At 47.0% G+C, this 288358-nt stretch overlaps 4 protein-coding genes and 1 long non-coding RNA gene across 5 annotated transcripts; 2 read left to right on the top strand and 3 right to left on the bottom strand.

Annotated features, from left to right (window-relative positions):
- The first annotated feature begins 22317 nt into the window (after positions 1-22317).
- LOC131480157 (phospholipase A and acyltransferase 2-like) lies at positions 22318-27632 on the top strand. The gene is made up of 3 exons (XM_058662889.1): positions 22318-22571; positions 24218-24396; positions 27289-27632. Exons 1-3 carry the CDS (start codon positions 22502-22504, stop codon positions 27409-27411), a joined length of 372 nt encoding a protein of 123 aa, XP_058518872.1. The 5' UTR covers positions 22318-22501; the 3' UTR covers positions 27412-27632.
- Positions 27633-102671: 75039 nt separating this feature from the next.
- On the bottom strand, positions 102672-108067 carry LOC131480037 (uncharacterized). Its single transcript, XR_009245223.1, has 3 exons — positions 107992-108067; positions 105769-105911; positions 102672-103124 (listed from the first exon to the last, which is right to left on the bottom strand). It is a non-coding gene; the product is annotated as an uncharacterized LOC131480037 (long non-coding RNA).
- A 17595-nt stretch (positions 108068-125662) lies between these two features.
- Positions 125663-176775, top strand: LOC131479964 (uncharacterized). Its single transcript, XM_058662234.1, has 14 exons — positions 125663-125701; positions 131266-131377; positions 132550-132818; positions 139730-139838; positions 141398-141666; positions 143372-143483; positions 144775-145043; positions 148139-148247; positions 165181-165464; positions 167147-167258; positions 168415-168683; positions 172037-172145; positions 175251-175501; positions 176344-176775. Exons 1-14 carry the CDS (start codon positions 125693-125695, stop codon positions 176419-176421), a joined length of 2361 nt encoding a protein of 786 aa, XP_058518217.1. The 5' UTR covers positions 125663-125692; the 3' UTR covers positions 176422-176775.
- A 13888-nt stretch (positions 176776-190663) lies between these two features.
- LOC131479963 (uncharacterized) lies at positions 190664-234990 on the bottom strand. The gene is made up of 10 exons (XM_058662232.1): positions 234982-234990; positions 229083-229196; positions 223963-224074; positions 222240-222505; positions 219309-219417; positions 215467-215735; positions 213706-213817; positions 211780-212048; positions 198755-198863; positions 190664-191064 (listed from the first exon to the last, which is right to left on the bottom strand). Exons 1-10 carry the CDS (start codon positions 234988-234990, stop codon positions 190697-190699), a joined length of 1737 nt encoding a protein of 578 aa, XP_058518215.1. The 3' UTR covers positions 190664-190696.
- A 12246-nt stretch (positions 234991-247236) lies between these two features.
- LOC131479962 (phospholipase A and acyltransferase 1-like) lies at positions 247237-256896 on the bottom strand. Its single transcript, XM_058662231.1, has 5 exons — positions 256697-256896; positions 252179-252302; positions 250971-251233; positions 248729-248837; positions 247237-247574 (listed from the first exon to the last, which is right to left on the bottom strand). Exons 1-5 carry the CDS (start codon positions 256703-256705, stop codon positions 247237-247239), a joined length of 843 nt encoding a protein of 280 aa, XP_058518214.1. The 5' UTR covers positions 256706-256896.
- Positions 256897-288358: the final 31462 nt, after the last annotated feature.

The raw sequence follows: 288358 nt of genomic DNA, 5'->3' as shown, positions 1-288358 counted from the left end.
GAACAGAGGGCACATGCCTTCCTGCCTCTCCCCTCCCCCCACACCCCTGCTCAGGGACAGGACGGCCTCTGCACTGCAAGGCTGACGGTGCAAAAGGCAGGACCTCTGTAGCCTGGGCCTGTAGGAACCGGGCGCCTTGTAATGAGGGGACTCCAGTGACTATGCAATTGGCTGAGAAATTGATAAGGATGTGGGGCGGGGCTGGGTCTTTAGGCAATTGCTGAAGCCAACTCCAGAAATTCAGAATTTCCTGAGAGCTGGAAACAGACATCATGTAGGGCTCCAGGCTCACACTATGCAGTGCATAGCATCTTCATGTAGTTCATGCACCTGAGTGCGTGGAGGACCCAGGCACAGAGAGATGAAGAGGTCCTGACCATGCCAGCCTGGGCCACCTTCGTCCTCTGCTATTGACTACACCAGAAAGCTCCCAGGCACAATTTGGGTGTTCCCCTCAACTTTCACTTCATTTTTCAAGGGATAACATTCAAATAGCCAACACACCGATGGAAAAAAAAAATGCTCAAGATCACCAGCCGTCAGAGAAATGCAAAGGAAACCACAGTGAGATTTCACCTCATCCCATTGCAATGGCTATCATCCAAACATTAAAAAAAACAGTGCTGTCAAGGATATGAGAGAAAAGTTATCTAATATGCTGCTGGTGCGAATGTAAACTAGTGCCACCATTATGGAAGACAATACGGAGATAACTCAGAAACTTGAAAGTAAAATCCATCTTATCCAGCCATTTCACTCCTGGAAATCCATTTAAATGAAACCAGCACTGGAAAGATTTTTTTTGGTACCTTCCTGTTGATTGCAGCTCAATTCACAATAGCTAACATTTGCCCAGATGCCCATCAACAGAGAATAGATAAAGACATGGTACATATACTTAATGAAACACTGTTCTGCCATGACAAAAATTAAATCCTATCAGGGAACCACTGGTCCAACTAATGAAAATGTAGGAGAAAATATTCAAATGAATAGAAGCAGAAGTGGAAAAGATATCCTATAACCAATGGCACAAAGACATGAAGAATTACCAGGAATTACTAGAAATCATTATATGCCAACACCTTGCAAACTTAGTAGAAATTGATAGATTTCTGCACACATAATTTACCAAGATTGAGGCATGAAGAGAGAAAACTTGAACAGACCAGTAACCAAGGACAGCACAATCTCTTCGACAAATGGCATTCAGAAATTGCGTTTGTTCAGGTAGAAGTGTAAAACAAGACGACCCAGCGTGCACAGCCATCGAGAGGTCTGCCTAAGACCTGAAACCATCCAACCACTAGGTGACAACCATCCAACCAGGTGACAACCATCCAAACACTAGGTGACAACCATCCAACCACTAGGTGACAACAATGGGAAAGCACCAGAAGACACTGGCCTAGACAAAGACATGTGGATAACATCTTAGAAGCACAGGCAATGAAAGAAATGGACAAATGGGGTTCTAGTAGCTCAGAAGCTTCTGCCCAGCAAAGGAAATGATTGATTCCCCTTGGTATCTTTGCTATAACTTGAATGTGAACCGTAAAATCCTCAGTGTGAACCATCACCCTTCATTCTCCATCCAAAATTTCTCACTTGTTCTTGGCCCTTTTTTATTCCACAAAAATTGTGTTGTATTTTTCAGTCTCAATGAATATATCATTCAATATCAATATATCATTTAGGACTTCCATTTTTAGGACTTAATGTATAGATTTTTAGGAGGGAAGGAAATTTCCATATCTATCGCATCTTCTAAATCATAACCAATAGTATGTCTTTTCATTTATTTAATCATCCTTTAGGTTCTTCAATAGATGTCATTTAACTTTATTTCTTAGGGAATTGCCCTGTGTTGGGCAACGTTTTGTCATTGTAAAGTACTTGAGAAAGGTAACTTCCAAAGGAGAAGGTTTCCTCTCATCACAGTCGTAGAGGTGCACAGCCCAAGATCGGCAACCACATGGATCGGATCTGGCATCTGATCAGGGAAGTAGATGGCAGAACATTGCAAGTCAGAGGAGAGAGAGAAGAGAGAGAGAGAGAAGGAGAAAGAGAACACGTGTTTCAGCCTTGTATTTTAATATTTTTGAAATATATTCATCAATTAAGTTGGCTTATAGTTATACTTCTTCATCTCCAAGTCTAATTATATTAGCCTAACATTCTGGATTGTCTCTCTCTACTCAAGGTCATCAATTATTGTATATGCCCTTAGACAATTGATTTATCTACAGTTCCATTCTTTCTCTCTTTTGAATGTTTTTTCTTATTTTGAATTTTATGGTCCAATTCCATAGGGTCTGGGATTTCCTCACACCCTCCCCAAATTTCCACATCCAGACTGATTTTTCCCATGTTATTACAATAGTATAGGCCTTCATAAACAGTCGTAAGTCCATCAGTCTATTATTTAAATTTGTCCTGACATTGCTGGTACAGACAATGCCAGACAGTCCAGCCTCCTTGTCAAGACATATCCAACAGTTTCACTGGGAGTCCATCTTTGATTTGGAAGCAGAGATGTGTACTGCTTTTATCTTCACATCTGGATATAATGGTCTCTATCATGCCATCACTATACATTCCCTTAAATGAGAAATCATGAAATAAAGTCAGCAACAGGAATGAAATTAAAACAAAAAATTTACAGCACCTGTTGGGAGCACTGTACGAGTGCCCTGCCCTAAGATGGCGCGGAGACCGTTGCTCCTCTCGGAGCTTGGCGGTAAACAGGTTTCAGGAAGTTGCAGAGGATTGGTTCAAGGCCACATGAAGATCAGAGTTGTGATTGGTGTGCTTACTGCGTGCCTTGGTAACCTTTAAGTGGATTGGCTGGAAAAGGGTATATTCTGTGAGGATTTGGGGGAGGGTGGTTGCTTTCTGCCTTTGGCTTTTGCTTTGCTTAGCCTTGCTTTGCTGCTCAAGGACAATGTGCTGTGGCTACTCCCTTTTTGCTTTGCGCTTGGATTTTTTGTTCTTTTACTTTATCTATGCTGCTTAATTAATAAAGCTTTGTGAAGAGATCACGTCATATCGGGGTCTTGCTCGCGGGACGAGGGACCCCGATAGCACCATAATGCATCAATGAAGAAATGAAAAAGAAAATACAAAAGCTTCTTGGGTAAAATGATGTTACTTTGTGATCTATGACACACTGAAGTATTTGGTAAGAGAAAAGAAACCATTTGGAGGAATTGAAAATAAAAAACAAAAATAACAAAACCCATGGGTTTCAGGGAAACAGAATGGAAAGGGTTATTGATCTTACAGTTTGCACAAAGAGAGAAGATATGGTATTTGTTCTTTTGGGATTGACTTATTTCACTGAGCATAATGGTTTCCATCTGGGACCATATAGTTGCAAATGGCATAATTTCATTCTTTTTAATGGTTAAGTAGTATTCCATGGAGAAGATATACTACAATTTCTTTAACCACCCCTATCTGGACAGGCATCTGGATTGTTTCCATGTCTTTGCTATTATAGATTGTGTGCTATAAATATAGGATTACAGATCCCCTTCTCATATGCAATTTACATTTCCTTTGGATACACTCTTAAAAGTAGTATAGCTGGTGGGGCTGCAGGCTGGTACAGCCTCTATGGAAATCAGTATGGAGAACATTCAAACAACTCAAATTCAACATACCGTATGATCCAGCAATAGCACTCCTAGGAATATATCCAGAACACTTGTTTTATGAGAAACCAACATGCACTCCTATGCTCATAGCAGCACAATCAGTAATTGCAAAAACATGGAAGCAACCAAAATGCCCATCAGCAGAGGATTGGACAAGAAAGCTATGGTTCATCTACTCCATGGAATACTACTCAGCTATTAAAAAAAACAAAATGCAGTTCTTTGTGGCCAAATGAGCCAAACTGGAAACCATAATGCTAAGGGAAATGAGCCAATCCCAAAAGGTTAAATACCACATGTTTGCCTTAATTTAAGATGATATGATGTTATGTATAACATGTTATGTTATGAATGTTATATGTTGTGTATAAACTAAAATTGAAGTGTAGGTGAGGTGGTCACAGAAGGTGGCTGGGAACTCGCATTTACTTTTACCGTATTGGTTACTCATTACTATGTCAATTAATTCCATAATGATGTATATTTTTGCTGATGGTATGTTGGAGCTTTCAATTGACTGGGATGATACTCTGCTGGCTCTGTCTTCAGACCAGAGAGGGTAAACCTAAGAAGCCGCTGAACTTGACTGGACAATAAGATGCTGGACTCTATGTTTGGTATACGCTTGCAATGGGGGAATCTCAACTGAACTTGAGCTGTGGTTATGCAACAAGGTGGAGGAATCCACCATGGTGGGAGGGTTTGGGGAGGGGTGGGGAGAACCCAAGTACCTATGTAACTGTGTCACATAATACAATGTAATTAATGAATTAAAAATAATAAATAATTTAAAAAAGTAGTATAGCTGGATCATATGGCAGACTTCCTTGCAGTTCTCTAAGCACTCTCCATTCTGATTTCCATAGGGATTGTACTAACCTACACTCCCACCAGAAATGAAGGAGGGTACCTTTCTCCCCACATCCATGTGAACAGATGCTGTTAGTAGAGTTCTGAATGTAAGCCAACTTCAGTAGAATTCTATATCCCCCATTTTCTTGATGTCTTCTTTAGTTAACTCTGAGGTTGGCAAAGGCTTTTGCTCCTTTTCCAGGGGTTCTTCAGTATTATTCATTGTGCCTCTGTCTCTTCTTTTATTCTTGGTCATTGCAATTCTGGTTAGCATATGCTTCTCCTTGGAGCAGTTTTCTAGGGTGCATTACCCACAGATTTACAAGTCTATTTTACTGATTGAGTTTGGTATCCTGTTCTTTGTTTATAGTCATTTGTGCCACTCCCTCTGTCTAGTTTCCGGTCCAGTCTCTTGTGCTAGGCTTCTACCATAGACTCCTTCTGCAACCCCAGTCACTGGCTCATCAATATACACCTCCTGTAATCCCGTGCTGTGGCCGCAGTGATGTCTATGCAGCCTTTCTCCCCTCTGCAGTTCAAGCAATTCGCAGTATTAGGAAGACACCAGCTATCCTTAATAACTGGGTTGTCAGTAATGCTGATCTTGCTGCCACCTGCTGGCCGTTAAGTCTGAGGGCCACCTAGAGCTACTTTGAATGGAACCTGTAGAATGCCTCGTCAAAACTGTTTCCTCTGGGGGGCCAGTACAATGCACTAAGTTGGAAGTGATTTTGCTCCCAGTTTAGTGCTTGGGCAGCTCACTGTTGTCCCTCCAGTCCCACAGTGTCTGGTCCCATGAAAATGGCACCTGATCACTCTTGTAGCACATGCATAGTTTACTGTTGCTCCTCCCATCCCCCATCCCTTGCTCCCCTGTGCAAAGTGGCGCCTGACAGGGCACTGATGAAGATCCAGAGCAGCGGGATATCACATCCGGGGACCACACAGACCACTGTATATGGAACCTGCAGGATGCGAAGTTGGAGTTTCTTTCCCTATGGGATCAGTGCAGTGTGCTGAGCTAGAAATTAGCACGCTCTGGGCCATTTCAAATCCACACTCTCTGCCCACCTACGCAAGATGGCATCTGATCTGGCACTAGTGAGAATTCATGCTATGAGATCCATCCTGTTTTTGCACTGCCCCTTGGAGTCCGCCACTCCTTCCCCTACTTACTGTTGGGTCAAACAAATCAGCAGAAAGGACAGTTCTTTGCCTATATTCACCACCCGAGTTTCTGGTAAACTCCCATTCCCACCTGGCTGCCTCAGGTGATCTGGTTGTCTCAGAATCTCTGGATGCTGCTGGAGCTCAAATCACTGGAGTTTGGTTTACTCTTTGCTGGCTGCTGCTGGGTTATCTGGTCACTGCCACACCGCCCCACCACCATCACTGCTTCCTTGTGTCCAGGCATCTCTAGGTATGCCCCTGCTGACTGCCAGACCTCTGTCTTTTCCTGAAATCTGCACTTTGTGCTTTACCCTGACTAATGACTCTCTGTCATCCCAAACCTTTCTGAACCCTGAATCACGATCTTGCCACTGTCTTTTTCTCTCTTTTATCCTTGTAATTTACTTGTTGAGTTCATTGGGAGGTTGGGGGAGGGTTTGAGTCTCTTTTTGAATCTTTTTCTTCATATAGCTTCCAAGAGTCTGTGGATCTAATTGACTAATTTCAGTGCACTGTCTCACATATTCCTGGATCCTGAATTTCCGTAAATCAATAAATTTGGTCATATTCACTTCAATTTTATAGCAAAAAAATGCCAATCTGAAATTTAGTTTCTTATGGACTCCTACATTATTTCATCAGTACATTTTATTTTTTTAAATGACACTTTGAGTTTCCTCTTCACATGGTCCCTTTGTTTTGATGAAGTTCATTTTCCAGTTACCTTTTTCTCTGTCTATATTCAAATTGCAGAGTTTCCTCAACTTTCCAGCAATTCCTGGTTCGTTTCTACTTAAGGGTAAGGCACTATTATGCTGGTTGAAAGTTTCTGTGTGTAGGTTGGCTTGCTGACTTGTGTGCTTCATCATTTGGTGATTCAACAAAGAAATAGATTTTTGATCAGTGTCTTCACTAACACACTTGGGAAGCATAATGGAGTTCCAGGTTTCAATCTCCAGCTTTTTCCAGCCCCGGTCATTGCAGCCATTTGGCAAAGGAATCACCAACTTGAAGATCTCCCCCAATATTATCTCTCAACCTGATGTCACATATACAAATTACTGTTTGAAAAAGTCAAGAAAGTTGTCACCTCTCCACCCAAAAGAAAAAAAAAATTCTGTTGTGCCCATAGTCCTTCCACAGATCTGCCTTCCACTAATAGTTCAAGCAAATATTGAGACTTTTTTTCTCCAAGTTTGCACGGCAATTCCTAGCCATTCCTGTCATCCTGAAACAGGTCCCGGTTTAGTCAGGAAGTTAGCGGGGGGGAAAGACCTTGAAAATTTTCCACACTTTCTGTTCACAATGATGTACTTGGATTTCAGTCCTTTACATGCCAATCCAGTACACCTGTTTTCCCCTGATGTACCTGCATATCATCCTTACAAAACAGTAGTTCCAACAAAACTCAAAGGTCACATCTTCGAGCCGGGAATTCAAAGACAGTAATACGCCTTGGTCAAAGCACTGCTGAAATGGGGAATAGATAACAATTACTTCCTGCATTTGGTTAACTGGATAGATGGAGCACAGATGTTCACCTTTTATCAAGGAAAGCATGAAAACACCTCCAAGGATGCACTGGGAGCAGCATGTATGCTTGCAAGGGACCCTTCACCTCCTCTTCATAGAGCCTTTCTTTCTCAACAGGTTCCCAACCTTGCATCTGTCACCCCAGCGTATCTTGTTGGGTACGTTCTGACAATAGGGCACAGGAAGCAAAGTGCTGGGCCTGGAGCGTGCCAGCATGAGGCCAACCCCAGAAAGCAGTGATTCCCAAGAGCTCCGCACAGATCTCTCAGACAGGAGGTCTTGAAGGCTCAGGGCAGCTTGTGCTTGAGGGGTGTGTCCACTACCAGTTTCTTAGGGTGTCTGTTTCCTGCTTTTAAAAGTTTATGTAGGCACCAGGGGAAGGCACTGCCCTGCTGCCATAATCCCACACCACTAGCGTGTGCCAGGGGAAGGTGATGAAGGACCTAAAGTTGCAGACTTGGGTGGGGGAAGGCTAGGGGAATAATACCAGTGGGCATTTGCGGACCTGGGAGCTCACCTTTGGGCAGTGGAGTGAATCTGGGGATTTCCTTATGTGCTTGGTCCTAGGAAAAGTGAGGAAGGTAGAAGGAAGAGCCCCAGATCAGCATACTGCTCTGGTGTGTTGGTGGACCAGGCCTGGAGACTTCAATGGGCCTGGATCATGGATGTGTAGAGGGGTATGACACCATGCCAGCAAATGTGCCAGGAGCTTGAGACCCTGGTGGGTGGCAGAGCACTAGACCAGCACATCACTCACTGGGTTTCTGAAGGCTGGGGTGGGTACCAGGATTGTGGGTTGATTAGGGAAGTTCACTGTACCTGTAGGTAAGTAAGGGGACTGAGAACTGATGTTTTGGAGGAGAGAGACTGGAAGACCTTTCTGGGTCAGACTGATGCCCAGCACACATGGGAGACCTGAGATGGACTTGTTAGCATGGAACATGGCTGAGCACTACACGCTAACCCACACAAAAGCTATGGCTGGGAGTTTGTCTGGCAAGGCTAGATCCCAGTACCTGATATGAGTGTCGGATCAAGGGATGGGTCATATTAGGCTGGGCCATGACACCAACCAGCATGCAACATGCCTAGGTCTGGGGGTGGATTCTGTGGGAGATATATGGACCCAATCCTATGGAATTACAAGTTCTGCTGGTTAGCTTAAGATTTGGAATGGTGATGGGCTGACCTAGGCATGACCATGAACTCATTGACACTCACCAGTACTGAGGCTGGGAATAAGTGGGGCAGGTCCATGCTGCAGCACCAGCATGTGCATTCTAACACAGGGTGTAGGGTGGGCTGGGTCACAACAGCCACCAGCTCATACAAAGGCTGGGAGGATGGGGGCAGGCCATGCTGGGAAAGGACCTAGCACCTGCTGGCATGCATGAAATCTGGGACTGGGAGTGGACCATGCGGGAGAACTTGGGAAACTCCCTTAGTGAGTCATAGCTCCTAGTGGTGAGCATGTGGTCCAGGCCTGGGTGTTGTGCAGGCTGGGAAGATAGCTCTGCAAATTGGTTTCACAAGGGGGCAGACCAGGCAGGGCCAAGCAAACCATAGCCCACCGGCAAGTGCAGAAACCAGGCTGGAGTGAAGGTCATGCTAAGCTGTCACACCTACCATTTTGCATGAGCCAAGGATGGTAGCCAACTGAGTAGGTCCGGTTTGAAACACCTGCCAGCTAGAGTTGAAACTGGGGGTAGGCCAGGTCAGATCAGGATACACCATCTGAAGGCAAACACCAAGACAGATGAGGGATTATGCATAGGATCTGTGGCTGGGAACAGGCCTGGGATTGGATGCAAACCAGGACGGGCAGGACGCCAATACCTGTTGCTTGTATGTAAGCTGGATTAGGAGAAAGCCAGGCTGGGTGGACTGTACCTACTGGTACATGCATAAGCCAGAGTGGGTGTGGGTTGGTTGGGCTTTGCCACAGCATCAGCTAGAAGATGCTGCCACAGGTAGCAAACTCTATCAAGCTAAGCTGCAGTACCACCTAGAGAGTGCAATATCTGGATTTGGCAGTGGGCCCTTTAGAGAAATAATGGGCACCTCTATGCGGGCTGAAACTCCCACTAGCGGGTGTGGAAACCAGGACTAGGGGCAGGCACAGCTAAACAGACAGTGGCACTCGCCAGCACCAGTGTGGTCTGGATAACGAGGCTGGTTGAGTTGAACTAGGCTTCAATACCCATTACCATGTATGCGAGTGGAATGAGATGTTGGACAAACTAGGCCAGTCTGTTGTTCATGCTGGCATGCACAGAAACCAGAGTAGGGGCAGGCCTGGTGGGGGTTATTCCCACAGGGTTAGGTGAGGGCCAAGTGTGTGGTAAGCAGGATTAAGACTGCAACACTCATTAGTTTGCATAGAAGACAGGGCTGGAGACAGAACTGACCCAGCAATTACAACTAATTCTTTGCATGTTGATCTTTTACACTAAAAGTGATGTGTTCTCATGGCATGCCATGCAATGCTCTGATACATGTGAGTTTGGATCATGTGCCAACCAGAAGATGCCTATGTCTCCTCCAAACTTTGTCATTTCTTTGTGATGAAATACAAGGCACGCAGCTGTCATCTGTAGTCATGCTGCCAGGCAATGGCATGCCAGAACTTACTTCTCCCATCTAGCTGGGACTTCATACTTGCTGGCCAACTTCTCCACGGTTTCCTGGCCCTGGTCTGCCCAGCCTCTGGCAGCTGCTGTTCCACCCTCAGCTTCTACAGACGACACAGACATGTGACGTCATGCACTTCGGATTTCCCAAGCCTGGCTTCTTTCACTGAGCACAATGACCTGCTGTTCTATCTCATCACAATGGCAAAACTTGTGCTTTCTGATGACTGACTAGTATTCCAGTGTGTTCAGGGAATGATGGAATGAGGATTCAGGGGAGTCTGGTGACAGGATGTCAAGGTGGGTATTAGAGATCCACCCATCCCACACTGGTGCTGGCTCAGTTACAACAACACCAACATCTGGGTGCCAGGATTAAGTCAGCACATTCTGTGCACTGCACTGACTCACTTCCCCAGATGGCCGTGCTTGTCATGGCCAGGCCAGACTGAAGCTAGGAGCCAGGGACTTCTTCTGGGTCTTCCACATGGGTGACGGGGCCCAAGGACTTGGGCCATCCTCAGCTGCTTTTCCAGATCACAAACAGGGAGCTGGAAGGAATGCAGGGCCTCTGGGACATGAACCAGCACCCAAAAGGGAACCTGGCGCATGAAAGGCAAGAACTTTAGCCACTAGGCTGCCATGCCAGGCCCTGTTTTTTCAGTTTTTAAAAGATGTATTTACTTGCTAAAAAGACAGAGAGAGAGCGAAAGAGAGAGAGAGAGAAAGATTTTTTTTCCATCAACTACTTCACTTTCCAAATGGCTGCAACAACAGTGGATGAGCCAGGTGGAAGCCAGGATCCAGGAACGTCCTCTGGTGTCCCACATGCTTCAGGAGCCTGAGCACCCAGGGATCATCTTACACCGCTTTCCAAGGCCTGCAGCAGGGAGCTGGATTGGAGGTGGACCAGCCAGGACTTGAACCAGAGCTTGAATAGGATGCTAGGGTCACAAGTGGCAGTCTACCCCATTGTGCCACAGTGCTAGCCTCCAAACACAAGCTTTCTAAATGCCAACAAAATGAGCTAATTAAAAGGATGCTGGGGAGAATCAAGATGGCGGAATAGGGTAAGGACACGTTTAAGCGGATGGAGAAACATTTAATCAGGATGAAGCAGAGAGGACACATTCCAGGAAATAGGAGAGGACAGAACAACAGCAGAGGAGTACCTGGAAACTGACAGACACAGGAAAGCAGTGGACACAATGGTGTGGTGTTGTAGTGACTGATGCTAGAGCAGCATTCAACTAACAGGCGATCTGAACTCCACCAGCAGCCGGAACTCCACCAGCAACCAGGTGGGAATGGACTTTCACTGGGAGCTTGGGAGGTGAGCCCAGACAAAGAACTGTCTGTCCCGCTGGTCCGTTTGATTTGACCAGGAGCAGAGACAGAGCAGCAGATCTCAGACAGGCAGTGCGAGAACAAGGTGGATTTCACAGCCCAGTCAGCCCCCTAGAGCTGAGTTGGGCACCATTTGCGTAAACAGGCTAAGGCAAGGGAAAGGACTGAGCATACGCTGAGCTGGGAAGGAACTCACTTCTGACTCAGTGAACTGCAGCAACGTGGCATTCTACAGGTTCCACCCAAGACAGGTCTGGGCATCCCTCAGATCTGACGGCCAGCAGATCAAGAACTCTAGTAGTGATACATCAGGCACCATTTTGTATACTGTGGCAATAGCTTTAGGACTGCAGGGACAACAGTGAACTGCGCATGTGCTGAACACGCGAGAACTCACTGAGTTCTGTGGATTGCACTGGTCCCACAGGAAAATAATACCAACTGTGACATCGTACCAGTCAAAATAGGTCCATGTGGCACCCAGACCTAACGTCCAGCAGGTTCCGACAAGATCAGCGCCACCAACAACCTAACTATATAGACACCTGGTGTTTCTCTAATCCTGGGACCTGCTCCAACTGGAAGAGGGAGAATGGTTGCAGAGCCAATGGTGCAGCCTCAGCACGGTATCACAGGAGGTGGAGAGTGGTGAGCCAGGAGCTGGGGCTGTGGAGACCATGTTGGGAATCTAACATTAAGAACCCAGACCTAAAAAAAAAAAGAACCCAGACCTGGAACTTGCTGGAGGTTGTGGCACAAGTGGCCGCAAGCAAAAAGTTGTGTACCAACGCCAATAAGTAAAATCGAACTATAGACATGTGGGTGACACAGCTTAGAAACCTGCCCCAAGGAGAAGACTCTGCTAACCAGAAGTACAATGACCAAGACCAAAAGAAGAGACAAAGGCACAATGAATATTATTAAAACTCCCCTGCAAAGGAGCAAAACCCTATGCTAATCTCAGAGTTAACTGAGGGAGACATAAAAAAATTATGGAACACAGAATTCATAAAACTCATTATAAAGATTCTGATCAACAATGAGAAGCACATACAAGAGTTCAAAGAATTTAAGGAAGCAATAAAGCAAATCAAGGTTGATATATCAGAAATTAAGAACACAGTAGAGCAAATTAAAAGCACAATGGGGAGTCTCCAAAATAGAATGAAGCAAGCAGAAGACAGAATCTCAGAATTGGAAGGTATTTCCTGTCACCAGGGGGAAGCAAACAAAAAGCTGGAAGCAGAGCTGGATCAGGCCATAAAAAGTATTCAAGAATTGAAAGACACTATTAAGAGGCCAAATATAAGAGTTATGGGAGTCCCAGGAGGTGCAAAAAGAGAAGCTGAGTTCACAAATACATTTAATGAAATAATAAAGGAAAATTTCCCTAATCTAGAGAAAGAATTGGGAAACAAGATCCAGGAGGGGCACAGAACTCCCAACAGGCTTGATCAAAAGCGATCTTCACCACGACATATGATAATCAAGCTCTCTTCAATCGAACATAAGGAAAAGGTCCTGAAATGTGCACGTGAAAAAAATCAATTGACATATAAAGGAATGCCAATTAAACTCACAGGAGATCTCTCACAGGAAACTCTACAGGCAAGAAGAAAATGGAGTGACATAATCCAGACTCTAAAAGAACAAAAATGTCAGCCTAGGATAACATATCCAGCAGTTTTCTTTTGTCTTTGATAATGAAATAAAAATTTTATACAGTCAAGAAAAGTTAAAAGAATTTGCCTCTTCCAAACCTGCCCTACAAATGATACTTCAAGATGTACTCTTGACAGAGAAGAGGAATAGCACCCAACAAAACCAAAGTCAAATGGGAAGAACATCCAAGTAAAATGACAACAGAAGACTAAGCCAATGACTCCCTGATGTTGATTTTGTTTTGTGGCTTTTCATTTAAGGGGATGTACAGTAGCTGTGTAGTGGAGACTGCCATGTCTAGTAACATGTCATTTAACTTCATGGCATTGTAAATTTCTATTTTTCTTTCTATTGTTGATTTTGTATTATGACTTTTCATTTAAGGGGATGTACAGTAGCTGTGAAATGGAGACTAGCATCCAGATCTGAGGATACAATGTAGTATGCATTTCTACTTCCAGACAAAGCTGGACTTACAATGAAACTGTTGACTATATCTTGACAATAGGATGCTGGACTCTCTGCCATTGTCCATGCCCGCAATGATGGACATATGGTTGTGTATGAACAACTATATTTTAGTAATGATATAGAGGAACGGTGGGGGGAGGGAATTTGGAAGGGGATAAGGGAAATGCCAGGAGTGTATGGAACTGTATCATAAAAATAATAATAATAAAATGTAAAAAAAAAAAAAGAATCCTGAGAAATGTTAGATTTTAGTACCAGATGATGAGACTGTGGAGGGAGGTAATCAGGCTTTCTTTTTAATATGTCAAAGTCATGTTCATGTAGAACGCTGCAGACAGTCACCAGGTAAGCCATACCCAGGAGGACGCAGTGCTCAGCACCTCTGTACCTCATGGTCTGTGATCCCCGAGGGGCTGTTCTGGCTTCTCCACTTCCCTTCCAGCTCCCTGCTAATAGCCTCAGAATGCAGCAGAGGACGGCCCATGCCTTGGGCCTCTGCATCCCCATGGGAGACCCAGAGAAGCTCCTGGCTCCTACATTGATTTGACACAGCCCTGACTGTTGCAGCCATCTCGGGAATGACCCAGCAGATGGATGATCTCTCTCTAACTCTTTCAAATCAAAATAAATAAATAAATAAATAATAAGAGTAGCATGTGTTTTAGATTAACAAACTTGTAAGACTCTGATGGGCAACGGTTAGATGCTACACTCACGTTTTCTTTAGAAACTCAGCGTTTCTGTAGCCGTGGGCCCTGTGTGCCCTCACGTTGGTTTTCTGGGGAACTTCTGAGAACTTTCCTGGCTTTGGCTCCACTCGACCATCCCTGTGACCCACAGGACCTCCCTCTGGAGCTGTTTTCAAGGTGGATCTCAAGAACACAGATTCTGAGAGGGTCAGAAATGGCCAAGCCTTCACGAGGCCTAGGCCCAGGGATCACTGCCGACTTGGCTGCAGACGTGGGTGGATTCTGGGACTCTGGCCACCTACAGAGACTTGCTGTGGTCTCTTCCAGAACACTACCCCCCATTTGCATGAGCACTAGATTCTACTTTCCTGGCTAGATTGTGATGAAGAACCGTCTCCAGTCTCTTCACAGGTTTATAATGACCCTATTTGTGGTGGATGTGTATGTTGGCTTAACAAAAGCTAATTATCTACACACTCACACAAACACATCACTGTCATTTACCTGGGAGGCCGAGGGGGTAGTGGGGGGGGTCCATACACAGCAGGGGTCCTTCCCGTGAACCAATGTGATGCCGTGTATGTGGCTCTACCCTCTTGGGGTTGCTCCTTCCCCTTTGCTATGTTTGGTTTAGGTCAGAGATGTTACTGGTTCTGGCAAATGAAGGATGTGAACAAGTCATCCTGAAGATTGTGGGAAAGATGTTACTCCCCATTGATGGGGAGGCCCTGATGCACCTCTTTTGTCCTTTGGCAGGTGAGATGAGTCACTTGTAGTCCCTGTGGCCACAGTGGAAGACTGCAGACTGCTGTATTCATGGGAACCACGTGATGGGAAGAAGTGTAACTGGTGGCCTCGGCGAGCTGTTGAATCCAGTCTGAGTCTTCCTGCTCAGGAAACAATGAATGTCTGGGTTGTGGACACTTTTCTTGGTGGCTGGATGGGCAGTAAGGATGACCTCAGGCATCCAATTGAACAATCAGTGATGAGTGCTGGGTTGGCAGGTGCCATGCAGCGATGGCAGGACCCCAGAAACGGGTAGCAGAGATAAGGGCACAAAAAGCGGACTCCACTGCCTGGGAACTGACTGTAGTCTACAAAGTGGCAGCCCCCAGTCCCAGGAAAGGGAGACTGAATGTGGAAGGAAGCAGTGACTGTTGTGGAACTAGTGTGTGAAGTGGGCACAGAACTGTATTATTATGGCTGAGGGATGAGCAGTAAGTCTTCTAAATGGCCAACATTGGTGAATGGGAAACCCAGTCTCCCATGCAAGACTGATGCATTATTACACTCAGTGAAGTGAGTCCTCCCGTGCTGCCAGCTACTACCTCCCTTGTAGGTTTACCAAATCCCTGGCATTGGTCCCATTGCCCTCGGTGCAACCTTGAGAAGTCTTCTGCTTCTGTTTGCAATGAACAAGTGTGCAGAGCTTGGGGAGGGACGATGAAGCAGAAGCTCTCCGTGAGCAGCTTGTCATAGACTACCCAGGAAGAGCAGACAATGTGACAGGGTCTGAGAGGACAAATAAGAGCAAGAGAAAATTTCAATGCAAAGGATCCTTTGCATTGAAGATGCTCCATGGCTGGTCATATGAAGAAGTATTAGGGTTGTGCAGAAGGCATAGGGACCTATTGGGGTGCCTTGGGAAGGGGTCTTCATTGACCCTGTTCAGGGAGTAATGCATAGAGCAGGGCAAGCATGTGTGGCATTGACCTACTTAGGTAATGTCCATAGGTTCTAGGCCACACAGGACCTGTCCCTGGTTGTCTGGTTCCCGACTCTGGAGTGGCCAGGGAGATACTTGGCTTGGAATGAATGACACTGGGAAACAGTGAAGTATTGCCTGTGAATTGTTTCCTTTGCACCAGAGAACTGTGCTTATGGGTGAGGGGTTTTTCTCCTCCGGGAGCCTGATAGCCATGGAAAGAGTAGTGTGTCCAGGGCCAAAGTGTGGGCACAAAGCAATCACAATGCACAGCCATAGGGCAGGGCTGACACCCAGGCTAAAGAGGGGGCTCAGGAGCCAGTGTTAAAATGCTGCCAAGGCTGGGCCTGCTTCTGCAACATGGAGGATATTCCTTGTGTAGTGGGTTGGTGATGGTGCCTGCAGGGCCACATTGCCTTGTATATGTGTGTACAGGTACAATCACATGCACACACCCCCAGATGTGTACACACAGAGGTCATGAAACCAAAGCACACCAAGGGCTACTCTGGTGAGACCACCAGTCAAGGAGTCTCCCCTCCCTGGATTCTTCCTGGACACTGCAGGGCACTGGTGGCAGGCATTCAGCTGAGCTGAGCTGCAGCTGCCCACAGCTGGTATTGTCTGGCATTTGACAGAAGCCCAGCTTGACACTAGTTCTTGAATTGTAGTCAAACCAAGGCCCACAAGCTGGAGACATGATTGAGATTTCCTGCCACCCCCGCCAGCACTGGGTCGTGTATGTAGGAGATGGTTTTGGTGCAATGGACATATGTTACAAATATTCTTCTATAGGAGAGTGAATACAACTCACTAAAAAGGACGTGAGGGTACAATAAAAAGTTCTTGGAAAACATAATTAAAAGATATCGGACCTTTCCCCTGAATACTCTGAAGATGCCTTACCTGTAGTGTGAATTGTCCTGAGGGATGAAAAGGAACTGACCACATTGCTTTAGGAAGGAACTGGATGCTTGGGGCTGAAGGAGGGGAGCATGAAGGCCCTTCTTGCTTCTGTAGCCTTCTCTTTAATGAAAGAAACAAGTACTTGACCAAAAATATACGTGTTCTAGGCTGTGGTCCTAGGGTTCGCCTGGAGCCTGGGTGTGTGGCTGCACTGCCGCCTTCTCTGCCCAGGCAGGGATGCAATGATTGCCACCTGCCCTGGGTCTCTCCTTTCGCATGGCTCCCAGGGCCTCAGTTCCTGCCATCTGTCCACCCCAGGGTGGGGAGCGAGCTACGACCCCAGCGCCAGGACATGGTGCTTCTTCCCACTTCTGCTCTGCACAGTCTAGTCACTGGGCCAGCCCCGCCTGACACTGCCGCAGGTGAGAGCAATCAGCCGAGTCCTCCTGCTCAGGGCAACGGGGCAGTGATGCCACTGTGAGGTCGCCTGACCACCAAGGAGCAGCAAGTGGCTGTGGCCATTGGGGGCAGAGGGAAGTGGCTGTGCCAACCCCACTCCCTCCCTCCAGCCAGAAGGGGAGGACTGTCCTTCTGTGACCCCGAGGAGGAGGGGATGGCCAGCACAGAGGAGGAGCTGGCCTGAGCAAGTGCAAGAACCTGGTCGTTTCAGTTTCACTTGTGGCCTCAGCCTCTCACACAGAAGCTCCTGTTTTGCTAAGAGCCTGCAGAAGGTAGGTTGTGAGTTCTGGTTTGCCCATCCATACGCCCTCCACTTGTGGACACAGGGCCTCTCTGAGTCCTACCCACCCTTTCCTGTTCACCGGGCCTGAGGGTGTTGGCTGGGATTGGCTATCAGGAGAGGAGAACCTATTTGGGGTTTGGGTGGGGGTGCTGCGATTCCGTGCCTTTCAAAAAGCAGCTTCCCACAGCCACCTGTCCTAGATTTTGACTCTGATTGGCACCTGGGAATGGGAGGTAGGAGAATGGTTCCTGCCTATCTTCAGGCCAGGCTCACTTGCTTTGCAGCTGCCTGGGTGGGGAAGGGCCAGGGCGGGGGCCACACCTGTGTTCTGGTGTCTTCTCTCATGCCATCAGCTTTGCAGTGCATGGCAGTGAGGTGGGAGACAGCTAAGGGAATCCGGGCAAAGCCTGCGGTCTCTGTGTTTCTATGATTCCCTCCCCTGCTCTGCCTCCCTTATCCTGGGCTTGAGGCAGGAGACAGAGAAGGGCTGCTACAGCTGGGAAAATTTCAGAAACCGTTCAGTGAGAAGCTGTGTCTACACAGCAGAAGGTCCCTCTTCCAAGACCCCCGTTGTCTCCGGGCCTGGAAGCTCAGCCTGGCTGTGTGATTGTTGGCCCCCGCCCTTAAGAAGCACACGATCTTTCCCGTAATCACCTTGGGCTGCTCTGCTTGTTGTTTGGGCCTTGTCCAAGTCATGGCCCCAGGTTCCAAACACCCTCGTCCCTGCCTTCCTGTGCTGCATGCCCACGGCAGAGGTGCTGGCCTCTGGCTGACTCTGCAGTGGACACTCCCTTGGGAAACTCTCCCTGTGGGCTCCAGGCTCTCCCCCTTGCCCATCCTCTGATCTTGTTCTCTCCCCTTCTCTCCTCCTTTCTTACTACTTGGTCACTTAAAGAATTTTAAAAATGTATTTGAAAGGTAGAGTTAGAGAGAGAGAGAGAAGGAAACCTTGCAGTGGCTGGTTCACTCCCCAAATGACTGCAGCAGGATTAGGTCGGGATGAAGCCAGGAGCCTAGAACTCCAGCCTGTCTCCCACACGGGTGCAGGGACACAAGCTTTGGGTAATTTCTGCTGCCCTTTCAGACACTTAGCAGGGAGCTTTACCGGAAGTGGGGTACCTGTGACCCAAATCAGTGCCCTGGTCTGGGATGCTGGCATTGTCAACCTTGGCTTAACCCACTCCTGACCACACCTGAGCCCTTCCTTGGAGTCTCCCTCTTGAACTCTGGTTTCCTCTCTCCTTCAGTTTCCATACCTGTGCCCTGCCCTTGTTTAATGATTAAATGACTTGCATCAGAACCTCGTTCTTTTATGTGACATATTTCCTTGTTAGGCAGGTGGAGAAGGGAAAAAGAAACTTCGTTATCAATAAAAGGCTGGCCTGCAGGCGGCTGCACACAGACCATCTGCTGAACACAAGATGGCTTTGGTGAGTCCCCAGACACAGCAGTAGTGGGGAAGGGTTCTATTGTGTGGGTGCCGGTCTGCTGCCAGCTCTGATGCTTAAGCCTATGGCCTGGCTCCCTCAGGGCACAGAACCCTGGCCCTAGGTCATGAGCCCAGAAAGCATCTTGGCTTCAGCTGCTGTGGGGTTGGGATCCACAGAGGCTGGGGAGGTGGCGGTGGCACCCGCAATGTCCGGAGCTAAGCCGATCTGAAGCCTGGAGCCGTGAGATTCTTCCAGGTCTCCCACACAGGTGCATGGGCCCAAGGCTTTGGACCATCTTTCACTGTTTTCCCACACCACAAGCAGGGAGCCAGATGAGAAGTGGAGAGGCCAGGACACGAACTGGCATCCCAATGGGATCTTGTGAGAAAATCAACTGCTGAGCCAGTGCTCCGCACATTGTTGCAGTTTTTAATCAGGTTTCTTGACTATAGTTGATCTAGAATGTGCTTGATTCTTGTCCTTTATTTACCAGCTTTGTGGAATAGCATAGTGATTCCTTTGCATCATTCAATGATGCCTCATGGGTTTTAGAAATATTGGTATGCACATATGGGTTTCAATGTATTTTGTAAGATCCAGCCCGTATGTGATAACTGAAATCTGTCCTAACTTTGATCTAGCTGATTTTTGGGTTAAAAAAGAATTCTTTTTATTTTGACTTGAAAGGGATAGGGGGAGAGGAGAAAGCAAAAGTGAGAGAGAGAGAGAGTTCCCGTCTGCTGATTCACTACTCCAAATGCCTGCTATAGCCTGGTTGAAGTGAGGAGCCCAGAGCCCCATCCAACTCTAGCATCCCATGACACAGATCAGAGTACTTGAACCATGGCCTTCTGGTTCCCAGAGCTAGAACGGAGAGCAGAGCTGAGACCCAAGTCCAGACTCCCCAAAATGGGATGCCAGTGTCCTGGAACGGAGAGCAGAGCTGAGACCCAAGTCCAGACACCCCAAGATGGGAAGCCAGTGTCCTGGATGTCTCTTGTCTCCTGTGCCCAAATGCCCACTCCTCCAGGTGGCCCTTGATCTGGCCATCAATGTCTTGCCAGCTGTATCCGACCCCAGCCTCCCAGCCAGCAGTCTTTGCACCACCCAGCCGTGGCTTAGCTTCCTGATCAGGGTAGACCTGACCCTTGTGGCCTGGCTCAGCCTAGTCAGAGGGTGGAGTGGCAATTGCTGACCTCAGAGTGGTCCAGAAATAGAACGCTTGCAGCAAGGGCAGCATTCCTTCTGCTTGAGCTGAAGCGCACTGCCCATTAGGAACTGCAGGCACACCTGCCATCTGTCACCCTGCTTCTGGCCTGAGCCCAGACATCAGCCATCTCAGGCTTCCTGACATGGTCTGGATTGCTAAGGGCACAAATATATATATTTGTGTGAGAGAGAGAGAGAGAGAGAGAGAGAGAGAGTCAGAGGAGAGAGAGAAGCTGAGAGAGTGAGTGAGAGGAGAGAGCGAGAGATCACTGGTTCACTTTCTAGATGCCCACAACAGCCATGGCTGGGTCAGGAAGTCTGACCCAAGAGTCAGGAAGTCTGGCCAGGCCTCCCACACGGGAGGTGGGAACCCAGGCACTTGGGCCATCACCTACTGCCGCCCAGGGTGCACATTAGCAAGAGGCTGAGTAGCAAGCAGAGATCTGGGACTTGAACCAAACCATCTGATACAGCAGGTGGGCATCCTAAGGGGTGGGTTGCACCACTGCGCCACAATGCTTACTTCCATCAAAAGTCATTTAGACTTAAGTGTCTGCTCCTCTCAAGATGGAGCAATGCTCTTCTCCCCCAAAGATGCGATGGGAGACATGAGTTGAGTGTTCCACACTGGGTTTGGTGTCGTGGACTTTGCACATTGGAGCCCTGTGACTCACAAGAATGACCCAGGCTAACGTGTGTGACAGGTGGTCATCACTGAGACATTTCAGGTGTCACCTGTTCACACACATGGTACATCAATTCCCAGCTCATATGCACCTTTTCTCACACTCCTGATCCCTACTGACCATCATCCTCTTCATCGCCACCAGGTTCCCAGTTTAACACCTTCATGGCCCAGCAGCCTTAGCAAATGGTGAGGATTCTTCCCAGTCTAAGCAGTGCTCCCTTGTCCCTGCAGCAATGAGCAGAGTGAGGCTGCAATCAGAGTCGGGAGTCCTTGCAGGTCAGGTTCTAGAATGTTTTTTTCAAAGCTTCACTCCTACCTCTCTCTGGCTTCTCTATTGTAGGCTTCACAGGCACCAAAAGTTGGAGATCTGTCTAAGATTTTTGACATTGGCTTTTTACAAGGCCTGAGGTACCGGCCCCTCCGCCAAGTGGAGGCTCCGCTAGACCAGGTTGCTAAGCTAGTCCAGGAGGAGTTGGCAGACCTGCACGATCTCCTGTCAGAACACCTGCTGCTCCTGCCCTGCCAGAAAGCACTTCCTTCAGCACTGGATCATCGACATGGGACATTTGGCTCGAATAAGTTAGTAAGGGTTCTCCTTCTAAGTACACTAACTGAGAACAGGAGGGTAAACAGAGTCATGGGAACATGTTTGTTGTTTCTTGCCCGGTGGAGTTGGCACTCATGAAGTTCAGTTGAATGAATCGCCCCTTTCTCTGCTGGGTGTATCAGAGGCTGCCTGTTCTTATTAGTCAGTTGGTGGAAAGATGGTTCTGGACCCTTGTTCCCTTTTATGGGGGTGAGTGATTTAGCCCTAGCCAAACCATTCTCTATCTGCTCAGCATCCCACCATGCGTCCCATAGCCTACATGTTGGTTGTTCTGGAGGTGTAAGCCACAGCCAACAGCAGTCATTTCCTTCTAACAGTCCACCCTGGCTGGCTGGCTGTGTGATGGAAGCAGAACACTAGGGAATCCTGACTGCTCTGCTCACTGACTGACTTGGAGCACGTGGCTGCACTCTCTGTGGAGCCAGGATAAACTTCCCTTCCTTCCTCCCAGGAGCAGGTGCAGGGATGCAAAAGGGTGGACCCTGGAAGCCATTCACCTGCTGAACGGCAGGGACCTAGATGAAATAGATCACCCCTGTATGTCCTGGGCTGCTACACGGCAGGTATGTGTACATATGTGTATGTATCTTTGAGAGGCTTATTGCACACTGAAAAGAAGAATTCAGGGATGAGGGAGGGGACTTCAAGCTGAAAATGGCAAGAAGCTTGGCTTGGAGCAGGCATAGCATGAAAGAAGTATAAGGGATCTTTGAAAGACCCAGGGAATCCTAGGATAAAAGGAATAAAATCCATGCATAGTTTGTTCATGGTTTGTGTTTCCCATGAACTTTTTGAAGACTCTACACACATTGTTGCCTGATTTGTTTGGGAACCCACATTCCGCTAAGGTGGGGAGTACAGGCCGAGCATCTTTGTAGCTGACTGGCTACAGGTTGTGGAAGATCCTGTTCATGTGAAAGTAGCTTTGCTTTGTTTATGGACAGAGCCAGCATTTTTGGTAGAAATCTGGATTACGTTATGTGATTTTGGGGTTTTGGTTTAAGACTATATTCAAACTTTGCCTTCCATTTTAGTTAATTTTCAGAAATACATATTCAAATGTATTTTTATTCCTTTTTTTCAAATTATTTATTTATTTTTGGAAAGCCAGATTTCCAGAGAGCAAGACAGACAGATCTTCCATCTGCTGGTTCATTCCCCAAATGTCTTCAATGATTGGTGTCTCCCCTGGGTCTCCCACATGGGTGTAGAGTCCCAAGGCTTTGGATCATTCTCCACTGCTTTCTCACGTCATCACCAGGAAGCAGGATGTAAGTAGAGCAACTGGAACATGAACTGATGACCAATTGGGATGTTGATGTTTGGGGTCAGAGGATGAGCCATCATGCCAGCCCTGAGGCTAATGAATTTAAAGCAGTCATTAGAGAAACTTACATATGGAGGCTGGAGTATCAGCTACGTCTGTAGCAAGGAGGATGGCTCACAAAATCAACATAAATTATTCATTTATTTTATAGCACACACACATACACATACATGATCAAGAACAAAAATATCCTCATCTACTGGTTTATGTAACACAGGCCTGCCAGGAAAGGGCAGATGGACCCTAGCACCCAGGGAGGACCCAGCTCTCAGCAGGACTGCTCAGTCTGTGACCCATGGTCCCTCTGCTTCCCACTGGTAGCTTCAGGCTCAGTCGCTAGCCATTGTCTCACTTTAGCTTCTCAGCAGCCTGGGTGAAACTGAGGAGGCAGAGTCCTCCCAGGAAAGATGAATCAGAAAACTGAAGGCTTAGAGGTCACAGCCCTCAGCTGCCTTGGTTCCTTCCATTTGGAAGTCATAGAACAGGGCCCTGGGGCAGGTTTGGGGGACAAATGGGACAGGGCTGGCTAAGTTAATGGTGAGTGAGCCAGGATTCTGAGGATGGGCCTTGGTCATGCTCAGGGGTCCTTTTTACACTATGGCAAATGTCACTTGCAGGTACCCTCACGGTGCTAGTCCTGGTCAGGGAGTCCACTGACTTTTTCTAGGCTGGTGATGGGGACCTGGCTGTTTACCAGCTCAAGCTCTGTTTCTTCCAGGCATATGTGGACTGACCTGATCCTTGAAAATCTTTATTTGAGACAGGGAGAAACCAGAGACATGGGATCCCTGGTGATTTCCCAAAAAGTCATCCAGGCCTGAGTTTGACCTGTTTTTTAATTTCAGCCTGTGCAAGATGGACAGGTCCTTGGGGATGGGGCCAAGAGCAGTGAGGCTGCTCTCAGCATGCCTGCTCGGTCTGTGGCCCATGGTCCATCTGCTCCCCACTGACTTAGTCTCAGTCACTAACCATTGTTTCAGCTCAGCTTCCAGTAGCCTGGGAAACGGAGGAGGTGGGGACCTCCCAGAAAAGATGAATCAGAAAACTGGAGGCTTGGAGGTCACAGCCCTCAGCTGCCTTGGTCCCTTCCATTTATAAGTCATAGAACAGGGCCCTGGGGCAGGGTTGGGGGGCGAGTGGGACAGGGCTGGCTAAGGTTGATGGGGAGTGATTATTCTGAGGGTGGGCCTTGGTCATGCTCAGGGATCCTCTTACACACTATTGCAAATGTCCCCTCACTTGCAGGTGTTCCCATGGTGCTAGTCCTGGTCGGGGAGCCCAGTGACTTTTTCTAGGCTGGTGATGGGGACCAGACTGTCTGCTAGCTCAAGCCCTGATTCTTTCAGGGACATGTGAACCCACCTGGTGCTTGAAAACCTTTTTTTAAGACAGGAAGAAACCAGAGACCTGGGATCCCTGGTGACTTCCCGAAAAGCCATCCAGGCTTCAGTTTGACCTGTTCTTGAATTTCAGCCTATGCAAGATGGACAGGTCCTTGGAGATGGGGCCAAGGGCATTGAGGCTGCCTCAGCTGGAACCTGCTCTCAGCCCTGGTGACCCTGCGCCAGGCTGACGTAATGGTTTTCACAGGTGAATTTGCAGGAGCTGGGGCATCGGGTGTCATGTCTGCCTTGGCTAACAAAACTATAGTGAAGAAGGAACTGCTGTCCAAGGTGGCTGGGAAGGACGAGTACCGGGTCAATAACAAGCATGACGACAGGTACTCACCACTGCATCCCATCAAGATTGTCCAGCTGGCCATGGAGAAGGTGGGTAAGGAGGTGCCCTACTCCCTGACCCAAGACAAGTGTGAGCATTTTGAGATCTCCTGCAGCAACCAGATGTGTGCTCATCCAGGGTCTCCCTGAATAGGAGCCAGACCATGTCCTCAGAACAGGCTCTGGTCATGTGCCGTGATTAGGCCAGGGGTGCAACAGGGTCATGCACAAGACAGCAGAGAAGGACTTCTCACCCTTGGAGCTGTCACCTTCTGGTGGGGACAGTGATATGACAGTGGATGACCTAAATCAAAGCAGATGCAGGTGATGGCCAAGGAAGGGAGTGGTAGGTGTGGCAAGGCCATGTTCCCGGGGCAAGCCATGTCTCTGCATTTATTTCAGAGATGGGCACTACATGCTGGAACCTCTCCCAGGGTGTAGCTTACCAACTCCTGCTCGAAAGTCTTCTTCACATTCTGGGGTTGCACATTCAGCTCACGCTGCCAGTGAGAAACCTCTCTGTGCAGTTTACACAGAATTCTCCTGCTTACTGGGCAGCTTGCAATGGAAGGGAGAATGCCAGAGTAAGAGGTGCCATGCCGCTCTGCTGTTCTGGCCACCGAAGTGAAAACTCACTATGGTGCCCAATGGTAGTAGTGCTAACTAGGACTCCCCTCCTTGGGGCTGAGCATTAAAGGCACTTCCAGAGATGGTTGTTAGGTTCGAGTTCAGGTCCAGAACCAGGCAACCACACAGAATAAAGTTCAGCGCAAAGGAAACTACTGGGGTGCTTTCAGGTGCGGTTCATTGGTTCAGCACAGGCAAGGTACCAGGGAATTTATGACTGAAGGTTATGGGGAGACAGCAGAGAGACAGACAGTGGGGAGAGAGAGAGAGAGAGAAAAAGAGTCTAACATACTGCTCCCTGGTGGGAGACAGCCCCTACCACTTCCACATGGCAGGGTGACCCTGTGAAGGAAATGGCCACCCAGGGTTTACAGCACTGGGCTTTTGCACATTTTAGGTGTGGGGGATGGGGGCGTTTGCAGCTCCTAGTTTGTGCATGCTTGTGATGTGTTGTGATGGGGTATTGATCTTATGCACAGACTCAGCATCTGAAACATTTCTGGATGGGAATATCTGCTTGACCTTGGCAATGAGGTCTTTTTTGTCTTTTCTGTTGTTTGTGGCCAGAGGGAGGCAGGAAGGAGAGATAGCAGTGGAACCTGGCCTGCTGCTTGGTGTTACCAGGTGTTCCTGGCTTGTGATAAGTTTCCCTACTGTACTTCAGCAGTTCCTCTGTTCAGCCTTTCAGTCCAGTCTTTTTGTATTACGGTGCCGGTGGAAGAGCGGCTGCTGACAGGGTTAGACTAGAACGTGAGTGAGTGGAGGCCTATATTGGCCTAGGAAGAGTTGGTTAAAAGATTGTCTAGTGAGACCTTGAGAAACAGGCAAGATATAAAGAAGAAACAATGTAGCATGCTTGGTTGTGGCAAAGATAAATGCTTTTGATCAAATAGTGTGTACATTCTAGCACAGAGCTCTGGTCTGAGATAGTCCAGCCTGCTTCTAGTCCTGTGCACCCTCATTCCCTCCCTCTGCTTGTGGCAAAGGAGGCACCTGCTATAAATCCAGCTTTCCAGCAGAAGGAGGCCATGAGAGCCACAGTGCCAGCTAGCACTCTCACTGCCTAACTCTCAACTAACTCTCGACAAACTCCGGGTATAACTTCCCTGGCCCCTTGCCTGTGCTGGATCAGTGAACCTTACCTGGGAGTGCTCCCAGTAAAGTGTACTTTGAGCTGAACTTTTATTCTGTGTGGCTGCCTAGTTCTGTTCCCAAACTCTAACCTAACAGTGTCCTTCCCAAGCACTGGCCTGGGAGCCGAACCTTCTCTGTCCTTCCAAGGGTTACAGCTCAAGTGGGCAATATGCCATTAGGAGGCACCTCTCTTCTACTTCATTCTTATCTTGCCATGGCACCTCTGTCCACTCAGTCTCATCTTTGCAATTTCCTGTGTTTCTGACTTTGCTGAGCCCAGGCTGGTCCCCTGCCCTGCCCTGCCCTGCCCTGCCCTCTGCCCAGGGGTCTCTTCCCCGCTCCCCTGTCACTGGTGACTCAGGTGTCTTTACAGGTTCCATGAAATAATGTCTGGCCACATTCACGCAGGTCACTTGGAGGTGGTTCTGCATGTCCTTGAACAAAATGGGCTGTCTGTGCCTGATTCCTTGCCCCCGGCCATGCATGCATTCAAATTTGTTGACACCTGCTGTCCGTGGGATTTTGTTCTTGACAGGGTTCATCCTCAGGCTTCACCTTGGAAGGTGGCACAAAAATGCTTGCCACCCAGGGTAATCGGGCACAGGAAGCAAAGTCCAGGCCTGGGGCATGCCTGGCACTAGGCCGAAACCAGAGAGCAGTGATTCTCAAAGGCTCCCCACAGATCTCTCAAACACTGGGTCTCGAAGGCTCAGGGAAGCTGTGCTGAGGGGAGGGGCAGTCCATCTTCCCGTTTCTGTGGTTTCTCAGGGTGTCTGTTTCCTGCTTTAAAATGTTTATGTATTTGGAAGACATGTGGCGGGAGGGAAGGGAGGTGAACAGGGCAGGGAAGAAGAGAAGGGCTAGAGAGAGAAGGAGGGGCAGGGAGTGAAGTGAGGGGAGGGGAAGGGGGAGAAGAGGCAAAGGAGAAGGAGGAGCTAAGAAGGAAGGAAAAGAGAAGGGAAAGGGGAATAGGGGAGGGGGAGAAACAGGAAGAGAAAGGGGAGGAAAGAGGAAAGAGGAGGGAAAGGAGAGGAGAGAGGGAAGGAGGGAGGAAGGCGTGCCCTGCTTCCTGTGTCCTCTGTGAGAGGGCACAGAGGACAGGAACTGGCCGTGGGACAAGTCATAGGAATGTTTCCAACCAGACCCTGCCACTGAACCATGGTCATCTCTCTTCCACTGCAGGTCCTGGAAGTGGTCCAAAATGTGGTCATGGCAGTACTCTTGGGTATTCTGGGCGTGGGAATGAGAATGAGAGTGAATCATAACAATGACAAACTGTATCTATTCCATTTAAAAACTATGTGAATATCACGGTAGACATAGGCAAATGTGTCCATAATACACATTTAAAATCTTATCTCCAAAATGATAAATATATTATGCTAAAAAATGCATCAAAAGCAAAAAAAAACTGAAAAAACAAAAACAAAAAACCTGACTTTGCCTGCGCTGTGCAGTGGCTCCCGGAGTGTAGCAGGAGCTGCTGTTGCCAAGCTTGGCCAATAAAGACTCCTCCTAACATCCTACCCTGTGTCTTGTGTGATCACTCTCCCTCTCTGTAACAGTGAGCTTCTGATAAGCTGGGCCCAGAGCCTTGGTCCCTGTCCCTCCATGGCGCACTGTCACCATGGTCTCTTCTGTGTGTCCTTGGGCTCCAGGGCCAGGGCCCCTGCAGGAAGAGCCGGGCCCAGTGGATGCCTGCTTTAGATCTCCAGCAGCTCAGATGACCCTGAAGAATGGAACTTTGGTTTGTAATGATCTTAAACCAAAGGCTTCTGGGAACTTCCCTCTGCTCAGAGACTGGCTCCAGGGGAAATCCCATCAACCTGTGTGGCTTCCCCAGAGAGCTCATCCACCAGGGAGGGTTGACTCCAATGACTGGCAAGAGACTGAAGCTCCATAGTTCGTCCTGCAAGAGTGGGGCATTGCCCAGCACCTGTTCCTGTGAGCGCTGCTACCCAGTTGCCCTATCTGTGTGTTCACTTCTTCAGTCACCACCTCTTCCAACCCTTAAAATCCCACACACCTAATTCTTTGCATGTTGATCTTTTAAATTCACACTAAAAATAATGTGTTCTCATGGCATGCCATGCAATGCTCTGATACATGTAGGTTTGGGTCATGTGCCAACCAGAAGATGCCTATGTCTCCTCCAACCTTTGTCATTTCTTTGTGATGAAATACAAGGCCCACAGCTGTCATCTGTAGTCATGCTGCCAGGCAATGGCATGCCAGAACTTACTTCTCCCATCTAGCTGGGACTTCATAAATGCTGGCCAACTTCTCCAAGGTCTCCTGCCCCTGGTCTGCCCAGCCTCTGGCAGCTGCTGTTCCACCCTCAGCTTTTACAGACGACACAGACACGTGACATCATGCATTTTGGACTTCCCAAGCCTGGCTTCTTTCACTGAGCACAATGGCCTGCTCTACTATTTCATCACAATGGCAAAATTTGTGCTTTCTGATGGCTGACTAGTATTCCAGTGTGTTCAGGGAATGATGGAATGAGGATTCAGGGGAGTCTGGTGACAGGATGTCGAGGTGGGTATTAGAGATCCACCAATCCCACACTGGTGCTGGCTCAGTTACAACAACACCAACATCTGGGTGCCAGGATTGAGTCAGCACATTCTCTGCACTACACTGATTCAGTTCCCCAGATGGCCGTGCTTGTCAAGGCCAGGCCAAACTGAAGCTAGGAGCCAAGGACTTCTTCTGGGTCTTCCACATGGATGAAGGGGCCCAAGGATTTTGTTCATCCTCTGCTGCTTTTCCCAAGCTATTAACAAGGAGTTGGATCAGAAGCGAAGCAGCTGGGACACCAACTGGCGTCTACAGCAGAGGTTGGCATTTGCAGGCTTCAGACTTTGGCTGCTATGCCATGATGCTGAATTCCATGTCCCAACGGAACCATCTCTGTGAGCTGGGTGGGCAGAGGCACATCAGTAAAATTACCACACAGATCAGTGTTCAATGACAATAGTGAGGATACCCTGAAGGATGGGTATGTGGACACCTTAGACTCTTAATGAATACCTAGCCTGGTCAGGGGCCCAGTGCTCCTGAAGAGGACTATGCTTGCCCAGTGTCTCTTGTAACAGAAAAAGTTATCCTGGACCAGGAATGAGGTTGGAGGCGTCAAGCCTCAGATTACAAGGAGTGGGGAAAACTCTGCTTCTTGCTGGGTCTTCAGGACTTCAAGGCTGACCTCTGGGTGTAGCAGCTGGGCCCTCCCATCCAGGGGTAGCCTCTGGGGCAGGGCAGGCAAGGGTTGCTTCTGCAAGCCATTCCTTTCCCTGCAAAGTCCAAATATCTCCTAGTGCTTTTCTCTTGCTATGTGGCAAAGTCCTCCTTTCTGTAGGCTACACATTAGCCTCCATGTTCTTTAACCTCCTCTTATCCCTGGGGATCTTAGGGAATCTGTTCATCACTTCTGTCTCTATTGTGCTGGGAGAAGGAGCAGCCAGCCAAGTTCTCTCTCTTAGGACACAACAGGTGAGTGTGTGTTGTAAGCCCCAGTCCTGAAGTGCCAGTGTTGGTGGCAAGGGTGACCACCATGGGGATGGCCACATGGAGTGGCCATTCGGTCAGGTCACAGTGGCTGAAACTGGGGTGAGAAATTGCAGAGACATGGCCCTAGGCTCTTCAGAGAGTACAGTCAGGGGACCTTGGGAAGTACTGGAGGTACATTCTATGGTGACCAATCTGTAGCGGGAAGCAGCTTTGAGCCATGGCAACATAGGTGTGGAAAGCTAACATAATATACAGTATACTAGTATGTCATATAATGATATATAATAATAAAATATTATAATATTTCATCCGGCAGTCACAGGTATGATTAGATCTGAGTTTAAAAGTTTTTTTGCTTTCATTTTTCAAAACATGTATTTATTCATTTCAAAGAGTTAGGAAGAATGAGATGAGCCAGGTAGAAGTCGGATCCAAGAGCTTTTTCTGGTGTCCCACATGCTGCAGGGGCCCGAACCCCCAGAATGGGCAGAGCCAGGGCGGTAGCAGGGCGCTAGATTGGAGGTGGAGCAGCCAGGACCAAACCCAGTGCACAAATAGGCTGCTAGTGTCGCAGGTGGCAGCCTAACCCACTGTGCACAGTGCTAGACCCCAAACATAAGCTTTCTTTCTTTTTTTAAATATTTTTATTGCATTTTTTGAATTAATTTATACATTAATTACATTGTATTACGTGACAGTTTCATAGGTACTGGGATTTTCCCCACCCCTCCCCAAACCCTCCCTCCATGGTGGATTCCTCCACCCCGTTGCATAACCACAGCTCAAGTTCATTTGGGATTCCCTCATTGCCAGCATATAACAAACATATAGTCCAGCGTCCCATTGTCCAGTCAAGTTCAACACCTTCTCAGGGAGACCCCCTTTGGTCTGAAGGCAGAGCCAGCAAAGTAGCATCCCGCTCCATCAAAAGCTCCAACATACCATCAGCAGCAATCCAGGTACAATGAGGCAGGTGCAGAGTCCACTGATTGACATAGTTCATCAACATAAGCTTTCTAAATGCCAGCATGAGGAGATAATTAAAAGGATCTTGGGAAAGTCTTAATTTTAGGACAAGATGATGAGACTGTGAAGAGAAGTGATCAGACTATTTTTCATCCTGAGAATAGTATCAGTGATGATTAATAGTGAAAGTCATGTTCATGTAGAATGCTGCAGAACAGTCACCAGGTAAGCCATACCCAGAAGGACCTAGTGCTGGGCACCTCGGTGCCTCATGCTCTGTGATCCCCAAGGGGCTGTCCTGGCTTCTTCATTTCCCATTCAGCTCCCTGCTAATAGCCTGGGAATGCAGCAGAGGACGGCCCAAGTGCTTGGGCCCCTGCCACCCACATGGGAGACCCAGAGAAGCTCCTGGCTCTGGTACTGGCTTGATTCAACCCTTGTTTTGGGCTAAGGAGTTGAATAGTGCTCATTAGCCTGGGCAGAAATAGGAACTGGGCTTGTAGCTAAAAACACCTAGACTAATTGGACTCATCTGTATCCAATATCCTGCTAAATGAGGGTGTGGGGGGAAGACTATATAAGGAGAAGTGAAGGAGCAATAAAGCGAGACTTCGCAGAGACTTCTACCATCACTGGGTATCCTGTCAGTGCTTCATCCCCAGACCCTCTCCCTGTCCACGTTACTGGCTCTGCTGGCCAGAGCAAATGGCGCCCAACGTGGGGCACAGCATGAGGGACAATCTGAGGGACCCCTGGACCTATGAAGGTAAGTTTAGAATTTAAAAAATTTGCAGGGGCATAAGAGATTTTACCCCCAGACCCTCTCCCAGTCCTAGGGCACGAGGGCAATCTGAGGGACTCCTGGAACTCTGGAGGGGCATTAATGATTTCATCCCCAGACCTTCTCCCCATCCTGGGGCATGAGGGACAATCTGAGGGACCCCGGAAATCCAGAAGCAAGTTTAAAAATTTTGCAGGGGCATAAGTAAAATTTATCATGGGGCAAGAACTCGGTAAAGTGCAGATGATTAAAGGAATCAGAGATCTGCTCCAGCCACAAGGCACCGACATTAAGCTTAAGGTCTCGCAGAAGTTCACTCAAACTGTCTGCGATGTACTCCCATGGTTTGCTCTCTTTGTAGCCACCTTTTTCCTCTGGCACTTGGTAAAAAATACTTTGTTATCCCCTCAAGCGGAGGTGCAACCCTTCCTTGGAAAATTATCCGTAACAAGGGGAAGGGAACTGCAAACCAGGGAAAGAAAGAAGGAACACCAAATCAGGGTAAGAAAGAAAGAACTCCAAACCAGAGTAAGAAGACAAAGGGGACCCCAAACCAGGGTAAAAAAGGAAAAGGAACCCCAGAGCAGACAGTCTGGAGAAACTGTGTGAAGAAGATTTGCGGTACTCTTCTGAGGAGGAGGAAGGGGAAGAGGATGAAAGTGAGTCTTCCAAGGAACCTCCACCCTTAGAGTATGTGCCCATACAGTGTGTGCCAAGCAAAAATCTCTTTTGGCCAGGCATAGAGCCCTATGCACTGCCTATGCCATTGACGCCATTAAATCTGGGCATAGCTGCGAAAGATTTATAGGAGCAACTTCAGCGTCTCTCTCTTCAGCTGAGGCAAGATTAGCTATAGCCCCAGACAAAATGCAACTTATTTCTCCTTTTAATTATTTGAAATTTCAACTTTTTCAGAATTGTATTAAACCCCCCAAAATTTCCATACCCCAGATGTTTTTAGCCATCTTTAAAAAGGCATCCAACAATTCAAAAGTTTCAAATTCTAGGGCTTCCCTTGGTATTTCTTTGAGGCCTCAAGAATGCCAACGAATTAATCTTCTGTTTTGTGGACACAGTTAATTAGGTTGATTGAATTATATTAAGATTATTGCCAAATGGATGTGACACATATCCCAGAGTTTGGGACAAAAACGTTTGTGCATGTTACTGTTGATACTTGCTCTGGATTTATTTTAGAATCTTCAGTCAGACAGGGGAACAAGTTAGGCATGCTCTGGCCCATTGCAATGCCTGTTTTTCCATATTGGGAACTCCCAAAGTTATTAAAACTGATAATGGTCCTTGCTATATCAGCAGTAAGTTTTGTGATTTTGCTGCCTCCCACCATATACAATTAATTACAGGCATTCCTTATACTCCTCAAGGACAAGGTATTGTGGAACTCGCCAACCATGCTATTAAGAATTAAAAAGGGGGAGTATAGCACTCCCCGAGATCATTTGAAACTTGTATTATTTATCTGAATTTTCTAACGTTGGATGCTGAAGGATGATCTGCTGCAGATCATCGTTGGAATCCATCTCAGAAGCAGAAGGGTTACGTGATGTGGAAGGATCCCTTGACTGGTCAGTGGCTAGGCCCAGATCCCGTCCTCATATGGGGGTGAAGATCAGTTTGTATTTTCACAGAAAATGAAAATTGTCCACGGTGGATTCCTGAGAGGCTTGTCCGGCAAGCTCCTGCTGCTGAGTCTGGTGAAAGCTCGGGTACTGGCCAGGGTGATGGCATTTGAGTCAGAAGATCAATGGGACAAAAAGCGTCTCTGAAGTGAATTGCACCAAGGTCAACTGCACCCTAACAGCATGTTGGGATGGCAATGGTGATACTGCTGTTGCCATGCAGCTGTCCAGAATCCTGCCTGTGCCTGTTGGGACTAACAGAGAGGCCTCTGTTGGCCTGATAAGGTGTAAAATAGACTTAGGTAATCAACCATCGTAGCCAGGGTTGCCCTGACGTCAGCAGCCACCACCACAGCAGCAGTGACCCTAGGACACCCTATAGTGACCACTGAGACCATGAGTAAGCTTGCAGAACTGACTGCCTGAGCTATGGAACAGCAGAACTTTATTGATAAACATATGCAGGTGGGCATGCTTGCATTGTAACAGCAGGTTGATTTGTTGGCATAGGAGCAACAGATGCTGTGAGATATGATCTAGGCCTCTTGTTCCCCATCATATGCCTTTTTGTGTGTAATACCTATGCAAGTGCAAAATGTCTCCCAAGCCCAGGAACTGCTGTCTGCTTATTGCTACTGAGCTAAAGATACTCCTAGCCATGGAACAGGGTTACCAGCCTCCCCAAGTATGGTTTGTGCATCTGTAGCAGGCAATGCGTTCAATGGTAGCCAGTGATGGGTAAGATGGACCAGGAACTGACCAACCTAAGACAGGGGCTCCATCATGCCACAGAGATTTCTGATGACAGTTAGACTGATAACCTGAGAGTCCACAACCTAAGACAGGCACATTCAAGTCTGCTTTAAAACAAAAAAGGGGGCCTGTTGTGGGCTAAGGAGTTGAATAGTGCTCATTAGCTTGGGTGGGAACAGGAATGGGTTTGTGGCTAAAAACACCTAGACTAATTAGACTCATCTGTATCCAATATCCTGCTAAATGAGAGTGTGGGGGGAAGAGTATATAAGGAGAAGTGAAGGAGCAATAAAGCGAGGCTTCGCAGAGACTTCTGCCATCACTGGGTATCCTGTCGGTGCTTCATCCCCAGACCCTCTCCCTGTCCACGTTACCGGCTCTGCTGGCCAGAGCAAGCCCTGACTTTTGCAGCCATGGGGAATGACTCAGCAGATGGATGACCTCTGTGTAACTCTTTCAAATCAAAATAAATAAACAAATAAAAAAAGTAGCATGTGTTTTGCATTAACAAACTTGTAAGACTCTGATGGGCAATGGTTGGATATGCACTCACATTTTCTTTAGAAATTCAGCAGTTCTGTAGCATGGGCCTTGGGTGACTTCGTGTTGGTTTTCTGGGGGCTTCTGAGAACTTTTCTAGTCTTGGCTCCACTCCCAGACCATCCCTGTGACCCACAGGACCTCCCTCTGGAGCTGTTTTCAAGGTGGATCTCAGGGTTGCAGAGTATGAGAGGGTCAGAAATGGCCAAACCTTCACAAGCCCTAGGCCCCGGGATTACTGCCGACTTGGCTGCAGATGTGGTGGCTTTGAATTGTCCAAGCAAGGGGGGTTGGGAATGCGTGGGTGGGGAGGCTGCTAAAGAAACACATTAGAGATGAGGAACAACTTCTGGTGGACTTTCACGGACCGGGCTACTACAGCAGCAGCTCAATGATGGGGCTAAGACTAGCTGGTTTGGAGTTGGGGAAGAAGAAGGATATGTCAGGGTCAGATCAGAACACCTGCCCATGTGAGAGACCTGGGCAAGGCTAACTGAGCTCGATTGCAGCCAACTGCCACACACAAATGTTAGGGCTGCCTAACCTTTCTGGGAGAACTAGCACACAGTACTCGCCAGTGAGTGTAAGAATGCAGTGAGGGGAATGGGCCATGTTAGGCTGGACCATGACACTAACTGGCATGCACGAGAACTAAGACTTGGACAGACTCTGAGGGAATTTGTGGGCTCATCCCTCTCATCCCTTTGGGACTGCAATACCCACTGGTTTGTGGAAGAGCTGGAGGTGGTGACAAATAAGTTAGACAAGACCATGAAACTCATCACTGCTCCTGGGAATTGGGGTTCATAGTAGGCCAGGTTGGCCCAAGCTGCAGCATCTACAGGTACAACCAAGGATTGGGTTGGGGACAGGCCAGAATGCAGTATCGACCACCTCTTACAGAGGCTGAGACTTGGCAGGGCCCTAGAACCTGTTGATGTTCATGAGATCCAAGTCTGGGAAAAAGCCTGGTTGGAGAGATTGGAGAATTGCCCTACTAGGCTGTAGCTCCCACTGGTGAGCATGAGTTGGGGCTGGTGTGAGCCAGATCAGGTAGGGTTGCTCCACTTGTCAGCAGGTGTGTGTAATAACTATTGGGAGAGACCAGGCAAGTCCAGCTCAAACTGTACCACACTGGCATGCATGGCAGCTAGGATATGGTATGGGCCATGCTAGGCTGGGCTTCTGCCCCTGCATGTTGGCACGAGAGCCAGGAATGGGGGCAGAATGGTCAAAGCTACATTACAGCACCCAGCCAGAGTTGAGGCATGGAGCTGACCAGGCCAAGCCAGGCTTCAGCATTCAAATCAAAAGGCCAAGCTAGGGGATGAGCCATGCCTGGGCTGGCTCAAGCAGTCACTAACGTGCACAAGATCTAGGACTGGGAGAAAGCCTGATCAGAGAATTAAAGGGATGTCTCTGCTGGGCTGTAATTCCCACAGATGAGTGCAAGAGCAGGAATGGGGGTGAGCTGTGCTGGACATGGCTGCAGCATCTCTGAGTGTATGTGTGTGGACTAGTTGTGGGGTATGTCAGACTGGATCCAGTTACAGTACACACTGCCGATACTCAGACTCAGAACGAGTGTAGGATGGGCTAGACTAGGTCTTGGAGCCTGCTGAATCATATGAGAGCTGGGTCTGGAAATGGGCTAGGCAGGGCTGCACTGGTAGTATCCTTTGTGAGAGCCAGAATGGGTGTGGGCCAGTCTGGCAAGGCTTTAGTATCCACAGTGAAGGTCAGGACTGGAGGTGAGTCATGTCAGGCTCAGCCCCACACCCACCTATGTGTGAGAGATTTGCAACTGGGAGCTGGTCTGATAAAGGAGCTTGGGGAACCCCTGTTAAAATGCAGCCACAGGGGCCCGGCAGTGTGGCCTAGCGGCTAAAGTCCTCGCCTTGAAAGCCCCGGGATCCCATATGGGCGCCGGTTCTAATCCCGGCAGCTCCACTTCCCATCCAGCTCCCTGCTTGTGGCCTGGGAAAGCAGTCGAGGACGGCCCAATGCATTGGGACACTGCACCAACCTGGGAGACCCGGAAGAGGTTCCAGGTTCCCGGCTTTGGATCTGCACGCACCGGACGGTTGTGGCTCACTTGGGGAGTGAATCATCGGATGGAAGATCTTCCTCTCTATCTCTCCTCCTCTCTGTATATCTGTCTGTAATAAAATGAATAAATCTTTTTAAAAAAAATGCAGCCGCAGATGGTAAGTGTGAGATCCAAGGCTTGGGGCAGTCCAGGCCAGGCCGGGAACAGTATCCATCATCATCCATATAGGTCAGGTCTGGGGGTAGGCAGCTGGAGCAGTCTGCAACACTCTCTGGTAGGTGTGAGAGTCAGGATGAGCTGCAGACTGGGTTGTATAGAGCCACAACACCAGCCAGTTCACATTAAGGGCAGAAGCGGGGAAGCACTGGGAGAAGGCTGGGCAGAGACAGGATGCCTTTTGCATTCAGGCTTCTCTGCTTCCAATCCAGCTCCCTGTTTATGGCCTGGAAAAGCTGTGGAGGACAGCCTAGGTTCTTGGGCAACTGTATCCACATGGGACATGCAGAAATGGCTCCTGGCTCCTGGTTTCAGATGGGCTAAGTTCTAGCCATTGCAGCAATTTGGGAAGTGAATCAGTGGATAGGAAATCTCTCTCTGATTCTCATCTCTGTAATTCTGCATTTAAAAAAATATATTTCCTAAAAAAGCTAAATCAAAAGACACATGCCTGAAGACAAGAGAAACTCAGTTCTCTGCATGTCCATTGGCTAATGCCAGTTTTGCCTGTGCATGCAAATGGTGCATTCGAGGAAAACTGGTTAACCAGATAACACCTGATTTCCTTTCAGTCAGAGATGATGGTTTGGGATGAAGCTATTTATGCCATCTATATAAATTAGGCATACATTTAGAAGTTTGGAAACAAATTTCAAATGAAGCCTATGAAGAATAGATACGCTTGGAGGCCAGCATGGTTGTGCCTCTGCAGTGGTGCTGGATTTTCTTGGCCAGCACAACAGAACCTGCCAGCCTGTACTTCTTCCTACACCGAGCCTGACAACTGTCACAGAAGAATGCAGTGGCTCAGAGGAAAAGGAGTTGAGGGAACAGAAAGTGTATTTGTGCTGCTAGTAACAGGGAGAGTGGCATTCCTGACATCCAACCTCGCTGATCAAGAGAAGGAGACTAAAACATTTGCAGGGATATGTAGGTGTGGTCACTTGACCACACGCATGTAAAGGGTGTGCACGGGAGTGGGGAGAAGGGGGAAAAGGAGAGGGCTCGGCTGCTTGTTGGCCTCTGGCCAGTTCGGTGAGAATGTGGCAGGTGTCAGAGCGGTTACTTTCATCATGCTGATGGGGTGGACTGGATTCATTTGCAACTTCAGTCAGCTTTCTCAAGGCCAGATTCTGGAATTCACAAGGAAATATCCTTTCACTGTGGCACTGGACAGACACGCTAATTAGTTACAAGCTAAGTGGTACAGTTCCATACCCATTACTTACTTTCAAAGCTGCTTCTCCTTTTATTTGTTACGATACACTCCTCCTCCCCAAATTACCTTCGCTATACTAATCTGACCTAGCACACTTGGGCAGTCATGCCTAAACACCCTAGACTGGATGCTTCATAAATGGCAGACAGGGAGTATTCACAACTGTGGGAGCTGAGTCCAAATTGCAGGTGTCAGGAACTTCCTTGTCTGATGACAACTTGCTCTCAAATGAATGGGGTCCTGGGGCCTCTTTGTAGAGACCTAATCACCCCATAGACGTTGTCTCTCCACACCGTTGCATGGGGGACCCATCTGCAACATGCAACTTCTGGGACCAGGCAAACATTCCGTGCATAGCTTGCTCTGACCTGACACTGAGCAAGTTTCTATTATCTTTGAGCCTACTATATTTGGCTTTTATGCAAGAAGAATCAAGTGGGATTTCCTACTTGAAAACAGGAGCCCCAAACAGATGCAACCTAGCCAGCCTGTTTCTCCCATAAGATGCACAAGGCAAGTCCAACGGGAACATCCCCAGAATCACTGTGTGTACTGAGATTGGTGATTCAGAGATCCTAAATCTGGAAGCAGAATGAGTTAGGACTATTAACATGTGAATGAAATGACATTAGCATTCATGTGGGACAGTGTTTCAGAGTTACTGTACCAAAAGATCCTTTGCTGAGGAGGACAGGAGGAGGTTTGTATCCCAATCCTAGAGACTCCCGGATTCTCACCTAGGACTATCATTTCGGGCACCAAGGGCTTTATCCCAACTGCCAAGGAGACCACTTGGAATTAATGCCCTCATAGGCCAAGAACTCTGAGGTCATCCACTCCATTTCGGATCTCCCACATGGGATGGAAAATGCCCGGATCCTTCCTCACAGGATCTAATGTCATCTGAACCACTGCCGGTAGCCCTAAGCAGTCCTCAGGAACAGATCAGCAAACCTCCTTCGGGACTCGGGAGGGGAGCTTTCTCTGGTCCTTACTTAGTTTCAACCTTGGATCCCCACCCTCTCTTGCAATGACCAACAGGGTCGCTCTGGTGCCCCCCCCCAAAATTAAAATTAGATTAGATAGACAGAGATCAATAAGGAAAGCTTAGAACTAAACAGGAAATGGACAGCTTGTTCTCACATATACCTTACTAGGTAGGACACAAAAGTTAGTTACTCCTCACTAAGATACAGAAGATTTCTCTACACACCCCTCCTAAAACTGTTTTGCGTCTCACTTGTTAACATATGCCTAGTTAGAGTGATAAGCCAGATTGGACTATCCTAAAATTCACCAAATTCAGTAAAACTTATGCTTCAATACCATAAACAGCTAAATATAAGAATGAAAACAGACATGAGATAGCTGAATAGTACCTACCCTATAACCATTGTAAGGCATATAGCAGCCGGTTGTGTATAAAATTGAAATGTCAATGACGTAGTTACAGGATATGGTTACGAACTCACATTTTCTAACATATTGGTCACTCAATACCATGTCAATCAACTCCATAAGGTTGTAAATTGTTGTTGATGTTATGTTATGACTTTTCGTTGGACGGAAGGATAGTCTGCCAGTTCTACTTTCAGACCAGGGATGGTCTCCCAAGGAAACTGTTGAATTTGTTTGGACAATAGCATGCTGGACTCTACATGGTACAAGCATGCGATGAAAGAACCATAACTGGATTTGAACTGTACTACTGCAACAATGGGGAGGAATCCACCATGGGGAGAGGGCATGGGGAGGAGATGGGGGAATCCCAGAGCCTATGAAACTGTGTCATAAAACGAAATAAAAAAAATGGAGGAAAAAAAAGATCCTTTGCTGGAAATACCCATGAGAAGTCTGTGAAATCCTTGTTCTCAGGCACTCAGTGTGTGTCCTGGAAACCTGAGAAACAACAAAATTGGCTCCAGCACAAGGCAGTGGAGCTTTCTAGACCACACTTCAAGGAAGGAGCGGTTGACATTTCTCTGCCTCTGAAAATCTCATCTTCTTTGGACAGAAGTGATGGTGTGGGGTTCTTATTAGAAGAGACTTCTGATTTTTCTTTGAAAAGATGTTATTAATTTGAACGTCCTGGTAACATAGGGTGGGCTGCCATCAAAGGCCCAGGGGCAGGCACGCCTTCTGATCCTATGTGGGTGGCACCGGCACAAATGTTTTGGACACATTCTGCTGCTTTCCCAAGTGCATTAGCAAGGAGCTGGATCAGAAGCAGAACAGCTGGCTTGGAAACTGGTGCTGCAATGTAGGATGCCAGCAATTTAAATGTCACGGTAGCTCCCTGCAACAGCTCTGACAGGATATTTATTTGAAATACAAATTTACACATACACACACGCACACACACACACACACAGAGGGAGAGAGATACCATATTTTTAAGATTTATTTTATTTTTACTGGAAAGTCAGATATGCAGAGAGAAGGAGAGACAGAGAGGAACATCTTCCCTCTGATGATTCACTCCCCAAGCGGCCAGAATGGCCAGAACTGTGTCCCTGCAAAGCCATGAGCCAGGAGCTTCTTCCAGGTCTCCCACATGGGTGCATGGTGCCAAGATTTTGGGCTATCCTCATCTGCTTTCCCGGACCACAGGCAGGAAGCTGGATGGGAAGCAGGGCTGCTGGGATTAGAACCGGCATCCATATGGGATCCTGGAGCATGCAAGGTGAGGACTTTAGCTGCTAGGCTGCCGTACGGGGCCTGAGAGATCTTCCATCTGTTGATTCATTCCACAAATGGCTACAACATATGGGCTGGGGTGGGCTGAGGCCAGGAGACATGAGATCATCCGAGTCTCTCCCATTCAGTGTTCTGGCAATGCAGACAGTGGCTCAATCCACTATGGCACAGCACCAATCCCAATGTTCTTGATATTTTTGTTTGGTAAAGATTTACCTATTTTCATTGGAAAGGCATATTTACAAAACAGGAAGAGACAGAGAGAAAGATCTGTCTGCAGAGCATGTGGTTAATATGCTGCTAAGAATTCAGTTCCTAACTGTGCCTGTGTGTGAAGTGATTGTGCCTGTATTAAATTGAACATGTAAAAGAGTTGGAGAGAAGAGTAGGGAGGACAAAACAAATTCAGAGGTCAAAAGCAGAGCCATCGTGTTCTTCCGTTCCTACTTCCCAACACACTGATCCCTGAACATGTGTCTGTCTGTGACCCCAGATCTGTGATTACACTCTGGCAGCAGCAGCAATAATTCAGTTAGAGACACCAATGGCATAGAGAAGTGCGAGCTCTTGGAGGATGTGGTCAAGAGAGACAAGCACTCGGTCAACAACTACTTGGACGACAAGTGCCACCCAAGGCCCATCCAAGAGATTGTCTTGCAGAGGACAAAGTGGGAGAAACTCACTACCACTTCTTGTTGTCAAACTGCGATCACTTTGCCACTGAGTTAGATATGACAAGTGGTACAGACATCAGGTCAGACCTAGTGGTGCGGGGTTGGGGAGGTCTCTGGGTTTTGTGTTCACGGAGGGGCATGGAAGCAGTGTGCCTAGTTGAGATGGTGGATGACTTCAGCTGCTCTGTGGCTTGCCTGCTGGAACACAAAGCTCTAGTTAGCTTCAGAGTGTGAACACAACCACTTTAGTACCACAGTCAGTGCTGTGTGTCTATTGGATAGCAATAGTAATCTACTCTTGGGAAAAAACCCCATCTTTTAAAAAAGATTTATCTATTTGAAAGACAGAGAGAGAGATCCATCTTCCACCCTTTGGTCTTTTCCCAGATGGCCATAGTATCCAGGTATGACCAACCCTGAAACATGGAGCCAGAAGCTTCTTCCAGGTCTCCACAGGAGAAAAGAACCCACATACTTGGGCCATCTTCTCCTGCCTTCCCAGGTACATTAACAGGAAGCTGGAGCAGAAGTAGGAAGTATTTTCATACAGGATGCTGGCATTCCAGGTGGCAGCTTAACTCGTTACTCAACATTAAAGAGCATTTTCCAATGGGAAAATCCATGCCAGGTTCCTCAGGATGGTGAGGGCTGGACTTCCTTGTCTGACCCCCAGGAATAGCTGACTCAGATTGTGGTATCAACACGTGGTGGAAGAGCTACCAGACCATCTCACTGATGTAAAATGCTTTTGTCATCCAAAAAGTAGAGTGCTTGCCTGTGTATCATCCCCTTGGTGGTTTGCAGTGGGGTTAAGTGGGTGAGAAAGAGTTGAAAAAGTGGGAGGTGGTGGGCCTGGCACCGTGGCCTAGCAGCTAAAGTCTTCGCCTTGAATGTGCCAGGATCCCATATGCACACCGGTTCTAATCCCAGCAGCCCTGCTTCCCATCCAGCTCCCTGCTTGTGGCCTGGGAAAGTAGTCGGGGATAGCCCAAAATCTTGGCACCCTGCACCCATGTGGGAGTCCTGGAAGAAGTTCCTGGCTCCTGGCTTTGCAGGGGCACAGCACCAGCTGTTGCGATCACTTGGGGAGTGAATCATCGGAGGGAAGATGTTCCTCTCTGTTGCGCCTCCTCTCTGTTTATCTGAATTTGCAATAAAAATAAATAAATCTTTTTAAAAAAAACAAAAGTGGGAGGTGGTGCTAGAGTCAGGGCCACTCTGTCTGACTAATGCTCCTCCCCTCACCCTCAGAGGGGCACATGTCTCTTATTCCATTTTTGGGGAGGAGAAGCTGAGGCTACCAAGGGCTTAGAACATAAATCCCATTACTCTGAGGTGGGCATGTTCCATACGCTGCCCATGATGTTCGTGCACACACAGTCAGCGGCCCCTCCTCATTCAGCAGGTGTTGCTCTCAGCTGTCTGACTCATTCCCAGGTACTGAACTGCCTATACATGAGAAGACCTGAGTTTGAAAGCCCAATCAGTCTGTGATCACAGAGTGTTGGGTTGCTTGCACCACTGCTCTCAGCCTCTCTCAACTTGGTGCAGGTGGAGGGGTTCCACGGAGCACCCAGAGGGCCTTGCTGCCTCTGATAAGAGTGTGCCCTCCTTGCTTCTGGGATCTGCTATGAGCACAGCTCCTGCTAAGCCCTGGTGATTGTCTGGGAGAGTCTGGCTGGTGTTAGGATCCTTTCTCCCTGGGGAATTTCCCAGGTGTCTGTGGAGGGGTGACTTCCAGGAGAACAGTTTATTACTGGTGGAAGGGCAACTGGGTGTTGGGAGAGGGAGAATACAAGTGTTGTGTGTGCTGTGTGAAGTTCACTGTTCTACTTTACAGAGTGAGGATACAATAGCTTTACCAATTTCTTTATGAAACTCCTTTTACTTGTTTACTCCAACATTTCAACTTCCTGAAGAAACCGTTAGAAATCCTCAACTCAAAGAACAGTGCTTTCTCTTGGCACCTGCTTTGCTCTTGCTCACTGTTGATGGTAAGGTCTGTTGGAGCTTCTTGAACAATCAGATGTCTGAATCCAGTGACCCTGCATGGAATATTCTTGCTGTTTCATTCTAGGCTTATGAGTTTTGGGGAAAGGACAACTGCAATGAATCAAGTCCTCCCTGAAGTCTTCCAATAACACAAACCTGGGAAGGTTCCTGACGTGCTGGTGTCATAATCTTTCCTTTCACTATGGGAGTAATAGCAGTGTCCTTACAATGTACTGCTAAAGTTAAGTAAGATGGTGTGTGTAAAATGCTCCGGCACAACCCCTGACCTGCTGTCGATGCTCAGTAAACTTGTTTGCTGCATGTCACTGCTTCCTTGCTGAGTTTTACTCTTGGGATGGGTAAGGGAGCACAGTTCCTGACTGAGTCCCATATCTCCTGCAGGAGTTGCATGTCCAGGTCAGGACATCAGCCATCTTCCCTCTAGTGCCCCCTATTGGTCGGGTCTGTTTGGGGGTAACAAAGTGACAGAGTTTGGGTTTAGGCACCTGCAAATAGTTGGTGAAGTCACAGTAACTGTGTGTGCTCCAATTCCAGGGAATTCAGGTGCGTGAGTTATCTGCCTCTCACATGTCTCCTGTCCTCCAGCAAGGGTCAGGTGTGGTCTTGGAGAAGCCAGGGCCCCCAGAACCTTCCATGTTAGTTCTCTTTTCCTTTAATCTGCCGTGCTGCCACTTCTGCCCTCAGCAATTCCTGCTCTATATGTCAATTGTTTTCATGTGCATATTTAACAATCTTCTCCTTATGTTTGACTGAAGAGAGCTTGCTCATCATATGTTGTATGTTGAAGATTGCTTTTGGGCAATCCTGTTGGGAGTTCTGTGCCCCTCCTGTGTTCTCTTTCCCAAGTCTTCCTCAAAATTAGGGTATTTTTCTTTATTATTTCATTAAAAGCAGTTTAAAATGCAGTGTCTATTTCTGTGCCTTCTGGAACTCCTATTACGCGTATATTCATCCTTTTAATATTGTTGCTTAATTCTTGAATATTTCTCTTAGCTTGACTCAGTGCCTCTTCCAGTTTTTTGACTGTTTCATCATTATGAAAAGAAGTATCTTCCAATTCTGAGAATCTTTCTTCTGCCTCATTCATTCTACTATGGGGACTTTCCATTGAATTTTTAAATCGCTCCATTGTGTCCTTCATTTCTAATAGTTCTGCTTGGTTTTGTTTCCGTGTTGGCATTTCCTGTGTGACATATTCCTTAAAATTCTGCATGTGTTTCTTGTTGTTAAGAAAGTTTATAACAAGTAGTTCTTTACCCTGAATTTCCTCAATGTATTTCTCAGTGTACTCTGAGGTTGGCAAGGACTTATGTTCTGCCAGAGTCCAGCTCCGGCCGAGGTTCTGAACTCGTGAAGGGTGCGTGGCGTCGACGCAAAGAGAGAATAAAGAAAGAGACGGACCACCAGAATTCCTTGATGATAGTGGACCATGCAATAAAGCCGTCTGCTTTATTTATACAGAATCAGTTAAACTTTGGCTCAGACTTTTTACGTCATGATCAAATGGGTGTTCATAAAGATAATTCTGCCATTTGTATCACCTAAGGCAAGATCAATCAGTAACACATTCCTCTTGGATCAGCTAAGGGAGGAATGTGTCCGGAGGCAGGACCCAAAGATCAAAGAAAGAGGGAAAGAATGGATTTCCTCTACACCTCGAGGGTTAGCACCCTTGATTAGCATAAGATCAATAGGAGAAGAGGATTCTAAGCAAAGGTAACTGCTATGCCTCTGATTAGCATAGGATCAAAAGGGGGAGTTAACACCCCTGATCAGTATATTGCCAATGAAGGCAGCTATTACAGCAATTGGTAAAAACCTTTTTGCTAAAAGCGAATATCAGCAACATCAACATTCAAGCTCGCATAGATACTAAACGTTAACCCTGCAGGGGCAGACAATGCCTAGATAGGTTACAGGAAACTCAGTGGGAAAGTCCAGTGTCCAGCAATGGGAAGCGGGCTGCATTCAGGTGGTCAAAGCAACATCCCGCCCGAGCCCTGCCGCAGCGGGGGTTCCTTGCGGCCCTGCCTGCAATGGAACAATACCCTTCATACCTTCCTGTCTTCCACACCCACTGCACGGACCCCAACAATGTTCCTTTGCAAGGGAGTCTTCAGTAATATTCATTGTGCCTCTGTCTCCTCTTTTGCTCTTGATCATTGTACTTATGGTTATCCGATTCTTCTCCCTATGGCAGGTTTCTAAGCATGTCACTCACAGGTCTACAGATCAGTTTTACTGATTGCTTTTGGTACTCGGTTTTTTGTTTCCAGTCACTTGTGCCACTCTCTCCAGTAAGTTTCAGGTTTGGATTCTTGTGTTGGGCTTCCACCACCAATCTTCACCTCCTCTGGTTCTGTGCAGTGGCAGCACCATTGTCTGTGCAACCTTTCTGCCACTTCCAATTTGAGCAGTTCTCAGAATTAGGGAGACACCAGGCGTCCTAAATAACTAGGTCATTGGTGGTGCTGATCTTGCCAGAACCTGCTGGCTGTTAGGCCTCAAGGCCACCTGGACATATTTTGAACCACAGGATTCAAAAGTTGGTATTATTTTTCCTGTGGGACTAATGCAATGCACTGACCTGGAAGTGAGTTTGCTCCTAGGTCACCACATGACCCGCTCACTGTTATCCCTCCAGTCTCACAGCCTTTGACACTGTACAAAATGGTGCCCATTGTGCCACTGGTGAAGTTCTGGATCTGCTGGCTGTTAGGTCTGGGGCTTACCCAGACCTATTTTGGGAGGAACCTGTAGGATACCAAGTTGGTGCAATGCACTGAAACAGAAATGAGTTTGCTCCCAGCTTGGTGCATGCACAGTCCCAGCCCACAGCCTTTGCTTTCCTATACAAAATGGTGCCCAATACGACTCTGGTGGGGGTCTGGGCTGTGAAAACCACCATGTTCTCACACTGCCTGTTTGGGATCTGCTGCTCTGTCTCTGCTCCTGGTCAAGTCAAACAAAGCAGCACGACAGGCAGTTCTTTGCTTGGGTTCACCTTCTGAGCCACGGGTGAAATTTGCTTCCCACCTGGCTGCTGGTGGATCTTGGCCTGCCAGTAAAACACAGTTAGCCACTCGCTGACTGCCGCTGTGGTATCTGGTCATGGCAACACCATGCCATTGTCTCCACCGTTTCCATTAGAATGCAGGTTCCCCTCTGCTGTCTGCCTGTCCTCTCCTATTTCCTGGAATCTGCCCTCTCTGCTTCACCTTGGCTAATGATTCTCGGTCTGTGAAGACATGTCCATACCCTACTCACCATCTTGATTTTCCCTTCTCCTTTGTTTCTAAAGGATAGTTTTGATGGATAGAATAGGTTTGAAGCAGTTTTAAAAACTATATTGATTGACTGATTGATTGATTGATTGATTGATCTTAAATACAGAACTTCCTTCTGCTAGTTCACTTCTCAAATGGCCACAATGATCAAAGGCTGGGCAAGACCAAAGCTTAGACCAAGCCAGGAGCTTCTTTTGAGTCTCCTTTCTGGGTACAGGGACCCAAGGACCTGAACCACCCTCCACTGCTTTCCCACACCACAGGCAGGGAGCTGGATTGGAAGTGGAGAGGCCAGGATTTGAACCAGCACCCGGATAATTGGAGGAGTAACCTGATACACCATGCGGCCAGCCCTAGCCATGCTTGAAATGTGAGGGTGTTTCAAAAAATTCATAAATGGTGGTGGGCCCCAGGAAGGGGTGTCCTGCTCGGATCCCGACTCCAGCCACCATGTGCACGTGGTGAGCTGTCCCCGGACCTGCCTGGAATCAGGGGCTGCTTCCTTTTGGGGTGAGTACACGGGGAGTGGGGAAGTCTCCAGGACTGGGTAAGTCTGGGGCCCACCCACCACCCTTAGTGGGTGGTGAATGGGATTGGGGAGGGGCGCGACCTTGGCCCTGGGGATTTAAACTTCCAGCAGTCGGGAGGCTGTTGGTGGGCCCCAGGAAGGGGTGTCCTGCTCGGATCCCAACTCCAGCCACCATGTGCACGTGGTGAGCTGTCCCCGGACCTGCCTGGAATCAGGGGCTACTTCCATTCAGGGTGAGTACACGGGGAGGGGAAGTCTCTGTGACTGGGTAGGTGTGAGGCCCCACACCACCCTTATTGGGCGGTGAATGGGATTGGGGAGGGGCACGACCTTGGCCCTGGGGATTTAAACTTCCAGCAGCCGGGAGGCTGTTGGTGGGCCCCAGGAAGGGGTGTCCTGCTCGGATCCTGACTCCAGCCACCATGTGCACGTGGTGAGCTGTCCCTGGACCTGCCTGGAATCAGGGGCTGCTTCCTTTTGGGGTGAGTACACCGGGGGAGGGAAGTCTCTGTGACTGGGTAGGTCTGGGGCCCACCCACCGCCCTCATTGGGTGGTGAATGGGATTGGGGAGGGGCACGACATTAGCCCTGGGGATTTAAACTTCCAGCAGCCCGAGGGCTGTTGGTGGGCTCCAGGATGGGGCATCCTGCTCGGATCCCAACTCCAGCCACCATGTGCACATGGTGAGCTGTCCCCAGGCCAGTGCGCCATTTGGCGCCAGACTCTGCCTGCTGGCAGCCCGGCCAGGGAGCTCTGGGGTATTGGTTGTCTGAATCGCTGCTTAGGTAGCTCCAGGTTGATCCCACTGTGCTTCTGGGATCTTAGTCAATCCTAAACATTCCCAATGGTGGTAACTCTTCCTTTGAAGAAATTGATAATGGAATGGAATGTACTGGGCAGGACTGAGCAAACCTTAGCCTACAAGCAAAACTAGAAACCAGCATGGAGCACAGGTCATGCTGAGCCATGTTTTTGCACCTACTGGTCTACTTGAGTCAAGGACACTAAGCCACACTGTCTAAGGCAGAGGCCAGGACAAGTGAGGGACTGAGACAAGCTGAGTCAGAGCAACCACTGGCAGGCGCATGATCTATGGCTAGGAACAGGCCCAGTTGCGGAGGTAAGGGGACACCTTAACTGGGTTGAGGTTCCCACCAAGGGGCGTGTGTACTGGACAGGGGGCTGCGTTCTATCTAGGAAACAGTTGCAATCTCCCGAGGCACTAGTGTGGGCTGGGATTGGACACACCAGGCCAGGCCAGACCCCAACATCATCTGGTGTCCTGGAGAAGCAGGGTGGATGTGGGACTGACTAGGCTGGGTCTCACTCCCCTACTGAGCCATGTGAGAGCTGTACATGGGTATGGACGAGCCATGACTGGGCTGAAACATCCAACAACAAGAACCAGAATGGGGTGAAAGCCAGCCAGAAAAAGCCACAGTTCCTGCTAAGACAGGAGGTGAACTGAATAGGGCTGGCTCATGGACCCCCTGGTATGTGCAAAATCTGGCATTGGGAGAGGTTCTGATGGAGGAGCCTGGGCAACTCCTCTGGCAGGACATAGTCCCTGCAGGTAAGTGCAAGAAGCATGATAGGAAACAGCCCAGAATAGGCCATGGAAAGTTTCCCACTGGCATACATTTGGCATGGGTTGGGGGCAGACCAGGCTGAATCAGGTCATGTCATACACTGGCAAATCCGATCACCAGAACAGAGTGTGGGTCAAGCCGGGTTTGGTCGCGACAAAACCAGTGCACACTATGGAATGCTGGGGTGAGGTTGCCTGTACTGGATTTGACTGCAGCACCCAACCAGCAAGCATGAAATCCAGGAAGGGAGGGGCAGAGCCTGCGGGGGGGATTAAGGGGCTGGTTCCCTTGCCAGACAGCTACTCCCACTGGAGAGCTTGGGCTGGAATGGGGACAGACCAGACTAAGCAAGGCTACAACACCGGTGCGCTGCACATAAAGTAGATCAGGGAAAAGCCAGGCTAGGGGGATTATTCCTGCTGGAGCAAGCATAAATTAGAGTGAGTGAGGGATGTTTGGGCTTAGCCACAGCATCAGATGGCAGAAGCTGGCACTGGGGGCTAATTCTGTCAAGTCAAACCACAGAACCACCCGAAGAGTGCATAAACCGGGTGGGACTGAGAGAGACCTGGGAGGGAAATAGAGTGTTCCTCCCTCTTGGGTCACTAGGAAAACTAGGATGGGGGCTGGGGTGGCTAGACAGAGAGGCACTCAACAACATCCGTGACGGCTGGATAGTTGAGTTGGTTAGATGGAACTAAGCTTTAATATCCAGACAAGTAAAGAGCCAGATAGGATATGGGACAGACTGGACTAGTCTGCTATACACACTGGCAAACCAGGGTAGGGGGCGGGCGTGGTGGGGGTTATTGTGGGTCGCCCCGACTAGGCTGCAGCTCTCACTGGTTGATGCAAGGGCCGAGTATGTGCTGGGCAGAACCAGGCTGGACTGCAACACCCATTGGTTCCAGTGCAAGTCAGGACTGAAAACAGAACCAATCCAGCAATTGAAACCACCAGCTGATCGTGGTGATGGACTGTGCCGGGCCCTGTGCTTGCTAGAAATACAAGAATCTGGTCTGGGAATACCTCAAAGTTTCTTTGGGGATCTCCCCAATCAAACTGCTGGACTCAGAACCCTAGCCAAGAAAAGACAGAGGACAGAGCCAGTCAATCAACCACCTCAGCTATATGTTGGCAGCAAAATACTGGGCAAATGAAGACCCTATGATGGACTGTGTCAATCAGTGGACGACCTCATCGAGCGAAACTGGCAGCAATTCATAACTGGAGAACTATTAAAACCATTTGAGCAAGTATCTTGGAGCATGCCCCACATCCGGGACTTGGGGTGGGTGGGAACCTGGGTGGGGCTTTTCCCTCAATATCCCCATTTACCTCAGATACATGACGGAAACAATATGGACATAACACTATTACCCACTTCCCTATACCCCCAAACCTTTTTTTTTTACCATAATTAACTATGTAAAGATTTTCAGCAAAATTACAATAAAAAAATTCATAAATGTTGGATTAAAAAGTTAAGTTTATTTTAGTACAAAAATGAAACCCATGCATTAAATTTATGAAAATGCATATTAAACCATGAATGAGTGTAAAAAAAAAACTGTGCCAAAATCAATTTACCTTTTAGTGCCATTTTGCTAGGATCCTTTGGAAGTACTCAGTCCTAATAAGCAGGCATAAGTATTTGAAGAACATCAGTAATACCCTTGGTTCTTTTGGTGGAGACTGAACAGTCGTTCATCACTCCAAATATTCTCCTGTGACTCCACATTCCAGGTTTTCTTTCCTTTTACAACAAAAGCCACTCAAAGTAGACTAAACAAGTTTCCATTGCATTACATGGTGTCTCTTGAAAAGCCAACGCTGAGTGCACAATGAAGGGGTTAGCAACAGAGGGCCACAGAGGAACTATTTTGGATAGTAATTGTATATTATAGAATCAGTCAAACTGGAAATCTAAGGCAAATTGTACTATATATCAATTGTACTTAACATTATCCTCCAACAAAAGACCACTCTGTGTTTTGCACTAGTTGCAACAAGAGAGAACATACTCCCAGGTGTTGACTATGGGAAACCTGGAGATGTCTCAGTAAGCAAAAGTGAGAAACAAGCTATTGCAGGATTTGAGTCTAGGTTGGGTAATGTAGGGTGGAAGCGGGATGTGCTATTGGTTGGATAGGTCAGAAAAATTTCCAGTTGATCTTCTCAACAAATTGCTTGTGTCATAGGGGCAGACCATGAGCATGAATGTCAACTGCAATTAGAAAGCAAAAGGATATCATTTTTCTTAGCCGGGAGAGCCACATTTGGTGTGTGGGGGTTAACCCAGTGATCTTGCTTTGATCTGTGCTTTGAATAAATTCATAGGTGCCCTACTTGCTGTCACTGCGTCAGTCCTGAAACAACCTTGACTGTGATACTCTGGGAAGTAAGAGAACAGCATGGCCTTCTTGTGAGTAAAAGGGCCTGCTTTTATTTGTTTCTTTTTCTTGCTCATGCCCTAGCTTTTGGGAGAAAAAAAAAATAAAAACAAAATCATCAGTGCAACAGTACAAAAAACTCACGCTCTCCCTTCAGCAGAGAGCTCACAGCTGAGAGATCTGGGGCCCAGAGCAAAACTGCAGCCAGAATCATGCAGAGGGGTTCAGTAGCGACAGACACAGCAGCTGTGTCATCATTTGCGGAAATGCCATGCCATCCCTGCTCAGCCAGAGGAGAAACAGCTTCCAGTTCACTTCATCCTCACCAAGTCCTAGGAAATAGATCATGTTAGCCTGTGCCTATCACTGGTGATCACAACAATCAGAGCTGGGGTGGGCCAGGCTGGACAAAGCAGAGGTATCTGTCAACATATGTGAAGGCCAGGTTGGGGGGAGGGCAGACTGAGCTAAGCTGTAGCTCACTGATATGCATGAGAACCAGAGGAAATGTGAGCTTGGCTGAGCTAGGGTGCAACAGGGACTAGCATGTGCAAAAACCGGGATGGAGGCAGGCTGGTGGGGCTTATTGAGGATCTCCCTAGTGAGGTCTTAGTACTCACTGATATGTATGAGGACAAGGTCTATGGTGGACTGGCTGGGCTAGGCAGCTGCATCCAAGTTGATGTGAACTGGCTGGTGTAGGTGGTCAACCATATCTAATCCTCACTGGTTGGTGCCATAAGAGTTAAGACAAAGATTACCCTCAGGCAAGGTTTCCTGGGAGACTCCCTGACTGGACTGCTAGACTCAGACCTTGGCCACAGGGAAAATCACAGGATGTGTTGTCCGACCTTGGGGTACACGTGTGAAGTCTGGAACTCCTCAGGTGCTGATGCCTGTGCAGTGGACAACATGCCCAGATGTAAATGGGACATATGACAACCAGCTCATCTAGGCCAGCAGGGGCATTAACTGCCTCGTGAGAGGCTAAAAAGCAGAACAGATTGGTCCAGTCACCTGGCCAAGCTTTACAGCATTTCCTGGATCCGTGTGTGCACTAAGGTGGATTTGCCAACCAGTGGCCCTTGGAAAGATTTTCTCAATCCTGCAGCAATGAAATCAACAACTTCTCTGAACTATCGAACCTGCTCAAGTACCACCCTCAGAGCATGCTTCTCTACACTGGGGTCTCTAAGGCTTTATCAAAGGACCATCCCCATCCCCAAGTGCTGATGTATTTTGATAGCTCCCTCTCCTCCGTTTCAGACACGGAAAGAAAAATAAAGGGCTGAAGCATTTGATCCATGTCACTCTCTCAAAACCCAGAGGCTGGGCAAAAGGGAGAGTTTCTAGAACAATGTAAATGTGCACTAACCTCCTTCCCTATGTAGACAATTGTATGAGTATAAGCCATCTTGGTACATATATAGACAGAACATAACTTGAACACTTATTCCTGGAACAAATACCATGCACCAATTAACAAGTGAGATCAACTGAGCTTCAGGCAGTTACAAGCTGAAAAACAGGCTGGAAACAGATAGTTACAGGCCAAATAAAAGGGCAAATCCCAAACTGAGACATATCAGACTACTCTATACATCTTCCAGTTGTAACTATTCCCTGCTCCTTGAGAGCAGTGGGACTCTGATCTGCCTTCGATCCTGAGTACAATTAAATTCGTGAGCTGGTTTTTCTGCTCAACTAGATTCTCAACTTTAGTGTGGGTAGATTTTCTTTCAAAAACTAAAGCCGTACATCTCCATCTACTTTAGCTTCAACATAGGCCATACTGAACCAAAGGCCAGGATGTGTGGTTTTCTCTGATGACATCATTTTCCCATACCAAGCAGATCTCCAGTTCTTCAACACCAACAGATGAGAGCGTCAACTCTGGATATTGGTGTCAGAATACACAGGTTATGAGTTCAGTCCCATGGGACAGTCCCACTTCAGGTGCCAAAGGAAAGAATTCCAAAAGTTGTGCCTGTCAACTGTAAATTTGAACTACCCACAGAGTTCCTGTCCCCTTAGACTGCTAATGCACTAAAATGACACATGGCACATAAGCAGTTTGTTCTTGTGATGATCAGGAGTAGCCAAATGGAATCATGAATAAGACAAGGTGTTGGGGGCCGTGGGATTATGGTGGGCAGAGAAATTGCATTTGCCCAAATATAAAAGAAGAAAATATACTTAGTTGTTACTACTAATAAAAAAGGACAAATATTCATTTAGCTCCAGAAACAGACTTCTTTCATTTGTTGAAAGACAGACAGATGAACAGCCAGCTCTTCACAGCCAAGGTTGAGCCAGGTCAAAGCCAGGAGTGAGCACCTCCACCCATGTCATCCATGTGGATGGCAGGACACTAGTACCTGAGCCATCACTTGTTTCCTTCAGGCATGCACCTCAGCAGGAACCTGGGTTAGAAAGAGAGCAGTGAGTACCTGAACCAGGCACTCTGACATGGGAGGTGAGCCTCAATCAATGTGCCAAACACCCACCCCTCCATGATGCTTGTTTAAGCATGGTAAGGAGATTGGGGCTAGGGAGAGGAGACACCGCCATGGTATTTTTCATTGGGAAGGAAAAGATTTGGCTCAGCTCCAAGCTCAAAGTGGGCAAGAGGGAATCTGTAGCCAAGGAGGAGAGTGATGGCCAATGGACGGACAACAGCCAAGAGAAAACATCAGTGAGCAAGGGGCATTCTGGTTAAATGGACAAATCAGTATTCTGCTGAAGGGGAGTTGTAGAGTGCTAACCAACTCCTTAGCCCACAACAACAGACAACAACAGATGGCAAGCCTGACTCAGCCTTACCCTTCTCTCAGTCCTTTCCAAGAAGTCAGTTGGATTATTGAACTGATCTGTGTCCAGAAACAGACTAATTATACCTCTTGCTGAATACAGGAGCAAAGAAAGAGGAATGAGTTGTGCTAACCCTATCTGAACCATTCAGAGATTTGGAATTTCATCCCAACTCTGTTCCTGAACCAAATCTATTTTTCTAAGTGAGTTATATAAAGATATATAAGATATATAAAGATATTGCTTCTGTGCCTTTCCCATGCAACTCTCCCAGATGGACTGTAAAAGAACTGGAAAGTGTCAATTATTGATTATGAAATCAGAAAGACTGAATTTGTAGGGGTGCTGGGTTGTGGAAGCCCTGCCACTAAGCAGTGAGCAGAACACTCACCAGCTTTGTTTTCCAGAACTGTTGCTGCTTCAGCAATGGAGGCTCCCCACGCTGCATTCACTTTGGGTTCTAGGTCAGTGCTGAGCCTGACAGCTACCATTATATCCATGGAGAACACCCACAGGCTCTGTTCTGATTGGTGGGATAGACAACTGTTGATGGAGCTGAGGGGCTGCGTGCACTCCAGACCCAGCACTTCGTCCAGGATTCAGCCAGGAGCAGGTGATCACAGGGGCTAGTTAAGTCACCAGCCTGGAGGGACTCCAGGTGGCCAATGACACAACAGATATTTCTTACCTAATTAGGGCATAGGCAGTCCCTTAGCCAGGCCCTGTGTCCAGAGGGGTAGAAAACTCCCCAATATGTATCCCAGCCACCCTTTTCGCTTCCTCCTTCTTTCCCCCACTTAAGCAAAGGGTGCCCAGGAGTGTATTTTCCAATAAAGCTTCCATTAGATTTTTGGACAACTTGCTGATAGTATTCCACCAGCGGGCAGTCAGTGGTCGTCATCTAAGAGTTTGTGCCAAAACCAGGGAAGAGGTGTGAGGGCTCCTTGAACTGGTTGAGCCCCCTCTCTTCTTCCCACCTCTGTGCCACGAGCCCTAAGGCCTTTGCTGGGTACTAAATGACAGTCGTGAGGTAAGCCCCTCTGCCTTCCTCCTACTTTCTGAAAAAGTTCCCCCTAACCTCCTACACAGCTTCCAAACCACGTACTCGTTGTCTGCCTATCCTGAGCCCTTAGCGAGATGGGGGATGTTCTGGTCATTGATCAACTCCTACCAATCTAGGGCCCTCAGTTGAACGTGAGACATCCCCCCACTGACCAGCCCTCTTTCATGGGGAACTAAGTTCCCCACTAGTCTGAATCTTAAAGCAGGGACACTTTCTTTGTGTTTAGATTAGGAGCAAGATACTTTATCAGAACAGAATGGGTAAGAAAATTTCTCGAGCCCATCACTCCCAAACCCCTTTAGGGTGTTTATTTGCCAATATTAAAACTCTGGTTCTGGTCCAGGACTGACGCTCGAAATGCCTTGTCCATTTTTCAATCATGCCCTGGCCGCAATAAGTGTTGGACAATGGCTCCAAATGGCCAGGGGAAGGCACGTTTGACTTTCAGATCCTCCCCAAATTGGGTAATTTCTGTTGTCGTGAGGGTAAATGGTCTGGAAATCCATATGTAGAAGGTTTTTGGAATCTCCTTTCCTTCCCTTCCCTTGCTGCTCCTGTTTCACGACACAGGCTCTCCTGGCCTAGGCTAAGCCCTCCTCATCTCCCAAGGATCTCTAGGACTTTCACCTAACCATACCTTTTCTGAGGCACTGCAACTTTTAGGACTCACCCCAAATCCCTCTTCTCCTCCCCATTCTCCTTCTCTGCCCTCTGCCAGCTTCGCTACCCACACTTCCATCTTTCTCTGAGCCTTTGGCCCATCTGACTGCATACAGTACGCCTCCAGTCCCTCCGCCATGTTCCGAGGTCATCTCCTATTCAGTCACCACTTCGCTGCTCCTGGCCCTTCCCCCATGTTCCCAGACTCCTTCTTCACATCCTAAGTCACCACTGGATTTCAATGTCACCTTCACTTCAACTTCTGTTTCTCTGCCATGTTCCCAGACTCCCTCTCCACTTTCTGCTCAGACACCATGTTTGCCAGTGACTTCTACCTCACTTCCTGAGTGGCTGCCATGTTGCACTGTCACTTTCTCTTCACTTCCTGTTCCTCTGCCATGTTCCCAGATTCCCTCTTCTTCTCTTCCTGCCCAGACTTCACCTTTCCAGATAACCTCTGCTTCTCCCCACCCGAGTCAAGTTCATGCTTACAGGTTACTTCGGCCTCACCTCCCGTACCGATGCCAGGTTTCCCAAATCCCTTTCCTTTTCCCTTGCCTCCTGCACTGCCTCCTACATTATAGGAACTCTCCCTTCCTCCATCTGTGAGATCTCTCCAGGTCCCTGGTCCCTGCCTCCCACACAAGCATCCATCCCTCAGGCCTCCAGTGCTCCATTCTCCACTTGTCTCCTTCACCAGTCAGCTCCTGTACCCATTCTCATGCCCTTACTGCCTAAGTAACACCCGCAGGTCCCCGAGGCAAAATTGTGATCGCTATTTCCCTCCCGACTCTGCCATTCCCTTTGCCTCAGCAGGACGTGTGTGCCCTCTGTAGGAGGTGGCTGGAGCAGAGGGAAGAGTCTGCGTACAGGTCCGATTCTCCATCCAAGACCTTTCTCAGATTGAGAAGCATCTGGGTTCCTATTCTGCTAACTCGGACATCTTTATCAAAGAGTTTAGACATCTTTCCCAAGCTTATGATTTAACTTGGCAGGATATACACACCATCCTCATGTCCTCGTTAACCTCGGAGGGGTGACTTTGCATGTGGCAGGCAGCCCAGGATCATGTGGGCTGGCAACGCCTTGCAGACCTGCCACTCCTGCTGGGGAAAGATGCAGTTCCTGATGCGTCTCCCAGCCGGGGATATCAGGATGGTCAGCGGGGCTGCAGCCATGTGGCCTGCATGATCTGACAGCTCCTGGCTGGGATATAGGCAGTCTCTAACAAAGTGGTTAACTATGATAAGTTACGGAATGTTATACAGGGCCCCGATGAGAATCCAGCAAAGTTCCTGAAACGGCTGACGGAGACCCTCATGAGATATACCAAGATGGACCCAGAGTCTCCCCTGAGAGCCGTGATACTGGCAAACTTTTACCACCCAATCTGTTCTGGACATCCAGAAAAAGCTCAGGAGGGTGGAGGCGGGTCCCCAGACCCCTATCTGAGACCTGGTGAAAATTGCATTTAAGGTGTTCAACACCCGTGAGGATGCTAAGCTACAGAAGAAGCTAACCCTCCAGTCCCAAACCCTGGTAGCTGCCCTGAGGCTGGTGAGTCAGCAGGGAACTCAGAGGTCCACTCCACCTGGTGCCTGCTTCAAATGCAGTAAGGAGGGTCACTGGTCTACCTACTGCCAAAACCCTCATCCACCTAAAGGGCAATGTCCAGCCTGTAAACAATGAGAACATTGGAAGAGTGACTGCCCAGTGGTTGGCTCAGTTCTGGCACCACCATGCAGGGGCCCAGACAGCAAGGCGGCCCCGTCTTTTGAACATTTAGGACTGGCCAAGGACAGCTAGGTATGCCTGGACTCAAGGAACCCCATCACCCTCACCGAGCATAGGGTAATGCTCCAGGTAGCACATGAGGTGTAAGAAATCAACGTAGGCCTGCTAGCACAACCTCTGGACCCAAGTCACCAGCTGGTGGCCTATTTATCTAAATAACTGGATCTTGCACCCAAGGGCTGCCCACATGCTGTGGACTCTAGCAGCAGCAGCTCTACTAATGAGAGAAGCCTTCAAACTTGCCCTCCAATCACTCACTACTGTGTTCTCCTATCACCACCTCAAGGATCTTCTAGGAATGAAGACTCTCCCACTACCTAGCCCCTCCCATATTCAGGAGCTACACCTACTGTTTATTGAAAACCCAGACATTGTTCTCTCTCGGTCTCACTCAATCCTCATGTGTGTGTGTGCACAACAGTGCAACTGTGACCAGATACACACTGCAGTCAGAATCCCAGGGCTCCCATCCTGGCGCCATCATTTGTTGGGTGATCCTAGAAGAGCATGTAGCCCTTCAGGGCCTCAACATGCTGTTTTCTAAACTGTCCATGGCAGCTATTTGTATCAGAGCCTGGCCAAGCTCCACAAGCCACTAGCTCATAGGAACAAAATAGTGACTGGACACAAGGCTATACTACCAGTCTGTCTTGCTAGCCTCCCTTGCAGATGGTGTGATTATGTGCAGGTATGATGCTGATCCTGGGCCAGGGCATGTTGGAAAGCATTTTGGAAAGCAGGTGGCTTTGTCCATATTCCCTAGCTGCCTCTGCAGTGGTTGAAACCCAGATGGGGTTGACAACCAGCTTTATACGCATGCAGATAGTGGCTGTGACCTTTGGAGATGGGACATGGCATCTAGACAAGCCCTAAATGGTCCTGGACACAGGGATTATTGCACAGATGAGAAATGTATCTATTTCTTAGGACTTGGTGAGGATTAAATGAGCCAGAAGATGTTTCTCCTCTGTGCTGACCTTGTTGACTGGTGTTTCTGTGAACAGTGACACAACTGTTGTAACTGACCCCGACTGAGGCTTTGGCCTGATTCAGATTGCAGCTTTGATCTTGTCCACAGATCGCTCAGCTCTGAGTCCGCAGGGGAAAGGAAGGAGTTGAGAGGTTTTATTGCTGGAGGTGTCAGTGGGCATCTAGTTTGGAAACCATGAGTCACTTTGTGACTCATGACTGAAAATGAGACCAAAACTTCACTTGAGGCATTTCTGGTAAATGCTTTGGCTACAGGAAAACAAAACTAAAACTCAGCCAATCACAGCAATGAATTTTATCATAATAATGTGTTAGGGACTTTGATACATTGAGAGCCCCAAACTAGTCATGTGACGGGTTGGCTTTGCTGTAGCACCTGCCTTAAAAATACTTGGTCCTCCTGCACCCGCGTGGGAGACCTGGAAGAGATTCCTGGTTCCCGGCTTCTGATCGGCGCAGCACCGGCCCGTTGCGGCTCACTTGGGGAGTGAATCATCGGATGGAAGATCTTCCTCTCTGTCTCTCCTCCTCTCTGTATATCCGGCTTTCCAATAATAATAAAATCTATATAAAAAAAAATACTTGGTCCTGGTTATGTTTTCTTTCCATCAGTGCAGGTGCCTGACGGCACTCATCTTGGTTCCATGATGGTAAGTGCCTCTTGATTGACACAGCAAATCTGTGAGGGGTGACTGCTGGTTAGAAGGACCAAGCTGGTGTTGGGGAGAGTGAGAACCAGCCCTTGTTTGGAAAGCTTGCACACAAATTCTCTTACTAATTAAAAGTCTGTTTTCCACAGGAGACCACTCGTTCTTTGCTGGTGGGCAGCACTTTTTGTGTCATGGGATTTGACTGCGGTTCTGAGGTGTTGGGAAGGAGGAGGGTGTGTAGAGGGAGCTGGGGCCTTGGTCTTGAAGCTGTCTACCTGCAGACTACCTGAGTGCCCTGGAAATGCAACCTCTCCATCTTCACAACTGAGTCATCCTCTTCCACCTGCTCAAGCTCTCCTTCCCACCACCACAGACCCATCTGTTTCCTTCTTTACAGTTCTACACACTCCTCTACTCTCACCTCTTTGTTTTCTTTGCCTTGTACTGACTTGTCCGTGGGCCCATGCATTCTCGTTTCTTCAGTTTCTTCTGGGATATCATCTTTTCTTCTGTGCCACTTCTTCTTTAGGCGTAGGAGCAAACTGATCCTGTTCAGAGAAGATCAGGTCAGTGAGGCACCGGAAGTTCACGTCTCGCTTAATCCAACCGTGAGCTCTGTAGGAACAACAGCCTGCCATGGGTGTTTGGCTTGCCCTGATATGTTCAATGACTAGAAAATCTGTCTCCAAGCCCATCAGTTCAGCATCACTTTATGCATTTTGAAGCACTCTTTTGGAGCTACCATGGGTGTGTCCAGGCCACGGCTTGGTCTGGGAAAGCAAACGTCCCCCACCACTATAAGAAGTACCCATTGCTTCTTCAATGTGATGTCTTTCAGGTGCTTGATGACTTCTCAGATACATATACCCTGGGAGGCCTGGGAAGTTTCTGGGTATTTTTGATGCCAATATGCAGCTCTGAATTTCTCTCTCTCTCTCTCTCCCTCTGTGTGTGTGTGTGTGTGTCTCTCTCTTTTAGGTCCTCTTTATATATGTATTTGAAAAAGCAGAGTTAAACAGAGAAAGTGTGTGCACATGCTTGCATCCAAGGTTCACTTGCCAAATGGCCACACGGGCCTGGGGCTGGGCTAGGCTGTACCCAAGAGCCCATAACTCCCTCCAGTTCTCCCTCAATGGTGCAGGACTTGGCTCACCATCTATTGCTTTCCCAAGCCACAGTGGCATGGAACTAGCCTAGAAGCAGGACAAAAGGGATTGGAACCTGCATTCTGCTATGGGATGTCAGCGTTGCAGGATGTGGCTGCATGATGCCACAAGGGCCACCCAATCCCCACTTTAAAAATTCACTCATTTATCTTGAAGGCAGAGTTACAGAGAGTGAGGGCAGTCAGAGAGAGAAAGAGAGAGACATGAACTTTGGGATCTGTGTCGTTTGGAGGGGTTTTCTGGATCAAGTGAATAGGGAGTCATTTTTACAGATCACCTAAGCCTGCTGACAGGAGAGCCTTACCTCTTTCAACCCAACAATCACTTCCTCCCCCACCTGCTGGAGTCTTTCCTTAGCGGAGAAACATGCCTCCAGGAGATGGTGTGACAAATAGTTAAGCTGCTGCTTGAACTCCACCATCTCTGCTTCCAACCCAGCCTCCTACTAATGCCCCTGGGAAGGCAGTAGAGGGCGCCCAAAGTATTACATGGGGGAAACCCGGATGGAGTTCCCAGCTCCCAAGTCTGGCCTGATGCACTTGTGGCTATCTCAGCCATTTTGTGAGGGAAAAGCTAGTTGGTGGGGCAAGGGCACAGGTTGTCAGAGATTGCATGAGAACTAGGGAATTGGCAAAGATTGGCTTTATTCATTTTCCATGTGAGAAAAAGGATCACACCCATACAATATGTAGTGTTGGTCCCAGATTATGATGGGGCAGGGCTTACAAGGGGCCAGAATGACCTGAACCTTTACTTTGGGAAGTTTGGGGGTTATTTTGTCTTGCTTTGTTGTACCAGAGTGAAACTGAATGTCTGTCTTCAGGAATTAAAGGTTACCTCCCACGTGGGTGAACCAAGCAAGATGTAAATTCGGGGTTAGCCAGGCGTTGGGCTATTCTCAGGCAGTTCCAGGTTATCCTGGCAAGGGACTGTGAGCATTTCACTTGGGAAGGATCACAGCAGCTGATTTTATACTTTCAGAAGCAAAATGGAGTCCTTAGGAAGTGGAGCTGTTTGAGCTTACAATTACAAGTGGATGGAAGCAACCTCTCTCTCTCTTTATCTCTGCCTCTTTTTCAGTTAATCTGCCTCATAACTGAATGAATACATTTTTAAAAGGAAAGAGATAAGGTTTTTTTTTCCTGAACAGCAAGTCTCCTTATTTCTATTTCTCCCTCCAGTTGATGACCCAACTAACAGGAATAAAGGCTTGCCTAAGCCCCCTGCCTCCTACTCTCTCTTCTCTCTTGAGCCCATGTCAATCAAAATTTTACCTTCTCCTCTCCACAAACCTGCTATTCTCTCAAACCCAGATCATTCCTCAACCAGTGGACTGCACTTGCTTCTGGTCCCCACAGCGAGTCTTTGTCTCCCTTGCTGATTCTTCTTTTCCAAATATGCCTGTCTCAGTTCTCCAGCCTCTTGCTTGTTTTCTCTCTCTACTCACTGCCTTTTCTATTTCATCTGGTCAAGTGGCTCCAACATCTTCCGTAAAACAGCCACTCCCAAAGTCATAGTTCCAGCCATGTCTCTCCCTCGCTGAAATCTAGCACAAGCCACTTATCCAATCTGGACTCCACATCTCCCTTCGCAACCCAACCCTTTACTACTAACTACAGGGGGCAGTAACAGAACATTGCGGGGAGAACCTGCATGCCATGGCAAACTTCAGGCACATTCGAGAGGACTGAGGCAAGGGGATGTTTGAAAGGCAAAAATGACAAAGACTACATCAGCTTCACGGAAACCGTGATTTGGCCACAGCGATTTATAACCAGGCTGATGCCAGCCTGAAGTTGAGCAGGCAGCTCCTGAGCAGCTGTCCTCATTGATGTGCCCTTCATATAAGTTTCTGGTGGCCTTAGCATAGTAGGAAGTTGTAGCCAAGTCTTTGTGACTACTATCAGGCAAACAGGTGTAACCTCCTGGCTTCACTGACGGACTCTGTCAGGATCCACTCCATTTTGCTTATGACAACCTTTCCGATCCCTCCCATGGCTGTGCCTCATTCCAACTGACAGCAGCTCCTTGCTTTCCCTTGTGGTAATCACAGGCACTCTTCCCCCGACACCCCACAGCCAACCTGTCAGACAATCCTTCTGGTTTTGCTTCCAAACCCATCTAGAACCTGACCATCTTCCCCCAGAGTCTCCAAGTACACAGGTCCAAGCCTCCACATCTCTCGTACTTCCCCACAACATGCTCTAACTGCTCCATTCCAAGCACCTAACAAGCCCTTGCTAATGCAGCAGCCAGAGCAACCCCGAGAAGAAGACGGTGACGTCACTTCTCTGCCCCAAACCCACTCTTCCAGAAAACGCCCCGGGATTAGCCCTCCAAGGCATTTCCCTAAACAGTGATTGTCTTTCTCTTGGTGACACACTTTGAACTCTGTGAGTTCAAGAAACACATCTTTTCTCATAGTTTTAGATAGCTTTTTTTTTTCTTCTAGTCCACCTCAAATACTTTGTATTTACTTTTTTTCCTATTCATTTATTCATTAATTACATTGTATTACATGACACAATTTCATAGGTACTGGGATTCTCCCCTCTTCACCCCAAACCCCTCCCCCATGGTGAGTTCCTTCACCTTGATGCATAACCACAGCTCAAGTTCCGTTGAGATTCCCTAATTAAAAGCTCACACCATACAGAGTCCAGCATCCCACTTGTCCAGTCAAGTTCAAAAGCCTCTTAGGGAGGCCCTCTCAGGTTTGAGGGCAGAGCCAGCAGAGCTTCACCTCAATCAATTAGAAGCTCAAACATATCATCAGGAAAAGTACAGGTACGATGAGGCTGGTGCAGAGTCCACTGATTGACATAGTCCATCTTAGAGTCTTCCTTGTACAGTTTTTCGCTGCAAACATATAGCTGAGGTGGTTGATTGATCTACTCCATCGTCCATCTTTTCTTGCTAATGTTTTGATTCCAGATTCAATGTGATTTGTAGATACAATTCTAAGAACATCAGGCTATTTTGCTCCAACACGTCACCTCACAATCCAAGTGAGATGTGTTCCCCCATGCAGCTGGGAGTGGACAGGGGACTTCCATGGAGCCAGTGAGCTGACTCATGACAGAGCCAGTCCAGTGCTCATGACCTCTCAATGTGCTCTAGTTGCAGGTAGCTCCTGTGGTTATTTTTGTTGCTGCTTGTGCAGCAGCTGCCACTGCTGTAGGAGGTATACGATGGTTGTTTGGAAAGTCTAACAATAAAGGTGAGTCCTAATGTTCTTCCATGAGTGGAAAGATGCTCTAAAGAGGGAGGAGATGGGGTGTCTCTTGGGAAAAGAGGAGAAGCTTCCTCTTTCTGCCTGTGAACGAAGCAAATCCTATTGGGCTTCTAGTGGCCAGGACATGTGCCCTCCTTCTTTCGCTCATATTAGTGCGTCTCTGTCTGTATCTTCTTACAGAAGAACATGACCAACCCGAAAATTCCGGCAAACAACGAAAGACCAAAAAATGCCGGACTCTTATGTCACGAAGATAAAATTGAGTGAATTTTCAGAATTTAAGAGAGAATTTTAGAATTGAATGACACTAAGAATGCTGGAATTAAAAAGTCCTTCTGGAAAACCAAAGAAAAGAAAACAAAAAGGAAGAAAAGAAAAAAAACAAATGAAAAGAAACGGAAAAAAGGGAAAAAAGGAAAGAGATGAGAAGAGAAGAAAAGGAAAAGAAAGAGAAGAAAAGAATCCTCCTCTTTCCAAGCTTTCATACCCCAGGCTGTTTCCTTCCTGTGTAATCGTGGAAAATGTCTCTCCAAGTACTTACAATTGGGACTTCACATTGGGAACTCTCACTATTCCTCCGCAGAAAAGAAGACACGATTTAAAATGGATGTTAGCAACAAGCTCCCTCCTAGATTGATATGTGATACACATGTAGCATGCACTTCTGGGCAGTTGTGTGAACACCTCTGAGTGTTTCCCAGCTTGCTTGCCGGAGTGCGTGTCTCCACCTGCTCACCTAATAAACGTGTGCTGAGCATTTATCGTGTTTCAGTGTCTATCCATGGCAGGAAGGGGTGAACATTAGTGAACATGACATCATCTTTGACTCAAGGAATCTCTGGCCACATGCCATGGGAAAGTGAACACTTTTCTCTAACTCAGGGCAGCCCCAGGGAAGTTGGGAAAAAGAATACAGGGATGGGCATGGTGTAGTCTGTAGCATTTAGGAGCAGGCCAGAGGGAAATAGAAAACAATGATGACTAAGGAAGCATCACTTCTGTGGGGCATGTGGGCACAGAGAGTGTTCTTTCCTCTTGGGAGACCCTGGGAGAGAATGAGTCACCCACTGACACGACCAGTCCCCATACAAGCTACTCCTACCAAAGCTACAGAACTTGTGAATGGATGATGGCTTCAGATTAGAAATCTCTGAGAGCCAGAGGGTTAGTGCCTGGCTATTCATAAGAGGAGGACACAGTCCAAAGAGAATCTGCTGTGTCCATGGTTGTCACACTTCCCTTTGACCCTGAAGCGCTGCGTGGTGTCTACAAGTTTTGTTTGTTGCCTTGTTTCTGTTCATCAAACACAGAATGTGACTTTACTCTGGCAATACTCCCAGTCTCTGATTTGTCTAAGAAGTTGTGTCCTTGGTTCCTTACCCTTCTGCACCTGCATCCTGTCAACTGGAACCAAGCTGAAACCCCATCCGTTCTTTGGGAACATGCAAGGTTACGAGACCTCAGGTGGGTTTTATTTGCTAGAACTGTGCAGGTCTTAGGAATAAAGGTGATGAAAATGGGTATTTCTAAGGTAAATATAGGATGTGGACTATTTTGGTTCTAGGCCAGCCCTTCACACACCTGTTGTGTAAGCCAAAGTGCTGCTCCAGCAAGCTCTCTGATAGGGCTATCATGTGCACCGTCTCTGAGCAGAGGAGGGTAGAGTCAGTCTGCCCTTCTCCGTACCTCTTGCATGACAGCTGCGTCGCAGCCACTGTGCCAACTCCACAGGTTCTATTTCAGTCAGACTCTGATCCTCCACCACACCCGATACGCTGTGCCCAGAGCACCGTTCCTGACCACTGCAAGCTAGGGATAACTCTGACACCAGAGAAACACTGTGGGCCATCTAAGTAAAGGCACTTAATGGCCCAGCATGTTAGCCTAGCGGCTGGGGTCCTCACCTTGCAAATGCATGAACCCATATGACCACGGGCTTAAACCCTGGTGACCCAGCTTCCCATCCAGCTCCCTGCTTGTGGCCTGGGAAGGCAGTCGAGGATGGCCCAAAGCTTTGGGACCGTATACCCACATGGGAGACCCGGAAGAGGCTCCTGGCTCCTTGTCTAGGATCAGCTCAGCTCCAGCCGTTTTGGCCACTTATGCAGGGAATCAGCAGATGAAGATCTTCCTCTCTGCTTCTCCTCCTCTGTGTATATCTGGCTTTCCTTAATAAATAAGATGTTTTTAAAAATAAAATAAAATAAATAACAGTAACAGATACTAAAAATTTATGCTTTTCTAAAGGCAGATTCACAGAGAGAAAAAGATACAGGGGGAAATATCTTCCATCATTCTCCAAGAGGCTGCAATGGCTGGAGCTGAGCCAATCTAAAGCCTGGTGCCACGGGCTTCTGCAGGTCTCCCATGTTGGTGCAGGGTCCCAAAGCTTTAGGCCATCCTCCACTGTTCTTCCAGGCCACAAACAGAGCTGGATGGGAAGTAGAGCAGCTAGGGCAAGAACTAGTGCCCTTATGAGATCCCAATTCCTACAAGGCAAGGATTTTGCACTAGGATATTGTGCCTGGCCCAGAAAAGCCACTTTCTAACACAACTGCTTCTGCTCCAGGTGTAGAACAGCTGAGAATGTCCTGAGAATGACACGTGCCCTGTGAAATTACTACTCTGCTTGTAGTGTCATAGTTCCCCCCCCCAGCCTACAACCCAAGTTATGAGTCTTCATATTGCAGGCCCTCATCCAGGCAAACCTACGCACAACACCAGCCTTCGGTCACGGTTCACTGTCTCCTTGGGCTATGAACTTTTGTGCTTTGTCTGCATCATCTCATAAGCCACCCATCTTCAAAACTCCACCTACTCCACAGCACCTCTCCAGAACAACTGAGCAAAAGAATAAAGAGGTCTTGGAGATCTGTGCCCCAGTCAACCATTGCAGAGATGAAAACACAGAGGTAGAGTAGGCAGATACATACCCAAGGAATTTACCAGTTTGTGAGCTCAGCCAAGTCTGGAACCAGAAACATGGGCATATGGTGAAAAGAACCAGTGTTTGTGGTTGTAAAACTCTGTCTCTGCTTCCTTCCTTTATAACACTGCTGCTTGGCTCTGTGAGCAGTCCCTATCCACTGAAGAGTTTGCCAATTAAAGGGTTCTATTTCCATCCTGATGTGACTTGCCCTCTGCAATGTTTAACCCAACAACTGCTCTCTCCTTAAAACATTGTCTGCTGTTTCTGCTCCAGCTTCTCCAATGCTCCCTCGTTCTCCTGGGCATGCAACTCATTTTCTTGTTCCTCCAATGTGGCACTGCCCTTCACCTGCTGTTCAACTATTGGTGTGCTTAAACTGGACTCATAGAGTGGTTGTGAGATTTCAGTTACTCATCAGTGCCACCAAGAGCTGCACAACGATTAGTCCAAGTGTCCCTGGGTCACTGCTTTTATATGGAAAATGGGAAGACTTTCTTTCTACTATCTGGCAGGAAACAAAAGAAAAGGAGGAAATCTAGATTTCATTAGGTAATTATGTACAAGGGTTCCTCAAAAATTAGACAAAGATAGGCCAGATGACGGATGCTTTTATAGAATTTTGAGCTACAAAAGAGAAAAAGGCTCAGCTTCGCCAGATGGTGGGACACAAGTTAAGGAGGATGAGGGGAGGAAATACATGGTGAGGAATAATGGTCTTGATACAAATCAAGAGCATGTGAGGTAGTAAAATCATCAATGCGCGGCCTCAGAGGAGCAGGTGTTGCTGTGGTGCATTCCTCTCTTGGGGCGTGTGGAGACTGTGTCTGTAGTTGGAGAAGAGGGCTGCAAGGCAACCCACACCCTGCTTTGCTTCCCCTCAGGGTCCTCAGGTGGACATCATCACTGGACCTAAATGACACTTTTTGGGTGATGTTTCTTCCACTCCTTCACCTCCCAGTCCTCACATTTGTCATCCCTGTGCAAGAGGTAAAGAATCTGGATGGTTATTCACCTGCCACCTATACACTCAAGTTCCACTTCCACAAGGGGACCATGGGAGGATCTGTATGAGGTAGGAAGAAAACAGTTTTTCCAATGCCTGTATTTAATACAGTATGAAGGGACTGACCAAATCTCAACTGACTGTCCTGTGATTCAATTCAGTTCTGACACTGTCTGCCGGGAGCTACTATCTAATCCCACAGATTCAAGGTTCAGTCGTGCAAGACGTTTCCCACTGCAGGTGTCAACTAAAAGTTCAAGCCTCCTGAACTATGGGGCTGAAGGGAGCTATCAATGGCAAGTTACCAAGATCTCATCTTGGGACCACAGAACTCAAGAAAGCACAGATTTTCCATGCACTAAACAGGCAAGCCACCTTTCAGATGCTCAGCATCCTAGAATCCACCCCCCACAAAGTCCATAGCTCAGTGACTTGTATAAGCGCTTCATTATGCGGACAAGCCCCAGCCCCTCTCCAACCCCTGCTGACTGGAAATGAGTGCAAGTTCCAAATCACAGCCTGGTCTTTCTGGAGACCAGCTCTTCATCAAGTAGCCAACCAAGAGTCACCTCATTTAAAGGAAGGAGGTATCAGCATTAGGAACAGTTACCAAAGACCATGTACTTCAAGAGCCCTGCCTAGTACGCTGATTGCTAATGAAATGGCGTGATAAATTCTGTGTCAGGAACGTGGGGAGGAAATCAACCCTACATATTTTATTTGGCTTCCTATGGGAAGAATCATCCAGGAAGAAGCAGAGCTGCGATGGTTCACAGTGTGACGCGGTTGAGACAAAAGAGAGAGATGAACAATGCAACGTAGCAGTGACAATACTAAGAGTCAAAATTCAAGGCTTGTATTCATGTTGACTTTAAAAGCTATGATCTTAGTATTGTGACTTAAAAAAAAAGACTTTGGTTTCACAGGAGTTAGTTTACACTCTAGGATTTACAGCTCCTCACAAATTCCCTAAGAGCTTTGGATCTAGGTTTGAGAAACTCTACTCCCTCCTTGCAAGACTGCATTATGAGTCAGAGGTTATGTCATGTCAAGGATAGACACTAGGGCCTCGCACCTATCCCAGTTGCCACACTGTGACCCGCACTATCCTGACCTTTCCTGCCCAGACCGCTTGCACTGGAGCTGATGTGGGCAAGTCTGATCTTCCTGGGTGCATACACAATTGTCTCATCAGGTACTAGACGCCCTGCATTATGACCTGACACATAGTGCCCTCACATTGAATATTTTCTACAATGACAACTACCTTGTTCCTCCCACTGGTGACACAATCCTAAACATCATGAACATCAAGGCTGAAAGTATAAAAGAAAAAAAAATTACCAAAAATCACTAGATTAGGAATTCTGCTCTTGTTTTTTAACATTTATTTGAAAGTCAGATGTGGATATGCGAAAGACAGAAGTATTTTCTAACAGCTGATTTTCTCCTATGTTCTTTATTTCATTTTATTTTTAAAAACATCTTATTTATTAAGGAAAGCCAGATATACACAGAGGAGGAGAAGCAGAGAGGAAGATCTTCATCTGCTGATTCCCTGCATAAGTGGCCAAAACGGCTGGAGCTGAGCTGATCCTAGACAAGGAGCCAGGAGCCTCTTCCGGGTCTCCCATGTGGGTATACGGTCCCAAAGCTTTGGGCCATCCTCGACTGCCTTCCCAGGCCACAAGCAGGGAGCTGGATGGGAAGCTGGGTCACCAGGGTTTAAGCCCGTGGTCATATGGGTTCATGCATTTGCAAGGTGAGGACCCCAGCCGCTAGGCTAACATGCTGGGCCATTAAGTGCCTTTACTTAGATGGCCCACAGTGTTTCTCTGGTGTCAGAGTTATCCCTAGCTTGCAGTGGTCAGGAACGGTGCTCTGGGCACAGCGTATCGGGTGTGGTGGAGGATCAGAGTCTGACTGAAATAGAACCTGTGGAGTTGGCACAGTGGCTGCGACGCAGCTGTCATGCAAGAGGTACGGAGAAGGGCAGACTGACTCTACCCTCCTCTGCTCAGAGACGGTGCACATGATAGCCCTATCAGAGAGCTTGCTGGAGCAGCACTTTGGCTTACACAACAGGTGTGTGAAGGGCTGGCCTAGAACCAAAATAGTCCACATCCTATATTTACCTTAGAAATACCCATTTTCATCACCTTTATTCCTAAGACCTGCACAGTTCTAGCAAATAAAACCCACCTGAGGTCTCGTAACCTTGCATGTTCCCAAAGAACGGATGGGGTTTCAGCTTGGTTCCAGTTGACAGGATGCAGGTGCAGAAGGGTAAGGAACCAAGGACACAACTTCTTAGACAAATCAGAGACTGGGAGTATTGCCAGAGTAAAGTCACATTCTGTGTTTGATGAACAGAAACAAGGCAACAAACAAAACTTGTAGACACCACGCAGCGCTTCAGGGTCAAAGGGAAGTGTGACAACCATGGACACAGCAGATTCTCTTTGGACTGTGTCCTCCTCTTATGAATAGCCAGGCACTAACCCTCTGGCTCTCAGAGATTTCTAATCTGAAGCCATCATCCATTCACAAGTTCTGTAGCTTTGGTAGGAGTAGCTTGTATGGGGACTGGTCGTGTCAGTGGGTGACTCATTCTCTCCCAGGGTCTCCCAAGAGGAAAGAACACTCTCTGTGCCCACATGCCCCACAGAAGTGATGCTTCCTTAGTCATCATTGTTTTCTATTTCCCTCTGGCCTGCTCCTAAATGCTACAGACTACACCATGCCCATCCCTGTATTCTTTTTCCCAACTTCCCTGGGGCTGCCCTGAGTTAGAGAAAAGTGTTCACTTTCCCATGGCATGTGGCCAGAGATTCCTTGAGTCAAAGATGATGTCATGTTCACTAATGTTCACCCCTTCCTGCCATGGATAGACACTGAAACACGATAAATGCTCAGCACACGTTTATTAGGTGAGCAGGTGGAGACACGCACTCCGGCAAGCAAGCTGGGAAACACTCAGAGGTGTTCACACAACTGCCCAGAAGTGCATGCTACATGTGTATCACATATCAATCTAGGAGGGAGCTTGTTGCTAACATCCATTTTAAATCGTGTCTTCTTTTCTGCGGAGGAATAGTGAGAGTTCCCAATGTGAAGTCCCAATTGTAAGTACTTGGAGAGACATTTTCCACGATTACACAGGAAGGAAACAGCCTGGGGTATGAAAGCTTGGAAAGAGGAGGATTCTTTTCTTCTCTTTCTTTTCCTTTTCTTCTCTTCTCATCTCTTTCCTTTTTTCCCTTTTTTCCGTTTCTTTTCATTTGTTTTTTTTCTTTTCTTCCTTTTTGTTTTCTTTTCTTTGGTTTTCCAGAGGGACTTTTTAATTCCAGCATTCTTAGTGTCTTTCAATTCTAAAATTCTCTCTTAAATTCTGAAAATTCACTCAATTTTATCTTTTGTAGGATAAGAGCCCAGCATTTATTTGGTCTTTCGTTGTTTGCCGGAACTTTCGGGTTGGTCATGTTCTTCTGTAAGAAGATACAGACAGAGACGCACTAATATGAGCGAAAGAAGGAGGGCACATGTCCTGGCCACTAGAAGCCCAATAGGATTTGCTTCGTTCACAGGCAGAAAGAGGAAGCTTCTCCTCTTTTCCCAAGAGACACCCCATCTCCTCCCTCTTTAGAGCATCTTTCCACTCATGGAAGAACATTAGGACTCACCTTTATTGTTAAACTTTCCAAGCAACCATCGTATACCTCCTACAACAGTGGCACCTGCTGCACAACCAGCAACAAAAATAACCACAGGAGCTACCTGCAACTAGAGCACATTGAGAGGTCATGAGCACTGGACTGGCTCTGTCATGAGTCAGCTCGCTGGCTCCATGGAAGTCCCCTGTCCACTCCCAGCTGCATGGGGGAACACATCTCACTTGGATTGTGAGGTGACGTGTTGGAGCAAAATAGCCTGATGTTCTTAGAATTGTATCTACAAATCACATTGAATCTGTTAAAAGATAACTAAAACTATGAGAAAAGATGTGTTTCTTGAACTCACAGAGTTCAAAGTGTGTCACCAAGAGAAAGACAATCACTGTTTAGGGGCATTTTCTGGAAGAGTGGGTTTGGGGCAGAGAAGTGACGTCACCGTCCTCTTCTCGGGGTTGCTCTGGCTGCTGCATTAGCAAGGGCTTGTTAGGTGCTTGGAATGGAGCAGTTAGAGCATGTTGTGGGGAAGTACGAGAGATGTGGAGGCTTGGACCTGTGTACTTGGAGACTCTGGGGGAAGATGGTCAGGTTCTAGATGGGTTTGGAAGCAAAACCAGAAGGATTGTCTGACAGGTTGGCTGTGGGGTATCGGGGGAAGAGTGCCTGTGATTACTACAAGGGAAAGCAAGGAGCTGCTGTCAGTTGGAATGAGGCACAGCCATGGGAGGGATCGGAAAGGTTGTCATAAGCAAAATGGAGTGGATCCTGACAGAATCCGTCAGTGAAGCCAGGAGGTTACACCTGTTTGCCTGATAGTAGTCACAAAGACTTGGCTACAACTTCCTACTTCTGGTGGCTAAGGCCACCAGAAACTTATATGAAGGGCACATCAATGAGGACAGCTGCTCAGGAGCTGCCTGCTCAACTTCAGGCTGGCATCACCTTGGTTATAAATCGCTGTGGCCAAATCACGGTTTCCGTGAAGCTGATGTAGTCTTTGTCATTTTTGCCTTTCAAACATCCCCTTGCCTCAGTCCTCTCGAATGTGCCTGAAGTTTGCCATGGCATGCAGGTTCTCCCCGCAATGTTCTGTTACTGCCCCCTGTAGTTAGTAGTAAAGGGTTGGGTTGGGAAGGGAGATGTGGAGTCCAGATTGGATAAGTGGCTTGTGCTAGATTTCAGCGAGGGAGAGACATGGCTGGAACTGTGACTTTGGGAGTGGCTGTTTTACGGAAGATGTTTGAAGCCACTTGACCAGCGATGGAAAAGGCAGAGAGACCTTTTCCAGTGATGGAAAAGGCAGTGAGTAGAGAGAGAAAACAAGCAAGAGGATGGAGGACTGAGCCAGGCATATTTGGAAAAGAACAATCAGCAACGAAGACAAAGAATGTTTCTGGAGAGGAGAAGGTAAAATTTTCTTTTATTATTATTATTATTATTATTATTATTATTATTTTAAAGATTTATTTTTATTGGAAAGGTAGATATAGAGAGAGGAGGAGAGACAGAGAGGAAGATCTTCCGTCCGATGATTCACTCCCCAAGTGAGCTGCAACGGCCCGATGCGCGCTGATCCGAAGCCGGGAACCTGGAACCTCTTCCAGGTCTCCCATGCGGGTGCAGTGTTCCAATGCATTGGGCCGTCCTCAACTGCTTTCCCAGGCCACAGGCAGGGAGCTGGATGGGAAGTGGAGCTGCCGGGATTGGAACCGGAGCCCATATGGGATCCCGGGGCTTTCAAGGTGAGGACTTTAGCCGCTAGGCCATGTCGCCGGGCCGGGGAAGGTAAAATTTTGATTGACATGGGCTCAAGAGAGAAGAGAGAGTAGGAGGCAGGGGGCTTAGGCAAGCCTTTATTCCTGTAAGTTGGGTCATCAACTGGAGGGAGAAATAGAAATAAGGAGACTTGCTGTTCAGGAATAAAAAACCTTATCTCTTTCCTTTTAAAAATGTATTCATTCAGTTATGAGGCAGATTAACTGAAAAAGAGGCAGAGATAAAGAGAGAGAGAGGTTGCTTCCATCCACTTGTAATTGTAAGCTCAAACAGCTCCACTTCCTAAGGACTCCATTTTGCTTCTGAAAGTATAAAATCATTTGCTGTGATCCTTCCCAAGTGAAATGCTCACAGTCCCTTGCCAGGATAACCTGGAACTGCCTGAGAATAGCCCAACGCCTGGCTAACCCCGAATTTACATCTTGCTTGGTTCACCCACGTGGGAGGTAACCTTTAATTCCTGAAGACAGACATTCAGTTTCACTCTGGTACAACAAAGCAAGACAAAATAACCCCCAAACATCCCAAAGTAAAGGTTCAGGTCATTCTGGCCCCTTGTAAGCCCTGCCCCATCATAATCTGGGACCAACACTACATATTGTATGGGTGTGATCCTTTTTCTCACATGGAAAATGAATAAAGCCAATCTTTGCCAATTCCCTAGTTCTCATGCAATCTCTGACAACCTGTGCCCTTGCCCCACCAACTAGCTTTTCCCTCACAAAATGGCTGAGATAGCCACAAGTGCATCAGGCCAGACTTGGGAGCTGGGAACTCCATCCGGGTTTCCCCCATGTAATACTTGGGCCGCCCTCTACTGCCTTCCCAGGGGCATTAGTAGGAGGCTGGGTTGGAAGCAGAGATGGTGGAGTTCAAGCAGCAGCTTAACTATTTGTCACACCATCTCCTGGAGGCATGTTTCTCCGCTAAGGAAAGACTCCAGCAGGTGGGGGAGGAAGTGATTGTTGGGTTGAAAGAGGTAAGGCTCTCCTGTCAGCAGGCTTAGGTGATCTGTAAAAATGACTCCCTATTCACTTGATCCAGAAAGCCCCTCCAAACGACACAGATCCCAAAGTTCATGTCTCTCTCTCTCTCTCTGACTGCCCTCACTCTCTGTAACTCTGCCTTCAAGATAAATGAGTGAATTTTTAAAGTGGGGATTGGGTGGCCCTTGTGGCATCATGCAGCCACATCCTGCAACGCTGACATCCCATAGCAGAATGCAGGTTCCAATCCCTTTTGTCCTGCTTCTAGGCTAGTTCCATGCCACTGTGGCTTGGGAAAGCAATAGATGGTGAGCCAAGTCCTGCACCATTGAGGGAGAACTGGAGGGAGTTATGGGCTCTTGGGTACAGCCTAGCCCAGCCCCAGGCCCGTGTGGCCATTTGGCGAGTGAACCTTGGATGCAAGCATGTGCACACACTTTCTCTGTTTAACTCTGCTTTTTCAAATACATATATAAAGAAGACCTAAAAGAGAGAGAGAGAGAGAGAGAGAGAGAGAAATTCAGAGCTGCATATTGGCATCAAAAATACCCAGAAACTTCCCAGGCCTCCCAGGGTATATGTATCTGAGAAGTCATCAAGCACCTGAAAGACATCACATTGAAAAAGCAATGGGTACTTCTTATAGTGGTGGGGGACGTTTGCTTTCCCAGACCAAGCCGTGGCCTGGACACACCCATGGTAGCTCCAAAAGAGTGCTTCAAAATGCATAAAGTGATGCTGAACTGATGGGCTTAGAGGCAGATTTTCTAGTCATTGAACATATCAGGGCAAGCCAAACACCCATGGCAGGCTGTTGTTCCTACAGAGCTCACGGTTGGATTAAGCGAGACGTGAACTTCCGGTGCCTCACTGACCTGATCTTCTCTTAACAGGATCTGCTTCCTCCTACACCTAAAGAAAAAGTGGCACAGAAGAAAAGATATCCCAGAAGAAGCTGAAGAAACAAGAATGCATGGGCCCACGGACAAGTCAGTACAAGGCAAAGAAAACAAAGAGGTGAGAGTAGAGGAGTGTGTAGAACTGTAAAGAAGGAAACAGATGGGTCTGTGGCGGTGGGAAGGAGAGCTTGAGCAGGTGGAAGAGGATGACTCAGTTGTGAAGATGGAGAGGTTGCATTTCCAGGGCACTCAGGTAGCCTGCAGGTAGACAGCTTCAAGACCAAGGCCCCAGCTCCCTCTACACACCCTCCTCCTTCCCAACACCTCAGAACCGCAGTCAAATCCCATGACACAAAAAGTGCTGCCCACCAGCAAAGAACGAGTGGTCTCCTGTGGAAAACAGACTTTTAATTAGTAAGAGAATTTGTGTGCAAGCTTTCCAAACAAGGGCTGGTTCTCACTCTCCCCAACACCAGCTTGGTCCTTCTAACCAGCAGTCACCCCTCACAGATATGCTTTGTCAATCAAGAGGCACTTACCATCACGGAACCAAGATGAGTGCTGGCAGGTGCCTGGGCTGATGGAAAACATAACCAGGACCAAGTATTTATAAGGCAGGTGCTACAGCAAAGCCAACCCGTCACATGACTGGTTTTTGGGCTGTCATGTATCAAAGTTCCTAATACATTATTATGATAAAATTCATTGCTGTGATTGGCTGAGTTTTAGTTTTGTTTTCCTGTAGCCAAAGCATTTACCAGAAATGCCTCAGGTGAAGTTTTGGTCTCATTTTCAGTTGTGTGCAAGGTTAAGGGTATTTTAGGGAATGCTTGTTTTTCATTAATCAGGACATTTTGTGGTATGGTTTGCATGGTAACTTTACAACCACTCAGAATTTCACTGTCATTCTGCCCTGCTCAGAGTCCTTCAGTCCCTAATCAAGTGGTGAATGGAAGTTCCAAACGTGAGAACCGATGGCAAAGTGGTGCCTGCTGGTCCACAACACCAGCACCAGGAAGAGAGGTGGTGTCCCTTGCAGTCAGAGCACCTCCCAAGGAGCCCTCCCTGGCGTGGTGAGGGTGTGCGCTGCAGTCAATACAGCTTGCCTCATTTTTGCCCCTCATTCTAGACCCAGTTTTTCTGTTGCAACACCATGAGTGTGAGTATGAAAGTGCAATAAGGAAGGAAAAGGCCATCATTTACCTTAGCTGGGAGAGCCAAGTTCAGGCTTGGGCAGTTAACCCAGTGTTCTTGGTTTAACGTGTGCTTAGAATAAACTCATAGGTGCCCTGTTTGGCCTCACTGTCTCAGGGTTCTAGAACAGCCTTGACATTGATACTCTGTACAACAGCACAACAGCATGGCCATGTGTGAATACAAGGGGCTGCTTTGATTAATTTTTTCCCTGCCCATACCTCAGTTTTTGTTTAAAAAATAAAAAGCAAACAAATAAGCAAGCAAGCAGTGCAACAGTACAAAGTGACTCATGGTTTCCAAACTAGATGCCCACTGACACCTCCAGCGTGAAGCCTCTCAACTCCTTCCTTTCCTCTGCAGACTCAGAGATGAGAGACTGTAGACAAGATCAAAGATGCAATCTGAATCAGGCCAAAGCCTCAGTCGGGGTCAGTTACAACAGTTGTGTCACCGTTCACAGAAACACCAGTCAACAAGGTCAGCACAGAGGAGAAACATCTTCTGGCTCATTTAATCCTCACCAAGTCCTAGGAAATAGATACATTTCTCATCTGTGCAATAATCCCTGTGTCCAGGACCATTTAGGGCTTGTCTAGATGCCATGTCCCATCTCCAAAGGTCACAGCCACTATCTGCATGCGTATAAAGCTGGTTGTCAACCCCATCTGGGTTTCAGCCACTGCAGAGGCAGCTAGGGAATGTGGACAAAGCCACCTGCTTTCCAAAATGCTTTCCAACATGCCCTGGCCCAGGATCAGCATCATACCTGCACAAAATCACACCATCTGCAAGGGAGGCTAGCAAGACAGACTGGTAGTATAGCATTGTGTCCAGTCACTATTTTGTTCCTATGAGCTAGTGGCTTGTGGAGCATGGCCAGGCTCTGATACAAACAGCTGCCATGGACAGTTTAGAAAACAGCATGTTGAGGCCCTGAAGGGCTACATGCTCTTCCAGGATCACCCATAAATGATGGCGCCAGGATGGGAGCCCTGGGATTCTGACTGCAGTGTGTATCCGGTCACAATTGCACTGCTGTGCACACACACACTCATGAGGATTGAGTGAGACTGAGAGAGAACAATGTCTAGGTTTTCAATAAACAGTAGGTGTAGCTCCTGAATATGGGAGGGGCTAGGTAGTGGGAGAGTCTTCATTCCTAGAAGATCCTTGAGGTGGTGATAGGAGAACACAGTAGCGAGAGATTGGAGGGCAAGTTTTAAGGCTTCTCTCGTTAGGAGAGCTGCTGCTGCTAGAGTCCACAAGCATGCTGGCCAGTTCTTGGTTGCAAGATCCAGTTATTTAGATAAATAGGCCACCAGCTGGTGACTGGGTCCAGAGGTTGTGCTAGCAGGCCTACATCGATTTCTTATACCTCATCTGCTACCTGGAGCATTACCCTGGACTCGGTGAGGGTGATGGGGTTCCTTGAATCCAGGCGTAACTAGCTGTCCTTGGCCAGTCCTAAATGTTCAAAAGACGGGGCCGCCTTGCTGGCTGGGCCCCTGCATGGTGGTGCCAGAAGTGACCAGCCACTGGGCAGTCACTCTTCCAATGTTCTTATTGTTTGCAGGCTGGACATTGCCCTTTAGGTGGATGAGGGTTTTGGCAGTAGGTAGACCAGTGATGCTCCTTACTGCATTTGAAGCAGGCACCAGGTGGAGTGGACCTCTGAGTTCCCTGCTGACTCACCAGCCTCAGGGCAGCTACCAGGGTTTGGGACTGGAGGGTTAGCTTCTTCTGTAGCTTAGTATCCTCACGGGTGTTGTACACCTTCAATGCAATTTTCACCAGGTCTCAGATAGAGGTCTGGGGACCCGCCTCCACCCTCCTGAGCTTTTTCTGGATGTCCAGAACAGTGGGTGGTAAAAGTTTGCCAGTATCATGGCTCCCAGGGGAGACTCCGGGTCTATCTTGGTATATCTCATGAGGGTCTCCGTCAACCATTTCAGGAACTTTGCTGGATTCTCATCGGGGCCCTGTATAACATTCCGTAACTTATCATAGTTAACCACTTTGTTAGAGACTGCCTATATCCCAGCCAGGAGCTGTCAGATCATGCAGGCCACATGGCTGCAGCCCCGCTGACCATCCTGATATCCCCGGCTGGGAGACGCATCAGGAACTGCATCTTTCCCCAGCAGGAGTGGCAGGTCTGCAAGGCGTTGCCAGTCCACATGATCCTGGGCTGCCTGCCACATGCAAAGTCACCCCTCCGAGGTTAACGAGGACATGAGGATGATGTGTATATCCTGCCAAGTTAAATCATAAGCTTGGGAAAGATGTCTAAACTCTTTGATAAAGATGTCCGAATTAGCAGAATAGGAACCCAGATGCTTCTCAATCTGAGAAAGTTCTTGGATGGAGAGTCGGACCTGTACGCAGACTCTTCCCTCTGCTCCAGCCACCTTCTACAGAGGGCACACACGTCCTGCTGAGGCAAAGGGAATGGCAGAGTCGAGAGGGGAATAGCAATCACAATTTTGCCTCGGGGACCTGCGGGTGTTACTTAGGCAGTAAGGGCATGAGAATGGGTACAGGAGCTGACTGGTGAAGGAGACAAGTGGAGAATGGTATTGGAGGTCTGAGAAATGGATGCTTGTGTGGGAGGCAGAGACTAGAGACCTGGAGAGATCTCACAGATGGAGGAAGGGAGAGTTCCTGTAATGTAGGAGGCAGTGCAGGAGGCAAGGGAAAGGGATTTGGGAAATGTGGCATTGGCACAGGAGGTGAGGCGGAAGTAACCTGCAAGCATGAACTTGACTCGGGGGGAGAAGCAGAGGTTATCTGGAAAGGTGGAGTCTGGGCAGGAAGAGAAGAGGGAATCTGGGAACATGGCAGAGGAACAGGAAGTGAAGAGAAAGTGACAGTGCAACATGGGAGCCTCTCAGGAAGTGAGGTAGAAGTTACTGGCAAACATGGTGTCTGAGCAGAAAGTGGAGAGGGAGTCTGGGAACATGGCAGAGAAACAGAAGTTGAAGTGAAGGTGACATTGAAATCCAGCGGTGACTCAGGATGTGAAGAAGGAGTCTGGGAACATGGGGGAAGGGCCAGGAGCAGCGAAGTGGTGACTGAATAGGAGATGACCTCGGAACATGGCGGAGGGACTGGAGGCGTACTGTATGCAGTCAGATGGGCCAAAGGCTCAGAGAAAGATGGAAGTGTGGGTAGTGAAGCTGGCAGAGGGCAGAGAAGGAGAATGGGGAGGAGAAGTGGGATTTGGGGTGAGTCCTAAAAGTTGCAGTGGCTCAGAAAAGGTATGGTTAGGTGAAAGTCCTAGAGATCCTTGGGAGATGAGGAGGGCTTAGCCTAGGCCAGGAGAGCCTGTGTCGTGAAACAGGAGCAGCAAGGGAAGGGAAGGAGAGGAGATTCCAAAAACCTTCTACATATGGATTTTCAGACCATTTACCCTCACGACAACAGAAATTACCCAATTTGGGGAGGATCTGAAAGTCAAACGTGCCTTCCCCTGCCCATTTGGAGCCATTGTCCAACACTTATTGCGGCCAGGGCATGATTGAAAAATGGACAAGGCATTTCAGCTTCAGTCCTGGACCAGAACCAGAGTTTTAATATTGGCAAATAAACACCCTAAAGGGGTTTGGGAGTGATGGGCTCGAGAAATTTTCTTACCCATTCTGTTCTGATAAAGTATCTTGCTCCTAATCTAAACACAAAGAAAGTATCCCTGCTTTAAGATTCAGACTAGTGGGGAACTTAGTTCCCCATGAAAGAGGGCTGGTCAGTGGGGGGAAGTCTCACGTTCAACTGAGGGCCCTAGATTGGTAGGAGTTGATCAATGACCAGAACATCCCCCATCTCGCTAAGGGCTCAGGATAGGCAGACAACGAGTACGTGGTTTGGAAGCTGTGTAGGAGGTTAGGGGGAACTTTTTCAGAAAGTAGGAGGAAGGCAGAGGGGCTTACCTCACGACTGTCATTTAGTACCCAGCAAAGGCCTTAGGGCTCGTGGCACAGAGGTGGGAAGAAGAGAGGGGGCTCAACCAGTTCAAGGAGCCCTCACACCTCTTCCCTGGTTTTGGCACAAACTCTTAGATGACGACCACTGACTGCCCGCTGGTGGAATACTATCAGCAAGTTGTCCAAAAATCTAATGGAAGCTTTATTGGAAAATACACTCCTGGGCACCCTTTGCTCAAGTGGGGGAAAGAAGGAGGAAGCGAAAAGGCTGGCTGGGATACATACTGGGGAGTTTTCTACCCCTCTGGACACAGGGCCTGGCTAAGGGACTGCCTATGCCCTAATTAGGTAAGAAATATCTGTTGTGTCATTGGCCACCTGGAGTCCCTCCAGGCTGGTGACTTAACTAGCCCCTGTGATCACCTGCTCCTGGCTGAATCCTGGACGAAGTGCTGGGTCTGGAGTGCACGCAGCCCCTCGGCTCCATCAACAGTTCTCCATCCCACCAATCAGAACAGAGCCTGTGGGTGTTCTCCATGGATATAATGGTAGCTGTCAGGCTCAGCACTGACCTAGAACCCAAAGTGAAGGCAGCGTGGGGAGCCTCCATTGCTGAAGCAGCAACAGTTCTGGAAAACAAAGCTGGTGAGTGTTCTCACTGCTTAGTGGCAGGGCTTCCACAACCCAGCACCCCTACAAATTCAGTCTTTCTGATTTCATAATCAATAATCGACACTTTCCAGTTCTTTTATAGTCCATCTGGGAGAGTTGCATGAGAGCATATGTTTTCATCCACTGCCCAGAATTAAAGCTTGTGAACAGTGTATTTCTGGAATTTTCCATTTACAGGTTTTAGGACTTCATTGATTGCAAGGAGCCAAAGCTGCTGTTGACAGTGGAGAACTGTGCTCTAGACAGCCAAATGCTACCACGCAAGAGCAGTCAGATATCTCTGAGAGCTGGTCAAGATGGATAGGGCAGTGGTGTCGGCTTTCCCTATGGTATCTGTTCCCCAGTTTTGGGCAGGGAATCCAGGCTGGGAGTGTTACTGGTCACAGGGTCAGTGTCAGAATGTGGAACCATCAGAGAATGAGTCCTTCATGTGTACGTCTGCAGGTGGCCAGCAGTCACAACCTTAACACAATTGACAGTCCCATAAGGGGGTGACTCAGACCTGTAGGAGCCCCAGAGTCTAGGCCTTGCTCACTGAGCTCATGGTGTCAGCACAAAGAAAAAAAATGAATGTTTGGGCATTGCGTGGAGGTCTCGGCCCAGTGTCCTGAGTGGCAGGGGCTGTCTCCTGCTATTCACAGCTTGACTTTATGCTAATCTTGAGGGCAGTCTTGGTTGAGGTGAAGGCTTCAGGCAAGGGTTGCTGACTACCCTTTGATCCAGAAAGCCTACACTGTGACATTTCCACAAACTCTCCCCACTTGGGGTGCTTAGGCGAGAGATCCAGTTCATGAACATATCGATGAGAGGATGGTGGCCTGGATGGATAGGGTGTGGTGGCAAAAGTTCCCTACTTGGCAAAACACTAGTCAGGTTGCAGAACCTACATCTAGGCCCATCTATATACTACTTCCTTTTACAACTCAGTTTCTGCAAAGAATCCTGCTCAGCCATTTTAAAGAGTTCCCCATCCTCACTCTCACAGGGTTGCTCACCCTCTACAACTCCCCTTCAGCAGAATACTGATTTGTCCATTTAACCAGAATGCCCCTTGCTCACTGATGTTTTCTCTTGGCTGTTGTCCGTCCATTGGCCATCACTCTGCTCCTTGGCTAAAGATTCCCTCTTGCCCATTTTGAGCTTGGAGCTGAGCCAAATCTTTTCCTTCCCAATGAAAAATGCCATGGAGGTGTCTCCTCTTCCTAGCCCCAATCTCCTTACCATGCTTAAACAAGCGCCATGGAGGGGTGGGTGTTTGGCACACTGATTGAGGCTCACCTCCCATGTCAGAGTGCCTGGGTCCAGGCCTCACTGCTCTCTTTCTAACCCAGGTTCCTGCTGAGGTGCATGCCTGAAGGAAACAAGTGATGGCTCAGGTACTAGTGTCCTGCCATCCACATGGATGACATGGGTGGAGGTGCTCACTCCTGGCTTTGACCTGGCTCAACCTTGGCTGTGGAGAGTACACCAAGAAATGGAAGAGCTGGTTGTTCATCTGTCTGTCTTTCAACAGATGAAAGAAGTCTGTTTCTGGAGCTAAATGAATATTTGTCCTTTTTTATTAGTAGTAACAACTAAGTATATTTTCTTCTTTTATATTTGGGCAAATGCAATTTCTCTGCCCACCATAATCCCACGGCCCCCAACACCTTGTCTTATTCATGATTCCATTTGGCTACTCCTGATCATCACAAGAACAAACTGCTTATGTGCCATGTGTCATTTTAGTGCATTAGCAGTCTAAGGGGACAGGAACTCTGTGGGTAGTTCAAATTTACAGTTGATAGGCACAACTTTTGGAATTCTTTCCTTTGGCACCTGAAGTGGGACTGTCCCATGGGACTGAACTCATAACCTGTGTATTCTGACACCAATATCCAGAGTTGACGCTCTCATCTGTTGGTGTTGAAGAACTGGAGATCTGCTTGGTATGGGAAAATGATGTCATCAGAGAAAACCACACATCCTGGCCTCTGGTTCAGTATGGCCTGTGTTGAAGCTAAAGTAGATGGAGATGCACGGCTTTAGTTTTTGAAAGAAAATCTACCCACACTAAAGTTGAGAATCTAGTTGAGCAGAAAAACCAGCTCACGAATTTAATTGTACTCAGGATTGAAGGCAGATCAGAGTCCCACTGCTCTCAAGGAGCAGGGAATAGTTACAAATCGAAAGATGTATAGAGTAGTCTGGTATGTCTCAGTTTGGGATTTGCCCTTTTATTTTGCCCTGTAACTATCTGTTTCCAGCCTGTTTTTCAGCTTGAAACTGCCTGAAGCTCAGTTGATCTCACTTGTTAATTGGTGCATGGTATTTGTTCCAGGAATAAGTGTTCAAGTTATGTTCTGTCTATATATGTACCAAGATGGCTTATATTCATACAATTGTCTACATAGGGAAGGAGGTTAGTGCACATTTACATTGTTCTAGAAACTCTCCCTTTTGCCCAGCCTCTGGGTTTTGAGAGATTGACTAAAACCTTGAGCGTTGACATCACTTTCTGTCACCTTCCCAATGGACTTGTTTGGTCTCAGTATGGAATTCATAGTGTACAAAGTCAAATTAGCTGGGTGAGTCTGCTTTCTTCACTCTAATGAGACCAGTTGATGTATAAGGCTAGGGGGGCACTGCATAGGAGAGTATGTGACTCTTGAGAAGGTGCAGGGAGTTATCAGGGAGAGCACTCCAGCAAGGTAGGGTGGAAAGGTTGGACACCAGTGGTCACCATTATAAGGGTCATGACCTACACTATTACTGTCAAAGACAGGTTAGGACATTTAATCAAACTTTCCTGTGATGTGGAGATTTCAGAAAAGGCAATCCCTGAAGACTCAAGGAAAACCAATTTTGTGCTTAGCTTCAAGAAGGAGGGGCAGCCAGGCAGAAATGTGCTGGGACGAAAAGGGTCTGACTTGCTAATAACTAGTCACGAGGGAGACCCAGAAAAACTTGCCTCTCAGATTGTTCTTACTCCATGGGTGTCACATTGCTTCCTCAGCAGCATGGAGCATGGTCCTCTGGGGTGAGTGATTTCAAGCATAAGGGAGGAGAGAAAGACCTTTCTAGGTGTCATGACTTGTTTGTGGACAGAGGGGGTTCTAGTCTCTATGACGTCCTTGAGGAGCCTGTCTCTGATGACTTGCTTCAGTAGACCGCAAGGAGTGAGGCACAGGAGGGCAGGGCAAAGTCTGGGAGACTCTTGTACTGGGGTTTCCCAACATCCTTTTGTTCTGAGGACTCAGCATGCCTGAGTGCCATGCTTTGAGGGACAATATTCTGAGCACTCACGTGGCTAGCAGGAGGATGACAGCCAGAAACCAAGCTGTCCCAAGACTATTTCCCAAAAGTCTTCACAATCTGAATTACATCAAATAATTCAAAGTACAGGCAATACAGATGTTCTGTGATATTCTTATCCAGTGAGTCAAGGTCTTTAAATTTTGTGTACAATGCCTTGTAGTTGGACTGGTACCACAGGCTGTATCATCTGGAGACGATGCAATGAGACATGGAGATAAGAAAACCCTGGAACAGAAGAGTTTGTCATCCACCTTCCAGGACACCCTCAGGAGTTGCTCTCAGAATCATAGTGTGTGTTCCTTTTTCCTGAGAAATGTCCTTGATGCATTAGTTGGCAGTGTCTGAAGAAACACCTATTCAGAGGGATCACATCAAATTTTCACCACCTGCACTCAGGAGCTCACATCTCACCACTCGGAGGGACCTCTTTGGATGCCTGGAACTGCCTACCTCTTGTTGAATCTCGGGTATTGCCTGCCAGGAAGTTCTCTCCTAGAAGCAGACAGCATCCCTCCCATGGCCAATTCTCCTAACAGTGCAGGCCAACACTTTTCTGTCATCATGAATGCTTTTTTTCTGTTTCATGTTGTCCTTACCCCTTCTCGTTACACACACACACACAATCATAGTACCATATGTTGGTCTGCTTTTCATTACTATTACAGAATGCCTGAGATAGCTGACTTTATAAAAAGAAAAAATTCAAGTAACTTAGTTTGATAGATTAGAAGTGCAGGATGAGGTAGGTCTCCACCGGTTTAACGTCTGATGTGAATGGCCAGAGAATTTCTGTCATGTCTCAAATGAGGAAGCAGAAAGAGAAGCAGCATAGCCCTGGCCATGATATGGCAATTTTTTACTCCAAAAATTTGGGGAGTCTTCATTACACATTTTTCTACATTATACATTTTCCATACACATTTGAAGGAGCATTGTAGGTGGGAGGAATGTTTTCCCCCATAATCTTGCCAAAGGACAACTCTGCCTTGATGACATGTTTGTGACTGAACAATGGCAATGGCTTAGTATAATTTCTGAATCTAGTCTGTAAGGTCAGTTTCACTCGATTTGAAAGAATATGGCATCTTGCGCACTGGACCCCAGTACTGCATTTTGGTAGGTCACACAGTGGCGGGTTCATTAGGGAAAAACCTAGATTTAGGGTCTGCTGTATACTGTCAAGCCAAGAAAACCTGTTAATTGCCTTGTAATTGCAGTCCTTAAACACTGAGTCATTCTGGGCCAATGCATAGCCTAGTTGAAGGACCTGGAAGTTTTCTGCCTTTTGTGATTCTGCCTTAATGGCTTGACTGGGGGCTGTGTGAACTCCAGCCCTGATAGCCTAGCTGAGACCCAGCAGGACACCTGGCAGGTCCTGTAGGCAAAGCACCACTCCTCAGGAAGGAGGTACCTGGTGTTTGATAAGATCTACCGCCCTATAGCTCATCAATTTGTACTTTTTGAAAGTTGCTAGTTTCAAACCCACCAATAGAAGCCTGCTAGATCATGACTGTATAATTAATAGCCTGAAGTGTATAAAAACTGGGGGGCTTGGGCTCTTGGGGTCTTTCTCTCAGGCTCTCTCTCTGGCTGGCGTGCTCGCTGTTTGCTAGCCCTGTGGATCCTGCAGGCTGCCTCTCCCCCGCCCAGCCATGCTGTGCTGGGGGAGGTGGCTGGGAGACCTAGGTTAGTTTGAATAAACCACCTTTTTGCCTTAGCATGGACTTGAGGCTTGATGATTAGCTGGGGATTTCAGAAACCGGCACAACATTTGGAGGCCCCACCGAGATAACATTTTGGGGTTCACTGGGATCCCCAGGTCATCAAGACTAAGGATGTGTGTGGTGAGTGTCACCTAACTTTTCTTTGCCAGCTAGTTTTTGGTTTTTTTTTTCAGCTGAATTTTGTATTTGCGCCCAGCATGTGGGCAGGAATCCCTGAATGGGTTAAGTGTTTGTGCCTGGTGAGTGGGCCAGAAGGCCTCTCCAGGTGAGGCACCTTTTTGCCAAGCAGGAGCTGGTGCGTTCCCTCCCAATGTTTTTTATCTTTTACTAGGCATGTTAACTGTGTGTCTGTTTTGTCGTGAAACCGTTTTATGTTTTTGTGTCTGCCAGGTATAAGATAAATGCTTGCTAAGATAGTTAAATTGGCTGCAAAAAGTTGAACTATTGGCTACAAAATCTTGAACCGTGAGAACTTCATAAGAGGACCTCTTACCTAAATTAAATTGGACCTATGCATGGCGTGCCTAAGTTCAATTGAACCTGTGAGTGGCCGCCTAAATTCTAATTTGAATACAGCGAGGGAAATTTTCTCTAGATTAATTTTCTGAGCAAGCAGGACGGCCGAAAGTCTCCGGAGGGTAGGGAGTCAGCAGCCGACACTACAGGGTCTGGGCAGACGCGTAATTCGGCCTTGTTGGCTGAGACTTCTTGGTGACGACTGGGTCTCCAAGGCTGACCTCCCTGGGTCCAGGTGCCTGATCTGAGGGACTGTGTGCTCTCCCTGGTTCCGAGCTGGACAGGCCTGTTTGCCTGGGTTCCAAGTCCGATGAGCTTGGGGGTAACCTTTTAATCCACTTGCCTGGGTTTCGAGTCCGATGAGTTTGGGGGTAACCTTCTAATTGGGTGTAAGGTTCGATGGGGCTTCCGCCTGGGTTCCGAGTCTGATGGGGAAGGTGACCTTCTAGCTGAGTTCCGGATTCGAGGGGCCTGTGGTGTCAGGTTCGATGGGGCTTCCGCCCGGGTTCCGAGTCTGAAGGGGAAGGCGGCCTTCTAGCTGGGTTCCGGATTCGAAGGGGCTGAAGTTGTCTGTTCAGGCTTGAGGGGGAAGAGCCAGTGTCCAAGTGCCAGGTCAGAGGGACCAGTTTGTCTATGTGTTGCCCAGGTTCCAAATCCCGAGAGGTGGAAAGGTGCCCTTTCCACCTAGGTTCCGGGTTTGAGGGGCTGTGATGTCTTTGTCCTAAATCGGAAGTGTGTGTTACATGTACTTGTCCTATAGCCCTGTTCTCATTTTGGGCTTGAAGTCTGTAAAAGCTTTCTCCAGGTGATTTTGGGTTTCAAGTCTGAAAACTCCCTCTGCTTCCTAGTGTTGCAGGTTAGCTTCAGCTTGGCTTCTAGGCATTGATATGCATATGTAGTTGGACCTGCCCAGAGGCACCCCCCTGCTGGGGAAAGGCCTGGGTCAATTTTACTCTTTATAGTCTGTTTTTTGTCCCCTCTTTTTAGAGTTACCTCTGGATTCTATGCCTTTCGTTCCTGGGTGCATCCCGCTGCTATTAGTGATGGGTTCCTGTGCTGAATCAAGGTGTTTTGTGTTATGGCAACTGGCTTCAGTAATGAGCTTTAGGTGTTTTGCAATGCTTTCTGCTCCTTTTTTAGTCTTAAAACTTAATGTGGCTTCAAGTGTCCCAACATGGATGAAATTTGGCCTACTTGTTAGCATACTCAGTTAAATGTACATTTAACCAACTTATTTGAATCTCTAAATTGTTCAAAAGTCTGAACCAAGTCTCCTGACTTTGCAAGTTCCATAGGATCCATGGAACTCTAAAAGATAGAGATAATTTGGATAATTTAATTGTTATTTGAAATAATCTGGATTATCTCACAATGTTATAGAATTATGCCAAGTTAGTTGCTACATATGTTCTATTAAAGTGATGGATATTTACATGGTTACAGAGAATATATATTGATATTTATGTTTATCGGTCAAAATATTTTTAATCACAAAATTGATTCAGCTTATAAGTTATCTGTGTTCTTATTTACAAAGAAGTATTGTTTCTGAGAGTTTGCCTTACAGGAAGATAACGAATTCTTAAAGGAGAAGAAAAAGATGGCCAACCGCAGAGAGCTGGTGTAGGGTGGAGTAGGGAAAGAGGGGAATCGATCTAGCACAGAAACAGGCCAGAAAACACAAAATTGTAGGGAGAAGAGCGGGAAGATCACTGGAGTTCACTAAAACAAGAAGATCTTCACAGCGTGAAGGAACAGCTGCAAAAAGTGGGAAAGAAAATACAGCACAGCTGTGAGAAATTTGGTGAGTCACGATCCCAGGCAGGGGGAAGGCGGCACAGTCTCAACCGTCCCAGGGATAACAGAGGCGGCTGGAAGGATAGGCGCCCACACCAACAGGGGCACCAGTCCACTGGAGGGCAGGAGCACCAAGAGGAGGCTACTGGACTGATCATAGGGGACATCGTCCCCTGCAGAAGTGGAGGACAAGCAGGGGAGATTTCCCAGAAGCGTGCCGCCCAACTGCTCCCCTGCTTTGAGTGCAGAGGGAACTGGAGCTGTGCTGTGGGACTGGGGCTCAGAAATCCCCATATCAGCTCCGAACAGTGGACTGGCTGCTAGAGAATCCAGTGGATCCTATTGCTGGGCTCAGCCAGAGCTCCAGAGGCTGGGCAACACTCGGCAGAACCTCACCACCTGGGCAGAAGAGCAAACTAGTAGGGGCACGGCTGCGTGCCCCTCACAGCTCTGTGCCTCTCAGGACTCTGCTTCCACCATTGAGAAAGTGCAACTGAGAAAGTAGCTTCTCTCAGGCAGAATCCCCTGCTGGGCTCAGCGGGAGAGGCCAAACCAGAGCCGGCTCAGTAGAATTGGCCAGACAGGTTCTCCCAGCAGGAGCCTGCTCAGAAAAGCCTGCCTGCCTGCCGGGTGGCGGGAGGCGGTGTTGCACCTCTCAGCAGAGCAGCACTTCTGAGTGGGAATTCCGGGAATTCAAGCTTCGAGCAGCAGAGGCCCTTGAGGTGCTAACCTCAAGCCCTGAAGGAGTGTATTGGCTCGGCACTAAGGCGGAAGTCCTCAGTGGGGAAACGCCATTGAGAAGGTGCCGCAGGGGACTGAGGGCAACGGCTGAGGACAAACAAGTCAGACGATAAAATCCCAAAACAACAAGAAGCAAAAACACAATGAGGAGAAGTATCAGAAAAAGCAATGACCCAGAAGAAAGATCAAGCACTCCCTCCCAATACAACCAAAAACTAATCTCAATATCTGAGATGCAAGATGAAGACATAGAGGAAATACCAAATAAGGAATTTAAGAAACTAGTGATGAAATTCATCAGAGACAGTGAGAAGCACTGGGAAGAGTCCAAGGTATTCGAAAACCATGTCACTGCAGAAATAAATCAAGTCAAAATGGGAAGCCTCGATCTAGAACACAAAATTGAAAGCCTAACCAACAGAATGAACACAGCAGAGGACAGAATATCAGAATTGGAAGACAATCAGAATGAAAGGCAGTAGCTCATCAAACAGTTGGAGACAAATCTAGAGAAAGCCAATAGGTCCATACAGGAAATGAAAGACAACCTCAAAAAATCAAATATTAGAATAATAGGCCTTCCCGAAGGAGTGGAAAAGGAGTCAGGCTTGCAACGAGTGCTCAATGAGATAATACAGGAGAACTTCCAGAACACTGGAAATATAAATCCAACACAAATACAGGAAGGACAAAGAACCCCCAGCAGATTCGATCCAAACAGATCCTCACCCAGACATGTGGTCCTCAAGCTACCTTCAAGTGAATACAAGGAAACTATTCTAAGACAAGTAAGAAAAAAGGATAAGATTACTTTCAGAGGAAGGAAAATCAGAATCACAGCCAACCTATCAGAAGAAACGCTCCAAGCAAGGAGAGAATGGGGAAAAATCTATGAAATCCTGAAACAAAACAACTGCCAACCAAGAATAATGTACCCAGCAAAGCTCTCATTTGTATTTGAGAATGAAATCAAATACTTCAACAGTAAAGAGAAACTCGAAGAATACATCAACACGAAACCAGCTCTGGAAAATCTCCTCAGGAAGGTGCTAAACCCAGAAAGAAAAAATGAAAACCAAAATCAAAGATGGCAAATGGGAAGACCTCCCCACTAAAATCCATACAAGGAAAGTCAATCCATCACAAATTCGAATAGTCGCAAATACACACTTGCACACTTACACACACTCATAGAAGCCCAAAATCAATTTCTCTCAATATTGTCTCTAAACACAAATGGACTAAACTCACCAATCAAAAGGCATAGATTAACGGAATGAATCATCAAACAGCACCCAACTATATGTTGCCTACAAGAGACACATCTAACCAGAAAAGCCTCTAAGAAATTTAAAGTGAAAGGATGGAAAAAGACATTTCATGCCAATGGATGAGAAAAAAAGGCCAGCGTAGCTGTTCTAATCTCAGATGACCTAGACTTCAAGCTGACAGACATCAAAAAGGACAGAGAAGGACATTATATATTGGTGAAAGGATTGATCCACCAGGAAGTAATTACAATCGTGAACATATATGCACCTAATTCCAATGCACCTAGCTACGTGAAGCAATTACTTACAGACTTAAGGGGAGACATAGATATACACACAATAATAGTAGGCGATCTTAACACCCCGCTAACAACTATAGACAGATCAACAAAACAAAAACTCAACAAAGAAACAACAGAGCTCATACAAACATTAGAACAACTAGACTTAGTAGACATTTATAGAACTTTTTATCCTAAGACCACAGATTATACATTTTTTTCAGCAGTGCATGGCAACTTCTCCAGGATTGACCACATGATAGGACACAAAGCAAATCTAAATAACTTCAAAAAGATAGGAATCATACCATGTTCCCTCTCACACCACCACGGAATGAAACTGGAAATCAGCAATTCAAAATGCCCCAGAAAATACAGAAACTCTTGGAGGCTGAACAATATGCTATTAAACGAACAATGGGTCAGGGAAGAAATCAAAGATGAGATGAAAAAATTTATGGAAACCAATGAAAACTCTAACACAACATTCCAAAACTTGTGGGACACGGCCAAAGCAGTAAATTCATCGCAATTGGAGTTCATGTCAAGGCCCAAGAGAGGCGCCAAATACAGGAACTAAACACACACCTCCAGGAATTGGAAAAGCAGCAGCAGATGAGCCCCACACAACAGGAAACAAGAAATCATCAAAACAAGGGAGGAAATCAACCAGATAGAAATAAAAAAAAAAAATACACAAAATCAATGAATCAAAAAGCTGGTTTTTTGAAAAGATAAACAAAATAGACACGCCGCTGGCCCGACTGACAAAGAAAAAACAAGAGAAAGCAAGAGTTAACAGCATCAAAGATGAAAAAGGCAACATAACAACAGACATTACAACCATTAAGAACATAATTAGAAATTACTACAAAGCACTGTACTCCAACAAATCAGAAGACCACCAAGAAATGGAAAAGTTCTTAGATGCACACCACCTGCCAAAACTTAGCCCAGAGGCAACAAACGACCTGAACAAACCCATAACTGAAGCAGAGATTGAATCAGTGGTTAAAGATCTCCCAACAAAGAAAAGCCCAGGCCCAGACGGCTTCACTCCAGAATTCTACAAAACATTCCGAACAGAACTAACCCCAATCCTCTACAAGCTCTTCAAAACAATATAAAAGGAAGTAACCCTTCCAAACTCATTCTATGAAGCCAGCATTACCTTAATCCCAAAACCAGACAGAGAACTAACAGAGAAGGAAGACTACAGACCTATCTCTCTGATGAACATCGATGCTAAGATTCTCAACAAAATCCTAGCCAATAGAATTCAAAAACACATCAGACAGATCATTCATCCAGATCAAGTAGGATTCATCCCTGGAATGCAGGGATGGTTCAACATTTGGAAATCCATAAATGTGATACACTACATCCAAAAACTGAAAAACAAGAATCACATGATAGTATCAATAGATGCAGAAAAAGCTGTCGACAAAATCCAACACCACTTCCTACTAAAAACCCTAACCAAGGTAGGCATAGATGGAAAAATCCACAACATAATTAAAGCCATATATGAAAAACCCAACGCCAGCATCATACTGAATGGAGAAAAGCTGGAACCCTTCCCACTGAGATCTGGAACAAGACAGGGATGTCCACTTTTCCACTACTATTCAACATCATCCTAGAGGTACTCGCTGAGGCCATAAGACAAGAAAAAGAAATCAGAGGAATCCAAATTGGAAATGAAGAAGTCAAGCTTTCACTATACACAGATGACATGATTCTTTATGTAGAAGAGCCAAGAGGCTCAACACAGAGACTGCTAGAACTTATACGAGAGTTTGGAAGAGTGGCAGGGTACAAAATTAATGAACAAAAATCAACAGCCATAGTGTATGCGAACAGCCCCAAGTTGGAAAAAGATCTAACCAGCAAAATACCATTCAGAATAACAGAGAAAAGTGTGAAGTATCTGGGAATTAACCTAACCAAAAATGTAGGAGACCTATTTGAGGAAATCTACAAACCACTTAAAAAAGAAATTGAACAAGACCTCAAAAGATGGAGTAACAGCCCATGCTCCTGGATAGGTAAAATCAATATCATTAAAATGCCTATATTGCCAAAGGCAATATAGACATTCAATGCAATTCCAATCAAATTGCCAAAAACATTCTTCATGGAACTGGAAACAATGATCCAAAGGTTCATCTGGAAACACAAAAAACCACGAATAGCCAGAACCATCCTGAAGAACAGAAAGTTAGCAGGGGGAATCACAGTCCCAGACCCCTGGACATACTATAGGGCAGTGGTTATCAAAACAGCGTGGTACTGGCACAAAGATAGAGAGGAAGATCAATGGAGCAGAATAGAAACACCAGATGGGAACCCACACAGACACAGCCAAATAATCTTTGACAAAAGGACAAACGATAATCCTGGCAAATGGGAAGGTCTGGTCAATAAATGCTGTTGGGATAACTGGTTGATAGCCTGTAGAACAAAAAGATAGACCCACATCTCTCACCATACACTAAGATCAAGTCTAAATGGATGTAAGATCTAAACCTACATCCAGAAACCTTCAAAATTTTGGAAGAAAATGTTGGAAATACTCTGCAAGATCTAGGGGTAGGTCCCTACTTCCTAAAAAGGACTCCAAAAGCAATAGCAATCAAGACCAGAATAAACAATTGGGACCTCATCAAACTAAGTGGCTTCTGTACAGCAAAGGAAACAATCAATAAAGTAAAAAAGCAGCCCACAGAATGGGAGAAGATCTTCACGCACTACGTAGGTGATAGAGGGCTAATCTCCAGAATATACAAAGAACTACAAAACAGCCAAAACACCAAAACAAACACGCCACTCAAGAAATGGGCACGGGAAATGGGCAGACACTTCACAAAAGAACAAACCCAAATGGCAAATAAACATATGAAAAAATGCTCAAGTTCCCTGGCAATAAGGGAAATCCAAATTAAAACATCAATGAGGTACCACCTAACGCCAGTAAGACTGGCCCACATGAATAAAAGCACCAACAACACTTGTTGGTGAGGTTGCGGGGAAAAGGAAACCCTGCTCCACTGCTGGTGGAGCTGCAGGCTGGTATAGCCTCTATGGAAATCAGTATGGAGAACATTCAAACAACTCAAATTCAACATACCGTATGATCCAGCAATAGTACTCCTAGGAATATATCCAGAACACTTGTTTTATGAGAAACCAACATGCACTCCTATGCTCATAGCAGCACAATCAGTAATTGCAAAAACATGGAAGCAGCCAAAATGCCCATCAGCAGAGGATTGGATAAGAAAGCTATGGTACATCTACTCCATGGAATACTACTCAGCTATTAAAAAAAACAAAATGCAGTTCTTTGTGGCCAAATGGGCCAAACTGGAAACCATAATGCTAAGGGAAATGAGCCAATCCCAAAAGGTTAAATACCACATGTTTGCCTTAATTTAAGATATGATGTTATGTATAACATGTTATGTTATGTATGTTATATGTTGTGTATAAACTAAAATTGAAATGTCAATGAGGTGGTCACAGAAGGTGGTTAGGAACTCGCATTTACTTTTACCATATTGGTTACTCATTACTATGTCAATTAATTCCATAATGATGTAAATTTTTGCTGATGGTATGTTGGAGCTTTTAATCGACTGGGATGATACTCCGCCTGCTCTGTCTTCAGACCAGAGCGGGTATACCTAAGAAGCCGATGAACTTGACTGGACAATCAGATGCTGGACTCTATGTTTGGTATATGCTTGCAATGGGGGAATCTCAACTGAACTTGAACTGTGGTTATGCAACAAGGTGGAGGAATCCACCATGGTGGGAGGGTTTGGGGAGGGGTGGGGAGAACCCAAGTATCTATGAAACTGTGTTACATAATACAATGTAATTAATGAATTAAAAATAATAAATAAATTTTAAAAAAAAGAATGTGTGGTGAAATTGTCTATATTGTGTAATTTTCTAAGTGTTTAACCTTTAAAGCAACAGAACTGAAATTGAAGTTTGATGCCTTGTCAGAGAACAACAGCATTTTAACATCTTTTCAGTTATTCTCATCTTATTGATGACTAACCCTGCTAACTAGGTTCAGTAAATGCTTCCAGCAGCGGAACTGGAGTTCTTCCATTCCCTTGACTTGAATAAAACAGAAGATAAAAAGATGCTTCAGGCTCTAGAAAAGGTCCACATGAGCCAGGGATGCTAAGCCACAGCATCTAAGGCAGGGGTCGGGATAGGTGAGGGGCTCTGCCAAGCTGAGTCAGAGCAATCACTGGCAGGCACGTGATCTATGGCTGGGAATAGGCCCGGTTGGTGAGCTAAGGGGACACCTTAGCTGGGTTGAGGTTCCCACCAAGGGGCGCACGGGGGCTGGAATGGGGGCTGTGTTTTGATCTGGATATGGTTGTAGTCTCCCTTGTCACCAGTAGGTGCAAGAACCTAGCTCGGCATGCCCTGTGCTCCATCCTGATTTCTAATTATACTTATTGGCTAAGATTTGCTCACTCCTGTCTGGTACACCCCACTCCATTACCAATTCACACATTAGCCAGCCATTGGAGCTACTTTACCCAGCTTGTCTGACCCCCAGGTCTGGACCACATGTTCACCAGTGGGAGCTGTGACTTGCCGGGGGTGTTTCCCAAGTTCCTCCACTTGACCCACTCCCAAACCCAGTTTTCATACATGCCAGTGGATGTTAGGCCAGTGTCCAGAATAGTCTGCACTTCTATTGGCCTTGTATGAGCTGGTGAACGTTGCAGCCCGGCCTACCCCACACCCTATTCAGGATACATATTCAGGTGTTGCTGCCTTGACTATTTCAGACTGTTATTGGTTCCTTTACCTGTGAGTGATGGCAGGTTCCTTGATCGTACCTAGCTTAGTCCATCACCACCCCAACTCTTAAGCTAACCAGTGGGACCAGTATTTCCACATGGTTTGGTCCATACATCCCTCACAGAATCTACCCCCGGAAATGGTTCTCTCATGTGCTAGCTGATGTCATGCCCCTGCCTGATGTGACCCGTCTCCTGATCCATCATTATGTCAGCTATAGGATATAGTCCTGCTAGACAAGCTCCAAGTCTTAGCATTTGCATGAACTGGTGTTCAGTGGTCAGCATTGTTCAATGATAACAAGTTCTACACATGACTCAAAGGAGGCTGGTATATCAGTCTTATCCATAAAGATCATCTGGTCCCTCTCCTCCAACCTACCAGGTCTCTGTAACCCTGCTTACCTTCAAAGGAAAAGTTATTCTGTCATTGGGATTCTTCAGGATTGATTCAAAAAAAAAAAAAAAAAAAAAAAAGCACAGTGAGCTCAACATGGAGCTACTTAAGCATCAATTCAAAGCCCCCAAAGCTCACAGCCTGGGGACAGCTCACCAAGTGTACGCAGTGGCAGGAATCAGGGCTCTGAGCATGAAGACAATCCCAGCTTGGCACCCACCAGCAGCCAACAGGCTGCTGGAAGTTTTAACCCCCAGACCTCAAGGTCGCCCCCTCCCCTGCTCTTTATTTTTTTCATTAAGATTTATTTATTTTTATTGGAAAGGCAGATTTACAGAGAAAGGAGAAACAGAAAGACCTTCTATCAGCTGGTTCACTGCCCAAGTAGCTGCAATGGATGCAGTTAAGTCAATCTGAAGCCAGGAGCTTCTTCAGAGTCTCCCATGTGTGCAGGATCCCAAGGCTTTTGGCCATCCGCTACTGCTTTCACAGGTCACAAACAGGAAGCTGGATGGAACATGGAGTACCTGATACTTGAACCAGCACACGTAGGAGATGCCAGTGCTTGGAGGTGGAGGATTAGACAGTTGAGCCATTGTGCTGGCCCCAAAATGTTTGAATTTTCTAGCTAGGAGAGAGGTACAGGGCTTAGTGCTCCTCTGGATGTTTCTGAAAAGACTTTAAGGCTTAGTGTTTCCACGTGTTGAGGTAGAGAGTCACAACTTGCACTTTTTAAAAAAAGACTTGACTTTTTTTACAGAGATAATAAGAGAGAGGGGGAGGGGAGGAAGAAGAGAGAGAAAGGTAGCAAGAGAGAGAGAGAAAGAAAAGAGAGAGAAAAATAGCTTTCATCCTTTGTTTCTCTCCCCAAATGGTAAAAACTAGAGCTGAGCCAATCCAAAGCCTGGAGTTAGGAGTTTCTTCTAGGTCTCCCACATGGGTGCAGGGTCCCAAGGCTTTGGGCCCTTTTCTGCTGCTCTCCCAGTCCATATGTAAAGTGCTGGATGGAAAGTGGAGCATCTGGGACACAAACAGGTGCCCATATACTGTGGAGGCTAATGCAGTGCAGACTGAGGATTAGCCAGTTGAAACATTACACAAACCTGCACATCTTAACCATTTCACTAGCTAAAAATCATCCTTCCTAATCAGAACAATGTTTTTCTAAAAGTTGGTCAATTTTTGCTTATTTGAAAGAGAAAAAATGAAAGAAAAAGTGGAGCAGGAAGGGACGGGGTAGGGGAGAGGGAGAAGAGATAGAGAGCCATTCCATCCATTGATTTACACTCCAAATTTGTGCAACTGTTGTGGCTTTTGCCAGGCCAAACCTGGGGGCCTGGAACTCCATCTGGGTCTCCCAGGTGGGTGGCAGCAACCCAGAAACTTGAGCTGTCACCTGCTGTCTCCCAGTGTCTGCGCTGGTAGCATGCTATAGTATGTACACAGTAGAGTTGTGACCCAAGGTCCTTGAATGTGGAATGGTTGTGTCCCTGGCAAAATCTTTATTGCACCTGCTTTTGCACTCTTGCTTTGTTTGAAATGCTTGGTCATCAAAGTGTCAAAAGGAAACTGAAAGTGAAATTCAGACTAGGATATAAAGCTAGGTCAGTAGCAGCTGAGCTGCAGACGAGCTGTGGACATTGAGCTGCAGACACCGTCTTGCTTCCAGATGGAGCTGGTATGTCCCCCAGATTTCCCAAAACTGACTCTGTACTGGGGGTGGGCAGACCCCTCCTGGCCTTGGAAAGACTTTGCTCTGAACTTCACTTTTTGAAAAATTATTTTAACAAAAGTTTATTTTTTGAAAGAGTTAGAGAAAGATCTCCCATAACTCAATTCACCTCCCATATAGCCCCAGGGCCAGTGCTGGAGGGGCTTAAGGTGGACTCTTGCCATTACTTAAGTTCAAGCACTGACAAGGGTTCACACAATGGGGACAGGGTGATAGTTCAGCAGTAGGGCATGCCCAGCCCCTATCCCATAAGAGGGTTGCTCAGTTTCTCTAGATTGTAGATGGTTCTTCAGGTAACCACATTTCCCTAATCAGAATCCTGACTATGGTATTAGACATTTTGGGACAAAAACGATCTCGGGTGCTCTAGGGGAAGACCCAGATCTGCTGCTGAAAATACTTTGACCCTGGTTGAAGACACTGAACTTTATTCTGCTCCCAGGCTCTTCCAGGCAACCTGCCATGACCTGGCAGGGCCTGGTTGTGGGAGTGGGCAGTTGCCTAAGGGTTGGGCATGCACAGTGCCACAAGACCCCACTGCCAAGGTCAGGTTCCATCGTTGCTGCTAGTTCCTGTCTCCCAGACCATGCTGTCCAAGAGACAGGTATCCTGACTGAGTTGAGAGTGGCAGGGTCTGAGGAGTAGGTACACAACATAGCAATGGTTAAGCATGATGAGGGGCTTAGGGGTTGCTCAGGGCAACAGGGTGGACCGCCCCCTCCCTTCTGCTCAGTACTTCTCCCAGCCTTGCTGAAGGGGCTCGTACTCCCCGCCTTGGTGTTCATGCCCTTGGATGCATACACAGCTCAACTTTCCCTGCCCACCTGCATCTTCCATATGTCTACACACACTCACATTCTCCCAGATCAGCATTCTCTCTTCCACATCACACGGTCATTTCTTCCAGGCTGCTAAGCTCCATTTGCCCCTATAAGAAGCTCACACAGTGACTGCAGGACTAGGTTTCTCATGGAGGCACAGAAACTCTCTCTTCGCTGGTACTCATGAGGAGAAGAACACTGCCAGGGTTCCCAGGATCAGCTGTAGCTACCCAGCCAGGGTCTGTGCTGTGGCCCCATCTGCACCATCCTGATTTTTCTGTTGCAGTTTTCAGAGAAACCACAGCCTGGAGACATCATTGAGATTTTTTCCATTGGCTATAAGGGTTGGGCCATCTACATGGGAGATGGAGATGTGATCCACCTGACTGCTTGCCCAGGTAAGGCCAGCTGAAGATGTGATTTTCCAAACATTTTTTAAGGGGTTGGCATTGTGCATAGCAAGAATAGGTGGTGTCTGCATTGCCAGTACCCCATATAGTTGCCAGTTCATATCTTGGCTCTTATACTTGCAATTCAGCTCCCTGTTAATGGACTGGGAAAAGCAGCAGAGGACGGTGCAAGTTCCTAGATTCCTGCCACCCAACCTAGAGACTTTAATGAAGCCTCGGCTCCAGGTTTCAGCATGACCAAACTGTGATGGTTGAGGCCGTGTAGGGAGTGAGACAGTGGATGGAACATCTGTCATTCTCTCTGCCTCTCTCCCTCTTTCTTTTTCTCTCTTTCTCTCTCTCTCTCTCCCTCTCTCTGTAACTTTGACTTTCAAATAAGAAATCTTTTTTTAAATGTGTTCTGCTAAGGATGAGAATTGAGTTCTGAGAAAGAAAATGAATGGACATATTGTTAGTGAAAGAAAACAGAATGCTGAAGGAAACCTGGCAAGTTAGATGCAGAGGCCTTTGTGTCCTTGACTGTAGGATTTTTTTTTAAGATTTATTTATTTTTATTGGAATGCAAATATAGAGATAAGGAGAGACAGAGAGAAAGATTTTCTGTCGATTGGTTCACTGCCCAAGTGGCCGCAGCAGCTGGAGCTGAACTGAATGTAAACCGGGCATCAGAAGCTTCTTCCTGCTCTCCCCATGGGTACAAGGTCCCACAGCCTTAGGCCATTCTCTGCTACTCTCCCAGACCACAATCAGGGAGCAGGATAAGAAGCAGAACAACTGGGACAAAAAATGAAATGTATATGGGACCCTGGCAGATGTGAGATGAGGACTGAACCACTAGACTGTCATGTTAGGCCCTGTGATGGCATTTACACAGCAGGTTGGCTGCATTGGACAAAAAAAATCACTGTCATCAATGTCACAACAGCCCATTGGCATATTCTCCTCTTCCCTTTTTTAGAACTTTATCTGAAAAGAGAGAGAACAAACAAACTTCAATCTGGTGGTATATTCCTCAAATGTCTGAAGCCAGGAACCTGTAATACCTTCTGGGTCCTTCTGGGTTGCCCGTGTCGGTAGCAGGGGCCCAGGCACCTGGGTCATGTCCCACTGTTTTCTCGGGTGCATTATCAGGGAGCTGGATCCTAAGTGGAGTAGCTGGATAGAGACTGGTGCTCTAATATGGGATGCCAGCATCAAAGCAGTGCCTTAACCCATTCCACTACAATACCAGTCCTGGGATGACATGTGTACACACTTAGAATGCAATGTCATGATATCATCATATGATGCAGACATTGAAGTGTGCATGTTCAACATGTCACATATTCACACATCGTTAAGCATAAAAGCCATCCGAGATTTCTCAACCGCCCTGTGAAAGCTCAGTCTTAGGAACTTTTATCTTTGTTCCTCATGCCTTCTGTCTGCCTTCCTCCCTGTATGTCAACTTCTCTTTGTGATTTCCAGGTGAGCTTCCCAAAAGGGGCCTTCTTAACTTCTTCACCAATCCAGGAGGCAAAGCCAAAGTAACCAAGGAGACCTTGAAGGAGGCAGCAAAGGGCAGCTTCTACTGGGTCAACAACCACCTGGACCATGAATTCAGATCCCAGCCTATGCATGACATCATTGCTTCTGCACAAAGGCTAATTAACAAGAGGGTGAATTACAAAGTCTGTGTTAAAAACTGTGAGAAATTTGTCAACGATCTACGATACGGCCAGATACCTCGCCCACTGGTAAGGCCACCTTATGGATGTCAACTTCCACTTCCCAAAAAAGTTTTCTTTGAAACTTACTTGGCCTTTTTGATCCTAAGATGATATGCTAACACCACAGTATTCATGTCGTAGCACTAATAGTATTCACGCAGCAATATTGCAGTACCACACATTTTAAAAACTCTTAAAATCTCATGTCCTGACAATGCAATGGATTTGGCCTTGTGCCAGGCTGCCCAAGGTGATCTGGGCTCATGGAGCTTATGACACTTGTTCAGTTTGTCAAAATAACAGGAGGAGTTCAGCCATGTGTCATATCCTTGAAGAATACACTGCAGTTTGGGAAAATGTTGGGAAGTATCATCTGCATGGGAAGGGACATGGAAGCCTGATGCAGATGCTCTCCTAGTATACACAAACTGTCTGCCTGCCACCCACCAGTGGGGAAACCTTCCTGAAGTCACTTGAGCCAATGTGAGACTCAGTTTCCTTATACACAAGTACATAGCAGATAACACTGCTGTGAATCACAGGGTTCTAATGAGAGAAAAATGTGTGAAATCATAGGAATCCCTGTTGGCAGGTGAGCTCTGTTTTGAAGCAGTTGTTCCTCCCTTAGCCTTGGGGGTGGTCAAGGCCAGCATTTGCTATGTCTGTGCTACAAAGGCTCTGAGAGGATGTGTGACTCCATGACTTCTCATTGGGTCTCCCATCTTTATGCACCTGCCCCTGGTAGGCACAAGGTGCCTCCTCCCTCATTTACAGCATCCTCACAATCACAGATTGCTTGTCAGACTCTCCTAGGATGGCCCCATGCTTCTCTCCTCTGTTCTCAGATGAATGGTTGTCACTCCTCCCCAGGAGCTGAACTGACTAATGTTCTTCTGGAGTCCCTGTTATGGGCTCTCTCTGCTGGAATTCCGGCCACATGCAGAGACCTCTGTGGTATCTTCCAAGATACCATTCCAAACCTACATGAGGCACTTGATTCTACTTTTCTAGCTGACTCCTGATGGAAAACCAGTTTGTCACCAATCTCCTTATAGTTGTGATGGTGGATGAGAAGTACGTATGTATGTAACATGTTTGTTGGCTGACCAATAGCTACTTACCTACATTCTCATACACACCACTGTTATTTACCTCCTTCTGCACTAAGAGACCTGGAGGATGGGGTCCTTCCCACAGATCCAGGTGATGCCCTGTGGGTGATCCTAGCTTCTCAGGGTTGCTCCTTCAATTTTTCCATGATTGGTTTGGGGCAGACGTGTCAATGGTTCAAGCCAATATAGGATGTGAGCAAGTCAGCCTGAGGATTATGGGGAAGATTTTACTCTTCAGGGATGGGGAGCACTTGGTGCTCCTCCTTTTGTCTTTTGGCAGGTGAGATGACTCACTTGCAGTGTGGCCACACAGACTGTTGCCACACTGTACTTGTGATGTACGCGTGATGATGGGAACAGCCCGTGTCCCTGGTGGCCTTGGGGAGCTGCTGAATCTAGTCTGAGGTTTCCTGTTCAGGAGACAATGAATGTTTTGTTTGTGGACATAATTCTAGTGGTTGGATGAAGAGCGAACAATGACCCCAATCATCCAGTTGGGCAATGACTGATGAGTACTGGGTTGGCAATGACATCCACGGAAGGCAGGACCTCATAAACAGTGGGAACAGAAAAGAGGACCCCAGAAAGCAGGCTCCGTTGCCTGGGGACAAAGTGGAGTCTGGGGTGTGGCACTCCCAGTCCCATGTAAGGGATATTGAATGTGGAGGAAATCAGTGACTGTTGTTGGATTAGTGTGTGAAGCAGGCAGGGAGAACTGTGTTGCAGCTGAGGGATTAGGGTAAGTCCTCTAAACACCCAACATCAGTGAATGGGAAATGCCATTTCCTATTGCCCTCAGTGAAGCGAGTCCTCTGTGGCTGCCAGCTGCTGCCTCCCTTGTTGGGGCCTGTATGTTTGCTACAATAACTGGCATTGGTCCTACTGCCCTCGATGCAGCCTTAAGAAGCCTTCTGCTACTGCTGTTGGCAATAAACGAGTCTCCAAAGGTTGGGCACTCCAAAGGTTGGACTGTGAAACAGAGGTTACCCCATGAGCAGCTTGTCTTAGACTACCCAAAGATGAACAGAAAACACGACAGGGTCTGAGGGACCAAATAGGAGCAAGAGAAAATTGCAATGGAAAGAACACTTGTTGCTTGCAGATGCTTTCTGCTGGGTCACTTGGAGAAATATTAGGATTAGGCAGAAGGCCAAGAGGCTTGTGTGGGAGGGGAGGTGGGTAAGGGCCTTCATTGAGCATCTGCAGGAAGAAATGCATGGGGCAGGAGAAGCATGTTTGGGATAGTTATTTAGGCAATGACTATAGGTTCTAGGCCACACAGGTCCTGTCAATGGTTGTCTGGTTCCTGACCCTGGTGTGGTCAGGGAGATTCCTACTCTAGAATGAGACTCCAGGGATGCAAGTGGTTGTAGTATTGTCTGTGAATTATTTCCCTTGCACTAGAGAACTGTGCTTGTGGGTGAGTGGTTTTCCTCCTCTAGGAGTCTAATAGCCCTGCGATGGGTAGTCTGTCTTGTACTAAAGAGTGAACACAGAAAGTATATTCACAGTGCACGGCCATAGGACATGGCTGGCACCCAGGCTAAGGAGTGGGTTCAGTAGCCAGTATTTCAATGCTGCCTAGGCTGGGCCTGCTTCTGCAACATGGGAGATATTCCTTGTGTAGTATCATGTGCTGATGTCGCCTAAAGGGCTGCTTTGCCTTGTATATGTGTGTACAGGTACAGTCACACACCTCCAGATTCACACACACAGAGGTCATGAAACCAATGCATACCAAGGCCAAAACCTGTTCCTGATGTCTCTGCTAGGGATTCTCTGGTGAATCTACCAGAGGAACAGTTCAGAGTCTTCCCTCCTTGCGTTCTCACCTGGCACTGCCCGTGGGTGAGTGGGCAGTTCTGCAGTAAGTTGTTGCTACAGATGCCAAATCACTGCTATTTTCTGCAAACCTTTCTAGAGTCTCTCTGGTTCTTCTATTGCAGTCAAGTGATAACCCACAGCCTGGAGACCTCATTGAGATTTCTCGCAAAGTCTACTTGCACTGGGCTGTCTATGTAGGAGAGGGTTACGTGGTCCATCTAGTCGGTCCAGGTAAGCCTGAGTTGCTATCCCATCAGCTTGGTGTTGAGAACTGTGAACCAAAAGCACCATTCGTTACCGGACTTATTGGCTTCCGTTCCTCTCTGTGTGATGATATCCAAAGCTTTTATTCATTACACAAAGGCAAGTGCACTTCATCTGTTGATAATCACGTTATATCCAGAACTCTACCAGATTACGGGAAGTAAGAAAGTGAGAAGAAACTTCTCATTTTCCCGCAGATCACAAAGGTTCTACAGGATAGTATACAAGTTGCCAGGTTTCTGGAGTTGATTCAAAACTTTGTGCCACAACTTTTGGTTCTTGAGTATTTTACTTAATTTGTCTGACTCAAAATTGGTCTGGACAATGGAGAAGATGCTTTTTTTTAACCAAGAAGAAATCACATAAACCAGAATGAGACTTCTTCCTAGGAAATATTTAAAAAGTTAAAAAGTTTTGAGTCAGACATGTGCTCAAAGATGCACAAAAGTAAATGTTTTTATAATATACTTGTCTTAGTCCAGAAGGTTAGATAACAATGATGTCTAGGAACAAGTTAAGCAAGTCAGTATGGTACCCGGGGAACCATTCTCTTCTATAAAACATTGTACATTTGCTGCTACAGGAACATGTAGTTAACATGCTGTTAAAAATTCAGTTCCTAAGTGTGTGTGTGTGTGTGTGTGTGTGTGTGTGTGTGTGTGTGAAGTAATGCTGTGAATTAAATTGAACATGTAAAGAGAGTGGAAAAGAGGAGTAGGAAGGGCAAGGCAAATTCCAAGGTCAGGAGCAGAGGAGTTGTGTTCTTCTGCCCTCTCATTCTCCTGGTCCCTCCCTTGCTGCACTACAGCACCTGAACTTACCTCTTTGTCACCCCAGGCATGCTGTCTTCTGCCTCCAGCTACAGCAATGACAATTCAATTAGACTTTTCAAAGGCAAAGTGCTGCGGGAGCTCCTGGAGATTGTGGTGGACAAAGACGAGTACCGAATCAACAACTCCTGGGACAACAAGTACCGCCCAAAGCCGGTCCAGGAGATTATCCAGCTGGCAGAGGCCAACGTGGGAAAACCTCGCTTCTATCAAGTGCTGTTGTCGAACTGTGAGCACTTTGCCTGTGAGATGAGATATGGAAGGAGACACAGCACGCAGGTCAGTCCAAGAGACGCCAGGTGGGGTAGATATCTGGGAAGGGCAGCTGAGAGAACACACCTGTCATGCTTGGCTAGCAGGACTGGCCATGGAAGCAGTGCACCTCACTGAGATGGTGACTGTCTTCAGCTGCTCTGTGGCTGAGCCCACTGGGACTAAGAGCCCTGGTTAGCTTCAGAATGTGAACACACTCGCATTGGTGCCACAATCAGTGCTGTGTGTCCACTGGAAAATCACTGTTTACTCCTCTGAAAAGCAAATTTTGAAAAAGATTTATAGATTTGAAAGCGGAGAGAGAGAGAGTCTCTTCCCAGAAGGCCATAGTGGCCAAGGATTGTCCAGACTGAAGCAAGGAAACAGCATCTTCATCCAGGTCTCCTATGTGGGTACAGGAACCCATGTATTGAGGCCATGTTCTGCTGCTTTCCCAGGCACATTAACAGAGACTGCATCAGAAGTGGAAAAGCCAGTCTGATTTGGGTTGTTGGCATTCAAGGTGGTAGCTTAACTCTCTGCACAACAACACCTGCTCTCATCTTCTCTTTGATGAGCATTTCCCAAAGGGAAAATCTTTCCTAGGCTCCTCAGCATGGTGCGGGGAGCATGACCCCCAGGAATAGCTGGCTCAGATTGTGGCACAAATGCTGGGTGGAAGAGCTACCAAACCAGCTTTCTCAGGGAAATTTGCTTTTGTAATACAGAAAGTAGAGTGAATACCTGTGTGCCATCAGCTTGGTGGTTTGCAGTGGGCAAAGCGGGTGAGAAAGAGTTGTGAAAATTGGGAGGTGGTGCTGGAGTCAGAGCCACTCTGCCTGACCTCTGTTTCTCCCGTCACCCACAGAAAGGGACAGATCTCTTATCCCATTATACAGGAGAGGAAGCTGAGGCCACCAAGGGCTTAGAGATAGATCACATTACTCTTATATGGGCATGTGCCATACCCTGTCACCTCCCCTGATGTCACTCAAAGTCAACGGCCCCTCCTCATCAAGCTGGTGGTGGTCTCAGTTGCCTGAATCTATCCCAGGTACCAAGCTGCCTGTTTCAGAAGACTTGAGTCCGTAACCACTGAGTGTCAGGTTACTTCTCCTACTCCTCTCAGCCTTTCCTTCCTTGGTGCAAGTGGAGGGGTTCCACAGAGCACCCCGAGGACCTTGCTGCCTCTGACAGAGTGTGGGGTCCTTACCTCTGGCTCTGATGTGAACATAGCTCCTAAGTTGTCCTGTGAGTTGCTGGGGAGAGTCTGGCCTGAGTTCAGGTTCCTTTATCCCTAGGAGATCTCACGGGTCCTCTGCAGAGCAGTGAATTCCAGGGGACACAGTCAGATTCTCCCTAGTATAGTTGCTGAATGCCAGGTGAGGGAAAACATCAGTGCCGTGTATCCTGTTTGAAGTGCACTGTTATACCTTACAGGTTAAGATTGCTGCTGCTGGGGCTTTGTTGGGAGCGGTACTCATCTGAGTACATTTCCCAAAGTCACAACCACATGAAGAAGCTGTCAGAAACCCTCCAGTTGAAGACTACCTACAGAAGAGCACTTACTCTTAGCACCTGCATCTCTCTCATTGATGATGGGAAGGTCTGGTTGAGCTTCTTGAAGAATCAGATGGCTGAATGCAGTGATCTCTGAATGGAATATTCCTGCTGCTCAGTTGTAGGCCCATGAGTCATGGGGAAGGAGGCAACTGCAATGAATAGAATAATCAACTCCTCCCTGAACACTCCCAATAGCATTTATGTTCAATTAAAGAGAGATTAATTTTCATGTACCATGTGGTGAAGATTGGTTTTGGTCAATCCTGTTGGGAGTTCTGTGCCCTTCCTGGATGTTGTTTTCCAATTCTTTCTCTAGATTAGGAACATTTTCCCTTATTATCTCATTTAATACATTTGCAAACCCAGCTTCTCTATCTGCACATTCTGTGACTCCCATAACTCTTACATTTGGCCTTTTAATAGTGCCTTTCAATTCCTGAATACTTTTTTTAGCTTGACCCCACTCTGCTTCCAGCTTTTTGTTTGTTTGTGGTGACAGAAAATATCTTCTTATTCTGACATTCTTTATTCTGCTTTTTTCATTCTATTTTGGAGACTCTCCACTGTACTTTTAATTTGTTCCACTGTGTTCTTAATTTTGATATATCATCTTTCATTGGATTCATTTCCTGTGTGGCATATACCTTAAAATCTTGAACTGTATTACATGCTTCTCATTGCTGACAAGAAGCTTTATAACTAGTGTTTTGAATTCTGTATCCCCCATTTTCTCAATGTGTTCCTCACTGAACTCTGAGGTTGACAAAGGGTTTTGCTCCTTTGCAGGGGAGTCTTCAGTAATATTCATTGTGCCTTTGTCTCTTCTTTTGGTCTTGGTCATTGTACTTCTGGTTATCAGATCCTTCTCCTTGGGGCAGGTTTCTAAGCTCTGTCAGCCACAAGTCTGCAGTTCGGTTTTACTTATTGTGGTTGGTACATGGCTCTTTGTTTGCAGTCAGTTGCACCACTCACTCCAGCAAGTTTCAGATCTGGGTTCTTATGTTTCCACCATGGTCTGTGTAGCACCAGCTTCTGGCTTACTACTCTCTACCTACTGTGATCCTTCGCTATTTTTGCACCAGTATCAGTACAACGTTTCTTCCAGTTCTGACTCGCACAGTTTCCAGGATGATAGCACATGTGCAGCTCATTCTTATCCTTGCAATGTCAAAGCCTTTGCCACACTGTACAAAATGGCACCTGATGTGAAACTCCTGGAGTGTTTAATCTGCTGACCATTAGATCTGGTGACTACCCAGACCTATTTTTGGTGGAACCTGACGCATGCCACGTTGTTGCAATTCACTGAGCCTGAAATTAATTCACTCCCAGCTTAGTACATGCTCAGGCTTGCCCCATAGTCATTGCTTCCACAGACAAGATGGCACCCGATTCAGCCTTAGTGGGGATTTGAGCTGTGCAATCCACCATGTTCCTCCACTGCCTGTTTGGAATCTGCTGCTCTATCTTTGCTCCTGGTCAAATCAAACAAACCAGCAGGACAGGCAGTTCTTTGGGATTCACCTCCTGAGCTCCCACTGAACATCCCTTCCCACCTTGTGCCTGGTGGAGTTCCAGCCACAAGTGGTTAGGTCACCACTTGCTAAATGTCACTGGCATATCAGGTCACTGCAGCACCGCACCACTGTCTGTGCTGCTTTCCTGTGTTCATCAGTCAGTCTCCAGGTACCCCTCTGCCATTGTTCTGTCCTCTCCTGTTTCCTGGAATGTGCCCTCTCTGCTTCACCCTGGCTAATGTTTCTTTTGTTGTGGATGTAAGATCACACCAGACATATCTAAGGTTTATTAAGGAGTCTTTATTTTAAAAAGTTGGTGACAACAGAGTACACTAGAAATAGCAAACCACAAGTCCATACTGGCAATCCAATCAACCATAATACAATCAATTATGACCCCAAGATGAACCCCAAGAGGTCATTACCCTGAAGTCTATCAGTTAAGCTGAAGACCTATGTCCAAGCATCTCCAAAAATAAAAGTTATCCCAAAAGACATGCCATGAATAACCCAGAAACACTCACAAAGCTGCAGATATCCATCTTTCGCTGGCTTCTCTGTACACATTCCACTACTGCTAGGCCTCACCTCTCGTGGAAATCATGACAGCACACAAACCAGAAATACAAAGCCTTGCTATCTTCATTGCCCACCCAAGCAATAAACTGAGAGTGAGGAATACAGACACACAGGAGCTATGATCAGGGAATACCTGTCCTTGGACAGCCAAGAGTCGAGGTGCTGGAGCAACGAGGGAGCAACCAACCAAGACAACGAGCCCCTCCCTATCATGAGCCTTTATCCAGGCGAGTGGGTGGAGTGGTTACACAATGCTATACTGCACCCTCTCAGATGACAGGTGAAAGTCACAGGTGGGCAGCAGAGAACACCTATGTGGGGAGGGCGGTGCTTAGGTCACAGTTTCAGGAACTTATTTAAGAGTACATAATTAGAGTGGGGGACACAACCACATTCCATTTGCCCACTGTCAAGGCATGATGGCTATCACTGGCTATGCTCCATAACACTCTGTCTGTTCAAATGTGTTCTCAAACTATTCTGCCATCTTGATTCACCCTGTATGAGAACTGTTTGTTAATATTTATTTTTTCTTAGAAAGGCAGATATACAGAGAGAAGGAGAGACAGAAGAAAGATCTTCCATGCACTGCTACACTCCCCAACTGATTATAAGAAAGCTTTGATCCAAAGCCAGGAGCCAGGAGTTTCTTCTGGGTTTCCCACACAAGTGCAGAGTCCCAAAACTTTGGGCTGTCTTTGACTGCTTTCCCAGGACACAAGCAGGGAGCTGGGTGGGGGGAATAGAGTAGCCAGTACATGAAGCAGTGCACATATGAAATCCAGGCACATGCAAGACAAGAAATTTATCACTAGACTACTGTGCCGGGCTCTGTGTGAGAATTTTGAAACATGTTTAATCCCCAGGACTGCTTCTGGTAGGGAGTATAGAGTACATGACATCTTCCAGACACCTTGCTCCATGAACCTACGTGACAAAAACAGCCTGGAGAAACATTCTGTATGAGAAATGTTTAAGACAATTGGCAGGACCAGAATCATGAGTCAGTGAGTTAAGCCACTACCTGCGACACTGGCATCCCAGTTGTTCTACTTGCAATTCTGCACTTTGTTAATGTGCCTGGGAAAGCAGCACATGATGACCCAAGTACTTGGGCACCTGCTAGCCACTTGAGAAACCTGGTTGTTTTTAACCTTGTCTGATCTGGTCCTGCCCTATTGTAAGAGCCATTGTGGGGAGTGAAACAGCAGATGGAAGATCTCTTTTTCTTTTCCTTTTTTTTTTTAAAGATTTATTTTTATTGGAAAATCAGATATACAGAGGAGGAGAGACAGAAAGAAAGATCTTCCATCCGATGATTCACTCCCCAAGTGGCCACAACAGCCAGAACTGAGCTGATCTGAAGCCAGGAACCAGGAGCCAGGAGACTCTTCCAGGTCTCTTATGTGTGTGCAGGATCCCAAGGCTTTGGGTTGTCCTCAACTACTTTCCCAGGCCAAAGGAAGAATGTTGACTGGGAAGTGGTGCCCTGTAACACATGAGCTTGGGCCCTGCCTGGGAAGGAGATAACTGTCTGGTTAGGAGAGCCCTGGTTTGGTTAGGTAGCACTAAATCTCCTCCCAAGATTAGATAATATCCACAGGGCCTGTGCCCAGAGTCTGTAACTGCCTTCCCAGAATTGGCTCATTTCCCGTCAAAGCCAGAGCTCAAACCATAGTCCATCTGTTCATTTTCAGTGGTTGCACCTGCCCGGAGCTCCTGCCAACTCTGCGTATGTGAGCTGATGGCCGGGGGAGGTAGAGAGTGCTGAATGCTGAAGTGTTGTTTCTTTATTAGAAGATTCTATTTGAAAGGCAGAGAAAGAGAGAGACACACATAGAGAGAATATCATCTACCTGATGCCCAAATGTCTGCAATGGCTGAGACTGAGCCAAACTGAAGCCAGACTTCACGAGCTTCATCGGGGTGTTCCACATGGGTAGGAGCGACCCAACACTTGGACCCTCTTCTGCTGCCTTTCCCAGGCCATTAGCAGAGAGCTGGGTCAGAAGTGGAGCAGCTGGGACAGGAAGCAGTGTTCCTGTTGGGTGCTGGTGTCACAGGTGGAAATCGCATCCCCCCTCACCAGATGCCAACCCCCATGGCATTTCCTAAGTTAGGACAAATGCCACCAAGGTAGGAGGACAGAAACCAACCTGTTGTGCGCTGAGAAGAGATGGAACCCCAGTCAGCAGCAGCAGTAGACATCATGGAGACACCTCACACTTTCCACGGCCCAGGATGTCTCCTGAAGACCACACTCTGGCTCCTTTCCCAGTTGTGTCTGATGAACAGGGTCCCTTGCTGAGGCAGGTGAGGCCCCTGAAGCTCCTCCCTCTGCTCCTCATCTGGAGGGCTGGGAACCTTTACTGTGCACCCTCCCAGAGGAGGCCAGTTCTGCACAACCAGCCATACACTTCAACAAGGAACAAAAAGCTTCTAGGTGACAACGGCCGCTAACAAGGAGAATTTCCCATTGGCCCAAGGCAGAGCTGTAGAGAAAGTCCCAGGGAATTTCCCCAGCCAGGGCGTTGGCTGGATCAGAGTTTCACTTTGGTTCTTTTTCACCCTGTTTACAAAGCCCATAAATGGTTAACATTCTTAAAGGGAGGCAAGTACTTAGGAACTGGCTGTTCCTGGAGGTGAGCAGGTGGGTGCCTGCTGGCGCCACTGGGATCATGGGGTGGGTGTTGGGTTCACGTTATGGCAGCCAGGAGGAGTTCTGTTTTCTTGTCCCTGCTTGAGAAGCTACTACAGGTATCATCTAATCAGAACCCTGGGCAGCTGTCCCCACGCCAGCACGGGCAGGGTTCAAAGGCAGGGAGGGCCAGTGCTCCCCAGGACACTGTCTTGGAACTGTCCCCAGACAGTGAGGGCAAAAAGCCGTGGGAGCCTTAACCACCACTCTGCCCAGTGTCCCATAGAGTGTATCAGGGCATATTTGGCTACAAGAAACATAATTAAGTAGAAGGGGATTCGACAGCTGGATGTTAGTTGTCTCAAGGATGAGCAGGTGAACTCAGTGTAGGGACAATGGCAGAAGTTATTAGCCTGCATATGTGTGGAAGGATGCCTGGAACCTGGAAGCAAGCGATAGATGACCGCCTAGAGATAAAAGTGTTGGTGTTATCCCTGACCCATCAGAGGGTTGCAGTGACATGATCTGACTTCAGGTTCACAGAATCCCTGGGCTGAGAGCAGCCTGTGCAGCCCAGGCTGGGAGGGGCAAGGACAGGTGCCAGAGCTGCTGACAACAGGAAGAGAAGTGGTGACTGGGTTCTTTGTGTACTTTAAAGAGAGAGTGTACTGGTTAGCTCAGGGACCAAACAAATATCACGGACAGCACAGATGTATGTTTCCATGATTCTGGAGGCCTGAAGACCAAGGTCAAGGTGCCCACGGGGTTGGTGTCTCCTGGTGCCCATCTCCTTTTCTTGTGGACAGCTGTGTGGTCACATGGTCTTCCCTCTGAGTACCTGTGCCAACTTTTCATCTTTGTGGAAGGGCACCAGTCATGCTCTTCAAACGTTTACCTGATGACTTCACTGTAATCACCTCTCTCAAAACCCTACCCTGAAATACAGCTGAATTCCAGGGTACCAGGCAATGACAATTTCAGTCTATGAATATTTTTGGAGAGGACACAGTTTATACCATATCATAAATCCACCAGGATTTCCTGAGGAGGTGAGAGGACAGGAAGAGGAATCAAGAATGGGTAGAAGGCTCTGGCTTTGAGCATTAGCCAGAGGGAGTTGAGATGTGAAGGTTCCAGATTGGGGCAGGTCTGGGGAAGGCAGAAGAGCAGGGGTTCAGCTTTGAAGTGTTGAGTGTGATGTCTATGGGGCGCCCTCTTGTGGGTGCTGAGTGGGATGTGCAGCAGGGAGATGGGGTCTGGAGGTCAAGAGTGAGGTCTGGGCACTAGAGAATTAGGTGAAGCTATTAGCTTGTATGAGTCCAATAAGAGCATTGTAAAATCAGAAACCCTGCCAGGTGTGAGATTCAACCCCATGCCCAAGCGAATACAGCAGCCATGGCACCTTAGTGTTCATAGCACAGCAACAGTTCCTATGAGGCAATGCAGCAGTCACTGGACCTTAGTGCTTGTGGCACTGTCCCCAGTGCCCAGGGATGGGGAACAGCCACCCAATATCAACTAGGGTTCCCAACAAGGAGCATGTTCTGAGGGTTGCGCTTAAGTGTTCTTGATAGTTCTGAAATGATGTCAATCTCACTAATCCATGGATGAGGAAATCCATCCAAGGTCCATTGGGTGACACAGTTGACCTTAGAGCCTGCATTTGCCCAGATATTTGGTGTCATTTCTGGGCTGGGAGAGTTGCCCAATTTGTTCTGCCTTACTTCCTCTGCTATGGCACCAGATGCCCTCTATAGGCTCCAATGGGCTGCCATATCCTCCTGTGCATCTGGCACTGCCATCCACTGCTCGATCTTTTCCACTTAGGAGGCCTGGTTCTGACACAGGCACTCCATGGCCAGACCACCATCCTTGATGTGAGCCCTCATGTCCTAGCACACCCAGACCTGGGCCATCCTTTAGAACCCTCTGCAAGCCCACACACTAAGCCCTGACCAGGGTGACACAATGTGTCCATGGGCTTTACCAAGCACTATTGGTATCCCAGGATGGCCAACCCAGGAACTGCATGATCTCCCTACCCCTGGGACTAATAGACCTGGCACCCATAGCACAGGTAGGCCTAAGGACCAGGTCTGGTGACCCGGCCCCCACTGGACCCTCCGTGTCAGGGCTCATGGACCTGGCACTCACTATGAAGATGGGCCTAAGGACATAGATCAGGTGAACTGGACCCTGTCAGAACCCTCCCACTGGTTACACAGACCCAGCACCCCCACATACATTTAGGGAAAAAAAAGAAATGGAATAGGCCAGGTGACTGTGCTGGCACACTTGTATGGTTAACACAGATTTGGCATTAACCAGGCCCAGGAATCCTTCCAACTGCTAGCTACTTTTCTCCCAGTGGTGTAACACTGCCTAGGTACAATGCAACCTAGGCCATAGCCCACATTTGGGGGCACACATGTATTTATCATGAGTTAATCTCAGAGGCAAGAAGCCTGGAGTGGAAGTCTCAAGCTGGGAGGCCTGCTGGCCTGGCTGCCCCATGAGCACCCATCCTGCTTGGGGTGGCATCACTGGAAGCCTTGCATGTCAGGTGGCACATGGGGCTTCTGGGACCATGCTTGTGTGTGTCCATCTTGACCATCAAGACACTGTCGTGCAGTGATGGTGGGTCCTGGGCTGGGAGAAGAGGACGCAGAAGAGGTGAGGGAATAGAAATATGATGTGTCAAATGGGCAACACCTGCATAAGCAAGCTCAGAGAGCATTTCTCAAGGAGAGTTCTGCCAAACTTGTGCTTGCTGGGTCCTCCGTTTGGTGCCACCTGTGGAAGACAACACTGAGAACAGCAACTACTGGTGCACCAAAAACTTTCCTCTTGGGTGGGCACTGGCCTCGGAGTGCTTGGGCTCAGTTCCCAGCTCTGCTCCTAGTTCCAGCTTCCTGACAGTGCAGACCCTTGGAGGCAGTAGTGAGGGCTCCAGTGACTGGATCCCTGCCTCCCATGTGGAAATCCGAATGGAATTTCTCCCAACTTCAGCATCAGCCTGTTCCTGGCTTCTTGGTTCAGTCCAAAATAGTTCAGTTCCATTCTTGGTTTCAGAAGGATGGCCTGAGTGGTCAGTGGTATACAGGTCCGCTTGGTTAAGGCCCATTTCTCTGTCCCATGAATGAGGCAAGCACCTGTGGGTGTTCTCCATGGACAGCATGGGAGCAGCCAGGCTCAGTGCTGGCCTTGAACCCTGAGTGCTGGAGCAGCCTGTGAAGGCAGTGTGCGGAGCCTCCATGCGGAAGCTCAGGAAATTGAAGCTGGTCAGTGTTTTGCCAGCTGCTACATAGCAGAGCTTCTGCACTCCTGCTCCACTGTAAGATCAGCCTGTCCCGTTTCATAATCACTAATTGACACTTTCTAGTTGTTCCCTTACTGATTGTCTTTGAGGGTTGTGCGGAAAAGGCACGGAAGCATCTTCTTGGAAAACATCTTTGTGTAACTCACTTAGAAAGAAAGATTGGGCTCAGGAACTGAGTTGGGATCAAATTCCGAATCTCTGGACGGGTCAGACAGGGTTAGCACAACTCATCCTCCCATTTTGCCCACATATTGAGTGAGCAGTGTAATCAGTGTGTTTCTGCACACAGATAAGTTTAATAATCCAACTGCCTTGTTGAGAGGACTGGGAGAAGTGTAAGGCTGAGTCAGGCTCGCCATCTGTTACAGTTTTCCCTCTTATCTGGGGGCGGAAAGGACAGGTCAAAGTTTCCTGGGGGAGAAGGCTGAAACTATAGGAATCCCATACCCTATATACACAGAGTATTTATTTGTTTTTAATGTTTTATTATATTTTTGACAATCTTTACATAGTTAATTAGGGTAAAAAGGTTCAAGGGCTATAGGAAAGTGGGTAAGACTATCATTTCCATATTGTTTCCTTCACGTTTAAAGCGGGGTATTAAGGGAGAAGGCCCACCCAATTTCCCACTCTCCCTAGGTCCCTGATGTAGGGCATTCTCCGAGGTTCTTGCTCAAGTGGTTTTGATGGTGCACCAGTTATGAATCGCTGCTGTTCTTGCCACTCCAAGCACTATGAGGTATTTGAAGTATCCACTGGCTGGCACAGTCCATCATAGAGTCTTTGTTACATGGAGTATTTATATATGTGCCTGAGATAAAGGTTATATTCTTGCAGGTTGTGCTGTGGCATAGTAGACTAAGCCTCTGCCTGTGGTGCCAGCATCCCATACACACGCCTGTTCAAGTTGTGGCTGCTCCACTTCTGATCCAGCTCCCTGCATATGGTCTGGGAAAGCAGCAGAGGTTGACTCAAGTCCTTGGGTTCCTTCACTCATGAGGTAGGCCCTGAAAAAGTTCCTAGATTAGGCACAGCCATGGTTCTTTTCGTCATTGGGGAGTGAACCAGTGGCTGAAAGATTTCTGTCTCTCCTTCTCTCTGGAATGCTGCCTTTCAAATAAAAGTAAATCTTACAGTTAAAGGTTATATTCTGAAAACTATAAAAGATGAGCAGCAATAAATAATAATATTGGATAACGACAAAAACATAACAGAAGGTATCTGACTGTGGTTGATCATTTTCATAAACTGTCTTACTGTGCTGCACATACTAATGGGTGGGTAGCATACACAGAGCAGATAGCAGAGATGATTCTCTGTGTTGCAATGGTGTGAAAGAGCATTTAAGATTTCATCCACTGATCAAAATTAAAGCTCATGAACAGTGTATTTCTCGAATTTTCCATTTACGGGTTTTAGGACTTGATTTACTAATGGGGCATCGCTATTGATGACTTGCACCTGCTTGTCAGGTTTATTGACAGTGGACAGGACACAGATAAGGAGTTTCCACACACCGCTCTTCCTACCTCTTCTCACACCATTCAAGTTAATTGAACGGGGAAAAGCACATCCCGCCCTCCTGCCTTCCACACCTTTCAGAACAATTGACAACGTGAAAATTGCTCCAGAGGCTCTGCGCACCTGGCACCTTCTGCCTCCTATTGTACCAGATTAGGTGAAGTATAGGAAAACAGGGCTCTGGTAACTCCCTGCCTGCCTCTTGCACATGGAAGCTTTGTTTGTACTGCATAGTTCTCATCTGATTGGAGGATGAGAGCTTAAAAACCCCTGACATTGGCAGCTTGGCATAGTGGTTCCTGAAGTGTAACAGGAGCTGCTGTCACCAAGCTTGGGCAATAAAGACTTCTCCTAACATCCTACACTTGGGTCTGGTGTGATCTCTCTCTCACTCTGGAACATTTTGGAGCCCCAAGTGAGATGAGGTCCTTGGTCAGAGGCAGTGATCACTCCATGCTCCAAAACCTGGCTTGGAGGTCTTGGGAGGCCACTGTGAAGCATTAATATGACCCAAGCAGCCGATCCTGGATTCCTGGCTGAGGGGATTTACACTGACCTTTTGGAAGAGTCATTTGTATGAACGGTCATAGGTGAGTTTACCCATACGTGGGTTTCTCAACATTTTTTTTCTGTTTCTGAGTATGCAACACAACTTCAGGAGTCAGGGTCCATATGAGATGTTGTTATGGCTTGTCAGGTTGGGTCCCCAAATTTCTGGGTTCCTGTCAGGTTAGGGTCCCCAGGTTTGAGTTCCCTTCAGGTTTCTGGGCTTCTGTCAGATTGGGTTCCCAGGTTTTGGTCCCCAGGTTTCTGGGTTCCTGTCAGGTTTGGGTTCCCAGGTTTCCGGGTTCCTGTCAGGTTTGAGTTCCCAGGTTTCCGGGTTCCTGTCAGGTTTGAGTTCCCAGGTTCCTGGGTTCCTGTCAGGTTTGAGTTCCCAGGTTTCCGGGTTCCTGTCAGGTTTGAGTTCCCAGGTTCCTGGGTTCCTGTCAGGTTTGAGTTCCCAGGTTCCTGGGTTCCTGTCAGGTTTGAGTTCCCAGGTTTCCGGGTTCCTGTCAGGTTTGAGTTCCCAGGTTCCTGGGTTCCTGTCAGGTTTGAGTTCCCAGGTTCCTGGGTTCCTGTCAGGTTTGAGTTCCCAGGTTCCTGGGTTCCTGTCAGGTTTGAGTTCCCAGGTTCCTGGGTTCTTGTCAGGTTTGGGTTCCCAACGGATTTGGGTTCCTGTCAGGACTGGGTTTCTGTCGGGGTACTGGATTTTGACTGTCAGGTTTGAGTTCCTATCAAGGTTTTGGATTTTGTCTGTTGAGTTTTTGTTCTTTTCAAGGGTCTGGATTGTGTCTGTCAGGTTTGGGTTATGTCTTTTGGGGTTGGGTTTGGGTTTCTGTCAGGGTGATGGGTTATTTTTGTCAGAGTTGGATTGTGTCCATCAGGTTTGGGTTTCTGTCAGGGTACTGGATTGTGTCTGTCAGGTTTGGGCTCCTTTCAGGGTTCTGATTGGGCATGGAATGTATCTGTCAGTAGTCTGGATTGTGAATGTCAGGTCTGGATTGTCATTAGGTTCTGGATTGTGTCTTTTGGGTTTGTCCTGTACAGGTTCTAGATTGTGACAGTGTGGTGGCTGCTTGTCTGTCATGTCTGTTTGTGTTCTATTCATCTTAAAACTACCTGGTTCAACAGGTCTTCTGCCAAGATAACCACTGCTAATCAGAATTCTAGTCTAACAGTCCCCTGGGTGCGTGCTGTTTTACAGTTGGGAAGAGCTGAATTGTAAAACAGTAAAGGCTGTTTTTTTGGTATATATATTTACTTTGAAATGCTTGAATGACCACTTTTATGTGTGAAAATCTGATCTGTAACCTGTAACTGTAATATGTAACCTGACTAAATGGAAAGATACTATTTTGTGGTGATGAATAATCCTGTTCTGATCGGATACTTTTCAGGTCCCTTGGCATATTTGATAGCTTGGTTCCTCTGGCTTTGGGATTTCCAGATAGGAACCTGGAGGTCTCAAAGTGAGAGAAATATAAAAAAATAAAAAACTATATCTTTCTTCTGATAAAAGTAATAGCTATTTTTGTCATTTGGATTACCTGCAAAGTATTGCCAATATGTTTTATAAAATCCTTCAGGTGCTTGACTGAGTAAAAATAGTTTTGTCAATTAATGAGTTTAAAATATTTAGTCTTTAAAAATATTTAAAGTCTTTTGTTATCTGCAGTTTGCATTTTCCAAAACATTTACAATCAGATTTGTGGGACAAATGACCATACACTTTCTGCATTCTGTTCAGGTAATGTTTTCCCTATGATGTTTCAGTACTTTGGGAAACTTTTGCTTGTAAATAAAGTCTTCACCTTCCCCTCACATGGTTCCCCCTTATGTACCACAGGGGGAGCTGCAGCCCAGTCACAGCGACCCCCAATCCACCCCCCATCATTGGACTGATTCCCCCAGTCCTAGTTCCTGTGCCTTTCAGCATGTGCAGTGGACAAGTCTGGTCTGCCCCACAAACCATTGAGCTCTCATATACATCACTGGGCACTGAAACCTAACTTAACCCAACTGACTCCACCGTCTACCACACACTCATTTCAGCGGGTGCCACTGTCTCTAGCCAGGCCCACCCCCGAGTCCTGGTTTTCATGCTCACCAGTGGGAGTTGCAGCCCCTCAGAGAGGAGCCCACACCCCCTCCACTGGACCTACTCCCTGCCCTGGATCTCACACTCTCCAGGTGGTTTTGTGGTGTAACTTGACAGGACTTGCACTAGTTCCAGCACTTGCCAGCTGATGCTGTGGCAAAGCTTAACCCACTTGCCTTTATTCTGGCTCATGCCTGTGCCAGTGAATATGATTGTCTACCCCAGCCTGACTCTCCCCCTAAACTAGTTCACATGTAGGCCAACAGGTATTGTAACCCTGCCTAGCCTGGTCCGCCCCCAATTCCAGCTCTCATGCTCGCTCAGGCTCAACTCCCATCTTTGCATGTGCTGGTGGGTGCTGCAGCCCTGTCTGATGTGGCCTGGATCACCTCAGCGTTTGCCAGCAGGTGCTGTAGCTTGGCCTGGCCCTGTCTGCCCCCATTCCAGCTCATGCTGGTTGTAGCTGCTGCCCAATCTGGCACAGTCAGCCCCCAGTCCCAGTCCTAATGTAAACTGGCTAGTGATGCAGCCAGACCCAGCCCATCCTGCACCCCATCCTGGTTCTCAGATCTGCCAGTGGGTGTTACAAACTGGCGCAGCCTGTCTGCCCCCATACCTGAGCCACATGTATGCTGGCAGGTACTATAACCTGGTCTGCTCTGGTCTGCTCCTTGTTTTGATTCTTGTGGTCACCTGCAGGGACTGTGCCCCAACAAAGGAGTTCTCCAAGTTCCTCTATTGGGTCTCCTCTTAGTGGCAGATCTCACACACACTGGATTCTTAGTCCAGGCTGACTTCACCCCACCTCCTGTCCTGGCAGGAACAATAGCCTTGCCCAATCGGTCCATACCCAACCCAATTCTTACTGTTGGGTGCTACAGCCCAGCCACAGCTAGTCTATGCCCTGATGCAGATCTCATGTGGGCCAATGTGGCCAAGTAGTAGTGGAAACCCAACCTGTCCTATACCCACTCAGGCTCTCACAAACACCAGTGGATGCTGGAGTCTAACCCAGTCTGACATGCCCCAGAGCCTGTCTATGCCCATGTTAAGGGACACTGAAGCCTTGTCCAGCTCACACCATCACTCCTATTCTGGCTCTCAAGCTCACCAATGGACACAGTGACCTAGCCAGGGTGTCCCACAGGTCCCCAAACAAGCCTGCTCACAGCCACAGATTTTGCACGTGCCAGTTGTTGCTCTGACCTAGCTCTGCACAGCTCATCCCTTGTTTTAATCTTTGCTATCAGATGCTGCAGGCTAGCCTGTCCCAGCCCATGCCCAGTCTCTAGTATTGCTGGTGAGTGCTATAGCCTGGCCTTATTCAATCTACTCCCATCCATGACTCATGCAAGCCAACAGCTGTGATAGCCTAGCCAGGTATGCCCTGCTTTCCAGTCTGGCTCCTGCACTTGCCAGTGAGCTATGGTTGGCTTGGCCCTACCTGTTCCACCCCTTCCAAAACCATCCCGCATATGTCTGGACAATCGGACCTAACATGGCCAGTCTGACCAACACCCAGTCCTAAGTAGCATGCTCATAAGCAGGAGTGATGGCCCATCAGGGGAGTTGCCCTAATTCCCCAGACTCATAGCTCACCCATGACAGTGGGTTCTAGGCCCTTACAGTTGATAGGCTACCCCCTCCATCCTGCATATGTATGAGTGGCCTGGCCCACTCCACATTTTTTTTTTTGGTGTTTCTGTGGGTGCTGCAGCCTGAACCAAACCAGCCTGTACCCAACTCCAATACCCATGAGTGTCAGTGATTCCATGATCATGCCTAGCTCAGCCTTTTACCACCCCTAGTTCCAAGCAAACCAGTTGAAATTGCAGATCAAAAGGGTGGACCCACACATCCCTCACAGAATTTTCCCCCAGACCCAGTCATCTTGTGTGCTGGTTAGTGCCACTGGCTCAGCCTAGCATTACCCATCCCTTGTTTCAACTCTCATGGGTGAGTACTATAATCTAACCCTGCCAGGTAGCGCCCCGCCCCCCCCCAGCCCTAGCTGGCCATTACTAACTACCCCAGCTCTGCTATATCTCTAGGGCTGCTGTGTCGGTCTGACCCTTAAAGGTCCATACATTCCACCCCCAAGATACCACCACTAGGTGGTTCAGGTACCAAAGGCGCTGGGCAAAGCCCATGGGCCACCTAACCTCAGCGCTGTTGCCTAGGAGCTCAGAGCCAGGGCTAGATGGCCCCCTTCAGCTCCGGGCAGCTGGCAGGCTGATTGGCTCAGACCTCCCTCCAGACCCCCCCCCCCCCCGGGGGTGAACTGACTAACCTGGCCCTGAGCACATGGTGAGCCAATGGGCCCAGGTCTCCCTACAGACCTGAGCCATGTCCAAGGGCAATCCAACCCACCTGGCTCCAAACCCGTGGCTGGCCAAGGGGCCCCAGCCACTCGGCCTGAGCCCTTGCCACCTGGGAACCTATTTTTTTTTAAACAACTAAATATATTTTTTCTTTTCTTTTATTTCAACAGAAACTCTGCCCAAATGCTCTTTCTCCCCAACTTCTCCTCCGTTCCCCACCCCCACCACCTAGGCTTATTCATCCTTGCATTTGGCTGTTCCTGATCATCACAAGGAGAAAACTCATATAAGTTACACGAGTTATTCTAGTGAATTAGCAATGTAAAGGTACAGGAATTTTGTGGGAAGCTGAAATTTATGGTTGACCAGGCAGAACTTTGGGAAACCTTTGCCACTGGCACCTGAAAGTGGTTGGGGGCTGTTTCGTGGGACTGAATCCTTAACCTGTGGGATCTGAACCAGTATCCAGAGTTGACTTTGATCAAATGGGATTGATGAATCTCACCTGTTGATGTTGAAGAACTGGAGAACTGCTTGGTATGGGAAAATAGCCTGTGTTGAGGCTGAAATAGATGGAGGTGTCAGGTTTTAGTTATTGAAAGAAAAATTGTACCAGTGACAAATTTGATAATTCAGTTGAGTAGAAAATCAGGCTCATGGATTAAATTGCACTCAGGACCAAAGGCAGATCAGAGTCCCACTCCATACAGGAAGCCAGAAATATTTACAAATAGAAGACTCAAGTGACATATAGAGTAGCCTGGTGGATTTCAGTTTGGGATTTGCCCCATATGGCCACATTTTGGCCATTTTCAGCCTGTAACAACCTTAAACTCAGTTGGTCTTATTGACCCAGGCTTAGTCACTTGTTCCAAGAATAAGTGTTCAGATTATGTTCTGTCTATATATGTGCCAAGATGGCTTTTACTCATACAATTGTCTACACAGGGCAAAATAATTTCTAAATTATTTTAGAAGTCCCTTTTGTCCAGCCTCTTGAGCGTTGACATCACCTTCTGTCACCTTCCCAGTGGACCTGTTTGGTCTCAGTATGGAATTCACAGTGTACAAAGTCAAATTAGTTGGGTGGGTATGCTTTCTTTACTGTAATGAGACCACTTGATATATAAAAACTGACTGCATAGGAGTGTACGTGACTCTTGAGAAGATACAAGTTATCAGGGAGAGCACTACAATAATGTAGGGTGGAAAGGTTTGACACCAGTGGTCACCATCATTAAAAGTCATAGCCAACACTATTTTAAAAAATTTTTTATAATCTTTACATAGTTGATTAGAGTGAAAAGGGTCAAGGGCTACAAGAAGGTGGCTGACATCACCGTTTTCGAAATTCTTTTTTTTCCCCCTTCCTGTATCTGGGTGAAGCAGGAAGATAAGGAGAGAAGCCACACCCAGCCTCCCAAATGCCTCTGCAGCCTGGGTCCAGCCACTCAACACCACCGCAGGGTCCCTGATGTGGGGCATGCTCTGAGGGTCCTGCTCAAGAGGTTTCGACAGTTCAATAGTTCTGAATTACTGCCAATCTCGCCACTTCAGGCACTAGAATCCACTGTTTCACATACTTCACCTTAGAGTCTCTGTTTGCTCAGATATTCACTGCCATGCTTGGCAGGGATAGTTGATCAATTTGCTCTGTCTTCCATCTTCTGTTGTGGTAACAGGAGTTCTCTGCAGACTCCAATGTACTGTCATGTCCTCCATGTGCACCTGGATATGCTGTCCACTGCTCCATCTAAGCCACTGAGGAGGTCCAATTCTGACACATGCACTCCATGGTCAGACCATGGATCCTGCAATTCTCTCCATGCTTGGGGTTCTGAGTCCAGTGATTCAGTTGAGGGGATTCCCAAAGAAACTTCATCTGAGTTGATCCCAGACATGATTCTTGTGTGTGCTTGCCAATACAGGGTCAGACACAGTCCATCGCCCCAGTCAACCACATGCTGGTGGTTGCAGTTGCTGGGTCAGTTCTGCCTCCAGCCCTATCTTCTACACAAATCAATGGGTGTTGCGGCGCAGCCTGATTCTGCCCACCACACAGTCGGTCTTCACTTACACCAGTGGGAACGAGTGCCTAGTCGGAGCAACCCACAATAATTCACCAGGCCCGCCCCCTGCCCTGGTTCCCATGCTTGCCAGTATGTAGAGCAGACTAGTCCAGTCTGTCCCACATCCCATTTAGCTTTCATACATGTCAGTGGGCTTTGAAGCCTGGTTCAACCCAACCAGCTCCACTATCCAGCCCAAACACATCTGGTAGGTGTCACTCTCTGTCTAGCTATGCCTGTCCCATTCCTGGTTCTCATGGTCGCCAGTTAGAGTGGCAACCCAAGAGGGAGGTGCCCACTATTTCCTTGCTGGGCCCACTCCAACTCCCAGATCCTGCACTCTCCAGGTAGTTCTACAATTTACCTTGACAGAATTTGCCCCCCATGACAGCATCTGCCAGCTGATGCTGCAGCTAAGCATAACCAACCTACACCCACTCTGGCTTACGCATGCTCCAGTAGAAACAGTCAACCCAGCTTGACTCTCTGCTGATCCAGCTCACATGAGGCCAACAGGTGTTTGTATCCCTGCCCAGCCTTGTCTGCCCCCATCCCAACTCTCACACCCACCAGTGAGTGTGGTAGTCCAGCAGCAGAGCCCTTTGCAGCCCACCTACCAGGCTCACCCCTCCCCTGCTGAGTCTCAGATGAGCTGGTTGGGTGCTGTGGCCTAGTCCACAATGGCCTGCCTCACCACAGCATTAGCCAGTGGGTTCTGTAGCCAGGCCCGGGATTACCCACTCCCATTCCAGCTCACACTGGTGGGGCTACAGCCTAGCCCAGCTCAGCCAGCCTCCAGTGCTGGCCCTAATGTGAGCTGGCTTGTGTTGTCACCTGACCTGGCCTGAACCACTCTCCAGTCTGGTGCTCGGATTTACCAGCAGGTGAAATGAACTGGCCCAGCCTGGTTCACTCTTAATCTGAGCCAAATGTATGCCAGTGGGTATCATTCCCTGTCCTGGTCTGGGCTACTTCCTATCATGGTTCTTGCGTTCACCTGCAGGGACTGTGTCCCAACAGAGTTCCCCAAGCTCCTCCATCAGAACCTCTCCCAATGCCAGATGTCGTGCACACATGTGGGTCCATGGGCCAGCTCTACTTACTCTACCTCCTGTCCTAGCGGTAACAGTGGCTTTTCCTGACTGGCCCTCACCCATTCCAGTTTTTACTGTTGGGTATTATAGCCCAGCCAATGTCTGGTCTATACCCAGACACAGCTCACACATGGTTCAATAGTGGCAGAGACCTAGCCTAGCCTGTCCTACACCTACCCTGGTTCTCACGAGCACCAGTAGGTCCTAGAGTCTAGCCCAGTCTGGTGTACCCCAGACCCAATCCACACTTGTGACAAGGGACACTACAGCCATGTCCAGACCAGATAACAGCCCCCACTCACCACAGGAACCCAACCTAGCCAGGGCTTCCCCTAACTGCCCCAACCAAGCCTATTCCTAACCATAGGTCTTGTGTATACCAGTAGTTGCCCTGACCCAGCTTGGCATAACATAGTCCCTCCCCTGTCTTGGCCTTTGCCTTTGGAAGCTGTAGCCTGGCCTGACCCAGCCCACCCCTAGTCCCAACTCTTGCTTACAGGTGCTGCAACCTGGCCCTACTCAGTGTGCTCCCATCCCTGGCTCATGTAAACCGGTAGGTGTGATACCCTGTCCTATCCCAGCATGACCTGTACACCAGCCTTGTTTCTGAACTTGCCAGTGAGTTAAGGTTTTCTCAACCTTGCCAGTCTGTCACCTTCCAAAATGAACCCACACAAGGTAGTTGGAGCTACCTTGCCCAGCTTGCCCGACCCCCAGTCCTGGACCACATGCTCACCAGTGGGAGCTATGACCTATTAGGGGAATTTCCCATGTTCCCGCACTTGGCTCACTCTCAGATCCGGATCTCACACATAGGAGCGGGTGCTAGGCCCTTGCCTGGCATAATTTGGCCTTTGTATGCACTGGTGAATGTTGTGGTCCAGTCCTCCCACATTATTTTAGGATGGACATGTGGGTGCTGCAACCTAGACCTGCCCAGACTATTCTCAGTCCCTGTACCTGTGAGTGTTGGCAGGTTCTATGGTCACACCTAGATCAGCCCATCACCACCCCAACTCTTGAGCTAACCAGTGGAAATTGTATTTCCACAGGGGTTGGTTCATATATTACCCTCATAATCTACCCCTGGACCTCGTTCTCTCATATGCTGGTTAGTGTCATGGCCCTGCCTAATGTGACCCATTCCCTGTTCCAACATTCAGTCAGGTACCAGGATCTAGCCCTGCTAGACAGCCTCTCCCACCAGTCCTAGCTTTTCTGTGGACTGACATGCGGTAGCCAGAAGTGTTCCATGCTAACAAACCCAACTCAGGACTCCCATGTGGGCTGCTGCATCAGTCTGACCCATACAGATCTTCTAGTCTCTCCCCTCCAAACCACCAGATATCAGTCCCCTCATTTACTTGCAAGTACAGTTGCCCTGTCATTGGGTGTCCCTCAGGATTCATTCCTCACCTACACATATGATAGCCTTATCCACGGATGTCCCTAGGCAGTAATTCAACACCCTCAAAACTCCAGAGCTCATTTGCTGGGCTGCCAGCAGGGACAAAGTCTGGCACCAGTGGTGCTCTGATTGCCCACAAGCTCAGGATTTGCCTACTGCCTGGCACTGGTGGACAGGGAGCTAGGATTTCCAGAGGAAAATCTGGCCCAGCACAGATTCCCCTAGCCACAGCCATGTGGCTGGGAAATTCAGGCCCCTGCATCTCTGAGAAGACTTACCTGGGCTCTGCCCTACATCCTTCTTAATCAGAGCAATGCTTTTTAAAAATTTGCTTATTTTTGTCAATTTGAAAGATATAAAAAGAAAGAGAAAGTGGGGTGAAAGAAGGCGAAAGAGACAGAAAGCCCTTTCATTCACTGAATCACTCCTACAACCACTCCCAATGTGTGCAAGTGTTGTGCTTTGCACCAGGCCAAACCTAGAGGCCTAGAACTCCATCAGTTCTCCCAGGTTGGTGGCAGCAACTCAGGAACTTGACCTATCACCTGCTGCTTCCTAGTGTTTGTGCTGGTAGAGCACTATAGTATGTGCACAAGTGGAATTGGGACTGAAATCAAGGTCCTGGAATGTGGGATAGTCGTGTCCCTGGCAACATCTTTATTGTACCTGCTTTCGTACCTTTGCTTTGTTTGAAATCATTGGCTATATAGAACGTTAGAGGGAATCTGAAAGTGAAATTTCAGGCTTGGATATAAAACTAGCCCAGTAGGAGCTGAGCTGCAAACAGCTTGCGGACATTGTGCTGCGGACACCATCTTGCTTCCAGATGGAGCTGGTGAGTCCCCCAGAATTTCCCAGAACTGACTCTGCAGTGGGGATGGGCAGACTCCTCCTGGGCTTGGGAACACATTGCTCTGGATTTTACTTTTTAAGAAAATATTTTAATGAAAATTTATTTTTTGAAATAGTTACACAGAGAGAGAGAGAAAGAGAGGAGAGAGAGAGATCTCCCATTCACTGTTTACTTCCCACACAGACGCAAGAGCCAGAGCTGGAGTGGCTCAAGGTAGACTCCTGCCATCACTGAAAGTCAAACACCGGCAGGGGCTCACACAGTGGGCGCGGGGTGCCAGCAAAGAGGAAGGGCATGTCCACTTGCATCCCATCCAGTGAATTACCCTGCTTCCCACACTCCAGCTGGTTCTTCAGTTTCTCACAGTCACCTGCTGACAGAGTTCAGTGGGCTTAGATGTTTCAGCATGAACCTTCTCACCTTGTAGCACTATGGATGGAGATCCATAACTATTGCTGACAGGCCTTTGCCTTGTTGCAGACACTGAACTTTTCTCTGTTCCCAGGTTCTTCCAGGTCCCCTGCCATGCCCTGGCTGGCTGGGCTGCCCTAGGGAGAAGTAGATTCTGCCTGGTCTCCTCCTGACTTTGCACCATCCCAGGACACAGGAGGCATGCTGTCCCCCGAGCACAGGCACAAAGAGTGACACAACAGAAAACTACCACAGGAGCTGCAGCACCCCGGGATGGGGCATGGGGAAGTGGGGAGGAGCAGGGATGGGGAGGAAGGTAAGTGCGGGTCAGGGAGCAGGAGGAGGCAGGCAGAGCCCAGCTCCATCCTCTCAGCTGAGTGATGTGAGTGAGTCACCCCATCTACTTTCTAATCCTGCATTTTTGCACCCATGCACTGGGACAAGAATGTTCTGTCTGAGGCTGTGGTTATCCCAGGATGATGACCAGCAGAGCCTGGCTACTAGAGTGGGCAGCTCCCTCAGGGCTGGGGCTTGACAGTGCCACAAGTCCCCACTGCCGTACTGTGCAAGGGACAGGTCTCCCATACGTACCTTCTCTCTCTCCCACCTTCCCCACACAGTCCTCTGTTGTGGTTCCCTCTTTTGGTGAGTCAGCAGGTGAATTGTCTTCTGTTAAGAATAACAAACAATAAAACAAAAACAATGCTGCTTCTTGCAGCCAGATATACTCTGATGGGACCTCAAATTCTGGAGTCCCACTGCCTAAGCTCACCCCATCACCCCCAAAGCCTGCATTTTTGGCTTCTTGCCAATACTGTTTTGGGAGGTTACAAGATGGTGTCCCACATGGCACTGGCCTCCTCTTTCCTCTGAACCCTGACCTCTACTGGCTTGCTTCCAGGAAACAACCAATTATTACATGCTGGCTTCCCTTTAAGAATGTTCACCATTTATGGGCTTTGTAAACTAGATGGAAAGGATACCAAAGGTAAAATTCTGGACCTTGGGATAAGCAGGAGCCTGCCACTGCCCTGGCTGTGGGAATTCCCTGGGACTTTCCCTGCATCTCTGCCATGGGTGGATAAGCTCTCCTGGAGAACTGCCCTTGTCACTTAGCAGTTCTTTGCTCCTTGCTCTGGAGCTGGACTCCCCCCAGAAGGTTCAGTGTGGGTTTCAGGCTCACCAGGTTTGGCTCACCTGAGGCAAGTTTGGCTATAGGGCCTCACCTGCCTCAGCAAGGGGCCCTTGCTTACCAGACACAGCTGGGGTAGGAGACAGAGTGTGGCCTTCAGGAGACATCCTGGGCCCTGGAAAGTGTGAGGTGTCTCCATGATGTCTACTGCTGCTGCTGACTGGGGTTCCATCTCTTCTCAGTCCCCAACATGCCATTCTCTGTCCTCCTTCCTTGGTGGCATTTGTCCTAACCTGGGAAATGCCATGGGGGCTGGCATCATGGTGAGGTGGGGTGACTGCTGCCTGTGACACCAGCATCCAACAGGAGCACTGCTTCCTGTCCCAGCTGCTCCACTTCTGACCCAGCTCTCTGCTAATGGCCAGGGAAAGGCAGCAGAAGATGACCCAAGAGTTTGGGTCGCTCCTACCCATGTGGGAGACTCCAATGAAACTCGTGAATTCTGGCTTCAGTCTGGCTCAGCCACTGTCATTGCAGACATTTGGGCATCAGGTAGAAGCTATTTTCTGCCTTTCAAATAAATCTTCAAATAAGGAAACACCACTTTTTCGTGGGTCTTTTGTCACGATTCTGGGTGAGTCAATGGTGCTCTTCTAGAGAAGAGCATCAGAGACAAACTGGTGAGGGATGTCCATTTATTTGAAAGAAGTTACAAGCTTATATAGAATAGAAGGGGGCAGAGCATATCAGTGGATTCTCCAGTGACCGCGTCGTGCCTGGAGTGATGAGACTGGCAGCAATACAGTTCTGTGAAACTATCAAAACTACTTTGCCAGCTCTACCTTTGGACCAGAGATGGCCTCCCCAAGAAACTGATGAGCTTCTCCAGACAATAAGATGCGACACTTCTTGCCTGGTAGATGCACGCAATGAAAGAATCTCAACTGAATTTGATCTGTGGTAATGCAACAAGGTGGAGGAATACACTGTGGTGGTGGTGGGGAGAATCACAGGGCCTATAAAACCATGACACATAATGCAATGTAATTAAAAAAAACACAAAAATGTAATACAGTAATGGGGTGCAGCAATCCACCATGGGGAGAGGGTACAGGGAGGGATTGGGGCATCCCCAGAGCCTATGAAACTGTCACATAATGAAATGTAATTAATAAAATTTATATTAAAAAAAAGAATAGAAGGGGGCAGGCAGAAGGGCAGTCCCAACAGTACTTTAACCCAACAGCAATGCTGTGACTACCTAGTAGATGTGTCTATTTCTCTGTACCCTCCAATCAAGTTGAAGGTCATGAAGCACAAGAAGCACAGTAAGCTGTATCCCAGGGCAAACTGGTTACATGGCTGAAAAACAGAAAGAATGTTAACAGTTGACTTCCTAGTGTTGTTTACTGAGGAAGTCCTAGCATAGCTCATTTCAAGAGACTTGGAAGAGAGAATGGAGAGCAGTTCACTGCTCTTGCTGTATGCCCTGTGAACAGGCTAGGTCGGGATCTCAGTTATCCAAGACTCCTGTCTGGGGTTCCCCAAGGGACACAGTGTGCCTTCTGCCACCATGTGGGCTAAGCAGGCAGAGACTGAAGGGCAATATCCCACAGCATTTCAGTGTTTAGCACTCTCCACCTCCCCCTGCCATCAGCTCAGAGGGGCAGAGCTTGCAGGAACTCTGCGCAGGTGCAACTGCTGAGAGGGAACAGCTGGACTTTACACTGCTGGGAAATGAGCCTGTTCTGGGAAGGTGGCTGCAGACCCGTGGGCAGGCCCTGTGAGCATTGCCTGATCCTGGTGATTATTGATGCTCAAGCAATAAACCCTGAGATTCTGAGATTTATTGCTGCCCAAGAAACCAAGGCTCTGCTGCTGACCAGTCATCTCCTTCCCAGGTGGGACCTGAGCTTATATGTTGTGCTTGCCAGTGTCCTTACCATGCTTCACAAGTTCCCTCATAGTTCCCCGATAAAGAGGGCGTGGCTGCCTGGGGATGAGCAGGGAAAGGGACCTGACTCCACTGACCCTCTTTCTGGTTTCCCACATTTGCCCCATCGATAATGTCAGGCCTGGCTGGATACTGGGGACACAGACAGGGAGGGATGTACAGCTAAGGCTCTACTCCAAGTATCTCCCAGCCAGGAGGGGTGCAGTAGGCACAGGGGACTGCAGCCCAATGTGGCTTGTGCAAGGAGAGGTACAGGTGGGTGCACCTGGGCCCAAGAGGAACAGTTGAGCAACCTGGGTAGGGATGGTGGCCCCAAGAGGTGTCTGATGGAGAGGGACAGTGGAAGGGTGGATGTGAGGAGGTGGCTGGAACACAGAGACCCAAAAGGATGTGCAAATCAGCAAAGGGGGGTGGTGGTGGTAGGGAGGTAAGGAAATGGTGTTCATGGGTCTGTGGGTGACAGAGCCCAGGGAGAGTGATGAAGAGAAAGGAAGGGCCATTCAGCAGGGCAGGATCAGCTGTCTAGGCCAGTTGGTGGCCAGGAGCTGGTGGGGAAATGAGTCAGAATGTGCTCCAGGAGTAGCACGGACTGTTTCTACTGTCAGATTTTGGCATCAGAGACAGGCAGAGGTAAGTCGAGCTAGGCTCCAACTGGATAGTCTAGGATGAGGAAAAAGAGGTGTGTAATCCCCTGAGCACAGGTACAAAGAGTGACACAACAGAAAACTACCACAGGAGCTGCAGCACCCTGGGATGGGGCATGGGGAAGTGGGGAGGAGCAGGGATGGGGAGGAAGGTAAGTGCTGGTCAGGGAGCAGGAGGAGGTAGGCAGAGCCCAGCTCCATCCTCTCAGCTGAGTGATATGAGTGAGTCACCCCATCTACTTTCTAATCCTGCATTTTTGCACCCATGCACTGGGACAAGAATGTTCTGCCTGAGGCTGTGGTGAGGCTATGGTTATCCCAGGATGATGACCAGCAGAGCCTGGCTACTGGAGGGGGCTGGAGATTGACAGTGCCACAAGGCTGCACTGCAAGATCAAGTCCCATCCTGTCACCAGTTTCTGTCTCCTTGCTCATCCTGTGTGAGAGACAGGAGTCCTGACTAGGAGGAGAGGGGGCAGGGTCTGGTGAACGTATTGCCATGGATAGGCATGGTAATGAGGTTGGTGAGAGGCTGAGAGATATTCAAAGGCCAGGGAGTGGACCTACCCCTCTTTCCTTCCCAGTACTGCACCCAGTCTTGAAGTTGCTCATCCTCTCAGTCTTGGTGTTCCTGCCTTCAGGCGTGTTCCAGAGTGAGAGAGAGATCACACTAGACCCAAGTGTAGGATGTTAGGAGAAGTCTTTATTGCCCAAGCTTGGTGACAGCAGCTCCTGTTACACTCCAGGAACCACTATGCCAAGCTGCCAATGTCAGGGGTTTTTAAGCTCTCATCCTCCAATCAGATGAGAACTATGCAGTACAAACAAAGCTTCCATGTGCAAGAGGCAGGCAGGGAGTTACCAGAGCCCTGTTTTCCTATACTTCACCTAATCTGGTACAATAGGAGGCAGAAGGTGCCAGGTGCGCAGAGCCTCTGGAGCAATTTTCACATTGTCAGTTGTTCTGAAAGGTGTGGAAGGCAGGAGGGCGGGATGTGCTTTTCCCCGTTCAATTAACTTGAATGATGCAAGAGGAGGTAGGAAGAATGGGGGTGGCAAGTTGTGTAAGCAGCAATGGTTGCACCTCACCACAAGATGCACACACAGAGCAGCTATTCCAGCCCATCTGCACCCTCCACATCTGCACACACACTCACTTATCCCAGATCAGCTCCTCCTTCCCAACATGCATAGTCATTTCTTCACAGTGGCCCTGTTCCAATTGCCCCTTGTGGATCCTCACAGACTGATTCATTGCTAGGGTTCTCACAGTGGAGGCAGAAACACTCTCCTCTCTGGTCTTATCAGGAGATGAACACTTCCAGGCCCGCTGGCTGAGCTGCAGTTCCCCAGCCAGGGTCTGTACTCTGGCCCCATCTACTTCATCCTGATTTTTCTGTTGCAGTTTTCAGTGGAACCACTGCCTGGAGACATTATTGAGATTTTTCACCCTAACTATAAGGATTGGGCCATCTATGTGGGAAATGATTATGTGATCCACCTGACTCCTTGCTCAGGTAAGGTCAGCTAAAGATATGATTTTCCATATACTGTTATGGGATTGCTGTTGTGTGTAAAAGATAAAGTTGCTGTCTGCAATGCCAGTACCCCACATGGGTGTTGCATCATGTCTTGAGAATTGCACTTTCTATCCAGCTTCCTCCTAATGGCCTGGGAAAAGTAGCAGAAGATGGCACAAGTTTGGATCCCTGTCACCCACTCTGACTAACCTTTGGCTCCTGGTTTCAGCTTGGCTCAGCTGTGGCTGTTGCAGCCATCTGAGAAGTGAGTCAGTGGATGGAAAGTCTCTTTTTCTCTCTGTGGTTATTCCTTTCTCTGTAAATATGACTGTGAAATAAATAAATGAATCTTAAAAATGTTTTCAGATACTGAAGACAGGTCATTTCAATGAGAAGATGAATGGATATATCATTAATGAAAGAAAATAAATACTGTAGAAAGCTTGACAAGTATAAATGCAGATGCCTGCGTATCCTTGGCTGTGGGCTTTCCCCCCAGCATATGTATTGTAACTGGACAAAGAAATCATTGCAACAAATGTCAGAGCTCTGCTTTTCCTTTTTTAGAAGTTTATCTGAAAGGAGAAAGAGAGAGAGAGAGAGAGAGAGAGAGAGAGAGAGAGAGAGAGAGAAAGAAAGAAAGAAAGAAAGAAAGAAAGAAAGAAAGAAAGAAAGAAAGAAAGAAAGAAAAAAAGAAAGAAAGATGAAAAAGAGCATTCTTCAGTCTGTTGGTTTATTCCTCAAATGTCTCATGCCAAGAACCTGTAACTCCATCTGGATTGCCCATGTGGGCATCAGGGGCCCAGGCACCTGGGTCATCTTGTACTGCCTTCCCAGGTGCATTAGCAGGGAGCTGAATCCTAAGTGGAGCAACTAAGGGTGCTGATATTGGATGTCAGCATCAAAGCAGTTTCTTATAGCATTATGCTACAATACCAGTCCTGGGATGACATGTGCACACATTTAGAATGCAAATCATGAGACTGTTGTATGATGCAGCCATTGAAGGCTGCATGTGTGACATGTTACATATTCACATCTCATTAAACACGAAGAACCATCTTGTGTCTTCCTTGTGAAAGATCAGTCACAGGAAACTTTTGTCTTTGTTCGTCCTGCCTTCTGTCTGCCCTCCTCCCTGTCTGTTGGCTTCTCTTTGTGATTCACAGGTGAGCATCGTAGTAGTGGCCTTTCTAACCTCTTCACCAATCAGCAGACCAAGGCCATGGCAACAAAAGAACCCTTAAAGGACGCAGCAGAAGGCAGTGCCTACAGGGTCAACAACCACCTGGACCATAAATTCAGACCCCAACCTGTGAGTGACATCATTGCTTCTGCTGAGATTCTAGCTCGAAACAGGTTGAATTATGAAGTAACTAGTAAAATCCGTGAGAAATTTGTCGATGATCTACGATATGGCGAGATTCCTCGTGCATTGGTAAGCCCCCCCCCCCAGGATTATCCTCTTCCATCTCCAAAACAGTTTTTATTTAAACTTTCTTGGTGTTTCTCATCCTAAGACTACACACTAAAACCCCACTATGCATGCTGCAATACTAATACTATTCCCAGAGCAATACTGCAGTACCTGGCATTTTAGAAGCTCTTAGTTCTTCCAGTCCCAACATTGCATTGGACTTGCTGGTTTGGTAAGTGTTATATAAAGAAAAGGAAAGAAAGGGAGTGTTGTTCTCCATGGCTTCTTCAAGCTGAGTTTAAGGACAATGTTCTCTCAGTGGTTGCCACCTGGTGGGAGGAATGTGAGATGCAGCGATGCTCCTAGATCTGCAAAAGAAACTGGTTAATGGTTTGATAACAACAACAACAAAATTACATTTGAGTGGATGACACAGGGCTGGAAGGAGGGGTTAGTTGTCAAAAGTCCTTTTGAAAAGATGGCATGAGTTCTCTTTTTCTCTTAGCTAGGCCTTCTTGTACTTTGGCTATTGATTCTTCACTATTCCTGAATGTTCAACGTAGACAAGATAGTTTCATCAGGAACCAGAGATCCTCACTGCCTATCATCCCACCTGACTCCTCACATTTCCAAACAGAGGAATAGACCCCAATGGCTGGTAGGGACAAGGGGCGATGACTGCTCTAGTCTGTTCATGCTGAAAAGGGGCATTCAGGAACAGCAGCAGTAGGGGTCAATCTAGAGGAGGAAGAGGTCATCAGGCATCCGAAGTACTACCTGGCACTTAAGGCTTCTCTGTGTTGAAGTCTAGATAGCAAAATATTACATAGTTATAATCTTTCCCAACCTAGCAGGTTGTGAGTTCAGTGAGAACCCCAGTTGGAATATTTGAGCTTTAGAGCTCAGAGGTTAAAGTGTTGTCAGGTTTCAACATCTGTCAGAGTAAACATTACTTTAGTTTAAAACTATGGACTAGATTTGAATCAATTTAAGCTAACTCCTTTAGGTCTCAAATTTTGATAGATACTCAATGAATGCAGTGGAACACATAAAACTTTTTCTGAGCTGCAAAAACTTGCTAACCTAGATAAATCAGAAGTCACAGTAACAATACAAGGATTAGCATGTAGCATCAGAATATAAACTCATTACAGAACAGGTAAATGCAAGCTGACGTCTTCACTAACCTTGTCAATTATACCATTTGATTCTTGAAAATGCTATAGTAGTTTTGCATCTTGCTAGGGAACAGGTAAGTGCTAGATTTCCTAAAACAATTATACTTTACCAATCATTGCAAGCCCTAAAAGTTTCAGAAAGACATATAGCCTAGAACATAAAGCACAGCATTGAAAACATTCTATTTCAAAACCTACTAGTCACATAGTAGATGGCAAAAGATTTAAACTAGTTTTCATTTACAATAACTCAACAATTAATATTATTATAACAAGATTTTACAGAAATTTATACACGTTAAGGCAGAGGCAAGCTATCTACTAGTTTTTAGTCTAATAAACCATGTACTAGCAATTGAAGAACAAAAGAATTTTAAGTAGATGAGCTGAGAAATCCCAAATAACTTGGCAAATGAGGAAGACATGAAGTCTGCTTCAGAGCAGTGAGGGTATCCTACCCTAGTGAAGTCTAGGAAAAATTGAAGAGGGTGATATCAAACGTGCCTTATTGGGAGATTGGTCAGTGGTACAGGCTGAGCAGTTATAGGCCAGCTAACTTTCAGGCTACCTATAGCCATTGTATTCTAAGTTCTTCCTACTTATAAGACTTTTCAGATCCACAAGATACTGCTTGGAAAAGTCTATGAATATTAGCAATATATAATTCTAATACAACCCTGAAGATACAGGTCCTGCATAGGAAGTCAGTACACAGTGACACTAGTAAATTTAACAAATTAGCACTCATGCGTAACATCAGTGATCACCTGAGGCTCTTGACGCATGATGATTAGGCTGTGGAAGCCTCTTGAATCCACAACAGACCCATGAGTCATTAGACAAGGACACACACAAAGAGTAAGCTCTCTTCTCCATTAAGAGAAGAGCACAACCATCTTTGGCTGCTTGTTTGCACTGGGCATGGGTCACAGTGGTCCCTCACGGAGGGACACTCTTCGCAGCAGTGTCCTGGCTTTCCACACTTGATACGCTTTTTCTCTTGCTGGCTTTCCTGTCAGACTAGAATGCCTTCTGGGCTGATTCTGAGGCCACTGAGTGCTACTCAAGGTTGTTAGTCTGAGTCTGCTATAAGAACCAATTCCAATGTTGGAGCACTTTTACATTCCCTGACAGCTGAATTATCATTGAACACACACACACACACACACACACACACACACACACATATATATACATTTAGTCAGGCTAATTCAAACAGTAACAGATCAAATAAATTTTTATTACATATAAAATGACCACAAAAATATTTCAAAGTAAATACATATTAGAAAACACCCTTGGAAACGCAGGGAATTTAACAATGACAACAGGGAACCCAAGGGGTTACATAGCTGGAAGGCAAAATGTATATTTCCTTAGTCAGTCATCAACGGGAAATATAACTTTAAACACAGGAATTGACACAGAAAATCATCTCATAACTTTTTAAGAATTTGTTGTTTTACTATAAGCCAAAAATCTCACATACGTCTTTGTAAACAAGAACACAAATAATTGACAATCTGGATCAATTTCATGATTAGAGAACATGAACATAACCATCAATATACATTCTTTGTAATTATATAAATATTCATTACTTTAATAACATATACGATGCAACAAATTTAGCATAATTTTATAACATTGAGAGATTATAACCCAAACTATTTTAAATGACAAATACATTCTCTGAATTTTGTCTCAATCTTTTGAGAGTTCCAGGAATCCTGCTGGAAGTCCCAAAGTCAGGGGACTTGGTTTAGAACTTTGAAGAATTTAGAGGTCAAAGTGAGTTAAACAAAAAGTACATTTAACATTTAACTGAATATGTTAACAAATACTGCACGTTAGACCTGATCAGTGCCAGGACAAAATAGAAACTGAAGACCAAACAAAAACAGCAAAAAAGTCTTAAAATACTAAAAGCTCATCACTCTAGTCAATTGTAATACTGCAGAAAAAGCTTAATTCAGCAAAGGAAAAATCTCCCAAGCTACAAGAGGTTAATCAAATCCAATCTTTCCCCAGCAGGGGTGGGAGAGTCTGATCTGGCCAAGTCATCATACATAAGTCAAACCTCTCAAAAATTATTTATCAGGAGATAACGGGGGTAATCATGGTCTGTTCGAGTTCGTTTGTCAGTCAGTCACACATGCACCAATTCAAAACAAGAACAATAACCATTTCCAAACAAACATATACACAATCACCAAACACTTCAGAACAGGGAGACAATAATCATACAAGATTTATTCCTCTCAAACTTTCCATGACTTCAAACCCTTTCAACAGCATGTTTTAGCCTGGAACTATTTTGTAAGACAACCTATAGATTTATCTGATGTTTCGCAGTAATTTCACAGTGGATTAAGACAACTCTATAACAGATTATTTGTATATATAACTGTTAAATCAAGTTACAAAATAAGTTTGTAATTTTTTTCTTTTTCTTCTTTTTTTTTTTTTTTCCTGCTTATCTCTTACCCTGCCCCTCTCAGCTAATGAGTAGGGGTGGGAGAGCTAGAGAAAGTTTAGCCTTTGAGGGTGGCTGGGTGTGGTTAAGTCCAGACAGACTGAGAGAGCAAGTTAGGCAAGAGGGTTAAAATGGAGAAAAAGAAGGCTTAAACATAGGAAATCTCTGTAGGCTACCCTACAGAGTCAGGAGAACAAGCAGAGACCATCAGACAGAGGGGTAGGACGGGGCTGAGACCACGGGGGGGAGGATAAAATGGGGGTTGTCAGTGGAGTGGAAAAATCAAAAAGAGGCCAGAATAGAGAAGCATGGGGCAGCAGAGCTCAGGAAACATGTGCTGGGGTTTACTACATCATGGATAAAAAAAACTATGGAAAACACAGATATAGAGATGAGATAAAAAAAAAAAAAAACAGGGGATACAACATCCCATCCTTTTTCCAAGTACCTACAGGTGTTTATTAGATCACAGAGTATATTTGATCCAGAGGGCCATTTACTGGCTAGCTAGCTAGGGAAGCGTGAGGCAATTAATTTTATAAAGGCATACTAGAGTTTTACGTTTTACGTTCGATCCTTTGAAGAGTTTCTAAATTTGCTACACAGCCCAAAGGGGCTAGTGGGAGGAACCAGCAATGAAAAAATAGCTCCAATGATTAAGACTCAGCTGATTGCCAGAGCAGAACCAAGGGGTCTGTGGAAACCACCCAGTATGGTCTAGAATTACAATGCCATAATGAGAGGGAAAAATGCATGAGACTATGAATCCCTGTTGGCAGGTGAGCTCTGTTTGAAGCAGCAGTTCCTCCATTAGCCCTGGAGATGCTCAAGGCCAGCATTTGCTATGTCTGTGCTACAGACGCTCCTCAGCAGGGCTCCCATTATTGTGCACCTGCCCCTGGTATGCAACAACCTCCTCCTCCCTCATTGCTAGCCTCTCCTTGGATGATCCCATGCTTCTGTGCCCTACTCTAAGCTGGCTGGCTGTCACTCCTCTACAGGAGCTAAACTGGCTGGTGGGCTTCCTCAGTCCAAGCTGTGGGTCCCCTCTGCTGGGATTCTGACCACCTGCAGAGACCTCTGTGGTCTCTCCCAAGACACCACTCCCCACCCTTAGGAGGTACTCCACTTTGACTCCACTTTCCTGGCAGGATTCTGATGGAGAATTGGCCTATTTCTTTATGGCCTTATAATGACCCTGTTTGTGGTTGTGGATGAGAAGCAGATGTGTGTCTAAGGTGTTTGTTGGCTGACCAATAACTATTTACCTACACATTCATTCACAGGCACCATTGTCAGGTACCTCCTTCTGAGTGAATAGAGCCCTGGGTGATGGTTGGTGTCCATGGACAGCAGGGTCCTTCCCACAGATCCAGGTGATGCCCTGTGGGTGGTGTGAGCCTCTCAGGGTTGCTCCTTCCCCTTTGCCATGATTGGTTGTGGCAGAAATGTCAGTGGGTCTGGCCAATGAAGGATGCGAACAAGTCAGCCTGAGCATTATGGGGAAGATTTTATTCCCAAGTGAAGGAGGGCACCTGCTGCTCATTCTTTCATCCCCTGCTGGGTGACATGGGGCCCTTGCAGTTCCTCTGCCAGTGGACTGTGCAGCCCACACTGTACTCGTGGGAGCCATGTGATGGGAAGAGCCCGTGTCCCCGCTGGCCTGGACAAGCTGCTGAATCCAGGCTGAGTCTTCCTGCTCAGGAGACAACAACTGTTTGGATTGTGGACACTATCCTTGATGGTTGGATGAGAAGTGAATGATGACACCAGGCATCCAGTAGAGTGACGAGTGACGAGTGATGAGTGCTGCGTTGGCAGGTGCTATGCATGGATGACAGGACCCCAAAACAGGGGAAACAGAGAAGTGGGCACAGAAAGCAGGCTCCATTGCCTGGGGACCAACTGAAGTCTGGAGTCTGGGGTGTGGCACCCCCAGTCTCAGGGAAGGGAGACTCAATGTGGAGGATAGCTGCACCTGTTGTGGGACCAGCATGTGAAGAACTGAGCACACAGAACTGGGTGCATCTGAGGGATTAGGGGTAAGTCTTCTAAACTGCCAGCACTGGTGAATGGGAAACCTGGTCCCCCTTGTAAGACTGATGGATTATTGCACTCAATGAAGCAAGTCTTCCTGGGCTGTCAGCTGCTGCCCCCCTTGTTTGGGGCTGTTTGCCTTATACCTGGCATTGGTCCTACTGTCAGTGGTGCAGCCTTAAGAAGTCTTCTGCTTCTGCTGTATGCAATGAATGAGTACCCAGAGCTTGGAGTGGGACTGTGAAGCAGAGGCTGCCCCAGGAGCAGCTTGTCCTAAAATATTCAGGATGAAAGATAATGTGATCTGATCAGAAGGGCCAACTAGGAACAAGAGAAAATTGCAATGGAAAGGATGCTTTGTTACTCAGAGATGCTTCCTGGCTGGTCACATGGAGAGTTTTATGGTTGAGCAGAAGGCAGAGGGATGACTTGTGGGGAGGGGCAGTGGGCAAGGCCCTTCATTGAGCATCTATAGGGAGGAATGTGTGGGACAGGGTAAGCATGTGTGGAGTTGACTTACTTAGGCAGTGTCCACAGGTTCAGGGCCACAATGGACCTGCCTCTGGTTATCTAGTACCTGACCCTGGCGTAGACAGTTAGCTACCTGTTCTGGGATGAGACACTGGGGAAGCAGGGGGTTGTGGTATTGCCTGTGGATTGGTTCCTTTGCACTAGAAAACTGTGCTTATGAGTGAGTGGTTTTCCTCCTCCAGGAGCCTGATATCTCTGGGTAGAGTAGTCTGTCCCAACCAAAAGTGTGGGCACAGGAAATAAAAATCGTGGTGCGTGGCCATAGGGCAGAACTGACACCCAGGCTAAGGAATGGGTTCAGTAGCCAGTATTTCGATTTTGTGTAGGCGTGCGTCTGTCTGCAACATGGAGGATATCCCTTGTGCAGTGGGGTTGGTGATGGTGCCTGCAGGGCCTCTTTGCCCTGTGTATGTGTTTGCAATAACACACACACCGTCCAGATACACAAGCACACACACATACACACACACATACACACACACACAGATCACAAACCCAATGTGCATCTGGGCAAAACCTGTTCCTGGTTCCCCTGTCAGGGTTCCTCTAGTGAGTCCACCCGTCATGGAGTCTCCCTTCCCACGGTGCTTGCTAAACACTGCTGGGCACTGAGTGCACTGCTGTGCAGCTATGCTGCCACTCCCACTGTCAGCTATTTGCTGGCACTTGTGAGAAGCCTGACTCGTCTCTCTGTGGTTCTTGTGTTGCAGTCAAGCGAAAGACCACAACCTGGAGACCTCATTGAGATTTCCCGCCTGACCTATTCGCACTGGGCTGTCTATGTAGGAGATGGTTATGTGGTCCATCTGCCTGGTCCAGGTAAGCATGAGTTGCCAACTTGCCAGCATGGTGTTGTGAACTGTGAACAAAAGCACCATTTTTCACTGGAGTCGTAGCTTCTGTTCCTCTCTGTGTGATGATACGCAAAGCTTTTATTCTGTAAACAATGGCAAGTGCACTTCACCTGTTGACAATTCTGTTGTGTCCAGAACTATGCCAGGTGACTAAAGTAAGACAGTGACAAGAAAGTTTTCCTTTGCCATTGAGACACAAATGTTCTACAGTATAGTGTACAAATTTCCAGGTTTCTGGAGTTGATTCAAACGTTTTTGGCACAACTTCTGACTCTTTGGTATTTTACATAACTTTTCTAACTCCAAGTTTGTTCTGGAAGACGGAGAAGCAAATTTGTTTCTTTTAACCAAGATAGAATTCTATAAAAGCAGAATGAGACTCCCTTCTTCCTGGCAAATATTCAAAATTTAAAAATCTTTGATTCAGACATTTGCTCAAAGATTCACAGGAGATAAATGTTTTTAAGATGTACTCATCTACAGCCCAGTAGCAGCTTACCCAACAAAGATGCCTATCAATAAATTAAGCAATTCAGTTAGGTTACCTGCATAGAGTGGAATATCATGGAAGCCCCATTCTCTCCTGCAAAACTTTGCATATTTGTTGCTAGAGGAACATGTGGTTAACATGCTGTTGAGAATTCAGTTGCTAAATGTGTTGTGTGTGAAATAATTATGCCTGTGTTAATCTGAACACTTAAATGATTGAAGAGTAGTGCCCAGAGTGGTCACCTAGTGGAAATTCCTTGCCTTTTTGCGCCTGATCTCATATGGGCTCTGTTTTGTGTCCTCGTGTCCTTGCTTCCCATCCAGATCTCTCCTTGTGGCCTGGGAAACTGATCAAAGCTGTCCTTAGGCCTTGGGACACTGCACCCATGTGGGAGCCCCAGATAGGCTACTGTCTTACTCTCTTCAGATTGGTTCGGCAATGGCTATTGGGGCTTCTTAGAGGGTGATTCAGCATAGGAAGATCTTTCTTTGTCTCTCCTCATCTTGTAAATATGGCTTTCTTTTTCTTTTTTTTTAAAGGCATTTGTCTTCTTTTATTATTTTATTTTGATGATCTTTACATAGTTGATTAGGGTGATCAGGGTCAAGGGCTACACTAAAGTGGGTAAGACCTTTTTTCCACACTCTCTCTTTTTCTTTCTGAATCTGCGGGAAGTGGGGAGAAAATGGTTGAAGCCACACCCAGCTTCCCAACCATCCCAGGGTCTCTGACGTTTGGAATGCTCCAAGGGGTACTGCTCAAGTGGCTTCAATAGTGTTTAATGGTTCTAAAATGCTGCCATTCCAAGCACAATGAAATCTCTCCAGAATCCATTGGCTGACATAGTACATCTTAGAGTCTCCATTGGCACAGATGTAAATATGACTTTCCAATAAAAATAAAAATCTTAAAAAATAAAGAGTGGAACAGAAGCGTAGTAATGGCAAGGGAATGTCAGAAAATAGAGTTGCTGTATTCGATCTGCTTCTCTTCCTTCTTGCATCACCTGAACATGTGTCTGTCTGTGATCCCAGATCTGTTTCCGTCTAACTCTGGCAGCAAAGACAACTCAAATAAAGTTTCGAAAAGCCTAGTGAAGCGCGAACTCCTGGAGCAAGTCGTCAATACAGACAAGTACTGGGTCAACAACAACTTAGACAACAAATACCGTCCCAGGCCAATCGACGAGATTATCCGGCTTTCAGAGTCCAAAGTTGGAGCAACTCGCTTCTATCTCTACCTGGTTTCAAACTGTGAGGAGTTTGCCACTGAGATGAGATATGGAAAGGGACACAGCCAGAAGGTCAGACCCAGAGGTGCAGGATGGGATGGTAGGGGATGGAGGGGAGGCCACTAGGAGTAGTGTTCAAAGAGAAGCGGGCAGATATGAGCTAACACCTTTTATCTGAGGTAACAAGACTGGCCGTGGAAGCAGTGTACCTTGCTGAGATGGTGGCTAGCTTCAGCTACTCCATAGCTGGGCTGTTGGGACACAGAACCTGGTTAATTTCAAAGTGTAAACACATTTGCTTTGGTGCCACAAACAGTGCTGTTTGTCCATTGGATACAAACTGTTTTCTTGTCTCTGATTAAAAAATGTTGTGTTTAAAAACATTTTCTCTATTTGAAGGACAGAGAGAGAGAGAGAGAGAGAGAGAGACAGAGAGCCATCTCCACTATAGAAGTCTCTTCAGAGTTGACAATAGTGGCCAGGGATTGTCCAGGAGGCAACAGCGATCAGTAACCTCGTTTAGGTGTCCTACATGGACACTGGAACTCATGTAATTTTGCCATCTTCTGCTGATTTCCAAAATTAATTAACAGGGAGTTGGTTCAGAAGTAGAAAGCCATTCTACTGCAGGGTGATGGCACTTCAGGTGGCAGCTTAACTCACTGCAAAACAACACTGGCTCCCATCTCCTCTTTGATGAGCATTTTTAAAGGCAAAATCCTTCCCAATGCTCCTCATCATTGTGGGGGAAAGGCTCCCTTTCTGATGCCCTGGCTCAGATTGTGGCTCCAGCGCTGAGTGAAAGAGCTGCACAACCACCTAACTGAGGGAGACTTGCTTTTGTCATCCAGAAAGCAGAGTGAATTTTGTGTGCCATACCCTTGGTGAGTTGTGGTGGGGTGAATTGGGTGAGAAACAATTGTGAAAATCAGGAGGTGGCGCTGGAGTCAGAGCCACTCTGCCTGAACTCTGTTCCTCCCCCTCGGCCTTGGAGAGGCACAGGTATCTTACCCCATTCTATGGGAGAGGAAGCTGAGGCCACCAAGGGCTTAGAGCATAAAACCCATTTCTCTGAGGTGGTTGTGTTCCATATGCTCCCACCTGCCCCTACCGTGCACTCAAAGTGAGTGTCCCCTCCTCATCCATCCTGGGGTACTCTCAGCTGCCTGGATCCATCCAAGATACAGACCTGCCTGTGGTTGAGAACTGAGCTTCAAACCGAATCAGTCTGAGACCACAGAGTGTCAGGCTGCTTCCTCCACTCCTCTCAGCCTTTCTCTGCTTGGTGCAAGTGGGGTGGTTCCACAGAGCACCCCAAGGACCTCACTGTCACTGACAGAGTTGGGTCCTTGCCTGTGGGCATTGCTGTGAGCACAGTTTCTGAGATGTCCTGTGGGTTATCAGGGAGAATTGTCCTCATGTCAGATTCCTTTCTTCCTGGGGGATTGTCCGAGTCCTCTGCAGAAGAGAGACTTCCAGGGTACACATTCGGTTTGTTCCTGGTGGAAGGGTTGCAGGGTGGTGGGAGAGGGAGAACACCAGTGCCTTGTGCCTTGTGTGAAGTGCATTGTTGTACTTTTCAGAGTGAGATCACTGTGACTGAGCTTGTAGTGGGATTGGCAGTATCTGAGTATGTTTGCCCATGGTGGGGCAGAAGCTCTGTGCTCCCTGGTTCTCATTAAGATGAGCACTGCAGAGCACCTGGGCTGAGTTGCAGTTCCCCAGCCAGTGTCTGTGCTGTGGCCCCACCTACTTCATCCTGATTTTTCTGTTGCAGTTGTCAGAGAAGCCAGAACGTGGAGACATCATTGAGATTTTTCACCCTGACTATGTGGATAGGGCCATCTACGTGGGAAATGATGAGGTGATCCACCTGACTCCTTGCTCGGGTAAGGCCAGCTGAAGATGTGATTTTGCACGTATCAATAGGGGTTGGTGCTGTGCACAGCAAGTAAGGTTGCTGTCTGCAATGTCAGTACCCCATATGTATGCCGGTTCATGTCTTGGCTGTTGCACTACCAATCCCAATCCCTGCTAATGGCCTGGCAAAAGTAGCAGATGGCCCAGTTTGGGTCTCTGTCACCCATCTGAGAGACTTTGATGAAACCTCTGGCTTTTGGATTTGGCTTGACCCAGGTCTGGCTGTTGTAGCCGTCTGGGGAGGGAACCAATGGCTGGAAGCACTTTATCTCTGTCTCTATCTCTCTCTATCTCTATCTCTCTCTGCCCTTACTCTCTTTATAAATCTGACTTTGAAATACATAAATAAATCTTTAAAACAATGTTTTCAGTTAAGAAGGACATGTCATTTAAGTGATAGGGAAAGATGTAAGGATGCATCACTAATGATAGAAAGTGAATACCAGAGGAAGCCAGACAAGTTAGATGCAGACACCCATGTGACCTGGGCTGTGGGCTTTCCCCCAGCATGTGTGCCCTAACTGGACAAAGAAATTATTGTCACCGATGTCAGAACAACACATTGGCATGTTCTCCCTTAGTTCTTTTTAAAAGTGTATCTGAAAGGAGAAAGAGAGAGATAGGGGGAGAGAGAGAGAGAGAGAGAGAGAGAGAGAGAGAGAGAGAAGAAAAGAAAAGAAAAGAAAAGAAAAGAAAAGAAAAGAAAAGAAAGGAAAAGGAAGGAAAGAAAAGAAAAGAAAAAGAAAAGTAAAGAAAAGAAAAGAAAGAGGGGGAGAGAGAAAGAGAAAGAGCATTCTTCAGTCTGTTGGTTTATTCCTCAAATGTCTCATGCCAAGAACCTGTAACTCCATCTGGGTTGCCCATGTGGGCGTCAGGGGCCCAGGCACCTGGGTCATCTAGCACTGCCTTCCCAGGTGCATTAGCAGGGAGCTGAATCCTAAGTGGGGTAACTCGGACAAAAACTGGTTCTCTGACATTGGATGTCAGCATCAAAGCAGTTTCTTATAGCATTATGCTACAATACCAGTCCTCTGATGACATGTGTACACATTTAGAATGCAAATCATGAGACTGTTGTATGATGCAGCCATTGAAGACTGCATTATGACATGTCACATACTTGTTGTTAAGTGCAAAGAACCATCTATCATTCCTCAAGTCTTCCTTGTGAAAGATCAGTCACAGGAAACTTTTGTCTTTGCTCCTCCTGCCTTCTGTCTGCCTTCCGACCTGTCTGTTGGCTTCTCTTTGTGATTCCAGGTGAGCCTCTCAGTGGTGTCCTTTCTAAACTCTTCACCAATCAGCGGGTCAAGGCCATGGCAACCAAGGAGCCCTTAAAGGACGTGGTTGAAGGCTGTGTCTACAGAGTCTGCAACCACCTGGACCATAAATTCAGACCCAAGCCCGTGAGTGACATCATTGCTTCTGCAGAGAAGCTAGCTCGAAACAGTGAGAATTATGAAATACTTAATAAAAACTTTGAGAAATTTGTCAACGATCTACGATATGGCGAGATTCCTCGTGCATTGGTAAGCCCCTCCCACCCCCAGGATTGTCCTCTTCCTTCCCCAAAACAGTTTTTCTTCAAACTTTCTTGGTGTTTCTCATCCTAAGACTACACACTAAAACCACACTATTCATGCTGCAGCACTAATACCATTCACAGAACAATACTGCAGTACCTGGCATTTTAGAAGCTCTTAGTTCTTCAAGTCCAATGTTACAATAGACTCGGTCTTTTTTAGGTGCCTATGGCAAGCAGGATTCATGGAGTTTAGGACACTTGTTCAGTTTGTGAAAATAAGAGGAGGAGGTCAGCCAGCTGTGGTGCATCATTGGAGAGCACCTTGCAAGTTTGCAAACCTAATCCAAAGGAAACTGTGCATGGCAGTTGGCAGTGGACATAATGCAGATGCTCTTACAATACACACAGACAATTTGATTCTCACCCTGCCTCTACCAGTGGGTAAACATTCTTGAAGTAACTAGAGACACTTGAGACTCGACTTCTAACTGTAAAAATGGAGCAGTTGACGCAGTATAGTCTCAAATACAGGGACCCAATGAGAGGGAAAAATGTGTGAATCCTAGGAATCCCTGTGGGCAGGTGAGCTCTGTTTGAAGCAGCGGTTCCTCCATTAGCCCTGGAGATGCTCAAGGCCAGCATTTGCTATGTCTGTGCTACAGATGCTCCTCAGCAGGGCTCCCATTATTGTGCACCTGCCCCTGGTATGCAACAACCTCCTCCTCCCTCATTGCTAGCCTCTCCTTGGATGATCCCATGCTTCTGTGCCCTACTCTAAGCTGGCTGGCTGTCACTCCTCTACAGGAGCTAAACTGGCTGGTGGGCTTCCTCAGTCCAAGCTGTGGGTCCCCTCTGCTGGGATTCTGACCACCTGCAGAGACCTCTGTGGTCTCTCCCAAGACACCACTCCCCACCCTTAGGAGGTACTCCACTTTGACTCCACTTTCCTGGCAGGATTCTGATGGAGAATTGGCCTATTTCTTTATGGCCTTATAATGACCCTGTTTGTGGTTGTGGATGAGAAGCAGATGTGTGTCTAAGGTGTTTGTTGGCTGACCAATAGCTACTTACCTACACATTCATTCACAGGCACCATTGTCAGGTACCTCCTTCTGAGTGAATAGAGCCCTGGGTGATGGTTGGTGTCCATGGACAGCAGGGTCCTTCCCACAGATCCAGGTGATGCCCTGTGGGTGGTGTGAGCCTCTCAGGGTTGCTCCTTCCCCTTTGCCATGATTGGTTGTGGCAGAAATGTCAGTGGGTCTGGCCAATGAAGGATGCGAACAAGTCAGCCTGAGCATTATGGGGAAGATTTTATTCCCAAGTGAAGGAGGGCACCTGCTGCTCATTCTTTCATCCCCTGCTGGGTGACATGGGGCCCTTGCAGTTCCTCTGCCAGTGGACTGTGCAGCCCACACTGTACTCATGGGAACCATGTGATGGGAAGAGCCCGTGTCCCCGCTGGCCTGGACAAGCTGCTGAATCCAGGCTGAGTCTTCCTGCTCAGGAGACAACAACTGTTTGGATTGTGGACACTATCCTTGGTGGTTGGATGAGAAGTGAATGATGACACCAGGCATCCAGTAGAGTGACGAGTGACGAGTGATGAGTGCTGCGTTGGCAGGTGCTATGCATGGATGACAGGACCCCAAAACAGGGGAAACAGAGAAGTGGGCACAGAAAGCAGGCTCCATTGCCTGGGGACCAACTGGAGTCTGGGGTGTGGCACCCCCCAGTCTCAGGGAAGGGAGACTCAATGTGGAGGATAGCTGCACCTGTTGTGGGACCAGCATGTGAAGAACTGAGCACACAGAACTGGGTGCATCTGAGGAATTAGGGGTAAGTCTTCTAAACTGCCAGCACTGGTGAATGGGAAACCTGGTCCCCCTTGTAAGACTGATGGAATATTGCACTCAATGAAGCAAGTCTTCCTGGGCTGTCAGCTGCTGCCCCCCTTGTTTGGGGCTGTGTGTTTGCCTTATACCTGGCATTGGTCCTACTGTCAGTGGTGCAGCCTTAAGAAGTCTTCTGCTTCTGCTGTATGCAATGAATGAGTACCCAGAGCTTGGAGTGGGACTGTGAAGCAGAGGCTGCCCCAGGAGCAGCTTGTCCTAAAATATTCAGGATGAAAGATAATGTGATCTGATCAGAAGGGCCAACTAGGAACAAGAGAAAATTGCAATGGAAAGGATGCTTTGTTACTCAGAGATGCTTCCTGGCTGGTCACATGGAGAGTTTTATGGTTGAGCAGAAGGCAGAGGGATGACTTGTGGGGAGGGGCAGTGGGCAAGGCCCTTCATTGAGCATCTATAGGGAGGAATGTGTGGGACAGGGTAAGCATGTGTGGAGTTGACTTACTAGGGCAGTGTCCACAGGTTCAGGGCCACAATGGACCTGCCTCTGGTTATCTAGTACCTGACCCTGGCGTAGACAGTTAGCTACCTGTTCTGGGATGAGACACTGGGGAAGCAGGGGGTTGTGGTGTTGCCTGTGGATTGGTTCCTTTGCACTAGAGAACTGTGCTTATGAGTGAGTGGTTTTCCTCCTCCAGGAGCCTGATATCCCTGGGTAGAGTAGTCTGTCCCAACCAAAAGTGTGGGCACAGGAAATAAAAATCGTGGTGCGTGGCCATAGGGCAGAACTGACACCCAGGCTAAGGAATGGGTTCAGTAGCCAGTATTTCGATTTTGTGTAGGCGTGCGTCTGTCTGCAACATGGAGGATATCCCTTGTGCAGTGGGGTTGGTGATGGTGTCTGCAGGGCCTCTTTGCCCTGTGTATGTGTTTGCAATAACACACACACCGTCCAGATACACAAACACACACACATACACACACACACACACACACACACACACACACACACAGATCCACAGATCACAAACCCAATGTGCATCTGGGCAAAACCTGTTCCTGGTTCCCCTGTCAGGGTTCCTCTAGTGAGTCCACCCGTCATGGAGTCTCCCTTCCCACGGTGCTTGCTAAACACTGCTGGGCACTGAGTGCACTGCTGTGCAGCTATGCTGCCACTCCCACTGTCAGCTATTTGCTGGCACTTGTGAGAAGCCTGACTCGTCTCTCTGTGGTTCTTGTGTTGCAGTCAAGCGAAAGACCACAACCTGGAGACCTCATTGAGATTTCCCGCCTGACCTATTCGCACTGGGCTGTCTATGTAGGAGATGGTTATGTGGTCCATCTGCCTGGTCCAGGTAAGCATGAGTTGCCAACTTGCCAGCATGGTGTTGTGAACTGTGAACAAAAGCACCATTTTTCACTGGAGTCGTAGCTTCTGTTCCTCTCTGTGTGATGATACGCAAAGCTTTTATTCTGTAAACAATGGCAAGTGCACTTCACCTGTTGACAATTCTGTTGTGTCCAGAACTATGCCAGGTGACTAAAGTAAGATAGTGACAAGAAAGTTTTCCTTTGCCATTGGGACACAAATGTTCTACAGTATAGTGTACAAATTTCCAGGTTTCTGGAGTTGATTCAAACGTTTGTGGCACAACTTCTGACTCTTTGGTATTTTACATAACTTTTCTTTTTTTTTTTTTTTTTCTTTTTTTTTTATTAATTATTATGCATTATGTGACAGTTTCATATGCTCTGGGAATCCCCCACCCCTCCCCACACCCCTCCCCCCTGGTGGATTCCTCCACCTTGATGCAGTATTACAGTTCAAATTCCATCAAGATTCTTTCCTTGCAAACATATACCCAGCATAGAGTCCAGCTACTAATTGTCCAGATGGGTTGAACAGTTTGTTGGGGAGACCATTTCTGGTCCAAAGTCAGAGCTGGTAGCATATCATCCCAGTCAATTAAGACTCTCAATATAACATTAACAGCAATTTGTAACATTATGGAATTGACAAGGTTTTGCGTAACCAGTATGTTAAAAAAAACAAAATAGAGAGAGAAAAAGATGGCCGACTGCAGAGAGCTGGTGTAGGGTGGAGTAGGGAAGGAGGGGAGCCGATCCAGCAGAGAAACAGGCCAGGAGGTGCGAAACTGTAGGGAGAAGAACGAGAAGGTCACTGGAGTTCACTAAAGCAAGAAGATCTACACAGCGTGAAGGAACAGCCGCAAAAAGTAGGAAAGAAAATACAGCACGCCGCGAGAAACCTGGTGAGTCACGATCCCAGGCAGGGGGAAGGAGGCGGAGGCTCAACCGCCCCAGGGAAAACAGAGGCGGCTGGAAGGATAGGCGCCCACACCGACAGGGGCACCAGTCCCCTGGAAGGCAGGAGCCCCCAGAGGAGGCTACTGGACTGATCATTGGGTGCATCATCCCTGCAGAAGTGGAGGAAAAGCAGGGGAGATTTCCCAGAGGCTTGCCTACCCGCTGCTCAGCGGCTGAGGGAGAGTGCAGAGGGAACAGGAGCAGCACTGTGGGACTGGGGCTCAGAGATCCCCTTATCGGCTCTGAGCTGTGGACTGGCTGCGGGAGAGTCAGTGGATCCTGTTGCTGGACTAGCCCTGAGCCCCAGAGGCTGGGCAACGCTCGACAGGGCCTCACGTCCTGGGCAGAGGAGCAGACTAGTGGGGGCACATCTCACCTCAAGGGCTCTGTGCCTCTCAGAGATCCGCTTCTACCCTTGAGAGAGTGCAGCTGAGGAAGTGGCTTCTTCAGGGCAGAGTCCCCAGCTGGGCTCAGCTAGAGAGGCCAGACCAGAGCGGGCTCAGCTGAACTGGCCGGACAGGTTTTCCCAGCAGGAGCCCACTCGGAAAGACCTGCCTGCGGTGTTGCAGCCCTCAGCGGAGCAGCGCTTCCGAGTTTGGCACTGGGGCCGCAGAGATTTCCAGCCCAGCACAGGCCAGGGTTGGGGATTTTAGACTCCGAGCAGCAGGAGCCCCTGCTGTGCTAACCTCAAGCCCTGAAGGAGAGTCTCGGCTCAGCACTGAGGCGGAGACCCCCGCTGTATTAGCCTTGTGACCCAAAGACCAGGCGCGGCTCAGCAGAGTGAATCTGTAGGGCACTGCCTTTGAGAGGGAGCCACAGGGGAAGGGGCCTGGCACTGGGGCTGGCCCACAAAGCCTCCTGACCCAGCTCAGGGCTGTGATCTACAGATCCTGAAAGCAGCTGGTGACTCAGGCAGTAAGCCCTGCTGGGCTCAGCCGGAGACCCCAAACCAGAGCCGGCTCAGCTGAATCACCGCTAAAATCTCAAAACAACAAGAAGCAAAAACACAATGAGGAGAAGTATCAGAAAAAGCAATGACCCAGAGGAAAGATCAAGCACTCCCTCCCAATACAACCAAAAACTAATCTCAATATCTGAGATGCAAGATGAAGACATAGAGGAACTATCAGATAAGGACTTTAAGAAGCTAATGATGAAATTCGTCAGAGAGAGTGAAAAGCGCTGGAAAGAGTCTAAGGCATTCGAAAACCATATCACTGCAGAAATAAATCAAATCAAAAAGGGAATCCTCGATATAGAGCACAAAATTGAAAGCCTAACCAACAGAATGAACAGAGCAGAGGACAGAATATCAGAATTGGAAGACAATCAGAATGAAAGGCAGCAGCTCATCAAACAGTTGGAGACAAATCTAGAGAAAGCCAATAGGTCCATACAGGAAATGAAAGACAACCTCAAAAAATCAAATATTAGAATAATAGGCCTTCCCGAAGGAGTGGAAAAGGAGACAGGCTTGCAACGGGTGCTCAATGAGATAATACAGGAGAACTTCCAGAATATTGGAAATATAAATCCAGCACAAATCCAGGAAGGGCAAAGAACCCCCAGGAGATACGACCCAAACAAATCGTCTCCCAGACATGTGGTCTTCAAGCTACCTTCAAGTGAACACAAGGAAACCATTCTAAGACAAGTAAGAAAAAAGGATAAGATTACTTTCAGGGGAAGGGAAATCAGGATCACAGCCGACCTATCAGAAGAAATGCTCCAAGCAAGGAGAGAATGGGGTAAAATCTATCAAATCCTGAAACAAAACAACTGCCAACCAAGAATAATGTACCCAGCAAAGCTCTCATTTGTATTTGAGAATGAAATTAAATACTTCAACAGTAAAGAGAAACTCGAAGAATACATCAACACGAAACCAGCTCTGGAAAATCTCCTCAGGAAGGTGCTAAACCCAGAAAGAAAAAATACAAACCAAAATCAAAGATGGCAAATGGGAAGACCTCCCCACTAAAATCCATACAAGAAAAGTCAACCAATCAAGAACTCTAATAGTCGCAAATACACACTTGCATACTTACACTCATGGCAGCCCAAAACCAATTCCTTTCAATATTATCTCTAAACACAAATGGCTTAAACTCACCAATCAAAAGGCATAGATTAACGGAATGGATCATCAAACAGCACCCAACTATATGTTGTCTACAAGAGACACATCTAACCAGAAAATCCTGTAAGAAATTTAAAGTGAAAGGATGGAAAAAGACATTTCATGCCAATGGACGAGAAAAAAAGGCTGGCGTAGCTGTTCTAATCTCAGATGACCTAGACTTCAAGCTGACAGACATCAAAAAGGACAGAGAAGGACATTATATATTGGTGAAGGGACTGATCCATCAAGAAGTAATTACAATCGTGAACATATATGCACCTAATTCCAATGCGCCTAGCCTCGTGAAGCAACTACTTACAGACTTAAGGGGAGACATAGATACACACACAATAATAGTGGGTGATCTTAACACCCCACTAACAACTATAGACAGATCAACAAAACAAAAACTCAACAAAGAAACAACAGAGCTCGTACAAACATTAGAACAACTAGACTTGGTAGACATTTATAGAATTTTTTATCCTAAGACCACAGATTATACATTTTTTTCAGCAGTGCATGGCACCTTCTCCAGGATCGACCACATGATAGGACACAAAGCAAATCTAAATAACTTCAAAAAGATAGGAATCATACCATGTACCCTCTCAGACCACCACGGAATGAAACTGGAAATCAGCAATTCAAAATGTCCCAGGAAATATAGAAACTCTTGGAGGCTGAACAATATGCTATTAAACGAACAATGGGTCAGGGAAGAAATTAAAGATGAGATCAAAAAATTTATGGAAACCAATGAAAACTCTGACACAACATTCCAAAACTTGTGGGACACTGCCAAAGCAGTGCTACGGGGTAAACTCATCGCAATTGGAGCTCATGTCAAGGCCCAAGAGAGTCGCCAAATACAGGAACTAACCACACACCTCCAGGAATTGGAAAAGCAGCAGCAGATGAGCCCCACACACAACAGGAAACAAGAAATCATCAAAACAAGGGAGGAAATCAACCAGATAGAAATAAAAAAAACCATACACAAAATCAACGAATCAAAAAGCTGGTTTTTTGAAAAGATAAACAAAATAGACACCCCGCTGGCCCGTCTGACAAAGAAAAAACAAGAGAAAGCAAGAATTAACAGCATCAAAGATGAAAAAGGCAACATAACAACAGACATTACAACCATTAAGAACATAATCAGAAATTACTACAAAGCACTGTACTCCAACAAATCAGAAGACCACCAAGAAATGGAAAAGTTCTTAGACTCACACAACCTGCCAAAACTTAGCCCAGAGGCAACAATCAACCTGAACAAACCCATAACTGAAGCAGAGATTGAATCAGTGATTAAAGACCTCCCAACAAAGAAAAGCCCAGGCCCAGACGGCTTCACTACAGAATTCTACAAAACATTCCGAACAGAACTAACTCCAATCCTCTACAAACTCTTCAAAACAATAGAAAAGGAAGCAACCCTTCCAAACTCATTCTATGAAGCCAACATTACCTTAATCCCAAAACCGGGCAGAGATCCTACAGAGAAAGAAAACTACAGACCTATCTCTTTGATGAACATTGATGCTAAGATTCTCAACAAAATCCTAGCCAACAGAATTCAAAAACACATCAGACAGATCATTCATCCAGATCAAGTAGGATTCATCCCTGGAATGCAGGGATGGTTCAACATTCGCAAATCCATAAATGTGATACACCACATCCAAAAACTGAAAAACAAGAATCACATGATAGTATCAATAGATGCAGAAAAAGCTTTCGACAAAATTCAGCACAACTTCCTGCTAAAGACCCTAACCAAGGTAGGCATAGATGGAAAAATCCACAACATAATCAAAGCAATATATGAAAAACCCAATGCCAGCATCATACTGAATGGAGAAAAACTGGAACCCTTCCCACTGAGATCTGGAACAAGACAGGGATGTCCGCTTTCTCCGCTGCTATTCAACATAGTTCTAGAGGTACTCGCTGAGGCCATAAGACAAGAAAAAGAAATCAAAGGAATCCAAATGGGAAATGAAGAAGTCAAGCTTTCACTATATGCAGATGACATGATTCTTTATATGGAAGAGCCAAAAGGCTCAACACAGAGACTACTAGAACTTATACGAGAGTTCGGTAGAGTGGCAGGGTACAAAATTAATGAACAAAAATCAACAGCCATAGTGTATGCTAACAGCCCCAAGTTGGAAAAAGATCTAACCAGCAAGATACCATTCAAAGTAACAAAGGAAAGCATGAAGTATCTGGGAATTAACCTAACCAAAAATGTAGGAGACCTATTCGAGGAAAACTACAAACTACTTAAAAAAGAAATTGAACAAGATCTAGAAAGATGGAGTAACATCCCATGCTCCTGGATAGGTAAAATCAATATCATTAAAATGTCTATACTGCCAAAAGCAATATATACATTCAACACAATCCCAATCAAATTGCCCAAAACATTCTTCACAGACCTGGAAACAATGATCCAAAGGTTCATCTGGAAACACAAAAAACCACGAATAGCTAGAACCATTCTCAAGAACAGGAAGTTAGCAGGGGGAATCACAGTTCCGGACCTCTGGACATACTATAGGGCAGTGGTTATCAAAACAGCCTGGTACTGGCACAAAAATAGAGAAGAAGATCAATGGAGCAGAATAGAAACACCAGATGGGAACCCACAGAAATACAGCCAAATAATCTTTGACAAAAAGACAAACGACAACCCAGGCAAATGGGAAGGTCTGTTCAATAAATGCTGTTGGGACAACTGGTTGATAGCCTGCAGAAACAAAAAGATAGACCCACATCTCTCACCATATACTAAGATCAAATCCAAATGGATAAAAGATTTAAACCTACATCCAGAAACCTTCAAACTTTTGGAAGAAAATGTTGGAAACACACTGGAACACTTAGGAGTAGGCCCTCACTTCCTAAAAAAGACTCCAAATGCAGTAGAAATCAAGACCAAAATAAACAATTGGGACCTCATCAAACTAAGAAGCTTCTGTACAGCTAGAGAAACAATCAACAAAGTAAAAAGGCAACCCACAGAATGGGAGAAGATCTTTGCACACGACTTAGGTGATAGAGGGCTGATCTCCAGAATATACAAAGAGCTACAAAACAACCAAAATGTCAAAACAAACAAGCCACTCAAGAAATGGGCACGGGAAATGGGCAAACACTTCACAAAGGAACAAACCCAAATGGCAAATAAACATATGAAAAAATGCTCAAGTTCCCTGGCAATAAGGGAAATCCAAATTAAAACATCAATGAGGTACCACCTAACGCCAGTAAGACTGGCCCACATGAATAAAAGCACCAACAACACTTGTTGGCGAGGTTGCGGGGAAAAGGGAACCCTACTCCACTGCTGGTGGGGCTGCAGGCTGGTACAGCCTCTATGGAAATCAGTATGGAGAACATTCAAACAACTCAAATACAACATACCGTATGACCCGGCAATAGCACTCCTAGGAATATATCCAGAACACTTGTTTTATGAGAAACCAACATGCACTCCTATGCTCATAGCAGCACAATCAGTAATTGCAAAGACATGGAAGCAACCAAAATGCCCATCAACAGAGGATTGGATAAGAAAGCTATGGTTCATCTACTCCATGGAATACTACTCAGCTATTAAACAAAACAAAATGCAGTTCTTTGTGGCCAAATGGGCCAAACTGGAAACCATAATGCTAAGGGAAATGAGCCAATCCCAAAAGGTTAAATACCACATGTTTGCCTTAATTTAAGATGACACGATGTTATGTATAACAAGTTATGTTATGAATGTTATATGTTGTGTATAAACCTAAATTGAAATGTCAATGAGGTGGTCACAGAAGGTGGATAAGAAATCGCATTCACTTTTACCATATTGGTTACTCGTTACTATGTCAATTAATTCCATGGTGATGTAAATTTTTGCTGATGGTATGTTGGAGCTTTTAATTGATCGGGATGATAGTCTGCTGGCTCTGTCTTCAGACCAGAGAGTGTATACCTAAGAAGCCGTTGAACTTATCTGGACAATAAGATGCTGGACTCTATGTTTGGTATATGCTTGCAATGGGGGAATCTCAACTGAACTTGAACTGTGGTTATGCAACAAGGTGGAGGAATCCACCATGGTGGGAGGGTTTGGGGAGGGGTGGGGAGAATCCCAGTACCTATGAAACTGTGTCACATAATACAATGTAATTAATGAATTTAAAATAAAATTAAAAAAAAAAAAAAAAAGAAGCAAGTTCTTAACCACAACCTATGATTATCTCATTGACATTTCAATTTTAGTTCATACACAGGACCAGCTGCTATATACCTTAAAATGGCTATAAGGTACCATTCAGCTGTCTCGTGTCTATTTCATTTTAGTATTTAGCCATTTGTTGTGTTGAAGTATAATTTTGCTGATCTTGGCAGATTTTAGGATAATCTGGACTGGCTTGTAACTCTAACAAGACATTTGTCAGCAGTTAAGGTGCAGAACATTTTTTTTGGGGGGGGGGGGTGTGCAGGAAAGTCCCCAACACCATGGTAAGGAGTGACTAATCTTTGTGTCCTACCCAGCGAGGCATTAGCCAATCCATGCCAGCTCTTTCCTGTCAGATTTCAAGCTCTACTTTTTGTTGTTTGTCTATTTATTTTAGGTTTTTTTAGTTTGTATGATTGTTTGCTATGAGGGGTTTTCAGAGCGATCCCAATGGTCATTGCGAGGGAGGGTGGGGGTCCAGAGGTGGAGCCAGGCTAGAACCAGAGAAAGCTCTCCTCCCTGGTCCAGAAGGACGTTTATTGTTCTTCTGTTTCTGCGGACCGCTCAGGGCTTCTGGTTGTCTTTCCGATGACGTTGGTTTCTGCGCGGTAGTGTTTGGACTTCTTCCATCCCCTGCGGGAGCTCCGGTTAGGGGTGGGTGACCTCAGAGTACTCGGCCTCCGAGGGCATCCAATTCCCTGTGGCCTCCTTGGCAGTTGGGATATAGTCCTTGTTGCTCGTATTAACAGTTTGTAGCGCGCCCCTGGCCAGCAGGGAATAAAACGCAGACACCGAAGTCCTTCTCTGATCACACTTTATTGGAGCGCCGCTTGATTGAGGGAAAGATGGCAGTGGGGGCGCAGGGAGAGCAAAGCGGATGGCTTATATACACCTCCATGAGAGGCGTGTCTGTGGCTCAGTGACCGGTCGTGATAGGACAGTGAGTGCTTACTTGTCAGATTGGGATAGGTCGCTGCTGTTGCCGGGCAAACTAGGGCAGGAAGCTACGTCAGGGCAGAGTTGTTTACTCTGTGCCTGTCGCCATCTTGTAATGGCTACTGACTGCGCTCTGCAATTCCCCCTTTTATTTTTTCTATGATACAGCAAAGGTATGGCTCAGTGACTGTGCCTGTCTTAGGTCATCCGACCTCTCGTCAGGTCCTTACCCGTCATGGGAAGCTTAGGCAGATGACAAGGCCTAACTCCTGTCTTAGGTTGGTACCTGACTGGGTCAGAGGTTGCCCGTCTTTGACTACCAGCCCTGGCTACCGCATAGGTGAGAACCAGAATCGAGGGACTTGAGACTACTGATCCCTATCGGGTGCAATGGCTCAAAAGCCTCCGAGTGCAAGGGCATCAGGTAGGGTCTCATCATTCTCCTCTGAGCAAACTGATCTAGACCTGGGGGGAAGCGCCTGCCTCCATAGCTGCCAAGGCTCGAACGATGGCGACCTTGTCCCGCCTGACACTTCGCCGAATCCTACAGACCAAGAACAGAGCCAAGACTATGCCTCCAAGGCAAAATATTGCAAACATTCCTACTCCAACCCATTCTTTAAAATAGGAAAAGGTATTCCAAATCCAATCGGTAAAATCTTGAAGGGTCACAACTTCAGCTCGGGTGGCATAGATGGTTACAATCTTTCCCAAGCAGTCAGTGTATAAATTATCAAACAGAACATTCCAAGTCCCATACAAATAAACCAAAAGGCTTCTCCATAAATTAGCTGCAAGTTGGAAACTGAGAGTTCCTCAGATAATATGTCCACCTATTCTTAGATCAAGTCCACTCATATGTTCATAATTAGCAAGCCAGTCCAAACATGTTGGTTAAACTGCTCCTGTGTCTGAAGAACCATAGAGGGCTGCTAAGTCATAGTCACCAATACAGCAGTCATTAGGGCCACAATGGCCATGGCGTCAGTAGCGGCAGCTGTAGCTATTGCTGTCACAACGGCAGCGGTAACCCCGAAGTCGTGCTCTGGTCACAGGAGGACTGACAGGTCTTCTTTAACTGCCGCTGGTCTGGAAAAATAGGTGGGCACGCACATCACCACAGCCAGGGGGTGCTCGGTTGTATTCCAATTTTCTGAAAAAGAGCAATCTGTTCCACAAGTTAAGTGAATCCCTACCTAACCAGCATTGTTAACAAGAAGATAAAACTCTATGGTGCTTTTGTTACCATGATCAGAAACCAAGTGGGACATTCTGAAGGCTTTTAAACTGGAAATAAACTATGGCAACTGGGTAAGATCAGCAATTGAGCTATCCTATCCCTGGGGGAAGAGGCCATTGGTTATTGGCTCTCCTTAAGTCTTCTCCCAAGTGTTCTCATTGTGGCACATTAAGGAGGCCCTCTTCTAAGGTAGTGAGAGAGATTTTCACCGGGCCTTGCCATACAGGGGAGCTGTTTTCTTCACACCTTTGTGTCATCCACACCTACTGCACAGACCCCACCCCTTTTTATATTATTGAGTAGAAGGATGCGCAGTTCTCTGCGAGTGGCTCAAATCATGGAGCTCAAACGTCGGAAGATGACTGTTTTTGTAGCAACATGAGTCTGCCATGGTTGTTCAGATGGTTTACAAGTATAGATAGAGGAGAATACAAAATGGATTATGATTAAGATCTTACCAAGATGACAAGGGAATATGTCAGTCATGTACATCTGCTTTTTCAAATAATATTTCTGTAACAAAAACTTCAAAAATCAAATAAAAGTATAGCATTTCCTAACCGGTAAACACAAGCAATATAATAACAACTAAAAAACCAGCATAAAACTAAGATCTACTGTATGTCTATATTTCATGTGGTATCAAGGAACACTGAAGCCAAACAGCAAACACACACACACACACATTTTTTAACATACTATAGAGGACTATAAGTAAAATTTCAAACAATGTTGACAAAAGACGTACAGAAAGACAGACATAGGTGGCCACCACACTCACTCAATTTTAAAAATCTAACGGGCCATAACGATGTCTTGTATGGACCCTGACTCAAGAAGTCATGTTATATCCAACCCTCTTGAGTCCCAGATGAGTACTCAAAACAAGCAAATTTGGATGATGAGATACCTGTTTATTGGCAGAGGTCAGTGTAGATCCTGTGAGCCAGGAAGCCAGGACTGGCAGTGGGGCCGTGTTAATCATCACGGTGGCCTCCCCAGACTACCGAGCCAGGCTCTAAAACACAGGATGACCACTATCCTCTAACTGAGGCCTCCAAAAAGTTGCAAAGTGCATGAGAGATCATGTCAGACAAATTTAGGATTTACTAAGGCACCTTTATAAACCAAGCTTGGTGATAGCAGTACCCATTCAAAATTAATAAGTGAAGAGTCAACAATGATAATTTAGTGTGAATAGAAACCCTAAGAGAAAAAAAATTGGTCATTATTGAAGACATTGATATTAGTTATCCCAACAATATAAATTAGCAAAAGAGACATGCAGTTAATAGCCTGGACATATTTACAAAACTGTAAACATCTATCCTTTCTTGGCTTTTTGGCCTGCATTCTATTATTAAGCACTACTTGTCCTGGAACATTGGAAAACACACAAATTTGAATTAGACGTCTGTAAAAAAAAAAATTAGTAGTATTTTGATATGACAAAATTTTGCTCTACTTGGCATCTGACAGCATATGTAATACAATCCAAAAGCCTACTCAGTTATTATATCTATGAAATGAAATTTCTGAATTATTTAGATGCCAGGGCTTATAATATCTAGTTAAAATAAGATCTCTTTATATAACACAATATAGATTAGGTTTGATTATTGGCATCAAATGATCACTTAAGTACCTATAAAATAAATACACAACTTTTATCAATCTTAAGCAATATGAACATACTGTAAGGCAGAAAATACAAATATCACCTTGATATCTCGATATAGAATCTTATCATATTCTGAGACACTTCAGCAAAGTCAGGTCTGGAGTTCGCCGGAGCTAACTAGAAAAATTTAATCATTAGGTAGATAAAAATGTTTAAGAGAAGATGTTATAATACCATGTGATTTTAAAACTTTGTTGCTATAATAGATGATCAGATTCCATGCATCAAGGATGAATATTTTAGAAAATGCTGCAAACAGTGTGTAGAGAATATGATTAATTATATTGAATATAAATCATACAGGATGTATTCCTTGCACAACCTCCATGGCTTTCTCATTCTTTCTTCAACAAACTTTATCTTGTCAATATTGTGTCCTCTTCAGTGCTGCAGTCTAACATAGCCATTCTCCTATAGGAGAATTTTACAAGTCATGCCCTGTTTCTTTTATCCAAGAACTTTCCTCTACAACCTTTTTCATCAAGAACGCATTTGTATACTTGAATTTATTCTTTATAATAGCAGATAAAAGTACATGGTGCATCCCATACCTGGAAAAATTTTAACAGTGAATTAGATGTTACTTTTATAACAGTCTATATTTGGTGTAAATGTTACACTTTTAAAGCAATGCCTTAATTCAATAGAGTTATGAGATGTTAATTTTGTACAAACATTATTTATAAAGGACAAGACGCTAGATATTTTTCTGTGGGCCCAGTTTATCTCCTATCCTGTCGCTTTGTGCTAAAAACGGTTGGGTGTTTGAGGCTTGACAAAGGGAAAAAAAAGTAAAAGGTCCTGAAGAAACTGCACTCGTGGGATGAGTATCCTAACAAAGAGCAGCAGGAGGGGGTCGGGAGCGAGTGTAACTGCTGGGGAGAAGAGAATTTAACCCTGAAGTTGCTGGGCAGGAGGAGGAACTTCTGTAGAGGATGCTTGCTGCTGCGAAATGACAGGGGTAGAAATGTAAAATGGACAAAATTATCTAGTTAGTCGATCTGGAATCCGAGTCAGCAAGTCCAAGCCCTGTGAGAAAAATGAAAGCATTCTCTCCTCCAAAAGTTAAGAGCAAATCAGGTCCTTTCCATTGGCCAGTAAGGATGTTTTCAAAATCTATGATTAGAGAAACTATTCCGTCAGATGACCATCTGTAAAGAGTAAAGAAGTTGGTTAAGGAAGCAAAAAAAAGGTTAAAAACAAAGGGGTTAAGGAACAAATCTTTTAAAATATAACTTTATGACTTAACAAAATGTAAATATGACTTAAAAATAAGCTGTTTAGAGCTATAAAGAATAATTATTTTATTTACATCTTTGAAAAAAGGCTTCTTATTCTTATGACATCTCTTTATAATTAAGATGGAGACCAAAGCACAATAAGGAGTAATAACCTTTTCCTACATGGAGAGGAGATGTAGCCACTCTAAACACCCTTGTTGTCACAAGCATCCAGTTGGGGTATGAACAATAGGTAATATAATTCACTGTCAAGGAAGATACCAACTTTTAATTATCAGTATCAGGTTTTAAGTCTGTTACTCTTCTATAGGCATAACTTGGATTGGATGTTGGTGCTTTGCAAACCTCTGATTGTTCAGGAACCAGGACTGGCCCCGCCAGGAGTTTCCTGACCACAGGCGCTGGCCATCACAATCAATTTTAGATTTACATTTACATACTTTTGCCCAATGTATGGCTCTGTGACATGTAGGACACATTTTAGGGCAGTGATCCTTAGCAGTATTATTGCCATATTTTCTAGCTAAAAGAGATGCTTGGCATTGCTTTTGAAGGTATTTGAGTTTATCAGAAGTAAAACATTTAGCATTCATTCGCTTTTGGATAGCAAAGGTTTCAAGCCCTGCCAGGTGGGCAGGATGTTTCAAAGTCCTTATGTTGTGGCAGGCCTTTAGATAACCCATAACTTGTTTACCAGATTTTTGGGTATTTTCTTTCCTACAATCTTTCCACATATGTCCCAATTTGCCACAATTATAACATTTATGCCTATTTTGCTTTAACTCAGTGCTTAAAGTAGCAGCCATCAATTTAGTTTTGTACACTTTAGAGCCAATATTCATACATGTCTTCTTATTTTGGGGGACCTAGAACTGTGCCTGCCTCCCATTTCCCTGCTTCTGACCCTGTACAGGCTGATTACGCAATTTACGTTGACTTCGAGGCAATAGAACTGTCCCATTCTTGTGGAATTTAGACTGACAAGCCTTTTGCCAATGAAATCCCTTCTCACACCTCGGACAGACGGTGCGAGGAATATTTAAATTGGGTTTAGAAGTGTCCACACAAATTTTTTCCTGTCTGAAATTTTGAGACAAATTTTTAGTGGCACAGCTGTGGCTGAAATGCCCTACTTCACCACAGCAATAACAATTGTTTCTTTTTTGACTTCCTTGATGTTCTTTAAAATCTGAATAGCAGTTTGACCTTGAAGAGCTGCAGCAATAGTTAACCCTTGCATGTAAGATGGAGTTACCTCAGCACAAGCTCTAACATAGTCTGACAAGTCTCCTGTCCTTCTCACTGGCTGAATTAAGGTCTGGCAAGTTGGAGTAGCATTTTCAAAAGCTAGCTGTTTAACTATGAGATCTGTAGCTGTATTGTTAATTACTGTCCGGCTCACTGCTTCGGCGAGTCGAGCTACAAAATCTGCAAAAGGCTCCTCAGGCTTCTGCATTTACAAAACCCGAGGACTTCTGATCTGGAGATGGCAGGCGTTTCCATGTGCCCAATGCCAAGGAGGAGATAAGCTGTAATGTCTCCTCAGGCTGATTAAGTTGTTCTGAAGCGCCAAGATGAGTACCCTGTCCTAGAAGCATGTCTGCAGTCCAGTGAGGATGCTGGTTTTGAACATTAATTCTGGCTTGGGCATGAGCTGCATCCGTGACTATAAATTTAAAATCTAAGTACTGTCCAACGGAGAGACAGGCTCGGGCTATCTCGAACCAATCGGCTGGGAGTATTTGCCTGTTGAGTAATTCTCCCCAGCAAAGTGAGAGTATAATTTGCATTTACCCCATATGTCTTGGATGCTTCTACCAGATCTTTCAACTGTTTATAGGTAATAGGTTCATGATATCTGTCCCCATTTTCCGGATTCTGATAAACCGGAAATGCAGAGTAGAGGCGACTTAGCGCCCTCCGGGGAATAAAGTGCCATCCTACACTAGATGGGTACGGGGGAGGTCGGCATTCCACGTCTCCAGAAGACACGGAAGCCTCATGTAGACCATGGTCCTTTTCTTCAAGTTCTGATAACTCATCGTCAGACGAGTCCTCTTGTGTAGCTACCTCTAAATTTCTAAACTCATCTACTTTTAAATTTCTAAACTTATCTAACATTGGATACAGCGGCCGTTTATTACTCTTTTCTTTATCTTCTTTATTATTACTCTTCTTTATTATTACTCTTTTCTTTATCTTCTTTATTTTCTTCTTTTAAGCATGCTTCCTTTTTTCTTTTAGGCCTATTCCCCCTCTCATCAATTGATTCTGCTTCCGAGAGGCTCTTCCCCCTCTCATCAATTGATTCTACTTCCGAGAGGCTCTCTTGAAACTTAATGAGCTGCTCTCGACCCTGTCTAACATGCTCCATGTTCCGTCCTTCTTTTAAACAGGACCGGACCAACTTCCAAAGTGGGAGGGATCCGGGTCCCAGCCTTCCTTCCTCTTTTGCTTTTTCTAAATCTTTGCCTAGTTTGTCCCAGCAGCTCAAGGTCAGGTCTCCGGAGACTGCGAACCACGGCGCAGCTGCGTCGTAATCATTTATTATCTTCTGCACTGACCTTGCTGAAACTTTTAAGCCTCGTTGTTTAAGGAGTCCCAGTATGGGGTCAGTGAACTCGCTGCTGGCTGATATTCGGCCTTGATTATTACCCATTTTCTTAGATCTCGTGAAAGGCCACTTTATCTACAGCGGAGTTACTTTCACTTTGTCCGGGTTCACAGCAACAAAGACACTCACGACCAGGCTGATGTAGGCGCAGGAAAAAGCAACACCACAATCCTACTATAGCTGTACCAAAAACAATAAGAGCAACAAGAACAGGGTTTATCATACCTGAGAGGTTACCTACCGGTAGTCCGCTCCGTGTGTAGAGTTCTGAACTTCAACCCCTCACTGGTGTCCGCTGGATTCGAAGTTTCCCGGGTTTCGGCACCAGCTGTAGCGCGCCCCTGGCCAGCAGGGAATAAAACGCAGACACCGAAGTCCTTCTCTGATCACACTTTATTGGAGCGCCGCTTGATTGAGGGAAAGATGGCAGTGGGGGCGCAGGGAGAGCAAAGCGGATGGCTTATATACACCTCCATGAGAGGCGTGTCTGTGGCTCAGTGACCGGTCGTGATAGGACAGTGAGTGCTTACTTGTCAGATTGGGATAGGTCGCTGCTGTTGCCGGGCAAACTAGGGCAGGAAGCTACGTCAGGGCAGAGTTGTTTACTCTGTGCCTGTCGCCATCTTGTAATGGCTACTGACTGCGCTCTGCAACAGTTTGTGGTGAAGGTCTGGGAGTCTTCATGGTTGGGATCCAGGCTTTCTCCTTGCCATCTGCTCTACCCTGGAGTGCCCCCCTGCTCCACGCACATGACCTCCTGTTAAGAGGTTGTCAGGATCGCACCCGATTCCCCCCTCATGCATTGGTATAGTAGTTTTACTATTGTTTAGTGCTGCTTTGAGTCTGTTGTCTATGAATTACCACATTTGATCATGATAGGCTATATTATACTTTTTCCTCACTCTTTTTATGGTCCTGAAAGGCTTCCCTGCACTCCCCCCCATTACGGATTAACATAACGTATTGAGGGTATAGTAGGTTTTACAGTTTTTCGATGTATATCTTAAGTATTCTGACATTAATTGTTGGTTTATAGATTATATCGCATTATCTTATTGCATTGGATACAGGTTGTTAGAGATTGCAATAATATTACAATATACAGGTACTATCAGGTTGTCATCTTTTCATCTCAGATTAAGGCAAACATGTGGTATTTAACCTTTTGGGATTGGTTCATTTCTCTTAGCATGATGGATTCCAGTCGGGCCCATTTGTCCACAAAGAACTGCATTTCGTTTTTTTTAATAGCTGAGTAGTATTCCATAGAGTAGATGAACCATAGCTTCCTTATCCAGTCCTCTATTGATGGGCATTTTGGCTGCTTCCAGGTTTTTGCGATTGTAGATTGTGCTGCTATGAACATTGACGTGCATTACATAACTTTTCTAACTCCAAGTTTGTTCTGGAAGACGGAGAAGCAAATTTGTTTCTTTTAACCAAGATAGAATTCTATAAAAGCAGAATGAGACTCCCTTCTTCCTGGCAAATATTCAAAATTTAAAAATCTTTGATTCAGACATTTGCTCAAAGATTCACAGGCGATAAATGTTTTTAAGATGTACTCATCTACAGCCCAGTAGCAGCTTACCCAACAAAGATGCCTATCAATAAATTAAGCAATTCAGTTAGGTTACCTGCATAGAGTGGAATATCATGGAAGCCCCATTCTCTCCTGCAAAACTTTGCATATTTGTTGCTAGAGGAACATGTGGTTAACATGCTGTTGAGAATTCAGTTGCTAATGTGTTGAGTGTTAAATAATTGTAACTGTGTTAAACCGAACACATAAATGCATGGAAGAGGAGAGTAGGAAGTTCAATGCAAGCTTATTGATGAAGAGCTGAGTTGCTGTGTTCTTCCTTCTTCTCTTTTTGCTGCAGCACCTGAACGTGTTTCTTTGTCTGAACCAAGATCCAGCAGCATTGCCAACTCCTTTAGAGATTCCAGTGGCATAGTGAAGCGTGAGCTCCTGGAGGTTATGGTCAAAGGAGACAAGTACTGGGTCAACAACTACTTGGACAACAAATACCAACCATATCCCATAGAATTAATTGTCCAGTTGGCAGATGCTAAAGTGGGAGAAACTCGCTACTACCACCAGCAGTTGTTGAACAGCGAGCACTTTGTAACCGAGCTGAGATATGGCATGTGCAACAGTCAGCAGGTCAGACTCAAGGTTGAGGGATGGGTGAAGTATCTCAGAGTTCTGTTCACAGACTTAGTGTGGGGGCGGCTGTGAGCACATACCTCTCATGCTTAGACTCTAAAATTGTCTGTGGAAGTAGTGTGCCTCCTTGGAATGGTCGCTGTCTTCAGCTACTCCATAGCTGGGCTGTTGGGACACAGAACCTGGTTAGATTCCTAATTGCACATACTTGCTCTGGTGCCACAAAGAGTGCTGTTTGTCAACTGCGTTTTCCACTGAGGATGCATTGTTTTCTCTTTCCTGAAAAAAAAACACATTTTATAAAAGACTTACCTATTTAAAAGACAAACAAAAGGAGAGATGAGAGTGAGAGAAAGACCAATCTTTCATCATCTGCTTGCTCACCAGGGATTGTCCAGGAGGCAACAGCGATCAGTAACCTCGTTTAGGTGTCCTACATGGACACTGGAACTCATGTAATTTTGCCATCTTCTGCTGATTTCCAAAATTAATTAACAGGGAGTTGGTTCAGAAGTAGAAAGCCATTCTACTGCAGGGTGATGGCACTTCAGGTGGCAGCTTAACTCACTGCAAAACAACACTGGCTCCCATCTCCTCTTTGATGAGCATTTTTAAAGGCGAAATCCTTCCCAATGCTCCTCATCATTGTGGGGGAAAGGCTCCCTTTCTGATGCCCTGGCTCAGATTGTGGCTCCAGCGCTGAGTGAAAGAGCTGCACAACCACCTGAGGGAGACTTGCTTTTGTCATCCAGAAAGCAGAGTGAATTTTGTGTGCCATACCCTTGGTGAGTTGTGGTGGGGTGAATTGGGTGAGAAACAATTGTGAAAATCAGGATGTGGCGCTGGAGTCAGAGCCACTCTGCCTGAACTCTGTTCCTCCCCCTCGGCCTTGGAGAGGCACAGGTACCTTACCCCATTCTATGGGAGAGGAAGCTGAGGCCACCAAGGGCTTAGAGCATAAAACCCATTTCTCTGAGGTGGTTGTGTTCCATATGCTCCCACCTACCCCTACCGTGCACTCAAAGTGAGTGTCCCCTCCTCATCCATCCTGGGGTACTCTCAGCTGCCTGGATCCATCCAAGATACAGACCTGCCTGTGGTTGAGAACTGAGCTTCAAACCGAATCAGTCTGAGACCACAGAGTGTCAGGTTGCTTCCTCCACTCCTCTCAGCCTTTCTCTGCTTGGTGCAAGTGGGGTGGTTCCACAGAGCACCCCAAGGACCTCACTGTCACTGACAGAGTTGGGTCCTTGCCTGTGGGCATTGCTGTGAGCACAGCTTCTGAGATGTCCTGTGGGTTATCAGGGAGAGTTTCCCTCATGTCAGATTCCTTTCTTCCTGGGGGATCATCCAAGTCCTCTGCAGAAGAGAGACTTCCAGGGTACACATTCGGTTTGTTCCTGGTGGAAGGGTTGCAGGGTGGTGGGAGAGGGAGAACACCAGTGCCTTGTGCCTTGTGTGAAGTGCATTGTTGTACTTTTCAGAGTGAGATCACTGTGACTGAGCTTGTAGTGGGATTGGCAGTCATCTGAGTATGTTTGCCCATGGTGGGGCAGAAGCTCTGTGCTCCCTGGTTCTCATTAAGATGAGCACTGCAGAGCACCTGGGCTGAGTTGCAGTTCCCCAGCCAGTGTCTGTGCTGTGGCCCCACCTACTTCATCCTGATTTTTCTGTTGCAGTTGTCAGAGAAGCCAGAACGTGGAGACATCATTGAGATTTTTCACCCTGACTATGTGGATTGGGCCATCTACGTGGGAAATGATGAGGTGATCCACCTGACTTCTTGCTCAGGTAAGGCCAGCTGAAGATGTGATTTTCCACGTATCAATAGGGCTTTTGGATTCGGCTTGACCCAGGTCTGGCTGTTGTAGCCGTCTGGGGAGGGAACCACAAGCTGAAAGTTCTCTCTCTCTCTCTATCTCAATATCAATCTCTCTGTATATATCTCTGTCTCTATCTCTATCTCTATCTCTCTCTGCTCTTACTCTCTTAATAAATCTGACTTTGAAATACATAAATAAATCTTTAAAACAATGTTTTCAGTTAAGAAGGACATGTCATTTAAGTGATAGGGAAAGATGTAAGGATGCATCACTAATGATAGAAAGTGAATACCAGAGGAAGCCAGACAAGTTAGATGCAGACACCCATGTGTCCTGGGCTGTGGGCTTTCCCCCAGCATGTGTGCCCTAACTGGACAAAGAAATTATTGTCACCGATGTCAGAACAACACATTGGCATGTTCTCCCTTAGTTCTTTTTAAAAGTTTATCTGAAAGGAGAGAGAGAGAGAGAGAGAGAGAGAGAGAGAGAGAGAGAGAGAGAGAAGAAAAGAAAAGAAAAGGAAAGGAAAGGAAAGGAAAGGAAAGGAAAGGAAAGGAAAGGAAAGGAAAGGAAAGGAAAGGAAAGGAAAGGAAAGGAAAGAAAAGAAAAGTAAAGTAAAGAAAAGAAAAGAAAGAGGGGGAGAGAGAAAGAGAAAGAGCATTCTTCAGTCTGTTGGTTTATTCCTCAAATGTCTCATGCCAAGAACCTGTAACTCCATCTGGATTGCCCGTGTGGGCATCAGGGGCCCAGGCACCTGGGTCATCTAGCACTGCCTTCCCAGGTGCATTAGCAGGGAGCTGAATCCTAAGTGGGGTAACTCGGACAAAAACTGGTTCTCTGACATTGGATGTCAGCATCAAAGCAGTTTCTTATAGCATTATGCTACAATACCAGTCCTGGGATGACATGTGTACACATTTAGAATGCAAATCATGAGACTGTTGTATGATGCAGCCATTGAAGACTGCATTATGACATGTCACATACTTGTTGTTAAGTGCAAAGAACCATCTATCATTCCTCAAGTCTTCCTTGTGAAAGATCAGTCACAGGAAACTTTTGTCTTTGCTCCTCCTGCCTTCTGTCTGCCTTCCTACCTGTCTGTTATTTTCTGTGTTTTCCAGGTGAGTTTTCCTTGACCGGCCTTTTTAGCCTCTTAACCAATGCATGGGGCAAGGCCAAGTCAACCAGGGAGTCCTTGAAGCATAAAGCAGAGGGCCCTTTCTACCGGGTCAACAACCACCTGGATCATAAATACAGACCCCAGCCTGTAAATGACATCATTGCATCTGCAAAGAGGCTGGCTTGTGACAAAGAAGATTATGAATTCTGCAGCAAAACCAGTGAGAATTTTGTCAACAATCTACGATATGGCAAGCAGCCTCGCCTACTGGTAACATTCCCTTGGGGATGTCCTCTTCTATCAGTCAAAAAAGTTTTCTTTTGAAATTTTAGTGTTTATTCTCTTCCTTACAATACATACTAACACAACCATATGGGTACTGTAGCACTAATAGTATTCACACAGCAATAATTCAATACCAGGCTTTTAAAACCTTTTACCTCTCAAGTCCTGACATTGGAATAGACTTGACATTTTACCAGGTGCCCATTGTGATCAGGGCAAATGGAGTTTAGGACACTTGTTCAGTTTGTGAAAATAGGAGGAGAAGTGCAGCAGGTTTGGTACATCCTCGGATAGAACCTTGCAAGTTTGAGAAAATTACCCAAAGGATCATTACATGGCAGTGGGCAGGGGTGCCTAACGCAGATGCTCTCCTAATCTATATGTACTGTCTCTTCTTCCCTGACTAACCAGCAGGGAAACCTTCTTGAAGTCACTTGATTTATTTGAGACTTGGTTTCCTTATCCCAAAAAAATAGCGCAGGAGTTCAGGTCTAATCTGTATCACGGGTGTTTTTTTCAAGACTTATTTACTTATCACAAATAGTCAGATTTCATTATAGAAGGATGTACAAAAAAAGATATTCCATAAGCTGGTTCACTCCCCAAGTGGCCTGAATGACCACAGCTGAGCTGACATGAACTCAAGAAGCTGGACTTGCTTCCGGTTCTACCACTTGGGTACAGAGTCCCAGCTTTATCCTGTGCTCTACTGCTTTCTCAGTCCACAAACAGCTAGAAGAGAAGTGGAGCAGAAGATATATGAACTGCTGCCCATGTGGGATTCCAACACACATAGGGTGAGAAATTTAGCCAGTAATCTACCAGACCAGGCCTCACAGGATTTTGATGAGACAGACAAATGTGTGAATCCTAGGAATCCCTGTGGGCAGGTGAGCTCTGTTTGAAGCAGCAGTTCCTCCATTAGCCCTGGAGATGCTCAAGGCCAGCATTTGCTATGTCTGTGCTACAGACGCTCCTCAGCAGGGCTCCCACTATTGTGCACCTGCCCCTGGTATGCAACAACCTCCTCCTCCCTCATTGCTAGCCTCTCCTTGGATGATCCCATGCTTCTGTGCCCTACTCTAAGCTGGCTGGCTGTCACTCCTCTACAGGAGCTAAACTGGCTGGTGGGCTTCCTCAGTCCAAGCTGTGGGTCCCCTCTGCTGGGATTCTGACCACCTGCAGAGACCTCTGTGGTCTCTCCCAAGACACCACTCCCCACCCTTAGGAGGTACTCCACTTTGACTCCACTTTCCTGGCAGGATTCTGATGGAGAATTGGCCTATTTCTTTATGGCCTTATAATGACCCTGTTTGTGGTTGTGGATGAGAAGCAGATGTGTGTCTAAGGTGTTTGTTGGCTGACCAATAGCTACTTACCTACACATTCATTCACAGGCACCATTGTCAGGTACCTCCTTCTGAGTGAATAGAGCCCTGGGTGATGGTTGGTGTCCATGGACAGCAGGGTCCTTCCCACAGATCCAGGTGATGCCCTGTGGGTGGTGTGAGCCTCTCAGGGTTGCTCCTTCCCCTTTGCCATGATTGGTTTTGGCAGAAATGTCAGTGGGTCTGGCCAATGAAGGATACGAACAAGTCAGCCTGAGCATTATGGGGAAGATTTTATTCCCAAGTGAAGGAGGGCACCTGCTGCTCATTCTTTCATCCCCTGCTGGGTGACATGGGGCCCTTGCAGTTCCTCTGCCAGTGGACTGTGCAGCCCACACTGTACTCATGGGAACCATGTGATGGGAAGAGCCCGTGTCCCCGCTGGCCTGGACAAGCTGCTGAATCCAGGCTGAGTCTTCCTGCTCAGGAGACAACAACTGTTTGGATTGTGGACACTATCCTTGGTGGTTGGATGAGAAGTGAATGATGACACCAGGCATCCAGTAGAGTGACGAGTGACGAGTGATGAGTGCTGCGTTGGCAGGTGCTATGCATGGATGACAGGACCCCAAAACAGGGGAAACAGAGAAGTGGGCACAGAAAGCAGGCTCCATTGCCTGGGGACCAACTGGAGTCTGGGGTGTGGCACCCCCAGTCTCAGGGAAGGGAGACTCAATGTGGAGGATAGCTGCACCTGTTGTGGGACCAGCATGTGAAGAACTGAGCACACAGAACTGGGTGCATCTGAGGAATTAGGGGTAAGTCTTCTAAACTGCCAGCACTGGTGAATGGGAAACCTGGTCCCCCTTGTAAGACTGATGGAATATTGCACTCAATGAAGCAAGTCTTCCTGGGCTGTCAGCTGCTGCCCCCCTTGTTTGGGGCTGTGTGTTTGCCTTATACCTGGCATTGGTCCTACTGTCAGTGGTGCAGCCTTAAGAAGTCTTCTGCTTCTGCTGTATGCAATGAATGAGTACCCAGAGCTTGGAGTGGGACTGTGAAGCAGAGGCTGCCCCAGGAGCAGCTTGTCCTAAAATATTCAGGATGAAAGATAATGTGATCTGATCAGAAGGGCCAACTAGGAACAAGAGAAAATTGCAATGGAAAGGATGCTTTGTTACTCAGAGATGCTTCCTGGCTGGTCACATGGAGAGTTTTATGGTTGAGCAGAAGGCAGAGGGATGACTTGTGGGGAGGGGCAGTGGGCAAGGCCCTTCATTGAGCATCTATAGGGAGGAATGTGTGGGACAGGGTAAGCATGTGTGGAGTTGACTTACTAGGGCAGTGTCCACAGGTTCAGGGCCACAATGGACCTGCCTCTGGTTATCTAGTACCTGACCCTGGCGTAGACAGTTAGCTACCTGTTCTGGGATGAGACACTGGGGAAGCAGGGGGTTGTGGTGTTGCCTGTGGATTGGTTCCTTTGCACTAGAGAACTGTGCTTATGAGTGAGTGGTTTTCCTCCTCCAGGAGCCTGATATCCCTGGGTAGAGTAGTCTGTCCCAACCAAAAGTGTGGGCACAGGAAATAAAAATCGTGGTGCGTGGCCATAGGGCAGAACTGACACCCAGGCTAAGGAATGGGTTCAGTAGCCAGTATTTCGATTTTGTGTAGGCGTGCGTCTGTCTGCAACATGGAGGATATCCCTTGTGCAGTGGGGTTGGTGATGGTGTCTGCAGGTCTGCTTTGCCTTGTATATTTTTACAGGTACAAGTACACATACACACCCGCATATGTATATACTCAATCACAGCATGGCTATACCTTGTTCGTAATACTCATGCAAGGTTTTATCAGGGGATTCTATCTGTCATGGTGAACTCCTTCATGTGTTTTTGCTGGTCATTGCTGTGTGGTGTGTTAGTTGCCATGTAGCCATGCATCTCCTCATTGCAGGTTCTTGCTGGCATTTTCTAAAACCTCAGCTTGCCTCTGGTTCTTGTGTTGCAGTCAAGTGAAAGCCCACAGCCTGGAGACCTCATTGAGATTTCCCGCCTGGACTATACACATTGGGTCGTCTATATTGGAGATGGTTACGTAGTCCATCTGTCTGGTCCAGGTAAGCATGATTTGCTAACCTGCCTGCATGTCATTGTGAACTGTGACCAAAGCACCAATTTATTAGACTTACTGGCTTCAATTCCTTCCTGCATGATAACACCCAAAGCTTTATTGTTTATGCAATTTCAAGTGCAGTTCACCTGTTGACAATTCTCTATCCAGAATTTTACTAGATGAGAAGAAGTAAGAAAGCGACAAGAAATTTCTCCTTTTTCTTGGGACACAAATGTGTTTTTTTTTTTTTTAGGATAGTGTACAAATTGCCAAGGTTGTGGAGTTAATTCGGATGTTTGTACTTTTACTTGTTTAACAAGCTTTCCTCTCTTCTTCTTATTTTATTTTGAATGAGATTAACATAGTTGATCAGAGTGGTATGGAACAAGGATAAGGGAAAAGTGGTTGTGATCATGGTTTTCAAATTTTCTATTTCTCTTTCCTGTTTCATGAAGGTAGGGCATGTGTGGGGAAGTGATATCCAGGCTCCTGACCACCCAAGTACCCAGGGAAGGGGAATAGATATCCAGTATCAACCCAATGTCCCAATGTGGCACACACTCAGAGGGTTCGGCCCATGTTGTTTCATTGGTTCTGAAATGTCTCGATCTTGCTGGTTCCAGGATGAGCCAACCCTTTCAATGTCTTTTGGCTGACATGTCAACCTCAGAGTCTCCATTCACCAGATATTTTCTGTCGTTGTTTGGCTGTGGTAATTGTCCAATTTGTTCTGTCCTTTCTCTGGGATGATGTAAATGCCCCCTGAAGAGCTCAATGGGCTACCACATCCTTCACGTGGATCTGGGCTAATATCCACTGCACCTTCTTTTCCACTGAGCAAGACAAGTTTCACAGGTGGGCCAAGAACCTGAGCCACTGGCCCCACTGGCCCTAGACGCATAGGGCTCTCAAACCCAGCACCCATGGGTCCAAGGACGCAGTACACCCACCATACTCACAGGTTAGGAACCAGGCCAAGCCACCTGGGCCCTTTCAGAACCTCCACCTCATGGGTTCATGGATATAGCACTCACCTTTCCCTGACTGTCATGGCTCACCTTACCTTGGCATGCACCAGTGGGTGCTACAGCTTTGCTTGGTCCGGCTGGCCCCTAGTTTAAGCATATACTGGTGGTTGCTCCAGCTTAATCAGGCTCAGCCAGCTCCTAGTCCTGGCCCTGATGTGAACTGGGTTTTGTTGTGGCCCAACCATGCCCCTCCTGCACCCTATGCTGGTTCTCAGATCGGCCAGTGAATGCTATAAACTGACCTGTCCCCAGACCTGACCTACCTGACCTGTGCTGGTGGGTATTAAAGCCTGGCCTGGTCTGGGCTGCTCCTTGCCTTGGTTCTTGTGCTCACCTTCAAGGACTGCATTTTAACAAAGGAGTTACCTAATCTCCTCTATCAGGTCTTCTCCCAATGGCAGATGTTGCACACACCAGTGGGTCATTGACCTAGGTTGACTTTGTCTACCTCCTGTCCTTGTCCAACCAGCCCATACCCACTCTTTGGTACTACAGCCCAGCCATTCCTGGTCCACACCAGACACAGCTCTCACATGGTTCAACAGGAACCAAAATAATAGCCCAGTGTGTTCTACACCCATGCTAGCTTTCATGTGCACCAGTGGATGCTGGGTCTAGCCTAGTCTTGTTTCCCAGACCCAGTCCACACCCATGCCGAGGGAGACTGCAGCCATGTCCAACCTAGACTACTGCCCCAATTCTGACTCTCACACTCACTTTTGGGAACCCCAACCCAGCTGGGGCATTCTCTTAGCTTCCCAACCAGGCCTGTTCCCAGCCACTGCTCTTGCACATGGCAAAGAAGATTGTTGTTCCACAGGGATAAGCACCCGTGTGCCCCCACAAATTCTGCCTCCAGTCCTGATTCACTCACGTTCTGTGCAGTGTGATGGCCCAGTCATTTGTTACCCATTCCCTGCTCTAAGTCTTACTGATAGGCACTTTGATCCAGCCCCACAAGGTAGGTCACCATTCCAGCCTCAGTGTGTGCCTGTGAGTGATATTCAGTGATGGTAGATGCTACCTTCCCCAGCTCAGGCCTCCCAGGTGAGTTGGTTCTTTGACCCAACCCTTAAAGGTCCTCCTGTTCCCTGCTCCAAACAACTTAGTCTCAGCACTCTTGCTTACCTTCGAGAAGAGTGACAATGTCCATGAAGGCCCTTGGAAGTCAGTCATCACCTGGACATGAACTCTCAGGTTCCTACACACCCTCACCCATGTCGTCTACCAGACCTCTTATAGGCCCACACCCCCAAATTGCTGGAGATCATTGCTGGGCAGCCAGAGGGCTTTGCTCGGGGCTGTTGGCACCATGATCACCTTACCCAAGGTAGCACCAGCTGCGTTTATGCAGCTAGCAGCATGGAAGTCCCAGGTCTGGAGACTAGGCTGCACTCCCTTCTGCCCATTGCAAGTCTGTACAGCTTGTGGGGTGGAAGCTCCACCTCATGTGCCCAGCCCTGTCCAAGATGGTGCTAGCCTATGCTTTGACTTCTGACTCTTGTGTATTTTATTTAACTTTTCTGATTCAAAATTGGTCTGAAAAATTTAAAAGAGCTTTTTTTTTCTTTCTAAACCAAGATAGTATTCTATAAAGGCAGAATGAAACTTCCTTCTTCCTGGCAAATATTCAAAAAATTTAAAAGTCTTTGAGTCAGATATGTGCTCAAAGGCGCACAAAAGATAAATATTTCTGTAATGTACTAGTCTACTGTCCAGAAGAAGCCTACACAACAAAGAGACCTAGCAATAAGTTAGCAAGTCAGTTAGGGTGCCTGCCTAGAGTAGATTACCACAAGAGCCATTCTTTCCTATGAAACATTGCACCAGCTAGTGAAACATATGGTCAACATACTGTTGTGAATTCAGTTCTTAAATGTACTGTGCATTAAGTAATTGTGTCTGTGTTAAATTAAACATGTAAAATTAGTGGAAGAGAAGAGCAGGAAAGGCAAGGAAAACTCAGAGGTCAAGAGTGGAGCAATTGTATTCTTCCTCCTGCCCCATACCCTTTCTTACCCACTGTGCATTACCTGAGCATATTTCTTTTGTGATCTCAGATTTGTTTTTGTCTATCCCAGGCAGCAGTGATGCCAAATCCGTTAGAGATTCCAAAGGTAATGTGAAGCATGAGCTCTTAGAGGATGTGGTCAAGAGAGGCAAGTACTCAGTCAACAACTACTTGGACAACAAGTACCGCCCAAGGCCTGTCCAAGAGATCATCCAGCTAGCCAAGGCCAAAGTGGGAGAAACTCGCTACTACCACTTGCTGTTGTCAAACTGCGAGCATTTTGCCACTGAGCTGAGATATGGCAGGACCCAAATCCAGCAGGTCAGACTCAGGGGTGAGGGGGTGGGAGAGGCCTCTGGGAATTGTGGTCACAGAGGGGAGGGGCAGCTATGAGCAAACACCTCTCTGATCATGGAAACAGTGTACTTCGTTGTAACAATGACTGTGTTTGAGTGCTCTGTGGCTTATGGGACCAAGAGCGCTGATTCAAGTGCCTGTGTCCTATCCCCTTGGTGCTTTGTAGAAGGGTGAAGTGGGCAAGAGAGTTGTGAAAATCGGGTGCTGATGTTGTAGTCAGAGGTACACTGGCTGACCTCTGTTCCTCCCCTCCACCTCAAAGGGGCACGTGTCTTTTATCCCATTCTATGAGAGAGCAAGTTAAGGCCACCAAGGGCTTAGATCCCATTACCCTGAGGTGGTTGTGTTCCAAATGCTCCCACCTGCCCCTACCGTGCACTCAAAGTGAGTGTCCCCTCCTCATCCATCCTGGGACACTCTCAGCTGCCTTGGATCCATCCAAGATACAGACCTGCCTGTAACCACTGTCAAGTTGCTTCCTCCACTCCTCTCAGCCTTTCTCTGCTTGGTGCAAGTGGAGTGGTTCCACAGAACACCCCAAGGACCTCACTGTCACTGACAGAGTTGGGTCCTTGCCTGTGGGCATTGCTGTGAGCACAGCTCCTGAGATGTCCTGTGGGTTATCAGGGAGAATTGTCCTCATGTCAGATTCCTTTCTTCCTGGGGGATCGTCCGAGTCCTCTGCAGAAGAGAGACTTCCAGGGTACACATTCGGTTTGTTCCTGGTGGAAGGGTTGCAGGGTGGTGGGAGAGGGAGAATGCCAGTTCGTTGTGCTCTGTGTGAAGTGCATTATTGTATTTTTCAGAGTGAGATTACTGTCAGTAAGAAACAGGAGGGAGTGAAACGCACTGGAGCACGTTTGCCCAAAGTTACAACTGCATGAAGAAGCCATTAGTAATCCTCACCTCACAGAGTATCACTTCCTCTCAGTACCTTTTTCTTCCCTCATCCTCCCACTGTTGATGGGAAGGTCTGGTTCAGTTTCTTGAAGAATAAAATGGCTGAATACAGTGACCCCTGCATGGAATTTCCCAGCTGCCTAATTATACTCTCCTGAGTTATATGGAATACCTGAAGCAAATCAAGTCCTCATTGATCACGAGCAACAGCACAACTCTGGAAATGTTCCTGACGTCTTGATTTCATTTTCTTTCCTTCACTATGAAAGTAATAGCAGTGTCATTATCATGTATTGCTGAGATTAAGTGAGACAGTATGTGTAACATGCTTCTGTACAACCCCTGACCTGTCATAGATGATAAGTAAACTTGTTTGCTGCATGTCACTGCTTCCTTGCAGAGTTTTATTTCTGGGTTGGGTAAGGGACCTCAGTTCCTGACTGAGCTCCAGGTCTTCTGTAGGAGTTGCATATCCAGCTTAGGACATCAGCCATCTTCCCTCTAGTGCCTCCTATTGATCAGCCCTCTTTGGGATAGCAAATGTTCATGTGTGACAGAGTTTGTGTCTTAAGCAACTACTACTTGGTAAAGTCACATCAACTGAGTGTTCCAATTTCAGGGAATTCAGGTGCATGAGTTATCTGCTTCACATGTCTCCTGGCTGTCCTCCAGCAAGGGTCAGGTGTGGTCTTGGAGAGCCAGGGCCCCCAGAATTTTCCACGTTAGCGTTCTCCACCTGCAGTCAGCTGCCATGCTGCCACCTCTGCTATCAGCACCTTCCCCCATAGACAGCAGCCTCTGCAGGAAAGCATCACCCTGCTCAGCCAGGGTCCAGGCACCAGTGTCATGTGACCTCAGGGGAAGGGGAAGACCTTCTCTTACACTGTGTGTCACTCTTTCCAGCTGCTCTAGGATCAACCCATGCCTGGAGCATCCAACAAGGTGAAGATCAAGTCCTTTCCTGGGAAACACTGGATCTTCCCATGAACATTCTTCTCCCTTTTTTGTGCCCAATCCAAGTTCTGAGCACTGCAGGCTCCTCTTCTTTGTAACAATGACTGAATTTACAGTTTGATTTCCTGTAGTGTGTGTTAGTATAATTTGTTCTCTCGGAATTGTCATTGTGCAATCAGATACCATGATGCTTTTTCTTAACCCATATCAGCCTGGAGCTTCTCATGATGGCATCCACATGAAAGAACTCCCAAGAAGAAGATGTGGAAAAGCTGAGCAAATCTCATGTAAACTTAAAGAAGGGGGAGATAAGAGGGATAAACTCAAGTGCCAGAAATGCACAAGCAACTTCAAACTTGAAGTGGTTTGGGTGGAGGTGTGTGTCGGTATTAGTTCAGATGTAAGGGTTTGGAAATAGGGTTGAAATATCTCTACTGGGACTGGAAAACATTGGTAGTGAGAATTGAGGTCTTTACATAAGGTTGAATCCCTTAAAGAAATAAGCCTTAAGAAATGGAAAGTTGAAAATTTATGAAGGATGTACAAAGTAAACCAGGTATGTCTGAGGTGCTGGGGCCAAGAGTGGTTGGAAATCTATGAGCTGTGCACAACCACATGGCAAGACGTCACAGGCACCTCAGGGAGCTCATGACACAAGACACCCCTCCAGGGTTGACGGGTCCTTGCCGAGCAAGAATGTCAGGGACCACTCTGAGCCACAGGAACAGCCAAGATACTGCCTACGTCTGTCATCAACTGTGGCAAAGAAGGCTTATGGAGACTGCTAGGAAAACTAAGCAGAACTCTCCCAACCGAAACCCAGAGACTCCTCTGGGGGAAGAAAGCCTTCATCCCATAACAACAATCCACCAGAAGTGATGGAATCAGGAGCTTCCATGTGCGGGTGTGGGGAACCCCAGAAAGAGCAAGACTTCCATGACATGGCCAGAGATCTGCCTGTGAGGGCAGAGTACAGGAGAAGGCAAGAGGAGGCCCAAGTGGCTGACCCCATGTACAAGAGGATATACATGTTCTGGAATACACAGGTGGAGTGCAGTTTGGATGGGGTTTAGTGTGCATGAGGTCTTCTGGGAAATTCATGAAATCCCAAGTGACATTTAGCTTCCTGTGTTCATCATGGAGTCTCCTTCCCAGTCTTGGATGAGATGCAGGTGCGTCATGGGAAAATGGGTGTACTGGTTTTGGATTTAAGGGGCTGGAATCAAAGGACTTCACTGTGAGGCAGAAAGAGTGGAGAATTTTCCAGATCATATCCCTCTTACTTCCTCGTTAACCTGGGACCTCTTTCATGACGACTGGACTGGCTAAGGAATTGCATGTGCAGAGTTAGAGAAAGACAATCTGGTTGACTCCTAGGTTTTTGCCTGAAGCTTTAATGGAAGGTGGGTCTACTGAAGAACTGTAGACAGAACAGGATTTGGGGGGGGGGGGTGGAGAGGTGACAAGGTCCTTTCTTTTTCACATATTAATTTATTTATTTGATATCACGGTTAGAGAGAGATGGGGAGATCTTCCATTTGGTTATTCACTTACTGAATGGCTGCAACGACCAGGGTTGAAAAATGCTGGGGACAGAAAACTAGAACCCCACTGGGCTTCCCATGTGGGCAGCAGTCACCTGTATTAGCAAAGAAATTGATCAAAAATCCATGCCTCTTACAAATCTGCCCTACAATGGATACTTAAAAATGTTCTCTTGACAGAGAAAAGGAATAGTATCCAGCAAAACCAAAGGCAAATGCAAAGATCATCCCAGTAAAATAACAACAGAAGACTAAATCAATGAGCAACTCATGGCTGAAATGACAGGACCAAATCACCATCCATTCATATTAACCCTGAATGTAAATGGCTTAAAATCATCAAGTAAACAGATTAGTAGACTGGTTTAAAAAAAAAAAAAACACCCATCTTCAGGAGACATATCTCACCAACAAAGTGGAAACTATATCTCATGGATTTTCATGTTTCTTTTTTCTAAGTTTCATCTCTTCAAAACACCTCTTATTAAAATTTTCACTGACTCATAAATCATACAGTAGTATCATTTTCTTCAGGAAGGTTTTTTTTCTTTTTTAAATTTATTCATTAATTGCATTGTATTAGGTGCAGAAAGGTTCTTGATTTTCTTTTCTTCAACAAAACATTGCTTATTTGGTAGAATGTTAAATAACTTCATGGCATTTTTGGTTTCTTTTTGTTCTTGCTGTTGTTGATTTCATCTTGTAGCTTTTCATTTGAGGGGATGTATAGTAACTGTGTAGTGGAGACTATCACATCTGAATGTGAGGATGCATTGCAGTGTGCGTCTCTACTTCCAGATCAAAGATGGACTCCCACTGAAACTATTGACTGTGTCTTGACAGTGGGATGCAGGATTCTGCCATTGTCCATGCCCACAAGGATGGACACATGACTGTTTATGAAGAACAACATTATAGTAATGATATAATGGAACTCAGTGGAATGGGGGGACTTGGGGACGGAGTAAGGGAAATCCCAAGGCCTATGGCACTGTATCATAACATCATAATAATAACAAAAAGAAGTAAAAAAAAGACCCATTTCTTTGCTGGATCACCGTATGACGAGCACATAAGTCAAGCAGCCAACCTACATGCAGAAGCTTTTCAACCAGCACAGTTGTGCCTTACTCTCAAGTAGAAGCAAAGCAAGGATTGCTGGACAATTGAGGAAATCCTGTAATTTTATATATAGGCAGAAAAAAGGTAACCAGCAAGTGAACTTCATGAAAACAAAGGGACTATGGGAGGAAGAAACAAAAAGTATCATTAAAAAAATAAAATATATTCATGAGACAAGTAAGATGACATAAAAAGGAATGTTCATATGGGTTTTTTTTTTTGTTTTGCTAAAAAGTTGAAGTGAATACGATCAAATGCATTGATGTAAGGAAATTCGGGGACCTTGGAATATGAGACAGTGCATTGAGATTAGTCAATGAGTTTCAGACTCTTGGAAGCAATATGAAAAAGTATTCAAACCCTCCCCCACCTCCCACCCTAGTCAACAAGTAAATAAAATGGATGAAGGAGAGTAGGAATGGAACCAATGATGAAGCAAAGGTCAAAGGGCATATACAATCATTGATGATCTTGAGTAGAGAGAGACAATCCAGAATCTTAGGCTAATATAGACTTGGTGACAAAGGAATAAAATTATAAGCCAACTTAATTTGTGAATACACTACAAAACTAATAAAATACAAGGCTGAAACAAGTGAGTTCTCTCTTTCTCTCTCTCCTGGCTTGCAATGTTCTGCCATCTGCTTTTCTGATCAGATGCCAGTTCCGTGTGGTACTAGACAGTTCCATGTGTGGTGAGTGTCCTCTTCTTGCTGCAGTTTCCCCTGAAGAAAGTGCTGAGGAAGCTTGTAGAAGTCTCTCATGCAGGCTCAACCATGGTCATGGGGTTATGCATGACTTCTGTTGATTCCGAAAGTTCCATTTTCAGACAACACCACCTGGGTGGTTAGGATCAGAGCATATGAATTTGCATGATTGAGAACAGAAAATTGGACAGTAGCATTTACTGCTATGTAATATACTTTGTACAGTCTACACATACCATTTTTCCAAAGAATATCAGACTGTTCAAACTTTTTTGTTTCCTTGGTCCTTACCCATGCTTCTCTATCTGTGAGTTCCTCTGACATTCCCCTGACCTCAGCTCCCAGACTCATCCACATCTGAGTCCTTGTGTGTGTGCCTGCAGTGCAACAGTGACTGGACACTCACAGTGCAGGCAGAATCCCTGGGCTCCCATCCTGGTCCCATCATTTACTGGGTGTTCCTGAGAGATCATGTAGCCCGCCAGGGCCTCAGCATACTGCTTTCTAAAATGTCAATGGTACCTGTTTGCCTCAGAGCCCTTTCATCCTTCAGAATACACTCTCTCCAATCCTTTATGGAAATAGAATGGTGGGTGGGCACCGGGCTCTGCTAGCAGTCTGTATTGCCAGCCACTTTGCTGTGGTATGACTGTGTGCAAATACAATGTGTGCTGGTACTGGGCCAGGGAACTTTGGAAATTAGGTGGGTTTTATCCACCTTCCCTAGCTGCCTTCTCAGTGGCTGAAACCCAGATGGAGTTGGCAACCAGCTTTGCTCACACAGATAATGGTTGTGCTCCTGTGAGTCAGGGCATGGCATCTAGGAAAATCCCTACATGTGCCTGGACACTATCCTCCCAGGGCCCCTGTTGTGGAGCATGTTCCAAGGATACTACTTACGTGGTTTTGATAGCTCTGAGATGCTGTTGATTTCATTGCTCCAGGCTTGAGGAAATCCTTCTTAGTTCCACTAAGTGACATGGTTCACTTTAGAGTCTTGATTTGCCCAGATACTTGTCCAAAAGAACCGTACAATTTATTCTGCTCTCCATGGTACTAGATGTCCTCTTCAGGCCTCAGTGAACTGGATGTTATGTCCTCCATAAGCATCAGGGCATGTTGTGAACTGCACAAACCTCAGCAACTGTGGAGAACTAGTTCTGCCACACGTACTCCATGATCAGACCACATATCCTGTGATTTTCACCATGTTTGGAGTTCTGAGTCCAGTGATTCAGTTTGGGGTGTGTATGTCCCCAACCTTACTCCTGTGCCTGCTAGCCAGTGTGGGACCCAGTATGGGACCCAGCTCAGTACACCACCCACATCAGCCTACATATCACTTGGTCAGTTCTGTTTCAGAACCATCTCATATGTAAGCCAATGAATGCTGTGGCCCAGCCTAACTATGCCCATGACATATCCTGCCCTCACAAACACCAGTGCAAGCTACAGCACAGTTTGAGTGAACCCCAATAACTGCCACTAGGTCTCCCCTTAACCCTGGTTCCTGTGCATGATGGTATGTGCAGCTGACTGGTCCAGTCTGCCCCACATCTCATTCAGCTCCTATACACATCAATGAGCATTGGAGCCTAGATCAACCCAACCAATTCCACTATCCAGTCCACACTCAAGCTAGCAGGTGCCATTGCCTTTCTAGTCAAGCCCATCCCTAACTTTTGGTTTTCATGCCTATCAGTGGGAGTTGCTGCCCTTCAGAAAGATGCCCACAGTTTCCTTACTGGGCCTACTCGCAGCCCCACATACTGCACTTTCCAAGTGATTCTATAGTTCACTCTAAGAAGACTTACCCAAAAATTTCCTGCACTTGTCAGTTGATGTTGAGGTAAAACCACCAACTTGCACTTACTCTGGCTCATGCATGTACCAGTGGATATAGCTACTTAGCCCAGCCTGGCTAATACTGTAACCTGGTCTGGACTAGGCTGCTTCCAGCTTTTATTCTTATGCTCACCTGCGTCCAAATGCCTTTATTAGGTCACCTCTCAGTGGCAGATCTTGCACACATTGGTGGGTCCTTGGCTCATCCTGATTTGGCCAACCTCCTGTCCTGGCGGGACTAGTGGCCTTGCTCAACCAGCCCACACCCATTCCAGTTCTTACTGTTGGGTGCTACAGCACACTCACATGTGGCCAACCCCTAGACTCAGCCATCCCTATACCCACCCAGGCCCTTGCAAGCACCCGCAGGTTCTGGAGTCTAGCCCAGTTGGGCACACTCCAGACCCAGTCCTCACCCATACTGAGGGATGCTGCAGCAATGTCCAGCTCAGTTCACTGCCTGCATTCCAGCTCTTGTGCTCACCAATGGGAACCACATCCCAGCAGTGGTATTTGCTTAGCTCCTCCATCAAGCTCACTCCCAGGAACAGATCTTGTGCATGCCAGTGGGTGTTCTGATCTAGCCTGGCAGAACCCAACACCTATCTTGACATTTGCCATCAGATGCTGGAGGCTGGCCTTGTCTGGCCCATCCAGTCCCAATGCTCGCAGGCAGTGCTGCATACTAGCCTGCTCCCATCCATGACTTTCATACATTCCAGTAAGTATGATAGCCCACCCTAGTCCAGCATGGCCCACACTCCATTCTGGCTCCAGCACATGCCAGTGTGCCATGGTTTGGCCTGGCTCTGCCCTGTCTACCGCTACAGAGCTAATCCACACACCTGCCAATAAGTGAAGCTTCTCTGCCCGATCTAATCAACACTCATCCCTGACTTATGTGCTCTCCTGTAAGAGTTACAGTTCACCAGGGGTGTTTCCCAAGTTCCTCCACCAAGCCTACTCACAGACCCAGATCTCATGAATGATGGGTAGGGTATGGGGAGAGGTGCTAACACAGTTATCTAATATAGTGTGTCCCCCGGTCCTGGCCTTTGTACATGCTGGTGGATGTTTAGGCCTTGCCTGTCCCACACCCAATTCTTGGGTGCCCATGGGTTCTGCAGTCTGGACAAGCCCAGCTTGATTGCAACCCCAGTTCCCATGAGTATTGGTGAATTCAATGGTCATGCATACCTTGTTCTATCACCACCCCAGCCCTTGAGCAAATCAGCTATATGATATGGCAGTTTCACAGGGCTGAGCCCATGATCCCCCACAGAATCTCTTTCCAGATCCAGTTTTCTCATAAGCCAGTTAGTGCCATGGCCCAATCTAACATGGTCCACCTCCTGCCCCAACAGTCACTGGCAGGTGCTGTGGTCGAACCATGCCAGGCAGGACCCCTAGCCATAGCTTTCGTGTGTGCCAGTAGGTGGTGGTTGACACCAACAATCCCAGCTCAGGTCTCCCACATGGATGGGTGTATTGGTTTGGTCCCCAAAATTCCTTCAATTTCCCTCTTTTAAACCATCTGGTCCCTCATTTACCTGCAAGTGTAGTAGTCAGGTTGGTGGAAGTCTCCCAGAAGTCAGTCCTCACCTGTCACATTCTCCCTCAGCAGTCTTTCCTCCCATATTATCTCCAGACCTGTTTCCCTGGGCAATCCACAGCCCCCCACCACCAATGCCAGTCCTCTGGCAGTGTGTGGTGCCAACCTGGGGCTCTGTATTCTCACCCAGGGTCCACACACACTGGCAGATAGGTCCCCAAATCCTATCAGTTGATGTGCCAGTGACTGTCCCCCACGTATCTTTTTTTTTAAATAAAAACAAAATAGGTGACTATGCTAGCACAACAGTAAAATTTACACAAATCTGACATTAACAAGGCCCAGGATGTCTGCCAGCTCTTATTTGCTTTTATCCAGCAGTGTAACACTTACATAGGTGTGATGCAACCTAGGCCATTGCCCACAACTGAGGAGAATTTGATTGTTTGTCTATTTATTTATTTCAAAGATTTATTTATTTTCATGGAAAGGCAGATTTATAGAGAGGAGAGACAAAGAGAAAGATCTTCCATGTGATGGTTCACCCCCTTTCTGGCTGTGTAATAGCTGGGGCTGAACTGATCTGATGATGGAGCCAGGACCTTCTTCCAAGTTTCTCACATGGGTGCAGGGTCTCAAGGCTTTGGACCATCCCCTACTACTTTCCCAAGCCATAAATAGGGAGCTGGATGGGAAGTGGAGCAGCCAGGACTTGAACTAGTACACACATGGGATTCTGGCTCGTGCAACATAAGAATTTAGCCACTGAGCCATCACGCTGCGCACTAGAGTTTTTTCTCTTTCTTTCTTTCTTTCTTTCTTTCTTTCTTTCTTTCTTTCTTTCTTTCTCTTTCTTTCTTTTTTTTACTAAAAGTCTAAATCTCATGTTTTCATCAACATTTGTGTAAATGACTCACATATTTGTTTCTGGTCTTTTATTCTACTGGGTTTTCATTCAATGTTGTTTTGCACGAGACTTTACGGGTGCTGTGATCCTTCTTTTTTATATCTAAAATGTCTTTTTTATTCTTTTGAATAATAGATCTCTGAGTTTAAGATTCTTTTTTCAGCATTAATTATATTTTAGATTATGTTTACACAGTTGATTGGAGTGGAAAGGATCAGGGTGGAAAGGGTTAGGGAGAAGTGGATGTGATCATTGTTTCCAAGCTTTCTCTTTCTTCTTCCCATTTCTGGGGGGAGGAAGGTAAATCGGGGCAGAAGCCATACCCAATCTCCCAACCATCCCATAAGCCAAGGATGGTGAAAGGCCACCTGATACCAATTTTGGGGATCACAATGGAACATGTCCCAAAGGTTTTGCCCAGGTAAATATGATAGTGTTGAAATGCTGTCCATCTCACTGATCTATGGATGAGGAATCCCTTCCAATGTCCGTTGGTTGATACTATCGACCTTATTATAGTCTCCAATTGTCCAGATATTTCTGTCATCGTTCAGCTGGAGTAGTTGTCCATATGTTTTGTTCTCCATTCTCTACTATAGTACCAGATGTCCTCTGCTGGCCCCAATGAACTTCCATGTCCTCCATGTGCACCATGGTCTGCTGTCCAGTACTCCATCCTCTACACTGAGGAGGATCAGTTCTCCTAGGTGGGTTCTTGGACCTGAGCTAGACGAACTGGGCCCTGCCAGACTCCCTGCCCCTGGGGCTCAAGGATCCAATGAATACCTTGTAAGCGAACCCATTGCCCCAGACCATGTAACCTGAGTCCTGCTGGAGTCCTCATCCTTGCTTTCTATTTCTTCTTCCAATTTCTGGTGGGAGGACGGTAGATTAGGGCAGAAGCCATACCCAATCTCCCATCCATCCCAGTACCCAAGGATGGGGAGGACCGTAAGCCCCAGGGTTGGAGGTTCTAGCAGAGCCTGGGTCTCCTGGCCCAGGTCCTTGGGCCAATCTGTGTGGTGGGTGCTGGATTTGTGAGTCCCAGGGGTGGAAGTTCTGGAGAGGTCTGGTCTTCTGGTCCAGGTCACGGAGCCCACTTATGAAGTGGCTGTCAGTTCCATGGGCCCCAAGGACGTGGAGGCCACCTGGTCCCCACCATTCAGGTGGGCTCAGTGACTTGAGTTAAGAGACTCAGGCCTGTCGGGGCACCCCACCTCTGGGGCTCATGCATCCAGCACTCATTTCACAGGCAGGTTCAAGGACCTGGGCCAAGAGTCCCAGGCCCTGCTGGACTCCCAGTCCCTGCAGTTCATGGAGCAGACACCCACTATTTAGGTGGACCCGGTGACCTTGGCCAGGAGACCCAGGCCCCAAAGGATTCCCCACCCATGGGGCTCACAGACCTGACAACCACCACGTATGTCAGCCCTAGAAACTGGGCCAGGAGACCCAGGGCCCCTTGGATCCCCTACCCTACAAACCCTGGTGCTCACAGACCTGACACCCATCACTTCCAGACTGCCATGGCTCATCTTCCTTGGCATCCACCAGTGGGTACTTCCACCTAATTTGATCCAACCTGCCCCAAGTCCCCCCTAAGATGTTTAGACTGATGTGTTCCATCTTCGTCTCTGTCCATTGTAGGTAATGAGCATCAGCTCTCGGTGTCGTTGTCACTTGTGGTGCTCTGTGTCCTATTTATCAAAGTGTTGGGTGTTTGTCCTCACTGTTGTGCAAGTTCACCATGACAAGTGTGAGTGTGATGTGCCCTGATGTCTGCTGTTGGTGCCTGGGATGCTCTGTGAGCTTGGATTTTCCTCTGCCTCTTCTACAACACCTGCGTGTATGGATGGTGACTCTCGGTCCTTAGCCATGTCTCTCATCTCTGCATCATGAGTGGATTAGTGATGTTTCTCTTTGTTATATGCCGGGCTTTGGGACAATCTCTCAGTTCACTTATGGTCGCTCACAGCTCCCAGGGCTGCAGTTCAGCCTGCGTATTGTGGGCCAGGATACATGCATGGCAGTGACAATGTTTTTCGCTTCCACAAGTTTTGCTGTTGTTGAGTTTGTAGTTGTTGCCACCTGATGCCAAAGCTCCTTTGTAAGATAGTAGTTGTTCTTTAATGATTTCCTTCAGCATTCTAAAACAATTTAAAGTGTTCATCTGATGATTCATGGCCACTAATCACATGTTCTGCTGCTGATTTTTGTGGGTGTTCTTTATTTTTTAAAATAGTTACTTTCATTTAAAGGCAAATGAAGAGAGAGAGAGTGAAGGTGAGAATGGGAGAGAAGACAGAGGCCTTCCATCTGCCAGCAGGTTCTCCAAATACCTGTTTCAGCCGAGGTCAGGGCAGCCTGAAACCAGGAGCCTGGGACTGAGCCTGGGTCTACATGTAGGTGGCAGGGCCGCATGCTGGAGCCATTCACCTGTTGCTTTTCCAGCATGCACATTAGCAGGGGGCTGGATCCCAAGTGGAGGAGCTGAGACTCAAACCAGCCACTCCCATAAAGGATGCAGGACTTAGCTGAGCAAGGACTAATCTGCTCCCCAAATTGCTACCCCCCCGTGTTTTCCTTCTTAGCAGTGCATCGAGATCTCAACTATTCACGAGCTTCTGGAAAAGTCACTGGCTGAAAACAGAGATGAGAATTGTTATTTCTTTTCTAGAACTTGGTGAGGATTAAATAAGCCAGGAGATTTTTTTTTCAGTGTGCTGAAGAGGGTTGACAGGGCATTTCTGTGTTGACATGGCTGCTGTCAGTGACGCTGACTGAACTCCTTTCCCTGATTCTGGCTGGCTAATCTCAGTGAACTGTCTCACATATTCCAGGAGCACAAACAAAGGAGCCTGAATTTCCTTAAATCAATAGATTTGATTTTAATCACTTCAATTTGAGTTAAAAATGCAAATCTCTGTATTGTGCTCTCTAAATATTCCTTTTTAATGACCTCTTACTTATGTCATGAGTGTATTGCCCAATGACAATTCCTAGGGGAAACTGTGGATAGAGATTACACTAATACACAATAAAAATCAAACTGCAAATGTGGTCATTATCACAAAGAAGAGGAGCATGGAATGCTCAGAACTTGGATTGGGCACAAAAATAAAGGAAGAATGTTCATGGGAAGATCCAGTGTTTCCCAGGAAAGGACTTGATCTTCACCTTGTTGGATGCTCCAGGCATGGGTTGATCCTAGAGCAGCTGGGAAGAGTGACACACAGTGTAAGAGAAGGTCTTCCCCTTCCCCTGAGGTCACATGACATTGGTGCCTGGACCCTGGCTGAGCAGGGTGATGCTTTCCTGCAGAGGCTGCTGTCTATGGGGGAAGGTGCTGATGGCAGAGGTGGCAGCATGGCAGCATGGCAGCCGACTGCAGGTGGAGAACGCTAACATGAAAGGTTCTGGGGGCCCTGGCTCTCCAAAACCACACCTGACCCTTGCTGGAGGACAGCCAGGAGACATGTGAGAGGCAGATAACTCACGTACCTGAATTCACTACAATTGGAACACACAGTTGCTGTGATTTCCCCAGGTAGTAACAGGTGCCTAAGCCCAAACTCTGTCACACATGAACATCTGTTATCCCAAAGAGCGCTGAGCAAAAGGGGGCACTAGAGGGAAGAGATGGCTGATGTCCTAAGCTGGACATGCAACTTCTGCAGAAGCTGTGGCTCTCAGTCAGGAAGTGTGTTGCTTTGCCATTTCAAGGATAAAACTCAACAACTCAGTAGTGACATGTAGTGACAAGTTTACTGAGTATCTATGACAGCCAGCGGTTGTGCAGAGGTATGTTACACATGCCATCTCACTCAGCTTCAGCAATTCATGATAAGGACACTGTTACTTCAGCAGTAAAAGGAAAGAAACTAAAATCAAGGCGTGAGGTACCTTCTCAGAGTTGTGTTCTTGGAAGACTTTAGAGAAGACTCAGTTCATTTCAGGTACTTCCTTCCCAACGACTCATGAACCTACAATCAAACAGCTAGAATATTTCATGCAGGGCTTGTTGCCTTCCGCCATCTGATTCTTCAAGAAGCTCAACCAGACTTTCCAGTCACCACTGAGGAAGAGAAACGGGTATTGAGATGAAGCATTCTCTGTGAGGTGAGGGTTTCTAACACCTTCTTCATGTAGTTGTAATTTTGGGCAAATGGATTCAGAAGAGTTTCACTCTCTTCTGAAGCTTACTGACAGCACTCTCACTCTGCAAAGCACAACACTGCATGTCACACAGGGCACACAGCACTGCTGTTCTCCCTCTCCCACCATCCACCAACCCTTCCACCAGAGGAAACTGGCTATGTTTTCTGGGAGTTACTCCTTGGGAGAGCAATCAGGAGATCCACCAGAAACTAAGGAACCTGACTTCAGGCCAGACTCTCCCCGACATCCAACAGGACATTTCAGGAGCTGTGCTCACAGCAGAGCCCACAGGTAAGGACCCTACACTCTATCACAGGCAGCAAGGCCCTAAGGGGTCTCTGTGGAACCCTTCCACCTGCACCAAGAAGAGACAGGCTGGGAGGAGTGAGGGAAGCAACCGGACATGCAGTGGTCACTGACTGATTGGGGCTTCAGGTTCAGGTCTTCTCAAACCACAGGCATCTGTGTAGCTGAGAGGGATCCAGGCAGCTGAGAGCATCCCAGGCTGGATGAGGAGGGCCACTGAGTCTGAGTGCTCTTCAGGGACAGGTGGGAGCGAATGGAAAAGGCCCATCTCAGAGTAATGGGATTTATGCTCTAAGTCCTTGGTAGCCTCAATTTCCTCTCCCATAAAATGCATGTGCCCCTCTGAGGGTGTGGGGAGGAACAGAGGTCAGGCAGAGTGGCTCTGACTCCAGCACCACCTCCCAGTTTTCACAACTCATTCTCAACCCACTTAACCTCACTGCAAACCACCAAGGGGATGGCACACAGGCACTCACTCTACTTGCAGGATGAGAAAAGCAAGTCTCTGTTAGTAAGGTTATTTGGTAGCTCTTCCTCCCAGTGTTGGTCCCACAGTCTTGAGCCAGCTATTCCTGGCAGTCAGACAGGGAGCCCTCCAGTAACCATCCTGAGGAGTCTTGGGAAGGATTTCCCCATTGGAAAAAGCTCATCAAAGAGAAGATGGGAGCTGGTGTTGTTGTGCAAAGAGTTAAGCTGTCGCCTACAATGCCAGCACCCCATATGAGAATGGCTTTCCACTTTTGCTCCATCTCCCTGACCATGTACCAGGGAAAGCAGCAGAAGATGACCAAGCTCATGGGTCCTTGTGCCCCTGTAGGAGACCTGGATGAAGCTCCTGGCTCCTTGTTTCAGCCTGGACCATCCCTGGCCCCTATGGCTATCTGGGAAGAGTCCAGAGGATGGAATGCAGATATCTTGGCCTCTTTCTTCATCTGTCTTTCAAATCAATAAATCTTTTTTTCTAAATTGTTTCACATATATACACATTTTTTTTTCTGCAGAGGAGAAAACAGCAGTATCCAGTGGACATACAGCACTGATAGTGGCACCAAAGTGAGTGTGTCCATACTCTGATGCTAACCAGGGTTCCAGCAGGTCCAGCCATGGAGCAGCTGAAGACAGCCACCATCTCAATGAGGCACACTGATTCCATGGCCAGTCCTACTATCTAAGTATGGGTGTTGTGTGCTCACAGCTGTTCTTCCCCTCTGTGAACACAACTCCCAGAGGCCTCCCCCACCTCTCACCCGTGGATCTGACCTGCTGGCTTTTGGGACTGCCATATCTCAGCTCATTGGCAAAGGTCTCACAGTTCGACATCAGAAAGTGGTAGAAGCGAGTTTCTCCCACTTTAGCCTCTGCCAGCCAGACTATCTCTTGTACGGGCCTTGGGCGATACTTGTGGTCAAGGTGGTTGTTGACTGAGTACTCATCTCCTTTGACCAAAGCCTCCAGGAGCTCGCGCTTCACTGTGCCATTGGAATCTCTAACTGATTTTGCTTTATTGATGCTGGAGAGATATGATGACGGATCTGGGAACACAAAAAGACACACGTTCAGGTGCTAAAGTGCAGGGAGGGAAAAGCCTTGGGAAGGAGAGGGAGGAGGTAGAACACAAAGACTTCACTTTAAGCCTTTCTATGTGTTCAATTTAACAGGAACAATTAATTAACATACAGCACATTTAAGAACTAAATTCTTATTTTTTTTCTTTTTTTTCCTGTTTCTTCATGTTGTTATCATTTTATTATACAGTTCCATAGCCCTTGATATTTCCCTTAACCCCCCAAATTCCTTTCCCCCAGAGTTTCCTTAATTACTACAATAGTACAGTTCTTAACAAACAGTCCTATGTCTAGAGCTACAGTCTGTGATTGCAAGTTTAGTAATGTGGGCTTTTTTATATTTTATTATTATTATCATTATCATCATCATCATCATCATTTTATGATACAGTTCCACAGGCTCCTGGTATTTCCCTTATCCCAGCCTCAATTTCCACCCCCAACACCTAGTTCCTCTATATCATTACTATAGTTCTTTGTACACAGTCATATTTCCATCATTGCCAGCATTGACAATGGCAGAGTGTTCAACATCATATTGTCAAGATATAGTTAACAGTTTCATTGGGAGCCCATCTTTGATCTGGAAGTAGAGATGCACACATCCTCACATCTGGATACAATAGTCTCCACTACACAATCACTATACATACCCTTAAATGAAAAGTCACAACACAAAATCAACAATAGGAAGAAATTAAAAATACCACGAAGTTAAATACTACGCTACTAAATGACTAATGTGTTGCTGAAGAAATGAAAAAGAAAATCAAGAACCTTGAAGAAAATGATGCTACTATATGATCTATGAGTCATTGGAGAATTTAAAGAGAAAGAAAGTGTTTTGAAGAGATGAAACTACAATAAAAAGAAAAACAATTTAAAATCCATGAGACACAGTTTCGATAATCTTTGTTGATGATATATGTCTCCTGTAGGAAACAAGTAGTTGGGTTTTGTTTTTCAATCCAGTCTACTAATTCATAACATTTGATCAATGAGTTTAAGCCATTTCGATTCAGAGTTAATATGAATGGGTGGTACTTTGGTCCTGTCATTTTAGTAATGGGTTGTTAATTGATTTAGTCTTCTTTGTTATTTCATTGGGATGTTCTTTGCGTTTGCCATTGGTTTGGCAGGTGCTATTCCTCTTCTCTGTCAAGATCTTTAAGCATCATTTGTAGGGCTGGTTTAGAAGAGGCATATTTTTTCAACTTTTCTTTACTGTGGAAGAATTTTATTTCATTTTCTAAGACAAAGAACATTTTCATTGGGTATATTACCCTGGGCCAATATTATTTGCTTTTAGAATCTGGAATATGTTGATCCATTCTCTTCTGGCCTGTAGAGTTTCCTGTGAGAGGTCACCTGTGAATTTAATTGTCATTCCTTTATATGTCAGTTGATTTTATTTCATGTGCATATTTAAGGATCTTTTCCTTATGTTCAACTGAAGAGAGCTTGCTTATCATGTGTCATGGTGAAGACCGCTTTTGGTCAAGCCTATTGGGAGTTTTGTGCCCCTCTTGGATGTTGTTTCCCAATGCTTTCTCCACATTAGGGCTATTTTCCCTTACTATTTCATTAAACACGTTTGTAAACATAGCTTCTCTTTTTGAACCTTCTGGCACTTCCGTAATGCTTATATTTGGCCTTTTAATAGTGTCTTCCAATTCTTGAATACTTTTTTTAGCATGAGCCAACTCTGCTTCCAGCTTTTTGTTTGTTTCCCCTGGCAACAGAAAATATCTTCTAATGTTGAGCTTCTTTCTTCTGCTTCATTCGTTATGTTTTGAAGACTCTGCACTGTACTTTTAGTTTGCCCCAGTGTATTTTTCATTTCTGATATATCAGCTTTCATTTGATTCATTTACAGTGTGACATATTCCTTACATTCCTTGAATGCCTGCTTTACATGCTTCTCATTGTTGACAAGAAGCTTTATAAGCAGTATTTTGAATTCTGTATCCACCAGTTTCTCGATGTCTTCCTCGGTGAACTCTGAGGTTGGCAAAGGGTTTTGCTCCTTTGCAGGGGAGTCTTCAGTAATATTCGTTGTGCCTCTGTCCTTCTTTTGGCCTTGGTCATTGGACTTCCGGTTATCAGACTCTTCTCCTTGGGGGAGCTTTCTAAGTTCTGTCACCCACAGGTCCACAATTTGATTTTACTTGTTGTGGTTAGTACATGGTTCTTTGTTTGCAGTCACTTGTGCCACTCTCTCCAGTGAGTTTTAGGTCTGGGTTCTTTTGTTTTTTTTTTTTTTAAAGATTTTATTATTATTGGAAAGCCGGATATACAGAGAGGAGGAGAGACAGAGAGGAAGATCTTCCATCCTATGATTCACTCCCCAAGTGAGCTGCAATGGGCTGGTGCTGTGCCGATCCGATACCGGGAACCAGGAACCTCTTCCGGGTCTCCCACGCAGGTGCAGGGTCCCAAAGCTTTGGGCCGTCCTCAACTGCTTTCCCAGGCCACAAGCAGAGAGCTGGATGGGAAATGGAGCTGCCGGGATTAGAACCGGCGCCGATAGGGGATCCCGGGGCTTTCAAGGCGAGGACTTTAGCCGCTAGGCCACGCCGCCGGGCCCTTAGGTCTGGGTTCTTATGTTAGACTTCCACTGTGGTCACCATAGCCCCAGCTCCTGGCTCACCATTTCCTGTCTCCACCTCCTGTGATACCATTCTGAGACTGCACTGTTGGCTGTATTACCTTTCTCTCACTTCCAGTTTGAGCATTTCCCAGTTTAGGGAGTCACCAGGTGTCCCATATAATAATTAGGTTATTGGCTGTGCTGATCTTCCTGGAACCTGTGAGCCATTAGGTCTGATGGCTTCACAGACAAATTTTGATGCTTAGGATACCAAAATCAGTATTATTTTCCTGTGGAACCAATGCAATACCCTGAGCTTAGTCAGTTCACTCCAACTTCAGCACATGCCAAGTTCTTGTTGTCCTGCAGTCTTAAAGACTTTGCAACACTGTACAAAATGGCACCTAATGTGTCACTACTAGAGTTTTTGATCTGCTGGCCATCTTCTCTGAGGGCTACCCAGGCCTATCTTGGGTAGAACCTGTAGGATATCACATTGTTGTATCACTGAACCAGGAATGAGTTCACTCCCAGCTCAGTACATGCACAGTGGTGCACAATAGTCTGGCTCCTTAATCCAAATGGCCCACAATTTGGCTCTAGGGGGCTGACTGGGCTGTGAATTCTACCCTGTCCCCATCAACCATGTGAGATCTGCCACTCTCTCTCTGTTCCTGATCAAAACAAACAGACCACCAGGACGGGCAGTTCTTTTTCTGGCTTCACTTCCTGATTTCCCGATGAACTCTCCTTCCCACCTTGTTGCTGGTGGCATTCAGGCTGCTGGTACAGTTCAGATTGCCCCTCACTGAATGCCACTGGTGTATGGGTCACTACAACACCACACCATTGTGTTTGCTGCTTTCCTGTGTCTGTTAGTCTCCAGGTGCCCATCTGCTGTTGTTCTGTCCTCTCTTATTTCCTGGAATTGCCCTCTCTGCTTCATACTGGCTAATATTTGTCCATCTGTTTAACCGTGTCCTTACCATATTCTGCCATCTTAATTCTCTAGGAACTGAATTCTTAGTAACATGTTAGTTAACCTCATGTTCCTATAGTAGCAAATATACAATGTTTTATGAGAGAATTACTCCTGTGATAATGTACTGTATGAAGGCACCTTGATGTAGTCAATGTTTATTTCTAGCAAAAAAGAGATTATTGTAAGGGCGGTGAACAGGTTTGGGGAGGGGCACGACCTTGGGCCTCGGGGTTTAAACTTCCAGCAGCTTCACAGCTGCTGGTGGGCCGCAGGGGATGGGGCATCTTGCTCAGATACCGCACGCCAGCCACCATGTGCATGTGGTGAGCTGTCCCCGGGCCTGCCTGGGTTCAGGGCCTGCTTCCTTCGGGGTGAGTACACCGAAGTAGGGAGTCTCCGTGACTGGGTAGGTCCGGGGACAACCAACGCCCTCATTGGGCAGTGAATAGGATTAGGGAAGGGCGCAACCTTGGGCCTGGGGGTTTAAACTTCCAGCAGCTTCATGGCTGCAGGTGGGTCGCAGGTTGGGGCGTCTTGCTTGAATCCCGACTCCAGCCAGCATGTGCACGTGGTGTGCTGTTCCCAGGCAGCCAGTGCGCCATTTGGCACCAGGATCTGCCTGCTGGCCACCCGGCCGGAGAGCTCTGGAGTTTTGGATCTTTGAATCGCTGCTTAGGTAGTTCCAGGTTGATCCCACTGTGCTTCTGGGATTTGAGTCAATCCTAAAGATTCCAAATGATAGTAACTCTTCCTTTGAAGAACTTGTAATCACTGAACAATGCTGAGCACCGAACACCAGTTCATGCAAAAGCTAAGGGTTGGGGCTTGTCCAGCAGAATATCCTATTACCTGACATGATGATGCATCAGGAGACTGGTCACTAGGCAGGGATATAACATTAACTAACACTCGAGAACCATATCCGGGGGTAGATACTGTGGCGAATGTGTGGGCCACACCCATGGAAATTCAAGCCCCATTGGTTAGCTCAAGACTTTGGGTGGTGATGGACTAAGCTAGGTGTGACCAAGGAGCATGCCATCAATCACAGGTAAAGGAACCCACAACAGTCTGGACTGGTCAAGCTAGCAGCAGCCAAATGTGCATCTTGAATAAGGTGTGGGGTGGGCCGGTCTGCAACGTCCACCAGCTCAGACATGGCTAAATGGAAGGCCAGACTGCGCTGCTCACTGGCCGAAAACCATTGGCATGTATGAGAACTAGGTCTGGGAGTGGATCAAGTGGAGGAACTTGAGAAACTCCCCTGGCGAGTCCTAGCTCCTGCTGGTGAACATGTGGTCCAGACCTGGGGGTCAGACAAGCTGCGCAAAGTAACTCCAATGACTGGCTAATGTGTAAATTGGTAATGGAACAGGATGTATGGGGCAAGACTGAGCAAACCTTAGCCTACAAGTGAAACCAGAGACCAGGATGGAGCACAGGTCATACCAAGCTAGGCTCTTGGACCTACTGGTCTACATGAGTCAAGGATGCTAAACCACAATGTCTAAGGCAGAGGCCAGGACAAGGGAAGAGCTCTGCCAAGCTGAGTCAGAGCAACCACTGGCATGCACGTGATCTATGGCTGAGAACAGGCCTTGTTGGAGAACTAAGGGGACACCCTAACTGGGTTGAGATTCCCACCAAGGGGCACACGAGCTGGAATGGGGGCTGCATTCTAACCAGGAGACAGTAGAAGTCTCCCGTGGCACTAGTGTGGACCTGGACTGGTGCAGTAGGCTGGGCCAGGCCAGACTCCAACACCATCTGGTGTCTTGGAGGACCAGGGTAGATGTGGGATGGACTAGAATAGGTCTCAACCCTTACTGAGCCATGTGTGAGCCATATTTGGGTATGGATGTGCCATGGCTGGGCTGAAACATCCAACAGCAAGAACCAAAAAGGGTTGAAAGCCAATCATGAAAAGGCACTGTTCCTGCTAGGACAGGAGGTGAACTGAGTAGGTCTGGCTCATGGACCCACTGGTATGCACGAAATCTGGCATTGGGAGGTTCTGATGGAGGAGTCTGGGCAACTCCTCTGGCAGGACACAGTCCCTGCAGGTAAGCACAAGAAGCATGAGAGGAAACAGCCCAGAATAGGCCATGGAAAGTTTCCCACAGGCATACATTTGGCATGGGTTGGGAGCAGACCGGGCTGATTCAATTCATGTCATCTACTGGCAAATCCAAACACCAGAACAGTGTGTGGGTCAAGCCAGGTTCAGTTGCGACAAAAACCAGTGCACAATACAAAATGCCAGGGTGAGTTTGCCTGTACTGGATGAGACTGCAGTGCCCAACAGCATGCATGAGAACCAGGAAGGGAGGAGGTGGAGCCGGCAGGGGGAATACGGGGTGGTCCCCTAGCTGGACAGCTACTCCCACTGGAGAGAGTGGGCTGGAATGAAGTCAAACCAAACTAGGCAAGGCTGCAACACCTGTGGGCCTCATGTGGACTAGATCAGGGAAAAGCCAGGCTGGGCTGGTTATTCTTACTGGTGCAAGCATAAATTAGAGTGGGTGAGGGTTGTTTGGACTGAGCTGCAGCATCAGCTGGCAGAAACTGGCACTGGGGGCTAATTCTTCAAGTCAAATCACAGAACCACCGGAAGAGTGCATAATCTGGGATTGAGAGAGACCTGGGAGGGAAATAGTAGGCTCCTCCCTCTTGGGGTACCACTCCCCTCATGAGAGGGCATGAAAACTAGGACGGGGGCTGGGGTGGCTAGACAGAGAGGCACCAACAACATCCATGAGGGCTGGATAGTTGAGCTGGTTAGATGGAACAAAGCTTCAATACCCATTGACATGTATGAGAGCCAAATGGGATGTGGAACAGACTGGACTAGTCTGCTACACATACTGGCAAACCAGTATAGGGGGCGGATCCAGTGGGGGTTATTGTGGGCCCCCCTGACTAGGCTGCACTTCCCACTGGTTTATGTGAGGGCCGAGTATGTGCTGGGCAGAAGCAGCCTGGACTGCAACACCCATTGGTTCCAGTGGAAGTCAGGGCTGAAAACAGAACCAACCCAGCAATTGCAACCACCAGCTGATCGTGCCAATGGACTGTGCCGGGCCCTGTACTTGCTAGAACATACAAGAATCTGGTCTGGGAACACCTCAGACAAAGTTTCTTTGGGGATCTCCCCAATTGAAATGCGGGACTCAGAACCCTAACCATGAAAAGACAGAAGACAGAACAAGTCAATCAACCACCTCAGCTGTATGTTGGCAGTGAAATATTGGGCAACTGGAGACTCTATGATGGACTGTGTCAATCAATGGATTCTTCAACGACCTCATCGTGCTTGGAGTGGCGAGACTGGCAGCGATTCATAACTGGTGAACTATCAAAACCACTTGAGCAAGTATCTCAGAGCATGCCCCACATCTGGGACTTGGGATGGGTGGGAACCTGGGTGGGGTTTCTCCCTCAATAACCCCCTTTACCTCAGATACATGAAGGAAACAATATGGAAATAATAGTCTTACCCACTTTTCTATATCCCTTGAACCTTTTTACCGTAATTAACTATGTAAAGATTGTCAAAAATATAATAATAATAAAGTAAAAAAAGATTATTGTATAAGCTTCCTTTATCCTATAGACAAGTACATTATAGAAGCATTTACCTCTTGAGCATAATTGCACACATGTATAAATCAATTTCTTTTAATTTTTTGAATGTATGCCGGGAGGAAATATTTCTTATTATGCCTTATATAATTCCATGCCAGTTTAAAAAAAAAAGAGGAAGAAAGGATGGAAGAAAGCTCCTTCTCCAGCTTCCAGACAAATTTCAGTCAGAAAAGTTAAGCAAAATACCAGAGTCAAAAGTCATGGCAGAAACTTTTGAAAAACTTCAGAAACCTGGCAATTTGGTATACTAAATGGTACTACCATTATGAACTGATGAAAAATCAGAAATTTCTTCTCACTTTCTTACTTTCTGGCATAGTTCATAGCTGTGAACAGATACAGTGCACTTGCCATTGTTTACAGAGTAAAGCTTTGAGTGTCAACATGCATAGAGAAATGGAAGCCAATTTGTCTAGTAACAAATGGTGCTTCATGCTTACCTGAACGAGCCAGATGGACCACATAACCACCTCCTACATAGACAGCCCATTGTGACCAGATTTCACGAGAAATCTCAATGAGGTCTCCAGGCTGTGGGCTTTCACTTGACTGCAACACAACAAACACAGAGAGAATAGCTAGGTTTCTAGCTAACAACAGAGACCTGGCATTCATGACTACTGCACTGCTGCATAGCTGCCCATTCACATCCCAGAGGTGGTTATATAAAACCTAAATAAGGGAGACCACACCAATGGTGGACCCATCAGAGGATCCCTTGGCAGGGGCATCAGGAGCAGGGTTTTGTTCCTGCTGTGTATTATTTTCATGACATCTTTGTGTATGTATATGGGATGGTGTGTGTGTGTGTGTGTGTGTGTGTGTGTGTGTGTGTGTAACTGTACCTGTACACATGCACAAGTAAAAGCAACCTTGCAGACGGCATCACCAACCTCACTTTCAAGGCATACTCTCCATATTGCAGGAGCAGGCCCAGCCTACGCTACATTGAAATACTGCTTACTGCTTACTGATCCCATTCTTATCCAGGGTGCCAGCACTGCCCTATGGCTGTGCAGTGTGGTTTCTATTTCCTGTGCCCACACATTGACTTGGACAAACGACTCTTCCCAGGACTATCAGGCTCCTAGAGGAGCAAAACCACTCACCCATAAGCACAGTTCTTTAGCGCAAAGGAACCAATTCACAGGCAACACCACAACCACCTACTTCCCAAGTGCCTTTCATTCCAGACCAGGTATCTCCCTGTTTACACCAGGGTCAGGAATCAGACAATGGAGACAGGTCCTGTGTGGCCTAGAACCCATGAACATTGCCTAACTACGTCAATGCCAAACATACTTACTCTGCCCCATGCATTCCTCCCTGCCCATGCTCAGTGAAGGCCCAGGCCAAGGACCATGCCCCCACAGGTCCCTCTGCCTTCTGCCCAACCCTCATACTTGTCCATGTGACCCATCAGGGAGAATTTGTGAGCCCAAAGAATCCTTTGCAGTGCAATTTTCTCTTGCCTCTATTTCTCCCTTCAGACACTGTCACATTCTCTGTTCGTCCTGGCTGTCTAGGCAAAGCTGTTCCTAGGGAAACCTCTGCTTCCTAGTCTCTCCCCAAGCTCTGGACACTCACTCATTGCAAACAGCAGAAGCAGAAGACTTCCGACAGCTGCACCGAGGGCAGTAGGACCAATGTCAAGTATTATTTCAAACATACAGCCACCAACAAGGGAGGCAGTGGCTGATAGGCGAGGAGGACTCGTTTCACTGAGTGCAATAGTCTCTAAATCTTACAAAAGAGACTGGGTTATCCCCTCACCTGTCCTGGCAGTTAGGGGTTCTACACCTATTCCCTGAGATGCATTCAGTTCTTTTGGACCACTTCACATGATAGTCCCACAACAGTCACTGCTTTGCTGTGTATTCAATCTCCCATTCCTGGGATTGGGGGTGCTACTCCCCAGACTCCAGTCAGTCCGCAGCAATGGCACCTGCTGTCTGTGCTCTCTTCTCAGTTCGTCCTGTTTCTGGGTTCCTGTTCATGTTCATGGCACCTGCCAGCCAAGCACTCATCACTCATTGCTAGATAAATGATTGGGGTCATCGTTTACTCCCTGTCTGACCACCAAGAGTAGTGTGCTCCATATTCTTTGTTTCCTGAGCAGAAAGACTCAGACTGGACTCAGCACCTCATCAAGCTCACCAGGGACATTGGCTCCTTCCTTCACGTGTTTCCGAGGAGTACAGTGTGGCCATGGGAACTACAAGGAACTCATCTCACCTGGCAAAGCACAATTGACAGAACAGCAGGGGCTCCCCATCAGAGCGGGTAAAAGCTTCCTCATGATCCTCAGGTTGACATGCCCACATCCAGTGGCACTGACATCTCTGATCTAATCCAAAAATGGCAAGGGCAAAGGAGTAACCCTGAGAGGCCAGGACAAGCCTCAAGAAATCATCTGGATCCATGGAAAGGACAGATGTTGGGTGTTGCCTGGAAACACCCAACAGCCTCAGGACTGCAGTATTTTAAAATTAAGTAAATGACAGTGGTGTGTGAGTGTGTAGGTAAGTAAGTATTGACCAACCAAAAAACACATTAGATACACACCTACTTCTCATCCACCACCACAAACAGGGTCATTATAAACCTGTAAGAGATTACAGCTGCTTCTCCAACAGCATCCAAGCAGGAAAGTGAGTCAAGTGCCTCATGCAGGTTGTGGATAGTGTTGGAAGACACAACAGGTCCCTGCAAGTGGCCAGAATCCCAGCAGAGGGAGCCCACACCTGGGACTCCAGAAGGCCACCAGCCGACTCAGCTCCTGGTGAGGAGTGACAACCAGCCAGCTGAGAGCAGGGGACAGAAGCATGGGGCCATCCGAGCAGAGGCCAGCAAGCAATCTGTGCTTGTGGGGATGCTGTAAATGAGGAGCAGCAGCCTGGGGCATGCCAGGGGCTGGTGTACAATGACAGGAGCCCTGCTGAGGAGCCCTGGTGGTGGGGTCACACGTCCTGTCTGAGCTTCTCCAATAAAACATAGCAAATGCTGCCCTGAACCATCCAGGACTAAGGAAGAAACCACTGCCTCAGAACAGAGCTCACTGCCAACAAGCACTCTTAGGTTTCACACATTTTCCCATCTCGTTAGAACCCTGTGCTCACGCGGGCACTGGCCTAAAATCCAATAGCATGTATGAGAAATGGGTCTGGGAGTGGATCAAGTGGAGGAACTTGAGAAACTCCCCTGGCGAGTCCTAGCTCCTGCTGGTGAACATGTGGTCCAGACCTGGGGGTCAGACAAGCTGCGCAAAGTAACTCCAATGACTGGCTAATGAGTGAATTTGTAATGGAACAGGATATATCGGGTAGGACTGAGCAAACCTTAGCCTACAAGTGAAACCAGAGACCAGGATGGAGCACAGGTCATGCCGAGCTAAGCTCTTGGACATACTAGTCTGCGTGAGCCAGGGATACTAAGCCACAATGTCTAAGGCAGAGGCCAGGACAAGGGAAGAGCTCTGCCAAGCTGAGTCAGAGCAACCACTGGCATGCACGTGATCTATGGCTGAGAACAGGCCTTGTTGGAGAACTAAGGGGACACCCTAACTGGGTTGGGATTCCCACCAAGGGGCACACGAGCTGGAATGGGGGCTGCATTCTAACCAGGAGACAGTAGAAGTCTCCCGTGGCACTAGTGTGGACCTGGACTGGTGCAGTAGGCTGGGCCAGGCCAGACTCCAACACCATCTGGTGTCTTAGAGGACCAGGGTAGATGTGGGATGGACTAGAATAGGTCTCAACCCCTACTGAGCCATGTGTGAGCCATATTTGGGTATGGATGAGCCATGGCTGGGCTGAAACATCCAACAGCAAGAACCAAAAAGGGTTGAAAGCCAATCATGAAAAGGCACTGTTCCTGCTAGGACAGGAGGTGAACTGAGTAGGTCTGGCTCATGGACCCACTGGTATGCACGAAATCTGGCATTGGGAGGTTCTGATGGAGGAGCCTGGGCAACTCCTCTGGCAGGACACAGTCCCTGCAGGTAAGCACAAGAAGCATGAGAGGAAACAGCCCAGAATAGGCCATGGAAAGTTTCCCACAGGCATACATTTGGCATGGGTTGGGAGCAGACCGGGCTGATTCAATTCATGTCATCTACTGGCAAATCCAAACACCAGAACAGTGTGTGGGTCAAGCCAGGTTCAGTTGCGACAAAAACCAGTGCACAATACAAAATGCCAGGGTGAGTTTGCCTGTACTGGATGAGACTGCAGTGCCCAACAGCATGCATGAAAACCAGGAAGGGAGGAGGTGGAGCCGGCAGGGGGAATACGGGGTGGTCCCCTAGCTGGACAGCTACTCCCACTGGAGAGAGTGGGCTGGAATGAAGTCAAACCAAACTAGGCAAGGCTGCAACACCTGTGGGCCTCATGTGGACTAGATCAGGGAAAAGCCAGGCTGGGCTGGTTATTCTTACTGGTGCAAGCATAAATTAGAGTGGGTGAGGGTTGTTTGGACTGAGCTGCAGCATCAGCTGGCAGAAACTGGCACTGGGGGCTAATTCTTCAAGTCAAATCACAGAACCACCGGAAGAGTGCATAATCTGGGATTGAGAGAGACCTGGGAGGGAAATAGTAGGCTCCTCCCTCTTGGGGTACCACTCCCCTCATGAGAGGGCATGAAAACTAGGACGGGGGCTGGGGTGGCTAGACAGAGAGGCACCAACAACATCCATGAGGGCTGGATAGTTGAGCTGGTTAGATGGAACAAAGCTTCAATACCCATTGACATGTATGAGAGCCAAATGGGATGTGGAACAGACTGGACTAGTCTGCTACACATACTGGCAAACCAGTATAGGGGGCGGATCCAGTGGGGGTTATTGTGGGCCCCCCTGACTAGGCTGCACTTCCCACTGGTTTATGTGAGGGCCGAGTATGTGCTGGGCAGAAGCAGCCTGGACTGCAACACCCATTGGTTCCAGTGGAAGTCAGGGCTGAAAACAGAACCAACCCAGCAATTGCAACCACCAGCTGATCGTGCCAATGGACTGTGCCGGGCCCTGTACTTGCTAGAACATACAAGAATCTGGTCTGGGAACACCTCAGACAAAGTTTCTTTGGGGATCTCCCCAATTGAAATGCGGGACTCAGAACCCTAACCATGAAAAGACAGAAGACAGAACAAGTCAATCAACCACCTCAGCTGTATGTTGGCAGTGAAATATTGGGCAACTGGAGACTCTATGATGGACTGTGTCAATCAGTGGATTCTTCAACGACCTCATCGTGCTTGGAGTGGCGAGACTGGCAGCGATTCATAACTGGTGAACTATCAAAACCACTTGAGCAAGTATCTCAGAGCATGCCCCACATCTGGGACTTGGGATGGGTGGGAACCTGGGTGGGGTTTCTCTCTCAATAACCCCCTTTACCTCAGATACATGAAGGAAACAATATGGAAATAATAGTCTTACCCACTTACTCACTTTTCTATATCCCTTGAACCTTTTTACCGTAATTAACTATGTAAAGATTGTCAAAAATATAATGAAGAATTGGGGGAAAAAGTACCCTGTGCTCAGACCAGACCCAGTCACCTGCTGCATATTTCTGGATGAGTAAACTGAGTTTTACACCGCTCAAGTAACTTCAAGAAGGTTTCCCCACTGGCTAGTGACAGGGTGAGGACCAGACAGTCTGTGTGTACTAGGACAGCATCCACATCAGGCTCCCCTATCCACTCCCATGCACATGATCCTTTGGGACATGTTCCCAATCTGCATAGTACTCTCCAAGGATGTGCCACAGCTGGTTGCACTCCTCTTATTTTCAAAAACTTAACAAGTGTCGTCAAATCTATGAGCCCAGATGGCCATGTGGAGCCTGGCAAAAGGTCTAGTCCATTGTATTGTTAGGATTGAGGGGCTTCTTGGTCCTGCAGTATTGCTGTGTGAATACTGTCACTGCTACAGCATGAACACTGTGGTGCTATTCTGTAGTCTTGATGAAAAATGCCTATCTCATTTCAAAGAAAACATTTTTAATGCATGGAAGCGTCATCCCCAAGGGGGACTTACCAATGGGCTAGGGATATGTCCGTATCGTAGATCGTTGACAAATTTCTCACAGGTTTTACTACAGAATTCATAGTTCTGCCAGTTGAGAGCTTGCCACTCCGCACAAGCAATGATCTGATTCACGGACTGAGGTCTGAATTTATGGTCCAGGTGGTTGTGAACCTTGAGCCCACTGCCTTCTCTTTTGTCCTTCAAATGCTCCTTGGTTGCCTTGGCCTTGGTCCACTGATTGGTGAAGAAGTAAAAAAGGCCACTCCAGGAGAGCTCACCTGGTAATCATGTAGAGAATCCAACAGACATGTATGGAGACAAAAAACAGGAAGAACAAAGATGGAAGTTCCCATGATGGAGCTTTCACAAGGAGGAGAGGAATCATAGATGGCTGTTTGTGCCTAACGGCATGTTAATATGTGACATGTCACACATGCAGTTTTCAATGGCTGCATCATACATCAGTGTCATGATATTGCATTCTAAGTGTGTACACATGTCATGACAGGACTTTTATTGTAGTGTAGTGGGTCAGAAACTGCTTTGATGTTGGCATCCCATATTAGAACACCATCTGTCCCAGGTACTCCACCAAGGATCCAGCTCCCTGCTAATGCACTTTGGAAAGCAGTTGGAGATGACCCAGGTGCCTGCTCCTCTGTCACTCACATGTGCAACCCAATAGGAATTACAGGTTCCTGACTTCAGTCATTTGTGGAATAAATCAGCAGATTGAAGACTACTTAGTATTTTTTTTCTCCTTTCAGGTAAACTTTTACAAAAGGAAAAGGAGATCACGCTGATGTGTTGTTCTAATATCATTGATAGTGATTTCTTTGTCCAATGGGGACATACATGCTTGGGAAATCTCACAGCCAAAGACACACAGGTATTTGCATTGAACTTGTCAGGTTTCTTACAGAATGCTCTGTCTTTCATTTATGACACATCTACTCATCTTCTTATTTAAATAACTGTTTTCCTTAACTGAACACATTATTTTTTAAGATTTATTTATTCACTTGAATGTCAGTGTTACAGAGAGAGGGAGAGATGCACATAGAGGAAAAGAGAGAAAAAGAGAGAGAGAATCTTCTATCCATTGACTCACTCCCCAAATGCCTGCAACATCCCAAGTTTGGTGAAGCTGAAATCGGGAACCTGAGGTTTCATCCAGTTCTCTAGGTTAGGTAGAAAAGACTGAGAGATTTATACCATCTTAAACTTTTCCCAGTCAGTATCAGGGAGCTGAATTGAATGTGCCAAATCAATGCATGAACTGCTGCACATATGAGATATGGCATATTAGATAGCAACTTTACCTGATACACACAACTCCAACCCCTTAACAAATACTTGGAAAATCACACCTTCAGCTGGCCTTACCTGAGCAAGGAGTCAGGTGGATCACATCACCATCTCCCATGTAGATGCCCCAATCCTTATGATTAGGGTGAAAAATCTCAATGATGTCTCCAGGCTGTGGATTCTCCAAAAGCTACAAAACAAAAGCCAGAATGATGTAGGTGGGGCAACAGCACAAATGATGGCTAGGGAGTGGCAGCTCAGCCCGGGGGCCCTGGCTCTTCTCATCTGTTTATGAGACCAGGGATGAGAGAGCTCCTGCCCCACAATGGGTAAATATACTCAGATAGCTGACAATTATAGTGCAAGCCCAGTGACAGCAATGTCACTCTAAAGTAAAACAGTACACTTCAACAGGGCACAGAGCACTGGGGTTCTCCCTTTCACATGTCCCAGCAACCTAGCCACCTGGGCTGCTGACTTTAAGTGCACATCAAGGGTAGGTGGAAGCGAATGGAAAATGCCCATCTCAGAGTAATGGGATTTATGCTCTAAGTCCTTGGTAGCCTCAATTTCCTCTCCCATAAAATGCATGTGCCCCTCTGAGGGTGAGGGGAGGAACAGAGGTCAGGCAGAGTGGCTCTGACTCCAGCACCACCTCCCAGTTTTCACAACTTATTCTCAACCCACTTAACCTCACTGCAAACCACCAAGGGGATGGCACACAGGCACTCACTCTACTTGCAGGATGAGAAAAGCAAGTCTCTGTTAGTAAGGTTATTTGGTAGCTCTTCCTCCCAGTGTTGGTCCCACAGTCTGAGCCAGCTATTCCTGGCAGTCAGACAGGGAGCCCTCCAGTAACCATCCTGAGGAGTCTTGGGAAGGATTTCCCCATTGGAAAAAGCTCATCAAAGAGAAGATGGGAGCTGGTGTTGTTGTGCAAAGAGTTAAGCTGTCGCCTACAATGCCAGCACCCCATATGAGAATGGCTTTCCACTTTTGCTCCATCTCCCTGACCATGTACCTGGGAAAGCAGCAGAAGATGACCAAGCTCATGGGTCCTTGTGTCCCTGTAGGAGACCTGGATGAAGCTCCTGGCTCCTTGTTTCAGCCTGGACTATCCATGGCCACTACAGTCTTTTGGGAAGAGACCAGAATATGGAAGATGGTGTGCTTTCTCTTTTTTTCTTTCTCTTTCTATATATGTCTCAAATTGATAAATCTTCTTTGAAAAAAAATGTTTTCACAAAGAAGAAAACAGTGGGATCGAATGATAGACACACAGCATTGATTATGGCACCAAGGCGATTGTGTTCACACTCTGAAGCTAACCAGGGCTCTGAGTGCCAATGGGAGCAGCCATGGAGCAGCTGAAGCCAGCGTCTATCTTATGAGGTCTATGGCTTCCACAGCCTGTCCTGCTATCTAAACATGAATGGTGTTTGCTCACAGATGCTCCCCCTCACCCTCCCTGTGAACACAAACCCAGAAGGACTACCCTACTGTGCAACCCTGGGTCTGGTCTGACCTGCTGGCTCCTACACACGCCGTATCTCAGCTCAGTTGCAAAGTGTTTACAGTTTGCCATCAGCAAGTGGTAGAAGCGAATTTCTCCCACTTTGGCCTCTGCCAACGTGACAATTAATTTTACAGGAAATGGGTGGTACTTGTTGTCCAAATAGTTGTTGACCCAGTACTTGTCTCTGTTGACCACATTCTCCAAGAGCTCACGCTTCACTTTGGCATTGGAATCTCTAAATGAGTCGACACTGTTGCTATCAAAGATAGACAACCAATCTGGGGAAAGAGACACAGGTTCACATGCTGTAGTGTGGTAAGGAGGGTCTGTGGAAAGGGGTGGAAGTATGCAATGGCTCTGCTCTTGACCTCAATTTACCTTGTTCTTCCTACTCTTCTTTCCCACTCTTTTACATGCTCAATTTAACACAGGCACAATTAATTAACACACAGCACATAGGAACTGAATTCTTAGTAGTATATTAAACATATGTTCCCATAGTAGCAAATATGCAATGTTTTATAGGAGAGAATGTTTCTAGTAATAATGTGTTCTATGCAGGCACCTTGGCTGACTAGGTGAATCAGTTCCTGCTAAGCATCTTTGTTAAGGAAGCTTCTCCTCAACTGTAGACAAGTGCATTACAGAATCATTTACCTCTTGTGCATCTTTGGGCACATGTCTGACTCAAAGACTTCTTAATTTTTTGAATATTTGTCATGGAGAAGTATGTTTCATTCTGCCTTTATAGAGTTTCATCTTGATTAAAAAAACAAACAAACCTACCCTCTCTATTTTCCAGAACCAATGTGGAGTCACAAAACTCAAATAAAATACTGAAGCATCAAATGTTGTGGCACAGGAGTGCTTGTTCTGAACTGGATCTCCTTAGTGGCTTAGTCAGAGCAGTGGATGAATACCCAGATGCACTTGGAGGATATGGCAGTCACTGGGGCCTGCAGAGAGTTTCTAGTACCAGTGCAGAGGAAGGAGGTCACAAAAAAATCAACCAACTATCCTAATCAAGTGTTCACAGCAAGTATCTGGGCAAAAGGATACTCTAAGATGGACTATCTCCACTATTGGAACTTGGAAGGATTTCCTCATCATTGGAGTGGTGAGATCAACATCATTTCAAAATTATTGAAACTATTCAAGCAGAACCCATGAAGCAGGCTCCACATCAGGGATCCTGGGGTGACATTGGGTGGCCATTCTCCATCCCAGGTACTACGGCAGTTGGGAAGCTGGGTATGGAATCCCACCCTACATCCTTCCTTCAGTCAGTTACAAGAAAGTATAAAGAAATTTTGAAAAATTATCTCACCCAATTTCACCTAATCTTTGACCCTTCCCACCCTAATAAACCATGTAAACACCATTATAAATAAAATTTATTTAAAAATAAAAGTAGTGGCATGAACTTTGGAATCAACTACAAAGACCTGGGACTATCTACACTATTGTATACAACATTTGAGAGTCAATGGCAAAGGAGAAACTTCTTGCCACATTCTTATCCTAGTATATGCCTTGACAGTTATCAATAGATAAAGTGGATTTGCCATTGTTTTCAGAATAAAAGCTTTGAGGGTCATCACGCAGAGAACAACAGAAGACAGTAAGTCCAGTAACAAATGGTGCTTGTATTCACAGTCTTATCACCAAGCTGGTGGGTTAGCAACTCATGCTTACCTGGAACAGGCAGGTGGACCACGTAGCCATCTCCAACATAGACAGCCCAGTGGTTGTAGCCTAGGCGGAAAATCTCAATGAGGTCTCCAGGCTGTGGGATTTCACTGGACTGCAACACAAGAACAAAGAGACTAAACAGGCTTCTAGAAAATGCCAGCAAATACCTGCAACTCAGTTGCACAGTTGTGCACACACTGTGGGCAGTGCCCAGTGTAAACCTAGGGAAGGGAGTCTAACCACTGGTGAACACATCAAAGGACCCTGCCATGCACACCAGGTTGAGGGCTTATCCCTGCTGAGCATTGTTTTTACAAACTCTGTGTATGCATATGGGATTGTGTGAGTGTGAAACTACCTGTCACATCTACAAGGCAAAGCATCAGCACACCCACTACACAAGGAATATCCTCCATGTTGCAGAAGCAGGCCCAGCCTACGCTACATTGAAATACTGCTTACTGATCCCATCCTTATCCAGGGTGCCAGCACTGCCCTATGGCTGTGCAGTGTGGTTTCTATTTCCTGTGCCCACACATTGACTTGGACAAACGACTCTTCCCAGGACTATCAGGCTCCTAGAGGAGCAAAACCACTCACCCATAAGCACAGTTCTTTAGCGCAAAGGAACCAATTCACAGGCAACACCACAACCACCTACTTCCCAAGTGCCTTTCATTCCAGACCAGGTATCTCCCTGTCCACACCAGGGTCAGGAATCAGACAATGGAGACAGGTCCTGTGTGGCCTAGAACCCATGAACATTGCCTAACTACGTCAATGCCAAACATACTTACTCTGCCCCATGCATTCCTCCCTGCACATGCTCAGTGAAGGCCCAGGCCAAGGACCATGCCCCCACAGGTCCCTCTGCCTTCTGCCCAACCCTCATACTTGTCCATGTGACCCATCAGGGAGAATTTGTGAGCCCAAAGAATCCTTTGCAGTGCAATTTTCTCTTGCCTCTATTTCTCCCTTCAGACACTGTCACATTCTCTGTTCGTCCTGGCTGTCTAGGCAAAGCTGTTCCTGGGGGAACCTCTGCTTCCTAGTCCCTCCCCAAGCTCTGGACACTCACTCATTGCAAACAGCAGAAGCAGAAGACTTCCGACAGCTGCACCGAGGGCAGTAAGACCAGTTCCTTCCAACATGGGAAGCAGTGGCTGACAGGCGAGGAGGACTCGTTTCACTGAGTGCAATAGTCTCTAAATCTTACAGGGGAGACTGGGTTTCCCATTCACTGCTGCCAGTACTTTAGAGGACTTACCCCTAATCCCTCAGCCTTAATACAGTTCTGTCAGCCTGCTACACATGCTAATCCTGCAACAGTCACTGTTTTCCCCAAATTCAGTCTCCATTTCTCTGGGAATGGGGGCACCACACCCCAGACCCTAATTGGTTCCCAGGGAATGGAGACACTTTCTGTGCCTTCTGCTCCATTCCTCCTGCTTCTGGGGTCCTGCCCTCTGTACATGGCACCTGCCCACACAGCACTCATCACTTGTTGCTCATTGAATGCTAGGATCATCCATCACTCCCCATCCAACCACCAAGAATAGTGTCCACAGCCCAGATACTCTTTGTCTCCTCCAGCAGGAAGACTCAGACTATATTCAGCAGTTCACCAAGGCCACTAGGGACACGAACTATTCCCAGTTTTTGGTTCTCAAAGAGGCTAGGACCATCCTCAAGAAATCATCTGGATCCATGGAAAGGACAGATGTTGGGTGTTGCCTGGAAACACCCAACAGCCTCAGGACTGCAGTATTTTAAAATTAAGTAAATGACAGTGGTGTGTGAGTGTGTAGGTAAGTAAGCATTGACCAACCAAAAAACACATCAGACACACACCTACTTCTCATCCACCACCACAAACAGGGTCATTATAAACCTGTAAGAGATTACAGCTGCTTCTCCAACAGCATCCAAGCAGGAAAGTGAGTCAAGTGCCTCATGCAGGTTGTGGATAGTGTTGGAAGATACAACAGGTCCCTGCAAGTGGCCAGAATCCCAGCAGAGGGAGCCCCCACACCTGGGACTCCAGAAGGCCACCAACCGACTCAGCTCCTGGTGAGGAGTGACAACCAGCCAGCTGAGAGCAGGGGACAGAAGCATGGGGCCATCCGAGCAGAGGCCAGCAAGCAATCTGTGCTTGTGGGGATGCTGTAAATGAGGAGCAGCAGCCTGGGGCATGCCAGGGGCTGGTGCACAATGACAGGAGCCCTGCTGAGGAGCCCTGGTGGTGGGGTCACACGTCCTGTCTGAGCTTCTCCAATAAAACATAGCAAATGCTGCCCTGGACCATCCAGGACTAAGGAAGAAGCCACTGCTTCAAAACAGAGCTCATCGGCCAACAAGCACTCCTAGGTTTCACACATTTTCCCGTCTTGTTAGAACCCTGTGCTCAGACCAGACCCAGTCACCTACTGCATATTTCCGGATGAGTAAACTGAGTTTTACACAGCTCAAGTAACTTCAAGAAGGTTTCCCCACTGGCTAGTGACAGGGTGAGAACCAGACAGTCTGTGTGTACTAGGACAGCATCCACATCAGGCTCCCCTATCCACTCCCATGCACATGATCCTTTGGGACATGTTCCCAATCTGCATAGTACTCTCCAAGGATGTGCCACAGCTGGTTGCACTCCTCTTATTCTCACAAACTGAACAAATTTCCTCAAATCTATGAGCCCAGATGGCCATGTGGAGCCTGGCAAAAGGTCTAGTCCATTGTATTGTTAGGACTTGAGGGGCTGAGAGCTTTTCAAATGCCTGGTCCTGCAGTATTACTGTGTGAATACTGTCAGTGCTACAATATGAACACTGTGGGTTTGGTGTGTAAACCTAGGCTGGGAAATGCCTATCTCATTTCAAAGAAAACATCTTTGATGCATGGAAGAGTCATCCCCAAGTGGAACTTACCAATGTGCGAGGTATCTGTCCATACCGTAGATTGTTGACAAATTTCTCATAGGTTTTAAAAAATACTCTGTAATTCGCCCTTTTGTGAGCTAGCCTCTCAGCACATGTGATAATCTCATTCACGGACTGGGGTCTGAATTTATGGTCCAGGTGGTTGTGGACCCTGTAGACACTGCCCTCTGCCACATTCTTCAATGCCTCCTTGTTTGCCTCCGCCTTGGTCCACAGATTGGTGAAGATGTAAAAAAGGCCACTCCTGGTATGATCACCTGTAATCACATAGAGAAGCCAATGGACAGAGAGGTAGGGAGACAGAAGGTAGAAAGAACAAAGATGAAAATTTCCAGTGCCTGACTTTTTCACAAGGAAGGCTGCTCAAATCACAGATCGCTCCTTGTGCTTAATGAACAATATGTGACTTTGTGACATGTCATAATGCAGTTTTCAGTGACTACATCATACAACAGTGTCATGGCATTGCATTGTAAGTGTGTACATGTCATCTCAGGACTGGTATTGTAGTGTAATGGGTTAAGACAGTGTTTTGATGCTGTCATCCCATATTAGAGCACCAGTTTTTGTCCCAGTACTCTGCTAAGGATCTGGTTCAGTGCTAATGCATCTGGGAAAGTAGTGCAAGATGGCCCAGGTGTCAGGGCCCTGCCACCCATACAGGTGACCATGAAGGAGTTACAGGTTCCTGACTTCAGTCATTTTGGAAATAAGTCAGCAGATTGAAACCTGCCAATTATGCACGCTCTTTCAAATTCTCTCTCTCTTCCATCCCTTCCCTGTTTATGTCTTTCTGTACCTTAAATAAAATTTTAAGAATGGAATAGGAGAACATGCCAATGTGTTGTTCCCATATTGGTTTCAGTGATTCCTTTGTCCAGCAATCACACACATGCTGACTAAAAGCCCATACCTCAGGATACATAGGCATCTTTGTCTAACTTGTAAGGCTTCCTCCAGCATTCTTTCATTAACAAAATAGCTACTCATCTTCTTTCTCATTTAAATCACCTGTCCTGTTTCTGAACATGTAAAAAAAAAAAGATTTTATTTCTTTTAAAGCCAGAGTTAGACAGCAGAAAGGCACACACACACACACTCACACACAAACACACACACACACACACACAAACACACACTCACACACATCTTCCAGAGAATCAAGATGGCGGAACAGGGTAAGGACACGTTTAAACTGACGGAAAAACATTTAATCAAGATGAAGCAGAGAGGACACATTCCAGGAAATAGGAGAGGACAGAACAACAGCAGAGGGGTACCTGGAAACTGACAGACACAGGAAAGCAGCAGACACAACGCTGTGGTGTTGCAGTGACTGATACTCCAGTGGCATTCAGCTAACGGTGATCTAAACTCCACCATTAGCCGGAACTCCACCAGCAACTAGATGGGAAAGGACCTTCACTGGGAGCTTGGAAGGTAAACCCAGAACTGTCCGTCCTGCTGGTCCATTCGCTTTGACAAAGAGCAGAGACAGAGCGACAAGCAGTACAAGAACAGGGTGGATTTCACAGCCCAGTCAGCCCCCAAGAGCTGAATTGGGCACCATTTTGCGTAAGGAGGCAAAGGCAAGGAAAAGGACTGAATACACACACACATATTCCATTGACTGACTTACTCCCCAAATGCATGCAAAAGACACAGCTGGGTCAAACTGAAACCAGGTCCAAGAAGTTTTAACCAATTCTCTAGGTTGGTGGCAGGGACCCAAAAACTTGGAGCATTGCTACTTTTCCCAGGTCAATCAAGCAGGGAGCTATTCGGATTTGCAAAGTCAAAATATGAACAGCGTGCATATGGGATACTGGCATTGCAGACAGCAACTTTACCTGATACACACAACTCCAACCCCTTAACAAATACTTGGAAAATCACACCTTCAGCTGGCCTTACCTGAGCAAGGAGTCAGGTGGATCACATCTCCATCTCCCATGTAGATGGCCCAATCCTTATAGTCAGGGTGAAAAATCTCAATGATGTCTCCAGGTCGTGGATTCTCTGAAAACTACAATAGGAAAAGGGTGATTGTGTAGAAGGAGCCTCAGTGCAGATGTTGGCTAGGGAGTGGCAGCTCATCCTGGGAACCCTGGCAGTGCTTATCTCCTGATGAGAACCATGGAAGAGAGATTTCCTTTCCCACCATTTACAAACATACTTGCATCACTGATAATCTCATCACAAGACCAATGATAGCAACCACACTCTGCAAAGCTCAACACTGCATGTCACACAGGGCACACAGCACTGCTGTTCTCCCTCTCCCACCATCCACCAACCCTTCCACCAGAGGAAACTGGCTATGTTTTCTGGGAGTTACTCCTTGGGAGAGCAATCAGGAGATCCACCAGAAACTAAGGAACCTGACTTCAGGCCAGACTCTCCCCGACATCCAACAGGACATTTCAGGAGCTGTGCTCACAGCAGAGCCCACAGGTAAGGACCCTACACTCTATCACAGGCAGCAAGGCCCTAAGGGGTCTCTGTGGAACCCTTCCACCTGCACCAAGAAGAGACAGGCTGGGAGGAGTGAGGGAAGCAACCGGACATGCAGTGGTCACTGACTGATTGGGGCTTCAGGTTCAGGTCTTCTCAAACCACAGGCAGGTCTGTATCTGGGAGGGATCCAGGCAGCTGAGAGCATCCCAGGCTGGATGAGGAGGGCCACTGAGTCTGAGTGCTCTTCAGGGACAGGTGGGAGCGAATGGAAAATGCCCATCTCAGAGTAATGGGATTTATGCTCTAAATCCTTGGTAGCCTCAATTTCCTCTCCCATAAAATGCATGTGCCCCTCTGAGGGTGTGGGGAGGAACAGAGGTCAGGCAGAGTGGCTCTGACTCCAGCACCACCTCCCAGTTTTCACAACTCATTCTCAACCCACTTAACCTCACTGCAAACCACCAAGGGGATGGCACACAGGCACTCACTCTACTTGCAGGATGAGAAAAGCAAGTCTCTGTTAGTAAGGTTATTTGGTAGCTTTTCCTCCCAGTGTTGGTCCCACAGTCTGAGCCAGCTATTCCTGGCAGTCAGACAGGGAGCCCTCCAGTAACCATCCTGAGGAGTCTTGGGAAGGATTTCCCCATTGGAAAAAGCTCATCAAAGAGAAGATGGGAGCTGGTGTTGTTGTGCAGAGTTAAGCTGTCGCCTACAATGCCAGCACCCCATATGAGAATGGCTTTCCACTTTTGCTCCATCTCCCTGACCATGTACCTGGGAAAGCAGCAGAAGATGACCAAGCTCATGGGTCCTTGTGTCCCTGTAGGAGACCTGGATGAAGCTCCTGGCTCCTTGGGAAGAGACCAGAATATGGAAGATGGATCTCTCTCTCTCTGCTCTCTGTCTGCGCTTGTGTATGTCTTTCAAATAGATAAATCTTAAATTTTTTTTTCACAGAGAAGAAAATGCTGTGGTTAAATGGACACACAGCATTGATTATGGCACCAAGGCGATTGTGTTCACACTCTGAAGCTAACCAGGGCTCTGAGTGCCAATGGGAGCAGCCATGGAGCAAATGACGACAGCCACCATCTCAAGGAGGCACACTGCTTCCATGACTAATCCTGCTATCTAAGCATAAATGGTGTTTGTCACTGCCGCCTGTCTCTGAACTCAATTCCCAGCTACTTCCCAAACCCTGTGACCCATTTATCTGACCTGTTGGCAGAGGCCTTTGCCATATCTCAGCTCAGTTGCGAAGTGTTTGCTGTTTGACATCAGCAATTTGTAGTAGTGAGTTTGTCCCACTTGAGCTGCTGCCAGCAAGACAATCTCTTTGATGGGCTTGGGGCGGTACTTGTTGTCCAAGTAGTTGTTGACCCGGTACTTGTCTCCTTTGACTACGGCTTCCAGAAGTTCACACTTTACTATGCCGTGGAAAATTCTGATGGTTTTGTCGTTGCTGTTGGACATGGATGAGAACAGATCTGGGGTCACAGAGAAACACATGTTCAGGTGTTGCATTGTGGTGAGTAAGGGGCTGTGAGAAGGAGAATTCAGAAGAACACAATGGCTCTGTTCTTGACCTCTGAGCTTGTCTTGCCCCTCATACTCTTCCATTCTTTTTATATGCTCAATTTAACACACAATTACATAACACACATCACATTTTGAAGCTGAATTCTTAAAACATTTTAAATTTTACTTCTTTTATTATTATTATTATTATTATTATTATTATTATTATCATCATCATCATTTTATGATACAGTTCCATAGACCCTGGTATATCCCTTACACCCACTCCAAGTCCCCTCTCCTCCACTGAGTTCCCCCAAACTACTAATATAGTATAGTTCTTCATAAACAGTCCTATGTGCATCACTGCAGGCATGGACAATGACAAAGTCTAGTATCTTATGGTCAAGTTATAGTTAGCAGCTTCATTGGGAGTCCATCTTTGGTCTGAAAGCAGAGATGCACACTGCATTGTATCCTCACATGTGGATATGATAGTCTCCACTACATAGTTACTATATATCCCCTTAGATGAAAAGCCACAACACAAAATCAAAAACAGAAAGAAAAGAAGAAATTAAAAATGCCATGAAGTTAAATAACATGTTTCAGAATGACTGATGTGTCGTGGAAGGAATGAAAAAGAAAATCAAGAGCTTTCTTTAAAAAAAAATGATGCCACTGTATTATCTGTGAGTCGGTGAAGAATTTATTGAGAAGGAAAGTATCTTGAAGAGATAAAACAAAGAAAAATCAAAATCCATGAGATATAGCTTCACTAATCTTTGTTGGTGATATATGTCTCTTGTAGGCAACAAATAGATGGTTTTTTTTGTAATTCAGTCTACTAATCTGACATTTGATTGATAAATTGAAGCCATTTACAGTCAAGGTTAGTAGTAATTTGGTCCTGTCACTTTAGCAATGGGTTGTTCATTGATTTAGTCTGCTGCTGTTATTTCACTGGGATATTCTTCACATTTGCTTTGCATTTGCTGGGTGCTACTCCTCTTCCCTGTCAAGAGACCATCTTTAAGTATCCTTTGTAGGGAAGGTTTGGAACTTAACTGTGGAAGAATTTTATTTCATTTTCTAAGACAAAGGAAAGTTTTGCTGGGTATGTTATCCTGGGCCAACACTGTTTGCTTTTAGAATCTGGAATATGTTGATCCATTCTCTTCTAGCCTGTAGAGTTTCCTGTGAGAGGTCACCTGTGAATTTATTGCCATTCCTTTATATGTCAGTTGATTTTTTTCACGTGCATATTTAAGGATCAATTCCTTATGTGCAATTGAAGGGAGTTTGATTATCATGTGTCATGGTGAAGATCGCTTTTGGTCAAGCATGTTGGAAGTTTTGCACCCCTCTTGGATGTTGTTTCCCAATGCTTTCTCCACATTAGGGCAATTTCCTTTTATTATTTCATCAAATACATCTTTAAACACAGCTTTTCTTTTTGAACCTTCTGGCACTTCCGTAATGCTTATATTTGGCCTTTTAGTAGTGTCTTCCAGTTCTTGAATACTTTTTTTAGCTTGATCCAACTCTGCTTCCAACTTTTTGTTTGTTTCCCCTGGCAACAGAAACTATTTTCTAATGTTGAGCTTCTTTCTTCTGCTTCATTCGTTATGTTTTGAAGACTCTCCACTGTACTTTTAATTTGTTCCACATATTTCCTGCCTCCATCTCCTGTGATACCATGCTGAGACTGCACCATTGGCTGTACTACCTTTCTACCATTTCCGGTTTGAGCATTTCCCAGGATTAGGGAGACACCAGGTGTCCTATATTTTCACTGTAGAACCAGTGCAATACCCTGAGCTCAGTCAATTCACTCCAACCTCAGCACATGCACAGCGCTCAGTGTTGTCCTGCAGTCTTAAAGCCTTTACCACACTGTGCATAATGGTACTTGATATGCCACTACTAGAGTTTTTGATCTGCTGGCCATCTTGACCTAGAGCTACCTGGACATATCTTGGGTAGAACCTGTAAGGATGCTTCATTATTACAGTTCATTGAGCCAGGAATGAGTTCACTCCCAGCTCAGTGCATGTGCTGTCCCATTGCCCTTGCCTCTCTCAATCATATGGCACACAATTTGGCTCTAGGGGGCTGACTGGGCTTTGAATTCCACCCTGTTCCCCATCACCCAACTGGGATCTGCTACTTTGTCTCTATTCCTGGTCAAATCAAACAGACCAGCAGGATGGGCAGTTCCTTTTCTGGTTTCACTTCCTCATTCCCTTGTGAACTCCCCTTCCCACCTGGTTGCTGGTGGCGTTCAGGCTGCTGGTACAATTCAGATCTTACTCATTGAATGCTGCTGATGCCGATCACTGCAACACCACATCATTGTGTCCACTGCTTTCCTGTGTCTGTCAGTCTCCAGGTACCCATCTGCTGTTGTTCTGTCCTCTCTTATTTCCTGGAATGTGTCCTCTCTGCTTCACACTGGCTAATGTTTGTGCTTTTCTTTACACGTGCCTTACCTTATTTCACCATCTTGATTCTCCCATCTAGAAATTGAATTCTTAATAGTATATTGACCACATGTTCGCACAGTTATAACTATGCAATGTTTTATAAGAGAGAATGGGTCCGTGGTAATCCATTCTATGAAAGCACCTTAACTGATTTGGTAAATCTCATTTTTTCCAGGCATGTTTGTTGTGTAAGCTTCTTCTGTACTGTAGACAGTTACATAATAGAGATAGTTATCTCTTGTGCATCTTTGAGCACAAGTTTTGATTCAAAGACTTTTTAACTTTTTGTATATTCACCAGGAAGAGGCAAGTCTCATTCTGATTTTGCATATATAATTCCATATTGGTTAAAAGAAAAAAAATCCTATTCTGATTTTCAGGAACCAATTTGGAGTCAGAAAAGTTTATAAAATATCAAAGAGTCAAAAGTCATATCATGAAGTTTTTTCTTTGAAGATTTATTTAATTTTATTGGAAGGTCAGATATAGAGAAAAGGGGAGAGACATCGAGTAAGATCCTCTGTCTGATGGTTCACTCCCCAAGTGGCCGCAATTGCCCCGGCTGAGCCAATCCAAAGCCAGGAGCCAAGAGCCTCCTCTGGGCAACCATGCCAGTGCAGGTTACCAATGCCTTGGGCCATTCTCAACTGCTTTACCAGGCCACAGGCAGGGAGCTGGATGGAAAGCACGGCTGCTGGGACACAAAAACGACTGTGGGAAAGACAAAGACCACAGCCATCAGGCTACTGCACCTGGTCTGGCATGAAGTTTTTAATGAACTCAACCAACCTGGCAGTTTGTACACTATTCTTTAGGACCTTTGAGATATGATGGTAAAGGAGAGATTTCTTTTCACTTTCTCACTTTCTGTCACCTGGCATAGCTCTGGACAAAGTAGAATTGTCAACAGGTGAAGTGTACTTGCCATTGTGTACAGAATAAAAGCTTTGAGTATCATCACGCAGAGAACAACAGAAGACAGTAAGTCCAGTAACAAATGGTGCTTCTGTTCACAGTTCTTATCACCAAGCTGGTGGGTTGGCAACTCATGCTTACCTGAACCAGGCAGGTGGACCACGTAACCACTTCCTACATAGATGGCCCAGTGTGACCAGAGTTTACGAGAAATCTCAATGAGGTCTCCAGGCTGTGGACTTTCACTTGACTGCAAAAACAACCAAAGAGAGACTAACAAGACTTCCAGAGAATGCCAGCAAATATCTGACCAGGGGAACTACAGCCAGATTACAAAGCTGCTCATAAACTCCAGTTAAAACCCAGGGAAGGGAGGCTACACCACTGGTGAACTCTCCAAAGAACCCCCAGGCAGGGGCACAAGGAACAGGGTTTGTCCGTGCTGAGCATTGTTTTTACAAACTCTGTGCATCAGCAATGAGGGTGTGTATGTGTGTATGATTGTACCTTTAAACACATGAAAGGAAAAGCAGCCCTGCGGGCAGCATCAGCACACCCACTACACAAGGAATATCCTCCATGTTACAGAAGCAGGTCCAGCCTACGCTACATTGAAATACTGCTTACTGATCCCATTCTTATCCAGGGTGCCAGCACTGCCCTATGGCTGTGCAGTGTGGTTTCTATTTCCTGTGCCCACACATTGACTTGGACACACGACTCTTCCCAGGACTATCAGGCTCCTAGAGGAGCAAAACCACTCACCCATAAGCACAGTTCTTTAGCGCAAAGGAACCAATTCACAGGCAACACCACAACCACCTACTTCCCAAGTGCCTTTCATTCCAGACCAGGTATCTCCCTGTTTACACCAGGGTCAGGAATCAGACAATGGAGACAGGTCCTGTGTGGCCTAGAACCTATGAACATTGCCTAACTACGTCAATGCCAAACATACTTACTCTGCCCCATGCATTCCTCCCTGCACATGCTCAGTGAAGGCCCAGGCCAAGGACCATGCCCCCACAGGTCCCTCTGCCTTCTGCCCAACCCTCATACTTGTCCATGTGACCCATCAGGGAGAATTTGTGAGCCCAAAGAATCCTTTGCAGTGCAATTTTCTCTTGCCTCTATTTCTCCCTTCAGACACTGTCACATTCTCTGTTCGTCCTGGCTGTCTAGGAAAAGCTGTTCCTGGGGGAACCTCTGCTTCCTAGTCCCTCCCCAAGCTCTGGACACTCACTCATTGCAAACAGCAGAAGCAGAAGACTTCCGACAGCTGCACTGAGGGCAGTAAGACCAGTTCCTTCCAACATGGGAGGCAGTGGCTGACAGGCGAGGAGGAATCGCTTCACTGAGTGCAATAGTCTCTAAATCTTACAGGGGAGACTGGGTTTCCCATTCACTGCTGCCAGTACTTTAGAGGACTTACCCCTAATCCCTCAGCCTTAATACAGTTCTGTCAGCCTGCTACACATGCTAATCCTGCAACAGTCACTGTTTTCCCCAAATTCAGTCTCCATTTCTCTGGGAATGGGGGCACCACACCCCAGACCCTAATTGGTTCCCAGGGAATGGAGACACTTTCTGTGCCTTCTGCTCCATTCCTCCTGCTTCTGGGGTCCTGCCCTCTGTACATGGCACCTGCCCACACAGCACTCATCACTTGTTGCTCATTGAATGCTAGGATCATCCATCACTCCCCATCCAACCACCAAGAATAGTGTCCACAGCCCAGATACTCTTTGTCTCCTCCAGCAGGAAGACTCAGACTATATTCAGCAGTTCACCAAGGCCACTAGGGACACGAACTATTCCCAGTTTTTGGTTCTCAAAGAGGCTAGGACCATCCTCAAGAAATCATCTGGATCCATGGAAAGGACAGATGTTGGGTGTTGCCTGGAAACACCCAACAGCCTCAGGACTGCAGTATTTTAAAATTAAGTAAATGACAGTGGTGTGTGAGTGTGTAGGTAAGTAAGCATTGACCAACCAAAAAACACATCAGACACACACCTACTTCTCATCCACCACCACAAACAGGGTCATTATAAACCTGTAAGAGATTACAGCTGCTTCTCCAACAGCATCCAAGCAGGAAAGTGAGTCAAGTGCCTCATGCAGGTTGTGGATAGTGTTGGAAGATACAACAGGTCCCTGAAAGTGGCCAGAATCCCAGCAGAGGGAGCCCACACCTGGGACTCCAGAAGGCCACCAGCCGACTCAGCTCCTGGTGACGAGTGACAACCAGCCAGCTGAGAGCAGGGGACAGAAGCATGGGGCCATCCGAGCAGAGGCCAGCAAGCAATCTGTGCTTGTGGGGATGCTGTAAATGAGGAGCAGCAGCCTGGGGCATGCCAGGGGCTGGTGTACAACGACAGGAGTCCTGCTGAGGAGCCCTGGTGGTGGGGTCACACGTCCTGTCTGAGCTTCTCCAATAAAACATAGCAAATGCTGCCCTGGACCATCCAGGACTAAGGAAGAAGCCACTGCTTCAAAACAGAGCTCATCGGCCAACAAGCACTCCTAGGTTTCACACATTTTCCCGTCTTGTTAGAACCCTGTGCTCAGACCAGACCCAGTCCCAGTCACCTGCTGCATATTTCCGGATGAGTAAACTGAGTTTTACACAGCTCAAGTAACTTCAAGAAGGTTTCCCCACTGGCTAGTGACAGGGTGAGAACCAGACAGTCTGTGTGTACTAGGACAGCATCCACATCAGGCTCCCCTATCCACTCCCATGCACATGATCCTTTGGGACATGTTCCCAATCTGCATAGTACTCTCCAAGGATGTGCCACAGCTGGTTGCACTCCTCTTATTTTCAAAAACTGAACAAATTTCCTCAAATCTATGAGTCTAGATGGCCACGTGGAGCCTGGCAAAAGGTCTAGTCCATTGCATTGTTAGGATTGAGGGGCTGCCTGGTCCTGCAGTATTGCTGTGTGAATACTGTCATTGCTACAGCATGAACACTGTGGTGTTAGTGTGTAGTCTTAGTATGTATTATCCAAGCATGTTCCAAGAAAATATTATTGATCAATGTGAGAGAACATCACAAAGGGATCTTACCAATGTGCGAGGTATCTGTCCATATCGTACATCGTTGACAAATTTCTCATAGGATATAATAAAAAATTCATAATTGACCCTGTTACGAACTAGCCAGTTTGCATAAGTGATGATCTGATTCACGGACTGAGGTCTGAATTTTTGGTCCAGGTGATTGTGGACCCTGTAGACACTGCCCTCTGCCACATCCTTCAAGGGCTCCTTGGTTGCCTTGGTCTTGGTCCACAGATTTGGGATATTAAAAAGGCCAGTCCTGGGAGGTTCATCTGGTAATCATGTAGAGAAGCCAACAGACATGGAGTTGAGACAGAAGGCAATAAAACAAACACAAATTTCCAATGCCTGTCCTTTCTAAAGAATGACTGGAGGAATCACAAATGGTTCTTCAAGTTTAGCGACAAATGTGACATGTCATAATGCAGTTTTCAATGGCTACATCATAGAACAGTCATGACATTGCTTTGTAAGTGTGTGCACACATCTTTCCATGAATAGTATTGTAGCTAAATGGTTTAAGACACGGCTAGTGCTGCTGGCATCCCATAATAGAGCACTGGTGTCTGTCCCAGCTACTCCACAAGGACCCTGTTCACTGATAATGCTCCAAGTAAAGCAATGCAACATGAGCCAGGTGTCATGACCCTATCACTCACATGGGTGAGCAACAAGCAGTTACACATTTCTGCCTTCAGTCATTTGGGAAATAAGTCAGAAGATGGAAGATTGCTGATCATGCATGTTCTCTCTTTCATTCTGTTTCTTCTAATAAACTTTTCAGGATGGAAATGTAGAACATGCCAATGTGTTGTTCTGACATTGGTGATAGTTATTTTCTTGTGCAGTGGGGACACACGTGCACAGTCAAGGACTGTGGGGAAAGTCCACAGTCAAGGACACACAGTGTCTGCACAACTTGCCAGGTTTCCTCAAACTTTCTTTATTTTTCATTAACGATAGGTCCATTCATCTTCTTTCTCATTTAAATCACCTGTCCTGCTTAGTTGATTGCATTTTATCTAATTTTTATTATTATTATTGGAAAGGCTGATATACAAAGAGGAGGAGAGACAGAGAGGAATATATTCCATCTGATGGTTCACTCCCCAAGTGACCGCTATGACTGTGGCTGAGTCAATCCAAAGTCAGGAGCCTGAGGCTTCTTCCAGGTCTCCCAAGCATGTACAGGGTCCCAAGGCTTTGGGCCGTCCTCGACTGCTTTCCCAGGCCACAGGCAGGGAGCTGGATGGGAAGTGGGGCTGCTGGGATTAGAACCGATGCCCATATGGGATCCCGGTGTATGCAAGGAGAGGACTTTAATCCCTACACTATCACACTGGGCCTAATTGAAAGCATTTTTAAAGATTTATTTATTTATTTACTTATTTAAACGTCTGAGTTACAGAGAGAAGCAGAGACAGAAAGAGAAAGAGAGCTTCTATCTACTGACTCGCTCTCCCAAACACATGCAAAAGTCACAACTTATTCAAGCTTAATCCAGGCCCCAGAGGTGTCATGAAAGTCTCTATAGTAAGTGGCAGGGACCCAAAAACTTGGAGCTCTGCTACTTTTCCCAGGTCAATCAAGCAGGGAGATGGATTGCAAAGTTAAGACATGAACAGCATGCATATGGGATGCTGGCATTGCAGACAGCAACTTTACCAGCTGTGCACAGCACCAATCATTTAATAAATATGTGGGAAATTACATCTTCAGCTGGCCTTACCTGAGCAAGGAGTCAGGTGGATCACGTCTCCATCTCCCACGTAGATGGCCCAATCCTTATTGTCAGGGTGAAAAATCTCAATGATGTCTCCAGGCTGTGGTTCCACTGAAAACTGCAACGGAAAAATCAGGATGAAGTAGATGTGGGCACTGCACAGTAGCTGGCCTGGGAGCGGCAGCTCAGCCTGGGAGCCCTGGCAGTGCCCATCTCCTGATGAGAACCTGGGAGAAGAGAGCTCCTGCCCCCATGAGACCTGAAGTCTTGCACACACACATTCACCTGAGGGTATGAATACTAAGGTGCATGAATGGGCACCCTAATCAAGCCTGGGAGTAGTAGTGCGAGGAGAGAGGGGGAAGATCCACCCCTGTTTTCTTCATCGACCCAGAGTCCTCATCCTCCTCCTACCCACCAGGCACCTCCTCCTCAGACCCCACCCTCACTCCCCAATCAGGACACCTATTCCTCACACAGCACAGAATAGGAGACAGGAACCTGATGGGACCTGACCTTGTAGCGGAGTCTCGTGGCACTGTCCGACCTCAGCCATGAGGGAGATGTCCACTCCCACAGTCAAGCTCTGCCAGGCATCATTCCGGGGTAACCTCAGCCCCAGAGAGGACATTCTTGTCCCCAGTGCACAAGTGGGGAAATGCAGGATCAGAGAGATGAAGGGACTCACCCACATCACTCAGCTGGGAGGACGGAGCTGGGCTCTGCCTGTCTCCCCCTGCTCCCTGACCAGCACCTGTCTCCCTCCCCTCCCATCCATCTCCCCACTTCCCCATGCCCCATCTCAGGGTGCTGCAGCTCTGTGGTAGTTTTCTTTTGTGTTACACGTAATGCTTGTGCTCAGGGTACAGCATGCCTCCTGTGTCCTTGTGCTGAACTGTCTAATTGAAGCCTGTTAGCCCGGAGGATTCGGGAGATGGCAGAAAGCCCCTAGGTGGTACCAAAAGTTCCCACAGAGAATAGCCACCCCAGACCCATTTAAATGGAGCTGACCAATCAGATGACAATACATACCTTTACATCAAGCCCTGTCATTAACTCTACTTAAAAAAGGAGCAGCTCAGTACAGACCCAATTTCAGCAGCCCATGGACCTTAGCTACCTTGTGGACTGATGAACCTTGCCCAGGAGCAGATTTCAATAAACTCGGTTTTACCATCATTCTGATCTCGGTATTCCCACTGTTTTGGTGCAGTTTTATATCTTACATAGCCTTGCTTAGCTTAACTCTGCCTCACTCTGGAGCTGAAATATGGCATCAAAATCAGTCCATTCTGCTTCTAGAGCATTTCCTGATTAAGTTCTGGCCAGCTCATGACAAGGGACTTGGTCAAGGCAGCTGACCCTGACCTGCTGAACGGCCCTTCCTCTGTGCTCACTCCCCTCCCTGGGCACTGCCATCCCCAAGCCCATGAACACCATCCCTGCCTCCCTATCTCACCAGCCCCTTGCTGCTCTGGAAATCCGGCAGTGTCTCTCTGCCCCAGCCATCTCCTTAAACACACCTCCAACCCTCCTCATGGGACACCTGGCCCTAAGCACCGCCCTCTCTGCCCACCTGACTTGGCTGACCCCTCTTGGGCCCACGTGTACACACCTGCACCTCTCCCTGCATGGGTCATGCTGGGATGCAATTCCCTGTGCCTACTGCACCCTTCTGCCTGGGGGTCCCCACTGGAATAGAGCCCTGCTTGTGTGTGCCCCCCTGCCTGTGCCCCCAGGATCCAGCCAGGAACCTGGAGTGGGGATGAGGCAAAGGAGGGAAACCAGGACGAGCACCAGATGGCCAGGGAATCATGCCTCCTGCCCAGCTCAGCCTGAGGCAGCCACATACTCTCTATCAGGGGACCATGAGGGAATTTGTGAAGCATGGTCAGGACACTGTCCAGCACAGCTGGTGGCCTGTGACATTGAGCTCAGGCCCCACCTGGGAAGGAGATGACTCTCTGGGTCAGCAGCAGAGCCCTGGTTTGCTTGGGCATCAAAACAATGTCATAATCTCAGGATTTATTGCTTGGGCATCAATAAATCACCAGGATCAGGTGATGCCCAGAGGCCATGCCCCCAGGTCTACGGCCAAGGTCCCAGAATCGGCTCATTTCCTGCCAAAGCCAAAGCCCAGCATTTGCTATCAGCAGCTGCACCTGCCTGGAACTCCCACAGCTCTGCCCCTGTGAGCTGAAGGCTGGGTGGGGGGGTGGAGAGGCTGAATGCTAAATGGTGTTTTCTTTATTTGAAGATTTCAAGACAGAGGATATCGTTAGCTTGCTGCCCAAATGTCTGCAACTGCCTGGGCTCAGCACACTGAAAACAGGAACCAGGAGCTTCTACAGGCTCTTCGTCCTTTGTGGGCAGGGAGTCCAGCACCTGGGCCATCTTCTGTTGGATTCCCAGATGAGTTAGCAGGAAGGTGGAAGGGAAATGAGGCAGGCAGGACTCCAACTAATGCCCCTATAGGAAGTGGAGCAGGAAGAGCAGCTTTAACTCACTCTGGTGACTAATTTCCACAGCATTGCTTTCTTTCATTTGTAAATAAGACTTAGTTATTTATTCGAAAGTGTTATTACAGATTAAGGCAGACAAAGAATCAGAGGGAGAGAGGGTCAATAGGTTTACTCCCTGAATTATTGCATGGGCCCAGGGCTGAACCAGACTGAAGCCAGAAGCCAAGAGCCTCTGCTTGGTCTCCCACATGTTTAGGTGGAACCCAAACACTTGCGTCATCTTCTGCTGCCTTTCCCAGGCCATTAGCAAAGAGCTGGTTCAGAAGGTGAGCAGCTGGGATAGGAAGCAATGCTTGTATCGGATGCTGATGTCACAGGCAACTGATATATCCACCTAAACATGTCGCTAGCGCCATGGCTTTTTGCCAGGTTAGGACAAATGCCACAGAGAAAGGAGGACAGAGAACGGCTTCTTGGGGGCTGAGAAGAGAAGAATCACCAGTCAGCAGTAGAGACAGAGGTGCAGTTGGTGTCCCAGGGACTTCTCTCAGCCACGGTGGTGGCTAGACCCCGCTTACCCCGAAGCCCAGAATTTCACCTTTAGTGTCCTTTCATCCTGTTTACAAAGCCCTTAAATGGTAAACTTTTTTTTAAAAGAAGGTTTATTTATTTTTTTATTGGAAAGGCAGGCACAGAGAGAAAAAGATAAAGAAAGATCCACTCTCTGGTTCACTTCCCAAGTTGCCACAATGGCCAGAGCAGAGCCAGTCTGAAGCCAGGAGCCAGGAGCTTCTTCCAGGTCTCCCACACAGGTGCAGGGTCCCAAGGCTTGGGGCAGTCCTTGACTGCTTTCCCAGGCCACAAGCAGGAAGCTGGATGGGAAGTGGACCTGCCGGGATTAGAACCGGCGCTCATATGGGATCCAGAGCAAGTAAGGTGAGGGCTTTAGTGACTAGGCTATTGTGCTGGACCCAATCAATATTAAGCATTTTGAAGGGTGAGCCAGCACTTAGAAACTGATTGTATCCTGGAAGCAAGCCAGCAGAGGGTAGGATTCAGAGGAAGGAGCAGGCAGCGCGCTCTGGGACACCATTTTGTAATCTAGCAAATACGACTTAGTCAAGAAGCCAAAGATGCAGGCTTGATGGGTGGCAGGGGTGGGCTTAGTCCATGGGAACCCAGAGCTTGAGGTCCCAGCAGAGTGCATCTGACTGCAAGAAGCAGGTGTTAGTTTTTATTGTTAACAGAAGACAATTCACCTGCTGACTCCACAAAATGGGAACAACAGGAGAGGACTGTGTGGGGAGGATGGGAGAGTTAGAAGGCAGATCTGGGAGACCCATCCATGGCACAACACAGCCTGGAATCAGGATCTGGCAGCATGATGGGACCTGACCTTGCAGTAGGGTCTTGTGACACTGCCCAGCCCCAGCCCTGAGGGAACTTCCCCACTGCCATAGCCAGGCTCTGCTGGGCTTCATCCCAGGACAACCACAGCCTCCCCACAGCCCCAGGGAGGACATGCAGGGGAAATGCAGGATCAGAGGGATGCAGGGATTCACCCACATCACTCAGCTGGGAGGACGGAGCTGGGCTTGCTCTGCCTGCCTCCCCTGCTCCCCGACCAGCACCTGCTTTCTCCCCTCCCCCCCCCCTCCTCCCTTCCCCATGCCCCATCTCAGGGTGTTACAACTCTGGTAGTTTTCTTGTGTGTTACTTTTTGTGCCTGTGCTCAGGGTACAGCATGCCTCCTGTGTCCTGGGATGCTGCAAAGGCAGAGGACCAGGCAGATTCTCGGGCAGAGGGAGCCAGCGTTGTGCCCAGCTCTGCCCAAGGCCAGCCAGGCCAGGGCATGGCAAACAAATCTGGGTCCCTACCCAGAGCACCAGAGCAGAAGTTTTGTCCTTAAACATCTAAGCCTACTGTCAGGACTCTGTCAGCAGGGAACTGTGGGAAACTGAAGAACCAGCTGGAGTCTGGGAAACAGGGCAACTCTTGGATGGGATAGGGGGTGGCACCGCTGCATCTGACCTAGCACCACACCCCCACTGTGTGAGCCCCTGCCAGTGTTTGACCTTCAGTGATGGCAGAAGTCCACCTTGAACCACTCCAGCTCTGGCTCTTGCGTCTGTGTGGAAAGTCAACAGTGAATGGGAGATTTCTCTCTCCCTGCATGTATGTGTGTGTGTAACTCTTTCAAAAATAAATTTTGGTTAAAATATTTTTCAAAAGTAAAGTCCAAGGGCCCAGCGCAGTAGCCTAGTGACTAAAGTCCTTGCCCTGCACACACTAGGATCCCATATGGGCGCTGGTTCATGTCCCATCGGCCCCACTTCATATCCCGTTCCCTGCATGTGGCCTGGGAAAGCAGTTGAGGATGGTCTAACGAATTGGGACCCTGTGCCAGCATGGGAGATACTGAACAAGCTTCTGGCTCCTGGCTTCGGATTGGCTCAGCTTTGGCCATTGTGGCCACCTGGGGTTTGAATAAATGGACAGAATCTTCCTCTCTGTCTCGCCTCATCTCTGTACATCTGACTTTCCAATAAAAATAAATAAATCTTTAAACAAGAGATAAAGTCCAGAGCAAAGTGTTTCCAAGCCCAGGAGGGGTCTGCCCACCCCCACTGTAGAGTCAGTTCTGGGAAATTCTGGAGGACTTACCAGCTCCATCTGGAAGTGAGATGGTGTCCGCAGCTCAGCATTAGTAGCTCGTTTGCAGCTCAGCTGCTCCTGGTCTAGCTTTATATCCAAGCCTGAAGTTTCACTTTCAGCTTCCTTAGATGACCAAATATTTCAAAGAAAACAAAAGTGCAAAAGCAGGTGCAATAAAGCTGTTGCCAGGGACACGACTATCCCACATTCCAGACCTTGATCCTACTCCCAACTCTACTGTGTACATACTACAGCGCTCTGCCAGCACAGACACTGGGAGGCAGCAGGTGACAGCTCAAGTTCCTGGGTTGCTGCCACACACCTGGGAGACCCGGATGGTGTTCCAGGGCCCTAGATTTGGCCTGGCACAAGCCACAACAGTTGCAGAAATTTGGAGTGTGAATCAGTGGATGGAAGGGCTCTCTGCCTCTTTCCCCCTCTACTCTCTCTCTCCTGACTCACTTTCTCTTTCTTTTTCTATCTTTCAAATAAATAAAAAATAACAAAGTTTAAAAACATTGTTCTGATTAGGAAAAATACCGTCTAGCTAGTGAAATGATAAGATGGTAGGGTAGCACCATGGTTTAATTGGCATGTATTCCTCAGCCTGCTAACGTCTTTACCCGATATGGGTACCAGCTTGTGTCCTGGGTGCTCCGTTTCCCATCCAGCCTCCCTGCTTGTCGGCTGGATAAGCAATCAAGGATCATCCAAGACCCTAGGATCCTGAACCCATGTGGGAGACCTGGAAAAAGCTCCTGACTCATGAGTTCAGAATGGTTCCATTCCCAGGCCACTGCAGCCATTTAGAGAGCAAATCAACAGAAAAAAAAAATCTTTCTCTCTTTCTCTTCTCTCTGTAAATATGCCTTTCCAATGAAAATAAATAAATCTTCACCAAACAAAGAAACAAAAAAATCAAGTGTATTGGGGTTGTTGCATAGTGCATTAAGGCATTTTGCCTTAACATTGTATGGACACTGTGAGACCCACATGAAATTCTTGACTCATAGTTTCAGCCCACTCTAGGCCTGGTGGGTGTGGCCATTTAGAGAAGGAACCAGTGCCATACACATGGGACCCAGAGGGAGTTCCTGCTGTTGGCTTTCCATGGTCTCCTCTCTGTGTTACTATGTCTTTCAAACAAATAACATCCTTTTGAAGAAAAATCAGAAGTCTCCTCTAATAAGAACCCAGGCAACCATTTCTGTCCCAAGAAGATATTTTCAGAGGCAAGGAGAAGTCAAACCCTCTTTCCCTGATGTGTGGTCTGGAAAGCTCCAAGCCTTGTACTGGAGCCAATTTCACTGTTTCTCAGTTTCCCAGACCCACAGGATGTGCTGCTGAGAACAGTGATCTCATTTTCTTGAGTTTTTTCAGAAAAGGATCTGTTGGTATCAGTTGCTTGCCAACCCTGTTCAACTTGCTACACCTAGTGTGACAATTGCCACAGAAGAATCCAATGACTCGCAGGTTAAGGAGTTGGGGGAACAGAAAGTGTGTTTGGGCCCGGCGGCGTGGCCTAGCGGCTAAAGTCCTCGCCTTGAAAGCCCCGGGATCCCATGTGGGCGCCGGTTCTAATCCCGGCAGCTCCGCTTCCCATCCAGCTCCCTGCTTGTGGCCTGGGAAAGCAGTTGAGGACGGCCCAATGCATTGGGACACTGCACCCGCGTGGGAGACCCGGAAGAGGTTCCAGGTTCCCGGCTTCGGATCGGCGCGCATCGGTCCGTTGCGGCTCACTTGGGGAGTGAATCATCGGACGGAAGATCTTCCTCTCTGTCTCTCCTCTGTATATATCTGGCTGTAATAAAAAATGAATAAAATCTTTAAAAAAAAAAAAAAAAAGAAAGTGTGTTTGTGCTGCTGGTAAGCACAACTTCTTGTCATTACTTTCACATCTTAATAGTTCTAACTCATGCTGCTTCCAAACTGAGGATCTCTGAACCACCCTTCTCAGTGAACACAGAGACTCCAGGATGTCCCTGTTGGACCCATGGGATGTCCACTTGCCTTGTGCATCCTGCAGAGAAAGCAGGCTGGCTGGGCTGTGTCTGTTTGGGGTTCGTTTTCAAATGGGAAATTCTGCTTCCCAGAAGTCGCATGCCTCATATGGGTCCCCAATACAATGTTGTTAAGACATGGTGTCTGTGCGGCAGTCAGGTCTTCTTAATGGTCGCCCCATGGACCCCATTCACCTACACCTCCAGCCATTTGGAGGCAGCTACAGACACCATCTTTGAAGCAGAGAGCAAGTTGTCATCACACAGGGAAGCTGCTGACACCTTCAGGCTCCACAGTTGTGAATACTCCCTGTCTGCTGTTTATGAGGCATCCAGTCTAGGGAGTTTTGTTATAGCCACCCAAGTGTTCTACACAGATTAGTAACGGGAGCACAATGGTGATGTTATAACACACACATGGGGAAGCATTGGGAAGTAGATACTGTGCTGCTGAGCTTGTGAATAATTAGTGTGTCTGTCCAGTGCCTCAGAGAAGTGATGCTTCCCTGTGAATTTCAGAAACTGGCCTTGAGAATGCTGACTGAAATTGTAAAAGGACCCGATCTGCCCCATCAGCATGATGAAAGTAACTACTCTGACACCTGTCACGCTCTCATAACTGGCCAGAGGCCAACAAGCAACTGGGCCCGCTCTTTTGTTCCCCTTGTTCCTGACTGCCCTGTACACCCTTTACATGCTGGGGTCACATGACCATACCTGTATTTCCCTGCAAAAGTTTTAGTGTCCTTCCCTTGATCAGCAAGGTTGGATGGCAGGACCTGCCACTGCCGCCCACCGTCTCCCCTCCTTACTAGCAGCACAAACACACTTTCTGTTCCCCCAACTCCTTAACCTGCGAGTCATTGGATTCTTCCGTGGCAATTGTCACACTAGGAAGAGGTGGAGGCTGGCAAGTTCTGGATATGTGCCAGTAAAATCAACACCACTATAAAGGGCACATTAAGGACAAGCGTGATGAGGACAAAAGCCACTCTGGCGAGATCTGACACAGAACGAACAAGTTCATTATTCAGACTGAGGAAAGGTTGTTCTTGTGGTAAAGTGGAGGAGGACTGGGCTGAATGGTGTTTGTGTCCACCGGTGGTGCCAAAGGCCACCTTCTACTAGGCAGGTGGACGCCTGACACAGGGAATATCTAGTTTACTAGAATTTTCTCTAGAGATTTTAGCATCTCTGTTCATGCGGGATACAGATTTGTAATATCCTTTTGTGTGATATCATTGTTCTGTTTTGGTATCATAGTATTGCTGGCCATGTGAAAAAAGTTTTGGACAGAGTTCTATCAAGTTTAATATGTTAGAGTAGATTGAAAAGGATTGAAGTTTTGTTTTGCTGTATGCCACAGGATTTCATATGTTGTATTTTAGTTTTTATTTATTTCAAGGAAGATTTTTTTATCGCTTTTTTAAATTTCTTAAATGATACATTGATCATTCAAAACATGTAGAATATCCATGCATTTGGCATATTTCTTTTTAATTTTTTAATTTAAATATTTATTATAATTAAATATAGGCTACCTGCTCTACTAGTGAATTTTGTAGTGTCATATATTTTCACAGTGTATACTTCCAATGTAGGACTCCTTTCAGGATTTCTTTTTTATTTTTTTAGAGAGTTGACTTCAATTTTTTAAATTTAATTTTTGATGATGTGTACATGCTTGAAAAGGACGCACACCCATGTGGACCTCTGATTAGGATAGGATGATAAAAGGATAGAGGAAAATGGATGAGACCATTGCTTCAAAGTTTATTTTTCATCTTTTTTTCTGGAGAATGTGGGGGAGGAGGAGAGAAACCACCCCTAGCATCCCAACTGCCTCAGTACCAGGGATGAGAAACGTCATCCTAGGGTCCACTATGAGGAGCATGCTCCAAGGGTTCTGTTCAAGAGGTTACAATAGTTCTGAAATGCTGTTAATTTTGTTGCTACAAGGTTGGGATAATGTTTCTAAGACCGATTTGCTGACACAGTCCACCTTATAGTCTCCATTTGCCCAGATATTTGCTGTCAATGTTTGGCTGTGGGAGTTGTCTAATTTGTTCTACCCTAAATCCTCTACTATGGTACTAGATGTCCTCTTCAGGTCACAATGAACTGCCATATCCTCCATGTGCATTTGGGCATGACGTCCACTGCTCCATCTTAGTAACTGACAAGGCCCAGTTCTGACACATGCATTCCATGGTCAGACCATAGATCCTGTGATTTTTCTCATGATTGGTGTTCTGAGTCCTGGCTTTGGATCAGCGCAGCCCCAGCCCTTGTGCCCGTTTATGGAATGAATCAATGGGTGGAAGATCTTCTATGTCTGCCTTTCCAATTAAAAAAAAAACTATAAAAATCTTTAAAAAAAAAACAGCTTATCACAAGATTAGAATCTAGATTGGATAATTTAAGGGAGAATGCAGGCCATGAGCATGAGAGCAAAGCTGAAATTAGGAAGCAAAAGACCATCATTTACCTTAGCCGGGAGAGCCACATTTGGCATTTGGTGGTTAACCCAGTGATCTTGTTTTGACCTGTATTTAGAATAAACTCACAGGGGTCCTGCTTGGTCTCACTGTGTTGTTCCTAGAACAGCCTTGACATTCATAGTCTGAAAATTAAGAGAACAGCATGGCCTTAGTGTGAGTACATGCTGTTGTCTTATTATTTTTTTTTCTTGCTCATACCTCTGTTTTTGGAAAACAAAAAGAGCAGTGCAACAGTACAGGGCAACTCATGGTATCCAAACAAGTCCCCCACCTGACACCTCCAGTAGTGACACCTCACCCTCCCTCCCTCTGAGAGCTCACAGCTGAGAGATCTGGGGCCAAAAGCAAAACTGAAGCCAGAATTAGGCAAAAGCCCCCAGTCAGCAATTGTTACAGTAGCTGTGTCACCATTCGCAGTCAGCACTGCCCAGCCAGAGGAGTAACAGCTTCCAGGTCATTTAATCATTACCAAATCCTAGGATATATATAATAATTCTCATCTCCGTTTTCAGCTAATGACCTGTCCAGATGCTCACAGATGGTGAGGGATGGAAGTGACTGACCCTTGGTCTTAGGCCACTGGGCTCTCCTGATGCACTGCTAAGAAAGAAAGCACAGGGGTAGGCATTTGGGGAGCAAATTAGTCCTTGCTTAGCTAAGTCCTGCATCCCTTATGGGAGTGGCTGGTTTGAGTCTCAGCTCCCCCACTTGGGATCCGGCCCCCTGTCAATGTACGTGCTAGGAAAGCAACAGGTGATGGCTTCAGCATGCAGCCCTGCCACCCACATGTAGACCCAGGCTCAGTCCCAGGCTCCTGGTTTCAGGCTGCCCTAACCTCGGCTGAAACAGGCACTTGGAGAACCTGCTGGCAGATGGAAGGCCTGTCTCTCATTCTCACTTTCAATCTCTTTCTTAATTTGCCTTTTAATGAAATGAAAATAACTATTAAAAACAAACCCACAAAAATCAGCAATAGAACATATGTTTACTGGCCATGAACCTAATTGTATTGAATAGTCTAAAATGACACTTTAAGTCATTTTAGAATGCTGAAGGAAATCATTAAAGAACAACTTTGATTTTACAATAGAAACTTATAGTCAGGTGGCAACAAGCAAAGCTTCTGGAAGCGAAAAATATTGTCACTGCCATGCATGTATCCTACTCACAACACTGTAGCCCAGGGAGCTGTGAGTGACCATAAGTGAACTGAGAGATTGTTCCAAAGCCCGGCACATAACAAAGAGAAACATAACTAATCCACTCGTGATGCAGAGATGAGAGACATAGCTAAGGACCGAGAGTCACCATCCATACACGCAGGTGTTGTAGAAGAGGCAGAGGAAAATCCAAGCTCACAGAGCATCCCAGGCACCAACAGCAGACATCAGGGCACATCACACTCACACTCGTCATGGTGAACTTGCACAACAGTGAGGACAAACACCCAACACTTTGATAAATAGGACACAGAGCACCACAAGTGACAACGACACCGAGAGCTGATGCTCATTACCTACAATGGACAGAGACGAAGGTGGGACACATCAGTACAAACATCTGAGGGAAAAATGTCAAGTTGGAACTTAAACTCAGAGACAAATTATTCAAAAGTGAAAAAAAAAGACATTTTAGGCATAAAAAAATAGAAGTATCTTAGCACCCCTAGGCATATGGGGGGAATCAGGAGTGATCCCAACAACCTCTTAACAGGCGGTCATATGCACAGGGCGGGGGGAGACCCCAGAGTGGAGCAAGTGGACAGGAGGAGGCTTATATCCCAACCCTGAAGACTCCCAGATCCTCACCAAGGACTATCAGTATGAGCACTGAGGACTACATCCCAACTGCCAAGGAGACCACTGGGAATTGGAGTGTCTTCAGAGGCCGAGAACTCTGAGGTCACCCATCCCCATTTGGATCTACCACATGGGATGGAAGAAGCCCAAATCCTGCCTTGCAGGATCCAAGGTCATCGGAACGACAACCAGGAGCACTGAGCTGTCCGCAGAAACAGAAGAAAAGTAAACTTCCTTCGGGACTAGGGAGAGGAGCTTTTTCTGGTCCTTGCCCGATTCCGACTTTGGGTCCCCACCCTCTCTAGTAATGACCATCAGGATCACTCCAGAAACCCCTAAAAACAAACAAACAGACAAAAAAAACTAGAATAGATAGTCAGAGAACAGCAGGAAAGCTTAGAAACAGACAGGAAACGGTCAGCAAGGATGCACTTATAACTCACTGGGTGGGACACAAAGATCAGTTACTCCTCACTGGGGTATTGAAGATTTCTCTGCACACCCCTCCTAAAACTGTTCACCTAAACTGTTGACATATGTCTTGTTAGAGTTATAGAGTTAGACTACCCAAAAAACAGCCAGGTTCAGCAAAATCATGCTTCAATGCTATAAACTGCTAAACATTAAAATTAAAATAGACATGAGACAGCTGAATAGTAATCTATACCCATTTTAAGGTGTAAAGAACCCGGTTGTATATAAACTAATAATTGAAATGTCAATGTAGAAGTCACAGAATGTGGTTCAGAACTTACATTCTTTTTTTTCTTTTTCTCTTTTAACATATTGGTTACTCAATACCATGTAAACTAATTCCATAACGTTATAAATTGTTACTGATGTTATGTCGGGGCTTTAATTGAGCGGGATGATACTCTGCCAGCTCTACCTTCAGACCAGAGATGGTCTCCCCAAGAAACCATTGAACTTATCCGGACAATAAGATGCTGGACTTTATGCTTGGTTGATGCTTGCAATGAAAGAATCTCAACTGAATTTGAACTGTGGTAATGCAACAAGGTGGAGGAATCCACCACGGGGGGGGGGGGGTTTGGGGAGGGATGGGGGCAATCCCAGTGCCTATAAAATTTTGTCACATAATGCAATGTAATCAATAAAAAAATTAAATGAAAGCCCAATAGAATTTAAAAAAAAAGATCAGAAACAAATATGCGAGTCATTTACACAACTATTATTGAAAACAGGAAATTTAGATTTTTAATAAAAAAAAAAAAAAAAAAAAAAAGGAGAAAACTCAAGGGTCCAGTGTAATGGGTCAGAGGCTAAATCCTTACCTTGTTTGTGCCAGAATCACTGTGGGTACCAGTTTATGTCCCAGCTGCTCCACTTCCCAACCAGCTCCCTGCCTATGGCCTGGAAAAGCAGTAGAGAATGGCCAAAAACCTTGGGACCCTGTTCCTGTGTGTGAGACAGGAAGCTTCTGGCTCCTGGCTTCAGATCAGCTCAGCCCCAGCCGTTGCACAGCCAGAAGGAGGATGAACCATCGAATGCAAGATCTTTCTGTCTCTCCCCTCTATAAATCTGCCTTTCCAATAAAAAATAAATACATCTTTGAAAAAAATAAATAAATTCTCCTCAGTAGTGGGTAATAGCCCAAGGTTACTTTGTACGCAAGTGTTACACTGCTGGGAGAAAAGTAGCAAACAGTGGGCAGACATCCTGGGCCTCATTAATGCCAAAATTTGTGTTAACTATACCACTGTGGCAGCGTAGTCCCATTTAAAAAAATATAAAAAACATATGTGAGGGGCAAACTCTGGCACATCAACTGATCTGATTTGAGGACCTGTCTGTGGGTGTTTGGAATCTGGGTAGACATGCAGGACCCCAGGTTGGCAACTTACACCACCAGAGGTCTGGGCTTGAGGGCCTGTGGATTGTTTAGGGAATCAGGTCTGGAGATGTGTGGGAGGGAGGGTTGCTGAATGAGAACATGACACATGAGAAGTGACCTCTGGGAGATTTCCACCAAACTGACTACTACACTTGCAGGTAAATGATGGACCAGATGGTTTAGAGGAGGGAAATTGAAGGAATTTGGGGGCCAAACCAATACACACACCCATGTGATTGTTGGTCTCAACCACCAACTACCAGCACATACAAAAACGATAGACGATGGGACTTCCTGATAGGTCTTGACCACAGTACCTGCCAGTGAATGTTGGGGCAGGGGGTAGATCATGCTAGGCGAGGTCATGGCACTAACCAACTCACGAGAGAACTGAATCTGGGAACAGATTCTGCAGGGGACCATGGGCTCACCCCTATGGCACTGTCATATCAGCTGGTTTGCTTGAGGGCTGGGCTGGTGATGGGACAAGGTAGGCATGAGCATGGAACTCACCAACACTCAAGGGAAGTGGGTTTGGAAACAGACCAGGCTTGTCCAGACTGCAGCACCCATAGTGGTACCCAAGAATCAGGAGTGGGACAGGCAAGGCCGCAGCATCTACCAACACACAAAAAGACCAAGTCTGGGAGACAAATTGTGCTAGATAAGGGCCTGGCACCTACTGGCATGCATGAGATCCTGGTCTGGGAGTAGCCCTGGTGGGGGAACTTGGGAAACTCCCCTGGTGGGCCGTCACTCCCATTGGAGAGCACATAAGCCAGGGCTGGGTATTTCCCAGGCCAGGCAAGGCAGCTTCACTAGCTGGTAGGTGTTTGGGTTGGCTCTGTAGGGGTGGAATGGGCCAGGCCAGGCCAAACCATGGCGCACTGGCATGTGTGGGAGCCAGGATGGGGTGTGGGCCATTCTGGACTAGGCTGGGCTATCAAACCTACCAGTCTGCATGAAACATAAGAATGGGAGCAGGCTAGGCAGGGCCAGGCTGCAGCACTGCCTGCAAGTGTTGGGACTGGATGGGCCAGGCAAGATCAGCCTCCAGCATCTGATGGGAAATGTCAAGCTGGGTGATGTGTTTGCTGTGCTCACTAGGAGCACCCATGGGCATATACAAGATCTGTTGCTGGGAGCAAGCTTGGCTGGGAAGTAAGGGGGTTCCCCTGTTGTGATGTGGTTTCCATTAGTGAGCACAAGAGCTGGAATGTGGGCAGCAATCTGGGCTGGACATTGCTGCAACATTCCTCAGCATTGGTAAGGACTGGATATTGGGTGTGCCAGACTGGGCTATACTACAAAACCTGCTGATGCTTCCAATGGTCTGGGTGGGTATAGGATAGGCTGGGCTAGATCTGTGTACCTGCTGAACCATGCGAGCTGGGTCTAGGGGTTGAGTGTGGAATGGGTGTGGGTGTGGGGAGCGGTCGACCCCACATGGATGAGGGGCTTCAAGATGGCGGCTGGCCGAGTGCCAGGAGGCGGGACTTGTCCCGCCAGTGGGCAGGCAGGAAGTCACAAGGATAGGCTAATTCTCCCTGGCTGTGATTGCTGGCCTATCGGATAGCGCCCCGTGGACCATGGGCAGAAGTGATTGGCGGAAGAACTATATATAAGCAGCTCGCTTTTGGCAATAAAGCCTTTTTGGTTCATATGGCCTTTTTGGTTCGTGACATTCTGGTGGCCCGTAGAGGGAGAACGGGGAGAATACAGAAACGGGAAGAATTGCGAAGAAGGGTGGTGGAAAATGGGAGGAAGGGTGGCGAAGAAGCAGGTAGAAAAGCTTAGACAGACGGGGACAGGAGCAGCGGAGAAAAGGTTTTTAAATGCAGCTGCTTTTGCCAGTTTTTCCTGGACCTCCAAGAGTATGACTCGGCGTTTTTAGTGTCGCTGTGGCCAGAGGGGCGGCGACATGTGGGCTGGTCAAGTAAGGCTGCTGTTCTTGCCAGGACAGGAGGTTGGCCAAGTCAAGCTAGACTGAGGACCCGCCAAAGTGCATGAGATCTGCCACCCAGAGGTGACCTGATAGAAGAGCTTGGGGAACTCATCTGTTAGGCTACAGTCCCTGCAGGTGAGTGCAAGAACCAAGGCTGGAATCATCCCAGGACAGGCTAGGTTACAGTACTAGCCATCATATGAGTGGCTCCGGTCTGGTGGCAGGCCACGGTGGGCCACTTTAGAGAATCCACTGGGAGATGTGAGAACCAGCATGGGGTGCAGGATGGGCCAGGTTGGGCTACAACACCAGCCAGTTGGCATTGGGCTGTGACTGTGTGCTGGCGGGGCTGGGCTAGGCTGCAGCACCCCCGGTATAAGCTAGTCCTGGGGACTGACAAAATGGAGCCAGGCTAGAGTGCCAACTGCTGGTTGTCCTGTCAGTCTAGAGTGCAGCTCCCACTAGCACATGTAAGACCTGGGATGGGGTGCAAGCCCAGCACAGGAGCTACATGGAATCTCCTACTATGCCATTGCTCCTACTGGTGAACATGAAAGCTGGAACTGGGGGCAGACAAGGTTGAGCAGTGCGACAACTGTTAGCCTGCATATCAGCTGGGTTAGGGAGAGAACTAAGTGACCATATTCATTAGTGCATGCAGTAACCAGATTAAGTACAGGCTGATGGCTTTGCCTCAACATCAACTAGCAAGTGCTGGGGATGGGGGCAAGTCCTCTCAGATTATAGAATCCCTAGGCCTGGCAATGGGCCCAGAAGGGAAACTGTTGGCATTTCTCTGAAGGGTGGGAACTACTCCTGATAAGCATGAAAACCAGAGCTGTGGGTCAGCTTGACTAGACAGGTATAGCACCTGCCAGCATGAGTGTGAACTGGATAGTAGGGTTGGTTGGACAGATGTAGTGTCCAAAGTCCATTGATGTATATGATAGCTGAATGGGATGTGGGACAGGCTGAAGCAGTCTGCTGCACATACTGTCATGCACAGGAACCAGGTCTGGGGGTAGGTCTAGTGGCAGTTATTGGGGGTCGCTCCAACTGTCCTATAGCTCCCACTGGTGTACATGAGGGTAGAGTATGTGGTGGACAGGGTTAGCCTGGGCCTTAGGATCCACTGGTTTGCATATGAGATGGGGCTTGAACAGAACTGAACGGGTGACGGCAGCCACCAGTGTGAGTGTAGGCCAATGTGGGTGATGTACTGAGCCAGACCCCACATTGGCTGGCAGACACAGGAGTCAGGTTGGGGTCACCTCTTGAAGAGTTCTTTTGTGGAGCCTCCCAACAGTATCATTGGACATAGAATTCCAATCATGGTGAAAATCACAAGGTATGTGGTCTGACCATATAGTGCAAGTGTCAGAAGTAGAAATTCACAGTTGCTGAAGCTTGTGCAGTGGGAGGTATGCCCAGATGATCACGAGGGACATGACACCCAGTTCATTGAGGCCTGAAGAGGACATCTAGTACCATGGAGGGCAGAACAAATTGGACAGCTCTCTCAGACAAGTGTCTGGACATACTGAGACTTTAAGGTGGACTATGTCAGTCAATGGACCTTGGAAAGATTTCCACAAGCTTGGAGCAATGAAATCAACAGCATCTCTGAGTTATCAAAAGCACATAAGCAGTATCCTTGGAACATGCTCCACACTGGGGACCCTGGGATGACACTGGGTGGCCTTCCCCCATTCCTGGGTAATAACCCGGTTGGGTTACTAGGAGTGACCCTCACCCCTTTTCTCTCTACTTTCCACAGATAGCAGAAGATAAAAGGAGATTGGAGGCAGTTGTCTCATAACTTCCCCCATTCCTCCACCCTCCCCACCTGCTTTGGTGGTACACAAGGGCATGCATTCCTCTCAATTATGTAAACATCATCAAACATAAATGAATTTATCATTATATAAATAGGTAAATTCCCAACCTGTAAGCATCATGTCTTGTCTGGCTTCACTTCCAGGGTCACGGGCCTGGCTCTGCAGCACTTGGGACACCTGAGCAGAGGGAGGTTATGGGGACAGAGGGTGGTAAAATTCCTCTAGCTCACACGCTGTCATCCAAGGGCCTGGGACTTGGCTCCACCTTCCTTCAGGGCCCAGACACATACATACAGGGAGGCTCTGTAGCCTGACAAAGATGCCAAGGAGACAGTGGCTTAACGATTTCAGGCATTCATTCTCATGCTAACAATTCTGAGAAAAGAGTTAGGCCAATGTGACAGCCCTATGTCCAGGCACATTTAGGGCTTATCCTAGATGCTATTCCTTGTCTCCCAGGGGCAAGGCCACCCTCTGTGTGGGCAAAGCTGGTTGCTAACTCCATCTAGATTTTAGCCACTGAGAAGGCAGTTGGGGATGGTGGACAAGACCCACCAGGTTTCCAACACCCCTGGCCCAGGATCAGCACACATCACATTTGCACAGTCATACCATTGGCAAGAGAGGCTGATAATTCACATTTGTTTAATAGCCTAGTGCCCAGCCACCATTCTGTTTCCATGAAGAATGAAGAGAGTGGATTCTAAAGGATGGCCAGGCTCTGAGACAAGCAGGTGCCATTGGTATTTTAGAAAACAGTATGCTGAGGCCCTGGAGGGCTACATGATCTCCCAGGATCACCCAGTAAATGATGGCACCAGGATGGGAGCCCAGGGATTCTGCCTGCACTGTGAGTGTCCTGTCCCCGTTATACCACAGGCACACACACATGAGAGTCTCAGATACAGATAAATTGGGGAGTTGATGTTTGAGGAGGGTGAGAGGAACTTGTAGATTGAGAAGCATGGGTAAGGACCAAAGAAACAGAAAAGTTTAAGAACGTGACATTCTATGGAACAATGATATGTATAAACTGTACTACATATATTACACAGCAGTAAATGCTGTCATCCAATGTTCCATCCATGATTCCACAAATTCATATGCTCAGACCCTAATCACCAAGCTGATGGTGTCTGGACATGGGACTTAGGGAAGCAATGGCAATCACACAGTCATCGTGACCATGACTGAAGCCTTCACAAGAGACTTCTGGGAGCTTCCTCACCATTTCCACCAGGTGAGGCTGCAGCAAGAAGAGGACCCTCACCAAACACAGAACTGGCTAGCACCACACATATCTGGCATCTGATCAGGAAAGCAGATGGCAGAACAATGCAAGCCAGGAGGAAAAAAGTGAAAGAACACATGTTTCAGCCTAGTATTTTATGATTTTTGTAGTACATTCATAAATTAAGTGGGCTTATAATCTTACTCCTTCATCACCAGGTCTATATTAGCCTAAGATTCCAGATTGCCTCTCGCTACTCTAGGTCACCAATGATAGTATATGACCTTTGACCTTTGCTTCATCTATGTTTCCATTCATCCTCCTTTCACCGTTGTAATTTACTTGTTCACTATGTGCTTCATCTTAGGATGACACAGTAATGAAATCGATTTTTGATCAGTTTCTTTGGTAATATAGGTAAATTTTACCCACATGGCAAGTCCAGTGGAGTTCCACGTTTCTGTCTCCAGCTTTTTTCAGCCCTACTCATTGCAGCCATTTGGCGAGTGAATCATCAAGTGGAAGATCTATCCCATCTCTCTCTCTCGAACTCTCTTTTTAAATAAATAAATATTTGAAAGAGAAAGGGACTTGTCACCTCTCCACCACCCCCAATCCTGTTCTGCCTATAGTCCTCCAGTAGACCCACCTTCCGTTAATGGCTCAAATAAAAACCTAGGAGTCTGGGTCTTGCGCAGTGGCATAGCGGCTAAAGTCCTCGCCTTGAATGCAACAGGATCCCATATGGGCACTGGTTCTAATTTTGGCAGCTCCACTTCCTCTTCAGCTCCCTGCTTGTGGCCTGGGAAAGCAGTCGGGGATGGCCCAAAGCCTGGGGAACCTGCACCCACGTGGGTGACCTGGAAAAGGCTCCTGGCTCCTGGCTTCACATTGGCACAGCACTGGCGGTTGTGGTCAATTGAAGAGTGAGTCATTGGATGGAAGATCTTCCTCATTGTCTCTCCTCCTCTCTGTATATCTGACCTTGCAACGAAAATACATGAAAAAAAAAAAAACCTGGGAGTCATCCTGACTCTCTCCAACTCGGCACATGCAATTTCTTAGCCAGTCCAGTCGTCATGAAAGAGGCCCCAGCTTAGGGAGGAAGTAAGGGGGATATGATCTGGAAAATTCTCCACTCTTTCTGCCCCGCAGTGACATGCTTTGATTCCAGCCCCTTAAATCCAAAACCAGTACACCCATTTTCCCATGATGCACCTGCATCTCATCCAAGACTGGGGAGGAGACTCCATGATGAACACAGGAAGCTAAATGTCACTTGGGATTTCATGAATTTCCCAGAAGACCTCATGCACACTAAACCCCATCCAAACTGCACTCCACCTGTGTATTCCAGAACATGTATATCCTCTTGCACATGGGGTCAGCCACTTGGGCCTCCTCTTGCCTTCTCCTGTACTCTGCCCTCACAGGCAGATCTCTGGCCATGTCATGGAAGTCTTGCTCCTTCCCCACACCCGCACATGGAAGCTCCTGATTCCATTACTTCTGGTGGATTGTTGTTATGGGATAAAGGCTTTCTTCCTCCAGAGGAGTCTCTGGGTATCAGTTGGGAGAGTTCTGCTTAGGTTTCCTAGCAGTCTCCATAGCTACTTACCTACACACTCACACACCCATCTGTCATTTACCTCCTTCTAAGCCAATAGAGCCCTGTGTGTGGGGTGGTGTCTATGTGCAGGAGCATCATGTCTTTGCCTTCTTTGCTACAGTTGATGACAGATGTAGGAAGTATCTTGGCTGTTCCTGTGGCTCAGAGTGGTCCCTGACATTCTTGTTCTGCAAGGCCCCATCAACCCTGGAAGGGTGTCTTGTGTCATGAGCTCCCTGAGGTGCCTGTGATGTCTTGCCATGTGGTTGTGCACGGCTCATAGATTTCCAACCACTCTTGGCCCCAGCACCTCAGACATACCTGGCCTACTTTGTATAGCCTTCATAAATTTTCAACTTTCCATTTCTTAAGGCTTATTTCTTTAAGGGATTCAACCTTATGTAAAGACCTCAATTCTCACTACCAATGTTTTCCAGTCCCAGTAGAGATATTTCAACCCTGTTTCTAAACCCTTACATCTGAACTAATACCGACACATACCTCCACCCAAACCACTTCAAGTTTGAAGTTGCTTGTGCATTTCTGGCACTTGAGTTTATCCCTCTTATTTCCCCCTTCTACTTAAGTTCACATACGCAATTGCTCAGCCTTCTAGATCTTCATCTTGCTAATTTTTAATATGGATCTCATCATGAGAGACTCCAGGCTGACAAGGGTTCAGAAAAAGCATCATGGTATCTGATTGCACAATGACAATTCCTAGACTAGAGATCACACAAATACACACTATGGGAAATCAAATTGTAAATTCTGTCATTGTCACAAAGAAGAGGAGCATGGAATGCTCAGAACTTGGACCTGGGCACAAAATAGGGAGAAGAATGTTCATGGGAAGATCCAGTGTTCCCAGGAAAGGACTTGATCTTCACCTTGTTGGATGCTCCAGGCATGGGTTGATCCTAGAGCAGCTGGAAAGTGTGACACACAGTGTAAGAGAAGGTCTTCCCCTTCCCCTGAGGTCACATGACACTGGTGCCTGGACCCTGGCTGAGGGTGATGCTTTCCTGCAGAGGCTGCTGTCTAGTGGGGAGCTGCTCATGGCAGAGGTGGCCGCATGGCTGACTGCAGAAGAAGAAAACTAGCATGGAAGGTTCTGAGGACCCTGTCTTCTCTTCTCCAAGACCACACCTGACCCTTGCTGGAGGACAGCCAGGAGACATGTGAGAGGCAGATAACTCACGCACCTGAATTCACTACAATTGGAACACACAGTTGATGTGGCTTCACCAACTAGTTACAGGTACCTAAGCCCAAACTCTGTCACACATGAACATTTGTTATTCCACTGAGAGTTGACCAGTAGACGGAAGATTGCTGATGTCCTGAGCTGGACATGCAACTCCTGCAGAAGCTGTGGGGCTCAGTCAGGTAGTGTGTTGCTTTGCCACCCCAAGAATAAAACTCAAAAATTCAACAGTGACACATGCAAACAAGTTTACTGATTATATACAGCAGGCAATGGGTTTTTCAGAGGTATGTTACACATACCAGCTCACTCAGCTTCAGCAATACATGGTAAGGACACGGGTATTACTCCAGCAGTAAAAGGAAAGAAAATGAAAGTAAGGCATGAGGAGCCTTCCTAGATTTGTGTTATTGCAAGAGTTCAGGGAGTACTTGATCCATTGCAGTTGTCTTCTTCCCTGGAACTCAGAAGCCTAGAATTGAGTAGCAGGAATATTCTATGCAAGGTATGTTGGATTCATCCATCTTATTCTTCAAGAAACTCAACCAGAACTTCCATCACCGTCGAGAGAGAAGCAGGTGCTGAGAGGAAGTGCTGTTCTGTGAGGCAATGATTTCTAAAGCCTTCTTCATGCGGTTATAACTTTGGGTTAACATGCTCAGATGATTATCAATCCAAATGCAAACCAAGCGAAAGCCTTCTCACTCTGCAAAATACAACAGTGCATTTCACACAGGGCACACGGCATTGGTGTTCTCACTCTCCCACCACCAGGATCAATCTGGCTGTGTTTCCTGGGAGTCACCCATTCATAGAGAACCCAGCAAATCCCCCCAAAATAAAGGAAACTGACTTCAGGCCAGTCTCTCCCTGACAACCCACAGGATGTCTCAGGAGCTGTGCTCACAGCACAGCCCAGAGTCAAGGACCCCACACTCTGTCAGAGGCAACAAGACCCTCAGGGTGCTCTGTGGAACCCCCACCTGCACCAAGGAGGGAAAGGGTGATAGGAGTGGGAGAAGTAACCTGACACTCAGTGGTCACAAACTAATTGGGGTTTCAAGTTCAGGTCTTCTCAACCACAGGCAGGTCTGTATCTGGGAGGGATCCAGGCAGCTGACAGCATCCCAGGCTGGATGAGGAAGGGCCGCTGACTTTGAGTGCACATCAGGCCCTCATGGCAGCAAATGGAACACACCTGCCTCTTGTAATAGGATCTATGCTCTAAGCCCTTGGTAGCCTCAACTTCCTCTTCCATGGACTGGGATAAGAGACATGTGCTTCTCTGAGGGTAATGGGGAGGAACAGAGGTCAGGCAGAGTGGCTCTGACTCCAGCACCACCTCCTGATTTTCACAACTCTTTGTTACCCACTTCACCTCGCCGCCCCCCGCCCCAGCACGAACCACCAAGGGGATGGCACACAGGCACTCACTCTACTTCCTGGATGAGAAAAGCAAGTCTGTCAGAAAGCTAGTTTGGTCACTTTTCCACCCAGCATTGGGGCCACAATTTAGTGAGCTATTCTAGGGGGTTGGACAGGATGTCCTCCCCTCACCATGATGAGGAGCCTTGGGAAGGTTATCTGCATTGGAACATGCTCATCAAAGAGAAGATGGGAGCAGGTACTGTTGTGCAACCAGTGAAGCTGCCACCTGAAATGCCAGAACCCCATGTGAGAATGGCTTTCTGCTTCTAACCCAGCTCCCTGATAATGTACCTGGGAAAGCAGCAGATGATGAACCAAGCATATGGTTCCCCAAACCCATGTAGAAGACCTGAATTAAGCTCCTGGCTCCTCGTCTTAGTGTGGACCATACCTGACCACTATAGCCTTCTGGGAATAGAACAGAGGATGGAAGATAGATCTTATTCTCTCTCTCTCCTCTCATCTCCTTTCCTCACCTCCCCTCTCTTCTCCTCTCCTCTCTCTGCCTTTCAAATACATAAATCCTTTTTTAAAATGTTTTTTTTTTCCACAGAGGAGAAAACATTGGGTAGCCAGTGGACACAAAGCACTGATTGTGGCAGCAAAGTGAGTGTGTTCACACTCTGAAGCTAAGCAGGGGTTCTGGGTCCCAAAAGGCCCAGCCACCAATCAGAGAAAGACAGCCTCCATCTTAATGAGGCACACTGCTTCCACAGCCAGTCCTGATATCTAAGCATGAGAGGTGTTTGCTCACAGCTGCTCCTCCCTCTGTGAACACAACTCCCAGAGACCTCCCAACGCCATTACCCTGGATCTAACCTGGTTGCTGTTGCGCTTGCCATATCGCAGCTTTGTAGCAAAGTGCTCGCAGTTTGACAATAGCACATTGTAGAAGCTAATTCCTCCCACTAGGCTCTCAGCCAGCCTGACGATCTCTTCCACAGGCCTTGGGCGGTACTTGTCATCCAAAAGGTTATTGACTGAGTATTTGTCTCCTCTGAGCACCTCCTCCAGGAGCTCGCGCTTCACTGAGCCTTTGAAAGGTATAGGTGAACTGTCTTTGCTGCCGGAGATGAATGAAAACAGACCTGGAATCACAGACAGACACAGGTTCAGGTGCTGCAGAGCAGAGGAAGAGGAGGAGAAAGAACACAGCAACTGCAGTCTTGACTTCTGAGTTCGCCTTGCCCTCCCTACTCTCCTCTTTCACTCCTTTTACATGTTCAATTTAACACACAACAGGGCCCGGCGGCGTGGCCTAACGGCTAAAGTCCTCGCCTTGAAAGCCCCGGGATCCCATATGGGCGCCGGCTCTAATCCCGGCAGCTCCACTTCCCATCCAGCTCCCTGCTTGTGGCCTGGGAAAGCAGTTGAGGACGGCCCAATGCATTGGGACCCTGCACCCGCATGGGAGACCCGGAAGAGGTTCCAGGTTCCCGGCTTCGGATCGGCGCGCATCGGCCCGTTGCGGCTCACTTGGGGAGTGAATCATCGGACAGAAGATCTTCCTCTCTGTCTCTCCTCCTCTGTGTATATCTGACTGTAATAAAATGAATAAATCTTTAAAAAAAAAATTTAACACACAACACCTTTATGAACTGAATCTTAGTAGCGTATTAACCACATGTTCCCATAGCAGCAAATGTGCAATGTTTTATAGGAGAGAATGGCTCCCATGGTAATCTACTCTATGCAAGTACATTAACTGATTTGATGAATCTTACTGCTAGGCATCTAATGTACTTTGTAGACAAGTACATTAGAGAAATATTTATCTTTTTGTGCATCATGTCTGATTTATTTAAAGATCTTAAAATAAATTAAATTCCAGGAAGGAATAAGTCTCATTCTAGTTTATGTAACTTCTTCTCGGTTAAAAAAATAATAATAATGACAAACCTTCTCCATTTTCCAGAACAATTCGTCAGAAAAGTTAAGTAAAATACCCAAGGGTCAAAAGTCAAGGCATAAAGTTTTGAATCAAATCCAGAACTATGGCAATTTGTACAATATCTTGAGGACGTTGGTGACCTGGTAGCAAAAGAGATATTTCTTCTCCCTTTTTACTTCCTGGCATAGATCTGGACAGAACAGAACTTAAGACATTTGGTCATTGTTTAAAGAATAAAAAAATTGGATATAATCACACCAAGAAGAACGGAAGTCAACAAGTCTAATACTGAGTGCAGCTCTTGGTCACAGTTCTCAATGCCAAGCTGGTGGGTTAGCAACTCATGCTCACCTGAACTGAGCAGATGGACCACATAGCCACCGCCTACATACACGGCCCAGTGCTGGTAGCCCAGGCGGGAAATCTCAATGAGGTCTCCAGGCTGTGGGCTTTCGCTTGACTGAAAAACAAGAACCAGGTTGTAGCACGCACCAGTGATTTGGGATAGGGAGCTATAGCTCGGCTACACGGTTGCCCACCCACCACCCAGCAGTCCCCAGGGAGAATCCAGAAAGTATAGACTTAGCGACTGATGGACTCACCAGATGACCCCTGACAGGGCACCAGGAACAGGGATTATACCTGCTGTGCACTTGTTTCATGACCCAGCCTAGGCAACATCTGTGAGATTGCTTGTTCATTCTGTGTATTTTAGGACAAGCTGCTCATGGGGGTAGCCTAAGCTTCATTCACTAATCACTGAGTGCCACAGTTCATCATTCTGACAAGGGAGACCAGGTTTCCCATTCACCAGTGCTGGCAGTTTAGAGGACTTACCCCTAACCCCTCAGCCATGCAATTCTCTCTGCCTGCTGCACATGCTAGTCCACCACAGTCATTGCTTTCCTCCACATCCAGTTTCCCTTCTCTGAGACAGGGGTGCCTCACACCAAACTTCAGTCTGTTCCAAGGCAATGGGGCATGCTTTCTGTTTCCTCTTTCTGTTCCCCCGTTTCTGGGGCCCTGCTCCATGCATGGCACCTGCCAACCTAACACTCATCAGTGGCCACGGCCCCAACATTCTTTGTCTCTTGAGCAGGATGATTCACACTGGATTCAATAGCTTGCCAAAGCCCCCAGGGACATGGGCTCTTCCCATCACGTGGTTCCCATGTGTACAGGGTTGCCTGCACACTCCATTTGGCCACAGAACTACAAAGGACTCATCTCACCAGCAGGGGCTTCCCTTCACTGAGGAGTAAAATCTTCCCCATGATCCTCAAGCTTACTTGTTCACATCCTTCATTGGTCAGAACCACTGACATCTCTGACCTAAACCAATAATGGCAAGGGGAAGGAGCAACCCTGAGAGGTTCATACCACCCACAGGGCATCAGCTGGATCTGTGGGAAGTACCCCACACTCAGGACTCTATTACCTCAGAAGGAGGTAAATGACAGTGGTATGTATCTGAGTGCATAGGTAAGTGGCTATGGGTCAGCCAACAAACACATTAGACACACACCTACTTCTCATCCACCACCACAAACAGGGGTATTATAATCAATAAAGAGAATACAGACTGCTTCTCCATCAGGATCCAGCCAGAAAAGTGAACTTAAGCACCGCATGGAGGTGGGGAGGGGATGGTGCCCTGGAAGAGACCACAGCAGGTCTCTGCAGGTGGACAGAATACCAGCAGAGGGAGCCCACACCTGGCACTCCAGAAGGCCACCAGCCGATTCAGCTCCTGGGGAGGAGTGACAACCAGCCAGCTGAGAGCAGGGGACAGAAACATGGGGCCATCCTAGGAGAGGCCAGCAAGCCAATCTGTGCTTGTGGGGATGCTGTAAATGAGGGAGGAGGAGGTTGATGCATACCAGGGGCAGGTATACAATAATGGGAGCCCCATTGAGGAGCTGTGGCAGAGTCTTGGAGCCTCTGCAGCACAGACATAGCAAATGCTGGCCTGGGCCACCCCCAGAAATAACGGCGTTTCAAAACAGAGCTCACCTGCAAACAGGGATTCCTAGGTTTCACACATTTTTCCCTATCATTAGAATTCTGTGATTCAGACCAGATTGGGCCACCTGCTCCAATTTTGTGGGTGAGGAAACTGAGTCACAAATGGTACAAATGACTTCACGAAGGTTTCTCCACTGGCCAGTGGCAAGGCAAGGATCTGGCTGTCTGCGTGTACTAGGAGAGCATCTACACCGGGCTCCCCTGCCCACTCCCATGCACATGATCCTTCGGGACATTTTCCCAAACCTCAAGGTATTCTCCAAGAGTGTACCACACCTGGCTGCAATCCTCCTCTTAGTTTCATGAACTGAACAGGTGTCCTAAACTTCATGAGCCCAGGTCCCCATGGGAAGCCTGCCAAAAGCCAAGTCCATTGCCTTGTCTGGAATTGAGGAGCTGAGAGCTTTAAAAATGCCAGGTACTGCAGAATTGCTGTGTGTATACTATTAGTGCTACAACATGAACACCATGGTGTAAGTTTGTATTCTTAGAATAAGAAATACCAAGCAAGTCTAAAGAAATCATTTTTGACTGATTGAAAAAAAGAATATCCCCAAGCAGAACTTACCAATGGTCTACGCTTCTGGCCATATCGTAGATCATCGACAAATTTCTCTCGATTTTCAATAAGGAATTGATACTCCTCACTGTTGCAAACCAGCCTCTTTGCAGATGCAATGATCTCATTCACAGGCCGAGGTCTGAATTTATGGTCCAGGTGATTATGTACCTTGTAGACACGGAATCCTGCCGTGTTCTTCAAGGATTCCTCGGTTGCCTTGGCCTTGCCCCTCAGGTAGCTGAAGCAGTTAGCAAGGATATTGTAGGAATCTTCCCATGGGGATAACGAAGAGAAGCCAGCAGACAGGGAGGAAAACAGAAAGCAGGAGGAACAAAGACAGAAGTTCCCATGACTGAGCTTCCACAGGAAAGACTGGAGGAATCACAGATGGCTCTTTGTGCTTAACAACGTGTGAATATGTGACATGTCTTACATGTAGTCTTCAATGGCATCATATGATGGTGTCGCCACATTGCATTCTAAGTGTGTACACACGTCATCCCAGGACTGGTAGTGGAATGGATCAGACGCTGCTTTGGTGCTGGCATCTCGAATTAGAGCGCCAGTCTCTGTCCCAGCCATCCCACTCAAGGTCCAGCTCCCTGCTAAAGCACCTTGGAAAGCAGTGTAAGATGACCCCGGTGCCTGGGCATCTGCCACTCACATGATCAACCTGAAGGATTTACAGGTTTCTGGCAACCGACGTTTGAGAAATAAACCAGCAGATTGAAGTCTGATGGCTCATTCACTATCTCCTTGTCTTCTTTCAGACAAACTTTTTAAAAAGGAGAAGGAAAACATGCCAATGTGTTGTTCTGACATTGGTGACAGTGGTTGCTTAGTCCTGTAGGGACACGCTTGCTGGGGGAAAAGCAATAGCCAGGGTCCGATGCAATAGCCTAGTGCATCCACCAGAATCCCTACATGTGATCTGGGAAAACAGTAGAGGATGGCCCAAAACCTTGGAACCCTGCACCCATTTGAGTGACCTGGATCAAAGTCTCTAGGCTAAGTGGCAGGGACCCAGAAACGTATACCATCTTCTGCTACTTTTCCCAGGCCATTATCAGGGAGCTGGATGGGAAGTGCAACAGTCAAGACTTGAACAGGCATGCATATGGGATACTGGCATTGTAGATAGCAACTTTACCTGCTGTGCACAGCACCAACCCCTTAACAAATACGTGGGAAATCACACCTTCAGCTGGCCTTACCTGGGCAAGGAGTCAGGTGGATCACATATCCATCTCCCACGTAGATGGCCCAATCCGTATAGCGAAAGTGAAAAATCTTAATGATGTCTCCAGGCATTGGCTGCGGCTTTTCAAAAAACTGCAACTGAGAAACCAGGATGGTGTAGAAGGGGCCACAGCACACACTGGCTAGGGAGATGTAGCTCAACCTGGGATCCTGGCCATGCTAATCTCCTCATGAGAACCAGGGGACGAGAGAGCTTCTGTTCTGCCATGAGAACCCCAATCCTGCGGTCACTGTACCTGCCCTGAGCTTCCCCAAGGGGCAACTGGAGCAGGCCAGCCTGGAAGAAATGACTATTCAGGGTGGGAGAGAGGGGTCTGATCTGGGAGTGTGTGTGTGTGTGTGTGTGTGTGTGTGTGTGTTTCCCCAACACCAAGGCAGGGAGAATGAGTACCTTCAACAAGGCTGGGAGCAGTACTGGGCAGGTGGGAGGGGGAGGTCCACCCTCTGCTCTTCGAAGACCATCAGCCCCTCATCATCCTCCCACCCATCTTTTCCATGACCAGCCAAGGAGCAACTCCTCAGACCCAGCCCCGCCTAACCTGCCAGCAGGAAACCTATCCCTCACATCCCCCACACAGCACAGCCTGGGAGACAGGACCAGGCAGCACCTGACCTCTTAGAGCCTGACCGTGCAGTGGGATCTTAGTGCACTGTCCAGTCACAGCCCTGAGGGAGCTGCCCTCTCCCACAGCCAGGCTCTGCCTGACAGCGGCCCAAAATTAGCCCATGTTGCTCCTGGATTGTCTCCTGATGTGGTTCCTTGCCAGCTCCTGGCAAACAACTGGTCTAGGCAGCTGACCCTGCCCTTGCCTGGTGAGCAGCCTTCCTCTTTCCTCATCCCCCTCCCTGGGCTCTGTGCCCCTAGGCCCATGAACGCTACCTCCTCACCTCCCTACCACCACCGCCCCACTTTACTGCTCAGCATATCTGTTGGGGTCTCTGCCCCAGCCACCTCCTCACATCCACCCTTCCTACACTCCTCCCTATCCCCTGGTCCTGGGAACTGCCCTCCCTACTCACCTGGCGCTTGGGCCCAGGTGCTGGCTCCTGCACCCCTCTCTGCATAAGTAACACTGGGACGCAGGAGCCTGTGCCTACTATGCCCCTCTATGCTGGAAATCCCCTGGAGTTGAGTCCTGGTTAAATGCTTCCCCAGGATCCAGCCAGCAGCCTGGTATGGGAATGGATCAAAGGTGGGAGACAAAGAAGATTGCCGTTTGGCCTGAGGCAGCTATGTCCTTTTTCAGGGGACCATGAAGGAACTTCTGAAGTTTGGTCCAGACATTGTCAATCACAGCTGGTGATCTGTGACACTGAGTTTGGGCCTTGCCTGGGAAGGAAATGGCTCTCTGGCCAGCAGAGCCCTGGTGGCCCTGGCCAGCATTGAATCTCCTCCAAGGATCAGGTGATGCCCACAGGGCCCCTGCCCAGAGTCTACAACTGCCTTCCTGGAATAGGCTCATTTCCTGTCAAAGCCAGAGCCCAGCCGCACACACTCAGCCACTGTACCTGCCCTGAGTTTCTCCAGCTCTGCCTGTGTGGACTGATAGCAGGGAACATAAAGAATGCTGAACACTGAAATGGTGTTTTTTTATTTGAAGATTTTCTTTGAAAGAGAGAGAGAGATTGATTTTACTTGCTGCCCCAATGTCTGCAAAGTCTGGGGCTCGCAAATCTGAATACAGGAGCCATGAGCTCCATCTGGGTCGAGCTCATATGTGGGCAGGGGCTTCAGTACTTGGGCCATCTTCCACTGGTTTCCCAGACAAGTTAGCAGGAAGGTGGAAGGGAATTGAGGCAGGCAGGACTCCAACAAGGCCCCATAGGATGCTGGTACAGGAAGCAGCAGCTTAACTCACTGTGGTAACTCATTCCCATGGCATTGCTTGCTTTCTTTTTAAAAATAAGATTTGTTTATTTGAACTAGTTAACAGAGGTTCTTTGAGATAGAGAGAGAGAGGGAGAGAGTGTCCTTTGGTGTACTCCCCAAATGACCTCACGGGCCCACGGCTGAGCCAGACTGAAGCCAGAAGCCAAGAGCTTCGGTAGGAAGGACCCAAACACTTGGACCCTCTTCTGCTGCCTTCCCTGGCCATTACCAGAGAGCTGGGGCAGAAGTGGAACAGCTGGGACAGGAGCAATGCTCATAGTGGGTGCTGGTGTCACAGGCAGCAGTCACACCCCCCCACCACGACACCAACCCTCATGGCATTTCCCAAGTTAGCACAAATGCCACTGAGTAAGAAGGACAGAGAATAGTCTGTTGTGGGCTGAGAAGACAAAGCCCCAGTCAGGAGCAGAGGCAGACAACGTGGGGAACCCCAAACTTTCCAGAGACCCAAGGTCTCCAAAGGCCACAGGCTGGCTCCTTCCCCAGCTGTGTCTGATGAGCAGTGCCTCTGGCTGAGGCAGGTGAGACCCCTGGAGTTCCTCCCTCTGCTCCTCCACCTACTCCCATTCCCAACATAGTGAGCTTGGACCTCCCACTGTGCACATCACAGAAGAGGCCAGCTCTGCCCTGCTGGCCACAGAGTCCAACAAGGAGCAGTTTCCAAGTGACAAGGACATTTCTCCAGGAAAACTGTCCAATCACCCACCACAGAGCTACAGGAAGAGGATCCCAGGAACTTCCCACAGCCAGGGCAGTGCCTGGATCCTGCTAACCCCAAGGCCCAGAGTTTCCTTTTGGGGTCTTTTCCATCCTGTTTACAAGGTCTGTAAATGGTAAACATCCTCAAAGGGAAGCCAGCACATAGGCACTGGTTGTTTCCTAAAAGCAACCAGTAGAGCAGGTGACTTTCTGCTGGCACCACTAGGATCATGGCGATGGTGAGGTGGGGGATGGGGAGGGAGGGATTGGAATCACCCTTGAGACAGCAGGGGAGAGCTTTTCCTTCCTGTCCCTGCCTTAGAAGCCTCCATGTTGTCATCTAACCAGAACCCTGGGCAGCAGTCCCACTTCAGGAAGGGCAGGGTTCAGAAGCAGGAGGCTAGTGCCTTGTAGGACAATGTCTCATTACCTCTCAATGGCAGCATGGACAAGAAGCCATGGATGTCCCGTCTGGGGGCTTAGAGCATGTGGCCCCAGAGCTCATGGTCCCATCAAGGTACTTCTAGATGCAAGAAGCAGGACTTTAGACTTTGCTATTTACAGAAGAAGATTCAAATAATAGCCCCCCAGTGGGGACTTAGAGTAGAGGAGTCTGTAGGGTGGGGTGGGAGAGAGAAGGCTGATGTGCAAGACAGCATGGTCTGGCAGACAGGAACTGGCAGCACCTGATGGGACTTGATGGTGCAGTGGAAGAGGGAGCCCACTCACACAGCCACTTTCTGCCAGGAAACATCCTGGGATGATTTCAGCCTCCCCACAGTCCCAGGGAGGACATTTTTGGCCCAGTGCACAGGTGGGGAAATGCAGGATCAGAGGGATGCAGGGACTCACCCACATCACTCAGCTGGGAGGAGGAGCTGGGCTCTACCTGCCTCCTCCTGTTCCCCAACCAACACCTGCAGTCTCTTGGGCAGAGGGAGCCAGCCATGTGCCTAGCTCCACCAAAAGGCAGCCAGGCCAGGCCACGGTAGGGGACCTGGAGGAACCTGGGAGCAGAATAAAGTTCAGTGTTTGCAACTAGGGCCAAGGCCTGTCAGCAGCATCTCTGGGTCCCCATCTAGACCACCTGAGAGGAGAAGTTTCATCCTAAAACAAATAAGCCCACTGTCAGGACTCCATCATAGGGGACTGTGGGAAGCTGAAGAACCAGCTGGAGTCTAGGAAGCAGGGCAGCACACTGGTTCTGATGTAAGGGGTGGCCTGGCCCTACCACTGGCCTAGTGCCCCACCCCCACACTGTGTCAGCCCCTGCCCGTATTTGACCTTCAATAACAGCAAGAATGTACCTTGAGCCCATCTAGCCCTGGTCCTGCGGGCTTAGCACACAATCTCTCTCTCTCTCTGTCTCTCTCTGTCTCTCTCTCTCATTCTCTGTGTGTGTGCATGTGTGTGCATGCACATGTGTACATGTGTAGTAATTTCAATTAAATAAACTTTTGTTAAAATATTTTCTCAGGCCTGGTGTGGTAGCCTGGTGGCTAAAATCCTCACCTTGGGTACACTGAGATCACAGGTGGGCACCGGTTCATGTCCCAGAAGATCCAGTTCCCTTCTAGCTCCTCACTTTTGGCCGGGGAAAGTAGTAGAGGATGGCCAAAAGCCTTGAGTCCCTGCACCTGCATGGCAGGCCCCGAAGAAGCTCCTAGAACCTGGCTTTGGATAGCCTCAATCCAGCCATTGTGACCACTTGGAGAGTTAACCAGCAGATGGAAGATCTTTCTCTCTGTATCTTTATGCAAATCTGACTTTCCAATAAAATAAATCTTTAAAAGCAAAGTCCAGAGCAAAATCAGCCCAAGGCCAGGAGGGTTCTGCCCATCCCCACTGCAGAGTTAATCCCAGGAATTTCCAGGGGACTTACCAGCTCCATCTGGAAGCAAAATGGTGTCTGCCGCTCAATGTCCACAGCTGCTCTGCAGCTCAGCTGCTCCTGGGCTAGCTTTATATCCAAGCCTGAAGTTTCAGTTTCAATTTCCTTCTGATGCTTTAGCAACGATGAAGCATTTCAAAAACCAACACGGCAAAAATAGGTGCAATAAAGAAGTTGCTATGGGACACAGCTATCTCTGAGTTCTGACTCCACTGCATGATGCCAGCTTGGACACTGGGAGGTAACATGTGGTAGTTCAAGTTCCTGGGTTGCTGTCACCCAGTGGGAGACAAGGATGGAGTTTCAGCCCCTAGGTTTGGCCTGACCCAAGCCACAGCTGTTGCAACAATTTGGGGAGGGGTTGATGTGAGGAGTGGTGCGCCGGAGCCGCCCACATGCATATGAAGGGCCGTCGCAAGATGGCAACAGGCCCAGGGCCAGGAGGCAGGTTGGTATCGCCAGTAGGCAAAGAGGAAGTCAGAGGGATAGGCTGATGCCATCGCTCCAAATGTCACTCACCTGCAGCGGCACTAGTGACGAGGCATACACACAAAAATGGGGAAAAATAGGAACCGGAACTGGAAACTTTATTGCAAAAAGCGGGCTGCTTATATACAGGAAATACCAGCACTGAAACAAAATCAAGCCAAGCTATTTGAAATAAAGGACGCAATAGAGAAAATTAGAAAATCAGTGGAAATCCTCAATAACAGAATGAGCAAGGCAGAGTGTTTTGCTATACCTCTCCGTGTGCGCGCGCACGCGTGTGTGTGTGTGTGTGTGTGTGTGTATAACAAAGTCAAATAAATATCAATGGGACAGTGAGCTAAACTGCCGCTTCAACTGTTGGAGTGCCATTTCAAATCCTGTTCTGTTTCCAATCCAGCTCCTTGCTAATGCACTTGGGAAAGCAGCAGAGGAGGGCCTGAGTATTTGGACCAGTGCCACTCACATGGGATCTGGAAGGAGTTCCTGGCCCTTGAATCCTCATGGCTGCCCCTCTTATGTCAGTGTGACTTTCAAACAGATTACATCTTTTTAAGGAAAAATCAGAAATCTCCTCTAATAAGAACCACAGGCAACCACTCCTGTCCCAAGAAGATGAAATTTTCAGAGGCAGGGAAATGTCAACCCCTCCTTCCCTGAAGTGTGGTCTGGAAAGCTCCACTGCCTTGTGCTGGAGTTGGTTTTACTGTTACTCATGTCTCCAGCACTCAAGTGGACTGTTGCCTGAGAATGGGGATTTCACAGAGTTGTCTCACGTGTTTTCAACAAAGAAACTCTTGGTCCCCTACCCAAATTCTAATGTTATAAGTTCTAACTCATCAAGGATCTCTGCACCACACTTCTCAGTGAGCACAGTGACTCTGGGTATATTCCCATTGGACCCACTGGACTTGCCTAGTGCCTCCTACGGAGGAAGCAGGCTGGCAGGTTGTGTCTGTTTGGGGCTCCTGTTTTTGTGTAGGAAATCCCACTTGACTCTCCCTGTATAAAAGCCAAAAACAGTAGCTTCAAAGACTATGAATACAGAAACTCGCTAATTGTAGAGTCAGAGCAAGCTGTCCAGGCAATGTTCGCCTGCTCCCAGAAGTTGCATGGTACAGGTAATGGCTATGGGACTTTACCACTGAGCTTGTGACTTATTAGCATGTCAGTCCAGTGCCACAGAGAGATGATGCTTCCCTGTGAATTCCAGAATCTGGCCCTGAGAATACTAACTGAAGTTGCAAAAGAACCCAGCATGCTCCACCAGCATGATGCAAGTAATCCGTCTGACACCTGTCTGTCATGCTCTCATCAGTTGGCCGGAGGTCAACAAGCAGCTGGGCCCTCTCCTTGTCCCTCTTCTCCTGACACCCCTGCACACCCTAACATGCTGGAGGTCACATGACTACACTTGTGTTTCCCTACAACAGTTTTGGTCTCCTTCCCTTGGTCAGCGACATTGGGTATCAGGATCGCCATTCCCACTGCCCAACCATCCCCCTGCCTCCCACATAAGAGCAACACAAATGCACTTTCTGTTCCCTAACTCCTTGTCCTTTGAGTCACAGGATTGTTTTTTGACAAGTGTCAGCTAGGCGTGGGAAGAGGTAGAGGTTGAAAAGTTTTGGGGTGCTGGCCAGGTAAAGCTGACACCGCTGCCAAGGGCACATTCAGGACAATCGTGGTGAGGGTTCAGAGGAGAGAAGCATGGAAAGCCTGAGCTTCCAGCATCAGTGTGATCGGCATGTCTGTGGAAGTGCTGATGGCAAAAGCCACTCCACAAAGGTCTGGCACAGAGCAAGCACCACATCCAGCCCTCACATTCCACGAGCTTCTGGGCAAATCACTCTCTTAAAACATAGATGAGAATTATTGGATTTCCTAGGACTTGGTGAAGATTAAATGAGCCAGAAGATCTTTCTCCTCTGGCTCAGCAGGGCTGACAGGGCGTTTCTGTGAACGGCGACACAGCTGCTGGAACTCTCACTACTGACCACCTGCATGACTCTGGCTGCGGTTTTGCTCTTGGCCCCAGCTCTCTCAGCTGTGAGCTCTCAGAGGAGGGAAAGAATTGAGAGGTGTCACTGTTAGAGGTGTCAGATGAGTGACTCCTTTGCAGACCATGAATTGCTTTGTTTTTCTCACTGCTGTTTTGTTGTTTTGTTTTTACAATAACTGAGGTGTGAGCAAAATAAATAAATAAGTAAATAAATAAACAAATGCAGCCCCTTGTACTCACAAGAAAGCCATGCCTTTCTCTTACTGCACACAGTAGCAATGTCAACGTTGTTCTAGAATCCAGAAACAGTGAAAGCAAACAGGGCTCCTGTGAATTTATTTTAAGCGCAGATCAAAGATCACTGGATTAACCACCAAATGTCAAACATGACTCACCCGGCTGAGAGAAATGACGGCCTTTTCCTTCTTAATTGCAGCTTCACCTTCATGCTCATGGTCTGCCTCCCAGACAGATGCAATTTGCTAAGAAAACAAGCTAGACATTTTTCTAACCCATCTGGTCCATAGAACCCTCAGGGGTCCCTCTAATGGGGACCGGAACTTGAGGTGTGATGTCCACACCAAGAAGAATTGGGACACAGGGGTGCACAGACAAGCAGAACCAATGCATGCTTTTATTGAGTTTTTCTAGGCATCTTATACTCATTTTTTGCAAAGCAAGCAGGCTGATAAAAGTTACAAGTTAACTAAACAATAGCATACAAGCTGCTTCTAATGGTAGATCACAAGGAATTAAGGGAAAAACCACCAGCCTCCGAACAGCTGCATAAGCAATTCTGAGTTACAGGAATCAGCACCAGTAAACAAACTCATCTAACTAGAAAAGGGGTCTAACAGAACTTTGTCCGTACTCAGATATGATCAAACTAAAGGAAGAGGGAGATGATGAAAACACCTCACATCTCTCCAGGCACGCTAGCCAGCAAGGCTTAGCCACAGAACCAGCCCTGATTCGGCTCCCTGCAACATTCTCAGTCTGGCGAGAAGGTTTGAGATTCAGAGTCCTCGGGCATCATGATCTGCTTTTGGGGGGCCAAGAAATCTTCAACATAGTATATCCTGCTTCATTCTATAACTTACCTAACCTAGACTCAAATCCTGCAATAGGTTGTTCTAACCTCCTCTTATTGAGACACACCCAGGTTTCCCTCAGTCTCCACCAGAGAGTGTGTTTTCCCTTGCTGCAACTAGTGATAAAACCCATTTGTTCCACCACATTTGTACACACTACTGTGTGTGTTCACAGTGGTCGTTGTTGGAGGCTACTGTTAAGTACAATTGATACAAGTTGCCTTAGATTTCCAGCATGGCTAATGTATACAACATGCAATTATCATCCAAAACAGTTCCTCTGTGGCCCTCTGTGGCTAACCTCCTCATGTGTATTCAGTGCTGCCTTTTCAAGAGACCCCATGTAATGCAGCTGAACGATGTTTAGTCTTCTCTGTGTGGCTTTTGTTGTCAATGAAAAGATAACCAAGGACGTGGAGTTACAGGAGAGCATTTGGAGTTACAACTGACTGTATTCATCCCCCACCAAAAGATCTAAGATTATTACTGATGGTAATGAAATTGTTAACTCTGATTAGTGGGAGAATACTTCCAAAAGCTTCTAGCAAAATGGCATTGAAAGGTAAGTTGATTATGCAACAAAGCTTTTGAAAATCATATGGGGGGTTTTTTGCACCAAATAAATGTATTTTTAAAGTTACATCTCTTATGAACTTTTTGAAATACCCTTCTACTTCAGGGCTGAATAAGGCTGGCCCCATGTTGTATCAGATTTCTCCTCTCCCTGTATGGGTACCACTTCAAATCCTGATTGGTCCACTTCCAATACAGCTCTGCTTATGACTCGGGATAGCACTGGAGGGTGGCCTAGGTCCTTGTGTTCCTGTACCCACATGGGAGACTCAAACAAAGCTCCTGACTTTGGACTAGCTGAGCTCCAGCCACTGCTGCTGCTATTTAGAGAGTGATCCAGCTGATGGGAGATCTCTGTCTTTCCACTCGGAAATTCTGTCTTTAAAGTACAAATAAGTAAATCTTAAAATTTCTAACAAAAGAAGACATATGTTGAAGCCAGGAGAAATGCATTCAGCAACGTAGCCTGGCTCACCCAGCATTGTGGTGCGGTAGATAGAGCTGCTGCCTGGGACACTGACATGCCGTGTGGGAGCCTGCTTGAGTTCCAGCTGCTTCAGTTGTGATCTAGCTCCCGGAGAATGTGCCTGGAGATCAGCAGAAAGCTCAGGTCCTTGCACCCCTGCCACCACATGGGAGACCCTGATGAAGCTCCTGGATCCTGGGCCAGCTCTGGACATTATGGACATTTGGGCGTGAACTAGCAATGGAAGATCTGTATGTAAGATAAGCAAAATTATTCTTTAAAAACTGCTCTAAATAAGTGTATTCTATTCATCAAAGCTATCCTTTAGAGATAAAGGAAAAATAAAATATTTCTCAGATAAAGAAAAGCAGAGAGAACTAATCACTCTGAGACATCCTTATAAGTAACCTGAGGGAGCCTCCCTGCCAGGGTTAGATCACAGTGAATGTCGTTGGGCATGGGTAATGTCAGGCTGGCCATGACACTAACTAGCATACAAGAAAACCATGTCTGAGGGCAGATTCTGCCTGGGGTACGTGGGGGATATATGGGATCACCCCTGTGGAACTGCAATTTCCCACTGGTTTGCTCAAGAACTGGAGTCGTGATGGGCTAAGCAGGCATGACCATGGAACCCTCTGATTCTCACAGGTACTAGAGTTGGGGTCAGGCTGATCTGGTCCAGGCTGCAGCAACCACAGGCACACCAAAGAATAGGGTGTGGGGTGAGCCAGGCTGCAACATCCACCAGCACACACTATGATAGGCAAGAGCCTATCACTTGCCAACACATGTGAGAACTGGGTTTGGGAGTGGCCTGGTCGAGGAATTTGAGTAACTCCCCTCCTGCTGGTGAGCATATGATTCAAGTAGCTCCACTTGTCAGCAAGTGTTTGGGTTAGTTCTGGTTGAGGGGAGGGTATAAATTGGGCAGGGTAGGGCCAGACTTTAGCTCACTGGCATGTGCTGGAGCCAAGCTGGACTGCAGGTCCTGCTGGCCTAGGCTATCACACCTCCTGGCTTTCATGAGTCAGGAGTGGGCTACACCACCCATATATGTGAGAGTTGGGACTGAGGGTGGCTTGGATCAGACCAGGCTGCAGCATGTGATGACAAAGGCCAAGACAGGAGATAGGCTATGATGGGCTGGGTAAGAGCAACTACTGGCATGCACAAGACCCATGGCTGGTAGCAGATTGGTTGAGGTACCAAGGGAACCCCCTGGCTGGGTCATGATTCCCACTAGTATAGACGAGTGATGGAATGGGGGTGGCAAACTGGGCTGCACATGGTTGCAGTGTAGCTCAGCAGGGATGTGACCTGGGTCTAGGGTGTGGTAGACTGGACTAGGATCCAGCACTCACTGGTGCTCACAAGAACCAGGGTGGGAGTAGGATGGTGTGGGCCAGGTCTCAAAACTTGTTGTATCACACAAGACCTGTTTCTGGGTGTTTACTAGGTATGGCTGGTCTGTAGCATCCAACAATAAGAACTGGAATGTGTGAGGGTTAGTCTGGCAAAGCCACTATTTCTGCCAGGATGTAAGATGGACTAAATCAGGCAAAAGATCCAGTGTGCATGAGATCTGCCAGTGGGAAGTGACTTGATATAAGAGCTTGGGAAAGTCCACTGTCAAGATGTCGTCCCTGCAGTTGAGTGCAAGAACCAAGACTGTGAACAGTTCAGACCAGGCTACAGTGCCCATCAGCATGAGTGTGGGTCAGGTGTTTGAGGAGGCCTGGCTTGGCCATTTCATAACCCTCTGGAGGATCTGAGAACCAGCAGAGTGAAGGACAGGCTGGATTTTGCCACAGAGTAGTCAGTTGACATTAAGGCCGAGACTGGGGGCTGACTGGGTTAAGCTGTAGCACCAACCAGCATGAGCTGGAACTGGGAACAGACAAGGTGGAACCACGTTACAGCACTCATTGGCAGATGCCAAGGTGAAGCAAGACACACCAAACTGGGCCACAGCACCCAACAGTACACGTAAGACCTGGGATGAGGGAGACGAGCCCAGTGGAAGGCAGCGAGGTCTCTTCTGCTGAACTATTGCTGTTGCCTGTAAGCGTGAGATCTAGGATCCAGGCCAACCAGGCTAGGCAAGAGTACAACACTTATTGGTCTGCATGTGAGCTGGGTTAAGGGAAGAGCCAGGTTGAGCTAAGCTATTGTATCCACTGGTACATTCATAAGCCAGAGTAAATTCAGGCTGGTTGGGTGTAGCCTCATATTTTTTTTTCTCCAGATGAGTCTCTGGATATCGGTTGGGAGTGTTCTGCTTAGGTTTCCTAGCAGTCTCCATAAGCCTTTCTTTGCCACAACTGATGACAGACGTAGGAGGTATCTTGGCTGTTCCTGTGGCTCAGAGTGGCCCCTGACATTCTTGTTCTGCAAGGCCCTTGCCCCATCAACCCTGGAAGGGTGTCTTGTGTCATGAGCTCCCTGAGGTGCCTGTGACGTCTTGCCATGTGGTTGTGCACGGCTCATAGATTTCCAACCACTCTTGGCCCCAGCACCTCAGACATACCTGGCCTACTTTGTATAGCCTTCATAAATTTTCAACTTTCCATTTCTTAAGGCTTATTTCTTTAAGGGATTCAACCTTATGTAAAGACCTCAGTTCTCACTACCGATGTTTTCCAATCCCAGTAGAGATATTTCAACCCTGTTTCCAAACCCTTACATCTGAACTAATACCCGTACACACACCTCCACCCAAACCACTTCAAGTTTGAAGTTGCTTGTGCATTTCTGGCACTTGAGTTTATCCCTCTTATTTCCCCCTTCTACTTAAGTTCACATACGCAATTGCTCAGCCTTCTAGATCTTCCTCTTGTTAATTTTTAATGTGGATCTCATCATGAGAGACTCCAGGCTGATATGGGTTAAGAAAAAGCATCATGGTATCTGACTGCACTATGACAATTCCTAGACTAGAGATTATACAAATACACACTATAGAAAATCAAACTGTAAATTCTGTCATTGTTACAAAGAAGAGGAGCCTGCAGTGCTCAGAACTTGGACCTGGGCACAAAAAAAGGGAGAAGAATGTTCATGGGAAGATCCAGTGTTCCCAGGAAAGGACTTGATCTTCACCTTGTTGGATGCTCCAGGCATGGGCTGATCCTAGAGCAGCTGGGAAGAGTGACACACAGTGTAAGAGAAGGTCTTCCCCTTCCCCTGAGGTCACATGACATTCGGTGCCTGGACCCTGGCTGAGCAGGGTGATGCTTTCCTGCAGAGGCTGCTGTCTAGTGGGGAGCTGCTCATGGCAGAGGTGGCCGCATGGCTGACTGCAGAAGGAGAAAACTAACATGAAAGGTTCTGAGGACCCTGTCTTCTCTTCTCCAAGACCACACCTGACCCTTGCTGGAGGACAGCCAGGAGACATGTGAGAGGCAGATAACTCACGTACCTGAATTCACTACAATTGGAACACACAGTTGCTGTGATTTCCCCAGGTAGTAACATGTGCCTAAGCCCAAACTCTGTCACACATGAACATTTGTTATCCCACTGAGGGCTGACCAGTAGAGGAGGCACTAGAGGAAAGATGGCTGATGTCTTGACATGGATATGCAACTCCTACAGAAGGTGTGGGGCTCAGTCAAGAACTGAGAGGGTCCTTACCCAACCCAGGAATAAAACTCAGCAAGGAAGCAGTGAGATGCAGCAAACAACTTTACTAATCATCTATGACAGGTCAGGGGTTGTACAGAAGCATGTTACACATAACATCCCACTTAATCTCAAAAATACTTGGTAAGGAAACTACTATCACTTCATAGTAAAAGACTTCAGGAAACTGGCCGGAGATGTATTGTTGGAAGAGTTTAGGCAGGACTCAATTCATTGCAGTTGCCTCCTTCCCAATGACTCATGAACCTACAATTGTGCAGTAGGAATATTCAATGCAGGGCACCCTAGATTCAGCCATCTGATTCTTCATAAACTTCAACCAGACCTTACCATCAACAGTGAAAGAGAAGAGGTGCCGAATGAAGCACTGTTCTTCGACGTAAAGATTTCTAATGGTTTCTTCATGCAGAGGTAACTTTGGGCTAACGTGATCCAAGGATTTTCAATCCCTCCGCAAGCCAAGTAACAATAAACTGATTCTGCAAAGTACAACAGTGCATGTCACACAGGGCACATGCCATTGGTGTTCTCCCTGTCCCACCAACCAGCAACCTTCCACCAGGAACAAACCTGACTGTGTCCCCCTGGAAGTCACCCATCCACAGAGCACCAGGGAGATCCCCCAGAAACAAAGGAACCTGTCCTCACGCCAGACTCTCCCTGACAGCCCACAGGACATCTTAGGAGTTGTGCTCACAGCAAAGCCCAGATGCAAGGACCCCACACTTTGTCAGAGGCAACAAAGCCCTCAGTTTCTCTGTGGAACCCTTCCACCTGCACCAAGGGAGAAGCAACCTGTCACTCAGTGGTCACAGTCTGATTGGAATTTCAAGCTCAGGTCTGCTCAACCACAGTCATCAGTGTATCTGACATGGATCCAGGCATCTGAGAGCACTCCAGAGAGGACAAAGAGTGGCCGCTGACTTTGAGTGCACATCACGAGCAAGTGGAAGAGCCAAGACCCCAACAACTTAGAGTAATGGGTTCTATATCTAAGCCGTTGGTGGCCTCCCAGAAACTTGCACCAGATTCTGCCACTTCTCCCAGGCCATTAGCAGGGAGCTGGATGGGAAGTACAACTGTCAAGACATAAACCAGCACCCATAGGGGACACTGGCATTGAAAAAGCAACTTTACCTGCTATGCACAGCACCAACCCTTAACAAATATGTGGGAAATCACATCTTCAGCTGGCCTTACCTGAGCAAGGAGTCAGGTGGATCACATCTCCATCTCCCATGTAGATGGCCCAATCCTTACAGTCAGGGTGAAAAATCTCAATGATGTCTCCAGGCAGTGGCTTCTCTGAAAACTGCAACGGAAAAATCAGGATGATGTAGATGGGGCCACAGCACAGATGCTGGCTTGGTAACGGCAGCTCAGCCTGGGGGGGCCTGTCAGGGCTCATCTCCTCATGATAATCAGCGGGGAGAGAGTTCGTGCCTCACCATGGACAAACATACTCAGATGGCTAAAAATCCCACCAAAAGTTTAGTGACAGCAATTTCACTCTGCAAAGTACAACACTGCACTTCACACAAGGCACACAGCACTGCTGTTCTCCCTCTCCCAACAACCAGCAACCCTTCCACCAGGAACTGTCTGTGTCCCCCAGAAGTCACCCATCCACAGAGCACCGGGGAGATCCCCCAGAAACAAAGGACCTGCCCTCAGACCAGACTCTGCCTGACAACCCACAGGACATCTCAGGAGCTATGCTCACAGCAGAATCCAGAGACAAGGACCCCACATTCTGTCAGAGGCACCAAGGCCCTGGGGTGCTCTGTGGAACCCCTCCAGCTGCACTAAGCAGAGAAAGGCTGAGAGGAGTGCGAGAAGTAGCCCACGACTCTGTGGTCACAGACTAATTCGTGTTTCAAGCTCAAGTCTTCTCAAACCACAGGCAGCAGGGCACTCCCTGCCTGCGTGTTTTTTGGTCCAGCACAAGTGCAGGCAGTCGGACCACTTAAACCCTCTTAGGAGGCCCCAAGCACCAATGGCACCAGGAAAAGCACTCAGGCCACCTACCATTGCACTCTCGGCACTTGGGGATGTGGGCTTACAGGAGGTCTGAAGTCCACACTGATGCAGGCCTCAGGAACCTGAGGATTCATGTCCAGGTGAGAAATGACTTCTGAGTGACTTCCATAGACAAGGACATTGTATTTGTAGGTAACGGAATGTACTGTGACAGAGCGGTTTGAATGAGGGCATGGACGGACGTTTACGTGTCAGACCAAATCAGCAGCACATGTGGGAGACCTGAGCTGTGCTATATAACATCAACCACCACTGACTGCAACTCACTGGCACACACTGAGGCTAGGGCTGGATTCCTGGTGCGGTTGGATCCCCATAACCACCAGTGAGATTTGGAACAGGAGATTGGCAATGTTAGGCTAGACCATTACACTAACCAGCACTTGAGAGAATCAGATCCAGGGGGCAAAATGTGTGGAGTTATGTGGGCTTACCCCTACAGCACTATAATATCCATTGACATGCACAAGATCTGTGTCTGGGAACAGGCCTGGTTGGGGATCTAAGGCGATGTCCTGGCTGGGTTGGGATTCCCTCTGGTGAGCGCAAGAGTCAGAATGGGGACAGTGGTCTGGACTGGTCATGGCTTCAGTCTCCCTCGGCAGGGGTGTGAACTGGGTCTGGAGAGTCCCAGACTGGGGTGGATTCCAGCACCCAGTGGTACTTCTGAGAGCCAGGGTGGGTATAGAATGGACTGGGCTAAATCTCGGCTCCCGCTGAACCACGTTGGAGCTGTGTATGGGCATCGACCAAGTATGGCTGGGCTGTAAGTCCCAACAAAAACAATTGAAATAGGTGTGGACCAAGACAAGAAGTGGACTAAGTCAACCTGGGCCAAGGACCTACAGGTGTGTGAGATCTGCTGCTGACAAATCTGATACTTACGGAATTCCCTTGCCAAGATGTAGTCCCTGCAGATGGACACAAGAACCAATGCAAAGAACAGACCAGACCTGGCCGGGTTACTGTACCTGCCAGCATATATGTGAGTCAAGACTGGGGTTAGGCAGGCTGGACTAATTTAAAACATCTACTGGCAGATCTGAGAATCAGAACATGGTGTAGGATGGACCAGTTAAACACAACACCAGCCATTCCACATTAGGTCCAGGACTTGGTGCTGGCTGGGCCGGGCTAGGATGCATCACCCACCAGCAGGACCTGAAACTAAGATCAGGTTGGACTGAGACAGGCTGCAACACCTGCTAGTGGATACAGGGGTGAGGTGAGTCTAGGCACTGTGGGTGCAGGGTCTGAGAGCTGCAGAAGCAGATCAGGGAGTCTGGCAGGTACCAAAGCTCCTAGGCCCACCTGCATGATGGGTGCTGGATCTGTGAGCCCCAGAGTCAGGGAAGTCTTTGGGCCCACCTGTGCAGTGGGTGCTAGGTCCATAAAGCCTGGGGTCAGGGGTTCTGGTGGGGTCCTGGATGCCTGGCCAGAGTCCTACGGCCTGCCTGCACAGTAGGTGCTGGGTTCATGAGCCGCAGGGGCAAGGTTGCCTGGCCCGAGTCATTGGGCCCACCTGAAAGAAATGGTACTCTTCGGTGAAAGAGATGGAGTAGTGGACCACACCATGATGATCATGGAGGACATAGCAGCACACTGGGGCCTACAGAGGAAGTCTGATACCACATCAGGGAAGGACAACAGAGCAAATTGGACAATTACCTTAGCGAAATGTTGTCAGCAAATGCCTGGGCAAATGGAGACTATAAGATTAACTGTTCAGTCAATGGACATTGGAAGGGATTCCTCATCCTTGGATTAGGCAGATCAACAGCATTTCAAAATTATGCAAACCACCTGACAGAACCTTCAGAATGAGCCCCATATCAGGACCCTGGGTTGATATCAGACCACTATTCTTTATTCCCAGGTACTGGGGCTGTTGGTAGCCAGGGACTGCCTTCTCCACATATCTCCTCCCTTCCCCCAGAAACAGAAAGAAGAAATAGAACTTTGTAAATAATAATCACACCCACATTTCCCTAACCATTGATCCTTCAAACCCAGTAAACTACGTAAACATCATCAAAAAACAAAACAAAGAAAAGAAAACCCAGGCTGCTCAGGCCTGGGGATGAATGCACTCAGCTGAGAGCAATCCAGGCTGTACAAGCAGAGGATGCTGATTTTGACTGCATTTCAGGGGCAGGTGGCAGCATATGGAACATGTCCACATCAGGGGATCTATGCTGTAAAACATTGGTGGCCACAGCTTCCTCTCCCATAGAATGGGATTTTAAAAAAACACATGCCCCTCTGAGAGTGAGGGGAGAAGCAGCAGTCAGGCAGAGTGGTTCTGACTCCAGTACCACCTCCTGAATTTTACAACTCTCATCACCCACTTCACCCCACTGCACACCACCAAGGGGATGGCACACAGGCAATCTTTCTACTTTCTGAATGACAGATGCAATTCTATTGGTATGTGGATTGATGACTATTCTACCCAACATTGCTGCCAAAATGATGCCAGTACCCACAGGCAGACTTGGATGATACCTTGGCTGCTTGTTTCAGCCTGGACCATCCCTGGCCACAAAGGCCTCTGGGAAAACACAGGACAATGGAAGATGGATCGCTCTATCTATCCCATTCAAACACATAATCTTTTCAAAAATGGGGGTTTTGTCAAAGAAGAAAAATTGAAGAATTGCTCGTAGTGAGCATCCAGTGGAAAGAGCACTGTGACACCAAGGCAGTGTGTTCACACTCTGAAACTAACCAGAGTGGCTCCCGAAAAGCCCAACCACAAAGCTGCTGAAGATAGCCACCGTCTCAACGAGGCACCATGCTTCCATGCCCAGTCCTAGTATCTAGGCATGAGAAGTATTTGCTCAAAGCTGCCTTCCCCCCACAACCTCTGTGAACACAGCTCACAGAAGCTTCACCCATCCCTCCATCCCTGGATCTGACCTGCTAGCTGCTGCACATGCCATATCTCAGCTCAGTGGCAAAGTGCTCACAGTTCAACAACAAGTGGTAGTAGTGAGATTCTCCCACTTTGGCCTTGGCCAGCTGGACAATCTTTTGGACAGGTCTGGGGCGGTAGTTGTTGTCCAGGTAGTTGTTGACCAAGTACTTGTCTCTCTTGACCACGTCCCTCAGGAGTTCACACATCACTGTGCCTTTGGAATCTCCAACTGAGTTGTTGCTCCTGCCGCCGGAACTGGACAACAACAGATCTGGGGACACAGACAGACAAACATTCAGGTGAGGCAGTCCAGGGAGGGAGGGGCTTCAGGAAGGAGGGGAGGTAGAAGAACACAACAGCTCAGCTCTTGACTTCTGAGTTTACCTTGTCTTCCCACTCTTCTCTTTCACTCTTTTTACATGTTCAATTTAACACAAACACAATTGCTTTACACACACCACCGTTACAAACTGAATTCTTAACAAGATGTTGACCACACGCTCACCTAGCAGCAAATAAGCAATGTTTCATAGGAAAGAATGACTCCTGGGGTAATCTACTCTGTGCGGGCACACAAACTGACTTACCACTTATTGCTAGGCATCTTTGTTGTGTAAGCTTCTGCATTGTAGACAAGTACATTACAGAATCATTTACCGCTTGTGCATCTTTGACCAATTGTCTGACTTAAAGACGTTTTAATTTTTTCAATATTCCATTTCTGAACCAATTTTAAGCCAGAAAACTTAAGTAAAATAACAAGGAGTAAAAGCTTGTTCCATGAACTATTGAATCAACTTAGAAATCTGGCAATTTGCACACTATCCTGTAGAACCTTGGTGCCCTGATGGCACAGGAGAAAGCTCTTCTCACTTTCTTACTTCCTGGCATAGTTCAGAACACAACAGAGTTCTCTCATGGGGTCTGGTGACATAGGAACCACAGCCAGGAGCCGTGGGTGTTACTCAGAGCTAAAAGGGTTGTAAATTTCCTTTTGGACTCAGGAGAGAAGCTTTCTCTGGTCCTTATCTAGTTCTAGCCTTGGCTCCCAGGCCTCTCTTAGGATTGCTTGTGAGCCCCAAAATTAGACAGACACTAATAAAGGTAAGATAGTTGATAATCACTCAGCTTGTACCTTACTGATCAGGCTTCCCATTTGGCTTTTCAGGTAGACAAGGAGAAACATAGATATAGATATAGAAAGTCTAGAACAGCCATGGAAAATGCCAACTAGCCTATAATCGCTCAGCCGGTACTTACTGGTCAGGCTCACTATTTACGTCTCCTGGACTTTACTAGGTAGAATATAGAGTTGAATCCTTCCTCACTCACTGGGTTGTTGGGGATTTCAATGCTCACCTGCCTAAAACTTATCTATTCTTCAATTGTTAAAATGCAATTGAAGAATGCTTAATCATTATATGCTGCAAAGTTTAAATTGTGGCTTAATTTTCTCCCCCCAAAACTTTATCAATTTATGACTATTAATGCTAAACAAGATATAACTACATAGAAATTTTGATGTTAAGTTTGTACTCAGCTGTTAAATATATGATGGATGTTAATGTTGATTCTTCCATTGTTCCTGAGCCACTCTGTTTTAGGTTAAACTCAAAAACATGCAGCTTGGGAGGAAAAAAAAGGTTTATAGGAGCTGGTTGTGTTTATACTAAAATTGAGATGTCAGTGAAGTAGTTACAGGATGTGGTTAAGAACTTGCATTTTCTAACATATTGGTCATTCAATACCGTGTTAATTAACTTCATGACATTATTCATTTTGATGTTCCTTCCTGTTGTTGAAGTTCTGTAGTGGCATCTCATTGGAGTAGATAATATTCTGCCAGCTCTACTTTCAGACCAAGAATGGTTTCCCAGTGAAACTGTTGGATTTATCTGGACAATAAGATGCTGGACTCTCTGCATGGTCCATGCCCACAATGAAGGAATCATGACTGGATATGATCTGTACTACTGCAACAATATGGAGGAATTCAATATGGGGGGAGGATTTGGGGAGGGGCTGAGAGAATCCCAGAACCTATGAAACTGTGCCATAAACTGATATAAAATTTAAAAATTAGTAAATAAATAATTCTTTAAAAGGGGGGGAGGAATAGTAACTATGTAATGGAGACTCTCATATCTAAAAAAAAAAAAAAAAGAGTTCTCAACAGGTAAAGTGCACTTGCCATTGTGTACAGAATAAAAGCTTTGAGTATCATCACGCAGAGAGGAACAGAAGCCAATAAATCCAGTCATGAATGGTGCTTCTGGTCACAGTTCTCAATGCCAAGCTGGTGGGTTAGTAACTCATGCTCACCTGAATTGAGCAGGTGGACCACATAGCCATCTCCTACATACACAGCCCAGTGCTTGTAGCCCAGGCGGAAAATCTCAATGAGGTCTCCAGGCTGTGGACTTTCATATGACTGCAACACAAGAACCAGAGAGAGAATAGCTGGCCTTCCAGGAAACACTGGTAACCTGGCATGGGTAGCTACATCTCAGATGCAGATCTGCCCACCCATTGCCCTGCAGTGCTCAGCAAGCAATGAGGGAAGGGAGACTCCATAGCCCGTGAACTCACCAAATGAACCTCCTGGCAGGGGCACCAGGAGACACAATCACCACTGATGTGACTTGATTTTGTGGCATCTGTGTGTATGCATCTGGGGGGTGTGTATGATTGTGCCTACATGCACATATACAAGGCAAAGCAGCCCTGCAGGCACCATCAGCATGCCCCACTACACAAGGCATATCCTCCATGCTACAGAAGCAGGCCAAGCCTTATGGGTAGCAGGGTGCCAAAGCCGCTCTCCAGAATAGGAAAGGCCATCACAGGATGGCGGCTGGCCCAGGGCCAGGAGGCGGGGTTGGTCATGCCAGCAGGTAAACAGGATGCCACAGCGATAGGCTGATGCCCTCACTGCGATTATGTCATTGCTACTGGCCTATCAGGTAGCGCGAAGTGGACCCATGGGGAGAAGTGACTGGTGGAGAACAGTATAAAAGCAGCTGGTAAAAGCTAAGGAGGGGGACGAGGAGGAGAAAGATGGGGCGAAGACAACGGACAGAACGAGAAGAAGGGGGCAGCAGACAGGGGTTGAAAAGCTAAGGGAAAAGCTAAGGCGTTCGGGAGGAGGAGGAGAAGGATGAGGAGAAGAACAACGGATGGAATGCGAAGAACAGGGCAGCAGAAATGGGTACAGAAGCAATACAGACCTACGAAGAGAACGGGAAGAAAAGTAGCGTAGAGTGGGCTACAGAAACAGGGAGGAAAGCTAAGACCAACTGGGATAAAGGCAGCGTAGAGAAGGGTATAAACGCAACCGCTTTTGGCAATAAGGGTCCGGTTGCGGTTCGGGCTTTTCCCAGACCCTCAAGAGGGTGATTCAGTTCACTGAATGCAATGGTGTGTCAGGCTTGCAAGGGAGATCAGATTTCCCATTCACTGGTGCTAGCAATTTAGAAGACATACCTTTTATCCCTTGGCCACAATGTGGTTCTTTCTGCCCACTTCACATGCCAGTACCACCACAGTCGCTGCTTTCCTCCACATTCAGTCTTCCTTCTTTGGGCTGGAGGTAGTACAACCCAGACCCCAGTTAACCCCAGGCAATGGAGCCTGCTCTCTGTGCCCTCTTCTCTGTTTCCCATTTCTGGGTTCCTGCTCTCTCTTCATGGCACCTGACAAGCCAGCACTCATCACTACTCACTCTATGGGTACCTGGGGTCATCCTTTATTCCGCATCCAACTTCTGGAACAATGTCCACAACACAGATATCCATTGTCTCCTGAACAGGAAGACTCAGACTGGACTCAGCAGCTCACCAAGGTCACCAGAAACATAGGATCTTCCCATCACGTGGTTCCCACAGTCCCACGTGTGGCCCACACAGTCCTGTGGCCACAGGAACCGCAAGGGACTCATCTCACATGGCAAAGGACAAAAGGAAGAACAACAGGTTCTCCCCAACACAGGGGGGAACATCTTCCACATAATCCTCAAGCTGACATGCCCACATCCTTCATTAGCCAGAACCAGTGACATTTCTGCCCCAAATCAATCATGGCAGAGGGAAAGGAGCAACAATGAAAGCCTAGGATCACTCACAGGAAATGATCTGGATTCGTGGGAAGGATCTCTGCTGTGTATGGACACCACCACCCCCATCCCAGGGCTTGGTTTGCTCAGAAGGAGGTAAATGACAATGATGTGTGTGTGTGTGTGTGTGTGTGTGTGTGTGTGTGTGTGTATAACTGTCTTTCGAATAAACATCAAGGTCGGAGCTGTGGCACAGAGAGCTAAACTGCTGCCATATCCCGTATTGGAGCGCCAATTCAAATCCTGCTGTTCTGCTTCTGATCCAGCTCCTTGTTAATGCACTTGAGAAAGCAGCAGAGGATGGCCTGAGTGTTTGGACCAGTGCTACCCATAGGGGATCTAAGAGGAGTGCCTGGCCCTTGCTTCTCATAGCTGACCTCTCTGTGTCACTGAATTTCAGACAACTAACATCTTTTTTAAAGAAAAATAAGAAGTCTCCTCTATTAAGGATTCCAGGCAACCACTTCTGTCCCAAGCAGATGAGATTTTCAGAGACAGGGAAATGACAATTCCTGTTCCCCTGAAGTGTGATCTGGAAAGCTCCACGCCTTGTACTGGAGCCAATTTCACTGTTTCTCAGTTTCCCAGACCCACAGGGTGTGTGGCTGAGAATAGTGATCACACCAGGGTTTTCCGGGTATATTCAGCAAAGATCTATTGGTGCCAGTTACTCCCCAACCTTGATCATACCAGGGTTTTCTTGGGTATATTCAGCAAAGATCTATCGGTGCCAGTTCCTCCCAACCCTGCCCACTTCTGTTGTCATTGCGTTCACATGTTAATAGTTCTAACCCATCCTTCCTCACTATCAAAGATCTCTGAACTATCCTTCTCAGTGACGCAGTGACTCCAGTATGTCCCTGTTGGACCCACGGGACGTCCACTTACCTTGTGTGTCCTATAGAGCAGGCAGGCTGGCTGGCCTGCTGTGTCGGTTTGAGCCTCCTATTTTCATCGGAAATTCTACTTGATCTTCCTGCAAAAAGAGCAAACTCATTAGGTTCAAAGATGATGAACACAGTGCCCGGCAGTGTGGCCTAGCGGCTAAAGTCCTCGTCTTGAACGCACCGGGATCCCATATGGGCGCCAGTTCTAATCCCGGCAGCTCCACTTCCCATCCAGCTCCCTGCTTGTGGCCTGGGAAAGCAGTCGAGGATGGCCCAATGCATTGGGACACTGCACCCGTGTGGGAGACCTGGAAGAGGTTCCAGGTTCCCGGCTTCGGGTCGGCGCGCACCCCGGCCCGTTGCGGCTCACTTGAGGAGTGAATCATAGGACGGAAGATCTTCCTCTCTGTTTCTCTCCTCCTCTCTCTGTATATCTGACTTTGCAATAAAAATAAATAAATCTTTAAAAAAATAATAAAAAATAAAAGAAAATAAATGAATCTTTAAAAAAAAAAAGACAATTGTGGTGAGAGTTCAGAGGGGGAGAGAAGCTGGGAAAGCCCTAAGCTTCCCAAGTCAGCATGTCAATGGAACCATTATGTCAAAAGCCACTCCACAAAGGTCTGACACAGACATGACAAGTTCTTTATTAGAAATTGGGGAAAGACTGTTCTTTTTTTTTTAATTATTTTATTTTTTAATGATGATTACATGGTTGACCAGGATGGGAAGGATTGAGGGTTAGGGAAAAGTGGGTGAAATTATTATTTCCTAATTCTCCATTTCTTCTTATCTCTGGAGGAAAGGGAAAGATAGAGGGGGAAGCCACACACAGCCTCCCAAAATGCCCCAGTACCCAGGGATGGGGGACCACCACCTGATATCAACCCAGAATCCCACTATAGTACATGTTCTGAGAGTCCTGATCAAGTGTGGCTTGGATAGTTCTGAAATGCTGTCGATTTCACTGATCCAAGGTTGAGGCAGCCCTCCCAATATCCAATGACTGACATATTCGACCTGAAGTCACCATTCACCCATTTTTTGCTGTCATCATTTCCTGGGGTAGTTGTCTAATTTACTCTGTTCTCCTACCTCTGTGATGATACCGAATGGGCTGACATATTCTCCATCTTCATCAATGTCTGCATCCACTAGTATGCCCTTTTCACTCTTGGGCAGGTCCAAGGACCAGGGCCAGGCGACATGACCCCCACTGGATCCCCTGCCCCCGGGGGCTCTTGATCACCACCAGCTGCTCAGGTGGGACAGGGGACAAGGGTCAGGTAACTCGAGCAGGATGTCCTTAGGTAGTAATTCATCACCCCCAAGGCCTCAGAGCTCATAGTCAGACAGGCGGTCAGTGGCCTTTGCCCACTGCCATTGCAAACTGGCTGCCCAAACCAAGATGGCGCCAGCTGTTTTTCAGCAGCCAGTGCTTTACATTCCTTGCTCGGGAGCTAGGCTGCGCCCCCTACACCTTGGCCAGCCAAAAGCAGCCAGTGGGGTGGCTGGTCTCATTGGATATCCAGCCCAAACCAAGATGGCACCAGCCAGTTTTCAACAGCTGATGCTTTAAATTCTTGGCTCAAGCTTTACATTTTATGTCATTTTAGAATGCTGAAGGAAATCACTAAAGAACAACTTTGATTTTACAAAGCAGGCTAAGAGTCAGGTACCAAAAACTACAAACTCAACAACAGCAAAATATCTGGAAGTTTAAAACATTGTCACTGCCATGCATGTACCCTGGTCCACAATACACAGGCTGAACTGCAGCCCAGGGAGCTGTGAGCGACCATGAGTGAACTGAGACATTGTCCCAAAGCCTGGCACATAACAAAGAGAAACATAACTAATCCACTCATGATGCACAACAAATAAGAGACATGGCTAAGGACCGAGAGTCACCATCCACACGCACAGACGTTGTAGAAGAGGCAGAAGAAAAGTCTCAGCTCACAGAGCATCCCGGGAAACCACAAAAAAATACCAGGACACACCACACTCACACTCATCATGGAGAACTTGTACAACATTGAGGACAAATGCCCAACACTTCAATAAACAAGACAAAGAGTACCACAAGTGACAATGACACCAAGAGCTGACTTTCACTGGGACCATGGATAGAGATGAAGGTGGAACACATTAGTCTACAAAGCTGAGGGGAAAAAATGTCAACTTAGAACCTTAAGCTCAGAGAGCCTTAGCTCAGAGTATGAAAAAGACATTTTCAGGGCCCAGTGAAGTAACCTAGTGGCCAAAATCCTTGCCTTGCATGCACCAGTATCTCACATGGACACCAGTCTAATCCCAGAGGCACCAATTCCCTTCCAGCTCGCTGTTTGCGGCCAGGAACCTGTTTGTGGTCTGGGAAAGCAGTAAAGGATGTGTAGGAGACCTAGAAGAAGCTCCTGGAACCTGGTTTCAGAATGGTTCAGCTACATTACTGTGGCCACTTGGGGAAAGAAGGTCTTTCTGTCTCTCCTTCTCTCTATAATTCTGACTTTGCAATAAAAATAAATAAATCTTTTTTAAAAAGACATTTTCAGACATAGAAATACTGAAAGAGGTTAGCACCTAGAAAGTCTAATTCACATCTCAAATGTTATTGCAGAGTGCAAGAGAGATCACACCGGACCCAACTGTATGACGTTAGGAGGAATCATTATCGCCCAAGCATGGTGAAAGCAGCTCTCACCAAACTCCAAGAGCCACTGCGCTGAGCTGCCAAAGTCAGAGGTTTTTAAGCTCTTGTCCTCAAATCAGATTAAGACCCATACAGAACAATTTTTTCATTCAATTAATAAGTGGCCAGAAGACAAAGGGAGCTACCAGAGTCCAAAGTTCTCCTGTAGTTAATTAACCTAACCTAACAAAATAAGAGGCAGGAGGAGCCAGGTGCCCTCAGCACACAATCGAAACCTGACAGACACAATCCAGAACCTTAACAGGAACCCAAACCCGACAGACAAAAATCCTGTACTCTGACAGAAACCCAAACCCAACAGACACAACCCTAATCTGACAAAAATAACCCATATCCCTGACAGAAACCCAAACCCAACCCCAACAGACACAATCTGAACCTGACAGACACAGTCCAGAACCTGGACAAGAACCAAAACTCAACAGACAAAATCCATCATCCCGACAGAAACCCAAGCCACACAGACATAACCCAGACTTTACAGACACAACCCGAATCTGACAAAAACAACCCAGCACCCTCACATGAACCCAAAACTGATGGGAACACAAACCAGTTGGAAACCCAAACCTGACAGGAACCCAGAAATCTGAGGATCCAAACGTGATGGGAACCAAACCAGATGGGAACCCAAACCTGATGGGCCATAATGATATCTCATACTGATTCTGACCCAAGAAGCAATGCTGCAGTCAACCTTCTGAAGAATCAATCCCAAATGGGTACTCAGAAACAGAAACCAATGGTGAGAAACCCACTTATGGCTAAACTCACCTGTGACCAGTCATACAGATGACTCCTCCAAAAGGTTAGTGAAAATCCCCTGAGCCAAGAAGCCGGCATTGACTGCTGGGGCCTTATTAAGACTTCACAGTAACCTCCACGGAGAGCCAAGCCAGGTTTCAGAGCACAAAGCAATCACTGCCTCTGACCAGAAACTACATCCGGCAGTGGCCCCCCAAAATGTTGCAGAGTGCAAAAGAGATCACATCAGACCCAAGTGTAGGATGTTAGAAGGAGACTTTCTTGCCCAATCATGGAGACAGCAGCTCCCACTACACTGCAGGAGCCACCATGTGAAGGATGCAGCAAGGGAGTTACCCAAGTTTTCCTGTAGCTAATCAAACTGACCTAGTACAACAGGAGACAGGAGGGGCCAGGTACACAGAGCCTCCAGAGTTATTTTTCCGCTGTCAGTTGTCCTGAATGGGGCAGAAGACAGGAGAGGCAGGGTGCCTCCAAGCTGGATTCGTACCTTCAGTTAACTAGAACAGCTCTAGAGGAGGTAGGAATGACAAGGTGCAGAAGCTGTTTCCATGCTGTTCTCTGTCAATGAAACTAACAAGCAGGTCTAGCCATCAACTGCTACACCTCATTCCAGAACAGACAGAGAGACCTTCCATCTGCCGCTTCACTTCCCAAACGACCACAAGGACCACAGCTGAGCCTATCCAAAGCCAGGAGCTAGGAATTTCATCAGGGCCTCTCACGCAGGTGAAGAGATCCAAGGACTTGAGCCAACCTCTGCTGCTTTCCCAGATCATATGCAGGGAGCTGGATCAGAAGTGGAGCACCCAGATCTCAAACCAACACCTATATGGGATGCCGGCATCAAAGACAGAAACTTAGCCTACTATGCCACAGCACCAGCTGCAAGAATATAACCTTTTTCTCAGGCATGTATATAGGGTGTGGGATTTCCTGTAGTTTCAGCCTTCTCCCCTAGGAAACTTTGACCTGTCCTTTCCGCCCCCAGATAAGAGGGAAAACTGTAACAGATGGCGAGCCTGACTCAGCCTTACACTTCTCCCAGTCCTCTCAACAAGGCAGTTGGATTATTAAACTTATCTGTGTGCAGAAACACACTGATTACACTGCTCACTCAATATGTGGGCAAAATGGGAGGATGAGTTGTGCTAACCCTGTCTGACCCGTCCAGAGATTCGAAATTTGATCCCAACTCAGTTCCTGAGCCCAATCTTTCTTTCTAAGTGAGTTACACAAAGATGTTTTCCAAGAAGATGCTTCCGTGCCTTTTCCACACAACCCTCAAAGACAATCAGTAAGGGAACAACTAGAAAGTGTCAATTAGTGATTATGAAATGGGACAGGCTGATCTTACAGTGGAGCAGGAGTGCAGAAGCTCTGCTATGTAGCAGCTGGCAAAACACTGACCAGCTTCAATTTCCTGAGCTTCCGCATGGAGGCTCCGCACACTGCCTTCACAGGCTGCTCCAGCACTCAGGGTTCAAGGCCAGCACTGAGCCTGGCTGCTCCCATGCTGTCCATGGAGAACACCCACAGGTGCTTGCCTCATTCATGGGACAGAGAAATGGGCCTTAACCAAGCGGACCTGTATACCACTGACCACTCAGGCCATCCTTCTGAAACCAAGAATGGAACTGAACTATTTTGGACTGAACCAAGAAGCCAGGAATGAGGTGATGCTGAAGCTGGAAGTTGGGAACTCCATCCGGGTCTCCACATGTGAGACAGGGATCCAGTCACTGGAGCCCTCACTACTGCCTCCAAGGGTCTGCACTGTCAGGAAGCTGGAACTAGGAGCAGAGCTGGGAATTGAACCCAGGCACTCTGAGGAAAATGCCGGTCCCCGTAGATGGATTTTGGTGTACCAGTAGTTGCTATTCTCAGTAGTGTCTTACTCAGGCAGCACCGAGCAGATGTCCCAGCAAACACAAGTTCTGCAGAACTCACTATAAGGTTGCAGGTCATGTTCAGAACCAGAAATACACACAGAGTAGAGTTCATCTTAAAATAAGCTTTATTGGGAGCGCTCCCAGACGAGGTCACTGGTCCAGTACAAACAGCCGGCCAGGGAAGTAGTGCCCAGGGGACATGAGGGGTTGTTTTATTAGAGGGCTGTGGAGGTGGGGTCTGGGGACAAAGGAATGTGCCTTCTAGAGTATCAGAGGCTCCCTTTGACCTTGGAGGATGCACACATCACTGCTGGCTGAGGAGGAAGCTGCCTTCTCCTGGCTCAATCTCCCTTATCAGCCTCCTCCTAGGCCGTCCGTCACCCACCCCAGCTGGGTCTTACACTCAGCTTGAGAAATGCTCTCTGAGCTTGCTTTCAGAGGTGTCACCCTCTTCCTCCTCTTCCATCACCTCTTCCGCCTCCTCCTCCCTCAGCCCAGGACCCACCATCACTGCATGACTGTGTCTTGATGGTCAGGATGGACACACACAAGCATGGTCCTAGAGGCCCCTGACATGCAGGGTTTTCAGTGATGCCACCCCAAGCAGGATGGGTGTTCATGGGGTGGCCAGGCCAGCATGCCTCCCAGCCTGAGACCTCCACTCCAGGCTTCGTGCTTCTGTGACCAACTCATGGTAAATACGTATGTACCCACAATTGTGGGCAATGGCCTAGGTTGCACTTGTATCTAGGCAGTTTTGCAATGTTGGGAGAAAGGCAGCTAGTAGCTGAAAGGCTTCCTGGGCCTGGTTGATGCCAAATCTGTGTTAACCATACAATTATGCCAGCATAGTCACCTAATCGAGTCCTTTTTTTTTTTTTTTTTTTTTTTTGTAAAAATATGTGAGGGGATGCTGGGTCTCTGAGACCAGGGGAAGGAATTTTGAAAGGACCCAGGTCACCTGATTTGGGTCCTTAGGCTAGTCTGCATGATAGGTGCTGTGTCCAAGAACCACAGGGGAGAGGGATCTGGCAGGGACCAGGTTATCTGGCCTGGTTCCTTAGGCCTGTCTGTGCAGTGGGTGCCAGGTACATGAGTCCTGGATGAGAGGGGTCTGGTGGGGACCAGGTTGCCTGGCCTAGGTCCTTAGACCCATCTGCACAACCCTCAGAACATGCTCCTCATTGGGGACCCCGGGTTGACATCAGGTGGCCATTCCCCAGCCCTGGGTACTGGGGCACTTGGGAGGCTGGGGATGGCTTCTCCCCTTATCTCCCCACTTTGCCTGGATACAGGAAGAAGAAAAAACATTCGGAAACAATGAACTAACCCACTTTCCCCTAACCTTCATCCTTCCCACCCTGCTCAACTATGTAAACATCATCAAAAAGAAAAATTGAAAGTGTGTGTGTGTGTGTGTGTGTGTGTGTGTGTGTGTGTACTTTCCCATTGCTGACTCAGGTGTGTGTTCCTTCATTGTGAGTACTGGCTGTGAACACAACCATGTGTTGAGTTCTGTGAGTCTTCGTAGTGACTCCTCAAGCTCCAGGGTGCACGTGGGTCTCCCAACACCCCTCCCAAGTCAAACTCTCTGTGATAGGATGCAGGTGGGATGGGTGATAGCTAGCATCCCTTAGCAGTGGGCAGGCTTCTGACTGCGTGGAAACCGGCTCCAGAGGCTCTGCGCACCACACCCCTCCTGCCTCCTCCCACACCATTAAAGTTCATCGAATGCACTGTACCGAAACTTTGAACTCCAGCTGCTCACTTCCTGCCTCCTATCACTTAAGTTAACTGAATGCTTCCCACTTCGTGGAAATTCCATACCACATGCAAATCAAGTCAATTGAAGGATGAGAGTTTAAAAACTCCTGGTATTAGACCTGGCACGGTGGTAGCCTAGTGGCCTAAGTTCCTGCCTTACACACGTGGGTATCCGATATGGGTGCTGATTCTAATCCCAGTGGCCCTGCTTCCCATCCAGCTCCCTACTTGTGGCCTGGGAAAGCAGCCAAGGATGGCCCAAAGTCTTGGGATCCTGCACCCGCATGGGAGACCTAGAAGAAGCTCCAGGCTCCTGGCTTCAGATTGACTCAGCTCTGGCCGTTGGGGCCACTTGGGGAGTGGATCAGTGAATGAAAGATCTTCTTCTCTGTCTCTCCTCCTCTGTGGATATCTGACTTTCCAATAAAAATAAGTAAATCTTAAAAAAAAAAAAAAACTCCTAACTTCAACCATGTAGTGCACTGGCTCCTGGAGTGTAGCACAAGCTGCTGCCAAGAGTGGCCAATAGAGACTCCTCCATACAACCCTGCACTTGTGTCCACAACAATCCGTACACTCTAGAACAAGACGCTACGGTTGGGATGTGTCTCCCCCAAAGCCCACAGGCTGGAAATGAAAATCCCAACTCAGAAGTGTTGAGAGGTGGGGACAGATGGGAGGGGGTTAAGTCTCAAGTGCCACACCCTCCTGTGCAGACAAACACTGGATGAACACTGCTGTCGCACGAGTGGGTCTGCTGTCCCAGGAAAGGGTTTCCTCTGGCCTTTCGACTTTCCATCAAAGAATGAAGCAGCAAGAAGGGTCTTGCCAGATGAGGGGGGCGTTGATCTTGTCCTTTCCCTGTAAGAAAAACATGCTTTCCTTCATAAGTTAGTTACCCATTCTAGGGTAGTCTCTCAGAGCAGCACTAAAATGGACTAGAACAAATGAAGTCTTTCTATGCAGATGGTGGAATAACGGGGTCCCTCGTCTAGCGAGTGAAGCTCCGACACAGGTGCTTGCTCTTATGAGGATTTATTGAAGGACAAACTAATTACATAACATAACAAAACAAGAAATCCAAGTATAATACAGAAGGGCAATAACTACAGCATATTTACAGGCTTCCTCTTCTACTACTACTACTACTACTCTACCACTACTCCTCTTTGTTCTTCTTCCCTTTGTTCTCTCTCAAACTTAGGTTACACACACACCAATCACAACTCTGATCACGCGCACACCATGCAGACTGCATGAGACCTTGAACCAATCCTCTACAACTTCCTAAAACTTGTTTACTGCCTTTGTGCCGTGAGAAGACAATAACAAGCACCATCTTGGGGCAAAGTCCCGCTCTCCACAATTCCCCCTTTTTGTTTTATTAACTAAGGGATCGTGCCTGTCTTAGGTGTTCCAAATTCAGCTTCCCTTACCCGTCATCGGCTAACCACCTGGCTCGTGGCGCCTGTCTTAGGTTGGTAAAGCCTTATTGGATACTTACCTGTCATTGACTACCGATCCAGCATGTTAAGCCATACTTTAGGGGAATCATTCTTTTGGAGAGCGAGAACGGCTTGAGCCAGGATCTGCTGTTGCAGGAGGTTCTTACGCGATTGATTCTTGGTATACACATACATTCCACAGTTGCAAACACACAAAAACACTAAACCACCAAACACACAGCTCAGAAAAATAAACACTCCAGAAAAATGATGCGTGGCGGTAGGGCTAGAGAAGAGAAAATCCCACCATCTCCTATTGGAATCATGCTCTATAGCGGTCTGCACTTGGAGTAACTTGCCACTAGTTATAGTGGTGGCTACTTGATACTCTTCCAACTGTTTTTCATTATGCTTCAAATGATTTTTCAACTGTTCAGAATTTTGAAGGATTTGTGCGATGGGCAAAGAAACAGTAATTGATGGCAGAGCCAACACACGAGGTGTCCAAGAAACTTGAACATCCTCCACCAGATCAGGCAACAGATAAAAAATATCACCAAACCAATAAAGAACCTCAAGGTGCTCAATGCACCCAACAAATGGAGAGGGTAATCCCATAAATGCCAATTCATCAGACCTAGCATTAGCTAAGCAAATATACTGAGGCTTAACTTCATACAACACAGAATAATTAGCTGCCGGAAACACAGTAAAATGACATACATTAATAGCATGTGTTAACAAACAAGGCTCTACAGATCGAACAAGACCATTACACACTGGACCTCCATCTGTAGGAACACAATCTTGCAGTTGAAATGTAACATTATGTTCATCAATATGAGTTCCATCAATTTGAGGCCTTAGAAAAGTGGAATCAACCAACACAGGTAACACATGAAAGGAACATAGCACTTTGGTAACTTGAGGAAAATAATAAACTGCCATTCCATAACACCACGTCAGGGTACAGGCTTGGCGGTGGCAGAATTAGTCAGCGGGAATCCTGGAGTCCACGCCTCCATCGTCTAAAGAAATATCAGTCCGGTCAGCATCCACCACATCCACAGGTTCATCTTGCTCTGATTTTCTTATTGTTCGCGTTAAAAGTTCTGGCACCCACACTGGTCCGTCCGAGTCCTGCAGAAAAACACAAACTGCACCTCGCGTCCATCGTAGGACAGGATGCGGGCCCTTCCATTGTTTTGTTAATACATCCTTCCACATCACCCAATCCTTACTAAAACCTGGGCCTGCTGCGTGACGCTCAGCAGCAGAACGACCATCCAAATCCAAATTCAAAAAATTACCTGAAGACCCAAAACCTCCATCACCTCGACTTGCACTGCGACTTCTCCAACGTGCATGGCAACTAGGAAGAACTAACAATTGGGCAATGCGCTCCCCTGGAGTAATAACTGTAATACCTCTAGGTGAAGAAAGCATAACTTTGACAATGCCTGTGAAGTCTGAATCTATTACTCCTGGGTGAACAACTAGACCTCGCATAGTTTTTGAGCTCCGTCCAAACACTATTCCTACTGTACCATAAGGGAGAGGCCCTTGGAAATCTGTCTCCAGGGCTTGTGGGCCCATCTCTGGAGTCAGTACCAAGTGGGAGGTAGCACAGAGGTCCAGTCCCGCGCTGCCAGGTGTGGCTCGGTGTCAGGAGCCGTGCACTATAGCCACACTGAAGCCATTTTGAATATAGACCTATGGGACAGTGGAAACCCCCGGTTGGCTAGATGCTTGGGAAAGAAGTTATGAAACTAATCACACGCTTAGCTTCAATTGTTTCTAGCAACTGTTTCAGAATGTGATTGATGCTGTACTTACCAACATCTTGTTACTGATTACCTACGCTATTGTCGATATGTTGGTTACTATTGTTGATATGGTGGCTGCTCAAGAACAATCGGTCTTGAGACCATGGCTTGCGTCCCAGTTTCTCTTTCCCTGAGCCTTAGTTACTGAAGAATATAAAAACCCTCAGTTGAAATCAATAAACTGACAGCTTGATCAGACCTACTGTCTTGCTGTCCATTCTTCGTGTCTCTTGTCCCTTCATTCTCTCCTAGGTGACTGCGACCCCGTTGACTGTCCTGCTGGACAGGACAAATTGGCGCCCAACGTGGATGTGTGCAGACCACCGACAGAAAGAACGCCGTGCCATCATTCATGGAGAAGCCTCTCGTGGTGTCGAAAAGGAACACCGGTTGAGCAGTTTCACGGTTGACCCGCCGGAAGTCGAGCTCGTGGGAAATATTCACGGCGCAAATCTTACGGAGCCAAGGTAAGATGGGACAAGCATTATCATAACATGACCTATTCTTGCAAGGTCTTATAGATTCATTCAAGACACGAGGAATTAGGGTGAAAAAGAAAGACCTCAAAACCTTTTTGGATTTTGTTGGTCTGATTTGTTCCTGGCATCCCCAGGACGGTTCTACTGATGAGAAAACTTGGTGTAGAGTAGGTGATTGTTTTAAAGATTATTATGAGGTTTTTGGATCTGAGAAAATTCCTGTTACTGCTTTTAATTATTGGACTTTGATTTATGATATTTTAAAGATTAAGTCTCAACATCCAGATCTACAGGATTTGGCTTTTGAGGGAGAACGATCTCTTAAAAAAAAAAAAAAAAGTCACTCTCGGCTGTCCACACCTATCCCCTCACCTTCCCCCGGTTCTCGACCATCCTCTGTCATTATAGATATTGAGGCAGAGTCCAATGCCAAGCCCCTTGATCAACTCACCCACCTCCACCTTATGCTTCAGAAGCAGCAGCTCCTTCAGCCTCTGCCTCATTACTAGAAGAGGAACCTGTAATAGAACCCCGTAAGAGTGAGGCTTCAGATCTCCCCAAGAAGAGTGTAATATGCTGCCCTGTTATTCAGACCCCTGCACGAGGTGGTGGACACCACGCCACGAACATCAACCACTGCAGTTTAAAGATCTAAAAAATATTAAACAAGCAGTGAAAAATTATGGCACTCAGACACCTTTTACCTTTGCCCTTATTGAGTCCTTTTCAGGCATGCATCTCCCACTTCTTTACCCAACCCCTTAGCTGAGAGAGGCAGGGTAAGATAAGCCATTTAAGGTTTATTAAAAAAAAAAAAAAAGAAAGAAAAGAAAAATATGTTCTGTAACTTGACGTAACAAAAGTAATCTGATAAAGAGTGTTCCAAATCCACTGTTAAATTAAAGCATGAGATGAACCTATGTGTGCTTGTTTTATAAAATCTCTCCAGGTTAAAGTATTTTGAAGAAGAGTCTGGAAGTTGCAACAGGTTTGAAAGTTATATGTCTCTGTTTCGACATGTTTGGTGTTTGTGCTTATGTTTGTTTTGTCAATATTGTTGGTGTTCTATTATTTTTGTCCGGACAAAACTAAATTTTGTTTTAATATTCTTTCTCCAGTTGTGTCTTTGTCTTGAATTGTTAAGTTGTTGTTCTTGTTCTGAATTGGGTGCGTGTGTGACTGACAGACGAGATGGGACGGACCATGACTAACCCTTTTTCTCTCTCCTGGTAAATAATTTTAGAGAGGTCTAACAAATTTAACAGGACCTGGCCAGACCGGACTCCCCACCTCCACTGAAAAAAAAAAAAATCGTGTGTAATTTTCTTGCTGTTTGGTCTTCAGCTTATAGTGTTGTCCTGGCATTGATTAAGCCTAACATACGGTATTCAACATCTTCAGTTAAATGCTAAAGGTACTTTTGTTTAACTCATTTAGACCTCTAAATTCTTCAGAGTTTTAAACCAAATCTCATGACTTTGGGGGTTCCAGTAGGATCCCTGGAACTCTCAAAGATTGAGACAAAATTTAAATAATGTACTTGTCATTTAAAATAATTTGGATTATAATCTCACAATATTACAAAATTATGCTAAATTTATTGCATCGTATATGCTATTAAAATAGAAGAGCATTTATGTTCATTGGTCAAAATGTTTCCTACTCATGAAATCGATCCAGATTGTAAATTACTTGTGTTCTTACTTACAAGGAAATATGTGAGATTTTGCCTTGCAGGAGAACAGTGAATTCTTTAAAGATGTATAGTAAAATGGGTCATAATGTGTATATTTTCTGAATGTTTGCCTTTAAAACAATGGAGTTGAAGTCTGATTCTTTGTGAAAAACAGTGTTTTAACATCTTCTTTTAAGTAATTTTCATCTTATTGATAACCAAACCTGTTAACTAACTTCAGTAAATTCCAAGGTAGTCTCTCAAGACAACAGCTAAATTTAAGTTTTTTCAGCTCTCTTGACTTCAATAAAACAGAAGTTTAGGGGAAGCTCCAGGCCTATCAGCCATAAAACAAGGAAGGGACATGCTTGGAGTCTGCCTTTTGAAAAATTTGGGACTTTGACTTTGTCCCTGTTGTGGTGATTCTTATCTGCCTTCATTTTAAAAGGGAAAAATTTCCAAATCAGCTAGAAGAAGACTGAAAAAACTTCTCTTTCCCAGTTTTGAGGAGGATTTGTGCTAAAATGTGTTTCCATGAATTATGAGAAATGATTGAAAATTGCTTAAAGCCATTATATTTAAAAGTTGGTATGCTTTTATTAAGAAAATGTCTTAAGAAAAGTTGAGGAATGAATCTTGTAAGCTTTGCGTATAATTGGCTATAATTTTAAAGATACTATTACAACATTGTGTAAGTCTTTAACATTAATACCTAATACATGCTGATGTTAGAATTGATATCTGTATTCAAAAAAAGTTTTTGAAGTGTGTATACATAGCAATGCTAGTAAATACCTAAAAATAAAAATATCTTCAATTGTGAAAACTGTTAAAAATGTAAGCATTGAAGGAAAAAAAAAAAAAGAAATTGAAGCA

The sequence above is a fragment of the Ochotona princeps genome, chromosome 4 (genome assembly GCF_030435755.1).
Source record: "Ochotona princeps isolate mOchPri1 chromosome 4, mOchPri1.hap1, whole genome shotgun sequence".
NCBI lineage: Eukaryota > Metazoa > Chordata > Mammalia > Lagomorpha > Ochotonidae > Ochotona > Ochotona princeps.
Note: the sequence above shows the minus strand (reverse complement) of the source record. Positions and strands in the feature narration are given on the sequence as shown.

What these genes read in the sequence shown, in the direction of transcription:
- LOC131480157 (XM_058662889.1), top strand. Translation starts at nt 22,502, where the DNA reads ATGGGTGTAGAGTCCCAAGGCTTTGGATCATTCTCCACTGCTTTCTCA. An exon ending in TCATCACCAGGAAGCAGGAT is followed by an intron (nt 22,572 to 24,217) that starts GTAAGTAGAGCA and finishes TGGTTTTCACAG; the next exon opens with GTGAATTTGCAGGAGCTGGG. An exon ending in TCCAGCTGGCCATGGAGAAG is followed by an intron (nt 24,397 to 27,288) that starts GTGGGTAAGGAG and finishes CTTCCACTGCAG; the next exon opens with GTCCTGGAAGTGGTCCAAAA.
- LOC131479964 (XM_058662234.1), top strand. An exon ending in CCACCTGACTCCTTGCTCAG is followed by an intron (nt 131,378 to 132,549) that starts GTAAGGTCAGCT and finishes TGTGATTCACAG; the next exon opens with GTGAGCATCGTAGTAGTGGC. An exon ending in GCATGTGCAACAGTCAGCAG is followed by an intron (nt 165,465 to 167,146) that starts GTCAGACTCAAG and finishes TTTCTGTTGCAG; the next exon opens with TTGTCAGAGAAGCCAGAACG.
- LOC131479963 (XM_058662232.1), bottom strand. An exon ending in CTCACTTCCAGATGGAGCTG is followed by an intron (nt 224,075 to 229,082) that starts GTAAGTCCTCCA and finishes TTTCCGTTGCAG; the next exon opens with TTTTCAGTGGAACCACAGCC. An exon ending in GCAAAGGCCTCTGCCAACAG is followed by an intron (nt 213,818 to 215,466) that starts GTCAGATAAATG and finishes TTCCTATTGTAG; the next exon opens with TTTTCAGAGAATCCACGACC.
- LOC131479962 (XM_058662231.1), bottom strand. An exon ending in CCACCTGACTCCTTGCCCAG is followed by an intron (nt 251,234 to 252,178) that starts GTAAGGCCAGCT and finishes CCCCATGGGAAG; the next exon opens with ATTCCTACAATATCCTTGCT. An exon ending in GCCAGAAGCGTAGACCATTG is followed by an intron (nt 248,838 to 250,970) that starts GTAAGTTCTGCT and finishes CTTGTTTTTCAG; the next exon opens with TCAAGCGAAAGCCCACAGCC.